Genomic DNA, 288,358 nt, shown 5'->3' with positions numbered 1-288,358 from the left:
ATCTCAAATCATTACTATTTACTTAACATTTCTGAACCATTTCAAAATGGTCAGAAAACTGTATGCTTATCCCATTTCTAAGTTTAAAATGTGTCTTTTAAGTCCCTATGTACTGGGACCTGTTCTAAACAGCAACCAAGCTTATTATCACACTGTTTCTCAGTTACAATAAGAAGGATCTATCTCTTGCTAACTTTTAGGGGGAAAAGACTATACCATAAGTTATGACTATAAAAAAAATTTATATATTTATTCAAATTAAGCAAATATTAATATGAGTTCAACTCAAAACTTTAACTTTCTAAGACTGGCTCTTACACTGGATGTATGAGATAGATGCTGACATAATGGTTCTATCAGAAATTTGGCTAAAAATCAGTAACTGATGACTTAATTTACATTGATGGTTACAAAGTTTATAGAACTGATAGGGTAGTTAAGGGAGGTGGGGTTGCCATATATATATTAACCTAAATTTATTAGCTCATCACCACTGTCAGTTACTAAAGCTAAACAGTTTGAGGTCTTGGCTGTCAAAGTGGTGGTTTCAAAGGATGCTCACATCACTGTGGTTGGTTGTATTAGACCCCCATCTGCCTCCAAGAAACCACTTAAATCTATAACAGATCTTTTACATAAATTAAATGATTTGGAATTTATTCGTATTGGTGATTTAATTGGAACTGGTTATCAGGCATCTCAGATTGCTTTAAAGAAATATGTGATTCTTTAAATCTAGTGAAAACTATTAATACGCCAACAAGACTAAATCGTAAAGCACAAAATAAATCTACCTTGCTTGATTTAATTATAACAAATAAACCACATAAATATACTACAACTGGCATATTTTGCAATGATGTTAGTGATCATTGTGTAATCGCTTGTGTAAGGAATACAAAAATCTTTGACAAAGCTCTGTTTCTTCTTTAAGAGAAATTTTAAAATCTTTGAACAGCAGGCTTTTCTGCCTGATTTGTATTGCAGTGGTCTTAGCAGAGTTACTTTGATTCTGGATGTTGAAATGTCATGGGATTATTTTCATTCAGTTTTCCTGACTATTTCTAATAAACATGTTCCCGTTAAGAATTTGAACATCAGCAGTAGAGAGAATCCCTGGTTTTTCAGATAGTCTTTCAGAGTTAATTAATTTAAGGAATAAATCATGGGCCCAAGCTAGATTTTTCAGTTTTATCTTAAATCAGTTACAGAAAATCTAAATAACCCCTTAAAATTTTGGAATTCAATTAAGTCCTTGTCGGGTACATGTGCTACTTCAAGCCCCCCTCAACAAATACTGGTTGGCTCAGATAAAATAAGTGAGAAGCCTTCCATTGTTAGTCAGTCGTTCAGTCAGTCATTCTTTCTCCAACCCGCTATATCCTAACACAGGGTCACAGGGGTCTGCTGGAGCCAATCCTAGCCAGCACAGGGTGCAAGGCAGGAACAAACCCCGGGCAGGGCACCAGCCCACTGTAGGGCACACACATACACATACACATACAGCCACACACACCAAGCACACACCAGGGACAATTTAGGATCGCAAATACACCTAACATGCATGTCTTTTAATAAACATTTTGTTTGTGCAAAGTCTGTATTTTCCCATGTTCCCATATTTTCCCTTGGGCTCACCACCTATGGGAGGGGCCAAGGAGGTTGAGTGCAGTGTGAGTTGGGTGGTGGCCGAAGGCAGGGACCTTGGCAGTCTGATCCTTGGCTACAGAAACTGGCTCTTGGGATGTGGAATGTCACCTCTCTGAAGGGGAAGGAGCCTGATCTAGTGCGCGAGGTCGAGTGGTTCTGGCTAGATATAGTCGGACTCACCTTGACGCACAGCTTGGACTCTGGAACCAATCTCCTTGAGAGGGGCTGGACTCTCTACCACTCTGGAGTTGCCCGGTGAGAGGCGAGCAGGTGTGGGCATACTTATTGCCCCCCGACTTGGAGCCTGTGCATTGGGGTTTACCCCGGTGGACAAGAGGGTAGCCTCCCTCCGCCTTTGGGTGGGGGGAAGGGTCCTGACTGTTTTTTGTGCGTATGCGCCGAACAGCAGTTTGGAGTATCCACCCTTTTTGGAGTCTCTGGTGGGGGTGCTAGAGGCCATACCTTCTGGGGACTCCCTTGTTCTGCTGGGAGACTTTAATGCTCACGTGCGCAATGACAGTGAGACCTGGAAGGGCGTGATTAGGAGGAATGCCCTCCCCCCCCGATCTGAATCTGAGCGGTGTGTTTGTTATTGGACTTCTGTGCTCGTCACAGATTGTCCATAACGAACACCATGTTCAAGCATAGGGGTGTTCATATGTGCACTTGGCACCAGGACACCCTAGGCCTCAGTTCGATGATCGACTTTGTGGTCATGTCATCGGACTTGCGGCCACATGACTTGGACACTCGGGTGAAGAGAGGGGCGGAGCTGTCAACTGATCACCACCTTGTGGTGAGTTGGCTTCAATGGTGGGGGAAGATGCTGGTCAGGCCTGGTAGGCCCAAACATGTTGTGAGGGTCTCCTGGGAACGGCTGGCAGAGTCCCCTGTCAGAAGTAGCTTCAACTCCCACCTTCGGCAGAACTTCGACCACATCCCAAGGGAGGATGCATTGAGTCCGAATGGGCCATGTCTCTATTGTTGAGGTGGCTGACCGGAGCTGTGGCCATAATGTGTTTGGTGGCTGTCGTGGCGGCAATCCCCGAATCCTTTGGTGGACACTGGCGGTGAGGGATGCCGTCAAGCTGAAGAAGTAGTCCTTATAGGACTTTTTTTGTCCTGTGGGTCTCTGGAGGCAGCTGATAGGTACCGGCAGGCCAAGCGGAATGCGGCTTCGGTGGTTGCTGAGGCAAAAACTCGGGCATGAGAGGAGTTTGGGGAGGCCATGGAGAACAACTTTTGGATGGCTTCGAGGAGATTCTGGTCCACCGTCCGGCATCTCAGGAGGGGATAAACAGTGCTGTGTCAACACCGTATATGGTGGGGATGGTGCACTGCTGACCTCGACTCGGGACATTGTGGGTCGGTGGGGGGAGTACTTCAAAGACCTCCTCAATCCCACTAACATGCCTTCCAATTAGGAAGCAGAGCCTGGGGACTCTGAGGTGGGCTCTCCCATCTCTGGGACTGAGGTCACCGAGGTGGTCAAAAAACTCCTTGGTGGCAGGGCCCCGGGGGTGGATGAGATACGCCCGGAGTTCCTCAAGGCTTTGGATGTTGTAGGACTGTCTTGGTTGACACGTCTCTGCAACATCGCATGGACATCGGGGACAGTGCCTCTGGATTGGCAGACCGGGGTGTGGTCCCCCTCTTTAAAAAAGAGGAGCGGAGGGTGTGTTCCAACTACAGAGGGATCACACTCCTCAGCCTCCCTGGAAAAGTCTATTCGGGGGTTCTGGAGAGGAGGGTCCGTCGGATAGTCGAACCTCAGATTCAGGAGCAACAGTGTGGTTTTCATCCTGGTCGCGGAACAGTGGACCAGCTCTACACCCTTGACAGAGTCCTGGAGGGTGCATGAGAGTTTGCCCAGCCAGTCTACATGTGTTTTGTGGACTTGGAAAAGGCGTTCGACCGTGTCCCTCGGGGAATCCTGTGGGGGGTGCTCCAGGAGTATGGGGTACCGGACCCCCTGATAAGAGCTGTTCGGTCCCTGTACAACCGGTGTCAGAGCTTGGTCCACATTGCCGGCAGTAAGTTGAGCCCGTTTCTAGTGAGAGTTGGACTCTGCCAGGGCTGCCCTTTGTCACCGATTCTGTTCATAACTTTTATGGACAGAATTTCTAGGCACAGCCAGGGTGTTGAAGGGGTCCGGTTTGGTGGACTCAGGATTGGGTCACTGCTTTTTGCAGATGATTTGTCCTGCTTGCTTCATCAGGCCTCAGCCGGAAAAGGGTGGAGTGCCCCAAGTGGAGGAGTTCAAGTATCTCGGGGTCTTGTTCACGAGTGAGGGAAGAATGGACCATGAGATCGACAGGCGGATCGGTTCGGCATCCGCAGTGATGCGGACTGTCGTGGTGAAGAAAGAGCTGAGCCGTAAGGCAAAGCTCTCAATTTACCAGTCGATCTACGTTCCTACCCTCACCTATGGTCATGAGCTATAGGTCGTGACCGAAAGAACGAGATTGCGAATACAAGCGGCTGAAATGAGTTTCCTCCACAGGGTGTCTGGGCTTTCTCTTAAAGATAGGGTGAGAAGCTCAGTCATCCGGGAGGGGCTCAGAGTAGAGCCGCTACTCCTCCGCATTGAGAGGAGTCATATAAAGTGGCTCGGACATCTGATCAGGATGCCTCCTGGACGCCTCCCTGGTGAGGTGTTCTGGGCACGTCCAACCGGGAGGAGGCCCTGGGGAAGACCCAGGACACGCTGGAGGGACTATGTCTCCCGGCTGGCCTGGGAACGCCTTGGGATTCTCCTGGAAGAGCTGGAAGAAGTGGCTGGGGAGAGGGAAGTCTCTCTGCTCAAGCTGCTGCCCCCGCGACCTGACCCCGGATAAGCGGAAGAGGATGGATGGATTGGTCTGTATTTGACAGGGTAAGTGTAAATACGTTTACTTCATGTCCTTCCACTCCTATAACTAATGGAATCTTCGATTTGTTTCATTTTAAACCCGTTTTAGTTGCTCAAGTTTATAAAGCACTAAAAGACATTGATTACAAAAAATCTGCATGACTGCATAATTTAGATCCTTGTCTCTTAAAGGTGGAAGCAAATATCACTGAATCCATTACTCATTTTTTAATGTCTTTTATCCAATTCTATACCTAAAGTTTGGAAAGCTGCTTATGTTCTCCCCCGCTTAAAGATGGAGACCAGTCAGATATGAATGTCTACCGCCCAATTTCCAAACTTTCTATCATGGCTAAGATCCTTGAATCTGAAGTAAACATGCCGTTAAAACAGCTTCTACTTGATAATAACATTTTAAGTGACTTTCAATCTTTTTTTAGGCCTGGCCACAGTACTATTATTGCAGCTATGGCTGTGAATAATTATCTTTTTGGTGCCTTGGATAGAAAACAGCATTGTGCGACCTTATATGTAGATCTGTCTAAAGTGTTTCATTCAATGGACCATGAATTGTTGTTGAAGAATCTCAGGAATATTGGTTTTGGTCCTAATGCTGTTAAATGGTATATACTGTATAACCACAATATTTAGAAAACTGAAAGTAAAGATTATTTTTTATTTTAGAAATGGTCACTTTCAATGCCAAGAAAAAAAAACTTGTGGACGCTACTCTTTTGCCTGTCATTGACTATGGTGCCATATTTTATATGCATGCATCCTCCTCTACCTTACGGAGCCTTGATTCTGTGTACCATATATCTCTGCAATGTCTGTTACTCATCATGGTATCATGGTATTCTTTATGATTGGGTGGGTTGGACATCATTAATCACTCTCAGACAACAAAAGTGGCATTTTTTTTATCTATAAAGCCATTTTGGGTAAACTTCCAGCTTATCTTAGTAAGCTACTCTGTCTTAGTTCTGGTAGTTACTAGTTACACTACTCTAAGTGGTTGCATTTTACTGCACCCCAGCTTTTGACTGATCTGATCTGGAAAACCACATTTTCTTATTTTGCACCATGCACATGGAATAATTTGCAAAAAGATCTAAAATTCAATACATTTATTTCCATTGATGAATTTAAGGGTATCTTAAAGAATGTAGTGAAGAAGACATGTAGTTGTATTTCTTAAAAGGTTAGTGTGTTTATTTATAGCAGTTACAGTATCTAATAGTGGAGGTGCATATTATATTGTACATACTGTATGTTATATATATATATATGCTTACATTGAATATATGTTGTATATTACAATGTATGTATTGTACTTTAGCATCTTGTTAGTGTGCAGGCTGCTATCTTGGCCAGATCATTTTTATAAGAGAGATTTTAATCTCAATGGGACTTACTGGTTAAATAAAGGTATAAATAAATACATCACACATATAGGATGCACAGGTTTGAATTCTCAGATAGCTGGGCATGGTTATTGCTTAACACCAGAGCACAGATCTGACAGACTTCTATACCCTAGCATGCCTAGTCAAACTTCCCTGTTCTAATGAGCAATGAGGAAAACCTCCCAAAACAATGAATATGCTGCTAAACAAAAAGACAAATCGCAACTCATCTCATGTTGACTTGGGATAATAACAGGGCCATTCTTCAGTTATAAATCTGCTCACTTATAGACACCTGTTCGTGATCCCTCTTACCATACATGAATCATCAGGGTTGCAGTCCCCTACCTCTCCATTTGCTCCATCATGCACAGTACTTCACTACTTCACAGTTCACACAGGCTGCACTTCCCTGCCTTCATCTGATGCAGAAGCTGTCAGACCTCTTGACCCTTGGGGTGCCCCTATTTAAATAGCCCACACAGCTGTATGTCCTGCCCCATGGACAACAACTCCTAAAAGCTGTTGAGAAGACAGGGTGCTTGTGGAATGTTCACAGGGAAATCAATGTCTCCAGTGCTGTCTACTCTGCAGTAACACTGCAATTATTGGCCCCATTGTGCTGCATACTACAATATTAGGGTAAAAATGATGGCAGGATCAGCACTGAGAGTATCAATTTTGGATATTCTCAATTTACTGTGAAACTTGCAGAAAAGGACAATTCAGAGGGTGTCAGAAGGGCTTTATCATTCAGTAAAGGATGTCCCATAAATACTATTTCTTAAGTGCTGTCCAAGGCTGTTTTTATTGCCAATGTTGTTGTCAGAGTTGAGATTCTTTTAAGTCTTTAACTCACTGTCTCAATGTGTGGAGAGCTTGCACTCATAACCCTTGTGCTGTTTCATTGTAATGCAATTTGTTTTACGGGAAATGCCTATTAAGAACCAACATTACACAACCTAAACACTGAAAATACATACTATAAAATGTACTGTATATTTGGCATATAATTACATTGATGCTTGTTCCTAAACACTTTCTAATCATACAAAACTGTATGGTTTAAGTTTTTTACTACCTTCAACATTTCTAAATATTTTTATTTACTAGAGATGATGTCATGAAAGAAGCCGTGTTGGTTGAGCAGACCCAAATGCAACTTACTACTTCTTTTAAAGAAGAACAGAACCCAGACAGTATTCAAAAAGGACTGTTTGTATAATACCTGTAGAAAAATTTGCTGCTGTAGTGAAATTTACACTGCTCTAATTTACCTTAACCAATACAGTATTTGTGATGGTCAGAACAGTCTTTTTATTTTGGACTACAAGCAAACAGGCTGCCCCCTTACTGTTTAAAGTGACAATGAAAACACTGGCAGTGCCTTCATCCATTTATCCTGTGGAGTTGGAGTTTAGTCATGAAAGTGTGGTAATGCGTCAAAACCATTCTCAAATAAGTAATAGAATTCGATCAAACTTACATTTCTGCAGCTGAAGTGAATTGTAAATGAAGGAGGATTTTTGAAATATTTGTTAATTTGTAAATATGCAACAATATGTAAAAACAATATTTTAAAAAAAGAATTATGTTGCTGCATTACCCTTAAGTGACATATCCTTTCATAACATAATGCATTTAAGAAAACAAATTATCGACACAGATGAAAATGTAGGAATTGAATAGTATATATGCAAATTGCCTGAAAAACAAACTATTTATATGCCAATCACTGTCACTTCTTATTCAGAGCTTGATTTTTTTCTCTGAAAAAGTTTGTTCTCAGTTTAAATGTTGATATTCATCAAACATTATCATAATAAGATTAACTGCAGATAGTGGTGAATGTGTAAGTTACCTTTTTTTTTACTCCAATCTCCTCAAATGATACTTGACTTTTTTGAGTGCAATTGTTGTAACTTAAGACATAATGTGAAACTTGAAGGTCAGGACTTAGTCCCACCTGTGGGCAAAAATGACAAGGGGATCTTGGGGCACAAAATAGTCTTGGAAGTTTCATATTGAAGGGGACTAGACAAGAATTAAAACATGGAGTTGAACTAATATTTTTGTTTGTTTTGTAATTTGCACAGTTGTATTTTACTTTCCTGTCTGTTATTATCTTAAAGCACAAATAATGATTTGGTGTAATGACTAAGAAATCAAACCATAGGATATAAATAAGGTTCTGTTGAGAAATTATTTTATGTTTTTTTTTTTGTTTGTTTTGTTTTTGAAGTGCAATTTAGAAGGTCACATTATGTAATTAAGTGTATGCTCCCACAATTAATTTTCTAAATGTCCTGTTTTCGTTCTTTGTTTAAAAAAGGTTACGAATCCCTGTAGCAATGCAATACAAGAGCATTGGCACATCACAGTTTAGTATTCTAAGAGCAATTGCTAATCATATCAGTAATTTAAGATGGTTCTACTGCTATTTTTACTTTTATATGTGTTTTTTGTTTTTTGGTGTTTCTTTCTGTGATCCAAGATTGACATTGCATATTATCATGACATAAATTTTGCTGGATATGAACAGTTGTTCCACATCATTGTGGATATTTGTTCTATAAAATAAGGCCTGATGATACAATAAGATAGTCAGCACTTTTTATTCTCGTTGGAAAACTACATATATATAGTTTTAAAAAGCTTGACAACGTACAAAAACAAATTAGAAAAAGTATATAATGTACAGTAATTCCTCCTTGTTCGCGAGGGTTGCGTTCCAGACCCCCCTGCGATAGGTGAAAATCCGCAAAGTAGAAACCATATGTTTGTATGGTTATTTTTATATATTTTAAGCCCTTATAAACTCTCCCACCCTGTTAACATTATTAGAGCCCTCTAGACATGAAATAACACCAATTATTCAAAAGTTTAAACTGTGCTCCATGACAAGAAAGAGATGACAGTTCTTTCTCACAAATTAAAAGAATGCAAACGTATCTTCTCTTCAAACGAGCACCGTCAGGAGCAGAGAATGTCAGAGAGATAGAGAGAGCGTGACAGAAAAACAAACAATCAAAAAATCAATACGTGCTGTTGGGCTTTTAAGTATGAGCGCGATAAAGCAGCCGCAAAGAAGGGAGCAATGTGAAGGTAGTCTTTCAGCATTTTTTAGAGTAGCCTCTGTATCTTCTAAACAAACAGCCTCTGTGCAAACAGCCCCTCTGCTCACATCCCCTCCTTCAGGAGCAGAGAACGTCAGAGAGAGAGAGCGAGATTAAAGCAAACAATCAAAAAATCAATACGTGCTTTTGGGCCACCGCGATAAAGCGGCATTTCTTAGAGTAGCGTCCATATCTTCTAGGCAAACAGCCCCTCTGCTCACACCCTCCGTCAGGCGCAGAGAATGTCAGAGAAAGACCGAGAAAAGCAAACAATCCGCTCGGGGAAGCACATCGTATATCATTGAGGAGTTTTAGTTAATATGTAATACATGCTCTGATCGGGTAGCTTCTAAGCCATCCGCCAATAGCGTCCCTTGTATGAAATCAACTGGGCAAACAAACTGAGGAAGCATGTACTTTAAATTAAAATTTGTCCGCAGAAATCCGTGAACCAGCGAAAAATCTGTGATATATATTTAGATATGCTTACATTTTAAAATCCGCGATGGAGTGAAGCCGCGAAAGTCGAAGCGCGATATAGCGAGGGATTACTGTATATACTTTTTCTAATTTGCTTGTGCAGTTTTAAGGTGTGTTTTTTTATATTTTGTCCCTTTGATTTCCAACAGCATACTTTTTGACCAGCATTACTATACTGTTTATCAGTGTACATTAGAAGCTAGTTGGTGTAGGCAGACATTTACAACTGGATTCTGAATATTTAAAGCCAACCTTTCTAGATTTTACCATAACATTTAAATTTTTAGCTCCTTTTATTAAGAGAACATTGTGAATAACTGAATGTCCTGTTGGATGTCTTAGTGCCAGGTTATGTTTCTTTTTTATTTATTTGTTTTACTTTCTTTCTGAATTCTGATGCTAACATAATGATTTTCAATAGTAGGAGTAAAGTTGTACTTAATATGAAAGGTCCTCATAGTAATTACTCCATCTGGGGAATGTCACAGTGTCTTATTTTATGACTTCTAATAACTTCTAAGCCAATATGCCAATTTTCGAAATTAAATTCTTATTATATGTGTTATTCATTTATTCTTATTGCTGTCATGCTACCTCTTTAACAAAAGGCAACATCAGATTTTTGAGTCCTATTGTACCCGTGCATTTTTGAAAAAAAAAATGTAAAGAAAAAAAAAAAACACGCATATTTATATTTTGTACTTGTAGATGTAGAGAATTATATGATTAATGAAGCAAGTCGTAACTCTGATGCGTGACTGGCAACTTCACATTAAATGTCTGTAAAGAGTAAGTGCCCAAAACATTAAATTAATATATCGATTGCATAAATCTTTCATGAATCAAAAAATTATGCATATTCAGCAGTATGTTTTAATGCTAGCTGTCACAACATAGCTGTTTTGTTCTGGGATGGAAACTTTTTTTATTCTATGACTAATGACAGAAATATACAAATTATTTTTGATTATTATTCACAGAAACATCTGACACAATCACATACACCCATCAAAAATAAAAATGAACACTTCATATAGAGCATTATTTATTGAGATAAATGGTTGCTTTACTTATGACAGTAAAATACCGTTAAAGAGCTTTATGTATATTTATTTCATGTGCATGTCCTGAAGAAAATGTTAGTTTTTTCTGTGTCATCACGTGGTTCACTTTATGCCATTGAGGTACCTGCTTCTAATGTGGACAAATTGCTGGTTTGCTCAAGTTATCCGGCACAATGCTCCTTCTGCATGTCATTGCCTAAAGCTCCACTATTTCATTTTTAAGTTTAGGATTCTGTGGGCAAACTCTTAAGAATCTGTCAGCTTCCTTTCCTCTGATGCAGTGTTCAGTTGTGCGTACCACTGATTTGTAAGGTTCTTCTGCTTAGATGAAAATCACTTTCACTTTTTTAATTTGAGATGTCATTTATAATTTTTCTGGATTAGCACAAACATTTCTGTGAAAGTGAGCAGAAAGCAAACAAAATATGAAACAACCATAATATTGCTTTCTTTTCACACATGCAATGAAATATTAAATCTGTTAAATATGTACTGTCTAAAAGAGGAAATTTCCTTAGGGCATTAAGCTATGACTTGTGGATTTAAAAAAAAATGCTTTGTCAATGACCCCAAACCCATCATAAACCTCTCTGGTCCATGTTTATTTAGGACTGCACTAAAACAGAAAGATAATCAAGAAATAAAAGTGGTATGATAACCACACAAATCAGAGCAGTTGGAATAAAATTGAATATAAAATCATGCATAAGAATCCTCCTCAAGAAATCAAAAATTAGGAAAAAGCTATTTTATTCAGTAATTGATTATAACAATACTGTTTAAAATGGTAAAATATTGATTTTATTCTTGTGAACTCTTCTTAGTGAAATGGTGAGTGTGTATGATGACAGCAATTATTCATCTACAGTACATGAATTAGTAAAACCTTGTACACAAAACTCAAATTAATCTAAAATTGTATTTATTAAATGTGGCTTTTGGACAACAACTTGAAAATGGGAATACTTTCCCAATTTTTCCACTGACAGGTTGTTGGCAGCTAGTAATGTTATTCATTACACTTTTCATCTATGCATTTTAGAAAGACAGGTTTGGCTCCACAGCACTGGTTTTCTCATTTCTTTTTCATCATTTTAGGTCTTTTGAGATTAAAGTGTCCATATGGCAACATCCTTAAAAGAGTGGTTAAGGCATTTTAACTTGCTTTCATTGTAATTTATATTGACTTACCTGCCATACTAATGTTGTGGTTACAAATAATGAACAACTGAACTGCTGAACTTCATATGCATATACGATATTTAAGATTGCCCAAAAAAGTAAATAATTTTTAAAGATGTTTTAGCATTTACCACCGATAAATCTTTATTGTTATATGTTCATCATTTCCTAGTGATCATTATCATTTTAAATAAATAAACTGCTTGCATTCCTCATGTCTTTTTTAGGTTAACTATAAATTGATTTGTGGCCCAAGCGCAAAATAGTGTAATTGTGAAAGAATATGTGAATCAATTAGTTTGATAATATTTGCTGATTTTACTCTTTAGTATAGTAACAAAATTCATTTTCTCTCTTTGCACCCAGACTAATTACAAAAAATGTCCAGACTTAACTAAAATTAAGTTTGCTTAAATAAATACATAATCTAGGGATGATTACAGGAGAATTCCATGTAAGTTCAGTCAGTCCTTGTCCAAGCCGCTATATCCTAACACAGGGGTCTTCTGGAGCTAATCACAGCCAACACAGGGTGCAAGGCAGGACCAACTCCACGCAGAGAGGACCCGGGAAGCAAACCCAGGTCTGTGAGGCAGCAGCGCTACCACTGTGCCACCATCCATGTAAGGTGCCTCTATCAAATATTGACTCTATAACGTTAATGCTTATGGAATCAGTTATTTTCATTGTATTTGTAAAGTATTAAAAAATCTGTAAAATGTTTTGTTGTGATGATACAGCTTTTTGCCATGAGAAATGCAGTAGATTATAAATTAACTAAATTTAGAACAAAATGATTGATTGAAATTTGTAAATTTAGTTGGAAAAGATGATTTAGGGATAAACTATGCCTTATTAATAAGATTTCACTTAGTCACTGTAAGCTATTTGCATTCCTTGTTCAAAATTTATGGTTTAGTTTTAATTTGTAGCCAATGATGCAGGAGGGAAACTTTTGCATGTGATTGTTCATTTTACCCTGATGGAACTAATTTACTATAAGTCATATATATGCAACATCTCCCTCATGTCCATAATTTGTTTGCTAGATTATGTGTTTATTGTGACTCGTCAACATAAAAATTAACATGTATAAACTTACTGTATATTCTCCCTATAAAAAATGAAAAATACTGTTTCATTAAATAATTTTGTGCAGCTACTGTTTAATAGTACCTTTGATACTGACTGCCTTTAAATATCAATGCCTAGACACTGTAGAATGTAAACATGGTAAGTTCAGCTGGACGCTATTTAAGAGAAACAAGGACAAAAGCAGATGAGTAGTCACATCTTTGTTTAAAAGTATTCATTATTAAAATTCAGTAGGAAGAGGTGGATCGTTAGGCTGAATGTGATGAGACTGTCAGACATAAGGCTTATTCTCCTGAGGAAATGTGGCACAAAATTGACCAGATTTTTATTGAAATTTGTGAAACCCACCCTCAATCAATTTACTCATTTTACAATACATATATAATGCAGTGCTGGGTGTAAGGTATTAACCAAAACCTGCAATCAATACCAAGTAAACGCAGAACAAGTACATGTACACAATTGCACATATAATGTCTTTTCTTGTACCTGGCTGATTTGGAGCTAATAATTAGCCTAAAATAAACTGAAAATATAAACCTCTGTAAAGGATTCATTTATTTGTTTACTGTATCCAAGCTGTGTGGTTGCCAAGATTGTCAGACTTTTCAAGTTACCTTAAAAGGAATAATTCAGTAATTTCCTAAGCTGTAAGTACAAAACAGATAAATAACATACTATGTAGAACGCTAAGAAAGACAAGCAGACAATTCTGTTATTCTAGACATTTCATACTTTTATTTATAATGTCACTACTGAAAGTCACTTGTATTAATAAATTCTTGTTAACTAATTGGAAAACTAGTTAAGCAAAGAGTTCCTCTAAATTATGCACCACTTGCTAAAATTTGAAGAAAGTAATTTAATACCCTTTTCTGTCTTAAGAAGCCATAACAAAACTGTATTTTTGATGATCAATATAATGACTTGGGGATGCAAAAGACGGAAGTAATGAAACTAGCAGTCAGTATAATCCTGGCTGCAACTGGCTGTTAAAGAAACTGTTCCTGCAGCTGAACCTACTTTCTCATTTCCCTGCGAGGTCCTAGCACTGCCCTTGTCTTCTGCGGTTCAATGCAACCCAATTCACACCTCTTACTTAGGGTCAAAGGCAACCCATTTGCCATAGTTTACTCTTGCTGGGGTGTCACGGTTAACTGGCATTTATATGGCCAGTTGAGCTAACTGATGAGAAACGTGAAACTAAATGAGGACTAGCAGCGAATGAGTTAAAATTTGATCTTGCCTTGTGTTTACTGACACAGTGTAGTGTACTGCTGCAGTAATCTCTGGATGGGGCGTCAGCTCATTGCCAATACTGCACCATCATGTCCCGATGTTTAATACATGCTTTAATCCCTATCATTATGAAAATGATATCAAGCATACATGTTAATATTTAAATTGTTCAGAGAGCTGTAATATCACAAATGTAATGTATTCTGTGTCCTGCTGGCAGAAGAGAAAGCCTGTTTAAGAAGCACGTAGTGCAGGAGTGGCCAACCCGCAGCTCCAGAGCCGCATGCAGCTCTTTGCCTGGTTTCATGCGGCTCTTACGTTCAAAGTTTGTGGTTTTTTTTTTTTTAATGTTCATGTTTGCTTCGCTTGAATTCAATACGATGTTTTCGTCAAATGCGCATGTGCGTGAGATGAGAATACCGCAAAGTTTCTTAGTAGGGGCAAGATCATTTAAGTAACCAATTTGTGTCAAGTTCGCTCTCAAAATGGCAGGGAAAAAATGCACAGCAAAATGAAAATATGAAGATGAACACAGGACGTTTTTAACTGAGTGGGAGAGTTTATATTTTTTTGTTGAACGTAATGGCAAGCCTTTCTGCCTTATATGTCAGCTTCAAATCTTCAGTGCCACTTCAGCTCACTCCATGCTAACATCAACCAGGAATTTCCAAAAGGGACTGAACTTCGCAAGCACGAGTTGGTCACTTTGAAAACTCAGGCAGAAAAGCAGATATAGTTTTTCCGAAAATTTACGAAGCACTCAGAGACTGTAACGCTCGCATCGTATCAATTGGCTTGGAACATTGCACGGGCTAAAAAGCCTTACAATGAAGGGGAGTTCATTAAAAAATGCGTCAGTGACATTGTTGAAATCTTGTTTCCTGAAAACAAGCAACTAAAACGCATGGTATCAGAAGTCCAACTGTCCCGCCACACTGTTGAACGCAGAATATCGGACATTAAAACAGCTATTGAATCACAGTTGCACTCTGACCTTCAAGCATGTGAGTATTTTAGTGTCGCATTGGATGAGAGTTGTGACCAACAAAACAAGTCTCAGTTGGCAATATGTGCACGGTCTATGTCAAACGATTGTGTGATCAAAGAAGAACTCCTTGATATTGTGCCATTAAAAGACAGAACCCGTGGCATAGATGTGAAAGAAACAATGATGGCTGTATTTGCAAAAGCAAATCTGCCCATATCGAAACTAACTGCAATAGCCACAGATATAGCGCCAGCCATGATGTGAACGGGCTTGTGGGGCTGTGCGAAGTTGACCAAACACTTCCCGAGTTTTGGAATTTCCACTGCATCATCCACAGGGAGCAACTCGTGTCTAAATCATTGACTTTAGACAACGTCATGAAGCCTGTGATGGAAATTGTCAACTAAATCCGCACACATGCGTTTAACCACAGGCATTTCAAGAATCTCATCGCTGAGCTGGACCAAGGGCTTCCAGGTGACCTGCCGCTGCACTGCACTGTGAGGTGGCTGTCAAAAGGCCAAGTACTCTCTCGCTTCTTTGAGCTTTTGGATGCTGTGAAACTGTTAATGGAAGAGAAGGACAAGGACTATCCCGAGCTCTCTGAACTCAAGTGGATTATGGATCTGGCCTTTTTGGTCGACATGCTGTGTCACTTGGACAGACTGAACCTGACCCTGCAGGGTAAGTTAAAAATGCTGCCTGACCTGGTGCAAAGTGTGTTTGCATTTGTCAACAAACTGAAGCTGTTCAAGGCGCATATTCAAAAGAGAGATTTAACGCATTTTCGCACTCTTCTAAAAGCCAGCGTCGCCCTGAATAAGCAAAGAGCCAGATATGCAACACTGGTTGAAAACCTGCACGAAAGCTTTTTGACCAGGTTCCGTGATCATGTTCTACTTTAATGAGAAAATAAACTACATGATTAAAGTGGAAATTTTTAGATTAAAGTTGACATTTCAATCTTTTTTTCTCTCACTGTGTCCCTATTTTTTTTTTCTTTTCTCTGTACCCTAATGTCCATATGACACTCAGACAGTGGGCTACAAATCACCTTTTCACTGCGACTTTAATATATGACCATTTCTTATTTTTTTCAGGCACTTTGCGACTTTCAGGACTTGGACTTTCGAGTTTCTCCGCCACTCTGTTACTATATCAACTTCCTTTTGTTGTTTATATCACTGCTTAAATCAACAAATAGTACATTTTTCATTGCTTCCACTTGGTATTTGCTGAAATTCTTTTTCCCCCGTGCTTTTGCCAATGTCTTTTCACAGAATGTAAAACATAATGGGCTATTTATATTGATTTGCATATTGAAAGAGGCGTAATTCTGGGAGCAGTTGGGGTGGGACAGCAGGCGCGTGCATGAGCGTCACATTTCATGCTGACCGGGATTTATGAAGCAGAAGAATGTGGAAGTTGGTGTACGCACAGATTTATGCATCTGGATTTTTTTTTGTGTACGCACATTTCCGCTTTTGTCCGTACAAAGTTTTAGTGTGACTTCTACGCATGGCATTATGCATTAGGCCCCTGGATGAGGCATTTACGAATACCAAATGTGCTTTAGCTGATGCGGCCATGCTTGCATACCTGCTACCTGATGTTCCACTTGCTCTTACAATTGATGCTTCGGACCATGCAGTGGGGGCAGTGTTTGAACAGTGGACTGATGATGCATGGCAGCCATTGGCATTTTTCAGCAGACATTTACAGCCCAATGAACGCAAGTATAGCACTTTCAATCGGGGACTACTGAGTTTGTACTTGGTCATTCGACATTTCGATTTCTTGCTTGAACTCCGACCATTCACTGATTTTGTTGACCACAAACCACTTGTTCTCGCAATGTCCAAGGTCACTGAGCCGTGGTCTGCCTGACAGCAACAGCACCTGGCTTACATATCAGAGTTTACAACAGACATCCAGCATGTCAAGGGTAAAAACAATGTGGTGGCTGACTGTCTCTCTCAGCCCGCATTAGCAACCATGCACATTGGAATTGATTACTCCCAGCTGGCAGCTGGCCAAGCAGAGGACCTGGAGGTCCAAGCTCTTCACTCGACAGACACCAGCCTGCAGTTGTCAGAGGTGCAATTTAGATGGCAGTGCGGGTGCTGTTGGGGTTACATACGGCTCCAAAAGATGATCTGTAAGTCTTGTCCACTGAACTGGTGTTTCGTAAACTTCTCCTTGTGCCTGGGGATTTTATCCCAAAGAGTTGCACCCCCTGGACTGCATCCCAACACCAATCTCTGCTCCTAGATACAGCAGTAATTTTCCGGCCAGTACCTCCTGCCAAGTATGGCTCTCCTCACTCCTGGCTTCCATGCCACCTGCAATCAGCAAAGTTCGTGTTTGTCCGGCACGAGGCACATCACGGCCCACTGAAACCACCTTATGATTCCCTTTCTGAGTCCTGGAACGCGGAGACAAAACATTCGTACTTGACATTGGTGCAAACAGCAGACGGTCTCATTGGATCACTTTAAGCCTGCACACTTGGATTCCTTTTGAGGTTTTTCATTCTTTTCTGGCACCTGCTTCTCCTATCACACCTGTACTTACCATGCATTCAGATGTTAGTTCTCCAGGTCTGGTCAGAACCCCGTCTAACCGTACTTGGACAGGGCACAAAGTTAACGTTGCCTGTGCATGTGAATCCTGGGGGGACCTGTGCAGTGGCTAGAAGCACTGTGCCTCTAAAGACACAATTCACTCGCACTGCATTGTGCACAGGAGGTGGGGTTATGAGGGAATAGGCAACAGCTGTAAATAGTTTAAGCACGTTAATTAAACATTCAGTAGTTTTTGCCTGCATTAAGAAAACGTCTGCCGTGTTTCCTTGCAGAGCGCTACAACAGCACTATGTAGTCTGACTCGATCCACTGCTTGTACAAAACTGTATCAGGTACACGACTCCTGACACAGTATTATCAACTACAACCTTTTACTACAGTATTAACTTTGATTTGGAAGAATGTTTACTCATCTGTGACCTAACTGTATACAGTAGCTAGAAATTGTAGATTATTTAATTTGTAAGATAATGTGTAATCTGTAGACATAAAATTCTCTTCTAAACACGGACCTTTCTAAACTTACTATACAAATTTGCTCTAATAGTAGAGAAGTAGAATGAGAACAAAGTCTATAATAAGCACTCAGACACTGAAAATAGGTATTTGGCACCTTTATGTTTATTATTCAATTACTACTGTATACTCTGCATTCATACGTCTGGTGTCTTATAATATCCTAAACATGTAGATGTACTAAGAATTACTATTTACTGGCTAATCCTGCAAACTCCCATTCAAAATGTCAGGAAAAATGTTAAAAGGTTATAAAATACCATTTTTTTGCAAAACTTTACAACATATTATGGTATGCTGATATAGTATTTATAAAAATTACTTAACTGTGATTGCACCTGCAAAGCACACAGTTTTTAAGAAATGATAGAGTAACTTAAAGCCAAAATGTATTAACTAAACTAAATGCTTAAATGATATAACTTTTACATTTAAGACTTAAGGAAAATCACTGCACATGATTATGTGTGTGTCTATTTAAACTGCCCTAATCAAACTATCCCATCAGGCTTTCAAGATAAATGATTCTGCACTGTAAATAAAGGACTGCAGAACTTTAAATGAATTAAATCTATTAAAGTAAATCACATCTTAAAGCCCTGTCAACTTAAATATAGATGTGTGAGCTTGCATAATTTTGACCAAGAGACAATTTATAATCTGACAAGCAATAATGAATGTTGGTAGACGTATTACCCTGAAAGATAAACTTTAATCAGCCCGTGTTTCCATTTTTGTGCTTATGCATGCCATTGTACAGACTATATTGTGAGGAGCATATTGAAAGCAAATAGCAAATGTGAAGTCATTTCAGATTTGTCCTTTAAGTTTGATATTTGTGTCATTATAATTAGTCATGGACAAGTCAGCTCTGACAAAGCATTCAATTTTAAGTTTAAATTTTAATCCCAAAGTCAAAGCTAGGTGCTCATACCAAAATATACTCTGGAAAAAAATAGTTTTTCATTTTTATTTTTTGGATGAAATTAAATAAAATTTTGTATTGTATGCATATGAATTCTATAGAAGTACTTGTCGAAACACAGAGGTGAACTTAGGCTTACAAAAAAATAATCCTGTAACAAAATGCAGTCAGCTTTAAAATTTTTATAAAGCAATATTTCATAAAGCAAAAGATTTTTTCTAAATACCTAAAATATAAAGACTTTTTATAAAATTCTACATTATATATGTCTTTTGGTTGATTAATAATCCACCTTAATAAAATGATATAGTGTCTATCTGTCACTTTCTACCTGTTATTCCCATAGATGGTGCATCACACACATTAAGACTGCTTTTTGGAATTAATACCCAATGACATATAACAGGCATATAACACTGCACTGCTGACGTTCATTCTTGGTTCTACATTGATTATTTAGATTTCAACCCATCTTAGATGAGTAGCACAGCTAGTTAATACCAATCCATAATGCACAAAATGTAATTGAATTTTCTTTTTTTCTTCGACGACAAAAATTAAAATATATAAAAAAAAATTGTTTAAATCATTGCAAGCAGACCGTGCCTCCACTCCTGTGGTCCTTCCATTATGTTGTCCTGGCCAGGTTGTGGTGGATAGCAGCAATTTCACATTGGATAACTTCCTTCAAATCTTCCACAGTGCTAGGCTTGTTCCAATAGATTTTTCCTTTGAGCATACCCAAAATTGGTATTTGGTTGGTGTCAGATCCCCTTTGAAAAAGGCCATTTGAAATCACTCTGTTGCCGAAGAAGGACTCCGTTTCTCCCATGCTCCTTGCCAATTTGTAACCTTCCCTTAACTCAAGATCATCCAGTTGATTCTGACATCGCTTAAACAAATTGGTGACCCAATAGATTTGCACCATGAAGACGCGCTGCTCAATACTGTACACCACCATCATGATGAGAAGTCGAGTGACTGAGTGAAAGGGTACGGGCGGTATGCACCCAGAAGTTGCACATGGAGGTTAAACACTGCGACTGCTGCTAAGTGCCTAACTCATCACTCTGATGCAGGGGTATCCTGGCTTGTTTGAAGCTCCATATACTGCGAAGCACATTGAATGTTGTTTTGTTCCGATTGCTTTGTCCTAGTGAGAGTTATTACAGAATATTCAGGGCCTCTTTTGAGTGATTCTCCCTGTATTTACTTTCATATTCCACTGTCCACACTGTCCACTGTGGACAAAATTTAAGAATTAAACCAGTTTAATATGTTAGGTAATGATGATTTGGTTTCAGTGGCTTCTTAGGAAATAATTATTTTCTTATTTCTAGATATTCCATTACAGTCACTTCTAAGTACAATGTATGTAACACGTGAAGCAGATATCCAAGGTGTGCATACTAAAGCTACAATTTCTCAAACCTTCAGGAGAAGCTGACAAATGGGACCATTGTTGTTTAATATTCTTTTATTATTCCCACAAGTGAAGATCTCAGCAAATTTTATGTTTTGCACTGCCTGTTCACCACATTTATCATTTTTCCCTCCAGCCCTGCTACGTTTGGAATTGGCTACTGATCAAGCACACCGAATCTTCAGTACTATTTAGCTCTATTTAACTGAGAAATAGAATTTTTTACCATGTACAAACTACTTTAGGCAAAGATACAAATCATAGGAAGCTACACCTTTAAACAGATCTTGGCCTAGACATGAAGGTAGATGGTTGAAAAACATGAAAAAAAAACACATTGCATTAAAAAATTTGTTAAACTTGATTCCTTCAGCTTCTGAAATCTCAGAAGCCATAATCAAGTTAACTGTTGCATTGTACTGCTTAACTGAGTGCAATGGACCTTTTACAAAGACATCTCTCTTTACAAGGCAATACTTACAGAAATATTAACTGCTACTGGAATTTCAGTAAATTCTCTAAAGCAATGCAATCACAAATTACCACCAACAAAACAAACAGACTGTCCTTCCACAAAATCAAATGAAATTTCCAAACAAGCCTCTTCCAAGTCCCTAAGGTCACCTGGTAATTTTGAGCACAGCTTTTCCTGCCCAAATCATCTAAACTTTTCCACATTGCTCAACACTGTAGTTGTGTGTTGTCAGAATCACAATAATGAGGCTGAAAATCTCCAGAGTCAAATATACAGCCAAAATTCGGTAGTCTTTCTTAGCAGAATTAAGATACCTGACAACTTCAAATGCACCTTGAAAGAGAATTAGTTGCACTGTTGAGGCAGACAGGCTGAATAGTTAATTTGACCTCTACCCAGAGCCATTTTGTACCTGTGGAAGAATACTGAACCATGTTTCCAAAACACTTTTTCATGTTTGCATTGCTTGTTGCACAACAAAGATGTGCATACTAATGACCTGTGTGTATTTTCTGCATGATTTCTGTAGACATGTCTTTTGAATGCATTGAATTTCATAACTTCATATGTACAAGATGCAAAGCCACATGAAACGGTTGTATGCAAGTCAATTATTGTGGTCTACTACTATATGGCTTTAAGGTACGTAAAAATGCTTTACAAAGTTTGCATAGAAGCATCATAAAAAATGCAAGAATCATGACTTTTGTGATCAAAAAGACATGCATTAAGAAGGCCTAGTTTGAATGCCTTTTCTCATAAATATTAAATCAAACTGAAATTAATTTGACATGGCATTACTGTTACCAATAAAAGAGCAATAATTTCTCTTTTCTGTTTTTGTGCAAAGACTGTGTACACATATACTTTCTTTTCAAGGCATCTCTATTATTATTATCTTGTACCAATCCCCTCACTATGCTACAAAATCAGTTAGATTAGGTTGGCAACTAACCACTGTTATTTCTTAAGATAATGGGGCCTTCTTAATCACTACACTGGTTTACTCTTTCCCCAACAATAACAAGACACAACACTTATACTGTGTAGTTAAAAGCTGTGATTGATATCAAACCAAGACTAAATATACAAGATTGATTCTTGTGTGTACAATTCACAAACACTGAATGAGCACTGATAAACATAAACAATACCAAATGGCAATGTATTCCATCCATCCATCCATTTTCCAACCCACTGAATCCGAACACAGGGTCATAGGGGTCTGCTGGAGCCAATCCCAGCCAACACAGGGCACAAGCCAGGAACCAATCCCGGGCAGGATGCCAACCCACCGCAGGACACACACAAACACATCCACACACCAAGCAATAATCCAAACAATACACAATATGCAAATTCAATCTCTAATCAGATGAAGTTTAGTTAAATGCCATAAGGAAGATGGAGAAGCTTCCCAGATAAAAAACACATTTCATTCCTACCAAATATTCCTCTACCTGCAAGTACTTCACTCCCCAGAATAACCCTTCCCAGTGGATGGCGATGCATTTCTTCCTGCCAAAAGATTCCCTATAATTGCTGAGGTCCTCTCAGTTTGAAAAATCTCTTTTTTGCTTGGGACTTTGTTTCATTTTGTCCTTGCAATTGGCCAATCCATAGTACACCATTTCCCTTAAAGATACAGATCTTGCCTCCAACACTATCAACTGAATAGACAAACAATAGAGGGAAACAAGTTCAAGTTTATTGTCGTGCACAGTAAGGAAAAACATTTCTCTGTACAATTAAATTCTTTCTTTGTTGTCCACACCAATTGGCAAAACCAACGTATAAAGACAAAAATAAATAATGAATAGCAGATAGATAATAATAAGTAACAGAGGGAACATAAAGTATAAAAACAGAATAGAAGTATAAAGTATAATTGTGGAGATAGGTGTGTGATGGACAAGTCAAATACAGTTGTGTGAGTTAGATAGAATGAGGTGGCCCATGGTTATAAACTCCAGTCAGTTATTCAGGAGTCTAATGGTCTTGGGGAAGAAAGAGTTCTTTAGCCTGGAAGTCCTGCATTTCATACTTCTATACCTCCTGCCTGAGGGTAGAAGTGTGAACAGTTCGTGTTGGAGTGGGGTCCCTGAGGATCGAGGCAGTTCTCCTATGGACTCTGCAGTTCTAGATGCTTAGCAGAGAGATGGTCCTGGTGATCTTCTCAGCAGTCATTACCACTCTCTGCAGGCGTTTGCAGTCCATGGCAGTAGTGTTGCCGTACCACACGGTAATGCGGCTGGTCAAGATGCTCTCAACAATGCAGCCGTAAAAGTTGCAAAGGGTCTTAGTCGACATACCAAACTTCCTCAGCCTCCTCAGAAAGTACAGCTGCTGTTGAGCCCTCTTGACCAGTTGTGTGGTGTTAAGAGTCCAAGTGAGGTCCGCACTAATGTAGACGCCCAGGTATTTAATACTGCTCACCCTTTCCACTTCAAGCCCTCGGATGAACAGTGGCTGGTAAGGTCTCCTCTCCTTCCTTATGTCCAATATCATCTCCTTCGTCTTGTCTGTGTTGAGGGTGAGGTTGTTGTCCTCACACCATGACACCAGACTGTCCACCTCCCTCCTGTAGGCTGTCTCATCCCCACCAGTAATGCATCCAATCACTGCAGTGTCATCTGCGAACTTCTGGATGATGTTATCTTTGTGGGAGGCAACACAGTCATAGGTGAACAGGGTGTAGAGCAGAGATGCCCAAACTAGGGCCCGCGGGCCAAAGTTGGCCCGTGGTAATGTTTGATTTGGCCCGCCACACTATCCGAGAAGGGGAGGGTTATGCCTTCGACACAGATCGTCATTTGTAGTTTGACATAACATTTTTGTTTTTTATTGTTGAACTACAAAAGAGTAAACTCATTTTAAATGTTTAAATTAAATGTAAATTAATTCGATTTGCGACACTCCACGTCAATTAACATCAACAAATAACAAATGCAATAATGGAGAAATCAAGGCGGTGGCACACAGACAAGAGAAATTTTTAAAGAGTTTGGCAAGACGAATTTTTATTCACTGAAGTCAAATCAAAGGCAGTATGTCTAGTTTGCAAACAGTCGGTTGCTGTTTTAAAAGAGTACAATATCCGTCGTCATTATGAAACAAAACATTCTGCAGCTTTCTCAAAGTACAGCGGCAAGGCGCGAAAACAGAAGGCTAACAAGCTGCTTGCTAAACTTCGATTCAAACAGAGCGTGCTGCTACGTCCTTTAACAGCACAAGAAAGCGCCACACGGGCCAGTTATCAGATTTACGCTCTAATTGCTAAAAGTGGAAGAGCCTTCGCTACTGGAGAGTTCGTCAAGGAATGTCTTGCAGTGGCTGCAGAAGCAGTTTGTCCTTCTCAGGTACGAATGTTCTCACAAATTAGCCTGTCAAGAAATACTGTCACCCGATGCATAGAGGACATGGCTCAAGACATCGGTGAGCAAATCAAGACAAAGGCAAGTGCATTCTCTGCCTATTCAATAGCCTGCGACGAGAGCACCGACATATCCGATTCCGCACAGCTGTTGGTATTTTTGACTGGAGTAAATGAAACTTTTGAAGTGACACAAGAGCTGGCTGGCATTGAGACCCTTTCTGGTACTACTAAAGGACAAGATCTCTTTTTTGCTGTTGAGAGAGTGTTGGGAAAAAAATGAATTAAAGTGGGAGAAGATGGCTGGCATTACAACTGACAGAGCGCCGGCAATGGTAGGGAGGAAATCTGGCTTTGCTACATTATTGTCTCAGAAAGTCAGTGAATGTGGAGAAAAAGTTGTTAAGTACCACTGCATTTTACATCAAGAACAACTATGTGCTAAATCTGTTGGGCTTGTGGATGTGATGCGTGACGTCATCAAAATTGTTAACAATATACGCTCCAAGGCGCTTTCTCACCAACAGTTCAAGGCACTGATGGAAGAGATGGATGCGCAATATGGTGATGTGTTGTACCACCAGGAGGTCAGATGGCTCAGCAGAGGAAAAGTTCTCCGGAGATTTTTTGATCTGCGTAATGAGTTCACAGTTTTTCAGGAAAGCAAGGATGGTAATATTCAAGTGCCCACTGATAAGAAATGGCTCTCTGACCTGGCTTTCCTTGTGGATGTAACAGAGATGCTCAATGTTTTGAATGTTCAGCTCCAGGGAAAGGACCAGATTATCACCCAGCTTTTTGATCACGTCAGAGCCTTCAAACAAAATCTACTGCTGCTCAAAAGACATCTCTCAGAAGGTAACCATAACATTTACAGTTATAATATTCAGGAAATTTTATGTGCAATTATAATTATATTATTAGTAATTATATTTAGAATTATATGTGGAGTTGGCATTTATAATCAGTCATGTCAGCATTTGTGTTTTTGTTGTACTTCAAGCTGATAAAATTTGCTTAAAATTAGCTTGTTTCTTAAATTGTCATGAAATAATAATTTCCTTCTTTTTTCAGTTATTTATTCTATTTTTTTCTTCCTCTGTTTTACATGCCTGCTTTGCTCGTTTCACTTCCAATCTCACACTGTTCTTTCTGTTTCTCACCCCACATGCACGAAATTTAGCACATTTTCCCTGTCTTGGAGAGGTAGGCATGGTGAAAGAGAAGGTCCATGAATATGATGCTGTTCTCAGCAACCTTATCCAGTAGTTTGACAGTCGCTTTGAGGACTTCAGACACAACACTGCTGACTTTGAGTTGTTTGCTCAACCCTTCACCATCAGTGTGGATGCAGTCAGAGATGATCTTCAGATGGAACTAATTGATCTTCAGTGTGATTCAGAACTGAAACACAAGTTCACATCTCTTCCTTTGACAGACTTCTACAAATGTGTCCCAGCAAACAGGTACTCAAAGATGTGCAAGCAGGCACAAGTGACGCTGTCACTGTTTGGCAGTACCTACCTCTGCGAGCAGACTTTCAGTCTGATGAACTTGAACAAGAGTAAACTCAGAAGCAAACTAACTGACTCTCACCTACAAAATATCTTGTCTTTGTCTGTAAGTCAGCTACAGCCCAATCTTGAAAAACTTCTTAAAAATAAGGACCAGTTTCATATCTCTCATTAGGTCACAGACATTGCAACCGAATGGTTTTATTATTGCTTACAGCTTGACTAGTGTGTATGGCATTGAACTGTATTGTACATTGAACACATTAATGCAGATTGATTGTTTTTATTGTAATAAGTTCATTAAAATGCAAAACTTTACAAATAAAATTGCATTAGTTAATCAGATTAAAGTTGTTTTATATTTATTTTAAATATTATGAAATAAATAAGGGGAAACCATAGCAACTTTAATGTAATGCGGTTTGATATATGATGCAAAATTTACTTTTGGCCCACGGCACCTCAGTCAAGTTTGATTTTTGGCCCTTTATAGGAAAGTTTGGGCACCCCTGGTGTAGAGGATGGGGCTGAGGACGCATCCCTGTGGGGTGCCTGTATTTGTGATAATGGTAGCTGAAATCCTGACAGATTGGGGCCTGCCTGTCAGAAAGTCTAGGAGCCAGTCACAGAGGGTGGGGTGCAGACCAAGTGCAGACAGTTTATGGGTGAGTTTATGGGGGATAACCATGTTACAGGCAGATCTGTAGTCAGCAAAGAGCATCCTGATGTAGGAGTCTTTGTCTCTAGATGGGAGAGTGAATAATGTAGTGTGGCCGCGATTGCATCTGAGGTGGACCTGTTGGGCTGGTAGGCATACTGCAGGGGGTCCAGAGTGTCCAGTATGCTGCTCTGAATGTGGGCCAGCACCACTCTCTCAAAACACTTCATGATGATTGGAATGATTGCTACTGGCCTATAATCATTCAGGCAGGTGGGTGGGCTTTTTTTAGCAAGGGGGACGATGATTGTAGTCTTAAAGCAGGATGGAACAATGTGCTGACTGAAGGAAAGGTTGAAGATGGAGCAGAGAACATCAGCCAGCTCGTTGGCACATGCTTTGAGAGCCCTCCCCAGGGATGTTGTCTGGTCCAGCTGCCTTACGGGGGTTGATCTTACTTAGTGCTTTAACAACAAAAACAAAGACAACACTGATTTGACAACCTCTACAATCTAAATTATTATTTATAAAAAGTGGTAGTAAACATTCGCTAACAAAGTTAGTTTTGTTTGTATATTTACACAAACCTTTTAGAACATGTAGCTAAAACAAAATCAAAATAACCAATAATAAATAATCCAATACCAGCTCTTTTTAGGTTATTCAACAGTAAGTCAACCTTAGTGTTTCAACAAATTGAAAGAAACAAAGATTGAAAAAGAATTTAAGAGGCCTACTAGAGCTGTTTAGAAATAAAAGTAAATAAAAAAAAAAAACAAATGCCCACTATTTTTAACTCACTATTTTACTGTTATGAAACTCACCAGCTCCAGAGCAAATATGAGTGTTTCATCTTTAGTATGCCAACCACTTGAATGGCCATGTAACATCACAATGGTGGAATGCGTACAGCAGTATGGTGGAAGTGACAAAAACATACCAGTCATATTAGCTAGCCATTTGCCATGTCAGAAGTGAGATTTGGTTATAAGGTGAAAGTAATGAAACACCTGTCAATGATATGTTGTACCTAGAAAATTCTGTGGAGACACATTTCAGTGACATGCTGAGCAAAAATAGTCGTTTGAATTTATACTTCTGAGTTTTTGACATTGGCGGTTTATGTAGATGTAAACAAAGTTCACATGTTTATAAATACATATAACATTTTTGACAGAGTGAAAAATGTTACTGCACACATCTTTTGTGGCCTGCTTCCTGATTTTGGAGTTTGCCAAACACCAACAGATGACTCAACAGATGAAATGTAATTTAAACATAGGCCTTTAAATTGACACTTTTGGATTTTTTTCTTTGTCAAAAAAGCAGGCAGAATATATGCCAGAAGTATCGATATTGGTTGGCCTCACAACATAGCTTTAATCAAAGTACAGTGGAACCTCGGTTTGCGAGTAACTTGGTTTATGAGTGTTTTGCAAGACAAGGTAAAATTTTTAATAAATTTTGACTTGATTAATGAGCGACGTCTTGCAATATGAGTAGTATGTATATGCTTTGTCTGCTGAGCGTCACGTAATCACAACTGAGCTGATGGTTCTTCTCTCTCTCTCTCGCTGCGGGATTGTGGGTAATCGTCTCCTATACTCCGTCTGAGTCAGCTTGACTCACTCATATAGTCAACATCCGTACGAGCGTATACTGTTTACCATAGCATTGTGACTGTGTGTGCTGTGACGTGCGAGTCCCCGTCTAGCACCACCAGCTTTATTCAGCTTGAAACAGCAACAGCGCAGTTATTTATTGTAGCAGGATCCGCCACTCTCCTGTACACAGACACAGCAGTCAGGCAGGGTTGTGGCCAAGCAGTACTGTGCCCTGTGCATTTATAATGTTCCTTGTTACTTATATCACCCATCGACGGCAGGCGCTTATAGCATGTCTGTGATCTTTTCGGATTCACTTTTACGGCGAACTGCTACAGCGCTGGGAGACTGCGATTGCTTTGGTACGCTCTTCCGCGTGTTGTCCTGTTGGGTGGAATCCCACAAGAGTTTAGAAACTCACTCACACCAGCTATAATTCTTTTCAAAAGTGCAGGTTAATTTGTTTTATGTATTTTTACTTTATATTGTGTATTAATCATTTTTATATGAATAGTTTTGGGTTGTGGAATGAATCATCTGAGTTTCCATTATTTCTTAAGGGGAAATTCACTTTGATATACGAGTGCTTTGGACTGCGAGCACGTTTCCGGAACGAATTATGCTCGCAAACTGAGGTTCCACTGTATTTTAAAATATATGTCTACTTAAATTTCATCTGCAACATTTTATTTACAAATAAACTGTTTTTTTCATGCATGATGCAGACAGTCAACTACCCAAGCAAAAAGTCATTAAAGCATCAATAAATCACTGCAATTGAAAATCAATAAAAATATACATGTTTGATTATTAAGAAGAAAAACCATACCTCAGCAGATAGGACAGTACTTGTCTAAGCTGCTTAAATAAGCCGAGTAACCATTAAAGTTAACTAGATATAAAATAGGGCCTAGTTAGAAGGTCAAAAGGAGAACAGGAGAGGACCCAGCATCGATCCATGGGGCATTCCTGTGCTTGCGTGATTCAACTTTGACATCTCTCCTTTCCAGGACAAATGGTAGGATCTGTCCAAGAGGTATGATATAAACCATTTCAGAGCAGCCCCAGTGATGCCTATCAGAGAGAGTTTGGCAAGGAGATCTAATGATTTATTATATAAAATATGGAAAGATCAAGCAGGATGAGGACAGATGACATGTTGATAGCCATAGCCAGCCGTTGCATGTCAGTAAAGCTACCTCAGTGGAATGGCTCTTCTTGAAGCATGGCTGGTTAGACTAAAGCAAACTATTCTGTAGGAGGAAAGAAAAGAAATGATTAAAGACAGCACCTTCAAATGTTTTAAATAAAAAGAAGATAGACTGGTCTGTAATTGTCTATCTACTTTAGGTGACTTAAATGTGGGTTTTAGAGAAAATGAATTATTAGGCTATATTTGAACAGAGTAGAAAAACTGCCTGTGTTGAGTGATGCATTCATGATTGGTGTGATTGCAAAAATAAGTCAGGGAAAGAGAGCTGGAAGGAGATGTGAATGAATGGGTGGAAGTGAAGACAGAGAATTATTTGTAAAGTTTTATCCTTTGGAATCCAACGATAATAGTGATGTAGTCAAAATGAAAATATGTAGAAGGTGCTGATAACTTCACAGCAAATGTCTGAAAATTGGCCTTACACACTAATTTATATACTGTCCGATCACCTTCATGAGCACACACACATATACTATATATAAATATATAAATCAAAAATGCATTTGTGTGAATTCTAGTGTTGATCCTTGGAGTCAGTAAATAATATAAATATTACAAATAATACCATGTTTTAATATTAAACATTTTTTAGTGTTAATGTGTAAATGAAAATTTCATCATCTTAAATATACACCATAAAATATGATACACAGTGATGCTGGAAGACCAAACAAAGATACCTCATGTGCTAAATACAGAATGTGTCACTGACCTGGTGGAATGTTAGATCTTCACAATCACTGAAATTTAAAAAAGGGAGCAAGACTCTGCCTGGAACCCCTGCTAACTTGCTACATGTACATTTTTTTTTCAAAAGGGCATTTACTTCAACATCTTTTTTGTATCTGTCATCTGTCATCTGTCCAGTACCATCATTGTCTCTTCTACAGTATGTTTATTCCAGTGAGGTCCTTAAAGTGAAGTACTCTGTCAATCCCCCCGAAAGGACAGACTATTCTGTTTTAACAGTTTCTGTTGCCATATTCATAATGATGTTTTTTCTCTTAGAATAATAATCTGCAACAAACGTCTGCAATATACTTGGTGACTCTCAAATCCCCTCAAGTAAAATGTTTTTTCAGTTCTCCCTGATTTTTATTTAGGTTTCCGTTGTTTTTCCCAATGACACCCAATTAGAACACCATTCTCACTACCTCAAGTGTCTTGTATGCAGGTGATGATGAAACTTCATCTGTATTACTTCCAGTAGATGTTTGTTTCTTCCTTTTATTTTTGCGTGATCATCTTGCTTGAAGCTGTTTTAGTAAGGACTCATATCTCCTTTAACTATATCGACTTTGGTCATGATCTTCAATTACCTAGGGTATATATTAACAGATTTGCAGCAGTCTGTACAAGCTGTTTTTTCAAAGGCATCTTACACACTGATATCACTTTACTAATTATAATTCTAACCATTTCTCATCATCTTTTTGCAGGCAGCCTTTCATTGCTTTCCAAATAGCCTGTTATATCAGATGGCAGCTTTGTCCATGGTATGTAAAAGTCATCTTACAGCTGTTGCTAGTGTTAACAGAGGCTGTTCATCTCCATTAGTGTGTGGAGAACATGAACGTGATGAAGGCATTTCAGAGGCAGGGTTGAATAACCTGAGGAATTCAAATATTCAACTAGATAATGGGGAGACAAGAGAAGAGGTTGGAAATGTCACTGGTGAAGATGAATGGAATGAAATGAAAAAGTGGAAAATGTTGTGCTGTGCTCATGAGGGAGAGTGCAAGCTAATTGGCAAGGGAGATGAGATTTGGCCACTGACGGTAGCCTTCTTTTCATGAAAAAGGTAGCAAAGCCATCAACAGGCAAGGAGGTTGGAAGTGGAAGTGGTGGAGGGTTGAGAGGAAAGGTGAAAGCAGGAAAACAAGCTACAAGTATTAGTAGTGTTGTTAATTCTGTTCTGGAGTAAGCTTACTTTATCATTGGTAGTGTCAGTAGAGAAGGAAGATAGAGTGATACTTATCCAAGTTAGCCTGGTTCTTTGACTTTTTCCATTTCCTTCTGTCTCCACGAAGCTTGGTTTGTGGACTGTGCAGAACTTTAGGACAATCTTTGACAAGGCATCGGCAAGGTCTTGAGTGCTAGATGTTAGCTCCCCTGGGTTGCAGTAGTGTCTTGGATTCCCACTGGGCTCCATGGGAGTTGGAGGTTGGCACAGTTCTAGTGGATTCCTTAGGGGCCACCAAGGAGAGCTGCAGAGTCCTATTTTATTGGGTTTCAGCCACACCTGGCAGTGCTTCTGGACCCCTCTAACAAGCCACCTGAAGTACTCTCAGGTGCAGCATAAAAAAAGCCCCCTGCCTTCATTCAGTGAGTCAGAGTTGGGAGGGAGAAGACAAAGCTTGCCACAGGAGGGAAAAAAAAAAAGCTGTGGGTTTTGCTGTACTTGTGCATTGTGTCTGTCAGTGTTGGGTTTGGGCAGCTGATGCGGCCCCTGGTGGCTACAGCAGATAGACTTGCAATTTTTATACAAGTAGATCTTCACCGAGTATGGCTGCACATGATGGATGACAGCTCTGCAAATGTGCAGTAGAACTCTTTGAAAATGACACAGCTGATTGAGTACAGTTGTGAGAATTAAAGTAATTAGAGAGACAGAACAAGAGAGCCACACTCATGGAATGAGTAGAAACTGGTCAGTAAAAGTTAAAAAGATGCAGATTGGTTTAGTTAAGCACAAATGTATAATAGCAATAAATCCTAGAAAACTGTGACTACTCCTGGCACAAAATACTAGTTCAAAAAAGAATCGAGATGAAAATACTGCTCTCATATCTTGTACACATTATACCAAGAAGTTGTCCACTGATAATGGTCCATTTTTTTTTTTTTTTTAACATTGGCTTCACCATTCAATACAAGGTATGATAAAATAATGAGAACATTTCATTTTAAGAGGTTGTAAAAAAAAAAAAAACCCTGACAATTATATGTACCTTTAATTTTTTCAGCAAAATGGATGGTTTTTTTGGAGCATCATTAAATAATTAACTTCACATCATGCCTCATCATACCTTCAAGGTCATTTTTCTTATGGCTCTACACAGAGGCATCTGAGAAAATTGGAAACCTGGAAAACAAAAAATGTTTTTCCTCTTGCAAAGGAAAGTAAAGTATCTCTGTGATGGTCTTTTAATGAGTTTGATGGTCCATCCTTAAGCTTTTCACATCTAAACAACAACTGGTAAACATCTTTTTTCATTTTACTTCCAGTTAATGCTACGATGCTTCATTTTTTGCTAGTTGAACATCAGATTAAGCATAGTACATGTATTTAGTCAGTCATTCTCCAACCCGCTATATCCTAACACAGGGTCATGGGGGTCTGCTGGAGCCAATCCCCGCCAACACAGGGCGCAAGGCAAGAAACAAACTCCGGGCAGGGCACCAGCCCACCGAAGTAGTACATGTATTAGTTTTTGAAAATTTTCTTGCCTAAATCTTTGCTTAAAACTGTTAGCTGATTCATAATTGACATTAAAACTGTTATTTCAGTGCAAGTATTCATTATGTTTTGACAAATCATCAGGTGATGTGTTGCATTTTAAATTTGTTTTATACTCACCTTTCATTTACTTTTCCCATTTGTTGGTGTTTTCAATTAGATTTATTTTTCTTTATTTACACAGATTCCATTTGTCTTAATCCATTTGCTCATACAGTACATACCCTAGCCGAGCATTATATAACACAATATTTTAGGTAAAGGTGAAATATTTGGGTGGAATACATTGAAAGACTTATTGATTGCTGTTGATGCATAAGCTCATTAGTGATATAAGCCGGCTTTAACTTCAAGTGTCACTACCAATTATTCACAGTCACATGATTTCAAAAATGCCATGTAAATCCTTATTCCGATTAGAGAAATCAGGTCATTGGCCTCTATTGGTTATTGATTTCTCCACAAATAAGCCAACTACGTGGACAAGTAAACTACATCTGGGCTACTATACGGGGTTTTGTAGTCTGCATATGTACATTGCTTTCTGTCAGCCTGTGCCTATATTTGCTTTGCAAACTCATTCAGCAGAAACAGGCAGACGCGTTCACAAAATAAATTTCCTGAGGTAAAAGTTCAGGCAATTGTATTATTCCTTTTCCTAGTTGAAATAAAAAAAAAATAAATGTACATTGATGAGCTAAATAAATAATGTTAAGCTCAGCAACACAAGGATAACCTGTTAAAATTAACATGTATTAAGAAGTCCAATTACTTTTCAAAGTAAAGAGTAAACTAACGCATCTCTTACTGAAGTAAAAATACCTACAATAACATCAGCAGCATTGGATGTAAGACAAGAAGTACTCTTATCGGCTCCATTGCAGGGCTCAGTTGTATAGCCAAGTAGAAAAGTGTTTGCTGTGTGCAATCTGGTGACAGAAATCTATATATCAAGTGTCAATTTGACTAAACATATTTATAAAGCAAAAGAATATTATTGCAGGTATCATGCTTATTTTCATATTCACATTTAACTCTTTAACTCCAGAAGAAACCAGGTTTCTGCCTTAAACATGTTATTTTACCTTAACCTGTTTGCAAGATCCATTCATTAGTTAGTTATGTTAAATTGATATAAGTATTTTCTTGGTTATGTTAGAATGTATGCCTATTTATTAGCACAGTCAGTGGGAGGTTCTGTTATAACCTTCTCAAACTAAATTATAAATAGAATATTTTAATTATTTCTTGTCCCTTCAATGACCTCTTGGGCACAGCCATCAGCAAGTGTGTCTGTTTGCGGAAAAGAGTGTTGACCTTGTTGAGGGGTTTACTTACCTTGGCAGTGACATTCATGTCTCTGGTGACTCTTCCTGTGAAGTCATTAAATGGATTGGGAGAGCATGGGGGGTCATGAGGTCGCTGAAAAGGGGTGTGTGGTGCTCCCGATATCTATGCAATAGGACGAAGGTCCAAGTCTTTAGAGTCCTGGTGTTTCCTGTCTTGCTATATGGTTGTGAGACATTGATGCTATCCAGTGACCTGAGACGAAGGCTGGACTCATTTGCTACTGTGTTTCTCTGGAAAATCCTTGGGTACCGTTGGTTTGACTTTGTGTCGAATGAGCAGTTGCTCATGGAGTCCCGAATGAGGCACATTGCAGTACCTGCATTGTGAGGGAGCATAAGTTATGGCACTACGGCCATGTTCCGCATTTCCCAGAGGGTGATCTGGCTCATAAGATCCTCATTGTTGGGGACCCTAGTGGCTGGACCAGGCCAAGGGTTCACCCACGTAACACCTGGCTATGGCAGATAGAGGGTCATTTCCGAAGGATGGGACTGGACCCTGCATCTGCCTGGGGGGTTGCAAACCAGGATCCAGAGTTGTTTCGTCATGTAGTGGGTGCGGCAACGCACTGCACCAGTGCATGCTCCCCAACTTGACTTATCCCTCTGACTACAGTCTAGTTCCATTTAACGATCTGCCTTGCAGTTGGTAAAGCATGGAAGACAAACAGTTTCAAACTGTACATACAGAAAGTACTGAATGCACTAAGTGAGGCCTATGTAAGTTTGCCATTAAGAAACAACACTATCTTTAACTATAGTAACTATAGAATTTTAACATGAGGAAACTAAGATTGTAGAAGAAACCTTTTTTCCTTTTTCCATTTTATTTTGTGTACGTAATAACATTTTTCTGAATTTTTGTTATTTGTTCCTTTTTAAAGTTTCACTAAACTTTTAAGTGCAGTGGGTAGTGCTGCTGCCTCGTAGTTAGGAGACCCGGGTTCATTTCCTGCGTGGAGTTTGCATGTTCTCTCTGTGTCTGCGTGGTTTCCTCCGGGTACTCCGGTTTCCTCCCACAGTCAAAAGACATGCAGGTTAGGTGCATTGGTGATTCTAAATTGTCCCTAGTGTGTGTGTTTGGGTGTGTTGGCCCTGCCCGGGGTTTGTTTCCTGCCTTGCGCCCTTTGTTGGCTGGGACTGGCTCCAGCAGACCCCTGTGACCCTGTAGTTAGGATATAATGTGTTGGATAGTGGATGGATGGACTAAACTTTTAAACAAACTTCACTGGACTGAAAAAATGTCTTTGTTATGCGTTTGACTGATGCTGGATCCTACCTTGCCAACTCAGGAACTGCTCAAAAGATGCAGCTACACCAATTATGTGTGTGCATGTAAAGTAAATGCATGGCAATACTTAAAAAGCAACATAAATATCTTCACAAACTGTTCTAAAACAATGTTGAAAAACATTGATCAAAGTGTGTGAACAAAGGTATATTTTGGCAAATAAATAATTAGAAAGTTTCGGTACCCTATAGTTAAAGACTGCCCCCTACAGTGGCTTTATTTATCCTTGGTGTCTTTCTCTTATAAATGCAATGTACATTATGTAATATAGACATTAATGAGTCTTGCATATTTTGCATAAAAATACAATATAAGCTGACATGTATATGCAGTCAGTTCTAAAGTTCAACACATAATTTAAGCAAAAACATATTGTAAGAGACAGAAAGAAATTAAAGGTGAATTATCTAAGGTTAAATAAAAATATAAATAACATAGGGCTGTCAAAGAACCAGCCAAGTAGCAGTCTGTGCCACTTCTGAGTTAAATATTTCATCCAATCTGTCTGTTCTTGAACATAGGAGTGCAATCTGCTTGATTAAAGTATGAAACAATATCTCACAGATTCGTATGTTCATAGGGATAGTAAAATTAATACATAAAGGGAATGTGTACTACAATCTTTAAAATAAATATTGTACATTGATTTTTTTACTGAATAAAAGTAAAAAAATAAAAACAAGATAAAACAATTGCCCTTGCTTTCATCTTATAAAAAGTTCGATTCTGGAGTTAAACAGGTTGAATAATACTGTCTTAAAAGTTTAGATGTCTCAATAAATAATCTTAATAAATTTGCCATAACATATGTTAATTTCACAGCTAAACAGTTTGAGTACAAAAGATTAGCTAACATAATGAATGGTAATCTAATTTCATCCAAATAATATAGAATTACATAATTATAAATGGTACATAACTAATGGGAATGTACTTTCTGTTACTATTTCTAATATTATGTGCTAGAGAGTTCACTGGAAAAAGTACACTTTTATTCAATTTAATTTTGAGTCCATATATCTTTTGAAATTCTGTTGGAGCATTCAGAACTGCTGGCATGGGAGTTTGTCGGTCTGATATATACAGTACTACAGTATATCATCTGTATATAGTGATATTTTCTGTTTATGTCCTTCTCCTTCTCTTCCTTCTCCAGACTTTTGTCACTGTCCTGCTCCACTGACAGACTGAGGAGATCGTTCCTCCCCCACACTATGCGACTGTTCAATTCCACCCGGGGGAGTAAATGCGAACATTAATTTTATTTTAATTTTTTTTCATTTTTATTACTATTTAATTTAATATTGTTTCTTTGTATCAGTATACTGCTGCTGGATTATGTGAATTTCCCCTTGGGATTAATAAAGTATCTATCTATCTATCTATCTATCTATCTATCTATCTATCTATCTATCTATCTATCTATCTATCTATCTATCTATCTATCTATCTATCTATCTATCTATCTATCTATCTTCTCTGGTAATCCCCTTTATCTCTGATACATTTCAAAAATGAATGGCCAATGGCTCAATGGCGATTGCAAAGAGCTGTGGTGATAAGGGGGCATCCTTGTCTAGTACTGTGTTCTTTTTTGATGTAGCTTGAAATAACGTTAATACAAATGGAGGATTCTGGAATGTTATATAGTAGTTTGATCCATGCACATATATTTTGTCCAAAACCAAATGCAATGTGATGAATAGATAATTACATTAAACCATGTCAAATGTTTTTTCTGCGTCCTAAGATAATAAGATCTCTGGTGTGTTACATTTTATGGGTGAGTATATTACATTAAACATCAAGCATTAGAAGCTAAGTGTCTGAATTTAATAAATCTGGTTTGGTCTTGTGATAGTACAGAGTTAAGCCCTTTCTCAATCTTTCTAGCTTAAACTTTGGAGAGTTTTTTTTTAAATCATTATTCAGAAGTGAAATTGGTCTGTGTGATGCGCAGTGTAATAAGTTCTTATTTTTCATTGGAAAGACATCAAATAATGCTTGGCGAAAAGTTTGAGGTCGAATTTTGTTGTCTCTAGCCTCTATATACATTTCTAATAGTAATGGAGAGAGCTTATTTGAATTTTTGATTTGTAAAAGTCCACTGGGTAGCCATCAGGGCCTGATGCTTTCCTACATTGGAGTGAGTTTATAGCGTTTAGTAATTCTGAGAGTGTCAGAAGTTTATCCAGCTCTGCTGCACTAAGAGTATGTAGATGTGGTTTTTGTAAAGCTTCAAAAAACTCATTGGATTGTGTCTTATCATCTTTAAACTGGGTGGGACTTAAGTAAATGTAAATGTGTGGGTTATATTTTTATGATAAAAGTACTGCTCACTAGTAGTATCATGAGAAAGGTAGAGTTAGCAGAAACCTAACCAGTATTCTGTCTACTAAGAAATACATCAATCAATTAAATACAAAAAATTTCAAAGTATATAAATTTCACTCTGTGTGTTGCTTATAATAAAGGAAGATCAAACTTTGCAAAGGAAAAAATTATACATAAGGCACAGGGCACATCTCAAAACCAAAACCAAAATTGACAAAAAATTAGAATTACAATGAAAAAGTACGATATATACTGTAAGTAAATGAACGCTTGGTGGTGCTATTGCCCACCTTTTTCCCAACAGACAGTACGCAGGACATGGGATAAAATCACCAAGAAGTTGTTTTTAATTTCTTTGTTTCTCAATATTGTTCCCCAAAGCACCACAATAAACAATAAATCAATAATAACAATACAATTCTCTTCTCCCAGCAGCTCCGTCACACTCCCTCCCAACTCCGGCTCTCTTCTGGGTCTCCACTTTCCATGTGATTCATCAGCATTTCTGGTTCAGATGGAGACTTTTATCTTCTTCAGTCCGGAAGTACTTCTGTCCTTGCGTCCCCATGACTTGGGAGTACTTCCGGGCTATAATGGAAACAGAAGTCCCTGTGTCTCCCTGCAGCGTCCACTGGCAGCACCCACAGTACCCAGCAGGGCTGTGAAGCCGAACTTCATTTCCCATAGCGCCCGGCAGGAATCCGGGGCACCGCTAAGCTGCTGGGCAGTTGCCATCTAGGGTCCTGGGGGTTTCGGCCGGGATGAACTGTCGGCCATCCTTCACAATACATACATAAGATCCACGCAACTGTTGTTACAGTACTTCCTTTGTCCAGAAACGGTTCCATAAGCTTTATGACTGAATAAGATCCAACATAGTTGTGTAGGGTGCGACGGGAGCTTCCACCTGCAGCTAGTCACTTGAGTACACATGTACTTTGTGAGCATGCCCGTGTCGATCAAACACAGGCAGCTCTGGAGATACTTGTGACTTTACGTTGTTGGAAGATAAGTAAATGAATCTAGGTAAATAACATTCGATCTGGCTTTTATTTAAGTAACATATAAATGTTTTTATATAAAGACCATCACAAAACATAATCACATACTAGGCTTTGCATGATACCTTGGCCAGCTCTGTAAGCCATGCGGTTTCGTTAACGGACAAGTGTGGTACAGACTGGCAGGACAATGCCGAACCTCTTGCTGCATCCAAACAGTGTCATCTTTTACCTTTACGCCTGGTGCAGCTGCATTGTTCTTATATGTGAGTGGACATTTCTTGCAGGGAGGGCTTCTGTTCTCTTTCTCCGATGTAGAATCCTCATCTGAGTTCACCTTTGTTATAGCACATATTTATTTGAAAACTAACAGTGTCAGGTCAGGGTGAGCGTGAATGCGACTGAGAAAACTGAATTAAAAAAAATGCTAACCTTTACAAGTATCATACATTGTCACTGGCTGTTAGACTCAAATTACAGTAAATGTTTGTTTTTATTGTATAGTAGTACCAATAGGAGCAGCTCACAACTCAAAATGTTTATTTTGTGATGCTGCAAGGCTCGAACCTGCGACCTGCTGATTATGAGTCAGCAGCTCTTACCGCTGTACTGCTAAAGCAGTTGTAACAATGACTTATACTAACCCGATTTCTTTTTTCTTTGGTTATAGTCTTGAATAAAAGTGCACTTGTTTTGTTATACTTGTACCTTCTGTGAAAGTACTGATTTGATATTTGGACTTCAGGTTTCATACATTATACACTTCATGCCAAAATTTTGTCGTTAATACTAAAACATACGTGCAGATGGCACCGACTGGTGTGGCTGGCCGTCTGCTCGTCTCGCTAATCTGTGTTTTATCTGTGTTTTTATGTATTAGTTTATCTCAACGGCCACTGTCCAAGATTGTAATTCTTTACTTAGAATATTTTCTTGCTTGCTTTCCTCTTAATTTTCATCTACTGGTGGGATATTATGTGAACCTCCACCTTTGTTTTATTCATCGGCTGACTTCTTCACCTGGACACCGGTGTTCAGCTGTATCAGTGAGCTGAATGCCTCTCGGAGATGCAAACGCACTCGCACTGTCCTGGAAAAAGAGCTGGTATTGCTGTTAAACAACGCCGACTCAAGTCCCTTAGCTTGGTTTCCTGATGCCTGTGAGTCGTCTATGACCCATCTTCTCCTGCACAGGACTCCATCACTGGCCCATGGGTGGTGGATACTGGATTTAATTTATCCACTTCAAGGCAGCATCAGTGTTCCTCGGTGAGCTCTCGGCGAGTAAACGGTGCTAAATCTTCGCACGGTCACCCCACAGCGAGCTCTTCTACTTCTATCAAGAGTGCTCTCTTGAGCGTGAGATCAGTGTCTAATAAAACTTTTATTCTTTCTACAAGACTTTATTATCTAAAATAATCTGGATTTCTTTTTCATCACTGAGACCTGGATTGTAAATGGTGGCTCATCAAGTTTTACTGACTTGGTACCATCAGGTTATTCATTTTTAAACTCTCCTCGATTGACTCATCGTTGGGGGCGGTATTGCCACTGTTTTTAAAAGTATGTTCTTGTGTTGGAGTCTTACAAAGGGTCTGTTTAGTAGCTTCAAACTGCAACTTTTTGAATGTGTGCAGCTCCCCTTCTTTGTTGTTTGCTGTGGTTTATAGACCTCCTGCAATTAATGATATCTTCATTTCTGAATTCTCTGATCTCCTGGCGGATATCACTTTCTCCCATGACAAAGTATTTATTGTTGGTGACTAATATTCATGTTAATTGTCAATCGAAACCTTTGGTTAATGACTTTTTATCACTATTGGACTCATTTGATTTTATCCAGCATATTAATACGCCAACTCACTCTCTCGGTCACACCCTTGATCTCGTTCTTACACATGATATTTCAGTTAATAATATTGATTTACACAATGTTTCGTTTACTGATCATTTTCTATTATGATGGATTTGAATATTACTGTAGATGTCCCTACTACTAATTGTCCTCCACGCTGCTCTTTCTTTTTAAATTCTTCTATTATATCCGATTTTAAAACCAGAATCTCTAGTCTTGATGTGCATGTCTAATATGATGGTATCGATGATTCTGTCATAGAATTTGTTTCTTCTTGTAAACCGGTTTTAGACTTAATTGCTCCACTCAAGATACACTGTAATAAGGGAAGACCTGCTCCCTGGCTAAATGAAATTAAGCGATCGCTGAGCCGCACCTGTCGAACTGCGGCACGGCGTTGGAGAAAAGATGGACTGATTGTTTCTAAACAGATTTTTAGGGGCTTCTCTATTCAACTTCCAGGTTGCAGTTAAGAAAACTAAACATGTTTTCTTCGCTGATGTAGTATCCCGTTATTCTAAGAATCCTAGGGTATTATTTAATTTAATTAATGTGGCCATTCACCCTTATTCGTTGATGGGATTAAATATCACTGTTCTTTCATGTGAGCAGTTTCTTTTATTCTTTGTCAGTAAAATTGATAAAATTCACTGTAGTATTGTTCCAACTGGCGATGAACTTCCTACTGTTAATCATGGTATTGTCTTGAAATCTTTTGATCTTGTCTCACTTTCACAGTTAAAAAGAACTATTGACACTCTTAAACCAGCTCTCAGTTCTCTTGATATTGTACCACCATGCCTCTTAGTGGAAGCCTTTGATGTTTTGGTTCCATCTTTAATAGCCATTATCAATGGTTCTATTAGTGAGGCAGTTGTGCCCTCATTTTTTAAACATGCTGTGGTACGTCCTTGTCTAAAAAAGGCAGAATTAGATCCTGGAGTTTTGGCCAATTTTTGCCCAATATCCCAATTGCCATTTCTGGCTAAAATATTAGAAAGAATTATTTATAATCAATTGGTTGATCACCTTAACTCGAATAATTTATTTGAGATCTACCAATCTGGCTTTAGGCATTATCATGGTGTTGAGATGGCCCTCCTTAAAGTATTCATTGACATCTCAATTATTACTGACTCAGGTGGTGCTGTAGCCCTGTCCTCCCTGACCTGTCTGCTGCCTTTGACACTATCGACCATGAGATATTGCCGTTGTGGCTTGAACATCTTGTTGGGCTTAAAGATGCTGCTCTTAAATGGTTCATGTCATATCTAACTGGTAGACACTTTTCAGTGACTTTAAATTCCTCTTTTTCGTCCACTGCTCCTCTTAAACGTGGTGTTCCTCAGGGATCAATTTTGGGTCCTATTTTGTTCTCTATATACCTTCACCCTATTGGAGTTATTTTTAGGAAATGTAAAATTTCTTTCACAGCTATGCTGATGATACACAGGTTTATATTCCCTTCTGCAACTCTGCAAAATCACCTGCACAACTCTCTTTCTGAACTAAGATCCTGGATGGCTAATAATTTTCTTGATCTGAATCAAAATAAAACAGAGGTGCTTATAGTGGGTCCATCAGCTATAGCCCAAATTGGTCTTGGACTTCTCGGCTCTTTCTCTGTCTTTTGCAAACCTCAAGTCCGCAGTCTTGGTATTATTTTTGACAGTAACCTCTCTTTTGAGAAACAGGTTAATTCTGTAGTCAAGAGTTGCTTTTTCCAGCTTTGTCTATTAGGTAAGATCAAGCCTTTTTACCTTCTAGGGATCTTGAGAAAGCTACTCATGCTTTTATCTTTTCTCGCCTTGATTACTGCAACTCACTGTATTCTGGGATTAGTAAATCCCTGACACGCAGGTTACAGTTGGTTCAGAATGATGCCACTTGCTTTCTGGTTGGGGCAAGAAAGTCTGATTCTGTTTCTCCAATATTATCTTCTTTACACTGGCTGTCTGTCAGTTTTCGAATTGATTTTAAAATCTTGTTGCTAGTGTTTAAATCTTTACATGGGCTTGCTCCTGCCTATTTATCCAAATTATGTGCTTTACACTAGCCATCTAGAGTGCTTAGATCTTCTGGTCAGTTGTCAGTTGTTGTCCCTTGTACCAAGTGTAAAACTAAGGGGAACAGAGCTTTTACAGCTGCTGCTGCTCCTCGCCTGTGGAACTCTTTACCTCATCACATAAAGAAGTCATCTACAATTGAACTGTTCAAAACGAGATTAAAGACTTATTTCTATTCACTTGCATTCCATGACCTTCTGTAATACTGATGGTTTCCTCATTGTGATTATGTAACATTACTTCTATTTATTATTTATTTTTTATGTTCTTTTATTTTATTTCTATTTATGTTATTCATGTTAATTGTATGTTTTTGTTTTATTCTATTATTGTAAAGCACTTTGGCCACAGCATTCCTATGTTGTTTTAAATGTGCTATACCTGTATAAATAAAATTGACATTAACATGAAAAAAGTTTGTCTTTTAGTTATGTGTTCAACATTTCTGTCATGCTACACTTACATAGGTCTTTGTAGACATGGAACACACATGAAATGTATGTGTTCCAAATAGCGACATATTATTTACACTATACAGCTCTCGGTACTAGCACACTAACAGATAAACAAGGCTTGAGCTAACAGAGGATTTTTGCCATTTCTTCAGTGGTGAGAGGATGGGATAGTAGGCTGTTTGCGCTTATCGACACATTTACAAATCAAAAGACGCTGACAGAGAGTTGTGAACAGATTTAAGGTGGGACGGGTTTATGAGTTTTTTCGTAGGCTTTGGTAATTCTAGTGTTAAGATTTCACTCATTGCTAATGTTTCTTTTCATTTGTTTGTATTGCTGCTGCCTTAATTTCCAAGTAAATAAAACTTAATCTAGACATCTTCACCTACACATGGTCAATTTACAGTTGCTACTAAAAGTAACACATATGCCTCTGAGACGTGGGAGAAAATAAAGAGTTTTCAAATAAAAAAAAATAAACACAAAATGAACATGTAACATCCACACAGACAGCAATCAGGCAAATGAATTGGGCTCCAGATGCTGGATCTGTAAGGAAACACATCAGTATTTCTGGATGTAGATTAAATAGCCTGATGAAAACCTCACTTTCTAGCATTGGACTAATTGTATGTGTGCTCCTATCAAGTTACATTAGTTAGAGAAAAGTGAACGACTGGCAAAGTGGGAAATGGGGGCATGGTGAATTGTATTGTTTATTTCTATTACAATTACATTGTGTAAAAGGCCTCCAATAGCTAATCAAATTAAAGGTAAGATGGAATATGTTTCACCTTCTCAAGTATTGCAAGAAATTCACTGAGATTCTAACTGCTTTAGTCTCAAACAGAAGTATTTGAAGGGACTGACTAATAACAAGATCAAAATATATTTAAGAATATGAAACTGATGAAACGCATTTTGTAAATTGTAGAAAAAGAGTGATTTTTTTTTTTTTGATGTTTTTGAATACTCTTCTTTGAAGTACTGGGGTCTTATCCAGAAGTTGTTACTGGCTTGTATTGTGTTTTGTGCTGATGCTGCCATGGTAGGCCCTGGCTCTCTTCAACTTTATAAATAGGCACAAAATATAATGAATGAAATGGATCCTTGTTTGGAAGAAAGTGTTAAAATAGTGTTCTAATTGAACATAACATTTTAAAGTTACAGTAGAATACACTCATATAATCATATGTTGTAATAGTAATAAGATAACTTTTGTCTTTAAATTTAAATTAACTTTCCATCATTTTAATTTAGTGTATCCAAGATAAAGCATCACATGCCCTGCAAAATAAATCAACTGTAACAGAAGTACATGCACTGAATATGGAGATGATTGATAGTACAATACAATACAAGTTACACAAATGTTTTAGGTTAGTTGCATTATCCAGATGGACCAATCAGTACTACATCAAAAATAGGATGGCAGGGATAAGTCACTCCAAGCCAGTTATAGGTTCAGAATAAGTAACATAAAAGTTTGTGTTATCGACTTTCAAATAAGTAAATTTAAAGTAAGAAAACATGAAACAATGCATTTCAATTTAATAGAATATGAGATAATTGTTTGCTTTGATTTTAATGGTAAACTAATAAACAAAGTGAATATTATCCATTTAGCTTTTACCTTTTTCCAAACTGATAAATTTAAAACAATTCTACTATATGAAGAAACTTTTTTGGGTTTGATCATCTGTAATTATTTAAACAATTCTGTTCTGCCTCAGTCGAATGATGGTACAAAGGGGAAGTGGTGGAGGAAAGAAGAATGGCAGTGTTTTAGAGGATTAGATAAGATATCATAGAGGCCTTGAAGACATGAACTGAAAGTGTGCAATGAAGATGTGCAAGGGCAAAGAGCTGAAAATACAAAGCATACAGTGATGTTATATACTTGCATTGAATTACGGATGCTTTTGGCATAGCAGAATATTGATTGCCTACTTATTTACACTGCACAGTGGCAATTAAAGTATGATACAATTTTTTCAATGATATACAGTATATTAATTGTGTCATTTCTAGCTATCATTCTCTCTATTTCATTGAGGTTTGCCCAGCCCAATGAGGACACGTGTACTCAAATTTCTCTTCAAAGATATAAGTGTTGTAAGCAGTCCCCATTAGGTACTCATTTGACAAACTCTATTCCTCACTTCATAAGGCTTGCAACCCAACTACCCAGTCAAGCCAAATATAACTCCTTCAGCTCAAGTGACTATTTGGGCAACTGACTGAAAATATGCCTTTTCTACTTAGCAACTCCACTTGCTTTACTAATACATACTAGTCAAATTCATTAAAAAATGTGGCAAAATCCCATATATTCTGCACAGTATGGACAAACCATGCTGTTTAGTAATATTTGCTTCTGTTAAATCACACTTGAATACTTGTATTTCTACATGTTTGCAACAATAAGTATTCCTGCATTGAATTTCAGGTGAGAGTTAGCAAGCCAAAGTAGACATTCTGGTTCATTTGGCTTTGAAATTTCTAATGGTGATATTCATACAGATGCAGCCAAGAAGAATGAATAAGATATATCACGTTGTTATGTATCAGAAATTTTCAGTAATGTGATTGCACTATCTTTCAAATGCACCAAGTGCATTAGTGAAAGGTAGAGGTTGCATCTTATCTGCACGGATCCTGCATTCAAATTAAGGTCCAGATCTAGCAATGATCTTTTCATAAATTAGGTAATTTAATTTGAATACTGTTAAGAAATTTCTTAGTTTTAAACTCATATTATCCTGTAGCATGTGAGTCTGATGTGTGCTTTACAGGCGAACATCCTTACAGAGAATTCAAAGTAAATTTATTTTGCAGAACATTCAAAAAGTAATAATAATGTATTTTATTTAATTGTGCCTTTCAAACCATTCAAGGGTACGCTAAAAGTTAAATGTATAAAATGGTATTAACACTGTAGATAAATATTCTATTAAAATATACACAACCGAATACCGTTTTTCCCCGAAAATAAGACCGGGTCTTATATTAATTTTTGCTCCAAAAGATGCACTAGGGCATATTTTCAGGGGAAATCTTATATTTATTCATCTACAACAATATACATTTATCCAAATACAGTCGTGTCATCTTCTTCTGGAATATCGTCGTAATTCTCCACATTCAAACCCAGAATTCCAGCCTGAATTTATTGCTACTCCAGCTGCTTTTAGAATCCTCCGGGATTGATATGCATGCTTCAATGTTTGATGAATGGTTTGATGGGGTGAAGCAAAATGCCGACATACAAATGTATTCATGTTGCCTTTATATTCAAGCGTCGCATATTCCCCAAAGTAATGACACGATATATTTTAAATCTCACATACCATCTTCTGTGCCATCTTTTTTTTTTTTTTTCTGCACCTTCACAATACCATCAGAATGTACGGCAGTGTATTTGAGCCACAGAGCAAAAAAATAAGGACATAATGAAAATGTCTATTTTGTGAATAAAGTGGAAATTTTGGCTTTAAACTCGAAATGCCCGTTTTAACCTCGTAGTTTACTTTATCATTAAAGCAGACCGTCGTAAATGTCATCTTAAAACTGACCCAGCTGTTAAGTCGCTATGTGCTTCTGGGGCTTCCTCCTGACCTGACAGCAGCTGCAAGCAGCAACACAGTAGATCACCACACAGAACACATTACATTTATGATATTACAGCTCTCTGCACATTTAGAATTCTTAGATTTATACTTGATATCACTTTCATGATGAAATGCATTAAAATATGTATGTTACATTTTATTGATACATCGTTAAGTTTGTTTAAATAATGGATACTGTTAATAGTTACACATATGGGGAGGCACGGTGGCAGAGCGATAGTGCAGCTGTCTCGCAGGAAGTCATGATCTTATGGAGTTTGGATTTTTCCCTGGTGGGTTTCCACAGTGTGCTCAGTTTTCCATCCAATGACATGAAGGTTTGAGGATTTGGTGAAGCTATAATGACAGCAAGCATTTGAGTGTGCTTGTGTTCACCTTGTGGTGAGCTGATGCCCCGTCCAGAGATTTTGTTTCTGTGTTGCGCCGATGCTGCTGGAATGGGCGCATCCCTGAATTGATGGATGTAATCATTAAACATCCTTTTCAGAGATATTGTGGCAAGGTGTCCTCAGAATTTAATGGATGTTTCAGGCACATGCGTCGCATCACGTGAAGTATAAACCTGGCCTTAGGCGCCTTACTTTTCAGCTGATGATCTTGACTAGGGCTTATTTTTGGGGTAGGGCTTATATTACAGAGCAGCCTGAAAATCATGCTAGGGCTTATTTTCGGAGTAGGTCTTATTTTCAGGGAAACACAGTACCACACTTTTAATAAATATTTTATGCATCAAAATATTACTTTTTAATGTTGTATACTTTTCTTATACATACAATACAATAGTAAGACCAAAAACTTGTCATTAATGACAAAGAAATGCACTGAATTTCTACTTGATAGTAATATTAACATAAAATCATGCATCTAAGCACCTAAAGTATATTCAAAGTTGTTGTTTTGGAAACATATTGACATTATTTTTTTTCTTTTTTAAGAGCTTTATTTTCCTTATGGTTGTAATGGCTAAAGGAATATTATTGCACATTGCACTCAGATAATTCAAAGGCTGTACCTTTTGTTCTGTCTTGTGCACACTTGTAAATCATCTACTAAGCAGACAAAATGGAAATTGAAAAAGGTACTGACTAGCACCGCAGTATTTGAAGCCCATGGGCAGTCATCCGTACGAAGTTTGCATGTTTACCTTCTGCTCAATACTAAAGAAATAAATTACTAAAGAAATAAGTTACTAAGATGCTAAAGAAATAATTGCAATGTGTTGGACGTAAATGGTTCCAAATGATGGACAGGTAGGTAAAAAAATATTTTCTGAAAATATTCACATTTGTTACAAAGTAATCTATAAAGTTCACAAAAACAAAGCAGGAGTAGCAGTGGGCAGCATCAGTTCCGACTCGTCATAAACATGTGGGGTTGGGGGAGCAAAAAAAAAATAAAAAATTAGAGGCTAAAATATAAATAATGAAACAATAGCAACAACTAGAGTAAAAACATTCCTCCTACTGGTATATCATTGCTAAGACCTGATTTAATTCAAATAATACTGTGACATTGTGCATTGATCGAATGGTGCCATATTTGCATACTCTTGTGAGGCTACAGTAAACAGAAATCACAGGTAAATGTTTAATGCATCGGTATACTATGGATTCAGAAAATTTTATAAATGTGTTAGGCTAGTCAGATTTTTCCAGAGGCATAAAGTAATGTGTAAGGTTATGGAAGGCTGCGTGGTGAGACTATGCTTTTATTGTCACATCACTGTAAGTTGTATAATATGCTGGAGGGTTAAAATGAAGTTTACTTAGGGATGAACTCTATTGTTATGCAAAAGAAGTTCTTTTCACTTCAGTGATATGGATTAGAATCATTTTAGAGAAATACAAATGACAAAAAAGAAAGTCTCCCATTACAGCCCAGTTGCTACATGTTTTGTACAATGTCACGCTTCACATGTGTATTTTTCAGGAAGAGTCTTGCCAAAGTAGCTACTTACCTTCAGTCATTATAAAGCCCATAATTTCGCTGGCCTGCAGCTATATTTTCTTAGAATAATTCCTCTGACTTGCTATTTTGTGCTGAAGAATTTGCAGACGTCCTTCACTAAATAATTTGAAGTCAGCATGTAGAACATTATCCATTCCTATATCCATTCATCTTCCTAAAAACTTTTTCAGTTCAGGGTTGTGGTGGAGCTGGACTCTATCACATCAAGCATCAGATGCAAGGCTGGAGCAATCTGTGAACAGGGAGGGGGCTCATCACACATTGATCACACGCATACTGTACATACACATTGGGACCAGTTTAGCCCGTCCAATCCACCTAACCCACATGTTTTTCGAAAGTGGGAATACACCTGAGCAACTAGACAAAATCCATGTGAACCAGAAGAAATCATACTGTTCTTGTTCATTGGCTTTGATAATACATTCTAGTTTTCTGTGGCTCCCTTACTAAAGCCAGGTGAAACCCAAACAATGTTTCAACCACAGGCCCATTCTCCCAAACCCACCGCCTCTCCCTGTCTGTGAAGTGTTATTACTACAATTCTGAAATGAATGGCTAAAATATCTCTGTCTCCAACCTCTCCTCTTCCGGTATATATAATGTACTTAACACAGACAGAAAAATGCATTTACAGTCAAACAGTCTTAATCAAATCAAGAATCTGAGGGAACTGAGCTTACATCGGCTACAATAGATGCAGGATGGACATGAGAAAGGGGCCAAGACTGCTGAAAACAAGGTGAAGGGGTTTGATGAAAAAAGAGCAGTTTACAGATTTCATAAAGTCGAAACACAGCTCCAATCACTTATGTTAATGTCTGTATGTAGGTTCAAGTGGAAAAACGTGCTCTTGAGGAGATATATTTCAGAAAACATAGAAATTGTGCTGAATTAGCATGTACCAATCATAAAATACCAAGTATTTTATTATTTTATTATTATTTATTATTATTATTTACCAAGTATTTTATTCATGGACCCTGTGATCATCAGAGGTGACTGTGTGCAGTGGGTGCAGACCTATAAATATCTGGGAGTGCAGCTAGATGACAAATTAGACTGGACTGCCAATACTGATGCTCTATGTAAGAAAGGTCAGAGCCGACTATACTTTCTGAGAAGGTTGGCATCCTTCAACATCTGCAGTAAGATGCTGCAGATGTTCTACCAGACAGTTGTGGCGAGTGCCCTCTTGTACGCGGTGGTGTGCTGGGGAGGCAGCATAAAGATGAAAGACGCCTCACGCCTGGACAAACTTGTTAAGAAGGCAGGCTCTATTGTAGGAGTAAAGTTGGACAGTTTAACGTCTGTGGCAGAGCGATGGGCATTAAGCAAACTCCTGTCAATCTTGAAGAATCCACCAGGCAGAGGAGTAGCTTCAGTGACAGACTTTTGTCACTGTCCTGCTCCACTGACAGACTGAGGAGATCGTTCCTCCCCCACACTATGCGACTCTTCAATTCCATCCGGGGGAGTAAATGCTAACATTACTCAAAGTTATTGTCTGCTTTTACATGCATTTTTATTACTATTTAATTTAATATTGTTTTTGTATCAGTATACTGCTGCTGGATTATGTGAATTTCCCCTTGGGATTAATAAACTATCTATCTATCTATCTATCTATCTATCTATCTATCTATCTATCTCTCTCTCTCTCTCTCTCTCTCTCTCTCTCTCTCTCTCTCTCTCTCTCTCTCTATCTATCTATTTTGTATTACATCTTTTTCTCATAACCTCAAATCTTTTTTTTTTATTTCTTTTTTGATAATTGATATATTTTGCTTATAAATCACAAGATAAAAAAACACAAAAACGTTTCTCTTTCAAATCCCCCGTCACTCCCATCATCACTGTGTTACATGAATGAAACAAAACCATCAAACTCGTATGCAAACTAGATTTTATTTGGGCTGCACTCTAGTAAGACTGCTAGCCTATGACGTTTCTTATGGTGTTGGGTAATAATACAACTATAATTGTACCAAGACAGTCCTATAAACATATACTGTACATATTGTTTAAGCTCAATTTAGGTTGCTGAAATAAACCAACTAGCCTAATAGAATTCAATCAAATTGAGGTATAAAAATTATTTTTAAACATTTAACCATGATTCCTTTTTACTGTGTATACTGCAATTTATACAAATAAAGCAGTGTCACAAATCTAATCAGAGTCTGGCTTTGGAGATTCTCAAAAAATGCTAGGAACGAATATGAAGAATGTCATTAATGAAGTCATAGATGGTGGAGGATGAAACTTTTCATGCAACCTTTAGGCTGTAAGCCCATATGAGAAATGCTTATACTTTGAATTAAATCTGCCTTTAGCACTCAATCCAAATCCTAAAATTGCAGAATAGCATATCACCAGGCCCAGCTGTGGGGGTTCACATGTCTCATTTTGTCTGTATTAACTTTAATCGCTTCTGATTTTGCATTTGATTCACAGGTTTGGGTTTGTTTATATGTCTCATTAACATAGTGAAATGTGGAATCATTCATGCCACATTTAAGGCTCACAGTTGCAATGGAATGTCCTGCTTTTTCAATACTCTGAAGTTACAATTTCTCTATTTGACTGCAGGCTCAAAAGCACTCGAATTTTGAACGTTTCTAAGAAAATAGCACTGCAGATTTTGTTTATTTCCTTTACTGGCTGATGTGGAAACTTGGAACTGGCACTGCATGTGTGATAAGCAATCGGTAAATTATATGCTGATTGCAAAAACCACGTGGTTCCAATTCGTTACATTAATAAATCATTATAGATATTTCTTTATTTACATTGCCAGTCCTAATTATTTCCTGTTGAGAGGTTTATAAATAAATATTTTTTCACTGTGATAACACATGTAAGTGTTCAGTGTAAGTATAAAACATTACTTTTTATAAAGTATTTAAAGTTAATATAATCAGTTCATGGTGGCGCAGTGGGTAGCACTGCTGCCTCGCAGTTAGGAGACCCCGGGTCCTTCCTGCGTGCATGTTCTCCCCGTGTCTGCGTGGGTTTCCTCCGGGTACTCTAGTTTCCTCCCACAGTCCAAAGACATGCAGGTTAGGTTGATTGGCGATCCTAAATTGTGCCTTTTGTGTGTGTGTACCCTGCGGTGGGCTGGTGCCCTGCCCAGTGTTTGTTTCCTGCCTTGCGCCCTATGTTGGCTGGGATTGGCTCCAGCAGACCCCTGTGACACTGTAGTTAGGATAGTGCAGGTTGGATACTCAGTTCATACATTTCAAACAGTTTTCCAGAGTAGTACGTGAGCTACAGTAGTTGCTATAACATGGATGTAAATGCATTTTGTCATGAAGAATTGAAGCATCACAAGCACCACATTTTGGCCATTTTTGCTGCCCAAACTGGATTCAAATTACATTTCAGCTACGAATGCAGTAGATAAGTTCCTTCATGTAAAAGTGTGTGCATCTTTCACCTCCTTTGGTGTTGCATCAAAATCCTAGAGAGGCTGGCGGCTTTGCTGTACATAGCAACTTTAACTCATGAAGTGTAACAATACCCAGAAATAAAGCTGTTACAGTCGCCATTGCCATAATGTTACCTGCCTGCACAAAAAGAGAAGCTGCAGCATTTCTTTTGAAAGACAGGTTAAGGCGCAAAAGGGAACCAAGCAGGCATGTAGGCATTTAACAAAACTTCATTTTTCATGTTTTTAATTAAGAGCCAGCAATGCAAATTAAAATATCTTTGTACTTTTATGCAGAAAAAAAATCAAATGTATTCAAAAATCCTCCTGTTTAACTAAAATTGAATTAGCAGGAACGGACACCTTTGCTATTATTTGTTCTTAAACCAGCTGTAGAAGGGAAGACATTCAAACTAAATGGGTACAACAAAACAAAAATAATACAAATTTTAAGTGAGCCATTCACTCTTCCAGGTGGAGATGCAAATACAAATACGAATCCGCACAGATTAAATTAAATGTAAACAAGAACATATGTTTTCACCAAAAAAAAAAAAAAACAATTTAAAAATGTAATCAAAACAAAAAAAGTCCATTACAGCTTGCATTATTTGTGCCTGCTAATGTAAACCAGTAGAGAGCGTGTGTGAGACTTTTTTTATTTTTTCTAAGCCTTTTAATGAGCAGGTGAACAGATGCATTGCCAGCGTTTGCTCAGAAACTGTTAGGCATTTTTTTCATTGCAATTAATGGAACAAAACCTGTCATTTTTTCAGCTTTTTCTAGAGTTTGTTCCAGTTTTAGGATAATACATTTAATTAGCCATCTACAAAACAGTTCTTACAAAGTTTATAACCTTTTAAAATGAAAATATGTATGTAAAGAATATTTTTAGCACACAATGTTTTCTTCTTAAGCTATTCCTTAGCTAGTGACCACTTTATATCAACTAATTTATTATTTTCTTTAAACTCTCAATTGTTCATTTTCTGTACGCATATTTTGCCATTCACTTATTCCATTCAAGGGTGTTGGCAAATGAGAATCTGTCATGGCAGCCTAAAGGACAAGGAAAGATTTAAACATGAATGGAGAAGATTTATTCATAATTTATAAATGTTCACTCACAACCTCTTTCAGGTATACATGGCAGTTTTACAGTCATATATGCACCTAAAATGCATGTCTTGAGGATGTGGTTGCAAACTTCTGTGAATCCATTTCCTTAAAAAGTCTTTTGAAGGTGTGTCTCGATACATGATGATGGTCCAAAATTTCCTGTTTGCCATATGACTGCCAGATTATACCTTTACATCTGCAAAGCATAACAATGTGTCAAAGGAAAAGAAACAAGTTGTTAGGAAACTTAGAGGACATGTTGCTATTCAACTGCCAGATAACAAAATCTGCCACAATCCAATATCATAAAAAAAAATTAAAATAACATTTCCTGACCTTACTTACATCCAAGAGTAATTATACAAATTATTGACTGGTAACCTCTAGGCCAGGGTTTCTTAACCAGGGGTGTGAAAAAGAGCAAGGCTATGGTGTGATTCATCTAAATCGAGTGAGGTGCGTTTTCTGGACTTTATGTGGTGCGATTGGTGTCATTCAGGGTATTGTAATTTATTGGTCTCTTTTTGTAGTTGTTGCTCCTGTTCTGTGATACGAAAACAATCAAGCACTGTGTGAGCATTTCTCACCTGTGAATGAACCGCAGGTTCCTTGCTGTGGTCAGAACGTTCATATAGGTGAATAACTTTTATTTAAGAGACTGAAATTTAGACCTTGCATCCCATAGAGGTCTTTTATTGATTTCTGTGCAAGCCATGATCATGAAATAGCACTGATTTCAAGGTTTGATAGAGATTTTTGCCAGAGGGAACAAGGGGGGCTGAACTGGATGCAACACCTGCTGCTAATATTCACCCCATCTTTCCTGTTGGTGGTCCTGACAGTAGCTCAGCAATTTGAACTCTGGGGTGCATCTGTTTTTGAAGTGCAGTGCAGGTGTTATCGAGAGACAAAGCATGTCGACTGTGTTTTATCAGTTAGTGGCACTCATTGCTTTGCAGGAGTATTCAGGCTCCCCAAACCCCTTGATTGTTGATCATGTGTCATTTCCTCACAGAGCTTGATGTTTTGAGGGATACCTCATCCCCCACTTCATCAATCAAGTGTCTAAGCTTCACGGGGGACACATTTATTATTATTATTATTAACATTACTGAGATTTATATGTAAATGGCTCAATTTATATTTATATTTATGCTAATTATTTTAGTTCAGTTTGTTAATTTGAAAGTTGGAGGAACATGTATAAAAAAATATGATATTTTTGGCAAACCCCTTATATTAAAGCTGAAAGTCTACACTTCAGTCACAAAATAATTGCTTTATTTCAAATTCATTGTGGTGGTGTGCAGAGCCAAAATTATGAAAATTGTGTCACTGTCCAAATACTTATGGACCTAACTGTAGTTAGTAGGATCTCCACTTTAAATCAGTAGAAGTTCATGAGGATCCATAGAGACAGCCCTCTCAGAAAGTAAGGTAGCTTTGGAGCATTAGTTAACAAGATACGGTGTCTCATGTGACCATGAGAGATCATCTGTGATTTGAGCCCTTAAGAACTGAAAGCTACTCTTTCTTCCACAGCAACTCTATTAATGTGAATAAACACATGTCCTCCTCCAAGTATCATTAAGTCTACAATCAACTCCTTTTTTTTTTGGTACAGATTCTTGTTATTGCCCCAATCAGTAAGAAGTTTAGGATCCTACCTGCGGGTTATTTAGTTACTGATGGTAATCGGATTCTCTATCAATGTGTCATTAGCAAACCTGATGACTTAACAACACAATTGTATGAGAAGGAAAGCAGCAATTGGCCGTGTACCCGTATTCTAAGAGAGAGTGTTAGATGTTAACATTCTTAAACCTACTTAAATCTAATTCAGGGTTGGGGGGACAGGAGTCTTTCCCCCACATTATCAGGCCCAAAGCAGATGTTAGCCCTGGAAAGGTCCATCACATACTGTTAGATATAGTGCAGTGCAAACCAGAATGCTGTTACAACAGAAGTTTTATTTTTGTTTTTGAACGGAAGCCAGTGTCGCTGTCTAATGTGTTTGGACCTACAGAAAAGAAACTGTTTAACCAATTAAAGATAAATATAATATGCAATTTATGGTAGGTGATTGCTGATGTTCAAGAAAAATAAATAAACAAATAAATAAGTAAAAGCATATGTTGTTGACAGCTTCACAGTCTAGTCTAACAATACTATTATGGCCAGACTTGGGATTCAGAGACCTGTGTGGCTGGAAAGCTGCAGAGCAGAGCGTCTTCTGCAGAGACTGTCAAATATGCAAATCTAGAACCTCAGTGATCTTAGTGGGGGCCGGGATTAACAAGGTTGGTTAAGAGTAATTGTACTGATTAACATGCAAAGCAGTGCTCCACAAGAGTCTGGGGTGCAAAATGAAGGAAAGGGATGGACGGATAAGTAAAACGAGTGTGGGAGACTCTGGGTTTTTAGTAGAAGGTGCGTAAGAACTAAGTGAGGGGAAAAAAAAACCAAACAAAAAAAAATGTTTAACTTTAGTAATATATTAATTTTCCTGGGAGAGTTTCTGGGAGAGTAACAGCAGCTTTCGTCAGGACAGTGTTTTATCTTGGTAGAGTAATATATATATTGCTCTACTTTCCCCTATTGTATTATTAATATGTAGCCTTAGAATGCCTAATCTTACAAACTTACCACTGTATATAACTTATCCCCACCTTCCCTTCTATATCTATAACCTCAGGCAATTAGATGTAGTAAAAAGACAAGCAGGAGTTAAGTCACACATAAAATAATGTATTACTGATAATATTCATAAATAATAACAAAATGCAAAGTACATTTGAATATTGGCAACCATACAACCTGATAAAATGGTGATGTGTAATTCAGGTGGCACACAGACTTGTAGTTACTTAAAATGTCTCTAGTTAAGGCATCGTTGGTGCTCAGCTTTCAGCCACATGTCTGTTCAATATGGCTGCTGAGCTGTGCTCTTCATTTTGTTGTCTTCATCATCACAGGTTAGCAAGAGGGATGCTTCTTCCATCATATGTTGGTTAGAGAGAGAGATGCTTCTTCATCATATGTGGGTCAGTGAGAGAGAATGTGGTTGAGCAAGTACATTTATAGATGTTCTCTCCAATTCCTAGAACCAATAGGACATCATGGTACTTAAAGGCCTCTGAGACAAGCCAATTCCAAACAGCCATATCTCAGACCAATGAGAGAAATAGTACATTTAACACCTCAACCCCCCCAAGACCATATGTTAAGCTAACCTGGCTTTGTGTGGGAGATCAAACTGGTTTAAGACACATCCCCCCAAATCCTGTCATAAAATTACAAAGAGACAGTCGTAAAAAGGGGGGTGGGGGGACGGCAAACATGAATACCTCTAAATTACATTGGTTTGCCTAAATTATAAATAAAGACATACAAAACATTTATCAAGTTATATGCAAAATCCCACATCACAACAGACAGTATGAAAGAAGAAGATGGCTTGTAGCCAGGGGAGTCTGTCCTGTTTGGAGTGTGAACTGAGAAAAGGGAACCACTCACAGCCTTAACAGATAGATAGATATAGATAGATAGATAAGTAAAACTTTATTTGTTAACAGACAAATAAAGAGCCAAAAGAGCTTTTACAGAAGCTTTTTAAATAAATAAATGCATAAGTAGGTAAATAAGTAAATACAAACACTTCAGTCTGAACACACACCAGAAAGAAGAAGAAAAAAATTAAAAGAAAGACACAGTGAGGCATTATGCAGACGTATTGCTGTTTGTATAAAGGAGCTCCAGTAGCTTTTCTTGACACACTTCTGCTGAATAATTTGTTGGCTGAAAGTCCTCTGTGTTGGTGTGTCAGAGTGGATGTGCAGCATTATTCATTATGGCACTCAGTTTTGTTTTAATTCTGTCCTTTACTACTACCTCTAGGGTGTCCAGTGTGCATCGCATAACAAAGCCTGTTCATTTAATTAGCTTGTTAATTTGGTGGACCTCTTTTGAAGGTCTGTTACCAGACCAGCACACCACAGCGTTAGTTCGCTATGGTTATGTGAAGAATGACACTTCCTACATCAAAGTAATGCAAATCTCCTAAGGAGAAAGAGCCTGTTCTGCCCTTTCTTATATAGTTCCTCTGTATTACAAGATCTGTCCAACTTGGCATGGATGCGGACTGCCAAGTACTTGTAGAAGAGGTCCACCTGTACATCTGCTTTCTGAGTAATGACCTGATATCCTGGCTCTTTGGCGTGATGAAAATCAATAACCAATTTCTTGGTTTTGCTGATGTTAAGCTGCAGAAAATTTTTTTTAACAACAAGAAGCAAAGTTTTCATCTGAATCCTATACTCTGTTTCACCCCCAATTTATACATCCTGTACATCCATTTTCCAGGACACCATATGGTTATCCACCTGTGTATTTCTGAGCTTACCCCTTAACAGGGATGGCTGGTTGGTATTGAAGGAACTGGAGAAATCAAAAAACATAATCCTCACAGTGCTGCCAGTTTTGTCTCAGTGAGAATAAGCTTTGAGGGGGTGCCAGGCAATGGTAGTGAAGTTTGAGTAACCCTTCATTTATCACGGCACAGGACATTTCCAGTGACCAAATGTATGGCAGTGCAGGGTTAGCTGTGAGAAGTCCCACATTTAAATTTCAACAAGTAAATAACGATTTTGTGATTTTGAACCTCCAGCATGTTTCTATATTCTTCTTCCCTGCCTGGTAGTGGTTATTACACTACTATAGAAGTGTTCCAAAAGTATTCCAATTTAGATAAGGAAATATGAAAACATTATTTGTATGTGTGTACTTGAAGGTGTATGAAATACTCCATAGATGTTTAAGGCCAGGATTTGCATGTTCACATTGAAAGACATATGTAGATAGTATTTATTGATCCCTGAAGGGAAAATCATTTCTATTCATAAATTGAACAGTGTAAATTATTACATAAGTGCAAGACACAGAACTACACACACAAAATAATATAAATAATGGTTTATTAATATAAATAAGTAGCATCCCTATGCCAGTTTGTCTAAATACTGTAGCTAGGGTGAGGATGGCTTTAAAATCTTTTTTTTATAAAAACAGATCAGACTATATGTAAAAAAAGAAAACATGAGAGAGACCCTGAATAAGCTGGTGCAGAAAGCCTGTCAGAGAAGCTTCTTTCAAATCACTGCTCTAATCAGCCATAATTACAATTTGCTGTCTAATTTGTCGCTTTGACTTCACCAAGGCTATGGCCCAGTAGAAAAGGGTTAGTATTTCTTGAGATTCAAATATTTTGGAAGCTGGGTTTAACAGAGGCTGGTGGTTTTAGCTTAGTGGAGAGGTGAAACTAGCATTATTCCAGAGTGTATAGATCACACAACCTTACTGCTTCTAAACACAGCAGGTTTGGTTTTCATTTCAGAGGTTAATATAATCATAAAAAGTGTTTCATAGTCAAGAGGTTACAAATAGCAAAACCTCCTGTGATGATAAGCAGGCTAAGTTTTCCTAAACCTTTCAAGCTTTAAACTAAACATTAAGAACACTTAACATGGAACAAAGAGTGCATAATTTAATTTTATTTTACTTTCTGGTTATGTAGCCTCAGAAATATCTTATTGTGTTTAAAACTTTATTGCAGTGCATGTATTAAGTGACTTATCAAATGGAAAAAGTTGTATACTATTGAAGTTACACACTTACATGTAGATATTTTGTATGTTCTAGTAAAATATTTGAAGTCAAAGCACTTTCACATCTTAATTAAATTCAGTTTTCCTGAATATATAGTACTATGGGGATCCCCCCCGCTTGCTTCGCCTGCCAACCCCCACTGCCTGTGCTATGTGCCAGCCACTTTGTGTCTATGCCACTCACGTTGTGAAGAGGGGGACTGAACGCACCCCAAGGAGACACAGTCACTCCTCCGAAACCCACTCTTAAACGGTGATACAATGAGAAACAAATACAGTTTTATTTTACCTCCTCTTTGTTCGATTAGCTGCTGGCTTGCTGCTGCTGCCGTACCGTGTGATCTGCATCTTGCATGGTACTTCGAACATTTAAAAGCCTGTACAGCAATTGTCCTAGTCTTTGTCTTTTATTTCCCGCCATGGATGTGGTTCTTTTGGGCAAAGTCTCGTCTCGCGGGACACAAGTTCTTGATATTTTTTAGTTTATCTATACTAATAAAAGGCAAAGCCCTCACTGACTCACTCACTCACTCACTGACTCATCACTAATTCTCCAACTTCCCGTGTAGGTAGAAGGCTGAAATTTGGCAGGCTCATTCCTTACAGCTTACTTACAAAAGTTGGGCAGGTTTCATTTCGAAATTCTACGCCTAATGGTCATAACTGGAAGGTATTTTTCTCCATTAACTGTAATAGAGTTTAGCTGGAAAGACGTGGGGGGCGGAGTTTCGTGTGACATCATCACGCCTCCCACGTAATCACGTGAACTGACTGTCAACGCAGTGCGTAGAAAATCAGGAAGACCTCCAAAAAGCGCTTAAGAAAACTTGCATTATATAATTGAGAAGGCAGCGAAAAACAATAAGAAGTGAGCGAGTGACATATACTACCATATTCATGAGTCCTGCTACCTCGGAAAGAAAGCAAGGTGCAAACCTAAACTTTAAATTAAGTTCATAGACAGGCTACCGCTGGCGTTTCACATGCCCACGGGAATGCGGGATACAAGTTTAATGAGAGGACGCTGGATATAAACGAGAGTTTTGATCACTTTGTAACTAAGTTAAAATTGTAGGTGAAGGGGTGTGCTTATGCAAATTCCGAGACTGTGTTTGTGGGGATTGACAGTTAAGGCGGGTGGGGAGTCACGTCATCATCACCCCTCCCATTCATCTCATTTCGTTCTTAGCACAAGCACAGCTGAGAAGCTTCGATGCATGTGCTCCTTAACGCGTTAAAAAATAATGCATTTAATCATACTTTGCATTACAAGCAAAGGGGAGCTTTTGTCAATGCATGATTTCCTGGTACACCGATTACATTGATCACCGTATCCCGATTCATTTTACCCTCGCACCACCTTAGTTTGAGAAGAAGTATGAAAAATATGAGTTTAACACAGAAAAACAGATCACCAATTCAAGCTTTATGAATAATCGATTCGCCATCAATATTTGTTTTGGTAAAGCCATCCTCCTTCCATTTTATAAGTTTTCCGCCACTAGCCATGATTAAATGAACGGTAAAAAAGTAAGAGCAAAGCGAGGGTGACTTATTTAGGCAGGCATTTATATGACAGCAACACTCATGACAATGTCAATCATGTTACATTATTATTAAAAGGTTTCCTTTTCTTTTTCATTACTTCTTTAACACACTACTTCTCCGCTGCGCGCGGGTATTTTGCTATATATATAATATATGAATTACCTCCAAAGAACGCTGAGACTTTTGATATCATGAACGTGTGTACAAAGGGGTCTCCTGCCCAGCAAAAGTCGAGCAGCCAGCAGCGTGCATAGCTGTGCCGGCCTTTGAGACGCTGACTGCGCTTCTGCCTTAAGTCAAAGTGAGCACTTTTAATTTTTTTCTTCCTCCCCCTGCGCTATAGCCCAGACAAGTGCAAACACGGACCCTTTTCTACACCACGCAAAATAATATTAAAGGCGATTCACACTTTCTTTTGCACGTATATGATTATGAGGTCCTCAGCTCGGATTATGAAGATACGCACAGGAGTGGAAGACTGACAGTGCCATCACAGCCGATTAATGGCGGGACGTCTCACCAGTCTACACAAGACCCACTGCGACTGTCCCCAGAAGATGCTCATATCGTCAGCGAACACATCTCTCTATACTATATAAAAGGAAAGGCAACTTTCCTTTCTTTACACCTTTTTTCCTTTTATCCCAAACCAAAGCCTTTCTCTCTTAACATTGCAAAGGACACAAAAATAATTTTCTTTAATTGCTGGTAAGGCACATTACCAGAGGCACAAATTTGAACGTTCACATAGAAAATGTAATTTCTATACCACAGCCGTCGTGTAGCGCCTTTCAAAAGGGATCTACTACCGAGAGATGATCCATATACATTTTAGCTGCTGTTAGTTACTTACCTGTTGTGTTACACAGTCTTTAAAATGTAGTTTACCATAACCACTCCAGTAGTGCTCAATGTACCTGTACTTCTTAAAACGTTAATGTTTTACTGTTTAATAACTTATAGACTACATTTTATTATTTTTCCCTTGCAATCAGTGACCAAAGCTATACACACACATATAGACACATACAAACATACACACAAGTATATATATGTATATATATGTATGTATATATATATATATATATACACACACACCTATCTAGATTATATATATATATATATATATATATATATATATGTCACGCACGCGAGTAGGAGGCGCTGGATTGATTCGACAGCACCTGGGAAACCACTCGCCGCCAGGGAATGGTGGGGTATTAACTTTCTCCCTCTGCTTCCTCATAGGAAAAAGACCGTCCTGCACCATAGGCATGGATGACCGCACTGCGATACTTCCGCCCTTCCTCCGCCATCTTGCCCTGACGTCATCCTTCCCATCCTCCCTTGCGGTCCTTCCCGACATTCCTCCACTTCCGGCTCCTCCCCAATAAAATGGCCGAGACGCCAGGAGTCGGCGTCGCGCATTATGAACTGTTTAGTTTATGATTTTGACCTGTTTTTTTTGTCTGTACAATATACGGGGCCGGAAAACCCCAACCCTTGCTACTGTCTCTCTCGGTCCTTTACAAGTGGCGTAGTCGGCAGGATCAGAGATCCCGGAATGACGGAGGGACAGGACCTGAACACCGTGCTGCAGGGAATGAGCGCCCAGCTCCAGGCCCTGCAGCAAGCGCAAGCCGCTACCAACCGGGAGCTGGAGGCCACGAGGCCAGGTTAGTGGAAGCCCAGGCGAGACCAGACCCGCCCAGGCAGCCGCCTCCTCCTATGGTGCCGATGGGGCCTTCGGAGGATGTCGATGCCTACCTGGGCATGTTTGAGAGGGCGGCCACCCGGAACGAGTGGCAGCGGTCCGAGTGGGCGCCCATCTTGGCGCCATACCTAAAGGGACCAGCGCTGCGGGCCTATTATGACCTCCCTGAGGAGGAGGCGCTAATTACGACCTCCTCAAGCCCGAAATATTGGCCCGCTACGGCATTAGCCCGGGCCAGCAGGCGGCCGAATGGCGGAACTGGGGCTTTGACCCCGAAAAGCCCGCTCGCGCCCAGGCGTTCGAAGTTCTGGGGCAAGATGGGCCGCTGGCTACGGCCAGAGAGCCCGACGGGCGGAAAGTCGTCGGCGGGTGGCCTGTGAAGGCCTGGTCAACGCAATGCCCAGTTCCCTCGCCCAGCAGGTCCGGGGGCACGCCTATCAAAATATGTCGGGCCTCCTCGACGTCCTGGAGCGTCAGTTGGCGGTCCTCCGACTTGGGGGTCAGAAAAGCCTGCTCGCGGGAACCGCAGGGACGGGCGGCCACCCCCGAGCCCCCTCGACGCGCTGCAGAAGCGCCAGCCAGAGCCAAAGAGAGGCCGGGTCCGCCGCGCTGTTTCAAGTGTGGCGAGCCCGGCCACCTGCTGCCAAACTGCCCCATCACATCGCCCGGAGCCTATGGACTGCAGCTGGACATCGACGGAGAGGTATTGTACCCCGCCGCATCCCTTGGCGAGTCCGAATACGGGAGTGGTGTTGCTAAATGGGCACGCGTGGTGGCTTTGTTTGATTCCGCAGCAACATTACCATTGTTGCTCGCCGCTTGTCTTACCGCAACAGTGGTTAAAGCAACATTTGTTGGTTACCTGTGTACATGGGGGGACTAGGTCATATCGTTCCGCTCACTGCTATCTTACCTGGAAGGGGGAACCAATCCAAATGGCGGTCGCTGTGTTACCTGACCCCCCCTTCCCAGTGATTCTGGGACAAGACTGGTCGAAAAAAATCAGCGGTAAGCCGTTCGCCGCCCGGGCCTCGTTGGATCTTGTCATGAGGGGAAAAGGCAACCCTCCCGCGGCCTCCACGCCGTGCACAAGGGCAGCCCCTATGGGCGCTGGTGTCTCGGGGGACCTTTCTGTGGCTACGGACCTTGACCCGGAAGATTCCGCGGAGAAGGGACTAGCCAGGAACTCTTCCCGGGCCCAGGCCCCAAGACCCTCTCGGCCTGGACCATCAATTTCGGTCCACGCCGCCTCCTTTAAGAGGGAGCAGTGGAATGATGACTCCCTGCGCTTTGCCCGGAACGCGATTGTTCTGCCTAACAGCTCGACAGCGGACGGATCCACACGCGGGAACCCTTCTTTGTCCTTGAAAATGATCTGTTGTACCGAGTGGCTACCCATGAGGGCGAGGTGCGGAAGTTGTTGCTAATTCCGCGTACCTTCCGGGCGGAGATAGGCGAGTTGGACACATGCTCACCTCCTAGGCCCACCTCGGGGCGAAAAACACTGGAGAGGATTAAGCTCCGCTTTTACTGGCCTGGGATCAATGAGGAGGTCCGCGGTTCTGTCAATCCTGTCCAGTGCCAGACCCGCCAGATTCCTAGGAGGGACCGTGCTCCTCTAGTCCCTATTCCCTCGTGGACATCCCCTTTGAAAGGATAGGGGTCGATTTGGTGGGACCCTGGAGCCCTCAACCCGTGGCCACAAGTATATCCTAGTCATGGTGGACTATGCCACCCGGTACCCAGAGGCGGTTCCCCTGCGCTCCGCTAATACTAAAAGCATCGCACGGGAACTGGTTAACTTGTTTTCACGCGTGGGCATACCCAAGGAGGTCCTCACGGACCAGGGTACGCCCTTCACTTCGGATACGTTCAAGGAGGTGGCCAAATTACTGCAGATAAAGCACCTGAAAGCGTCAGTCTATCACCCGCAAACTGACGGGTTGGCTGAGCGATTTAACCAGACGCTTAAGCAGATGCTCCGCAAGGTAGTCAGCGCGACGGCAGGAACTGGGACCAGCTCCTCCCGCCGTGCTTTTGCCTACCGGGAGGTACCCCAGGCCTCTACGGGCTTCTCCCCTTTTGAATTACTATACGGGCGACAACCCCGGGGAATCCTCGACATCCTAAAAGAAGGCTGGGAGGCCGAGGCTCTTCCCTCCTCTAATATTTTGAGTACGTGCGCAACTGCGCGACCGACTCACAAAGATCAGGCCCCTCCTAAAGAGCACGTGACTCGTGCGCAAGCAGCGCAGGCCGGTGTTACAACCGCAACTCCGTCCTCAGGGAGTTCCGCCCGGGGGACCGAGTTATGGTGCTCGTCCCGACCTCCCACTCGAAGCTGCTCGCTCACTGGCAAGGGCCTTACGAGGTTAAGGAGAGAAAGGACTCGTCGACTATTTGGTAAAACAGCCCAACATCGACCGAAAGTGAGAGGATCTATCATGTCAACCTGTTAAAGCCCTGAGAGATAGAGAGGAGCTCCCAGCTCCCGTAGGTCACTCTCCCTTTCACAAGCACAACTGCCCTTAACCTCGGCGAAGAGCTGACCCCAAGCAGCGGCAGGAGTTAGCCCAAACACTCCGAGCCATCCCGAGGTAGTGAGCGAGTCACCCGCCGGACCGCTGATTGAGCACGATATAGTCACGGAGCCGGGGTAATCGTCCGAGAGGCCCTACCGACTCCGGAGGCAAAACGCAGAGGTCGAACTGGAGGTGAAACGTATGTTGGACATGGACATAATTGAAGAGAGCCATAGTCCCTGGTCCAGCCCTATTGTCCTCGTCTCCAAGCCAGACGGCTCCTGGAGGTTCTGTAATGACTTTAGACGCCTGAATCAGATCTCCAAGTTCGATGCCTACCCCATGCCCCGCATTGACGACCTCCTTGAGCGGCTGGGTGCGGCTCGATATCTGACTACCCTTGACATGACAAAGGGTATTGGCAAATTCCTTTAACGGCATCCGCAAAGGAGAAAACGGCCTTTAGCACCCCTAGCGGGCACTGGCAGTACAAGGTCCTCCCATTTGGGCTGCACGGGCCCGCGACCTTCCAACGCCTGGTAGATAGAGTGCTGACGCCTCACCAGTCCTATAGCGCCGCTTACCTGGATGACGTTGTCATCTATTCCGCACCTGGGAGGAGCATCTACTGCAGGTCGCAGCTGTCCTCCGAACACTGGCTAAAGCCGCCTCCGCATAAACCCCGGAAGTGTTTTTGGATTAAAGGAGGCCAAATATTTAGGCTACCTCGTGGGACAAGGACAGGTGCGCCACAGAGCTCCAAAGTGAAAGACATCTTAGAATGGCCCGTCCAGTACCAAGAAACAGGTGCAGGCTTTCTTGGGGCTTGCGGTTACTACCGCCGGTTTGTTCCCGCTTCTCGAAGAGCAGCACCCTTGACTGACCTGACAAAAAAGGGCGCTCCCCTATACGTGGTGTGGACCGACAAAGCAGAACACGCGCTCAGTGACCTAAAGAAGGCCCTAACGCCGGCACCTGTGTTACGGACGCCCGATTTTGGGCTCCGTTTATTCTCCAGACCGACGCCGGACACAGGCCTGGGTGCCGTGCTGAGCCAAAGCGCCGATGGTGTCGAGCACCCTGTGATGTACCTTAGCGGAAACTGATGGACCGGGAGACCCGCACGCTGCAGTGGAGAGGGAGGCCTTGGCCATTAAGTGGGCAGTGACCCACCTCCGGTACTACCTGCTGGGTCGCGAGTTCGCTCTGGTGACTGATCACGCTGCACTTCAGTGGATGTCCCTGCACAAAGAGTCGAATCCGCGGGTCACCAGGTGGTTCCTGGACTTACAGCCGTATAAGTTCACTGTCACTTATCGGGCGGGCACCCTTCAGGCCAATGCCGATGCCCTCTCTCGTATTCACGACCTCTCGGTTAGGTCCGCCCGACCTGACGGTCCTGGGCTAAGGGGGGGATCGTGTCACGCACGCGCGAGTAGGAGGCCGCGGATTGATTCGACAGCACCTGGGAAACCACTCGCCGCCAGGGAATGGTGGGGTATTAACTTTCTCCCTCTGCTTCCTCATAGGAAAAAAGACCGTCCTGCACCATAGGCATCGATGACCGCACTGCGGTACTTCCGCCCTTCCTCCGCCATCTTGCCCTGACGTCATCCTTCCCATCCTCCCTTGCGGTCCTTCCCGACATTCCTCCACTTCCGCTCCTCCCCAATAAAATGGCGCGACGCCAGGAGTCGGCGCGCGCATTATGAACTATTTGTTTATGATTTTGACCTGTTTTTTTGTCTGTACAATATACGGGCCGGAAAACCCCAACCCTTGCTACTGTCTCTCTCGGTCTTTACAATATATATATATATATATACACACATACATACATACACACATATATATAATTTGTGTGTGTGTATGTATGTATGTGTGTGTATATATATATATATGTGTGTGTATGTATGTATGTGTGTATGTGTGTGTGTGTATATATATATATATATATGACAGCAACAATCCAAGCTGTGATAAAACAGTAAAAAGGAGGCATGTCAGACGTCGTGGTACATTTTCTGATGCAGCTAGATCGAAAATAACTTTGTGACGCTGCCACCAAATACACAAAACAATTACATTGACAATCATGTTACGTTATTTTCAAAATGTTTCCTTTTCTTTCTCTTTCCTTCTTTAACACACTACTTCTCCGCTGCCAAGCGCGGGTATTTTGCTATATATATATATATATATATATATATATATATAGATAGATAGATAGATAGATAGATATATATAGATAGATATGAGAACAACACTCATATCAATGACAAAACAATTACATTAACAATCATGTTACGTTATTTTTAAAATTTTTCCTTTTCTTTTCGTACCTTCTTTAACACACTACTTCTCCGCTGCGAAGCGCGGGTATTCTGCTAGTATACTATAATAGACTTCTGCTCGATGCCCGTGGGAGGTGGAGTTACGCCTCTCACATAATTTAGTGCCTGCCCATATAAGGCCGTCCATCAGGGGCAATCCAATAGAAACACTGCCGCTAAATATTCACGGGTGAAGGACTGTGCTTATGCAGAGGAAGATGAGATGGTCAGGGTGGTGTTTGGCACAAACTCAGCGAAACTGCAAGAGAAACTTTTAAGTGCCGGGTCTTAGCTAACATTAAATACAGCCGTGGACATCGCACGAGATGGCACCAGCACAGCTGGGAACCCTCGATGCATGTACACCGAGCAGCTCACGTGAAATGACGCAGTGCACAGACAAAAAGCATCAGTTCCGAAGAGTGCTGAACAAAAACCGAATTACACAATTGAGAAGGCAGCAAAAAAATATGAAGCGTGTGATACATACAAGCATATTCATAAGTGCAGCTACTGCGGAAACAAAGCACACGGTGGAAAAAGTCAATGTCCCGATAAAGGAAGACAGTGTAAAAAAAACCTGTGCATGCAGTGTGTCACGTCTCAGATAAAGAAGAAGACGAGCTGTTTATTGATGCAGTAAGAAACGAATCGATGAATGAAACCTGTAATCTTTACAACGATTGACAAACACGGAATGTAACTTGAACACAACACATCCTACAAATACGAACCTGAGTGAAAGAAATAATGATAATCAAATCCTTGATGACAGCAACACTAATAACACTCACAAAACAATTACTGCATATTGATAATCATGTTAAGTTATTTTTAAAATTTTCCCTTTTCTTTTTCATAACTTTTCAACACAGTACTTATCCGCTGCGAAGCGCGGGTATATATATATATATATATATATATATGTATATATATATATATATATATATATATATATATATGTGTATATATATACCCTGATCTACATAATCTCAACTAGACAAACCACACGCCGTGGCACAATAGTAAAGGTTTCACCTCTAGCGCCGATGTCCGAGGTTCGATTCCCGAGAGGGGATGCACTAAGTATGTACGCACGCTTCTCGATTCATTTTAGCCTCGCATCCCCTTGGTTTGAGACGTATGAAAAAATATGCGGTTAACGCAGAAAGACAGATCACCAATTGAAGCTTTATGAATAATGGATACTTTATTCGCGATCAATGATTGTTTTGGTAAAGCCATACTCAGTGTATTCTTTAGATGAACGGTAAAAAAGTAAGAGCAAGGGGAGGGTAACTTATTGAGGCATACAGGCAAAACCACAATAGCACGCGGGCTCGATGTACTGTAGTGCGCGTCAACTCGATCTGAATTGCGCGATCACATTCGAAAAAATATTTCTTTTCAGGTTCTCTTTAGTCCATATGTGTCAAACTCAAGGCCCACGGGCCACGTCTGGCCCGGCGTGTAATTATATCCGGCCCGCGAGATCATTTTATATACTGTATTATTGTTATTAATGGCCCGGGGATATGAAGCGCTGGTAACACAATAAACTACAGATCCCGTAATGCAGCGCTTCAGCTGCCTTGGCGAACACTTACTGCGTTAATCAAGTCTTGCTTATGATGCTGCAATTTATTGCGAAGCTAGCCCACACGATGCCGAAGAGAAAAGGTGATTCTGAACATAGAGCCTTTAAAAACCCATGGGAGGCTGAGTATATGTTTACTGACATTGCCGGTAAACCCATGTGTCTCATTTGTGGAGCTAATGTGGCTGTATTTACAGAATTTAATCTAAGACGGCACTATGAGACAAAACATCAGGACAACCTGAAAGACCTGAATGCAATGCACAAGATACAGAAAGCAGAAGAGTTAAAGAAGAATCTGACACTTCAGCAGATGTTTTTACCTGTGCAAAATCACAATGTGATTTCAAGTGAAGCTACTTTTATGGGAGACACAAATGCACCAGTGCAATATGCCCCACTTTCCCTGTTGCCAAGTAATGTTGAACCAAGTCGGCACAACAGTGTTCCCAAATATGCACTTTGCTGATAAACTGAGCGCACTGAGTTCGCACGGCGCTTTGGTGACTTTGAAGAACAAAAAAAGAATTTTGAGTTGTTTCGCAACCCATTTGCCGTCGATGTGGAAACTGCACCTGTGCAGATTCAGATGGAGGTGAATGAACTGCAGTGTAATGGCACACTGAAGGCAAAGTACGATACCCCATGGCCCGCACAGTTTATTCACTCCATTCCCGCACAAATGCTCCAGCTCCGTCTACATGCAGCTCGAACCTTGTGTATGTTTGGTACCACATATCTGTGTGAGAAGCTCTTCTCAGTCATGAAGACTAACAAAACAGCACACAGGAGTCGCCTCACTGATGAGCACCTGCAGTCCATCCTGAGAATCTCCACAACACAGAACCTCACACCAAACATAAACGAACTTGTTGCCAAAAAAAGATGCCACGCATCCAGCTCTGATAAAATGACATAAGAGCAAAGACAACTGAATGATATGATTTGTTATTGCTGAAAAGAACAAATTTTATTTATATTTCCAGGTTTTGTTATGCACCATGTTCATATTTGAATTTGTATAATTTTGACAGGATATATTTTTATGGAGAGCAAAATCTTTTGGGATATTTAAAATTTAAGTTTATTTTTTATATAAAATTACATAAAGTAAAGTAAAGAAATTTGAGTGTTTGTTCTTTTAACATTTACTTTATTTCTAACTTGTATAATTTAGACAGGATATATTTTTATGGAGAGCAAAATATTATAAGTTATTTAAGGTTTGAGTTGATTTATTCCAGAATAATATTCTGTCAACTAAATAAAAATTCCTTCTATTTAAAATTTAAATAGAACTTGAACAGAAACGATAGTTCATAATATCCACGCAGACTTGCACGTAAGAACAGGAGTCATCCGTTTTAACAAGCAGCGTATTGCACTGATACGAAATAGCCTGCCCATTTAATTATTTAGGAATGGATAAATAAATTAAGATTTTGTACAAATAATGTTTTTCATTTTTCTTCCTTCATGGATTCTGGCACCCCCAGCAACAGTTGCTCGCACCCCAAACACTGTATGTATATATATATATATATATATATATATATATATATATATATATGTGTGTGTGTGTGTGTGTGTGTGTGTGTGTGTGTGTGTGTGTGTGTGTGTTTGTTTATATGTATATATGTAGATATGTATGTATATATATGTTTATATATATATATGTGTGTGTATGTATATATATATGTATTTGTGTGTATGTATATGTATGTGTGTATATGTAGATATATATATATATATGTATATATATGTATGTATATATGTGTGTGTGTATATATATATATGTGTATATGTATATATGTATGGATATGTATATATTTATGCTTATATGTGTGTGTGTGTGTATATATATATGTATATATATACTGCGGTGGGTTGGCACCCTGCCCAGGATTGGTTCCTGCCTTGTGCCCTGTGTTGGCTGGGATTGGCTCCAGCAGACCCCCGTGACCCTGTAATCGGATTCAGCGGGTTAGGAAATGGATGGATGGATGGATGGATATATATATATATATATATATATATATATATATATATATATATATATATATATATATATATATATATATATATATATATATATGACAGCAACACTCATCACTCACAACAGTGACAAAACAATTACATTGACAATCATGTTACGTCATTTTCAAAATGTTTCCTTTTCTTTTTCATTACTTCTTTAACACACTACTTCTCCGTTCCAAAGCGCAGGTATTTTGCTATATATGTATATATATATGTGTGTGTGTGTCTTTGTCTATATATATGACAGCAACACTCATATCAATGACAAAATTACATTAACAATCATCTTACGTTATTTTTAAAATGTTTCTTTTTCTTTTTCATAACTTCTGTAACACACTAATTTTCCGCTGCGAAGCGTGGGTATTCTGCTAATATATATATATATATATATATATATATATATATATATATATATATATAGAGAGAGAGAGAGAGAGAGAGAGAGAGAGAGAGAGAGAGAGAGAGAGAGAGAGAGAGAGAGAGAGAGAGAGAGAGAGAGTGTAGATATTATTACTACAGGTCAGGGATTCCAAAGTTCGTGGTGTACCACTAAGGGTACTGGCTTTGATTCCAACCAGATTCACAAACCATGTTTCATCAATTTAATTCTTTTGCTGGCCTTTATTCTCTTCTTATTCTACATTGGGAAAAATGCTTTGGTGTGATAGTTGCATTTAGAAGAAACTCAGAAATGTGTTTTCTTTATCATAGTTTTGACCACTTATCCTTCCTTTACTATTTTATTTTAATTCACCTTATTTCTGTGGAGTTTGCTACTTAAATGTTATCCAAATACTGAAAATTAGTGATAAGCAGTGTAGACACAGGTTCAAATGACACAGAATGTCAAAAAGAGCTTCTACTACAATGTTACATTCTTTTGTGTATTAAGCTATATATATATATATATATATATATATATATATATATATATATATATATATTTATATATATATATATATATATAATTGTTTTGCTTTTGAAATGGAAATTGCGTATGACCACAGAACATATTATAATACAGGAACTAATCACTTTGTTTGTGGACGCCATTTTTATATCGTCTTTACAAATTGTTATTATTTGTGTGAGAGTTATTTTACTGATATTGAAAAGAAGTAAACACAAACACGCCAATCTAACCCATAGAAGTGTGCCCCGCATTACCCTCTCCCAGCCCTCCTCTCTGGACTCCAGCGCTGAGCCGTCTGCCACCAGGCGCATTCTGACAGAGAAGTTTTATTTATTCGTCCAAGTGACTGTCGCAGAAACTGCCACATTGTAACTTTTTTTTAATTGGCACTACTTGATCGTAGAAGAGATGAAGAAAACAGCTTTACGTTTTTCTACTTTTTAACTGCTCTGAGCTGTAAACAACGTGAAGACGAGACCGCCTTCAGCAGCGAGGGGTTGTGACAACAAAGTGGACACTTGGATGCGCGGAATGTCATGGTGCTCCGCTGGGTCGACAGCTTTGCAGTTTCGGGCTACGTCCTCTCTTTTCGCACTGTTTGTGACACTTCAAGTGCCCTGTCGGCTCCTTGGACAGTGGATATCTTTGTGAATGAGTGTAATCAGCGCCATCAAATCATGACTCTCTTAGTAAATTACGGTGCACGGCTACTTACTGTCCCTTAAGATGAGTTCGGGTCACTAAAACCCTGCAACATTCAAGATTGCTTTTGTGATGAATTCTTTTAAGAAGATGGAGGGTTTACATCTAAGAAGATGTACCAACCTCTTTATCTGAAGTATTTGACTTGGAAATTGTTTGGACATTCTGCCCGTTAAGCACAGAAGGGCAGCATCCACATTTCTCAGAATAATTTTTCTCTTAAATTACAGGCATGTTGTGCAAGGTTGTCAAGCAAGTAGTTTACCCGAAACCACTGCAGTAGTACTTAATGTATCTTTACATCTTAAATGTTAATGTTTTACTGTTTAATAATTTATACACTTCTTATATATCCAGTGGCGTAGTTAGGGGTGGGCAGAGCAGGCGTTCCGCCCCGAGCGGCACATTTTTGGGGGCGGCATTATTGGCCAAAAGGCTCAGTACAATTCGTGTGTAAGTAGCAGGGTTCGGAAAAATATCGCTCATGAATGAAAAAAGTAAAATTCTCTGTTTTTTATGCACAAATGCTTTAAAAATCATTTCCAGACTGCCCTTCTGTGACGGCATCAGGCACAGCAGTTTAAATATATGAGGCAATAACAAAAATAAGCATAAACATTACACCGAGAATAATTTCTAGGAAGATAAACAACTAATTTACAATTTGTAATTTTGTTTCGTTATCAGTCCGAATGTGTTCTTGCTCTGTGCAGAAAACATCCCCACCTATCACTTGTACACTACACTGGTTCTGGTTTTCACATATTAAACTAATAATTAGAACCTGGCTTATCAGTGCGTCTATACTATATTCTGGTTGATGCTTATAAATGATTATATGTGAAAAAATATTGCTGTTTCTCTATATGTGAATAAATCTATGCAACATGTATCTTAATTTTTCTCTATACGTCATTTTCATTTTCAATTTAAATAGGTTAACATATTCAGATATGTTGGAGGGCAGGCAAATTGAAGCCCCGGCCCGCCCCAAGCGGCACGAACTCGAGCTATGCCACTGTATATATCATTCAAATTCTCTTATGGAAATGTTTTACTGTTTAATAATTATACGCTTCATATATGTTCTTCAAATTCTTTTATCAAAATGTATTACTACTTAATAACTTATTTTATAAATACATTTTATTTTTTTCCCTTGCATTCAGTGAGCGAAGCCTCTGGGTAGTCAGCTAGTTATATAATAAAGGTCCGTGTGTCCAGTCCTTTTGAGAAATTTGATTAGTCAGTTTGACTTTAGTAATGCAATGGAAGAATAGTGTGAAGGAGAAGTGTGATTGTGTGACACATATGGAGGGGTAAAGGTGTTTGAGGCAGGCTGAAAGAGTCACCTTCAAAGTTGGTAAGTATAAAATTGGACAGGACGCAAGAAAGGCACCTTGAAAATAATGACAGACTCTGACAAGCAGAGAAAAATACTGGTCTGAAGAGGCTCGAACACACGTAAATACAGAGGAAAGACACTAAGGTACACGTAGGGCCTGGCTGCCTTTATTAAACAGGCGGTTATTTCCCAGTTTGTGCCTTTTCTGTGTCAACAAGATGTTACAAAGACATTAATTGTTCTTTTTCTTGCTTTTTAAGATTGTGCTCTTTTTATGTTCTGATCATTTGGACCTTTTCTTATTAATTAGGTTAGAAGCTGATTTTATACTAAAGGAGCTGCTTCCTCTTAGTATTTAATGTGTCTGTACTGCTTCTCGCAGATCATCAGAATTTGAATACATTTAAACTGCACAGGAAAAGGTGAATTGAAAAGAATATGGTAGAATAAAGTTAACATTTAAAAATATGGCAAAAAGTGCACATTTCTAAATTTGTTTACATGTATCTGAATGCAAAACAAGAGAAGAAAAGGACTAATTGGACAATTAGATTATTTATAAGTAACACTGAACCCTATATTTATGAAAGTGATTGGAATGAAAACCCACAACCACAGTTGTACCCCCTGCTGTAGGTGACATGTATGTACAGTATATGATACACATGTAATTTACATGAAATGTATACTCAGTGGCCACTTTATTAGCTACTTCTATCTATTACTTGGTAGAACCCAGCTTTGACTCCAGGAATGCCAGATTTCTTTGAAATAAGGATTCAGTAAGGTGTTGGAAACATTCCTTAAGGATTTTGGTCTATGTTGACTCAATAGCATCAAATGATTCCCGTACATTGTACCTCATGCATAAACTGTTCTGCTTGACTGGGATCTGGGGGCTGTAATGATTTGTCTATAAAGGGTGCATGCCTTGTGGCTTGCTAAATTATCCTGTGAAAGAATTATTTTGCAAAAGGGTAGTAGACAAATGCCATGAAGAATACTCAGCAACCGTTTTATAGAATCCATAGAGAAAAAGAGTTTTTTTTTTACTTCAGATGATGTTTATGTGTTATTAATAGGCCTAATGTGTACTAAGCATTTTTCACACCATTACAATACAACCAGCCTCTACTATAAACTCAAGACAGGATGGATCCATGGCTTCATATTGTTTATTCTGTATGTCACAGTACAAATTACGTAGGATAAGTCAAGTTAGGCGACATTTTTTCCAATATACACTGTTCACTGCCCTCTGTTTTCATCATTTTTTTCCACAGACAGAGCTGACTTTCATTGGGTATTTTTTAATCATTCCATTCTCTCTGAATACTTTACACTGTACTTCATGAAAATCTTAGGAAAGCAGTTGTTTTTGATATACTGGAACTGCCATCTCTGGCAGCAACAATTATATTCCTGTTAAAGTTACAAAGGTTACAAATCCTGTCCATTTAAAAAGTTACATTGATCGCGAACTTTGTTCATTTTAAAAGTTACATAATTAATTAACCTTATCCATTTTGAGGTTTTCCTGAGCAGCAACTCAACATCTTGACCTTGTCTGCATGCTACACATTATGTTGCAACCATATTGTTGGCTATTTGAAGGAGCCATTTATTTGCATTAACAAGAAGGTAAAAATAGCCACTGAGTGTATAAATTCATTCTGCTCTGCAGAAATCACACAATAATGTCTAATATGGACTGGAACCTAATCCAAGGTTGGTATCAATTTGCACCCATTTCTGCCAGGATAGGTTTCAGAAACCCATGACCATGAACTAAATTAGCCGAGTTTGAAGATATTATGTTGTGTATATTATAACATATATCAAGTGAACAGTGTAGACACAACAACCCTGTATTCACTGGCAACATCAATAAATCAATAAAATGAACTAATGTTAATGCAGTAGCAGATTCTGAGCATGAAGGCTTATGAAAATGCATGGACACCAGAAGACTTTAACTGAATAGTAGGGAGAAGGGTTTACCTGCAAAATCCTTCATTCCAAATTAGTGTCTAGAACTGAGACTATTAGACACAGACACACTGCCTGAATGGAGAAGCATTGTACAATTGGTGGATCTGACTATAAATTATATTGCGGTTTATGCAAAAGGGATGTTATTTTAATGGACCATGTTAAAACTGAGTCACATAAAGTTCCAGTGCATTTGGTGTATGGAGGATGGCTGAATGCTATTGCCTATATGATAAGATCAGGCATAGTGGCTGGAAGCCACCTTTGAGTGGAATAGTTTCTTAACTTAATGCCAGTTTGATAAGTTGCAACAGGGAACCCCCAGCAGTAAAATGCAGCCATTCTGAGTCAGAACTCCACGAAGCAGAAAGCAAAAACTAGGGGAAGAGCAACAGCATATTGATCCAGTGGTGCATCACTCTTGAAAAAAAGAAGCTTAAGTGAAATAACGGAGGATTTATACCAGCCCCTGAGAGGCATATTGCACCTGGTTCAAGGTTCTTACTTATAAACAGAGAGAGTAGAATTTGCTGTTGTCTGCACTGCTAAACAGAACTGTAAAAGGATGTCCTTAAATATGATATGCATGACGGAACTTGAAAGAGGAGGGTTAAAGAAGGTGAGATAGCCAAAACATTGCAGCTGCCACTAAACAGCAATGTGTGGAGCATGTTGAAGAGCAATGGTATCTTTGGTGCTGATATACTGTCCGTGGTGTGACCTGTTTCTCAAAAAGAGTAGACTCCCTTTCATACATCTGTTTGTTACACCACTTGCTGCAGAAAAACTTGCTATGTAAGATAGTGAAGGTGATTGTTTGTGGTAGTGCAGGCAGAGAGGCCACGACTAGTCCTGGCTAGAATGGGGCAAGCCTGGAGCCATAAAACCAGCGCAAGAGCAGAAATCTCAGCATCCCTGACTCTGATTTCCTGTTGGCAGCAGGTTCTCAGCCTCCCTCGAGTCATCCTGAGGTTCCAGAATAGTCTCAGCCAACACTTGTAATTAGGTAAAGGCCTCATGATCAGTGTTTAATGAATGATTTTGGGTATAGGGTTATGGAGAATGTCACCCTAAAAATAAGGTTATAAACCACTGACCTAGACTTACTGTGTATTCACATTATATAGCCATTTCTGAGTAACATTTTGTGATGTCTTGTATTTCTGTTTTGTTCTGTTCAAGTTTCAGTTGGAGGTTTGAGAACAAATGTGCATTTGTTGTAGGTTTTTGTTGTTTAAATGGTCGGTTTGTACTTCAACATAATAAACAGTTTGCTTTAGTTTTGTTTCAAAAATAAAAAGGAAAATAAATGTATTCAATGACATGTGCATCTCTCTAAATGTAACATGACTAAATGACACTTATCGCTCAACTGATTTTTGTTTTTTTATTTTTTTATTTAATGCATTGAGATGAGAGGTCATGGTTTCATCACAGATCAGCCAATTCAGGTAAGACAGCTATCTCCAATTTCTCCTACTGCTTGGATGGGAAAATAACATTAAATTTCTTATTTGAAAGTGCATATTTAATATTTTCACATATCACATTGTTGAAACTTTATTACAGTCTATCAGCAATTGGTAAATAATAAAGTTTACTGTCATGCAATTATTGACTTAAATTAATATATATTTTTTTAAATATATTAAAGACTTTCAGGATTAACAAAGTCTTCCCTAGCCTATAAGACTTGTCACCAATGGAATGGAACACTGGGCAAGGGTGGCAAGGATCAAGGCAGTCACATAAATAGGAGCGTCACATTTAAGTTAAGAAGAGATGTTTTGATCATATTGGACTAATAAAGACTATTGCTATTAAAGTTATTAGACATCTTAGAGTATAACACATTATTACTCTCTTCTTGGCATTCATTTGTTATAAATGTCTGTTTCCCTGTATTTTATCCCCAAAAAATGTGCAGTATTTCAATTTATATATATATATATATATATATATATATATATATATATATATATATATATATATATATGTGTGTATATATATGTATATGTGTATATATATATATATATATATATATTGTAATGGACAGCCGGGTTCTATGCCCGGTCGGGACAATCCTGCTGTATATGGTCGGGGGAGCAGCCATGGACTTCTGAGTACCTTGCCCGGGATGCTTGGTGGCAGCCTCCCTGGTTGATGATGCCTCAGTTTCCCGCAGGGTTTCATGGGAAATGGAGTTCTCCCAACCCTGTGGGGACCCAGGATGACTGCCAAGTAATGAGACAGAGATAATTAAGCTCAAATGGTTTAATCATCAGGCCCACACGGGAGTGCACTTGGGAACAGCTGAACAAGCAACAGGAGCACTCCCGGGAGGGCCATAAAGGAGCCAGCAACCACCACTCTGGGCCAGAATCAGGAGGAAGAGGACGAGGTTGCCTGAGAGGAGGAGTGGTGGTGCCAGCGGAAGGATTGCTGTGTGTAAAGTAAGGTGATTTGGGACTGTGTTATACCTGTGGGGTACACGGGGAAGACGTGCCCCACAGGGGAAGAGTGTTTGAACTGTTTAAGTGTTTGGGACTGTGTTGGGCCTGTGGGACACGGGAAGACGATGCCACGGGTGAAGAGAAAATAAAAAAAAGTTCTGTTTAATTTACACGTGCCTCAGTGTGAATCTGTGCCGGGTCGGGCGCTTTATATTGAGCCTTATTCACACTGGCGTAGCCGGCAGGATTCCGGTCCAACCATTTGGACCGGGACTTGTACAAAAATATTGTGTAGAGGCCCGGCATAGCAGCGTGTTGCTATACGCAGCGAATCGAGGCACGTGCGCGACACAATAGCGCAAGTAGCGCACACTCGACATAACCGCAGGTGAACAGACACAGCATAGTGCAGAGCGTGCTCCTGAAGCAGAGAGCGCACTACAAACACAGAGCGCACTTCCGAGGCAGCACAGCGGCGCGAGTCATGTGCCTGCACAACCGGCAGGGGGCCGCAAGAAAGATGCCCACAGGAACACCATACCGAATGGGGAAAAAGAAAGCCGGGCGGGCTTGAAAGCCAGCGAACAGACATGGCCATGCTGTTAAGGCCGGCGACGGACCCATAGAAGATTCACCATGGGTGAGGTATGCATTTGTTCTGTCTGCCTGCCTTCTAGGTACAAAAGAGCCGAATACCTGTCAATGGCCGGCTGATGCCTGTCCGTGGCGCAACGGTGAGACGAGCTCCGAGGGGAGCGACGCTGACCTGAGGGCCCTATTCGACTCCGGACAAAAGTCAAGAGACGAGAGCCTGGAAGACGTCCCTGGTACAGTTGTCCCAGCGGAGCAGGAGGAAACCCTCTCTGTAATAGGTAAGGGGTGGTGGGATATGTGTCGGCTGCCTGTCAACGACGGTATCCAGACGGGGGCGATGAACCTCCAACCCGCTCCCAAAGACGTCCTGGAGGCGCCTGTAAAGAAAGCGCAGGGCCTCCGCGATTCATGGTCGGCGCAAGACAAGGTGAGTACAAGTCTGTCGCCGACCGATAGAACTGACTTAGGTTAGTTGGACGATCATTTATTTTTCAACGGGACAATGACCCCAAACACACATCCAGGCTGTGTAAGGGCTATTTGCCCAAGAAGGAGAGTGATGGAGTGCTGTAAATGGTCATGAAAATAAAGAAAACACATTGAATGAGGAGGTGTGTCCAAACTTTTGGCCTGTACTGTATATGTACATATATATATATTAGGGGTGAGACTCGATTAAAAAAATCAATCCAATTAATTAGAGGCTGTGTAATAATTAATCTTGATTAATTGTATGTAATCACACATGAAAATTTGCCCCAAATCACAAATGCTTTTTTTTTTAATTTAAAAGGGTTTTAGTGGGCGACAGAATCAAATAATAGACATGGACATGAATATTGTAAACTCAAGCTCTTTTAATTTCTGAAAAAATGCTTTTAAACTGCATTTGAATTCAAAACAGAAACAAAAATATCATCCCTGGTTAAAATTGGGCAGACTTAAAAATAAAGTGGCAGTTTAAGTACTTTAAGTACATTTTCAGAATGGTATTGTCTTTAAATAATAATAACCAAAATTTCAACATAAAGTGCAGTTTTTCTTCTTAAAAAAATAAGTCAGAAACGTCCCAAACCAAGGAGATGCGAGGGTAAAATGAATCGGAAAGCACACGTACATACTCAGTGCATCCACTCTACAATTGCACCACGGCGTGTGGCTTGTCTATTTGGGAGTATGTAGATCGGGGTATATATATATATATTCGCAGCGGAGCAGTAGTGTGTTAAAGAAGTTATGAAAAAGAAAAGGGAACATTTTAAAAATAAGTAACATGATTATCAATATACAGTAATTGTTTTGTGAGTGTTATTGAGTGTTGCTGTCATCAAGGATTTGATTATCATTATTTCTCTCAATCAGGGTCGTATTTGTACGATGTGTTCAAGTTACATTCCGTGTTTGTCAATCGTTGTAAAGATAAGAGGTTTCATTCATCGATTTGTTTCTTACTGCATCAATAAACAGCTCGTCTTCTTCTTTATCTGAGATGTGACACACTGCGTGCACGGGGTTTTTTACACTGTCTTCCTTTATCAGGACATTGACTTTTTCCACCGCGGTGCTTTGTTTCCCAGTAGCTGCACTTATGAATATGCTTGTGTGTATCACACGCTTCATATTTTTTTGCTGCCTTCTCAATTGTGTAATTCGGCTTTTGTTCAGTACTCTTTGGAACTGTTGCTTTTTGTCTGTGCACTGCGTCAGTTCACATGACCTGCTTGGTGTTCATGCATCAAAGGTTCCCAGCTGTGCTGGTGCCATCTCGTGTGATGTCCACGGCTGTATGTAATGTTAGCTAAGACCCGGCACTTAAAAGTTTCTCTCGCAGTTTCGCTGAGTTTGTGCCAAACACCACCCTGACCATCTCATCTTTCTCTGCATAAGCACAGTCCTTCACCCGTGAATATTTAGCGCCAGTGTTTCTATTGGATTGCTGCTGATGGACGGCCTTATATGGGCAGGCACTAAATTACAAACGCCAGCGGCAGCCTGTCTATGAACTTAATTTAAACTTTAGGTTTACAGCGTGCTTTGTTTCCAAAGTAGCAGCACTCATGAATATGGTGTCACACACGTGTGCATGGGAAGCAGCTGAAGGGCTTAGGAAATACTGTTTATACATCTGCCCAGGGGCGGGTGCACTGACGCCTTTCTGAGTTCTCTGCAGGTCTTACCGGGAAATCCCACCAGGAGCCGCCATTTCCAGGAAGGACACATCACTTCCGGTTCCGCCCCAAGAATGAGGTCACTTCGGTTCCGCCCCAAGGATGATGTCACTTCCAGTTCCGGCCCAGAGGACGACATCATTTCCGCCCTCTGTGCTATAAAGCTCACTGCCTTTGCTTAGGCAGGCAGTTCTGTGTTGGACTCTGTTGTGTAACAACTGTTTAATTATGCCTCAAAGACTTTTGCAGCCGGAAACCGATTAAACGGGTGGCTGCCCCAAACCTTTTACGCCTCTGGTCTCCTCTTCTTACAGTGGCGTAGTCGGCAGGATGGTGTGCCCGATGAACCCGGGACACGAACTTTCATGGAACCAGGTGGGTGAGTACCGGGCCGAAGTTTCAGGGCAGGGAGTGCCGGAGGGTCAGGAAGGACGGTGCAGGCTCTGCTCCATGAGCATAACCCGGGGTTGACCACCCATCTCGTGGAGAAGGTAGAGGGGACCCACAGGCGTGGGCTGGCTTCTGGGGAACACACTCGAGTGGCTCAGTATGCTCTCCTTGGCAGGAAAGCCGAGCTGCCCATCGGGACCAAGGTCCCTGTTAACGATGGGTTGTCCCCAGGCTGGCAGGTGAAGGAAATAATAAACTGGGAGTTTAACCCAAACAAAGGGCTGTCAGAGGAGGCTATGGCTCTCTGGCAACAGGTGGGTGAGTGGCTACGCCATTCGAGTTGACCCCTACAATAGTGCAGCAAGTGGCCTGTTTTTGCTGCTAAAAGCTACCCCAGGATTTTGCCCAGCCGGCCTGGGGCGAATTCCATTCTATGGACGAGCTGCTACAAACCTTGCAAACCCAGAAGCCGGCTGTGAAACCTGGGAGGCAGAACAGCCGCTCTGTGGACTACCGGGAGCTATGTCCTACTAAAGCAGTCCCTTCCACGCAATCCAGAGCCTGTTCCGAAGTCGCCGGGCCGTCTGGCTTGCGACCTGTCGGGGAACAAGGCGGACCGTAGGGGACAATGGCGGGTTGTTTGTGTGCCCTTAGCAATCCCCTGGCGGATAAACATACGGGGGAGCTTCTTATTAATGGTCATAAATAACAGCGCTGTTCGATTCCGCAGTAAGCGTGTCTGTCGTTGCTCGCCGCTTTATTCTACCGCAACAGTGGATTAAAATAAGACCAGTCTAAAATGTATACACGGAGATATCCGCACATACAATACCGCCCGGTGTTACGTATGTCTCGGAGGAACCCTTCGACAGCTTACCGTGGCGGTGCATCCGGATCCTCCGCTTCCGTAATCCTCGGGAGACTGGTCTGATAGTAACGGCGTAGTTTAGAAAGCATTCCCGAAAACTTATGGCCTCGTTATAGATGACAACGATTCATCTCAAGTTGCTTCCACACCGTAATCAGCCGACAGGGAGTGGGGCGGTAGGCCAAGAGAGTGACGAAGACACTCCCGGACCGTCGCGGGCTACTACGCCATCCACTAGCGCCCGGCAGCGAGGAGGAATCTCCGCCTTGAGGTCAGACCGACCCGCTCTCTGAGTTGCACTTTCAGTTTAGAGCGACGCCGCTTCTTTCAAGAGAGAACAGTGGAATGACGACTCTCTGAAACAAATAAAGAATGCAGTGGTTCTCGTTAACCGCCAACGCACGCATTTGCCCATGCCACAGGGACCTCACTGTGTCGTTGATAATGATTTGTTGTATCGGGTCGCTGAACATGAGGGGAAGGTCAGAAGTTGTTGCTAATCCCGCGGACCTACCGGCGGCAGGTTTGCGAGTTAGCACACTCCCACCTTCTTGGAGGCCATCTCGGCTCCGATAAAACATTAGAGCGAATTAAGCTCCGTTTTTTCTGGCCGGGGATTAATGAGGAGGTTCGCCGCTTTTGCGTTTCCTGTCCGGAATGTCAACTGCGGCAAATTCCTAGGAGGACCGTGCTCCCTTCCCCTTATTGACGTTCCCTTTGATAGGATTGGGGTTGATATAGTAGGACCCTAGAACCCTCAGCCCGAGGATATAAATATATACTGTCCTCGTGGATTATGCTACCCGATTCCCTGAAGCCGTTCCGCTGCGCCGGCTACCACAAAAAATATTGCACGGGAACTAGTAGGAGTCTTTTCGCGAGTAGGCATTCCTAGAGAAGTCCTGACGGACCAAGGAACGCCTTTTACCTCGGAAACGTTCAAGGAGACTGCCAAGTTACTGAAAATAAAGCATTTAAAGACCTCGTGTATCATCCTCAAACCGATGGCCTAGTGGAGAGATTTAATCAAACTCTCAAGCAAATGCTACGTAAGGTAGTCAGCAAGGATGGGAGGATTGGGACCAACTCCTCCCCTTGTCCTCTTTGCATATCGGAAGTTCCTCAAGCCTCTACGGGTTCTCTCCATTTGAATTACTGTACGGAAGACAACCCCGGGGTTTATTGGATATTTTAAAAGAGGGCTGGGAAGGGGAGGCACAGCCCTCCACTAATATTTTGGAATATATCGCCCAATTGCGCGGTAGATTTGATGCAATAAGACCGATTCTAAAAAGTCATATAGAGGAGGCGCAATCAGCACAGGCCCGCTTTATGACCGTGGCACGACTCTCCGGGAGTTCCAACCGGGGATCGCGCCATGGTATTGGTACCAACTTCTCACTCTAAACTGCTCGCCCATTGGCTAGGCCCCTACGAAATTAAGGAAAGGAAGGGATTGGTTGACTATTTGGTGAAACAGCCCAATCGCCGACCAGCTGAGCGAATATATCATGTAAACCTGCTGAAACCGTGGAAGGAGAGGGATCCCGATCCCTCCTCCGGACAGCCCTGCTCTCTCTTGCTGAAGTAAGTTCCCTTAATTTCGCGAAGCTATCCCCAGGCAGAAACAAGAGCTCGAAGCAGCTATCCGCTCTGTCCCAGAGGTGGTAAGTGAAAACCCGGTCGGACCTCTCTGATTGCGCGACATATTGACTGACCGGGGTGATCGTCCGTGAGCGACCCTACAGACTCCGGAGGCAAAGAAAGTAGAAGTGGAACTGGAAATCAAGCGAATGCTGGCACTAGGAGTAATCGAGGAAAGTAGTAGTCCCTGGTCCAGTCCCATCGCCTTGATTGCTAAGCCTGACGGCAGTTGGAGGTTTTGCAATGACTTCCGTCGGCTTAACCAAGTTTCCATTGATGCTTATCCCATGCCTCGCGTGGATGACCTCCTCGAGACTGGGACCAGCCAAATTCTTGACTACACTTGACATGACAAAGGGGTACTGGCAGGTTCCTTTAACGGAGTCGCGAAGGAAAAACGCGTTTAGCACTCCTAGCGGACACTGGCAGTATCGTGTCCTTCCATTCGGGTTACACGGGCCTGCGACTTTTCAGCGCCTGGTGGACAAAGTGCTCCGCCCCATAACTCGCTCTGTGCTGCCTATCTGGATGACGTCGTCATCTATTCCAGCACCTGGAAGGAACACATACAGCAGGTCACAGCAGTATTACGGACTGGGAGAGGCGGGCTCGAATCAACCCCAAGAAATGTTTCTTTGGATTGAGGAAGCCAAATATTTGGGCTACCTAGTGGGCGGGGTACTGTGAGGCCACAGTGTTCCAAGTTGCAAGCCATAATGGCCTGGCCCGTCCAAACCAAGCGGCAAGTCCAATCCTTTCTCGGTTTGGCGGGTACTACCGCCGGTTTGTGCCTCGCTTCTCCGAGAGAGCGCGCCTTGACCGATTTGACAAAGAAAAGAGCTCCTAATACGGTGGTATGGTCTGATAAAGCGGGGGCTGCATTCAGTGACTTAAAAAGGGCTCTGACTTCAGCACCTATCTTGATCTCCCCTAACTTCTCTCTCCCTTTTATCCTCCAGACGGACGCTTCGGACACAGGCTTGGGTGCCGTGTTGAGCCAAAGCGTCGACGGTGTTGAACACCCCGTTATGTACCTGAGCCGGAAACTGTTGGACAGGGAGACCAGGTACGGCGGTGGAGAAAGAGGCTCTGGCGATCAAATGGGCGGTAACTCAGCTGCGGTACTACCTCTTGGGTCGCGTGTTCACTCTGGTGACGGATCATGCACCTCTGAAGTGGATGGCCCTTCACAGGAGTCGAATCCACGGGTCACGAGGTGGTTTCTTGACCTGCAGCAGTACAAGTATACGCTCGTTCATCGACAGGGGTCTCTTCATGCCAACGCCGATGCCCTCTCCCGGGCCCACGACCTCTCGGTGCAGGTCGCCCGACCCGACGGGTCTGGGCTGAGGGGGGAGTCTTGTCACACACGTGTGCATGGGAAGCAGCTGAAGGGCTTAGGAAATACTGTTTATACATCTGCCCGGGGGGGGCGGGGTGCACTGACGCTCTTTCTGAGTTCTCTGCAGGTCTTACCCGGGAAATCCCACCAGGAGCCGCCATTTCCAGGAAGGACACATCACTTCGGTTCCGGCCCCAAGAATGAGGTCACTTCCGTTCCGGCCCCAAGGATGATGTCACTTCCAGTTCCGGCCCAGAGGGCGACATCATTTCCGCCCTCTGTGCTATAAAGCTCACTGCCTTTGCTTAGGCAGGCAGTTCTGTTTTGGACTCTGTTGTGTAACAACTGTTTAATTATGCCTCAAAGACTTTTGCAGCCGGGAAACCGCATTAAACGGGTGGCTGCCCCAAACCTTTCTACGTCTCTGGTCTCCTCTTCTTACAATGGTTATATATGTCACTCGCTCGCTTATTATTGTTTTGCTACCTTCTCAATTATATAATGCATGTTTTCTTCAGCACTTTTTGGAGCTCTTCCTGGTTTTCTACGTACTGCATTGACAGTCAGTTCACGTGATTACGTGGGAGGCGTGATGATGTCACACGAAACTCCATCCCCCAGGGCTTTCAAGCTCAACTCCATTACACTATATGGAGAAATATACCTTACAGTTATGACCTTTACGCGTAGAATTTCGAAATGAAACCTGCCCAACTTTTGTAAGGAAGCTGTAAGGAATGAGCCTGCCAAATTTCAGCCTTCTACCTACACGGGAAGTTGGAGAATTAGTGATGAGTCAGTGAGTGAGTGAGTCAGTTAGTCAGTGAGGGCTTTGAGAGGTGTCTTTTGTTAATCTAAATGTGCTGATAAAAGAAAAGCTGCAAGTAGCCGGCTATTCCATCCCCCCAACGACTTAGAATGTGCACAAACTTCTCCCAGCTCATGCCTTGATTGATTATCTGGGAGTGAAGTGGAGTTTTAGAGTGGAAATAATAGATCATTATTTGGAATACACGCATTTCATGTGTGTTCCGTTTCTACAGTAATCCGTGTAAACACATTTTTAAAACAGAAACTTTTTTCATATTGTAGTAGTAAATGACAAAATGTAAGCATAAACTACATAATGTATGAAGCCTGAAGTCCAAATATCAAACACTTTAACAAAAGGTACAAATATAACAGAACAAGTATGCTTTTATTCAAAAATATAACTGCAGAAAAAAGCCGCCTTAGCATGCCACATTCACACATACTTACTACAGCTACCAAGGTAGCGTAATGGTATCAGCCGCTGACTAGTATCCAAATGGTCATGAGTTGATCCCACACAGCTCAGTTTTGAGAAGTAAACTGCTCTTATTCTTACTATTTTAGAATAAAAACATGCATTTGATTTCAGTGTGTAACAGCCAGTGTAATTTATGATACTTGTAAAGGTTAGTTTTTTTTTTTTTTTCATTTTTCATTCTCTCAGTCATGTTCAGGATCCTTCCCTACCCCCCCATCTGAGAATGCTGTTTTCACATAAAGATGCGCTGTAGCTCTGCAGCGTACTTGTGACTGCATTCTCGTACCAATGCTTGCAAACTGAAGTGCCTGCGTGCACTTTTCGTGGCATTACACGTCTATTTTTTTGAGCATGCCCGTGTCGCTCAAACACAGGAACATATGTTGGTGTACAAGAATAAAAAACAAGTGCACTTTTATTCTAGACTATAAGTGAAGAAAAAATAAAGCAAGTTACAGTAGGCGGTTGATACGACAGCTTGCGTGGTGCAATGCTAAGAACTGCTGATTTCCAATCCGTGCTGTATAAAAGCATCCCATTCAAATATTAACAATTCCCACACACCCTTCCTACATTCACGACATGTGTACTTGTTGCAGTGTACACATCTCTCTGTGCTATGGTTCCTATTACACTGAATGAGCACCTGACATTGTACTTTCTTCCCTATATACAGTAAATAACATTCGAGTATAGCGCGTCTCCAAATAAATCACATTCGAGTATAGCGCGTCTCCAAATAAATCACATTCGTGTATAGCGCGTCTCCAAATAAATCACATTCGAGCTATAGCGCGTCTCCAAATAAATCACATTTGAGTTATAGCGTGTCTATATGTGAAAACAGCATTGTCAGATTGTATGGGGAATCGTGAACGCGACTGAGAGAATGGAGCTGAATTAAAAAAAAAAAAAAAAAAGCTAACCTTTACAATTATCATGCATTTACACTGGCTCTTACAGACTGACTGAAATCAAATGTATGTTTTTATTCTAAAATAGTTAAGTACAAACAGCGTCAGATCGGGTTTGAATACACGCTGACGCTGTTACAGAAGGAGTCAGCTTATTCAGTGCTGCAGTTTCAACGCACAGTACATGCAATATTATTTGAAAATGAACAGCGTCGGATGGGGCACTTATTCAAACCCGATCTGACGCTGTTCGTTTTCAAATAATATTGCATTAGTGCGATGATGTTTTTACATATATTGTCTCTTTCATTCATCTTGCGGTTTGTAATCAGTGACCGCGTGTTTTTTTTCCCCGATCTTGCCAGTTCGCACATGTTGCTGTATGCTGCTGTTTCTTTTGTACTCCAGGACATGCAGAGGACAGAATAGTACAGAGCAGTAAGTTCAGCACTATATGCAATCAGACAGACAGACAGACAGGCGGGGAAGGCACTAGATATATAAATAAACAGGGAAGGCACTGTATAATAGATATATAAAAAACAGCTAAATGGTAGTTATACGTCATTCGCACGCCATTCACACAGCCGCGGCTATTTGACGTGGCTCCATCTGTATGTATGTATATGTGTATATATATATATATATGTGTATATATATATATATATATGTGTGTGTGTATATATATATATATATATATATATGTATGTATATATATGTATATATGTATATATATATATATATATATATATATATATGTATATATATGTGTATATATATATAAAGTATGTGTGTATATATATATACAGTATATGTGTATATATATATATATATATATACAGTACAGGCCAAAAGTTTGGACACACCTCCTCATTCAATGTGTTTTCTTTATTTTCATGACCATTTACAGCACTCCATCACTCTCCTTCTTGGTCAAATAGCCTTACACAGCCTGGAGGTGTGTTTGGGGTCATTGTCCTGTTGAAAAATAAATGATCGTCCAACTAACCTGGCTTCTGCACAACACAACTGCTGGTCCCAACCCCATTGATAAAGCAAGAAATTCCACTAAATAACCCTGAAAAGGCACACCTGTGAAGTGAAAACCATTTCAGGTGACTACCTGTTGAAGCTCATCGAGAGAATGCCAAGAGTGTGAAAAGCAGTAATCAGAGCAAAGGGTGGCTATTTTGAAGAAACTAGAATATAAAACATGTTTTCACTTATTTCACCTTTTTTTGTTAAGTACATAACTCCACATGTGTTCATTCATAGTTTTGATGCCTTCAGTGAGAATCTACCAATGTAAATGGTCATGAAAATAAAGAAAACACATTGAATGAGGAGGTGTGTCCAAACTTATATATATATATATACTGCTCAAAAAAATTAAAGGAACACTTTTTAATCAGAGTATAGCATCAAGTCAATGAAACTTCTGGGATATTGATTTGGTCAGTTAAGTAGCAGAGAGGGTTGTTAATCAGTTTCAGCTGCTGTGGTGTTAATGAAATTAACAACAGGTGCACTAGAGGGGCAACAATGAGATGACCCCCAAAACAGGAATGGTTTAACAGGTGGAAGCCACTGACATTTTTCCCTCCTCATCTTTTCTGACTGTTTTTTTCACTAGTTTTGCATTTCGCTATGGTCAGTGTAACTACTGGTAGCATGAGGCGAAACCTGGACCCTACAGAGGTTGCACAGGAAATCCAACTTCTCCAGGATGGCACATCAATGTGTGTCATTGCCAGAAGGTTTGCAGTGTCTCCCAGCACTGTCTCAAGGGCATGGAGGAGATTCCAGGAGACAGGCAGTTAGTCTAGGAGAGCTGGACAGGACCATAGAAGGTCCTTAACCCATCAGCAGAACTGGTATCTGCTCCTTTGGACAAGGACAAACAGGATGAGCATTTCCAGAGCTCTACAAAATGACCTCCAGCAGGCCACTGGTGTGAATGTCTCTGACCAAACAATCAGAAACAGACTTCTTGAGGGTGGTCTGAGGGCCCAATGTCCTCTAGTGGGCCCTGTGCTCACAACCCAGCGCAGTGGAGCTCGATCGGCATTTACCATAGAATACCAGAATTGTCAGGTCCACCAATGGCACCCTGTGTTTTTCACAGATGAGAGCAGGTTCACCCTGAGCACATGTGACAGACGTTGAAGGGTCTGCAGAAGCCATGGAGAATGTTATGCTGTCTGTAACATCATTCGGCATGACCAGTTTGGTGGTGGGTCAGTGATGGTCTGGGGAGGCATATCCATGGAGGGACGCACAGACTTTTACAAGCTAGACAAAGACCCCTTGACTGCCATTAGGTATCAGGATGAAATCCTTGGACCCATTGTCAGACCCTACGCTGGTGCAGTAGGTCCTGGTTTCCTCCTAATGCACGACAATACCCGGCCTCATGAGGCAAGAGTATGCAGGCAGTACCTGGAGGATGAAGGAATTGAAACAATTGAATGGCCTTCACGATCCCCTGACTTAAACCCAATAGAACATCTGTGGGACATTATGTTTCGGTCCATTAGGCGCCACCAGGTTGCTCCTCAGACTGTACAACAGCTCAGGGATGCCCTCATACAGATCTGGGAGGAAATGCCACAAGACACCACCCGTCGTCTCATTAGGAGCATGCCCCGACGTTGTCAAGCATGCATACAAGCTCGTGGGGGCCACACAAGATACTGAAAAGCATTTTAAGTAGCAGAAATTAAGTTTTTGAAAAAATGGACTAGCCTGCCACATCGTCATTTCACTCTGATTTTAGGGTGTCTACACAATTGAGCCCTCTGTAGGCAGAAAACTTTTATTTCCATTAAAAGACTTGGCATCCTTTTGTTCCTAAGACATTGCCCTGTCGTTATTTGTATAGATATCCAACTTCATATTGAGATCTGATGTATCTAATGTGTTTCTTTAAAGTGTTTCTTTAATTTTTGTGAGCAGTGTATATATATATATGTGTGTATATATATATATATGTGTGTATATATATATATATATATATATACAGTATTTGTGTGTATATATATATATATATATATATATACATACAGTATATACTGTATATATATATACTGTATATGTATATATATATATATCTCAATTTCTTATAGTGTCTTTTATTTTTCTTTTCTTTAAAAGGACCAGAAAAAAATAATTTTATATTTGGCTTCATTTTTTTACAATCACATGGGACACTCAGGTTTATATTCATACCATCTCTTTCAAAAGTTGCTGCTTTCAATTATAGTGTACAGACTCAATTTGGTTTGCAATTATTTATGATTGGGCTACTGTGACTTGGTTTTATACCCTCCGCAGAAAACTAAAGCAATATAAGTCGGCAAACCCGTTAACTACACGTTCACTGTAAATCAAACATAAATGAAAACAGTGAATCTGTGAACTGTTGAATCTAACTATTTCAAACATTTTTAAAATAATGGCTAACACTCACAAAGTATGGTCCATAAAAGTGGCACAGCCTTTGCTTGTTCATTTATAAATCAATTATTTAATGGAACTCAAAATAAAAAATACCTATGTAAAAAAATGACTTTTTAAAAAGACTTAGTTAATGATAAAAACTCTTAGCAGTTATCTGATGGCAATACATTCAAATCAGACTTAAAATTTAACCACAGCAGACTCTTCAATGTAAAAATCAACTTGAAGAAGTAAAAAATAAGTTAAAGTAACCCATCACTTTCATGTAAATAATATGTAATTAAACCTACATTTTAGCCTTCCATTTCAATAAAATTAAAAATAAATTGCAATTCCAAGCCATCATATAAGCCTTTGTTTTTATATCCCCATGTTGTATATGAACAAAAGAATACAAACAACCTTCATATTTTCTTTTTGACCTAAATATTTTCTAATTGAAACACACAGTTTAGATTGACTGATGTTTTCTTTTTGCACCAGACTTTTCTTTGTTACATGCCAGCAATTTCAGGTATATGAGTACTAAAGAGAATTCAAACTAGAAAAAATGGTATAAATGTTCGGTGGATATACTGCAGTATATTCTCTACACTTAAGGCTTAGCATGTGGAATTTGGAGGATCAGAAACAAATAAAGAGGTTATGATAAGCCATAAATTCAAAAAGCAATAAGAAAAAAGAAGCCCAGGACTAATGTAAATAATGCTGATCTACTAGAGGACAGTAGTTCCATTATAGTTAGTCAATCCATGTCAGCAGTGCCTGCACAGGCTAACATGGACTGCAATCCAGGGACCTGGAGGCTATAGGGACCCCTACATTACTCCTGATGCATGAAAAAAATTACTTATTCCTTGTTTTTCAAAAAACAAAACACAAAATCCCTCACTAGAGTGGCTGATGGCTTGTCCACCACTAGTTGTAAACACACTCCATCATCCCCAGTTTCACACATTTCCAGCAAAGTGCAGGTAGTCCTGGAGGGTGGCCATAGGACAGCATTTGCAGCAGCAGGAAAGCTTAGTAAGGAGAGCGAAGACAGAAAGCATGTGCAATAAAAATCAATTTGTCATGTTATAATAGTGATAGTTCCTCAGCAGTGGCCAGTGACAGCATTCTAATTCTAGTGATAGTGAAGCATACAAAAGTGATGATTTTATATAAATGGTAATCCTTGACGGCACTTCTGAATGTGTGTGGTCTGAGAGAACTGGGCAACTTTTATATCTGCCTCTCGCTGATCTCCAGGGCCTAAGGTTGATTTTTTACGTGAGACGTTAAAAAAGTTTCAACAATTTTATGTTTTTATTGGAAATAGGTGAAGGCAGGAGGAGTAATAATAGAGCATTAAAAAGTTGGTACAACACTGGGAAAATGGCTTTGCAAAGGAAGATGATGATGTAGAAAAATGCTTGTAATTTGTTTTTGAAATTCTTAACAAATAGAGTTAAAAAAAAAAAGTGCAGAAACTTTTTGAATGTCCCTCGTATGTATGGATGATCCCTTGCAGAATTTCAGTCTGTTAATATGTGACAACATATAAGCTGTAACAGTGACTTAGAACAACAGACATGTTCAACAGTTCAACCAGTACTGCACACTAAGACCAAATCACGTTTTTTCTTTAATTTACTTTAAGAGCTGAAAATGCCTAATATTGTGCCAGACTGATGTTCTTGAATATATATCCTCTCACTTTCCTCTCTTTTTCAAAATACACAGCTGAAGGATTGGACTCATTGTTTTTAATATTTGGCATTGCATACTGTACTCTGATGGCTATGAAGGATAGTTCACAGAAGTTGATTCCTCATTTTGTTTATTGTCCATAAAACTATTGCATATTCTTCTTGATATTCTTCTTCTTTCCATGCTTAGATGACTATTAAGGTTTTCCCTCAGAACTCCTAAATGGGCACTGAATAATAGTTAAAGGCAAGGCCTCTCCCCTACCTCAACCCCCAAGCCTGTCCCTCGATATCAGAACCTATAGCAGGATTTCTTCAATTAAATCAGGATGAGTACCTTGTATTTTCAATCTGGAAAATCAGTTTATGATAGGAGATTCTCAAACAATTCATTCTTTTTGAACAACTCTTTTCAATAAATCATATGAACCAATTGGTGAGCACAAACAAATCGATTTTGTGGAGCATAATGGGAACGCTAACGCGCATGTATGTTTTTCCTGCATGATGCCATCAGTGTCTTTCATTTTGCTGATAAATGTGTAAAGTGCATGGCACTGGAATCGCCTGAATCATGTCTTGATTAATTTGATTCCTGAACAAGTCACTACCCGATAATCAGCCTAATGATTCTCGTTTATTTGATCCATAAAAAACTTGTTCATTTGATTCACAAATAAATCATTCATCTGTGGTGGGCTGGTGCCCTGCCCAGGTTTTGTTTTCTATCTTATGCCCTGTGTTGGCTGGCATTGGCTCCAGCAGACCCCCGTGACCCTGTAGTTAGGATATAGCGGGTTGGATAATGGATGGATGGATAAATCATTCATTATGAGATGTTCAATTCTCAGTCACTTGTGATTCTGTAACAAAACATCTTATTTAAATTATACATCAAGTGCACTGTGAAATTGTGACATTCTGTTGAGTTAAGTTAATGAAGCTATTGAATTCATAAAGTTATTTTAATAATCAGAAGCTGCATGCCTTTTTTCACAAGAACAACTGTAACCGTACTTTTGCTCACCCCTGTATATAAAACCAAACAAAAAAAAAGAACAAATCAAAACATTCAATTTACCTAACAGGGAATTGAAATGCCCAGCACTGAAAAAAAACGAGTTTTACTCTGAAGTCTTTCTATGTCGCTGAGCTCTTCACCCAAATAAGGAGACACATAAACTGAATGATAAATACAAATTTAGGCCAACATTCACATCACTGTCATGATCTGGTACAATTTTGCTGCACTGATTCATTGACTGATCTTACAATAAAGATCACCATACTTGTGAATAAAACTCTAACCTGTGGGCACTGCTCACTTCTTGCAAGTCAGAATCAGGGTATTCTGTTATAGAAGAGGAGCAAAACCAAAGATTTCCTATGTCAAGTGCATCTCTGTATTTTATACTCACTTCTTTTTTTTATAAATATTACAAATTCTCCAATTCTTACCATTTACAGTAGCCTCTTTCAAACATATTTTAATAGTATAGGGCAGCAAAAAGGTGACATGGTATGTGGAGAAATAAGAAATTAGCTTCACTGGTATGGTTTATCATCTAGCAAACATTTGAAATAAATGTGAAAAAACCAAAAGCATTTCTTGAATATCAGTACTGTATTTCTCATTGGAACTTAGAGACATATTATGCACGGCATATGTATGTATTTTGAAGGGCAAACACTGTTATACCTAACACATTCAGCTGTAAAAGGTACACTCACAGTTGTTTTTGCTAAATATTACAAATTTAGATACATCCCATTTAGTTCACCCTAGTTTCACACATAATTTTAATAATGTAATGTAGAACAAAGATGAGACGGTATCAGGAGAAATAAGAGATTAGCTACATCTGACTTGGTTCTCATTTAGTAAACACATGAACTAAATCTGAAGAATGTCAAAACAATTTCCCGGACATCAATATTTTACTTTGGAAAATAAGACATATGGTGTATTGAGTATGCACGTATATAAGTATTTTGAAGGGCAAACAATGTTATTCATAACACTTACATTGCAGTTTTGAACACAAATTTTTAAATTAGGAAACTGTGAAACATATATCAACCTTTTGGTTAATGGGTTTCATTGCTTTTTCACGTGTAATTTAAGATCTTCTCATCCATGCAAAAAAGCTATCATCATGCAGGTGATGGTGATTTATTGTTAGTTGCTCACTTGTAAAATGTTCTTTGAGGTACTGATTTTCAGTATTTTTTAATATGCTGCAAGAAATAAAAAGATGTGCGCTTCAGGATAGATTATATTCATGTTACGTTTTAAATATTACAATATAATGTGCCCATGACATACTTAATGTTTACATTTATTTTTAAGGAATGTTTCGCCACTAATTAAGTTAATTATTTAATCAAAATTTCATTTGATAAATATAATTTCTTTTACACTGATTATAGCTTGTTAATATAACAGCAGCTATTTCCACCTGTATAGCAGTATTATCTATATGATTGGAGAGTCAAACTTTAAGTTGTTTAATAATTGACTTGACATCTTAAGGACATTGAATTTCATTGTCATTTACCCAGCAAATAACAAAATAATCAAATTGTCTTCCCCTTGCCCTCAGATTATCCCTTGCACAGAATACAGGTTCAGCATCCAATGTTTCACATAAGAGATTAACAATTGACCATGGTTGCTGGGCTGCAGTTAATGCTTATTATTGGCTTCAGGGAGAGATTAAAGGCAAAGCTGCAACATAGCTGACAGTTTGGTTATCACGTCTGGAGTAAATGAAAAGCATGGTCTGAATCCATCAGGGAAGATTAGGTAAATGTGAGTAAATTACTGATGTCCTTTTACACATGTAAATTTTCCTCTGCTGTGGAATTAAGGGATCAAGTCAGGGGCAGACTGAATTCTGCAACCATTGCACCCAGAAGAATGTGAGTCAGCTACTGCTGTGAGAGAAACTGGGGGTAAAAATGTTAGCCTGTCATCATGCTCAGATCAAAATATAATTAAGAGGCTGAAGCAGCAACAATATCAACAATTCACTTATATTTATTTCCGCTGAAATGATCCTTTATGACTCCCCTTCCTTGTGGTCAGGGAATCTGAGTTTATACTCACTTAAATTAAGTACTGAAGCCAGCAGAGTTATCATAATTAATGTTAAGGGTTATCAGCTTTAAAGAGTTCTCTTTATTAGGCAGAATACACTTACATTTTTGAATATATTATATGTGATACTATTTTGCAGCCGTCAGGAAGGTGGCTAGATGTGCCAGTTTATTGGACTGTAGAGGTACATTTCCTGACAAAGCCGAGAAGAGATGAGTCAAAGGCCATTGGTTCTGCTGCTGCTCTAATTAGTTTTGACTGAATCCCCAGCTAGCTGCCCCCATCTGTTGATTTTTAGCAAAACTATTCATAAATGGACCACTGTACAACACATATTATTGAGATTGAAAGAAATAAATGGCAAGGCACAATAAGTAGAATAGAAGACTGTAGTAAATAAACATGTACAATGGGCAAAGATGAGTAAACAATAGTAATTATCTAATTATTAAAAAGAGACAGGAAATATAAAATAATAATGTGTAATATTATTAACTACTTTAATAAAATTTGCTAATTAATGGCTGTTTTTAAAGATAAATGTTAAATGAAGTGTGTCTTTTTTTGTTTGGGGAAGATTATAGTGTTTACTCTGCAGCACTGAAAAAGTAATATATTAGACTGTTTCTTTTTTCCTATGATGTTCTTACCAAAATATATTTGTTTTATTTTCTTAGAATCGTGATATGAAGACTTTTATTTACTTTTAATTTATTTGTAAATTTTTACATTTATTTGCTTTAAATGCAAAAGACAATCTATCTGAATAATATCAATGTTTAGGAAGGGCTACATGACCACATCTAATCATATTTGCTTTCCCACAAACTCTTCTTAATTTACTATGCTACAACGATCTTTGTACAAAAATTGACTGTATTCTTATTTCCATAAACATGTTCATATTCATCATTATAAACACAGCTGTGCAGTAAAGTCAAATACAACAAAGATTGTGTTTAATAGTGTCTAATGATGACAAAGCAGTATTGCATCTTAGAGAAGTTGAATGTTTCAGTACAGGCAGCACCAGCTTCAACAATGCAAACAATCTATTAGACTGAAATCAAAAAAAAAAAATCTTGAAAAAAGTTAAACATAAAAAAACTACAAAAATATCCAATATGAAGTTAATAACAACTTTGAAAGGTGCCCATGTAGCTTGAAAAATATCTTAAGTATGATACAGCTCACAAAATGCAGATTATAACTAGAATGTTATAAGCAACTTCGACTAATGCCTGTGCTGCTTGAAATAGTTAATAATTGACTATCATTATATGAAACGGCATAAAATAGGGCATACATGTCTATGTATGCATATATTCTATATATATATATAAATAAACTGTTCAAAATAATTAATAGAAACACTTTGAAAACAAATCAGATCTCAATGGGAAAAAAATCATACTGGATATCTATACTGACATGGACTGGGTAATGTGTTAGGAACGAGAGGATTCTACTTCATTTATTGAAAATGAAAGTTATCAACCTACAGAGGGCTGAATTCAAAGACACCCCAAATATCCAAGTGAAAAATTGATGCAACAGGCTAGTCCATTTTGCTGAAATTTCATTACAATAACTCAAAATTGTACTTAGTAGTTTGTATGGCCACCATGTGCTTGTATTCATGCTTGCCTGACAACATTGGGGCATGCTCCTAATGAGACAATGGATGGTGTCCTGGGGGATATCCTCCAAGATCTGGACCAGGGCATCACTGAGTTCCTGGACAGTCTGAGGTGCAACCTGGCAGCATCACATGGACCGCAAACATAATGTCCCAGAGGTGTTCTATTGGATTTAGGTCAGGCGTGCGTGGGGGCCAGTCAATGGTATCACTTCCTTCATACTCCAGGAAATGCCTGCATACCCTCGCCACATAAGGCCAGGTATTGTTGTGCACCAGGAGGAACCCAGGACCCACTATACCAGGATAGGGTCTGACAATGGCTCTGAGGATTTCATCCCGATCCCTAATAGCAGGCAAGGTGTCGTTGTCTACCCTGTAGAGGTCTGTATGTCCCTCCATGGATATGCCTCCCCAGACAATCACTGACCCACCACCAAACCGGTCATGCTAAATGATGTTACAGGCAGCATAACATTCTCCACGACTTCTCCAGATCTTTTAACGTCTGTCACATGTGCTCAGGGGGAACCTGCTCTCATCTGTGAAGAGCACATGGCACCAGTGGTGGACCTGCCAATTCTGGTATTCTATGGCAAATCCCAATCAACATCCATGGTGTGAGGCAGTGAGCACTGGGCCACACTAGAGGATGTCAAACCCTCAGGCCACCCTCATGAAGTCTGTTTCTGATTGTTTGTTCAGAGACATTCACACCAGTGGCCTGCTGGAGGTAATTTTGTAGGGCTCTGGCAGTGCTCATCCTGTTCCTCCTCTCCCAATGGAGCTGATACGGTCCTGCTGGTGGGTTAAGGACCTTCTACGGCCCTGTCCAGCTCTGCTAGAGCTCCTCCTGGAATCTCCCCTATGCCCTCAAGACTGTACTGGGAGACTCGGCAAACCTGGCAATGGTACTTATTGATCTGCCATCCTGGAGTATTTGGACTACCTGTGCAACCTCTGTAGGGCCCAGGTATCGCCTCATGCTACCAGTAGTGTCACTGACTGTAGCCAAATGTAAAACTAGTGAAAAAACAGTCGGAAAAGATGAGAAAGGAAAAATGTCAGTGGTCTCCAGCTGTTAAACCATTCCTGTTTTGGGGGTTGTCTCATTGTTGCCCCTCTAGTCCACCTGTTAATTTCATTAACACCAAAGCAGCTGAAACTGATTAACAACCCCCTATGCTACTTAACTGACCAGATCAATATCCCCGAAGTTCCATTGACTTGATGCTATACTGATTAAAAAGTGTTCCTATAGTTTTTTTGAGCAGTGTGTATGTATATATATATATATATATATATATATATATATATATATATATATGTATATATGTGTATATATGTATATATGTGTATATATGTATATATATGTATATATATGTATATATGTATATATATATGTATATTTATATATATATATATATATATATATATTTATATTTATATATATAGTATAGCATCAAGTCAATGGAAGGGATTCGTAGTCTGAATCACACGTGTTTCGCCCTAATTCTGGGCTCATCAGGCATACACACTCACTGCACCCCTTCTCGGGAATCTATATCTATCCAAATGGGAGCTGTCATTTCATCATATACAGACACAGCAAGCAAGCAGTGGCGTTGATTTCACCTTGCACGGGCCCCCTTCTTCTGATTAAAAGAACAGAGAGAAGACAGAAAGTAAGCGCACAGCCAGGCCAGTTGCCAGTTTTAAATGTTCCCCACATCAACCAGCAGGTGACAGACACATTACACGGGAAGCCTGCAAACTTGCAGTTGCACCAGCAGTGGACAACCTGTCCTCCCTGCCTGTGTTAACTGAGTGTCGATGCACAGCATGGTTGGGGGATTGTTAGGGTCTCAAAAATCTCACAACTTTTATATATACAGTATATATATTTCCCATAACCCTGCCCAGGATTGGTTCCTGCCTTGTGCCCTGTGTTGGCTGGGATTGGCTCCAGCACACCCCCGTGACCCTGTATTCGGATTCAGCGGGTTAGAAAATGGATGGATGGATGGTTGGTTATATTTCCCATACGGCTCTCTACTTTGTCATACACATAAATCCATCCTTGTTTCTCATATTCCCAGGTGTTCCACTTAAAATAAGATGGGACAGCTCCAATTTTGAGATGCTTATGATGTACATATGGAAAGTATTCATTCTCAGTAAGAAGCAGACTACATGCAAAAAAGCTACCTTGATTAAATGCTGAACCTTCTTTGCATCTTATTTCATAATTCTTCTTTTTGCCTTTATCAACTTGGAAGTCAGATATGGTTGTTTTTCATTCGAATCAGAACAAAAAGGAACACTACAGAAACTCTTTGACTTAGTTTAGACATTGTTGTAACATAACTGGATTTGCCAGATCCTAGCAAGTGAATGCCTCCGAGTTTATGAACCCAGAAGTGTGAAAGCAGTCTGTATTCAGTGAGCAATATGTTGGTACCTTCAAGGCCCTCTTAAGTCACCAAAAAGGCAGCAACAAGGGCTCAAAGTTTATTGACCTGCTGCTTTATATTAGTAAGGACAATCAGTTCTGGGTCAGTGTTTTGTGTGCAGCTCTTTAAAAAGATATCTGGGCTTAAGGTTGCAGGAACACATTGAATACCCAGAAAATACTGTCATCTGGTGGCGATATTAGCTCATGACCCTGGAACTGTTTTTTGGGAGGATTTCTGAAATAAACTTTATATGCATTTAAAACGGCCGAACTTGCCAGAGCTACTTCATCCTAAAATAGGAAAAGGATGTTAGATGTCTTGGAGGAAAGACAGAAGGTGCCAAAGCAAGTGTGAAAAAGAAGAGGCAAGTGACGGGTCTAGTAGGATGATGTTATGAATTTAATTCTTTTATTATTTTGGTTTTGGTTTTGATGCCAGTATCCTTTGGTGGATATACCTTTAGGAAAAAAAAAACTTTATTAGTGACGGATACTTTCCTTGGCAAGTAGACCTAGCTTCAAGTTCTTTTTGTTTTGACCCTAATTTCTTCTTTGACTTTTATGCTTGCTTTCTCATTTAAGCTCTGATGTACTCATACTCTTTTTGATTTTCTGGTTTTGACCCCAGCACAGAGCTGACCTCAACCCTCCTATTTCAAAGTCATCTCCTGGTCATATTCCTTGGGCTATCTTCCTTGCCCAAGGCAGAAGTGAATGCAGACCAGTCTGTTTCAGTCAGTCAGGGAAACTAAGTGTTTAGTTAGAGTAATACAAAGATGATAGTTATTTTTTTTTGTTGTATGAATCACTTTAACAATAAAATAATTCCACTAATTCATTAATTATTTATGTCTGGGTGGGAATTGTACTGTCTCTGACGGGAGAAAAATTTCATAAAGTTTGTAGTCCATCATAGAAAGACAGCTTAATTTTATTTATTAATTATTAATTATTTAATTATTTATTTTATGTAAACTGCCATTCTGTGAATGCTACACCCACTTAGACAAGTAAACACTCTGACCACAGTGTTTTTTTTTAACTTGTTCAATTATGTTGAAGAAAGTTTAAGCTAATATTATTTAAATAATTGATTCTGATGTCAAAAAGCTTTTGCTATCATTCTGTCTGTTGTGTGGGTGTAACCACTACATTTTAACATGCGGTCCAGAAGTATACCAAATCAAGAGTTTTCTGCTGACTTCATTTTGTATTTTTCCTTGTTATATATTATCCATATTGCTTCTAAAATACTCCATAATGTATATATTGTTTGTATCTGTCATGTTTTATTTGTGGAAGACATTATCATAAACGAATGATGCTATGAATTCAAGAACTTACTACTGTATATAGAAAGATGAGTAACTGTGTAGAAAGGAAAAAAATGAGCAATGGGTTATGTGATGGCCCTGTCCATACATTAACAGATGTGACTAATGACTAGAAGACTATGCACAAAGCATTTATTTACTTTGTTTCACACACATAATAAATGAATATGACATTCAAAACATTTACATTTTCCCACAATTATTCTTATTATTTTTGCAGCTGTCTGGTTCAGCATACGTGCTAAACGTCCTCACTGTGCAAGTAATACATCTGCATATTTTAAAAATGAATTTCATAGATTATATTAGTTTAACATTCAACGATAGTCTTGCATATTGTTATATGTAATTATGGTAAATTGTCTCAGGCTGATTCTTTATCATAGTTCATTATAGTTCATCAAGACATGTGTAACACAATTAATTGTAAAATGAAAAGATGAAATAGTAATTGAAGGGAATTATTGATATAAATCTAATACTCAAAAATGTAATACAGGGATTTGGCATATTAACATGTTCATTACTCAGATACTGTATAATGATGTTATAAAATGCAGATCTTTTTGTAAAAAACTGAAAACTAACTACCATATTCCTTGGCGAGTAATTCAATTGCTAATCACATCCTTATGCAGCCTTCTGCGGAACTGCATCATTTTATATTTACATTTTTAGTACTCTGGGCTATGAGATGATATAGAAATACACTGAGAACAGGAAACAAGCTTTAATTCAATGCAATTACAATTTAGATTTTTTATTATGATAAAATGACAACAGTAAAATAGTAAGCCATTGTGTATATTCCTAAATGTGGATCTTTTTTGTGTGTTAGATAGTTTGCTATACACTCTTAAGTAGTGCAATAATGAGAAGAACGCTATCTCTACATATATAAAGAAATACAATTTCCGGTGTCCAGCATCCATGTGCAGGCATAATGCTGTACACAAGAAGGAGGGAGTGTTCAATGAACAAAGGCAGGTGTCCAGCGTAAGATAGTAAGCTGTTGGGTGTACGTCCATGTGTCATGTCATCTGGCATCCACAACAGGAATTGAAATGTCCAACAAAGAAAGGCAAGAAGCATAAAGAAGGAGGGATGTAACGGCTAAAATGTTTAGTGAAAAATGTCACCAGGATGTGCAAAGAAAGAGGTATATAAGACATATCCCTTGACCAGAGGTTTGTAAATTTTAATTTTAATAAGCAAGTGTTTCACTATGCTAATATAAAAAAAAAATTGGTAAATTTCACATGGGAGTTAGAAAGTGTAGGCAAGAAATATTTAATGATGGTGATAAGAAAGCTCTATCCTTTTCCAGGGTGACTTATTCCAGTTATAGGCCCACGGAGCAGCATTAAGTTTATGGCAAGAACCAACAAGGCACACCCACACTTATAACACGGCAATTCAGTGTCACCAATTAATGTTATATCCATATTTTTAAGAGGAAAAACCTAGAGAAAAATTCCACTCACAGAGCCTGTCAAAACTCCAGGAATCAAAGCCAGTCTGCTAAACCTAACAATAGTAGCCAAGACCACTATGGCATCATCAGGAAATGCACGACACTAGGCATACTGAGTGCTCAGATCTAAAAAGAAAATAGCCATCATTTTATTTTGCACCCTTGAGTCACCACTCCATTCCAAGTGTAGAAAATGACAGATTCCATACTGTGCTGAAAAACAAATAAAAAAATGGAATTACACTGATCGGATAAATGAGAAGGTCAGACCTTTAGATTACATCTGTTTCCCTAATGCCATGTAAATTGATTCAGAGGGAACATGGTAGAGACATGTATATCATTGAATCATAATCTATTGGCCTCAGAGCATTGGGTAGAGGATTTTATAAACACTTGAAGTAGAAAAAAAAAAACTTTTGGAAAAAGCAACTTTTCACTTCCACAGCCACATTCACGCCCGATTTCTCTTCATGATCAATATTGGCAATGTGCATTATGTGTATTTAGGCTCTTCATGGCAGCACAGCAGTTGCACATGGTGGCACAGAAAAGCCTTGAGTCTATCCTGCACATGTAAGCATTTGAGACTTTATAATAGGTCTGTCAATTTATCTGGAGACAACTAAAACTTTGAGTTGTTTTAAGGTCTGCTGGCAGTGGGAAATGGTTTTGATGTTAAGGAGGGCAGCATAAAAGGCAACTGTATGGTTTATGCCAGCATTGTGAAAAGAAGTGTTGTCACAAGAGAAAGATATAGCATACATGTAAACAGTGATAGTCACATGTATGTAGTAATGTTTCTGTAAAAGAACCTCCTTAGGTAGTCTCCAGTTTAACACTGATGAAAGGTATAAAACTGACACTAAGAATCCAAGAATTTCATTTGCGACTGATGATATTCTTATGTAGTCTTGCTTGTAATAGAATGGAGGACAGGACTGAGGACAACTTAATTAAGAAGACAAAAACATTCCAAGCAATTTTACTTTACATTTAGTAAAGTAAAAACTATTCAATCCATTGGAAACTGTGCCTTTAACTTTGTAGGAACGGAATCATCAATTTCAAAAATCAAGAAAAATTGTTATATTTAAATGAATTATCCTGGGGAGGGGCAAAAGAATTAGATGTGCAACGATACAGCAGCAATAAACATCGCATGACACCCCAGTAACAGCCTCATACACAAATTGAGAAACAGAAGGCAATCTTCTAAAGTCTTGTTAGACCTGTTTTTGCATTTATGGTGTAACTTTAGTCATTATTTTTTCAGTTTAATACTGTAATGTATATGATTGGTTGTAGTTATCTACACTTTGGCACACATTTTATGTGTATGTGACAATAAACCTCTTAATCTGTTTTTGAATCTTTTGATTATTTCAGTTATAAAGATGTTACTTTCAAGCTTAAGAATGAAGGTCCAATTCATAATTGTATGAACCTGATGAATAATGTAGAAATATTTATCAAAGCATCAGAAAACATTGTTTTCCTTGGTTTTAATTATAAAGAATGTAACATCAATTTGTAAAAGCCAAACAATAAGCTAAAATGAATGTTTAAGCCCACTGTAGGAATTGGGCCCTTTCCTATGGCTGATGTACATGTCATGGGTTAAAGCTTCATAGTGGCTACAGGAGCTGATGGAATCTGAACAAAGATGCTTATGACACTGGTGTCATGTGCAGGTGTCCTGGTTAACAAGGAAAATTTCATATGGCAAAGAATGCAAGGACATATTCTTGAGACTGGCAAACATTAGAGGCAAAAACAGTGTAATTACATTTCTGAATTTACTTGGATAAAACCTATTGATGGGGTAGCAGAACAGAGAACCCCTGAGAAGCAATGAGCATTCAGCTCTGTCCCAGTTATATAATGATGGACCAGCACTTTGGAAATATTTCAAGGGTAATTGGAGTTTTCCTATGCCATCTGCACATGACATTTAAGCATTTGCTCCTATGGTATTAAAACCCTCAATGGTTTAATGGAAACCTCAATGTTTTCAGAAGAAACCTAGTATTTAGAAAAGTTTTCTCAATTTAGTGCAGGGCAAATAAAAGTAAATTTAAATTTGGTGCATGGGAAAATCTCTCAGTGTTCTTTAATTTCCGGTGGTGACATTGATGTTCCACTAGTTTTGTTCCACTCTTGACATAGATGAAATGGAAAATTGACTTTGGATTTATCTAATGAAAGGGAAATTTAACATCTGCCACTTAAAAAAATAATAATAATAAAAATACAGATCTAGTGACCTAGCTATCATTTTAGTTTCTTTTTTTTTATTTTCCTCTGTGCCGAAAGAGGACAGTCAAGTGCATTATAATGGTAACTTCTATAAAATTAAAAATGTTATTTATTCAGAAATATTTTCACATGCTTATTCCTAAGAAGACAGATTTATTTAACTGATAACTTTACTACTTAGTCAATATATCTTTTCTTACCTAAAAATACGTCTAAGCTTTGTTTAAAAAGATTAAAATGAGATTTTGAGACTTCACTTAACAAACACTCAAACATTTTTAAGTCAACCCTGGTTGTATCTTCTTTACATAAGTCTCATGGAATACAAAAAGTGCATATAATATGTGAAAAAATTCCTAGCACAGTTGCTACCTTTGAATATATTTTAATCTAGGATAGAGAAAGAAAGTGCAGACTTGTAATAGTTCTGCTGGGCTTAGTGTATGCTATTCTTAAGTAAAAGCAAGATTCTTTGAGCTGTACTAAATTTTCATTTGGAATTATATCTTAAGTTCTTTTCAGTAAAAAAAGTTAGTCATATACAGTAACATGTTACATGGCTTATATTCATCTCAAAAAGGGTTTGAAAATATCAATACAAAATTATAAATAAATTTAATTATAGTCTATATGATACATCTTTATTGTGTTGCAGCTGTGAATCGACAGGGACTGAAGCTGATATATAATTAAATAATGAAATAGTTTCATTTAAAGGAAGGTTAAAAATAATTTGAATATCAGCACCTTGACTAATAATTAGATATGATGTATGATTTTGACAAAGTTTTGGACTTTGTAGAATTTTTAGAAGCTGCACTGAGTTTAGAAGGCACAGAAAACTTTTGTCAGTATTAAAATCATCCATCAAGATTACTTTACCAAAGTTTACTGCTAGACCAGATAAATCGCTACTAACTTAAATCATGAATAAGGAGTATGGGCCAGGCGGCCTGTAAAATACAGCTACATTCGTGTTTGATTCTGTGTGTATATTATAGAAAATCATTACTAGAGTGCATTTTCAATTGATATTTTATGATTTATAGAAAAAGATGAAATCATCCTGCATGGCCTCATATGAATGGTGTCTGAGATATTAGGCCACATTTCAGCAAAGGAAAACAAAAGTCTGATTTTACGCATTGTTATGAATGTGGTGACTCTGGGGTGTTTGTGAGGACTAAAATAAAGAGAAAACTGGAAGGGGTTATCACTGGTGCCAATAGGATGATTTATTTATCTACTTCATACACATCCTGCTCACAAAGGAATCAAAGCATTACGCACATCCAAATCTGTTCCTCGGAGAGTCACATTTACTGATGATATTGCAGTTGTTACCTGCTGGGCTGGCTACTTTGAGCAGTTGTTCAAAGCTGATCCTCCGGCTAGGACATTGGATATCTCTGGGTCCACGGTCCTTGAGGTTGATCCTCCAATTAGCTGTGAACCACCCAATCTCACTGAGATTACACAGGTAATGAACCAGCTAAGGGGAGGAAAGGCTGCAGGGATCTGTGGTATCTGGGGTAAACTTCTTCAGTCTGCTGGTAAGGCTGTCCTCCCGGCATTGAAAGCAATCTTTGCTTCCATTTGGGATACTGGCATCATCCCAACTGACTGGAAAATGGGACTTGTCGTCCCTATCTGGAAAGGGAAGGATGATCACCTGGATTGCAGCAACTACAGGGGGATAACACTGTTCTCGGTGCTGGGTAAGGACCTTGTTAGGGTTGTCCTCAATAGTATCCGTGATCACTTGCTCACCTACTAGTGACCGAAACACTCTGGTTTTATGCCTGAGACGTCTACCCTCGACCACATCCTAGCACTGAGGGTTCTCATGGAGCGCAAACGCGAATACCAGCAGAGTTTCTTTGCAGTCGATTTTCGCAAAGCATTCAACTCAGTTGATCAAGCTGCCCTATGGGACATCCTGAGGGTTTGCAGGATCCCCTCGAGGTTGCTAAATATCATGGCCGGCATGTACACTGGTACTGTGCAGAGTGGAGGCAGGACCTCTGCATTTTTCCAAGTTGATTCTGGGGTTCGTCAGGGGTGTGTTCTTGCTCCTACTCTGTTCAATGCTTGTATGGACTGGGTGTTGGGCAAGGTCATGGGGTCCAGCGGCTGTGGGGCATATGTTGGTGAAGAAAGATTCACAGATCTTGACTTTGCTGACAATGCTGTTATTTTCGCGGAGTCAATGGAGGCTCAGATCGGGACGCTCGAGAGACTGAGTGAGGAGTGTGTCTGGACCAAGATCCAGGCCTTTAATGACTCCTTGGGCACAACCATCAGCAGTGTGTCTGTTTGCGGTGAGAGTTTCAACCTTGTTGAGAGGTTTACATACCTTGGCAGTGACATTCATGTCTCTGGTGACTCTTCCAATGAAGTCAGTAGATGGATTGGGAGAGCATGGGGGTCATGAGGTTGCTGGAAAGGGGTGTTTTTTTTTCACAAAAATTTAAAGTGAAATAGAATTGCACACTTTTTGAAACCTAAGGAATGAATAAAAAAACTCCCAAGAAAAAAATTACTGACAAAGAATAAAAATTCAAAGCGTCTATATCACATATACTGGCAGGCATCTTTCTTTAACTGGTAGGCTTACATAGTTAAGGATTCTAACATTCTACAGTGTGGAATCACTTATGATGAACACTTTATTATGACAAGCATGAATTCAAGCTAAAATGATCCTGTTAATTTATGCCATGCCTGAGTTAGCAATCTAAATCTAAGTTGAGAAGGCACTTAAGAATTATTTCTGTAGGAAAAATGGCAAAGAAGAAGAGAATTATGGTATTAAACACTGACTGAGAAAGAGTATTAGCAAAATAAGAAAAATATTAATTCACTGTGATATTTCAGGTAAGGAAGACAACAGTTTAAGTTTAGATGGTTATTTAAAGAAATGAAGGCAAAACATTTAAGATACTTTAGTTATACTCTTCCATTATGGTGGAGGTGATTGGCAACATGTGGCATGTTGATTAGCATATGCAATCAAAGATTTCACTGTACTCTGTGCATGTAACAATAATGACCTTATATACCCATCAATGGGGGACATTATTAAAATTAAGAAAAATAATAAAATGAAAACACAATTGCAATGGATATCTTGCTAGAAGTGGTAGTGTTAAACAAGTGAATGCTGAAGCATTAAAAGAATATAAAACACAATCAACTCTCAGCTGGATGGAAGACTCTCTAAAGCATTTCTAGTGTTAGTTAGCAAAATAAATCAATGTTAGTTTAGGGTTTTCTGTGTTTTTCACTTTTTCTTTAACTAATTTTACTTTTGTCCCTAAAAGTATAACTATTAAATAGGTTGTTTTTTTTTTTTTTTATTTGTCTTTTCAGGTTTTGGTCAGTTCCTGTTTTTTATTTATTCTTTTGTCTTTTCCATTTTGTGCCTTCATCTCAAAGTTTATTTGTTCCTCACAATAACCTTTGATCTCCTAACTCATTCTGCCCATAACATGTTGATGTTAAAGATTTTCATAATAATTTTCTGGACTGCATACAAAGAGACTTCACTCCAGTCTCACTTCAAGTGTTAGCCTTAGTGGCAATTAAACTAGCAGTTTTGGATGTAAGGCTCACCAGACTATTTGCTTCTCTCTCATTTGCAGTCCTGCTTTAATTTTAACAGCAGAATGTGTTTGTGTTGTATTTATCATCTATTGTTTGTATTGTACTTCTTTTCCTAGTTAAAGATATTAAGGTATAAAATTAATTTTAGTATTACATAACAATACATTTAAGTTTGAACTAAAATTGGGTTGGCTATTTGCTTGGCTTACACACCCAAAAGAAGAAGTGAACCTTTATAATTATATCTGTTAGATGTATACTGATTACACATGGATATGTTTGAAGGTGAAAAGCAATATCACAACTGTTTTAAAAATTGTATAATAAATTAACACCAATGGTGCCTGTATGCATTAGAATTCTTCTGTATAAATAACAATAAAGTTGAATTTGAACCAACCAATTTGTTCTGACAGACTTAGCATAACATGAACATAAAATACAGAGAATCTTATTTGGATACCTGGATTAATGTTATGTTATGTTATATTTATGTTTAAGTTTTACTCAATTTGGACCAAAGCTTTGATTTTCTTTTCTTTTTTTTTTGTAGTTAATGTAGTGAATGTCACTGATAAATAATATAGGGCTTTTTGAACAAAGAATGGCACATACCATCTCACTGTGTTTGGACCCAAATTCATATCTCATGTAGACTACCTTCTGTGTAGCGGGCATACTTTCAACTTAGCATTTTGTTTTAGAGCCCCTTAATTCTTTTTACAGTCCATACTGTTAGGTTGATTGGCAACATTAAATTCTCCTATGATGCGATGAACTGGAGTCTTGCTCATGGCTGTATTAATCCTTGTACTCATTTGCTGTTAAGATCAACACCCCTTCCAAACTTTTTTTGATTTATTTTTTAAAGTACAATTTTTAAAATGATTTTTAAGATCAAAAATACCCTTTAGAATAACAAACCAAATTAATGCATGGCAGCAATAAAAACATGTATTTTGCTCTAAGTTAAAAAAACATTCAATTAAAACAAGTGTTAACGCTTCATTAAAGAAATGTGTTTGTTTGTTTTATTAATCTGTTACACCAAAGCAATGCTGACCCTTGCGACACATCAAAGTTTATCTTCATATTATGAAATGTTTGAAACAAAAAGTAAAAAATAAAAAGGTGACCTTGTAGTCTGTTTATTTTTATTGTATTTAAGTTGATAGAACTTCACATACAGAAGAGATGACCTTAAAAACAAGGAAATCTTGAAAAGGTGAGTAGGGAAAAGTAATCAACAAAACAAATCCAATTATCCTTTCAATCTATGGTAAATTATTAGAAGCTAATATACAAAAGAAGAATGTTAGCAGCACTGTTTTTACATGGACCTTATGGTTAAGAGGCAGATTGCTTTTTCTGCAATGTTATTTTTTAATAAAATCCTTAGCCTTGCATCTTTTAAGTAGAACAATCAGTCAAAGAAAGTATAGCTCCCACAGATTAACATACATATATGATATGTAGATCATCCTATTATAATAAATTATAAATACACATACATTTCTTAAAGTGTACTTTGATTAGAATTGTATAAATGTCTGTTTTTGTTATAATTTTTTAGCAAATGAATCTGTACTTGTAAGACTTTGGAATTGCAGCTACTTGTTAAAATTTGAAGTGTCTCTGTTGTATTGTTATTAAGAGACATGCACAGATGTTTCATTGACATTGTATTGTTATCACATCTGTTGCTTTATCTCTGCATTTAGTTTTAAATGGCTACATTTATTGCACATTTGATAATATATTCATGTAGTACATTTCACAGTATCTAGTTTTTCAAGATCCCCTGTCACCTATCACAATGATCAGATTTAGATGCCATTATGAACCCTCCCTGCAGCCCGTAGAAGCTCCAATGTGAAAATATAAATCCCTTAATCGTGTTCAAAAGCTTGTCTGTCTTCCCTCAACCAGCAGTCACAGATAATGCAGTTGTAATTTATCTGTGACTATATACTATCTTCTAATCCTCAAAGGGCATATGCATAACTTATCATTGTACACTAGTGGTAATTTCCAAGTACCGTTAAGCCACTTTATAAAGATATTTAAAGAAATCTCATGAGCAGCTGCTGCACATTAATGAGTTTTCAAAAAATAAATAAATCAATCATGTCAAATAGTACAATAAAATAAAAACATAAAATAAAATAAAACATACAATTTTCCACTTCTGCAAACTCTTTACCAATGCAGATTACAGTTATAGTCCATATTCTATTTTCTATCCATTTTTAACAGTTATCTTTCAATAATCTTTTTTGCATTGCCATCTGTATACATACAGTATCTGGCAAAGCTACTGTATATAACCAAAGTGTAACTTGTTTTTAAAAAAGAAATCACCAAAGGTTGGAATTGAATTATTTTTTTTTATAAAACATTCTCTTTTGTCATTCTTCCCTTAACTGAGATCTGAATTTAAAACCACCATAGCTATGTTCATTCTGGATAATCAATGAATTTCCATATCCAATATGGAGTATTGACACTTGAGTGCAAAGCAAATCTACTTGGACCATAAAAGCACGTCTGTGGACTGAAAACTTGAATGAATTGCCAAATTGAGTCCCTTGATTGTGTTAGTTCATTGATTTTTCTAATGTCATTTAGGTTAAGTGCAATGAGTCTGAGGCACTCATTGCTTTGGGATTATGTCTGTCAGTATGGTTAGGGACCAGAGGTATAACAATGGACAGGATACTAGGAATGAGTGAGCAATTAGTAAACGTAGCTGAATAGGGGAACGCAATCAGCTGTGACAGCTGCTAAGAAGTGAACACTGCAGATTCAAAATGATATGTAGAAATGGCTTTCTGTGGTAAATCAGCCGGTAAAAGGACATTCAATGCTAAACTACTGGTGAAATAGTCATCATCAAATTACTACTTAAGCACAGTATTTTTAATATAATAGTACACTTTATAGAACAAGAAAATGTGTAAAAGTTACAAATGATTTCTTATTGTATGTAGCATCCTGTTAACTCTTTTATCTTTTAACTCTAGTGTAAAGACAAACAATTTCATTTGACTGTCGTCATCCTTATGCATTACTAATAGTGATGACTGAATCCCATGGATTTTGCTTCATGGTGAGTTCAGCATAATCATGGAAATGTTTGTGAACTTTATCAAACTCAGCAAAATGCACTGAAGTCAGTGGGGAAGGAAGAACTGAACTAGGTTTGAATGGATTATAATGATCAAATGTTCACCTAAATGTTCCTGAGGGTTACAAAAGTGTCTGCCCACTATGTTGGACTAATTATTGTGGCCTGAAATGTTGCAGCAGTGCTACCCATGATACAGATGGAATGAATACCACCAACAAATTACAACAAATGGCCACAAACAAGCAATAAGTAAATAAAATATAGATAATTGTACTCACAGAGTTCCAATTTTGGGGCGCACATCGGGTGTGCCATATAGCAGCAGCATTGGACTGGATTGCGCTGTTGTTTGAATTTGTGGCTCCAGGCCTAGCTGGAACGTCTTTCTTGCTTCCTATGTATCTGTGTAGATGCTTTGCACTTTTTTCTTCCATCATGAAGAAAGAAAGTCCTTATAAATAATAATATTATATTTTTAGTTATTATTATTTCACTGGGTCTCCTCTGTTTTCTGGCAAAGGGAAGGCTGCTTTTAAGGCTTTGTTTGAGATTGTAGCTGTACACATGGCTAATTATGCTGTTAAATTAGACATGCAGTGCTATGCTGCCAGTGCACAGGGATCAGTATTTTATATTCAGTGGCAGTTCTCGTTTGTTTTTTTAAATGCATATGGGATGGAAATCCAACTAGATCCAATCCAATCCAACTCAACGCAATGGCTGTTATGGTTCTGCCTTTGTCCAGAAACATTTTCATAAGCATTATGACCTTAGTCTCGGAAAGTCTTTCTTTCGTGGGGCACCTGGGATCTTTTCTTGAATAAGATCAAACACAGTTGGATAGGGTATGACAGGAGCTTCCACCTGCAGCTAATGTCACTTCAGTACACATGTACTGTGTAAGCATGCCCTTGTCAATAAACAGAGGAAGCTCTGCTATCTACTTGTGACTTTACGCTGTAGGAAGATAAGTAAATGAATCAAGGTAAATAACATTCGATCTGGCTTTTATATAAGTAACATATAATGTTTTTTATTTAATAACCATCATAAAACATAATCACAAACAGGACTTTGCACGATACCTTGACAAGCTCTTTAAGCCATGATTTTTCTTTGAAGTACAGGTGTGGGGCAGACTGACTGGCAGGATGACGCCCAACCTGTTGCTACATCCAAACGGTGCCATCTTTTGCCTTTACGCCTGGTGCAGCTGCATTGTTCTTATATGTGAGTGGGCGTTTCTTGCAGGGAGGGCTTCTGTTCTCTTTCTCCAATGTAGAACCCTCATCCTTGAGTTCACCTCTGCTATAGCACATCTTTATTTGAAAACAGCAGTGTCAGATTGGGGTGAGCATTAACAGGGCTGAGAGAATAAAACTAAATTAAAAAAAATCACTAACCTTTACAAGTACCATAAATTTAAACTGGCTGTTACAGACTTATATCAAATGTATGCTTTTATTCTATAATAGTAAGAATAAGAGCAGCTCACTTCTCAAAATGGAGGCATCCAGAATCGAACTGCGAACGTCTTGATTAGAACTCAGCAGTTCTTAAACCTGCACCACCAAGCTGTCATATTAAGGGCATGTCAATGCAAGTTCTTTTACTGCAGTTATATTCTTGAATAAAAGCACACTTATTTTGTTATACGTGTACCTTTTGTGAAAGTGTTTATTTGATATTTGGACTTCAGGTTTCACACATTATACGCTTCATGTGTACATTTTGTCAATTATAACTAAAACATGAAAAACATTTCTGTTTTAATGATGTGTTTACATAGATTGTTGTAGATACGGAACACACATGAAATGCTTGTTTTCCAAGTAACAATATATTTTTTACCCTATACAACTCCAGGCAACTCACATGCCGGTGAACAGACTTGAGCTGAGAGAGCTTTCTGCCCTTTCTGCATTGGTGGGGGGATAAGATAGCAGGCTGCTTGCTGCTTTTGCTGATCGTCACATTTACAACACAAAAGACGCTGACAGAGAGGTGCAAAGGGATTTAAGGTGGGCTGGGATTACAATTTTTTTTGTAGGCTTTGGTAATTCTAGTGTTGAAGCAAATGCCAATTACGGCCATTAGATCATCTTAGAGGTGTATGCAGCAGAAGTCACTGGCTAAATTAAGAAGTGCAGAGATGAAGTAACTGTCTCAAAGATCATCAAAACAGGTGCAAATCATAAACTGTGGGTGACATTGGAGATACTTGCACTGTTAAAATCCCATAATGCTGCCTTCAGATCAGGTGACAAGGTAACCCTCAGAACAGAGAGGGCAAACGTATCTTGGGGCATCAAAGCAGCTAAGCAAGAGTATGGCAAGAAACTCCAATGCAACTTTTTCCGGACACCCCAGACACATGGCACATATTGCAGGGAGTTCAAGTCATCACAGGCTATAAGACCATGCTGTAGTGGTGATGCCTCCCTTCCAGATGTTCGAAATAACTTCTGTATGCAGTTTGATGCCCTGAACATCAGCAATACATTTTATATAGAGATGTTTCCCTAATTTTGTCTCTAACTATTTATAACAGCAAGCATACATGCACACATAAAGATTAAAGAGTAGTGGGCAGGATATGAGAACATCAAAAATGAAGAAGAAGGTCACACATAGGCATATATCAATGTATGTATAAAGAAACTGCACAAAACAAGCTCTACTGCACAGTTAGGCTCTCAAAAATGTTATTCCTGTCTACTTGTCTACTCCCAAGTACCATTTAAGCCCACTTGCTTTTTACCTCACCTCTACTTCCCTCTCTCTCTCACACACACACGCACACTAGGGTTGTCAAGTTATACAAAAGTTTGGGAGTGTATACTCATATATTCAAAATAACAAAACATGCAAATGTATTCAAAGATACGTTAAAAGTTCTAGGCAGTATTACATGTACATTTGTACTTACCATGTCTTTGTGTGCTTTATTACTAATATTTAAATTTTTTTTTTTTGCTTGCTGATCTGCAAACCATGCAGTGCTTATGATTTGGGCACTGTGCACCGTTCACTTGAAAAGTACCAGAATTGAAAAAGTTGATATTTCCTGTGCATTAAAAGTGACATGATCAAAGAGAAAATTGGAACCAGGACATGTACATATGTGAAACCCATAAAAAATTGCTCATGATTACTTTAATCCCCACACCATGCCCCATCTCAAGACCTACACTCCTCTATGTACATTTTTGATCCTTTGGCGCAAAAGTCATGAAGTCAGTGTCCATCCAAAGTCAAACAAAGTTCTGTACAGCTTCCATAAATACACCAAATACACACAGTGTGTGTGTGTGTGTGTGTGTATATATATATATATATATATATATATAGTGACAAAGATTCTTTAACTTGAAAAAAGGTATCGGGATTGTCCCCATATATTGTCGTCCAGACAATTGAAATAAATGAAGCGATTCAAAATTACTTTTCAGTACAGAATTGAATGTTTTACTGTAGACAAGATGGCGTTTTTATAGCAGAATGTATGATGGGAGAGGAAATGGTTGGTGGGAAGATGGAACCAACGTCATCAAGAGTAAACAGAAGTAATGAATCATGGAACCAGAAGTGACATCATTGGAGTGGAACCGGAAGAGATGTCATTGTGGCCATTTTGGAGCCAGAAATGGAGAGGTTTATTTTTCTTCCAGTTTTCTGCAGGTAGAAAGAGATTCAGGTAGGTACCACGTGATAGTCCCTTGTCTCGCGAGATTTCATTCACCTTTAGGCTCTTTGACTGCCTCCAACTCGCATGTGTGTGACTATATATATATATATATATATATATATATATATATATATATATATATATATATATATATATATATATATATATATATATATATATATATATATATATAATTTCTGTAGCACATGTCAAGATCAGAAGGTCCAAAACACACAATCTCTATTTCTTGTCATTTAGTTTAAGAAAACATAAGGATATCAATGTTTTAATGTCTTCCAGACATGCCAATAAAGGTTTAGGAAAATGTCTTTTGATCTTTTTCAGTGGAAAATACGTCTGTGTATCATCTGCTTAGCAATAGAAAGAAATATTGTGGTTTTTTAAAAATGGATCCTAAGGGCAACATGTACAGTGGAAAAAGAATAGGCCCCATTTTCATTCAAAAAAGCTTGCAGCTGTAAAAAAGACCACCCTCTTCAGAACTTTAGTGAAAAGTGAAAGGGGTTAACTCACTGACAGTTGACCATGTTTCAGTCACAAATAAAAAAATCAATCCTTATGAAGTGAAGAACTCACTTCAAAATGTTTAAAATAAACATTTTGTTAGCTAGGGATCTAGCATTTACTAGAACCATCTTCAATTGAATGAATTTGCTGGACTGTTAGGGTGCACGACTCAGCAGACGAAGGTTCCCAAAATCTATTCCACCGCTGTGGAGGTGCGACGATTGACAGTAGACAAGCTGATCGTGGAGGCTTGAAACAACAGGCTGGATCAATTTATACACAGGTTCTAGAAAGCCCAGAGATTAAACAACCATAAGCCAAACCAGAGCAAGGATCAATCATTGGAAAATATGCCAGGCAAATTTTAAGCCTCACGAGTATTTCCCTGCACTTTCCTCATTTTCTGCAACACTTCCTTCAGGACAATAGTCAGGTCTTACGTCACAGGTACGCCAGTATGTATGGGAAAAAAGTTGGCCATTGTGTGTAATAATAGATATAATAATAATAGTAAAAAGGGCAATCAAAAACCAAACAGACCAAAACGAAAGCGGATGCAGACGGCAAGTCACACACACCGGTGCAATCTTGGTGAAAGGTCGAGGCACAGTGAGTCTATTCATATTTCACAAATGGAGTTACTATATATACAAAATGTTGCTTTAAATATTTTATCCTCATTATATTTTATTTGGCAAACACTTTCATTAATAGCAGCTTAAAAATTTTATTACTAAGCTAAAAATAATGTTAGAACAATAAATTTCACATAAAACAAATTAGAACAAGTGTAGGTTATAGTTTTTTTTTTTTGAAGCAGCTTCTTTAAAACTGATCAAGTTTACAGAGCAAGCTTATTTGATTAGTTTATAAGGGGGTGCTAGTTGAGTTGTGCAATAGGTTTTTAGTGGGCAAATAATATGTAAGATTAAAGTAAACAAGATTATTTTCCCCTTTACAGATTCAGCAAAAATATAACATATGAAACCTTAACACTTATTTTTCATTTAGGAATTCTATGTCAGCAGCCTCCCAAAGACACGCAGCTAAGTAGGCTTTGCTGACACTGAAAATGCTCTTTAAAATGGTGATTTTATAGCCATAAAAGAAAAACCATAAATATGGCTGGTATTTCTCATTATGTTTGATAAGAAAAAAAAACTGCTTTTATTTGATCAAATTAATGCTTAACCGTTTTAATATAAAACAACAAAAAATCAGTGATCTCATGTTCAAGAATGAAACAGAACAGGATCAAAAGCAAAACCATACTTTTTGAGGGCACCAGAGAAGTGTTCAATATGTGTTGTTAGTACACCCATTAACTAAAAATCAATGTGTTAGAAAATCCTGTTTTATAAATGATGACACAAACTAATGATTACAAATTATAAAAATTGTGAATTTGATTTGTAAAACACGTGCAAAGTACAGGAGCATTGCAGAATAACGTGTTTGCAGTAACATGAAACCCAAATTTGTGAGAGGTAAAATAAAGGACATCGTTTATGCTCAAATGTGAGCATTTGCCTTTAAATAAGATTTTTTTTCATGTAGTTTCCAATTATACTTACATGGTGATATTTGATCTGACAGCCCTGACACACACACATCCTTGGTCTGATTTTTGTTTGTTACTGGTTCATCACTGCAGTTCCTTTCTTGACTCTAAACTCTTTTAAGTCCCTTCAAGCTCATTCTGGGATGTCCTGATGTATCTGCACATCTAAGCCCTTAAGCCCTTAAACGGAAGTCTCTCCATTGAAACACCCTTTCTGGTTAATTTAAAAAAGGTGCAAAAAAAAAAAATCCCTCAACATCAGTACTCCTATTTAGTGGCCTTGCAAGAAAGTACTACCTTGTCCTACCTGGGCTTGTATTTCAATGGTTCTAACATCCCTGATGAAATGTTGTTGCCATCTCTGTCTCTGGATGACTCCTGACCTGTTGTCAGCCCTTTGTCTTGTTTCCCTCTATTTCTTAGACATCCTTATGGCTTATACTGGTTGCCCAACCTTTTGTATTTTAGGTTATTATTTCCAATTCATTATAATAAAATTGGGTTCCATTTTCCTCAGTAAAAAAAAACCAGAAGTTTCTTGTGGTGTATTAATGAATGAACTTGCATTTTGACATACATGAACCCATTGCCACTATTCTGGGTATAGTATTAATGTATCTTAAGCAAGGAAGTGTTTTCAGTGAATGATACTGCATGACTTTTGGCCAATCTGTCAATCTCCAGAGTTACTGAAAAAAAGCCAAAAATATATACAGGGGGTCTTTGGGTTACAACGTCTCAACATACGACGTTTCAAGTTCACAACGCTCACTCCCATAAAAACTTTTAAACAATGGATACGTGAGTGTTTAGCCGTATGCCTGTTAGCATCGTACTTACAGACTACGTGGGTGAACTAGTTTGGTTGCGCGCAGCGAAAATACGCAGCGTTGGAGTGAGGGAGTTGGCGAACTTGTTTGGTTGCGAGTGGCACAAGTGTTCTGTTTGTGTTGCTTTGTTTGGTAACTTTTTGGCCAGGACACATGCATATGCATATATGAAACCCAAGGTGACTTTTTGGCCCTTATCATGGCTCCTAAACGAAGGTCAGAGTCTTCAGATGGTAGTGCTTCGAAGAAGAGGAAAGCCATCACGATGGAAGTGAAATTAGACATTGTACAGAGATCAGAAGGAACAAAGGTAAGGATTTTTTTTACACTCATTTTTTGTCATTTTTTCTGTTGCTACAGTAAAGTGTACAGTATATTTATGTCCACTGCCTTTTTCTGTGGCTTAGTTGTGTTTGTATGTTCTAGATTATGATTTTGCAAGTGTTGGGATAGGTAAGTGTTCGGGTTACATCACTGTTGTAGTGAACTGTGTCATAACCCAAGGACCCCCTGTAATTTCTTAAATAAAATGGTCAGATCCAGAGTTATTAAGACAAAAGTCAAAATATGATTGATGTTGCATTTGAGGAACAGAGATCAGGCACCTAAGTGATATATAAAACTGTAGTATGCAACACAAGAAGAATTCCAAGAATATTAAAAAGTAATTTAGTACAGGTGTTATATTGTACTCAGATTCTGTAAACAAGGAGCACCCTGCAATTAAAGATAACAGTCAGGTAACCTATAGGCCAGAAGAAGCTAAGAAGGACAAATATATAAATTAGAAAGGCAGTGTTATTGATTGTGTGTAGCTGAATAAACAACCATGAACATAATAGATCAGTTACAGCATGCATTTAGCATGGGATTATCTCAAGAGGATTACATCTTAATGTGCATTTACTGTAACAAGTCTTATCTGTCAAGGTGAGTACTCTTGCAGTGTGCATTGCAGGTGTGATCACCAGTGGATTAGGTCTATCCACAAACTACGACTGACTGACATAGTGTGCATCTTCTAGCTGGTGAAAGGAGCAAAGTTTCATACTAACTTAAACCATCTCATGAGTAGAGTTAAACAACTTAGTAAGGTGATCTATGAACACACACATCATACTGACTGTTATGGTCATGGAAAAGCACATATGTGCATTGAAACCATTAGAAAATTGTAAATCATAAAACATATATAATATAGTGGGTGTTCTGATATGAACTTGAGGTTAATATGGCTATGAATCAAAAATTAACCCAATGTCACAGAAAATGATATACAATACATTATCAGGGACTCGGCTGCTGGTATTGCTGATTAAGATGTGATTGTAGTAATGTTTAAATAACAGTTCATATTCTCATTCAATAATTACTTTCTGTATATCCTTATAATTGTGCACTTACTGAAGATAAGAATTCATGGGAATGTTGCTTAATTCAATGAAGTGACAACACAGAATTTAGACTCTGGATCTGTTGGTTAAAGCTACTCATCCTCTTCATCTTTCCCACTTCAATATGGGTTAATATACTTCATCATCTTTCTTCAAGCAGTCTGGTTCTGCACCTCCTCATCAGTCAAGCCTTTTTCGTTCTGATCTTCTTTTAGTTTATCCTTCCAACTCTGCTTTGGCGCCCCCTCTGTCTCTTCCTGTGTATTTCTTTTCCCATCTCTGTTTTGCCCATATATACATTGTCTCTCCTCATGACATGTCCATACCATTTCAGTGTACTTTACTGCGCTCGCTATATCTCTACCACTTTTTTTTATACCTCTGATTATCTCGTTTCTAGTTCTGACCCTTTTTGTAACTCCACACATCTATCTCAACATTCTCATTTCTGCCCAATCTAGCTTCTTCTTCTGCGCTCCCTTTACTTCCCATGTCTCAGCTCCATACATCAATCCTGGTGTTACCACTGTCTGAAAAACCTTACCCTTTAAAATTTGGTAACATAATACTCCTAACAGAGACAGACAATTTTTCCATCCACACTCAAAATTAAGGATTAATGAATTAATCTAGTATTAAATTCTTCATGTTTTGCATTTAGTAATTCTTATATGAGAATTTCAAAGTCTTTTCAATAAGTGCTGAAGTGAAATACTATTAATAGTTCTAAACTCCACCTCTCATCAGAAATTATTTTGGTATGATTAAATCTACTATTTCAAAGAATTTGTGATGCGGATAAAAAATTTAATGTAATATGTCTCATGATGTTAAAGGGTTTTTTTCTGTGCTCTTTCCCTTTATATGTGAGCCGATGCATAACCAGAGTACAACTGTTCACAGAGCAAGTACAAGTTGTAAAAGGCACCCCATCACCCCTTTTGCTTTGAGAGGAATAAACACTGACAGGCCTGTACATTGAGACATGGAGACAGGACTGGGGACAGCAAAGTATTTAGGACCTTGAATTCACAATTTGAGAATATTGAGTAGTAGCAACATCTGTTTACAAGACTGTCTCAGAAAAATACGCTCTCCAGGGGTGCCATTTCACAAAATAAATAGGAATCGGGCTGTATCAGTAGTCTTTATTGCTTTAAATGTTTCTCTAAGGAAAGATAAGAAAGAAACACTGAAATCATTTCTAAACCTATGGTTTGACTTATATAGTTATCTGTGTAATCCATCAGCTAAATGTACGCCTTTTATTGATGGTGACACTCTACATATATATATATTTTTTTAAACTAAGACATTACCATAACATATGCAGGTCATTTAAATGAATAAAATAAACTGAAATTTTAGCATATTGACAGCATTCAGTGAAATTAAGAATATAACAATTATCTTTAATAGGAATCTTTACCCACAATTCCTATTTACAGTATGCTCGTCTATGCAAATAATGCAATCTGCCTATCAAAAAATGCACAACTGCTTTAGTGAGCCCACAGCGAATCTCAGAAATGGTGGTGAGCAACAGAGGACAATAATTACTAAATTTTAACACATTTGGGAGATGATCATAATTTGGGTTAAATCAGCTTTCAGCAATTCATAAAACAACTACAGTCCTATTGACATTTTGATGGTTCAATTTTATTTTGCCATGTCTATCTCTTCTATACTACAGTTTGGGGATTATTATTATTGACATCATCATCATCATCGTTGTTGTTTGTGTTTTTGCTGACTGTGTAGGTTGTCAGATGTAAAATAATATAAAACAAAAGTTTGAGTGTTCGTAGCACTGTATATATTAAAGAAAATGTCGAGTCACGCAGAGCCGTTTCTGTGCAAGAGATTGTGTTGTGCATAGTTGAAGACAGTAAAGGTGCTGCTGAGGCGCACAACATAAACATTTCTTTATGTTCTGGTCCAGTCTGTACACATTTTTCTAAACAAAATAAAGATAGGAATTTCTACATGCGGCTGCAGTAATGCACTGTGACCTCTAAAGGGCGAACTAGGTACTGGCCTATGCTGCCTATGCCCAGAAACAGTCCACAACAGAACTAGCTGCCTATTTTTAAAAATTAGTCCTTATTTCTTTATGTTGTTCACAGCAGCTTATACAGCAACACTTGTACTGCTAGTACAGCAATCTGGTGTATAATGTTTGATGATTAATAATCAATAAGATGTTCTTCAAGAAGGATGCCATAATAATAGGAAACCCACACAGACACAGGGAGAACATGCAAACTCCACACAGGGAGGACCCGGGAAGCGAACCCGGGTCTCCTAACTGCGAGGCAGCAGCGCTACCACTGTGCCACCATTCCATTATAATGTGAGATTTGAAAAAGAAATTTCAACGTGGTTAATTAATTATCAGTTTTGCCTTTGGCAATACTGGTAATTAATTAAATACTTCGGCAAAGCTCCTACTTTATTTATCTTACCTTTCTCTGTTGCAGGAGGGTGTCTCCAGCCTTTAGACTTCTATCAAGGTAACTGAAGCAGACTTGTTTTAAGAGTATGGCCTGCAGAGGGTGTTCCTGCTGCCCAAACCCAACACAGACAGGAGGCACAGGTAAAGCACACACGCTTTTTATTTTTTCCTTTTCCCACGTGGGAAACACCTTCCCCCATTTCCCAATACAACACAGTTTAGCACAACCACTGCACAATACAAAAGTATTTTCTTCTCCTTCTCTACTCACCCTTTCTCGACACCTCCTGGCAAACTTCATCTAACTCCTCCCGACTCTGTCTCCTTTTATAAGGCACCTGGAAGTGCTCCAGGTCCTTGATGACCCACTTCCAGCAGCACTTCTGGGTGTGGTGGAAGAGCTGCAAATAACAGCTCAGCAGCAACTGCAGCACTCCTTTGGTGCCCCAACAGGGCTGCATCAAACTTTAGCTCCCATGGAGCCCTGCAGGAGTTCGAGGCACCACTGCAACCCAGGAGGGCTGACATTTATCACTCTGGGGGAGGTAATGCTCTGACTACACTTCCTTCCCCGGTCCTTCCAGTGTTGAGGCGGCTAGGCAAGGGCCCAGGCCATACGCTACAAAAGACATAAGATTTATTGAAATATGATAACTGCATATATATGTTAACATATAAAACCGGACACAGACAGAATAAACAAACATATAATACAACGGCTGACTGTTTACTGGTAATTAGAATTCTACTTTATCTTGGCACAGATAATACAATATAATAATAATAACAATAATAATAATAATAATAATAATAATAATACTCCATCCATCCATTATCCAACCCGCTATATCCTAACTACAGAGTCACTGGGGTCTGCTGGAGCCAATCCCAGCCAACACAGGGTGCAAGGCAGGAAACAAACCCCAGGCAGGGTGCCAGCCCACTGCAGGGCAATAATAATACATTTTATTTATATATCAAGTCTTTATGGATGATGTTTGATATTGTATGGAGTTGTTGCTTTGTTCTTGCTCTGGGTTCAAGTGAAAGATTCTTCATGCATTGGAGTGCATATATGATCCCTGTCCGTGCTGTGTGGCTGGGAAAAGGTATTAGTCATTCTGGCCTAAGAGTTTAGATGCTGAAGTTTCCTACTTCAAGTAATGGTTTCTCAACCTTATTAGACTATTGGCACACAGCCTTGGCTTGACAGACAGGGTCTCAACTTCAGGTTCATAAAGAAAGGAGAATTTCAGCTTCTCATGTAGAGAGCAGTTCATAACTTTTAAGTTTCAGAAGGTCATATTGCATATTTCCCCATCCCTGAGAGAATACCAAAGAAGGTGTTCAGTGAGTGTCCAGCGAATATCCCAAAGAACTTCTTCAGCATCATGCATGTGGTTTTAATGGAAGGTTGATCCTTCTCCTGATCAGTTTGAAGTCCCTTCTAGTTACAAAAACATTGTTTTGTAATATGCAAATTCTACTGTCCATCTTAGTTGTCAACCCTTGAATAAGAGGTCTTTGTCCTTGCTAGAATCTGACTCAAGAGGTCAGTAGAGGGGCCTTTGGGGAGATGTCAGTTAACTCTGATTTACACTTTTGTTATCAGATGAAGCTCAGGCAGACACTGGTACAAGACATAGTTCAGTCACTTAGTTTGGATTTCAGATGGGGAATGTATAGCCTTGTCTGCATCCCTGTAAAGTCTGCTTTCTTAACAGGCCTGGTGTGCCACAAAAGCTGAGCAGAATGGGCAATGCCCACTTTGTCCTACACTGTATTGTACTCTCTCAGCTACACTGCAGCTGAACCTCATGTCTGCATGGCTAGGTAAACACAACACAACATTTTTTTTCTGATGGTTGTACCCAGCTTTAAACCCCAAATAAGGAAGACAATGATACACTGACTGTAACTATTAAGCAACTGAGGTGTAGAAAAAAAATATAAAAAAGCTATGCAGGTGAAAAAAGGAGCATACTGACAGCACAAGAAAAAACTATAAAAGTGTCAGTTAGAAATACGATGCCTCTCAAAAATCAAAACCCTAAAATGCTATTGTTTCATAATAAGAAAAGAAAATGGCATACATGAAAAAGGGCGGCTGCCACAAACATCTTCCATGAAGCAAAGCAAATGCTATGTCTGCTGTCTGAAGTTATTGAAAAATCTTGCTTATGACATCACATACTGGTATACATACCTGCATGCAAAACCTCACTGAAAGCTCTATGGAAAAAGGCAAAAAACAAAAGAATTATGTAAGGAAAAATGCTGCTAAAAACAGCATAAATATGCGTTCACCACTCCAAAATCCTGCCTCTTCCATGTCGCTGCTGGGACATTTTACATATGTCCTATTATCATGGCAAAGTAGATGATTTTGATGCTATGCCTGCAGAGGAGTGATGAGACTTTCACTGGTGGTGTTGTGCTGTTGTTCCAGCAATCCACTATAATCCACCAGGAACCAGAAAAGGGCTGACAGCCTGGTTTCAGTTGTTCATCTTTTACCATAAGACTGCTACGAGAGGCTTTACAAGACTCTTGATAAAATATCTCCTAACGCAGTGTGCTCTCAGGCATTCCATTTTTAAAGGCATAAGTGTCTCTGAGCTTTAAAACATAATTAATGGTTGCAAAAAATTCATTTCAACTTAATTAACTGGCAAATATGGTATCAAGAAAAAGCAAGAATTCAACTGAACTTAAGGGCTTTTAAGTTTAAGGAATATGCTTTAAAATAGCTGGCCAAAATAAAATGTGATTGCTTAATGAATGGTTGAGTTTATCACACCATCCAATGTCAAAGAAACAGAATATTCAGCAGTTTAGGTCACAGAGAGACTGCAAAAACAGCTTATGCTGAGAAGGAAAGGGAATAGTGGGTATTTATAGCAGACAAAAGTAGACAACTCACTTCAAGCTGACCTTTCTTTGAAAAAGCTCTTCACAATGAAAGATTAAAAAATCAGTGTCATAAAGTACTAAATAATACTGAACATTTATTCAATATTGTAGTTTTTAACTTAGGAAGAAACAATAATTACTACATAAAGACACAGATAAGAAAAAAGTCCATTACGCATCATATATTCTACACGTCTTCAATAACTAAATCAGTCAAATACACGTTGTATTATTTTTCTTCAAGCACGTGTCAATTTACAAAAGTCCATACTAGCTAACATGTCCAAAACACAACACATAATATTATTTGCACACCAAGCATTATTGTGTTGCTACTTTTAGTCTTTTGTTATAGCTAGAAATTTGCAATATTTACGGTAACCTAATTTCTTTGGTTCATTATTTCATATATGGTAATAGCAAATTACATTAATGGAATTCAAAAATAACTGTGACATAAAAAAACTATCTGCTGAAAGAAAACAAAACTTAATAACATTCAAAAGAAAGAAAACCTGATCCTGCATTTGGAATACAAATGAATACGGAGAATTACACAACAGTTATTGGAATTACAAAAATCAAGTATGGAAGTCTCTTGTGAGGGCTAATCTGATTATGCACAGAATCACTGATTGGAAGGAAAATAGTTACATTAAGAAAGTTCTACAGAGCCATTGTGCAATGTCAGAATATTTTAATATTATTTTGGATTTAAAACAAGAAAGAAAAATCATGCAAGCAAGAATTTAACTGCTTCCAGAATGAAAAACAGGAGATGGAGGCTCAGTCAAGGTTATAGTAAGCCTGATAATCCACTGTGCTAAAATGGATAATTTACTAAAAGCATCATGCATTTAGTATATTATCAGCTAATGCACCTATTGAATAATGGAAACACATGAACAGGAGGTATATGCCCAATTATAATGCATAGGCAAAAATACAGAATTAGTGCAGTTCCACTTTATGTAATTAAAAAATACTGCTCAAAAATTAAGGTAACACTCAATCATCACAGTTTAACACCAAGTCAAATAATTTTCAGAAATATCAATCTGTCCAGTTAGGAAACATAACCAATTGTGAATCAGGGAACGTCCCAGTGAATTTGAGTATATAATGATTATCTATAAATAGGAATCTTTGCCCACCATTCCTATTTACAGTATGCTTGTCTATGTAAATAATGCAATCTGCCTACCTAAAAAAATGCACAACTGCTTTAGTGCCCAGAGGGTACTGGGCGGTCTCTTCGTCTGGAATCCCTACAGATTTTTTTTTTTTTTCTCCAGCCTTTGGAGTTTTTTTTTGTTTTTTCTGTCCACCCTGGCCATTGGACCTTACTTATTCTATGTTAATTAATGTTGACTTATGTTTATTTTCTATTCTTCATTTTGTAAAGCACTTTGAGCTACATTTTTTTTGTATGAAAATGTGCTATATAAATAAATGTTGATTAATTGATTGATTGATAGCGTGCCCAGAGCGAATCTCACAAATACTGATGAGCAACAGAGGACAATAATTACTAAATTTTATCACATTTGGAAGACGATCATAGTTTGGGTTAAATCAGTGTGATGAATGGCCGGCTGTTTATCCTGGCCAATACCCCCACACCGCTAGATAGAGTCCTCCCTGCAACATGGAGGTGCCCCGAATTCCAGCAGGGCATTGGAGTTCGGCTGCACAGCCCTGCTGGATACTGTGAGGGCTGCCAGGGGATGCTGCAGGAAGGCACGAGTGTTTTCATTATAGCCAGGATGTACTCCCTAATCACGGGGACTGAAGGAATGAAGCACTTCCGAGTCAAGGAATATAAAAGGACTGTGGAAAACCCCAGCAGACTGAGCCGTAGTTGGAAGGAAGTGTGATGAAGCTGCTGGGTGGAGAGGAGGATTATGTATTGATTTATTGCGATTATTTATATTATTATTGAGAATAGTGGAGGTGCTTTGTGCACATTATAATAATAAATTCATTTTTGGGACTTTTACCTGGTGTTTGGACGTATTGTCTGTGGGGTTCAGGGGTCAACAGCGAACCCTACTGTCACATCAGCTTTTAGCAATTCATAAAAGAGCTACAGTCATATTGTCGTTTTGATTGTTTCATCTTATTTTGCCATGTCTGTCTCTTCTATACTACAGTTTGAGGATTATTATTATTGGTATTATCATCATCGTTGTTATTATTTGTGTTTTTGCTGTACTGCGTAGGTTGTCAGACGTAAAATAATCTTAAACAATATCATCGGACATTCATTTTGAATCCGAGTGTTCGTAGCTCTGTATATTTTTTTAAAAAATGTTGTGTCACCCAGAGCCATTTCTGTGCAAGAGATTGTGGTGTGCTTAGTTGCAGACAGTAAAGGCACTGCAATGGCGCATAACATAAACATTTCTTTATGTTCTGGTCCAGTCCATACACATTTTTCTAAACAAAATAAAGATAGGAATTTCCACATGGGGCTGAAGTAATGCACCCTGACCTCTAAAGGGCAAACTAGGTACTGGCCTATGCTGCTTATGCCCAGAAACAGTCCTGGCTATTAACAGCCTATCAGATGTTCAGCTGACTGCACAGAAGAAAAGACTAGGACCACAACAGAACTAGCTGCATATTTTTTAAAGTTAGTCCTTATTTATTTCCGTTGTTCACAGCAGCTTACTTGAATCAACTTCATCTGCTTTGGTGCAATGATATTGACAACAGGTGCACTGGAGAGGCACCAGCAAGACAACCCCCCAAAAGGTAATGGTTTTGCAGGTGGTGGCCAGAGACAGTTGCTCTCTCCTTATCCTTTCTGACTAATTCTTCTTTTGCATTTTTCTAGTGTCCTTTTCACTACTGGTAGCATGAGTCATTACCTGCAGCTGATTCAGGTTTCACAGGTAATCCAGCTCCTCCAGGATGGCATATTCATACGTGCCTTTGCAAGAAGGTTTGCTGTGTCTCCCAGCACAGTCTCAAGAGCATGGAGGAGACACCAGGAGACAGGCCATTATATGAGGAGAGCTGCACAGGGTTTTTGATGGGCATCAGAACAAGACCGGTATCTGCTCCTTTGTGAGAGGAAGAACAAGAGGAGCACTGCCAGAGCACTACAAAGCGACCTCAAGCTTGCTATTGGTTTGCATCTTTCTGACCAAACTGTCAGAAACAGACTCCATTAGGGTTGCATGAGGGCCAAACGTCCTCTAATGGGACCTGCCCATCACTGGACAGCTTGATTGCTCTTCGCTAGAGAATACACAGCTGGCAGCTCCACCATTAGTGCCCCGTTCTCTTCACACATGAGAGCCGTTTCACAATGAGGACATGGGACAAATGTGAAAGAGACTCGAGACACTGTGGTGAATGTTATGGAGGCAACAAAATTATCCAGCATGACGAGTTTAGAGGTGGGTCAGGGATAGTCTGGAGAGGCATATCCTTGGACAGTCACACAGACCTCCATGTGCTAGGCAACATGACCCTGACTGTTGTTAGGTGTTGTGATGAAATCCTCAGAGCCATTGTCAGCCCTTATGCTGGTGCAGTGGGCCCTGGGTTCCTCCTGGTGCAGGACAATGCCCAGCCTCGTATGGCCAGAGTGTGTAGGCAGTTCCAGGATGATGAAGGTATCGATGCAGTTGATTGGCCCGCACCTCCTCAGACCTGAATCCAATTAAGAACCTCTGTGAGATTCTGTATCAGTGCAACTGATGCAACCAAGTAGGGCCACAGGAGCCCAGTGATGCCCTGATCCAAGTCTGGGAGGAAAGCCCCTAGAACACAATTCACTGTCTCATCAGGAGCATTCCCAAACGTTGGCAGGAGTGCATACCGGCACATGGTGGCCATACCCATTACTGAGTCTCATTATGAATTGCCATGATGAAATTCACACAAGTTGGATGAGCCTGTGATTTCAATTTTTGATGTGATGTTGAATCCAGCCCTCTTTTGTAAAACCTGCCTCCTAATGACAGTCATTAATGACCAGTGCCTGTCAGTGGACACATACTGATTGTTTCACCCTTGTAGTATCACTACAGATCTGCTAAATGCATTTCAGAAGTAGCACTGTTTGTACCCACTTCTGTTTTACTTCCATGATCTATGTTCAAAATTTGTTCTCCTCCAAAAATCCCACAAAAGTATTTGTTCCCTTTCAGTGTGGAAGAGTTCTCTGCTGAGTCTAAGAGGTTTGATGTTTGTATATTCCTTTCCTTTCATATTCCAGAAAAACGTATTTCTTCGTTTAGTATTTGGGAAGAAGTAACAGTGTTACAGTATTTACATACTGTGGACATTTCAGCCAAGGCCAGGCCCCCACAGGGCTCTGGGTGGCTTAATGAATAGAGAGTTGATCATACTGTAAACAATGCTGCGCACAATGATTCTGTTTCTGAGAAAAGACTTGAGTAATGACGAGGGACGGGAGGGTTCTCCCCTGATGATTTTGATGCACAGACACCTGATCGTTGCATCCAGATTGATGATTATGGCATGTGGTCACCCGATCACTTCATCAAGTCAATCCCCTTGGTAATTTCACCGTACGCAGTGGGGAGGATTGTGAGTAGTGAAAAGGCCCTTTGCCATTGCGGGCACCTGGACATTCATCTAGAACTCTCCGATGGTTTATTCTCTCATGATTTCAGCCCAGACACCTATAAAAACTCCTTTAGGTGAATTTGAAACACCAGTGAAAAGACAAATCCAAAATAAAACCCACAACCAAATGAAAGCAAAAGTAAACATGCTTGAAAAAAACAATGAAAATTGCTCAGAAATATATTTTTATAGACCACTAAGTGTAACTTTTATCACAGGTAAATTCATGACAGCAATTTTGAAAGATAAGATGTAATATTAGTTATGTAATATAAAATTATCTACTTTTGCTTTAAAATAAAATTTATAGGGTAGCTCTCGGAATAATTATTATAACATTATTAGCAGTAGCGATTTAAAGGAAAATGTGGAAATGGATGAAGTAATTGCCTTAAACGTAGAAAACAACAGGATCTAATGTAAGGTGTTTGGCAGAATTGGCTCCCCACAGGGGGATCAGTGTCAGGGCTGCTGCTCATTTTTAACCTGTAATAATAATTTTGATAAAAATGAAACAAACAAATGGATTACATTTTTAGGCAGCACACAGGTAAGTGACTTAACAGAAACTGTAGATCTTGCAAATCAATCTGTACAAGCTTTCGACTTTAGCAGATACAAAACAAAATGGAACATTAACTGTTACATAAACAAAGACATTTTGCAAAAATATTAGGTGTTAAGTAAATGTGAGAAACACTTAGATGTCTACAGTTACGTGTTTACTTTCCTTATCCAGACAATGCCCAGAAACCATTAAAAACATTGAAGATGTTGGATTACAATGCACATTGTATAGAGTACAAGTCAAGGCAGGTTGTGCTTAAGGTGCATAACACACGTGGTATATTGTGTGAAGGAATCAGTTATATACAGTACATGAAAATATTTTCAGAATAAGAGGATCTGGGCTAGACGCCCAACTTCAATATTTCCTATTGCCTGCAATTTCTGTGTACTATTCAGTGATCAGTGAGGAATTCTAACTGAAATTTTTAGTCATGCCCCAAAAAGTGAAAAAACTATAAATATTTTTTTTCAAACTTATTTGAATTTTTTCCCCTTTATTTGTTAAGGAAAATTTTAATTTTAGTTTACAAAATTTACATTTGCAGCTTCCTAGACTCCTAGATGTTTGTGTCAATGAGAAGGAGGCTACACTTAAAATAAATAACAGCAAAGGCTCTGTTACTTTAAAACAAGGCAATTTATTCAGATGGGAGACAGGTGGAGGAAGGTTACATAAGAGCTGAAAGCAAATATCTTGCAATTCTTGCTAGAATAAAATAAATTGGAGTCGACAGGTTATATATTGGGGTGAGCGACCCGTACTCATCAACATACTTTGGAAATTAAGATATTTAGAGCATGTTAACAACACATACTTACAGAAATTTGCCACTGGGTTCTATGTATGCTGTGCTGGATCTGAGCTCTGTCTGTCCCTTGTTTTCTATAGAATGTCTGATTTATTTGTTTAGTCATTGTTACTAGAAATTCCAAGTATGTCCTGTAATGTCATTAAGACTAATCACATTCAATGCATTAATCATATGTATTACTTTACCTGGTTTCTTCTTCTAAATGTTTAGGCATTTTTATATACCTAACACAATTTAAAACATATTATGCAGTCTTGCTGTCTCATATGGTTCACATAGTTGCGGATAGTTTTTGCATTCAACTAAAATATGAAAGGATTCAATTTAGAAGAATAAGAAAAAAATATAATTGATTTGCCACCTCCTGTGACACATAACCTTGCATATTCCTTTTCATGTCGAATGACTATACTTTTAATTAGAAAATAGTGTCAGAGCTAATTTAGAATCTGCAAAAGGTCATTCACCTTTCAAATGTCATTACAGGTTGAACTAATTTTCTATTAGAGTACATTTTAACAAGAATAAGAAGTACTAACTCATACTATTGAATGATTTTCCCAAATCAAAGAATAAACACAAGATATTGTATTATAGATTAAATGCCTTTCATGTATATACTTTTTGTTAAGAAGCTTATCAAGTAATTTTTCTGGTATGTACTGTTTACAGATATAGAGATAAACTCACAACTCTAAATATTGTTCATTATTTTTGTGCACAAGAAGAAAAATTTCAGATACACTAGATATGTTAACTGTAAGCAACAGCAATAGCTTTTTAATCTGCATACTGGTAGGCAGTGTTGGTCACTCTCAAAAAGTATCAATAACAGGTTGCCATGAATCGATGTATTTTAAATTGTTTAGAGCATTTATTTTGAATATGTAGAAAACTGGGGTGTCTTGTAAGGACTTGTGGTATCCTTTGTATAAAAAAGCTTGTGAATACTTTGTTATCATATTGTATTTATTGTATTCAGTGTATTGTTCATTATTTACTGCACTTCATTTATATATGGACTGCTATCTTTTTCATCACTGAGGACTTGTCATTTCTTTACCATTACCAAACTTATCTTTCTTGTTTGTTTTGTTTGCCCATTCATTCTGATTTGTTTTCATGGAAATGTTTTGTATAATGAATCAACACTACCATTTATGTGTTACTAGTCTACTACTACTAGTACTACTGTTGCAGCTCATTAGAGAGGAAGTTATAGTTTTTCACAGTGGGGTCTTTGCTTTTAAATTTGATGCATGAAGTCCAATTTTCCAAAGAACTGGCTTCAAGACCTTCAAGTTCTGCATTCATTTACAGAGAGAGTCTGATTCAGTAAAAGTAGCAAAGGATACACTTCTATAAACATTTGTCAAAGAAAACATGTCAGAAATATATTTAACTGCATGGGCCCTTTGGAATAATAAACTACTAGAAGTGAAAGTAGAATAACAGCTATGGCTGGCTTTTCCACTGCAAATACATTGTAGACTTCAAGGTAGTTTATTTTATGTATTCTCTTACATGCAAAATTGAATGAACTTGGCTTTACCACTCTGGAGGAAGATCTGAAAGGTGCTAGTTAATATGAATGAGCATTTGCAAGAAGTTCACACTCAAGCTCCAATAATTGTCCTCTTACCTGCCCTGTTCATTTCTGGAAATGGCAGTTTTCATTTCTAGAAGCACTACAGCTGAACTGAAAGCATACGGTAAGTGAAAGTACTCCCCTTTAAAAGTGGACAAAGGAGAGTCTGCTGCAACATCAATAAACTGCTTGTGAAAAATAATCTTGATCCCTCTGCTTTTGAAAATTTTAGACCCATCTCTAATCTGCCCTTCTTAAGTAAAATGCTAGAGAAGGCAGTCATTATGCAGTTAAATGACCACCTCAATAAACCTGCTATTCTTGATAAATTTCAGTCAGATTTCAGAACAAATCACAGCACAGAAACTGCACTCGTTAAAGTAGTAAATGACTTGCGGGTAAATTCAGACAGAGGCCATTTATCTGTTCTCATCCTTTTAGATCTGAGTGCCGTATTTGACACCATTGATCACAATATTCTTATAAATCGCCTTAGTCAATGGGTGGGCCTCTCTGGCAATGTCTTAAATTGGTTTGAATCCTACCTGGCAGGGAGAAAATTCTTTGTGAGTTGTGGTAATCACATCTCAAAGACACATGATATCCGATATGGTGTTCCACAAGGCTCTATCCTGGGTCCGCTGCTCTTCTCAATCTACATGCTTCCGTTAGGTCAGATTATCTCAGGTTACAACGTGAGTTACCACAGCTATGCTGATGACACACAGCTGTACTTATCAATAGCACCTGATGACACCGACTCTCTCGATTCGCTGACACAATGTCTTACTGGTATTTCTGAATGGATTAGTAGTAATTTTCTCAAACTAAATAAAGAGAAAACTGAAGTTTTAGTAATTGGCAATAATGGATTCAATGAGGTTATCAGAAATAAACTTGATGCATTAGGATTAAAAGTTAAGACGGAAGTAAAAAACTTATGGGTAACTGTTGATTGTAATCTGAATTTTAAATCGCATATTAATCAGATCACTAGGACAGTATTTTTTCACTTAAGAAACAAAAAAGTTAGACCTCTTATATCATTGAAAGATGCTGAGAAATTAATTCACGCTTTTGTTTTCAGTCGACTAGATTGCTGTAACGCACTCCTCTCAGGACTACCCAAAAAAGACATAAATCACTTCTTGCAACGAGTGCAGAATGCAGCTGCTAGAATCCTAACTAGGAAAAGAAAATCCGAGCACATTTCTCCAGTTTTGATGTCACTGCACTGGTTACCTGTGTCATTCAGGATTGACTTTAAAATTCCGCTTATGGTTTATAAAGCCTTAAATAATCTCATCCATCTTCCAACCCGCTGAATCCGAATACAGGGCCACAGGGGTCTGCTGGAGCCAATCCCAGCCAACACAGGGCACAAGGCAGGAACCAATCCTGGGTAGGGTGCCAACCCACCACAGGACACACACAAACACACCCACATACCAAGCACACACTAGGGCCAATTTAGAATCGCCAATCCACCTAACCTGCATGTCTTTGGATTGTGGGAGGAAACCGGAGCGCCCAGAGGAAACCCACGCAGACACGGGGAGAACATGCAAACTCCACGCAGGGAGGACTCGGGAAGCGAACCCAAGTCTCCTAACTGCGAGGCAGCAGCGCTACCACTGCACTGCCCTTAAATAATCTCACCCCATCTTATATATCGGAATGTCTGACACCTTATATTCCAAATCGTAACCTTACATCCTCAAATGAGTGTCTCCTTAGAATTCCAAAAGCTAAACTTAAAAGAAATGGTGAGGCGGCCTTCTGCTGTTATGCACCTAAAATCTGGAGTAGCCTGCCAATAGGAATTCGCCAGGCTAATACAGTGGAGCACTTTAAAACACTGCTGAAAACACATTATTTTAACATGGCTTTCTCCTACCTTCACTTTAACTTAATCCTGATACTCTGTATGTTCAATTCATCATAATAACTATTCATAGTGGCTCTAAAATCTGTACTGACCCCAACTCTCTCTTCTGTTTCTTTTTCCGGCCTGCGCCACCACCACCTACTCAAAGCATCATGACGCTCCAACATTGATGGACTGAAAGCCAAAAGTCTACGTGACCATCATCATCAAGTCCTTCCGTGAGAACTCTAAATACAAAGAGGACTGTTTCATTTATGTTAGGTAGATTGCACAGAGGGGACTGGGCAGTCTCTTGGTCTGGAAAACCTGCAGATTTTATTTTTTTTCTCCAGCCGTCTGGAGTTTTTTTTTGTTTTTTCTGTCCACCCTGGCCATCGGACCTTACTTATTCGATGTTAATTAATGTTGACTTATTTTTATTTTTTATTGTGTCTTCTATTTTTCTATTCTTCATTTTGTAAAGCACTTTGAGCTACATTTTTTCTTGTATGAAAATGTGCTATACAGTATAAATAAATGTTTTTGTTGTTGTGCAGCAAAAATTCAGTTCTGCTGTAACTACTACTGAGCATACGTCAAACAGAAGGGAACTTGCCTCAGGATAAATTTGAGATAATGTTGATATTCAGTGTCACAACCTTCAAGACCTTGGCTAGAAACAACATTACATGAGGGAGGGACAGCCTCTCTCTCGCAGTTTATATTACATTGTTAGGCAGTGAACATAACCACTGAATGCACTAAATGCAGAAGACACTACGGCTACTCTGTGAGACTTACAGATGGACAAAACTTTGCAGAAATCAATTTTCAAGTTCATGTTTTATATAACTAATGTTTTCAATAAGAAATGGCATACCCACAGTTGTGAGTGTAAGCCAATTTCATATATGAGCCACCAGGTAAACAGAAGACCAAGACGATGCCACTTTGGCATGGATTCATGCACAGATGAGGAGGTCTTATCCACATTTTCAATCTCAGTCTGTCTGGAAAGGATCACATTGATGTGGAAGACATCTTGCCTGTTCCCCTTTCAAAGAAAGACAACCCGGTTGAAATAGACATCTGTCTATTTGTAAAAACATTCCAAAATCTTTAGGAAATACTTAAAATGGAGGATAGTGTGGGTGGAAAAGAGTATTTTTTTGCAGAAATAATGTGCAGTAGTAAATTATATTTTACATTTTATTTGTTGCATTAAATATTAGCTATTACATGCTATTGTAAAGCTGCTGCCTAACACGCTGCAGTAATTTGGCTTTAAATCTCAGGACAGTTGCTGCCTGAATAAATTACACGGTATAAGTAAGTGTGATTGTGGGCATTAACGGTCAGCCTGTAATGGAATGGCACCAAGTCCAGAGTCCGTTACTACAGTGTACTAAATGCAGTCAAGTTTACCTTCAGCTCCCCGTGACCTTAAATTTGGATTAAATGGTTTAAGAAATCTGATAAATACTGTATAATGGATTTCATTCATAATGTCTGTTAAATTAAATGTAAAAGTGTAACGAGTAGGAACATATTCTATATTAAGCACTTTCCAGGAGATAATATCAAAATTTGTGGAATGTTTTACATAAATATTCTTTCTGAAGTTTATTTGTGACTGAAGTTTTTCAGTTAAGTAATTGTATGATGTATTTACCTATATGTAACTCGGTAGTCATGATTTTAGTAAATCTATCTATTCAAATATAGGATTTAGAGCTTATGCTACAGTCTCTAATTTTACTTCTGTAAAACTTAAAAAAGTTAATAGGAGCCTACAGGATTTTCTCTGTGTGAGCCGCGCTTGAATTCCAGTTATGATTCATAGCTTCTTTCTCATCCTCAAATCCTTTACCCAATGAAATAGACAAAGGATTTATTTATCTTATCATTTTCTCAAGGCTCTATATTTTGAGTGTCTCACTCTAGTGGGTTTTTGTGTTAATAGGAGACCAACGCTAAGAAGGTTTAACAGCTCTACATTTGGCACAATTTCATCACTAGATAGGCATTCTTTTATAGAACACATGCATGAAGAAGCAGAAAAATAATTTTTCACATTCCTGTCCGTCATTAATTAAACAGCAAGAGTTATCCTAATTCAGCTTGGATTTTTAACTTGAATTAAACCTTATTAGAATACAGCAAAATCAAAGTTAAGTGTTGAACCAAACACACTTCACTTTTTTAACACCTGAAGCTAATAATATATGTACAATACTGGAGAACTATGGTTTTCATAGAAATATAATACTTATCATTCAAGGCAAATTTTTACAGAGATTTATGCTTAGTGTCAATTAATTCTAAGACCCAACTAAGCGGAAGAGTTAATATGCAATTTCTTATTTCTTACAAGGTTTTATTCATGCTGTTACTTAAATATGAAATAACATCATTATTTAGTTCACTTTTTCTTATATCAGCACTTGCTCGTGACAGTACTTAACACTATTTGTGGAGTGAGTTCTTTAGCCAATAAATACTGACATGACTATTTTTTTAATTAAAAGATTAAGTTGGCTTTTCTAATTTGGGTGTCACTGTCATTTGTTTCAGTACCCCTTTAATATGAAATACATCTTTTAGGTTCCTTTTGTATCTTGTGTTCATTCAATATTTATATTCTGTTTACATTCATCACAATGATATAAAACATAATATGAGACTATTACAGTCTTTGGCTTACAACTGTGTCCATACAGCCTAAAAGGAAGGACAAGAAAATATACAATAGAAACATTTACTTTGTTGCATACCGTACAATAATAGCATATCTCAGCACATTCTTGTAAAAACATCATTTCATAGTCAATTAGTGATGTAATGCTGGAACATTCCAATAATTCTTTGTTTTTATTCAATTGGAGCTAGAGCTGGTTATGAGCCTCACTCAGCGTCACCTACTATGTGTATTGTGAGCATCAGACCTGTATTCTCTCATACTTACAGGTTCAGGACCCCCTTGGAAAATGCTACAGAAGTACATTCTGCAAGTAGAAAGTCTGCATATTTAAATAAACATAATAGATAATTTATGATTTGTTACTTATGGGCCATGTAAAGTTATTTCTTACATTTTACATTCTTCTGTGTTGACCTTTTGTCCTGTTGCTGTTCTGTTTCCACTACTAAATAATCCATAACATTGTGAGCATTAGCATATTTTTACTAAACACAAAAGCTTGCTGGTATCACATTTCTGTGCACAATAGCTCAACTCATACATGTTCTTTGTAAGCATGGGTGTTTTGACCATAGGAACATAACAAATTAAGAATATAAGAAATCTGCTAGGTTATCTAATAACTAAATTGTCCCAATATTTAATTAAGACAAAGTTGTCAAAGTTTCCAGTTTAGCTGAATGACTTACTGTACTAATTTGTTTTAGAGTCCAGATTTTAAAAAATAAATATTCGTTATGGTACTGGAGAGAGGCAAAGTGTTGCAAGATTCCCATTTCAGATATCTGTGTTTTTTGTACATACTTTTGTTATTTATGTAACTGGTTGTGCAGTCCACTGCCACACATATTATTTATGATTTACAAACCTTTTTAAACATTGGAGCAAGTATTCTTGATTTGACTTTTAATTTGTTAGACACTTAGTTGCAGTCATAAATTATATTCAGTCAACACAACCAGAATGACCCAATGGGGAATGACTGGACAAAGGAAACAGGGATAAAGGAGAGGTGAACAATTGAGAGCAAAACACTATGGCGACTGCTCTCCACTGCCCAACATTTTGGTGGGTTCTCGCTAAACAACTACATAAGGGAAGACTGGCTTCATAAAATAATAATGGAAATTGCTGCATGCCTAACTGCTGAGATATCAGACACTGCAATAAAGCCAGCCAGATGCTTTGTCTGTCTTCTGCATGGATCAGACTGACATGTCAGGTAAAAGAGGAGAAAGTGGCATGTGTTATTTAGTAAATAATGCTTAGTGCATGAAAGTTAAAATTTTACTATAAAAATTGTTTAGCTGAAACATTTAGCTGGAATATTTTGTACGGTGGCTGAGAAGGGCAAAACAAATTTACATTTCACAAAACAAAGCTATAACCATTAAGACAAATTTACAAAGGAAATTCAAATTAACATTTCAGAAAACAAATGTACAATAGTGAGAGCAATTTACAATTCCCAGTACAAATTTACAAGCGGTAAAACAAATTAACAGTTCAGAAAACAATTTTACAAGTAGCCCGAAACAAATTTACAAGTGGCAAATCAAACGGAAAGGGTAGGTACAATACACAGGAAGTGCTTGTTGCTGACCTTTTGTGTCATTCAAACTGGTTTGCAAGGGAACATTGAACAGAGTTTGTGACGGTAAATCAAGCGACAATGTTTTGTCCACTTTGTGGAAACCATTTTAGCCAGTTAGCCCGCTTTTGTTATTCTTGTGGGAAATATTTAGACTTTCTAAAAGAGGCTCCCTGCATGGAAGAACCAGATGCACAACCAATGTCTAAACCACCTGGAAATGTTAATCAAAGTACCAGTAAGTGGACTCTTAACGTTATCTAGAGCCAGATATCCTAGGCTTTTATTATTATTATTATTATTGTTCAGTTGACGTAGTGCGAGTCATTCAGAATTCCATTCAAATAAACAACTTCTGTGTAAGTTGGGATATACAGTATATATGTGTGTTATACTTAATGCAGTCATTTAAGTTTTTTAATTACTACCACAACATACACTGGGACTGTTAACTTTCATAATGGTTGTAACCTAATAAAATAAAACATGACTTGGTCTCGTATTATTTTCAACATTCAGCAATTGCCAGCACATTTCAAAGTACAGATATAGCTGCGTCTTTTCAGTTTTAAAGGCTGAGTAGCAGTTGGCAAGGTAATAAACCCCATGTGTCTCACATAGGCACCCCTTTATCCCTTGTTTTAGTCAAGTCCAAAACGTATCTTTAGGGTATATAAACCCCTGTGTCTAGTTAGTTGTGGTACACAGCAATTTGAACCTCTGTCAACGAGCTTCTCTTTGTCTTGATCCATCCATGGAAATCAATCTTGTAAGTGTCTTTTAAAGCTTTATTGTTTAATGTACACTGTCTGCTATGTATTGCTTTGTAAATCATTCTTTATTGTCTTTGATTGTACACATGTAAATGCCTATATGTTTCTTTTGTATATATTTCAGTTTACAACAAAGTACGTCCAGTAAAAGCCTTCAAGACAGCTCACTCACCCGTTGTCATTTTTTATGTGGATGTACCGAGCTTTCTGCGGCTGAATTGCACGGACAGTGCGGAGTGAGGCAGAAAAGGACCCATTTAGTGTTTAACTTCCCGTGCAACAAACTTATAAATATATAATTTACAAAAAACTCATTCTGTTATTTTTATTTATCTAGATAAACATAGGATTGATGGTGCCAAATGGAAGTGATTTAAAACCTGTAAAAGGGAAAACGCTCCCATTATTTACAGACCCTCTGGTAGCAGCTCCTGATCTACTGAACTAGTTGTCCAGAAAATGAGAACATTTAACAAGGACATGGATGAAAGGCCATATATACTTTTGTATCCCGATTGCTCAGAGGTGGTCAATGTGCCTGGGACAGAAAGGCCATTCGTATTGGCTGAATATAAAAAGGAAATAGGAAAGGCATATTGCAAGTTCTTTTTTTATATGCCTAGAAAAAGACTTTAGAAGATGTTAGTGGATCTGATGATTTAGTACTTTTACATATTTCACAGTGTTGTGACATACTGTACATAATAATGTTTTGATTTTGTTTCCTTTAACTGCAGTGGATGTTAGCTCAGAATCAGACTCTGATTCTGAAATTCTTGTTACAAGTAGGAGCACAGCTGAATTCAACCAGGCTGATACTGTTGTGAGTTAACATGAAACAGATAATTTAGGAAAGCAATATACTGAATGGCCGCGTTAATTATCTTAGCCAGAGCTGTTCTGTGCATAATGCTTGCCAATATTTTGATTCAACAGAGGCTAGCTACTGTGTAACATCTGTAGTTGAGTTTGAATATACATTCCTGCATTGTACTTGGACAAACAGTAGGATTAACATTTTAAATGGCATTTGGTGTAACATGTGAATCATTTTGATTATTGTTCAGCCGGTTTACCTGTCAGAAATACTAACAACTTGCCACGTTTCAGCAGGCAGCATTTCATTGATAAGCATTTATGTTGTAAGAGAAGAATAATATAGGCTGTATAAAATTGTTCAGAATTGTTTTTTCCCTCAGGTTTTTGAAGACTATAACCAAAGTACACCCAAACACAAACTAGAAGATGTAGTGTAAGTAATAATTTGCAAATGTAAATAATCTGTAAGATGGTAATGTGATCAAATCACATGTTTGGGACAGACCCTTGAGTTTATGTTGAGACCAGAGTTTTTTCTCTAAATGTATGAAGTTGTAAATGATGTAAGAATATTGTGACATATAGCAAAATTATCTAGATTATTATAATTTACCATAATTTAAAATTTCCTTTTTAACTCCATGATACTTTGTTGCACTAAAGTAGTAATTTTAACATGTTTCAGAGATGCATCTAGACATTCATCAACAATTCAAGCTGGACAGGTAGGTATTGAACCAAATGTTACCTCATAATATTTTTTTCTTTCAGTTTTGTTTTGTGTTGTGTTGGACATTTAAGTTCCCCATGTCACTTTATTTTTCAGATAGTAATATCTGATACTGAGGATACTCTGGATCTACCTGAATACAATGTGACCACCTACTACAGATAAGCAAAAAAAAAATTTAAAATGTGACTATTCCCTTGGTAGACATTTTTAGATTAGATGAAAAATAAAGTGGCAAGTTGTTTCTAAAATATCTGTAGAAAGGTTAACTTACAAAAAATACTTCAGGGATTTACTTAGATTGGAAATTACTTAAGAAGAATGATTTAGTGTAAAACAGGTGGATTTGTCTTTTAACATAGGAATGGTAATTCTTTACATTAAATATACAAATCTTTATGCACCATGTGTTGAAGAAGAGGATGAATTTGGGGAATTTATCAGACACAACCATGTAAGCTGGCAGTTACTGACAATAGCAATATGTTTTCTCCGTGCCCTTAATGGTAAAAGATTGAATTACTTCTGTGATAATATGTGAAAGAAGCCCTTTACTGCACATCAGTGTTCTGCAAAAAATAGAAAACTGTGTACTGTCTGGCATTTCACAAATGTAACTCAGTCTTGTGTAATTCTAGAGAGGAGGTAAACATTACACTACCTGATATCATTACAAACCTGTCGCATCATATTGATCATGGAAGAGTTAGCCGGTTCAACATTGCAAGGTCAAATGTTTGGGATGAAGCACTCCGAGGTTTCAAGCGTGCAACATATTCAGAAACCTGTGATATGCTGGTCAGATTTACTGATGATGCTGCTGTTTTTGAGGATGGAATTGATACAAGTGGTCCAAGATGAGAGTTTCTAATTTTTGATGGACCAACAGGACAACGTTACTTAGTCTACAATGCAAATGATAGATAGATAGATACTTTATTAATCCCAAGGGGAAATTCACATACTCCAGCAGCAGCATACTGATAAAAAACAATATTAAATTAAAGAGTGATAAAAATACAGGTAAAACAGACAATAACTTTATATAATGTTAATGATTACACGGGGGTGGAATTGAAGAGTTGCATAGTGTGGGGGAGGAACGATCTCCTCAGTCTGTCAGTGGAGCAGGAACGTGACAGCAGTCTATCACTGAGGCTGCTCCTCTGTCTGGAGATGATACTGTTCAGTGGATGCATTGGATTCTCCATGATTGACAGGAGCCTTCTCGGCGCCCATCGCTCCGCTACAAATGTCAGACTGTCCAGCTCCATGCCTACAATAGAGCCTGCCTTCCTCACCAGTTTGTCCAGGCATGAGGTGTCCTCCTTTTTTATGCTGCCTCCCCAGCACACCACCACATAGAAGAGGGCACTCACCACAACCGTCTGATAGAACATCTGCAGACTCTTATCGCAGATGTTGAAGGACGACAGTCTTCTAAAGAAGTACAGTCGGCTCTGTCCTCTCTTACACAGAGCATCAGTATTGGTTTGTGGTATGTATAAATAGTGTTAAAATGTGTGACTTGTAATTATATATCACATCACTGATACACTTTGTTACTTAAACTGTTCCAGAGATATTTAGCAACAACATGCTTAGGTTTGTCTTGATTTTAATGCATCATGAAACATATTTGAATGTTTCCAAAAGTAGTTGCTAAATATGTGTGGAACAGTAGAAATAACATTATAGGCAATTTGGAATTGTGGTTCGAATTGTAAATCACCCAAAATTCTAAAATATAACTGATTTTCATTCATAGCTCTCAGGGAGTATGAGTACTTCTTGGCAGGAATGGTGATTGCGGTATCAGTTGTGCATGGAGGCCCAGGTCCACATTTCCTCTCGGAAGATCTTGTACTGTATCTTGTAGGCTAGCGTTCATTCAAAGCAACAGTGAATGATGCAACTGAAGAAGAAGTAAAGAAAACTTTTCGAGAGGTAGGAAAAACATAATGCTATAGTAGAGCAGGGTTTATTTATTAGTTTTTGCAATGCTTTGAGAAAATCATTATTTCCTTGATAACATACACAGAGTAATTCATTTATTGTTCTGTGATTATACAAGATATAGGGTTAAACTTGATAAGTAATGGAACAGAAATTTATAAGAACTGTGTTTTAGATTGACCGTGCTGCTTCTGTCGAAGCTTTGCGAGAATGTACTTTAAAACATAGCAAAATGTTACAGACAGCTGGTTGTCTGAGATATGTGGCTACTCTTGAAGAAAAGAGGACAATTGTGTCAGACTACCTCCAATGGTATATTATCGACCATAACTCATGTGTAATTGACAGGTACCATCATACTCTAGTCTTACAATTTTTGTAAGTTACATTGCCATGTTCAAAGCAAACATGATGTCAGTCTGCGATTCAGCTGTTAAACAAGCAACTTACAACTACTGCATTATTAGTGAAGGACAGTTCAAATAATTTTTAACATACATTATTTCAAAAAGGGTTTCTGTTGATGAGTTAGGGTCAAAAATGTTTTAGTCGATAGGGATTTTAGGGAAACATCCTGGTCCTTTTGCAGTTTCCCATCTCATTTCAACAGTAGTACATGGCATGCTGTTCAAGCCTTCAAACCATCTAAAATAAGTGATCTAAAACCAGAAACTCAGAAAGGCTTTAAGAGCATACCTCATTGACTCATGTTTAAAGGGAAAATGCAAAAGCACACTAAGTTTCTCTAATATGACTCAATACATGTAGTGAGTGGATTAAACAGGACAAGTGTTGGTCACGGAACACCCAAAATATTTCTGTTAAGTATATTAAACACTACTGCTATTACTATAGGTGTGTTCTGATCTTGCAGCTGCACTGGACTTAGTTAGTTTCCCAGAGTAGCAGCTCAAGGGGACTACATAGAACTGACAAATAATCACAAAAAGAAATACTATACTTGAGTAAACAATGTAAATAAATGAAAATCTAATAATGATAATAATATGTACTAAAATTTCACATTATTCCTACGAATTCACTTTCCTGTAAAATTTTGTTTTCCAACGACCTTCCAACAAAAGCCAAATCACTAAGAAAAGCAGGAGTTGTTCTAATGCAGGAAGACTTTACTCATTGACAATATATACTGTAGCATGTTCAAGAGTAAACAGCTCTAGTGACCTAATAATATTATTATTATTTGACTGATGTCCTTATCCAAAGAGACTGTAGATACCACATGGGCTGGACTGGCATTGCAGCCAGAAGAGGGGATGGTTCCCTACCTGGATGGGTGGCTCCTAGAAGGCATCCTGAAGAGGGAAGAGAGAGAAACCAGACCCGGAAGAGATGGCCAGAACAGATGGACTGACAGCCCACCAGTGGAAGTGGAAGTGTAAGAGGTCGCTGGGGACTTTCTGTTCCCCCCAGACGCTAGATGGCAGCAGCCCTCCATGACAGCTCCCATTTGGGAACCAGCATGCTAGGAGATGTAGTCTAGCAATACAGCCCTGGGTGCCACAAGGGGATGCTATAGGGAGATTCACTACCCAATTTATGGGACTTCCATGTGATCCAGGAGTACTTCCATCGGGCAATTGTCCTGGCACCAGAAGTACTCCCGGGTCCATAATAAAATCCAGGCAATTCGGAGCAGTGCGGTGAGAAGAAGAGAGGTATGGTGGAGAGACAGAGAACATGTATTCTTGTGCTTTTTACTTTGTTTATTTGAACCTGGTACTCTTGGTGTGATTGTGTTTGGAGGTTTGGGGCTGGTTGACACCACTGGTTCAATCACAAGACTTACAGCATTTGAGATGCAACAGTTGGATACATTTATTTAGTTTTCTAATTGGAGCACAATTAGTTTAGGCCAAGATGAGCTAATGGATGACCCAAACCCTGTCCCTCAGGACATCAGTGCTGCAATGGCAATTCAAAGGCATTTGTATGTCGTACATAAAGAGATTTTGTATGTAGCCCTACCTTGACATTTTTTTGTCTTTAATTGAATTTATTATAAGCATATAACATTCCACACAATCAAGTCAAACTTAACAAAACTAAATTCAAATATACACCCACCCATGAGAAAAAGAGGAAAGCAAACAGCCAGAGTAAAATAATTGAGGGCAGTAAAGAGAGAAAGGAGTCTTCTACTCCAATATAAATGCTTATTCTAAATTATTATTGATTAGGTCCTGCCAGATTTTAGAAATGTTTTGAACAGATCTTCTAAGTGAGAATTAGATTTTTTCCAATTTTAAATAGTATATAACATCAGTTACACACTGACTTAAAAGAGGAGAGTTAGGATTCTTCCAGTTCAGCAAGATAAGTCTATGTGGCAATAGTGTAGTAAAGGCAATTACAGTTTGTTTGTCTTTCTCCACTTTAAGCCCATCTGGAAGTACACCAAACACCGCTGTTAGTGGATTAGGAGAGAGTTTGACACCAAGGCTTTCTGATATGCATTTAAAGATTTTGGTCCAGATTGATGTTAATTTGGTGCACACCCAAAACATATGGCCCAGTGAGGCTGGAACTTGTTTGCAACGTTAGTAGGTTGGATTTTGCTCCGGAATTATTTTAGACAATTTTAAGTGAGGCAGATGTGTTTGATAAAAGATTTTGACTTGAATAATTATATATTATTCTTCCCTCTTCCCTTAATTATATTTCCCTCTTTGCTCTGGGATCTTTAAAGGAAGTGACTTTAAAATGTTTTTCATTATTATAGAAATGCTGTCTGAGTCTCCAAGACTCTTCTGGAAAAGAAATAGGTGGGAGGTAAGCAAAATTGGGTAGATTTTGTTTAGCAAAGTTTCTAATTTGGAGATAGTGGAAAAATTGAGTTGAACCAATATAAGAAGCAATTCAAGTTAGAGAATATTTTATCTGTGGCACCTCTACATGATTACCTTTTTTTTACCTCTCTAAATTACACATTTTAATGTCAAAATGAATTTCCATATATACTCACGTATAATTCGGGTCTGGAAACCAGAAAAATCAATCATAAAATCAGACCCTGACTTGTATGCCCCTTCAAAAATGTGATACAGTGGTACCTCGGTATACGTCTGCTTTGGAATAAGTCCAACTTGGTATACGTCCTGTTTGGACACAAAAAATTTTGCTTGGTATACAACCTTTGTTTGGAATACGACTCGTGTGCTAATCTTGTTTACCTCTCTCGAGACAAAGCCACGACTGCCCACGAGCGTTAGTGCGCCAGTTGCTAGCATACAGTGAACAACCCGCGCTATAACTCTCTGTGAACTTTCACGTGTGTGATATAGTGGGTCCACAGCTCCTGTTAAAGTCCAGCTTTAAAATAAATAATCACCGCGCTCGCAGCTTGGTGAGGGGGCGTGGTGGTTATGTGGCTGAAGGTTGTCAGGGTGATTAGTGATGTGGGCGTTTCTCACCAAAGTGCACTTGTGAGGGACCGTCCGCATTCATGATTGTTCCTGGGGCTGCTTATCTTGATAAACAGAAGCGTGAGTCAGCTAGAAGGGGAGTAAAAAGAAAAAAAAGACGGGAGGTTGAGTGAGTGAGAGAGAGAGGGCTGTTTATCTTGATAAACAGAAGCACGAGTTAAGAACGGACGAGAGAGAGAGAGAGAGTGAGCATGGATGAAGTGGCTGAGGCAGGCAGTCCGAAGGTCAGCTGCAAGTAGGGCGACTCCCCAGTTGGGAAGCAGGCCCCGGGCTTCTTGTTTTTTTAAAGAATGCTTCCTGCTTTTAACTTCGTTGTTTTTAAGAACACTTTTTTCTATTGTTTTTAACCTCCACGTTTCACTTCTGATTTTATGTATTATTTATTGGAACTTTGGAGACTGCACTTTAATTTGAACACCTTGTTTTGTTAATTGTTTTAATAAAAGCACTTTGCCCTTTTTCACCATCCCCTTGCTTTGTTGTTACCGATGAGGTTAGCAGCAAGGCACATTACCGACAGTGTAGGATTCAAGGGCTCCCTGGCAGCAGATGGGAGCATACAGCAAACCTGCATTGTCACAATGTGATTTTGTGTTTTTTTCATGTAAATTTAAATTGATTGTTGAAAAGTATGAAGGTGGAATGCGTATCCGGGACATGGCTGTTGCATACCGTTTGCCGAGAACGACGGTATCTACGATTGTGAAAAACAAAGATGTTATTAAAAAGTAAAGTGAGGTAAAATTTTCATTTATTTCATCTAATTGCTTTTGTATTTATGTATTTTAATATTAAGCAGTGTTTAAATTATTTTATACAACCACATCAATGTATAAATGCCAATAGCAATAGGATTTTTTTTTTTCATGGGAAAGGATTAATCATTTTCCCATTATTTCTTATGGGAAAAAATTGTTTGGTATACGTCCTGTTTGGTATAAGTCAAAGGGTCTGGAACGGATTAAGGACGTATACCGAGGTTCCACTGTACTTATTTTTTTTTTAACATCATTTTGCCTCCTCCAATCTAGCATCAGTTTCTCAGATGCATTGAATTTTGTTGCAGCAGCGCAGTTACCAATTTCTTTTGCTACTTCAACAACGTTTTATTTAAAACCAGCTTCATATTTTCTTCTGATCGAACGCTCCATTGTAGATAAGGGCTGCTCTTACAATAAAGGTGTATGAAGGTATGAGATACAAAAAACACTCACTTAGGCACAATAGAGAGAAAGGGGTTAGGAGTTGATACAGCGCATTGCCACACTCACATAGAAATAAAAGGCAGTGTGCTCCATGGTTACTCTCTCAGGTGGGCGTTAGTATATCTTGGACCAATACCGTGAGTTTTCTGCATTCTACTTATACAAGCGACATTATAAAATAGCAGAAATCATACTGTAAAATCAAGTCCCGACTTATCCGCGGGAGACCTTATCCACAAGTATATACGGTAATTTTCAATAAGAATGTTAGTAATATCTTGCCATTCTGTGCATACAGACTGCATCAACTCACACAGTGTACTAGTGGTGGTTTGGACATGGCATGGTGGCAAATTGCTCTTGGTCTCTCCTCTCAACTAAGTTCACTTACTCACTCTCAAGGTTTTTTCTTTTATTTGTGACTCTCACAGAGAGACCATCAAAGCACATGTTTTCTGTTCTTCACTTCAGTCTGTAATACCTCAGGCTCACAATTACTTAAGTTTTGTCTTCTGCCTTTTTTCATCTGTGTTTCCAGGTTTTATACTAAAGCTGTCATGTGGGGCAAAGTTTTATGGTGATAAGATCATGAATTTTGAAAAAATGCATTTTATAAGTCATACATGGTTCCTGACAGACAGTGACTAAAAGCGTGCAACAGTGCATAATTTTAAGTTGATCTGATATTTATAAAAGAATTAGGTATGGCACATGACATATGTGTGGTTTTATAAAACTGATTTTTGTGTGTGTGTGTGTATGCTGTTTTTGCCTTTTAAAACTAGAATTACCAGAACCTACGAAAAAACTCGTAGATCTGTCCCACATTAAATCGGTTCTCACCTCTCTGTCAGTGTCTATTGTCCTGTAAATGTGTGGATAAGCAGCAAACAGCAAGCAGCCTGCTATCACATCCCCCACCGGCGCACAGTCTTCTCAGCTCAAGTCTGTTTACCTGCGTGTCAGTTGCTTAGAGTTGTATAGAGTGAGAAGTCAAGCAAAATCACAACTTTTATAAATACTATATCGTTATTTGGAACACAAAACAGAAACGTTTTTCATGTTTTAGTAATAATTGAGAAAATGTAGACATGAAGTTTATAATGTGTGAAGCCTGAATTCCAAATGTCAAAGAAACACTTTCACAAAAGGTATAAATATAACAGAACAAGTGCGCTTTTATTCAAAAAAAGAACCAGCGTTAGAGTGCGACATTGACATGCCTTTGCTACGATTGCTTCGGTGGTGCAACGGTATCAACTGTTGACCGGTAATCGAGACTTCACGGGTTTGATACCTGCCAAGTCTGTTTTGAGAAATGAGCTGCTTTTATTCTTACTATTTTAGATTAAAAACATACATTTGATTTTAGTCTGTAACAGCTGGTGTAAATGTATGATACTTGTAAAGGTTAGCTTTGTTTTTTTTTATTCAGTTTCATTCTCTCAGTCTTCACGATCCTAAACCCTACCCCCCTCTCCCAATCTGACACTGCTGTTTTCACATAAAGACATGCTATAGCTCTGCACTGAAACTGATTAAAAAAAAAAAAAAAGCTAACCTTTACAAGTATCATACATTTACAAAGGCTGCTTGCTGTTTGCTGCTTATCCACACATTTACAGGACAATAGACGCTGATGGAGAGGTGAGAAGTGATTTAAGGTGGGACGGATCTATGAGTTATTTCGTAGGCTCTGGTAATTCTAGTGTTAAGTGTAAGTAAAACCATAGCATGGAATCTAAGCAAGGTTTTATACATGAGGCTCTTGCTCAGCAATGAAGCCTTGTGGTATATGTAAGATTTCTGTTGTATCTCCCATATCTGTGATTTCTTCACAGCTAGTCTACATTGGTCTACACCTCATACACAGTTGCACTGTTTTGTGAGAGATGCAGCTCTGAACTTCCCTGCTGAATTTAGGAAGACAACTTATAAGAGAGAAAAAATTATCCTTCACACAGGTAATTACTTTTTAGTTACAGTAATATCAGTAATCAAAACACATTAGCTTGGCTTATTTTAACTATCAAGTCACAGTTGAAAGTTTTTTTTAAGTCAAAGTATTTATGGTTTGGTTCCTGTTGACTCTGGGTGTAGGTGATGCTTTGTCCCGATTTCGTCAGGGTTGTCTTTCTTGGGCACATTTGAGAGAATGTCCAGCATGCTTTTTCTTTCTTTGTTCAGAAGATCTTCTCCTCCTTTGCTTTAGGGCTCATTTATACTTCACGCTCAGAACGCGTACACGCCCGCATCATGGCTGCCACGTGTTCCCAGCGTTCATTTCACGCGTCCTCTGAGCAGGTCCTCAGAAATTACCGCGATGCGTGCGCGAGTTGCAGTACCAGCAAAAAGTCGGGCGCAGTGTGCTAAAAGTCGGTAAGTGACGTCAGAGTCTCTGTTTACTATCTACATGTGACAGCAAGCCTCTATGGAGATCCTTCGGGGATCGATGTGCGCGCTTTGCTGTTTGATGAATGGTTCAAAGTGGTGAAGCAAAATGCTGACATACAGATGCATTTGTGGTGTTTTTATATTCAAGCGTCGCATATTCCCAATTTTAATGACACAATACATTTTAAGTGTCTCACATACCATCTTTTGTGCCGTTTATTTTTTATTTTTTTACTTTACCTGCTGTCAGGTCCAAGAAGCTCGTAGCGATTAAAAACTGGGATGACGTTTACGATGGTCTGCTTTAATAATAAAGTAAACTACGAGGTTAAAGTGGACATTTCGAGATTAAAGCCGAAATTTCTACTTTAATCACATACACGTTTTCACCGTCTTTTATTTTTTTCTCAGTGGCTCAAATACAGAGCTATACATTATGTTGCCGATGTGAAGTTGCAAAAAAAGAGACAGCACAAAAGATGGTATGTGAGACTTTCAAAATGTATCGTGTTATTTATATATGTCTTTTTTATTTTTTAATTTTTGCAACTTAACAGCAGCAACAATAATGTATAGCGTTATATTTGAGCCACTGAGAAAAAAATAAAGGACACGGTGAAAACGTGTATTTTGTGATTAAAGTGGAAATTTCGTCTTTAATCTCGAAATGTCCACTTTAACCTCGTAGTTTACTTTATCATTAAAGCAGACCGTCGTAAACGGCATCCCAGTTTTTCATCGCTACGAGCTTTATGGACCTGACAGCAGGTAAAGTAAAAAAATAAAAAATAGACAGCACAAAAAATGGTATGTGAGACTTTTAAAAAGTATCGTGTCATTACGATCGGGAATATGCGACGCTTGAATATAAAAGCACCACGAATGCATCTGTATGTCGGCATTTTGCTTCAGCAGCGGAAAGCAGCAATAGATCGCCACACAGAACAAATTAAATGTATGATATTCCAACTCTCTGCACATTTAGAATCTTTAGATTAATACTTGATATCACTTTCATGATGAAATTGCATTAAAGTGTGTATGTTACATTTTACATATAATTTCATTTAAATAATGAATACTGTTAATTACACACATAGGGGAATAATTACACACATGGGGGTGTCACAGTGGTGGAGCGATAGCACTGCTGTCTTGCAGGGAGTTATGTTGCTGGTATTTCCTGCTTATATTCCACACTGTGCTCCGGTTTCCTTCCAAAGATATGTAGATTTGTGGATTTGGTGCCGCTAAAATGACGCTAGTGTATGTGTGTGCTTGTATTCACCTTGCGATGAGCTGAGGCCTCGTCAAGGGACTGTTTCTCACTCATGCCCAATGCTTCCTGGAATGGACACATCCCTGGATTGATAGATTTAATCAATAAACATCCTTTTCAGAGATATTGCGGTAAGGTTTCATCAGAATTTAATAAGTTTTCTAGGCAATTCACAACACAGAGAACACGAACATGTCCTCACCGTGATAATATCTCGCACTGCCACCTGGTGGATTCCTCCAGATTTACGTAAAGTACGCGCACAAGTATGAACACTACAACACTTGCGTAGCAGGAGAGTCTGCTGCAGCATGCGTCGCGTCTCGTGAAGTATAACTCCGGCCTTAGTTACACCTTGTGGTTGTGGGTGGTACTATAGACTGTCTTCAAGTTTTATACACAGTTGTCCTCTTTTGCTAGCATAAAACATAAATCTGCTGAGCAGTCAATGATCAGCTGACTCCCTTCCCAGCACGACATATGTGGTGTACATCTGTCCTTGTCTGTGGACCTTCCCTTAGTTCAGCAAGTTTTGAACTTTTGTTTGGCAAGCGCATCCTCCTCCATTATGGATGGTATTCCACTCTTACTTTACAGCAATAGGTTACACTTCAGAGTAGAAGGCTTTTGATATGTCTTAACCCTAGTTAATAGGAATCCTGCTATGCAGCAGAAGTTACAGCCAGGCCAAAACCACAGAGAGCACAGATCTACTGCTTTCAGTTGTTTACAAAGGAAGAAATGGACTTTTGGCCGCTGGTTCCCATAAGCCCGACCTTTTTGATTGATGTTTGGTGAAAAGTTTTGTTTATCAAGTTAGCCAATGGTTGAGTTATGACTCTTTGTTCACAGACCAGTTGTTTAAATGGTGCATCGTGGATATCATTTGCCTTTGACTGACCAATTTTATCAGATGAGACACTGAATCCTCTTTCCAAAGAGTGACACTGTGAAAAGAATTTACACTTCAGCCAAAGTTAAGAGAATTTTGCTGCTACCTCATTAGTAAAAGGCTTATGTGCCAAAGCAAAACAATGTGGGTAATGCTAGTCTGTTCTACAGCCTGTGACAGGTCGAATATGTCAGGAAAAGGTCCCCCTAAGATTGTGTCCAGTGTTTGTGTGTACAGTATGTGTTGAGTGCAGGCAGTGCTGGGGTAGGTGTGCTAGATGATTCTGTGTAAGGCCTGCAGTGATGGTTAGGTGGAGATATGAGTAGTAAAACCTAATGGTATACAGTGGGCAGAAAATTATATTTTTTTTGGTTGAGCACAATACACAGGGTAAATTTAGTCGATGTAGAAGAAGGAAATAGGCACTTTTAAAGTCACCAGAGAGAGCCTTAAAAGTAATGGAGTGCTGTGTCTGGAGCTGTCAGTAACAGATGGTATGCCATTAAAATAGTGACAGCTTTGTTGACAATGAAGCGTGAGAACTGTTATGTCATGTTGAATAGATATAAACAGGCAGTAACCTTGTTCTTTAATGTTAGAATGAGCAAAATTACAAAAATATAATAAAAGCTCCTTTCATTCCATCACTCTCTCTCAGGTCATTTGAAGCCTTTTTATGAACCTCATTTACAATAACTTCCTCTGACTGCTGGTTAACGGCACAAGTTTCTCACATTATTTACCAATGATCCCACATTTCCAACGAAAAAGCAAGGAAGTTAAGGTTGGTATCTTCACTTCTTTATTTTGTTTCACCTCCACGTATGCTTGTCTGCATTTATTTAATTTGATAGAAAAAATGTTTTTCCACCAAATAACACTGCTAGCTTTAACAGCAAGATTAATTTTTTTTTGTTATAAATAATGCTTTTACTGTAGTACTCATAAGAACATGATGAGCACACACTAAAATGAACCGATAATTGGGACCCAATAAGTGAGCCATTTTATACAATAAATAAATAAATAAAAAACATATGCAGACACATAGCAATAAAAGGCGTTGCAACAGGCTGCACCTGGAAATTGCATAAAGGGTGTTGTCTGAAATTTGAGCTAGATATGATAAATCAAAATGTATAATGAATCACAATTTATAATAAATCATAATCCCGAGATTGACTGAATCTGCACCAAATATGTAACAGTGCCTGTAGAATCCTTCAGTCCCAAGCATTTTCATGGCAGATTCATTAATATTTGTGATTGAAAGCTGTACCAAATCACTTTTAGGGAATGCACCACACACATTCATGTCTGAACTGCCCTTTCTGTAAGTTACTGTACCATTATTGAAAATATTCTCCAAAACTGAAGTCTGCCTTCCTTGAGAAATTTGCTAAATAAAACTTAGATGAGACATGCTTTATCTGCATTCCTGTATATGATTTTCAAGGCCACGATGAGGAGGGGTAGGCAAATTTTAAAGATCTTCAAGATTGATGTCTCTGCAAACAATGCAGTATCCTAATGTGATCTTAAGAAAACCTTCATTTTCAAGTGTGACAAGATTAAGAGTATGTACCTTGAAATTTGAAATCATGGTACACATCAACAAAACAAAATATTTCACTCTTTGCAGGTAAGGATGAGTAAGCTAAGATAATTAAGTACTTCCGCATCTTCTTGCTCACATAAGAAAACGGTCATCATGAAATTGATCAACATGTGAAAATTGCCTATGTAGTGCTGCAAATCACTTTACAAGAATATGAGCTGTGCTTTTAGCCAATTAAACTTTTCATTTTTATGTATGATTAGTGAGTACAATGATAAGATCATAGGCACAAAGAGTTGTCTCTCATTAGCGTAAGGCAGCTCAGTTTTCTGGAAGAGACTGAATATAAGCACTGCTCCTCCAGACTTTGGACGATCATCCTGGGAAAGACAGAAGACACTCTGGAGGTTTTATATCTGATCTGGGAATTTCTCAGGAGGATGTGGAATCTGTTAGAAAAGGGCATCTACTCTGCTTTGCTCAGTTTGTTACAACTATGACCCATTACCAGGTCAACTGGAAAATAATGTTTTACCAGAAAATAAATAAATTCTAAAGCAAAGTTAAACATTTGTTCTTGAGTTGTTTTATTGTGAATATTACAAATATGTTTTTGTTTATTTTAAGTTGTTAAATAATAGTGAATCATTCACTCATCCACAGATTGCATATGTTATATAATAATTCACAGGAGGCTCAAACACAGCCATAGAAAAATTCATTGAATATAGGTGGAATATTTCAGCTACTCCATTATCTGACTCATGTCATTCTAGTCGGGCTTCTGCCTTCAACAGCCACACTTTTAACTCCTTTCCGTTGTTTCTTTAATGATTTTTTTTCTTTTTTATTGCCTAAGGGTTATTGAGGTATTTAGGGATTAGTTCATAACCCAAGAGAAACACAGAAAGGAACTCTGTTCCATAGAGATGTAGAAAGGTTAATGTTCTTAGGATGTAAAGGAAAAGCAGACCATTTTACTCTTTGCAAAGACATTAACCTTAGAGCTATAAGAGTTCAAAAGCTATCAGTGTCTACCTAAGGAGGAGGGTGTACTCTAACAAGAAACAAAAGTACAAAAGGGTACTTCCGCTTAGGAAAAGAAGTTGTTTTATTATTAAGATTATAGATATGCAGGTTTAAACAAAAAACAATGAAAATAACCTCACTTAAGTCTGTGGACACATTTTAGTCATATATTCATTTTAATAGCCATGATGATAATCATCCCACATTTTTATGAATTTGTTTTACTAATAGAAGTATTCAAAATAAATTATTAGGATTAGTTTATAGTTTACCAATGCATTAGTACAATTTAGAAATCAGAAATATGTAGTAGGTCTGAAGCCAGTATATGATATACCCAAGATAACAAAGAAAAATATAAACAAATTAGAAATATAAATGGAAAGACTAGCAAAATTACCAAATTAATAATGAGTTTCTGAAAAATGAGAGTTTAGTTATCAAACTACAAAACACAGGTGAATAAAGGAGCATTGTGCACTGAGCTGCAGATCTGGCAAAGCCGTCCATTATCCAACCCGCTATATCCTAACTACAGGGTCACGGGGGTCTGCTGGAGCCAATCCTAGCCAACATAGTGCTCAAGGTAGGAAGCAAACCCCGGGCAGGGCACCAGCTCACTGCAGAGATGTGGCAAAACGCAGAAGACAATGTTTTATGAGCCGGTGAACTCTTGCAGAAGTCAAAAGTGAAGGGACCACAAGGGGGCAGCTTTAAAGGAATACTCCACCCAAAAATATTTTTGTATATATTTTTAAATGTTTTTTATTTTCTTAGTAAAAACTCATTTACAAGTGACTTGTATTCCATTTATGATTTGCATACATTTTTCCAGAAATATATATTTAAAAATATTTTAACCAAAAATGCATGTGTTGTGCACTTACATTTTGATTATGCAACGTAAGTGACATGAGATACCATCTCTATACACTAAATGAGGCATGTAACATAAAATAATTTTTGGGATTAGTATTTTTTTAAGCCAGCTGCTTTTTACCTCTTGTGTAGAAATTATTTATAATAAAAGTACATTAATTAATTTTGCAGATGATATTTAATTTGTTTCTTGGATTAACTGTGCAAGGCTAGATGGGTTACTCAGCCACCAATATGCCATCCCATGACCTGGATTTAAGATCTGGTATTCCCTAGCTGGATGAGAACAGAACTATCTAGAACTAAAATGAGAGCTTTTTTTTATTTTCCTTTGATACCTCCTTTGACATAAGTTTATCCAGAGGAGTAATATTAGGAGCATACAGCTTTAGGCAATACAGCTCTAAGGATCACCGAGGCACATAAGACCCTTTACCACACCACCCTCAAAAGTCTAGAAGCCAGTTTCCATTGCTAAGGTCTAGCATATGTCTGCCTGAAACCTAAATGGCACCACAGTTGGTTAAACCTTTTGGTTTCCTGGATATTTTGTCTTATAGTCATTACCAATGGTGATAAACTGTAGACAATGACTGAAAACAACAACATTGTTATTTCTATAGCACATTTTCATACAAGAAGTGCTTTACACAATATAAAAGAAGAGTTACAAGAGAAAAACAAAAAAAAAGTTAGAAATAGATACTTCTATATAACTAAAAAAATTATATATAAATGATTTATAAAGAATCAATTTTTCAGCAACTTGCAATATTAAAAGAGGTCTAATTTTTGCTATATTTATATATAAGTGAAAAAATGTAGTCCTAGTGATACAGTTAACGTGTGATTTAAAGCCTAGATTAGAGTCCATGATTAAACCTAAGTTCTTTGAGTGCCAAGTAGTCAAGCTTATTTCTAACATCTTCACTGTTTCCATTTTTCTCAACAAGTAAAATTTCTATTTTTTCCTTATTTAGCTTGAGAAAATTACTATGCACCCATTCAGTAATACAAGACAAACACTGGACCAAAGAACACAGAGAGTCAGGGTCATTGGATGCTATAGATAAGCAAATCTGCGTGTCATTTGCATAATCATTGTAGCGCACCTTGGGCCTCTTGTATAGCAGAGTGTGTAGAATTCACACTAAAACATGGCATACGAACAAAACTAGAAATGTGAGTACACACAGAAAAATCCAGATTCATGAAACTGCATAAGCAAGGTTCTCCATGCTTTCTCTGTATAAATCCTAATCAGTGTGAATTTTAACACTAGAATTACCAGAGCCTACGAAAAAACTTATAAATCCGTCCCACCTTAAATCACTTCTTAAAATCATTCACAGCTCTCCACCAGCGTCTTTTGTCATCTAAATGTACTGATAAAAAATCAGGCTGCAAGCAGCCGGCTATTCCATCCCCCCACCGACTTAGAACGTGCACAAACTTTTCCCAGCTCATGCCTTGATTGATTTTCTGGGAGTGAAGTGGAGTCCTCACCCCAACCCCTCCCAGAAGTTTGCCTATTTGAAAAAGCAAATCAAAATAAATAGCCCCTATGGCAAAGCAAATGTTAAAAAGAAGAATTTCAGTGAATGTAAAATGGAGATCCTACTCAGTGAAGTGAAGGCAAATACAAATTTTCTGTTTGGTGGCTTAAGCTGTGGTATAAGCAACACAAGGAAAGTGATGGAGTGGCACAGTGTGGCAAAGGCACTCAAAATTTGAAGTTCATAAAGTTGCACAGTGCCCAAAATAAAAAGAACTGGTCAGATATCAAAGTCGACATGAAAATGCAAGTCACAGCCCACTGTCTATGTGTCATACGGCAGCGTATTAGGGCCACAGAGATGACAAAAAAAATAGGGCCAAGTGAAGAAGAAAAGGGTCAATGTCAAGATGAAAGTCAAAATGTGGACTTTGTTGTTAATTTTTGTCATTAAAGTAGAATGTTATAAACTTATTCTTAAAATCGATGTTTTTGAGTGTAATTGCGACGTGCTTGTTAACACTAGAATTACCTACGAAAAAACTATATCCGACCCACCTTAAATCCATTTGCACCTCTCTGTTACCATCTTTTGTCCTGTAAATGTGCCAATTAAGACAAGCAGCAAGCAGCCTACTACTCCATCCCCCCACAGCCGCTGAACGTGCACAAAGTTCCCCCAACTCATGATTTAATTGATTATCTGGGAGTGAAGTGCTGGAGTTTTAGAGTGGAAATAATGGATTGTTATTTGGAACACATGCATTTCATGTGCGTTCCGTTTCTACAATAATCTGTGTAAACACATTGTTAAAACAGAAATGTTTTTCATATTTTAGTAGTAAATGACAAAATGTTGGCATAAACCATATAATATGTGTGAAGTCCAAAGATCAAATAAACACTTTCACAAAAGGTTCAAGGATAACACAACAGCTTCTGTGGCGTAGTGCTGAGATTTGCTAAGACTTGTGATCAAGAATCTGGAACGGATTTAAGGAGTTTTTTTGTAGGCTCTGGTAATTCCACTGTTAAATGGGCTTTCTCTTACACCAACAGGAGTGAGCAGGCAGTGATTGCCATACAGAATACATTACATTCATGTTATTACAGCTCTCTGAACATTTTACAATACAAAGATGTATACTTGATATTAAACATGTGGGAGCACTGTAGCACTGTTGCAGTAGTCCCAGCCAGCACTGAGCGTGAGGCAGGAACAATCCCAGGACAGGCATACACATATACTAGTAGTGTCAAATTAGCATCACCAAATCATTCATCCTACATACCTTTGAAAGGAAAACAAAACATGCTGAGGAAACCCACCAGAAAAAAACATTCAAACAACTGTGGACAAAATCTCAGACCTGACAGCAGGTGCGGTTATAAAGCAGCTTTATTTTCAGAGTCATGGTGAGAAGCGTTTCAGAAAAGCAGACAATCAAATATACATGACAGCGTCAGGGCTCTTCTGAACCCCGTCTGTTGGGTGGGGTCCAGTTTTATACCCCTAGAATGCGTAATTTAATATCATTATATAATGTAACAGTCAACACATTTATTATACACAAACCTTTAGCCCCTTCAACGCCCCTTATGCAACTTGATTTCTTGGCTCCTTTTGTTATGGCGTTCAGATGTAAGCTAAGGGAAAACGTGATAAGGCAGACTCATGTGTGGAATGCTCAGACCTTGAGTCCTTTGCACAAACATTTTTCTGTTTGCTAAAACAAAGCATGCTATTACATGGTTTTGTAAAGCTTACTTCTCAGACATGAATTAGTACAAGGGAACGAAGAGAACATTCGTCTTCCACATTCCCCCCTTTTTTAGCAAACAAAAATATTTGATCAGGGAGAGTTGAGTAGGAAAGGGTAGGAGAGGAGGATGGAGTGGAGTGGGGGGAGGAGTGTGGGGTGGATGTGCTGATCTGAAGCATTTTTCTTTGTGTAAAAATAAGCCTTTGCCATCGAGGCAGTAAAATACTTGGATACAATGTATCTTATCAAGGGAACAATACAGCAAGCTACAAGCAGGAGAACAATTAAAGCAACCGTAAGAGAGATGAAAACTGATTTAAGCCATTGGCCCCAGGACCCAAAAGTGGACATAAACCATTTGTCCCAAGGATTAGAAATGCCAGAATTAGTAGCTAGTTCATGTCAAATCAGCTAAAGCACGGGTGATTGATCCATCAGGAGCTGTATTATTAGGGATATAGGTACAGCATGCATCACCAAACATAGCACAAACGCCTCCTTTCTCAGCCAAGAGCATATCTAAAGCCAATCGATTTTGCCAGGTCATGAGGGATGTTTTATCAAGTTGCTCATGGATACCTTCAACAGCTTCTTTAGTAAAATTTAAGAATCTTTGTTGATTATAATAGAGGTAATTAATCCAATCTACATTTTTGTTTATAGTAACCTGAGGAAAAATAGACTCAAATTCGGCAACAACTTGGTCCCTTGCCTTGAACTTATCAGGGACTCCACGAGGGACTCGAATGGAATCAAAATACACCCCAGGGCCATGTAGGGAAAACTGGGAAGGGTCCACAGAATGGGGTTGACGATGTCGGCCAAACATGGTCGACACATGGAAGGCAGTTAAAGGGAAAAGTCGGAAAGGCATAACAAATTGTATTAAAGCAGAAGTGCCAGTCCAGTCAGGTGGAAGGATGTCAAGCAATTTAGACCTATGGCACATCCACCAAATATCAGTATTCTGAGTAATCAGAAAATTGATAATTTGGAAGCTAAAGAGGAAGAATTAATGGAAAAGTTTGGAAACAAAAAGAGGATGGGATATTACCAACATTTGTGCCACGAGAGGAAGTGAGGTTTCTAAAAAAACAGGTATAAATACCTTCATCGGGCTGGAACATCGGGGGAGTCATGGGAAGAGTAGGGGGAAAAAGAAGGGAAAGTGTAATGTAATTAGAGTCGATTGGAATAGAGGAAGAGATAAAAAGGGCAAGTAGGCAAGGAAGGCCAGTAGGATCAGATATGTTAGAAAGAGGAAAAGGGACAGTGGCCAAATGTGGCCTAGCTATAGCACATGCATAGCAATCAGATTGATTCACTTGTCTAGCCAATATCATACCCATTGCAGCCAACGGTTCTGATCCCCATACCCAATTTCAATAGAAAAAGTGGAAGAAGAGGTGGAAATATTCATGACCTTGACAGGGGGCGGGTTTGGACCAGGGGTAGGAGAGAGGGTGTGTGTGTGGGGAAATGGGAGGTGTTAGTAACAGGGTTCTCAACCTTAATTTGAAATCTCCCTAGAGGATCTATTCCAGATACACATGCCCCTAAAATATAGGTTCCTGAATCATGTAAAGAAGGGTTCTTCAGAGTAATGATCAAAGGGTTACAATGGTATTCGGCACATTCATGAGGGGCATGTCCTTTTTAATAGAAAACGATATTTCAGACCATACTTCTGGGCCTTATAGGGTTGATAAACCCCAGTCATCAGTTCCAGTATTAGCCAAAACCCAGTCCCACATGTCACAGTTACTTCGAATCCAGAGTTTGTAACAGTTACACACACACATTTGTCAGACCAGTTCCACTGGATTTGTCGATCAGTCCCACAGTCAATAATAGAACAGAAATCCACCTGAACTGATGTGGTGATTCCGAAAGGAAAAGTCAAGGTGACCAGAGCAGTCGACAAGGGGATGGAAAGACATAGTAGGACCACAATCAAGGGTGCCATCTTTTGCAATGTGAGATGTGAATCCAAGCAGGCAGTCCCTCAACTTTAACAGCATGTGGTGTCTACAGCAGAACTTGGAACGGTCCTCTCCACCGAGGGTGATGCCAATGTTTCCTTCGAGTATCTCTAGCCAGAATCCAGGTTCCTAATGGAATCGGGAGTCCTTTGATGGAGGACTAGTTCTCCAGGCCTGATTCACCTGCTCGTGGACTTCCTTCAGAGAAGCTCGGAGACCTGTAAGACTGGAAAGAAGATCATTGTCCACAGTATGCAGTGTAACATTACCTATGACCATGCCGACTGGCATGGTCCATCCAGTCAGAATTTCGAATGGCGACAGCCCTAACTGCCAATGTGTTCTTCCCCTTAATCCCATCAAGGCCAGAGGCAGAGCATCAGGCCAAGTTAAATTTGTTTGCTCACAGATTTTAGCCAATTTAGATTGCAAGGTACCATTGCATCGTTCCACAATACCTCCACTCTGGGGGTGGTATTTGCAATAATGATGCACATTTATCTGGAGCCAGGTGGTTAATTCATTTATAATGGAATTTAGTGGGTGCCATTATCAGTTTGTAATTTCTGTGGTATTCCCCATCTAGGAATGATTTCCTTTATCAAAGCTTTTGCCACAGGTTTGGCATCTGCATGTTTGGAAGGGAAAGCTTCCACCCATCGGAGAACACATCAACAATTACTTAACAGTATCGGTACCCCTTTGATGGTGTTAATTCAATGAAGTCCATTTGAAGGTGTTCGAATGGACCCATTAGGTTAGGTGTAATGGCGGGACTTACCTGGGTGCCCTTTCCTACATTAAACTTACTACACCTGCAGAACTGCTCTGCATATGTAGAGAAACCTACAGCTTCCCAATATTTTTCAACATCTTGAACCATGGCGTCTTTTCCAGCATGGTCTAGGCCATGGGCGATTTTTCCATACCTGGGAAAGAAGCTTTTGGGAGGAAAGGTTTGTTAGTTTGCTTATGGGTCCAGACTCCATCAGAGAGGGACCCTTCTTTGGACCATTTTCTCTTCTCTGTGTCCGTGGCTGCATTCTGTAAAGAAATAATTTGATTATCAGTGTCCTGGTCATTTCTCTGTTGGAATAAAAGATTGGTGTGTTATTATACGCAGCCCGTTTAGCAAAATGATCAGCTAATTTGTTTCCTTTGCTGACAGGATCCTGTTTTCCTGTGTGAGCTTGACATTTAATGATCGCTAGCTTTGATGGTTTGTTATGGCCTCTAAGAGGGATTCTTTTAGTTTTTATGTTGAATGGGCTTGCCAGTACTGGTCTTGAATCCCTGAGTTTCCATAATGCCCCATGATCATGGCAGACTCCAAAAGCATATCTAGAATCAGTATAGATAGTTACAATTTTTCCCTCTGACAACTGACAAGCTCGGGTGAGAGCTATCAACTCAGCTGCCTGCGCGCTTAAACTTGAAGAAATTCGGTTTGCTTCCAGCAGGTGGTCACCTTTGACCACTGCATAGCTGGTTGAAGGTGTTCCATTTTCCAATCATAAAGAACACCCATCCACAAAAATTATCTCTCCTGTTCCTAAGGGTGTTTCCTGTAGGTCTGGTCTAGGTTTTATAACCTTAGTTATTTTATCATGACAGTTGTGGGGTTCCCCTTGATTTTCAGTTGGAAGCAATGTAGCTGGATTTAAGGTGGAGCACCTTTCTATGGTAACGTTTGACAATGTACAGAGTATATTTTGGTAGTGTATTTCCCTAGCAGTAGTGAGATGTGAGGTTTTAGCCTGTACTAAAATGGAGTGTACGGCGTGAGGCACTTTTACCACTAGGGGGCTCATGAGCACATATCTGTACTGGCTAGCACGGCCTCTGTTGTGGCTGCTACAGCTCTGAGACAGGTTGGATGTCCCACAGCCACTGGAACCAATTTTTCAAAAAATAGGCTAAGCCTTTGTTTTTTCTCCATGGAGTTGTGTAAAAAATGCATTCATATATCCCCCCTTTTCGTCCACAAACAGAGTGAATGGACGAGATAGTCAACAGTCCCAACGCATGCAAACAGTAGGGCATTTTTTTTTTTTAAGTCACATAGAGCCTTCCCAGCTTGATCATTCCATGCCACCTGACCAGAAAGGGGGAGATCAGGGGTGACCGCTAAAGTTTGCAAAAGCTGTGCTCTTTCATTGAAGTTTAAAATCCATTGCCGGCAGTATCCTATAATGCCTAATACAGACACAACCTGTTGCTTTGTAACATGTCTTGGTCTAGGAAGATTTTGAATGGTGTTTATACGGTCGCTAGAGAGAGAGAGCTTGTTTCACAAGAAATGTCATGACCTGAATATTTCACAGTTGTTTGAATTAACTGCAGTTTTGTTTTAGAAACTTTGTGGCCATTTTCTGCTAAATAATAACAATTGCTGAGTATCCCGTGCACAATCTGCTTTCGTAGTACTACACAACATTCCACATACTGTATCAATACACTGTCTTTTCCGCCAAAAGCCTTTTAAATTTTGAGCAAGAGCTTATCCAATACACAAGGGCTACAATATATCCCTGAGGCATAACGGTCCATGTCCAACGGCGGTTTTGGAAAGTAAAGGCAAACCAGAATTGAGAGTCGGGTGCAAAGGAATACAAAATAAGCATTAGCAAAGTCAATAACAGAGAAATAACAGGCGGACGAGGGTATCGTAGAAAGAATAGTGGAAGGATTAGTAACAATAGGTGCCCTAGGAAAACTGCAGAATTTACGTGTCGAAGATCTTAAACAAAAACGCCATGAACCGTCAGCCTTTTAAACAGGTAAAACGGGGGAGTTGACTGGAGAGTATTTAATTTGAATGATTGCTCCACATTTCACGAGATCGGAATGTACGGCGGAGATGCCAGCCTCTGCTGCTGGAGACAGAGGATACTGGGAGCGATGCGGGCGGAAGGAGGATTTTGGGTAAATCACCAGTGGCTCACAGTGTGCTATCCTTCCATAATCATTTTCCCCTGGGACCAAAGTGCATCGGGAAGTGAGGAAAGCCAAGTGGGAGAGGCGGTTTGCAATGAAAAGCAGAAAGGGAAGGACGGCACAATGCACATGTACTAAAAATCATTTTGAAGCACAAACTTTAGTTATCAAATGATCTGAGGTATCAAAGATACCGAAGCAACATGTAGCCAGTCCGTCCTATTGAAACATTGTTCCACCCAATCCCCAATTTCAACTCAGTGAACGGTGCTATAATTGGCTAAAGAAAAACATGGGGAACCGAATCTAAACGCTTTGGAATATGTGAAGTGCACTGACAGCAGCAGCTGTGTGTGCATGAGAAAAAATGCAAGGGATATGGAGGGTCTCTGGGCTATACCTGAAAGAGAAAAGATTCTAACCAAGGTGTGTCCACTTCAGCAGGGAAGTACTGGGCAGTGCAGTGGAGGGTGTTGGGGACTTGCAAGTGGGGAAAAGAATATAAGAGTGTAGGGCTTTAGAAGAATGGTGTGTGAGGAGATGTTCAGGGTCCAGGCTGCAAAAGAGGGCTTAGTGTGGGGGGAGGTTTGGCACAGGAATTTAGGAATAGAATAGTGAAACCCTCGTTTGGTTAGAGAAATAGAGAGGGAGAGCTTAGTCATCATCCCTTCCTGAACAGATTAACAGGGCAGAGCTGATTTAACAAAAACGGTGCATCAAAGTGGAACCACTGGAATGAAGCTGAACTCAAGAGGTTTAGACACCAGTAAAAAATGTGGTTGTCCAGAAGCACTAAGAACAGTCAGTGTATCGTTCGAGGCAGACTAGAAAAGCAGTTTTAGTGCCATTCAGCAAAGTCAATAAAGGATCTGTGTCCGCATGGCAAGTGAGCAAAGGCAACTGAAAAGAGTGGCTGGGGGTCCCTGTGAAAGGAATATCCTCAGGTTCAGGTAAGGAAGGCGGGGAGGAAGCTGATGTGGGCAATTGCTGCAGAAGTGTCCCATCGTAACAGGCAAGATGTGTAGGTGCTTGATCTGAGGGGAGAGGCGGCTGAGCAGACGAAGAATTCGGATTAGGAAGTAAAAATCCACGACCTCTCCCCCGGCTTCGCCCCTGTTCTCGGAAAAATCCACGTCTTTCACGTCCTCGCCCCCTGCCTGAGGCAGCTCCACCTGCATAATAATTCATTTGTGCCGCGATTAACTTGGTCTGAGTGTCTGACTCTTTTTGTTTAGTCTGTCGTTCAGCATGCTCCGCGTGTCTTTTTTTTTAACTTCATCAAAAGTGGCACTTTCCCATCCAAATACAGGACGTGCGTACTTTATTTTGAATATCACTTCTGAGTCCTGACAGAAAAGGAGGAACTCCTGCCTTGTTACGGTCGTCTGGGCTGTCTAAGCCAGAATGGTTTGTCAACAAGTCCTGAATGCGGTGTGCCCATTCATCTACTGTCTCATCTTTCTTTTGTTTGGCAGCTGAAAAGGTAGTCGGTGCCCTTTTTATATTTTGCAGCTATTGCAGTTTTCACAGATTCCCATTTGGCAAGGAAAGGACCCTCATTATTTTGTCCACGAGGCAATGCCTCATTCCACTGCCACTGTACTCCATTATGCTGCCCATGATTGACAGTAGCTCAAATGGTGCCCATCTTTCTGTGTAGCACTTGGGTCCACTCGGCCGTATCATTACAGTAGTGGGGTTAGCATTTCCTGGGGGCAGTGTGGGATCGTGTTGGGGGTTAGGAACCTCAATTAAAGGGCATGAAAATGTGGGTGCTAAAGGTTTAGGGAACTTAAACGGGGTAAGGTTTTCAGGGGTCTTATCTCTGAGGGTTTTGGTTCTAGCACGTTGTGAAATGGAGGGCTTTTTGTGTAAGTTAGAAGAGCCTCCCATAGCCCCTAGCAAGTGGCCGTCAGTCTCATCATCAGGATCTGTAAGTGAGGAGGGGTCGCACTGATATTGTTCATCAAAGAAATCATCAGTAACTGGGGCATCGGTAACCACAGGAGCCGTTGGGGCAATGAGTGAATGTGGCAGTGGAAGGGGTTGTGGGTAAAGTGTTTGGGAAGAGAGCACTGGATATAAAAGTTTTTTTTTTTTATCACTCCTTCTCCTCCTTCCTTCAGACTGGGGTCCCGTATCAGCCTACACTTTCTGTAAAGCTATAAGCAGCTGTTCTTTTTCCTTTCTATTCTTAAGTTCAGCAACTAAAAGCTCATTCCGTTTTTGTGCCGCTTCCAACGTACGGTCTTTAATAATCAATTCCCATCTGTCATAAATATCCATCCGATAAGGACCTCCATTACAACAACCCTGTGTATTTCTGCACAGTATTTTTCTAATTTCTTGTATTTCACTCATATCTCCAGTTCCTTCCACTGGCCATCCACCTCCACTGTCCTTATTCCAGCTCATACATGCTTTTTTTAATCCTGTCTTCTTTTCAATGAGCTTTCTAGGGAACCCGCCTTTCGATCCCGACAGCGCACTAGGAGCCTGGCGATCCCCCGAAAATAATCCTTCTAACGTTAGGTTTTTAGGACTCTTGGGGGACTGTTTGACTGGCTACTGATTGTTTTCCCATAGTGAGTGGCAGGATCTCAGCAGAAAGTGACTCAGCCCTCGATAAACCCCGTTCCACCCGCCGTCTGCTCCTATTCCCGGATTACAGCTTCAGGTGACTTCGTGTCCTTTATTTGCATCAGCAGAATCCTACATCAATACGCATCGTGGAGTCCAGGATATGGAGGTTTTTACCCCAATCCCTTCATCAGACGGTTTGTATGCGTCAGTCTGCCAGGGTATTGTCTCCGTCACCTTAGCAACCCGTTGAAACAAGAGTATGACCAGACAGCAGATGAAAAACTCGACCTCCCGTTTATTTAGACACACATTCTCTAAATACGCCCTTTCACCCCCGTTCCTCAAATTATTATAGGAGCATGCCACTCGCCCCTTTTCTAATCCTTTCCACAGGGGTGACTAGCTAACATTCACACTGTGCCGTTTTCCGTAGGGTCCCAAGTCACTTTCCGTGTGTCCTTAGAACCCTCCTATGTATTTTCCATACAGTATGCTTTCTTATTCTTTATTTTGCATATGCTTTTTATTCCTTTTCCTTCTATATTCATATTACTTCCAGCACACCAGTCAAACTAACAGGAATCCCCCGATCTACTCACCGTGACTCCATCCACCTGCATGGAAATGCCCGTCAAGTCGTGCCTCGTATCGGCTAGGAGGAGGTCAGGGACTCCCCACGCAGGAAACACCCAAGGCAGGACAATCCTACATTTACCGAAGCTGGACCCGACCCGGCAGGAATCGGCTCCACCACGGTCATCTGGACGATCCTGCACGAGGAGCCGTCTGCCGTCTCCTGCCCCACGTTTGGGCGCCAAAACTGTGGACGAAATCTCAGACCCGACAGCAGGTGCGGTTATAAAGCAGCTTTATTTTCAGAGTCACGGTGAGAAGCGTTTCAGAAAAGCAGACAATCAAATATACATGACAGCGTCAGGGCTCTTCTGAACTCCGTCTGTTGGGTGGGGTCCAGTTTTATACCCCTAGAATGCGTAATTTAATATCATTATAAAATGTAACAGTCAACACATTTATTATACACAAACCTTTAGCCCCTTCAACGCCACTTATGCAACTTGATTTCTTGGCTCCTTTTGTTATGGCGTTCAGATGTAAGCTAAGGGAAAACGTGATAAGGCAGACTCATGTGTGGAATGCTCAGACCTTGAGTCCTTTGCACAAACATTTTTCTGTTTGCTAAAACAAAGCATGTTATTACATGGTTTTGTAAAGCTTACTTCTCAGACATGAATTAGTACAAGGGAACAAAGAGAACATTCGTCTTCCACACTCCAAGCAGGGAACACCTGGGGCATAACCCCCTCACTGTAAGGCAGCATTGCTTCCACTCTGCCAGTGTGCTCCCACATGTTTAATTATTAACAGTATACATTATTTAAATGAAGTTTAACAGTCTATCTGTAAAATGTAATGTACACAATGTAATGCATTTCATCATAAAGATGATATAAGCATACATCCTAGTATTCTAACAGCACACAACTCCAAGAGGATAGCTAAATCGACTTAGAAGCCAATCATCATCTCTAAATACGCGCTTTCTTCTAATCCTTCCATTTGAGATGTTTTCTAATAACACTAAAGCAGCTATCATAGTTAGAATAGTTTGGCCATTCCGTACTCCATTATGTTGTTACAGATTGATTACAATGAAGTGCCTTAAATTTGTAAATGATATGATAAAACCTGTATCATGGATGCAAATGTGAAATAAAAGAGGAAACCACTCAGAAACAGTAGCACTGCTTTGACTGTGGGTGCCACCCATTTACAAAACCGAGCAGAAACAAGCGTATGCATAGTCTGTGGCTGCTGTGAAAATGTGTGTAGCTTTACACCAACTTTAGTTTTTATACATCTCAATGTGAGCGTGGAAATGGGCGTTTGCAAAATTTACACTATTTATACATCCGGCCCCTTGTGTTTTGAGATAATCTTGCCTAATGGGTGCATGCAAAATGAAAATAGTTGTTGGCCCAGAATAGATTCTTGTGGTAGCCCACGTGAAATATCATGATTCCTTGAGTTACAATCACCATAACTAAGAAGAATTTCCTGTGTGCTAAATAAGACAGAAACCAATTTTGGGCATTACCAGAGAGACATACCTGTTGGCTAAGATGATTTATAAAAATGCTGTGGTCTATGGTGTTGAATACTGTGTTCAAGTCTAAAAGAATAAGGATAGATGTATTGCCTGGGTCAGCATTAACCTACAGGTTATTACCTACAGGTTTTTCTAAGACTCTGTGAAGCGCCTTGAGCATGGGAAAGGAGCTATATGTATTATTATTACTTTAAGTAATGCAGTTCCTGTGCTGAGATTTGGTCTAAAATCTGACTGAAATTTATCAAGAATGGCATGTTTATTCAAGTAATTATTTAAATGATTAAAGAATTCAAAACATTTTAAAAGGATTTTAGTTAGTTTATACTAGTGGTTGAAATATGTTTTTTCATCACACTATAGTGCTGTTAACACATGGAACAAATTAATAATTGCTGTAGTGAAAAGCTATACCTGCAAGAACCTTTATTACTGCAACATTTTATAAAAGGTATGTGTAAATAAAATTATTAGGTTAAATGGTCAAACCCTGCCAAAGGTTTTTTCATATTTTTGTTACGGACATTATGAGGAAAAATCAAGTTTCCAGGCAAACAACAGGGGTAACCAGAAAAACACTTACAAGAAGCAAGAAGATTCAATATAGAGCCTGAGGTTCATGTTAATAACGGTTAGGTTGTGGACTTATGGAGTAATATTGAATGATGTTAGCTGATGGGTATCTATTGATGATATGTAAAAATGATAGTGATGATACCTAGTGGTTAAAACTAATGAAAAATGTTATTCAGGAACATATTAAGACAGGCCACAGATTATGATTATTGAGAAAGACTTTTAACCAAAGAAAGACTGATTGAAGGCTGAAAGTATTACTTTGATTATGGGCTAAGTAATTGCATTCATCCGTTTTGTAAACCTTTGTATTGCAAACCATATCATTTAATTTCAGGATGTACTCATTCATGCTTGTCCAGTTTAGATACACCAATCAGACTAATTGTTATGTCTACGGAATGTGAAAAGAAATCAGCAAAAACATTTGCGAATGAAGACAGAATGTGCAAACTACACAAAGACACTGAACTGTATACACAACAACAGATTTACAGCCCCTGACTAAATAAATACAACAATATGTAAAGATTGCTACAGTCAGCCTATTAAGGGTATGAAGGCCAGCTTCACCATCTTTGTGGAGTGAATATTCTAAGAATAAGGGTCTTATTTAAAATATACCCATTTCATATAACATAAGGAGTGGATGGAAAAAGAAATTAAATTATCACGTGCATCAAATACTTTATAATTCTAAATCTATTTATATGTAAAATGCCTTCAGGGTAGGGTAGTTAGTGCATCACACTGTTGCATATTGAGAATGAAGAGTCTGCTCCTTTGTTAGTTTCACATTTACAGTGCTTTATTCTAATTATAAGAAAATATTCTAATATGTAGAATTTACCTATGCTTAACAATAATGATCTCTTTACCCAAAACTTCCTGTTAATGCTAGTTCATACATGCTTTTGTGATGATATGTTTAGGTTTTCCTTGCATGTTTTTTTTCCCAGAATGTTTGTTGATTTTGTAGGAAAAGCTCAGTCTACTGTTTTTGTTGAATTAAGATATTTCTTCTTGCTTTAGCTTTACACTGCCTCTGTTGGTAAAGCATATCTCAGAATGGAATACCTGAACTGGAAGTTAGCGCATCACAGAATGAGCACACACACACACATGAGAAACAATCCAGCACCTGGAAACATACAAAGATAAATTCTTCACAGAAAATATTCAAACTTAAATCTTGAATTTTCTCATCATAAGGCAGCAATGATATTTATTGCGTCACCATACCAACTTTCCTTCCTAATTTTAAAATATAAAACTTTGTGTCACATTATCCAACAATATATCTATTGTCGCATGCGGCTGGGGATGGAGCCCAGCCCGGGACGCCCAGGAGGACCGGAGGGGGGCTTGTGCCTCTTCCAGACCACGAGAGGGCGACCGTCCTGGTTGTGTTGGGGGCCATGGGCAGAAGGCATGGAAGCCTAGCCCTGTAGGGGCCCGTGGCCACCACCAGGCGGCGCCCCAGTGCCTGAAGAACCCTGGACCTCAGCACTTCCGTCACACCAGGAAGTGCTGGGGGGGAGAAGACTGGGGACACCCGGAGGGCTTCCTGGTGCGCAGCCGGCACTTCCGCCACATGGGGGTGTGTCAGCGGGTAATTGCTGGGAAAGCAGCTTGAGCCCTTCCAGGTTACTATTTAAGGGGCCGCCTCCCTTCTGTCATCAGCAAGAGTCGGATGGAAGAGGACGGAGCTCGAGAGAGGAGTGGAGGCGGCCAGAAGGAAAGGCATTTAGTGACTGTGAGGCCTGGACTTTAGGGGATCGTTGTTGGAGGCACTGGAACGTGCACTAAAGACTTGTAAATATTGTAAATAATAAATGGGTGTGTTGGGTGAACTAACGTTGTTCACCTGTCTGTGTCTGGGTCCAGTTCCACACTATGTATATAGAGTATATCTACAGTACTTTATTAAATTAATATCTTATTTCTAAATGTTTTACCTCAAAATTAGTCAATTAATCACTGACTTTATACATACAGTACTATGTCTGGCATTGTTTCCTGGAACTTATTTCATACTCATTTCTCCTGCTGCAGAGTCCAGCAGGAACTCCTCGGAATCCAAGGACAAACCCCCAAGAAATCTGTTGGAAAAAAACAACAGGCTTAATAATTGAACTCACAGAATCAAGGATTTATTTATAATTCTGCATGCCAGACTGACAATAGTCAAATTACCAGTTTATTTCTGTTGAGAAAGCTCTTAACACTAACAGCATTATATACTTACAGTATATAAGATACAAATTAATAATTTTGTGTCGTAAAGTGAACCCTCAGCACTCAAATGCATATCCTCCAAATTATCAATATTTACACCCCTATACTGATCATGTACAAACATACACATTAACACAAACATTCGAAGCAGAAAAATTGGATGATTATATACAGTCTGTTGATGTTGTATGCATACATCCTGCTCTCTTGCATGTTGCAGTATACTGTAATTGTCCAGACTAGTTGACATCATATTGGAGAATCAAAAGCAGATTAGTGTATTTGGACAGCATTCCCCCAAAATGAGAAAATAAATCTTACTTACCAATAGAGTTCACCTGAGAAGAAGCTAAATATCATGCAGAAGCCTACAATAGGTGTCTATCCAGTTCTAAATTATCTTCAAGGTGGCCATTTTAGATATTAAATGTCTTTGAGGTGTTGGTCCTTTGCCTTTTTAGCACTTGGTGCCACTGCCCTACTGCCAAGTTGCTTTGCCTGCTTAATGTAAAGTCATCTCTGATGGAGAATCACAGGACTCGTCGGGTAAAGGGGTGCTTTTATCGGATTGGCTGGCCCAGCGCTGTCTCAGCTGTGGAATGGCCAATAGGGGGAGCCAGCTTGATGGCTGAGGTCTCCAGGACTCTGAACAAATCCAAATCGTATTATGTGATATCATCTACTGTTGAATTCTGATCTGTACTTGTAATATTTTTATTGCACTAGTATATTGCATGAGGATTACTTGTGTTCTGTTCTGTGGATTGTATTGTATTTACTCGCTTTTTTGACACCCACTGCACACCAAACCTATATGGAACGGGGTCTCCCTTTCAACTGCCTTTCACAAGGTTTCTTCCATTTTTTCCCTAATAGAGTTTTTTTTTGGGAGTTTATCCTTGTCCTCTTAGACAGTCAAGGCTGGGGTGCTGTCAAAAGGCGGGGCTGTTAAAATCTATTGCGGCATTCCTTGTGTGATTTTGGGCTATCCAAAAAAAAAATTGTATTGTATTGTATTTAAGGAGTAGTGAAGAATATTGTGCTTTTTGTATACAGAGAGACGTAGTATTGGGGATTTGTGGAGGTACACAGTTTTTGGTAGTGCACATTATTTTTGTGTCCATTTTCAATTTTTGACAATATTTTTCTTTTTTTAAGTCTATTTTCAGAGTCACTGTAAATATTGTAAATTGTTACTTGGTTTTACATGTTTGTCTTTTTAATTGTGTCATTTCATTGACCTGGGCTTCAATAACTGTATGACACAGAACTGTGTTTTACTGGGCTTACTGGAATAAACAGAAATACCATTTTTACATCTTTTGCGTCTGTGTCTGTATTTCACACTCATTGATCTGGTCAGTTATGACTACAAGATTTCCAGTCTATAGAACATGCTGAGGATCCATAACAAAGGGTATCAAAAGTACCCATTCGATAATAATAATTTGAAAATACCCATCTATTTACTCCTCCCTGAAGTTATTGTATATGACAGGACATATACCTACAAGATCTCTCTCTCTCTCCCATGGTTGAAATGTTTAATATATGCAGAGTGGCCCTTCTTCTTGTCCACCCATGAATGACACATACTTCTATATTCTGATTGCTTTCATGATTATAGCTCTGATTAGCGTATCTCCTTGAATTAATTCATTTATATTATTGTACATACAGTAATTACTGATTCACATGACTTAATGCACTTCAAACATATACTAGAAATTTGACATATACTGTACTTCACATAGAAAGCACTGTTTAAAAAAAAGGCATGTTGTTTTGTTGAGATTAAATATCTATACTTAAATACGAACATTAAGGCAACACTGATGTTCTAAAAACTTCATTTATATGGGTGAAGACATTCCAGTGCATAACAAACCAACAGATGGCTTCTGATTATGTATTCTTTCAATAAAATATTTTCACACTTTAACAATCAAGAATTTTATTCTTCTTAGGGATTTTGTTATGTTACATCTGCCATTCTTCAAGTGTAAATAAGATCATTTCAATGAACTGTTTGCATACTCATCCTTTAAGACAAAAATTTTAATCATCATTTATTTATTAGATTAATTAGGTAACTCCCTCAGGAATAGATTTTAACTTGGTTGGCAGCATTCATTTTTGCATTATTGTCTTCTATCATTTTAATTAAATGTAAGTTATACATATATATTGATTTATTCCCCACTTTCAAAATGTTCTAAGGTCACATTATTATTATTAATAACAATAATAATAATAATTTATAGTGTACCACTCTAAAACACAAAGATTCATTACAATACAACAAAAAGCACACATACCGTACATAGATAAGAGTAAAAAGAAAAGTTTAAACAATATATGTGCTACAGTAATGAGGTATGTTGTAGGTCTACTGTTAGAAATACAAGTGAATTTACTTCTGAAAGGCTTTAAGGAAGAGTTTTCCACAATACTGGACCAGAGACTGAGAAGGCTCAATGAAGCACAGCACACTTCTTTCTCTTATGAACAAATAAATGACCAGCTTTTTAAGAACATGATTGGTGACCAGGGGCCTCATGTATAACGTCGTGCGTAGAATTCGCACTATAACATGACGTAAGCACAAAAGCCGAAATGTGCTTACGCACAGAAAAATCTAAATGCAGGAATCTGTGCGTACTCCAACTTCCGTGTTCTTCCGCTCCATTAATCCGCTCTTTTATGAAAAGTAACGCTCGTGCATGCGCCTTCTGTCCCGCCCCAACTCCTCCCAGAATTACGCCTCTTTGAATATGCAAATCAATATAAATCGCCCTTAAGTTCAGCCTTCTGTGAAAAGAAAATGGCAAAAGCACGGGGGAAAATATAAGAATTTCAGCGAATACCAAATGGAGGCAAAGGAAAAACATACTATTTGTTTATTTAAACCATCGTATAATCAACAAAAGGAAGTTGATCGAGTGACATAGCGTGTTGGAGAAACTTGAAAGCTCAAAGTCGCACAGTGCTGGAAATAAAAAAGAAGTTGTCAGATATCAAAGTCACCATGAAAAGGCGAGTCGTAGCCCACCATCTGAGTGTCATATGAAAGCTTATTAGGGTACAGAGAAAAAAAAGGCTCACAGTGGTGAAAAAGCACGCACTGTCAACTTCAATCTCGAAATTTCCACTTTAATCATGTAGTTTATTTTGTAAGTAGAACATCATAAACTTCATCTTAAAATCGTTTAATTAACCAGTTTCTCAAATCACATCGTAATTAAAGTAGCACGTTAAATGCTTTGTTTTATATGTGATCTTCTATGTGCTCAGTGTGTGAATCACTACTTGCTTCTTAAACCGGCTCTTTTCCTCTGACTGGACACAGAATCCATTGCATTCGTGATATTACAGCTCTCTGAATAACTAAAATACTGAGATGTATATGCGATATCATTTTCATGATGATAGGAGTTAAAGCATGTTATTAAACATGGATTTCACAGCGCAGTGATTGAGCGCAACCTTCGATGAAATTATTTATTGTAGCAGTACTCATGGGCGGCTCTAGGCTTGTGGCGGCCCTGGGCAGAGAAAGAATCGGTGGCTCCTTCGCCCGCTAATGTCAATATGGTATCTTATGCACGGCAGGTGGCCACGTCCATTGCGGACACTGCATAGCCGCCTCGTGCTCATGACACAAGTGTTTAACTTTTGGCGAAATTTGCCGCTGTGTTTTTAGCTGTGTCATTATTTTCTCTTTCTGTTTTATATTCAATATATATTGGCGTGGCCGCCCCTGTAGTCCTTGCTTTTCTTTCTCCAAGTAACCGATCACCACACAATCAGCTCTTTAATAGACGTTAAGCCATCTGTAAGCTTAGAGAGCCGATTCTTCAAAACGTTTAAGGAACATTGAAATATCTTCATAGTGCATGTTTAATTATTCTATCCTTCACGCCAGTCCCAGTGAAGAATATAGATTATTTAAATGAAGTTAAAGTTTTATCTGTATAATATAATAAACATATTTTGTTGCATTTCATCTTAAAAATGATATTGTCATCATATGTAAATACGCACTTTATAAAGTGGTTCAGGTTGTGTAATATTATAACTGTAGTACAGTGAGGTAATTGTACTTAAAAGTGCAAACAGTTCTACAAGGAGCAATTGATTGAGTGCATTTAAAGTTCTTATGTTGAAAGTGTTTCTGAACCACGAGGTCCGTACAGGGAAGGCTTTGAAACGTTTTGCCGTTACTGAGACAGCATGTGCTTGATACTGTATACCGATAATTCTCTTTCTGATCAGCTGCTGCTGTGATTCCCCACTCAGATACAGTGATATAAATACTCCGAATGGTGCAGTGAGAGTAATATGGAAAAAGATGATCCACTGTGGCAACCTTTAAAAGGAGCAGCTGAAAGAAGAAAAAGAAGAAGAAGAAGGTGCAGTGAGAGTAACAACGTTAAAGCAGTTATGGTATTTAGAATACTATGGCTATTCCCTGGACCATTATATTGTTACAAGTTAATTACAATCAGATGCATTACACTAATAAACAATATGCGGTTAGTTTCAGTGTATTTATAAAGCCGCATCAGGAAAATAAAGAGTAATCACACAGGAACAGTAGTACTGCTTTGACGCTGGGTGCCACCAGTCTGCAAAACCGAGCAGAGAACTTGCATATGACAAGGTATGAAGTACCATGGAAAAGTGTGTGGCTTTACGTCAAGTGTAGGTTTTATACATCGCGATTTGAACGTGGAAAAGTTCTTGCGCAACATTTCTGTGCGTATGCACCATTCATACATGAGGCCCCAGAAATGGATGTTGTTTGGGAGAAGATGAGGTAAAATGGGATGTTTCATGATCATACAAGATCTTATAATATAACCCAGAAGAAGAATTTTGTAATGAGTACATGATTACTTTTGAAACCACAACAGTTTATTGGGATATGTTCTTAATACTTAATGCAAGTCAAAATTCTAGCAGCAGAATTCTGTACACGTTATAGTTAAAAATTATTTTGGCAACCCATGCAAGTCTAACATAAATGTTATATAGGTATGGATTACACATTTAATAACAATACCAGATAAAGGTGTGATACAAGCAATTTTTTCTGGTAAAAGATTGATCTGAGAGTAAAAACTGCATAACAAGTACCATCAAAAACAAACGTATATTTTTAAGAATGTGACTATTGGCTGGAATTGTGACATTACAGGAAAAGAATGACCAGATCAATGTAGGAGTCCATTTTATCGAAGGGCAAAAGTCATTGTCTACAAAAAGGATCTCAAACACCAGGCCGTGGAGAGACACAGTGGCTGCAGGTTTTCATTCTAACCCTTTTCTTAATTAGTGACCTGTTTTTGCTGCTAATTAACTTCTTTTGAATTAATTTTCATTGACTTGTTTTTTAAGATTTGTTACCCAGAATTTCTTCATTGTTTCTCTAAATTGCTTCATTTATTTGCTTAAACAGAAATGAAATGTGAAGTGAGTGAGCCAACAGAAGACCAACTTAGTCAGGTCCTCAAACTCCAACCAATTTCACTCTAACCAGTTGCTTAAATAAGTGCGGAGTCTTGTTGTTAATTAAACTCATTCTTTAAGTCCATGGCTTGTTGCTGCTTTCATTGTGCAATAGCAGACATTTTCAAAACTGTTGTTTTTTTCTTTACTTTTCTAACAGCACTGTTAAACTGTCTTAGGGACCTGAGAAAATCAACATTTCTGAGACCTCCATCTTTCTTTATTTTCAGATATTGTATGATGGTCACAGTTTGCTGGTCATGTTTTGGTTCATTTTGTGTCTCATTATTATTTGGCTGCTAATTAAGGAAAAAGAAACAATTAAGTGTTCTGAGTCTTCAAGAGCAAGTCAATTAAAATTCATTTTAAATAAGTTAATTAGAAGCAAAAACAGGTCATTAATTTAGAAAAGGGTTTGAATGAGAACCTGCAGCCACTGCGTCTCTCCAGGACTGGAGTTGGAGATCCCTGGTCTACAATTTGCTTGAGTACCTAGCCTTTCCTTTGCCATCTCATCTCTTCAATACAGTAATAGGGCTTTATCTCACTTGTGTTCTTTTTAAAATCTAAACAGTATAGGTCAGTTGCTCTGTAGTATCAACTAGAGATGATCCCATGCTGATCTGATCTTAATACATATTTACAGTTATAAGACTAATTTTCAAGTTTCACGCTGTTGCAGACTAACAGTAGACCAAGGCTAAAACTAAGTGCAGCTGCAGCTGCGTGTGTTTCTTCGAGCCAAAGGAAGGAAAAACAAAGTTGGGTACTAACCTAGACCTCCTTGTGAGCAGGTTAATGGACCGAGTATGGTAGACATGTTACAAAAGTCAATTCCACACGCATCAGACAGCCTTTTACAAACATGAAAAGCCACTAATATGCCTTTAAAAAATGTGTTTTATATTTATATATGAACTGAAGTATAGTACTGAATAAAACATATTTAACTCAGTGCTACAGAAAAAGACAAGCAATGCATGCAGATATTTAAATAGGATAATATAAGAAATAGAAAAAAACATATCGACATACATTTGACCATTAATATTCAGTTAAAAGATGCAGAGTTGATGCCCAGATTAAGAAATTGCTTGGCTGATGGTTCAGAAAGCAGTAACATTAGCTTTTGATTCCCTGTTGGTTACTGGATAACCTAAAATTCATTTTAAGAGATCTAACTGCTTAGAACGCATACACTATATTACTACTGTATACTGTATATTATAGTATATATCACTATATTAAATCATAACAGTTTTATTAATAAAACTAACAACTCTACTGATATTATTATGATTCATTGTACACATAATAGGATTTGAAAGAAACCCAAGCCAGATATTCAAGCTGTTGTGGATGAAGATACATAGGAAATAAATAAAATAAATGTTAAGCCATATAAAAAATGAAAGCAGTTTTGTGCTCAGAATTTCAATACTTCTGGTCTTTTTAAAAAAAAATAACAGATCAGAATTTTTTAGCTATGCTGCCTTCAGCACAGATTCACAGGGTTGTTAATCTCAACCTAAGAGTCCTAAGCACAAGTTTTAGGTCCCGAAATCTGGCATCTATCAATCCCCAAACATGCACACAGCCTGTTCTTTAAAGGTTCTTAACTGGTTATTGGACAATGCCCCAATAACATTCTGGGAATGATTAAAAAAACTTTCCATTTTAACATTAAGGTGATGTTGCCGAGTAACATTCCAGTAACCTCAGAAAACTCTGTAATATATTTTTTGCTGAGGTTGAAAGATGCTGCCATCTTTCTCGCGTACTGTATTCCTTTTTAGTGTTGTCGAGGTATCTGTGGGATGTCCTCCAGATCTGTTATTAGATCTCTTACAATATTTATTATACAAATCGTCTCCTCTACTGCGCTGTGATATTAAATTCTACAGACAATGTTCAGACTCTGACCAGGTATTTTATACGCTTTGGAAACTGTTGAATTAATTTGGTTATTAGGAAAACGTGGGCACATAATGAATGACAAGCATCAGCTCTTCTGTATTATCTCTGTCATTGGGTAATGAGTTACAAAGAGACAATTTTGCTGGAGATATGATTCTACTATTGTATACCTTTTGTCTTCATTACTTTCAGTGTAGGGATTTCAGGGCCTTTTCAAGTTTACAATTGTGACAGAGATACTCCTTTTGAGCTTAATGACAGCAATTATTTTTTAATAAGTTTACACAACAATGTACTTTTTTCCTGTGCCCTCTCCCTTGAAATCAAGACGAATGTGTAGTGGCACATTGATAAGAAAGCAAGATGGTATTTGCTAGTACTCTCCCGTTAACTGGTAATCAGATGGCCAGCTCAGAAAATGAGGAGAAACGCAAAGCCAAAACAACACTAGCTGCAAATTACGTAAACAATCTCAGGGCCAGAACTGAAGTCTGTCAGGTAAGAGGGATTATAAGATGCTTAAGGACACCCACAATAATATGCAGTCTATTAAAAAAAAAAAAAAAGTAAATTAGTAAAACTGATTTATAAAAGAGACTGCTTAAGGAGCTATCAGCAAATCCTTTTCCAATTTTACCCATCTCAGTGTAATAACCAGAGCAAAAACCTGACTTCAGTGGATTAAAGGGATCATTAAAATGTATTAGAATCTGCAGTTCTGCTCTTATAACATGGTTAATGGGAGATGATGAGCATGCCCGTAGTTTAACAAAGATTCAGGATCAAAGTCTGCTTTGCTTACAGTAGGCCTAACTGTAAACATTTTTAAAATCTTAGGTTTCAAATCCAGGGAACTATTAATTAACAATGTTTGATTTAATGTATCCAGCTAAATGACATTAAGGCAGAATAGTTTGTTACCAAATCAGAACTAGTAAAAGTAAAATAATTTGGGACATGAATGCCATTGGTCATTTTATAAAAGCACTTAAATTCAGTGAAATGAAGTTCTAAAGTGCTGTGGCATTGAAATTTGTGGCACATTGATATAGAGCCCAAACTAAATAATAAAATTATTCTCCTGAATACCAGTGAGAAAATTAACCACCTTTATGAGATCAATGTAATAAAAAAATGTGAATACAATCTTAGGTGATATTAGTAACATTTTTGAATATAAATTAAGAGACATTATGCTCAAACTCTACAGTGTGATAGTGAGATCCACATTTGAAAAACCGTATGCAATTCCGGACATTACACTAACAGATTACATAGTAATTTATGAATTTGTGAAAAGATGAGGTGGAAAGTACAATGCCTGCCTGAAAGGTATGTCCTATTGTGCCAGTCCAGGAGAATCCAACCTTTTTAGTATTTGAGAATTTTGAAGGCCTACTCAAATCTAATCTGTCAGAATGAGTGAATCATGTATTTTAAGATAGCAGTTTATTGTATATCCCCTATAGACATTCATATGTACACATATAAAGGGTGGTTTTCAGTCCAAATTTTATCATTCTGAAATGAATTCTGTTAACAAATAATAGCAATTAGTTTCTGTTAGAAGATGCTTGGAAATAGCTCTATGATATGTAATAATGCATCTAATCAAAGGCAGACCACAATGGACACCAAGAAGAGAAATTAAATGGAAAATCAAAAGCAATTGCTATAATCAATTAAAGGAAATGTAAGGGAATTGTACAAAAAAAAAACCTCAGCAACAGCATTAACAGGAGTATGTCATGTTAAATAGTAAGTGTTCAGCCTTGATTTAAGTTCTGAGACCAATTTTGCATCGCTGATATTTATATGCAGTTTGTTCCAGAATCTAGGGGCCCATTACCCAAAGGCTATGCCTCCTACACTAGTTTTATTTATCTTCAAAATTTAAGGGGGTCTGCACCTTGAGATCACTATGTATGGCTTCAAGTTTAAGCATTAATAAGTTCTGCAAGATAATGGGGGAAGAGGCTAGAAATCAGTGAAAAGATATAAGAAATTGGCTTATACGGTCATACATTTTAATACTAGATATTATCCTTACTGTTATGTTTTGATACATAGAGCCTGAACAGAAAGCAGTACAATTGTCAGTTTTGCTCGACAAATAAACAGCTTAAGAAACTGTCATAATTTTTCAATGTTACTAGATGAAAAAAAATACATACATAATAGAAGATTCTGTTTTATTCTCATTACCTAGTATGTTAATAGAACATTCTTAATATCCTGCTATACTTCTGATGTAGCATTACGGACAGATAGACATGAATGAGTTTGCAAAAGGAACAGTACAGTGGCATATAGTTTTTTTTGACCATTATCATGAACACAAATATAAACAAATAGAAATCTAAAGAAATGCAACAGAAATTTGAGCCTTAAACAGAAACACCAGGAGCAGGAAGGTATTTTATTTAATGAGTGTTTTATCAACTTTTCTTTTCATTTTTGTGAATTATTGTTCTTGGAATGTCACTAAAATGTTTAATATTTATGACACTGAGACTGTGGAGTCTTTTTTGGGTATCGTGTTTAATGCTAGAAACTTTCCACTGGCTGAAGAATTTTGGAACGCTAAAAAACATGACATTAGTATTGCCATATTATTCACAGAAGATCCACCCACTAAAATAACATTTAATATCCTTGAATTTAAGCACAAAAATACGGCTTATCTATTGTTTTACATAAATAAAATAGTTAATTATTGGTGTACGTAAAAAATTATTTGGTATATATTTAGCTGTGTTTCATCTGCATATGACTGAAACTTAATGTGTTTTAATAGAGGTTTAATAATACCTACTGTGATGGGATCAGGGACAGTGCAATTTAACACTAGAATTCCTGAAGCCTACGAAAAAACTTGTAATCCCAGCCCACTTTAAATCCATCAGCATCTTTTATTTTGTAAACATGTCGATCAGCACAAGCAGCAAGCAGCCTACTATCCCATCGCCCGCCTTGATGGAGCTCAACTCTCCCGGTTCAAGCCAAGGTTCCGTATCTGTGTGTGAGGTGCATGGAGTTGTATAGGGTAAATAATACAGTATATTGTTATTTGGAATATATGCATTACACGTGTGTTCCAAAATAAAGAGTTTTTTTTTGTAGGCTTCAGGAATTCTAGTGTTAATAATGATTTATTAATGAATTCTTCTATTAGTTGTGCACCTACTGTAAGGGCATTTTTCAACAAATCAACTGGAACTTGGTCTAAAGATCTCCTGTTCTGTCATTGTTTTAAATTAGGGGTTACACTATAGTCTATATTTGGAGGTTGCAGTGTTTTTATGACTGATTTTGAAACTATTGCTCAACAGTTTCTAAGATGCCTTTACATAGTAACTAATGGTGAATACATGTTCCTGGTCTGAATTGGTGACCTGCAAGTCAACTCTTTAATTTGAGGGCCTGGACTTCACTGATGGACTGAATTTGGTACAATACACACCTACTATTATCATGATAGTTCACCTCAGACTATTAAAAATGTGCACATTTCGTAATCTACTGCAGGGGTCACATAGTGAGAACATTGAAGAGGCTGTTGACTGCACAACTGATTACATCAACTTCTGTATGGGCATTGTAGTTCCAGTAAGAACAGTGCGCTGCTATGCTAACAACAAGCCATGGATTACAAGTGACATCAAGAGCATTTTGAACCAGAAGAAAAGGGCTTTTAAAGGCAGTGATCAGCATGAGCTCAATCGCGTGCAGAAGGAAACTCTGAGTCCAGCTAATGGCGGTGAAGGAGCAGTACAGGAGAAAGCTGGAGCAGAAGTTGCAGAATAACAGGAAGTGTGGGATGGGATGAAGATCATTACTGGCTGCAGCTCGAAGCGGGGTGCCACCATCGAGAGAGACGGGGAGAGAGCAAACCAAATGAACAACTTCTTTAACAGGTTTGACCACCCTAACTAATTCTTACTTTGGAGTACTACATCCTCCAACCATCCTTCTGCTGATACCAGCATAGGTGAGACATCCCCACCCACAATTACAGCAGCACAGGTGAGCAAAGAGCTGAGGAGACTTCGCCACGACTGCTGAAGGCCTGTGCGTTGGAACTGGGGAGTCCTCTAACGCGCATCTTCAACCTGAGCCTAAAACAGGGGAGAGTCCCGAGGCTTTGGAAAACATCTTGTATCACCCCAGTCCCAAAGGTATCACGTCCTAGTGAGCTGAATGACTTCCGGCCTGTTGCTCTGACGTCACATGTGATGAAGACTATGGAGTGGCTGCTGCTTCACCTGAGGCCACAGGTCTGCCACGCCCTCAACCCTCTGCAGTTTGAATACCAGGAGAAGGTGGGAGTGGAGGATGCCATCATCTATATGCTACACCGATCCCTCTCCCACCTGGACAGAGGCAGTGGTGCTGTAAGAATTATGTTTTTGGACTTCACTAGTGCCTTCAACACCATCCAACCTCTGCTCCTTAGGGACAAGCTTACTGAGATGGGAGTAAACTCACACCTGGTGGCATGGATCGTGGACTATCTTACAGACAGACCTCAGTATATGCGTCTCAAGAACTGCAGGTCTGACATTGTGGTCAGCAACACAGGAGAGCCGCAGGGGACTGTACTTTCTCCGGTCCTGTTCAGCCTATATACATCAGACTTCCAATACGACTCGGAGTCCTGCCACGTGCAAAAGTTCGCAGACGACACTGCTATCGTAGGCTGCATCAGGAGTGGGCAGGTGGAGGAGTACAGGAAGCTAATCAAAGACTTTGTTAAATGGTGTGACTCAAACCACTTACACCTGAATACCAGCAAGACCAAGGAACTGGTCTTGGATTTTAGGAGGCCCAGGCCCCTCATGGACCCCGTGATCATCAGAGATGACTGTGTGCAGAGGGTACAGACCTATAAATACCTGGCAGTGCAGCTGGATGAAAAATTGGACTGGTCTGCCAATACTGATGCTCTGTGTAAGAAAGGTCAAAGCTGACTATACTTCCTTAGAAGGTTGGCGTACTTCAACATCTGCAATAAGATGCTGCAGATGTTCTACCAGACAGTTGTGGCGAGTGCCCTCTTCTATGCGGTGGTGTGCTGGGGTGGCAGCATGAAGAAGAAGGACGTCTCACGCCTGTCAATCATGAAGAATCCACTGCATCCACTTAACAGTGTCATCTCCAGGCAGAGGAGTAGCTTCAGTGACAGACTTTTGTCACTGTCTTGCTCCACTGACAGACTGAGCAGATCGTTCCTCCCCCGCACTATGCGACTGTTCAATTCCACCCGGGGGAGTAAATGCTAACATTATTCAAAGTTATTGTCTGTTTTTACATGCATTTTTATTACTCTTTAATTTAGTATTGTTCTTTATCAGTATACTGCTGCTGGACTATGTGAATTTCCCCTTGGGATTAATAAAGTATCTATCTATCTATCTATCTATCTATCTATCTATCTATCTATCTATCTATCTATCTATCTATCTATCTATCTATCTATCTATCTATCTATCTATCTATCTATCTATCTATCTATCTAATCTTAATTTATGCAGGTGCACAGTAGAGTCCACCTCTTTACCTGCATCACATCCTGGTATGGCACCTGCTCAGGTCATGATCATAAGGCATTGGTGAAGGAGGTGAAGGTGGCAGAAAATACCACTGCCATAGATAGCTATCCCCCATTCCTAATTCTAAATGAGTCTCCTTGGCATTGAAGGATAAAATAAAAGAAAGCTGTATGATGAGTAGTATGTTGCATTTGAGTGAAACTTGCTTGATGAAAGCAAAAGATGAAGCAAACCTGAAGAAAGCAGATATAGGAATGATCAGTTGGATGCTTGGAGTGCCACAGAGTGAGGAAAAGATGAATACTGAGTTAAGAGGAAGACTTGATATGGAGGTGATATGTGTTGTGTAGAGAAGAAACAGGCTAAGGAGGTTTTGGCATGTGGAGCAAAAGCCAAAGGGTGATATGGTAAAGGGATACACCAAGACAGCACGCATGGGCTGCCCAGTTGCCCAGAGGCCTCACGGGCATAGGGACCCCATGCTTATCTATGTATGCTGTGACTTGCTGAGTGGTTGTGTAGGTAGGGGCCCCAATGCACTGTTTTGTCTGGAGGACTATAATGCTGTTAAGATGGCCCTACAAGATGGAGGTGGTGTGGAGGAGACCTAGAAAGAGGGTAAAAAAGATGTGGCTGGAAATGGTATCAGATTAAATGAAATGATTGGGTCTCAACTCAAAGGATGCCCACCATGGAAGTGAGTGGAAGAAAAAGATCTAGATGGAAACCAGGTGAACTACTGTACTGTAGACAAAATGGCAAAACAGCAATTAAACTAGTAATGACTAGGATGATGAAAACTGTGTTCTTCTGTTTTTAAAACACAATAACAAAGACAGGATATCAACTCTATTATTGCATTTAAGGTAAGTCAATAAACATTAAAATAAGGCAGAATTATAGCTGTATTGAAACTTAAACAAAACAAAAAATGGGTGATGGCCCAAACAGTTCAAAAGCTAGATATTGAAGTGAGATAACAGGATGACCAAGAACTACTATATGAACAATGAAAGCCAAACTACAACTACAGCCAGAAACAAATGGTTTCTAGTTTTTCGTATACAGTATGTAACAAACCAGGAAGAGTAATTTGATTAAGTCGGATAAATTCATTTGGCTGCTGCCGTGTTTTATTAGCACACATAGTTTTCACAGACTTGCCAGTAAATTTTTAAAGAATCCATATTAAGTAGATTTATTTTTTGTCACTTTGATTCCCGAAAGACTAGCATGAATTGATCTTTGCTGTTTTCTGTGCCTCAGGCACTGATACATCTGTATTCAATGCACAGCTGTTTCAAGAGGAGGTCAGTTCACAACTGGAATGGCTAGAGCAAATGATTAAGATGGTGCCTGGCACCTGTGTTTCAATTGTCATAAATTCTCTCTGTGGTCTTCTGTGAAAATACTCTGAGGAAGTGAGAAAACTGAAATCCCAGAGTTTATGTAAAATAGAGAAAAAAGATGCAACTTATTATTCTTAAAGTGAGATGATTACCGAAGGAGTATGTGAATGCATCTGTAGCTGTTGAAAGAAAAAAAGAACTTGTTAAGGAAATGCTTCCAGTGCTAATAAAAATGAATCTGTTCTCTTCCCCTAAGGAATTAATTTCTATTTAAAGAAAAATAAGCAAGACAAAGAAATTACACATTACAAGCAACTGTTATATTGTTAAATAAACATGTTGGCTGTTGAACTTGCACAAAGACAAAAAGTTTAAAGAGAAAAAGTATAATACATAATATCTCAGCAGCAAAGTGTCACCAGAGCCAGAAATAAATAGTACGAACAGAGTTAGTGCATTTGTGCTCAAGTGTCTGAATATTCCAACTAAGTATAATTACGTGCAGTATAAATGTACACAAGGACTCTAATTAAAAAAAAAAAAAACATATACTGGTTCAATTTTGTGATAGCTTTGATTTAATACTTAAATCATTTTCATGCTGTAAGAGACATTTTTGTCTCAATTTCAGAATGAAACTTCCTTTCATAATATTTTAGAATGACTGAATTGCTAGCACAGTCAGAAAAGCAGTCCCAAATCATGACATTACTGCTTCCATTTTTGACAGCAGTTATGAGGTTGTTTTAGTAATATGTATGCTGAGGTATTAGCAGGTGTAGCAGGCTTCAACAAAGCAAAAGAAATCATATTAGACAAATACATCCAGTAAATATTCAAAAGACGTGAAGCTTTTCAACCTTAATATAAAGAACAACGCTGTTTTTGCTTTTCTTGCTAATTGTCATTATTATTCAAGTTGCTTTATATTGTTGAGGTATGAATATCGACATCAACTGCAGCAAGAGACGTCTGTAACTAAAATATCTTGGTCTTATTGTTCACTGTTCTGTGATATGATTTTTGAAAGATCTCAACATAGACGTACAGTTGTAATAGTTTTAATTTTGTCTAGCAGAAGCACTGTAAACATTTTCCATATAAAAGACCTGGAGCCTCATGCATAACGCCTTGTATAGAATTCACTCTAAAACATGGAGTATGAACAAAAGTGGAAATTTGCATGTGCACAAAAAAATCCAGATGCAGAAATCTGTGCGTTTGCCAACTTGTTCTTCCGCTACATAAATCCCTGTCAGTGTAAAAAGTAATACACTTGCACGCGCCTGCCATCACTCCCCAACTCCTCCCAGAATTATGCGTCTTTGAACATGCAAATCAATATAAATAGCCCTTAAGCTCACCGTTCTGTGAAAAGGCAATGGCAAAAGAACAGGGGAAAATAGAAGTATTTCAGCAAATACCAAGGGGAGGCAGGGAAAACATACTATTTGTTGGTTTAAACAGTGGAATAAACAACAAAAGGAAGTTGACTGAGTAACATAGAGCATCGGAGAAACTTGAAAGCTCAAGTTCACAAAGTCACACTGTGCCCAAAATAAAAAAGAAGTTGTCAGATATCAAAGCCGGCATGAAAAGGCGAGTCGTAACCCTCCGTCATATGTGTGCCATATGAAAGCTTATTAGGGTACAGAGAAAAGAAAAAGAATAGGAACACAGTGGGGAAAAAAGCTCTAAATGTCAACTTTAATCTTGAAATTTCCACTTTAGTCACGTAGTTTATTTTGTCATTAAAGTTGAACATCATAAACTTCATCATAACTTAAATCGTTTAATTTACTAGTTTCTCAATACGATCGTAACTAAGGTAGCTTGTTACATGCTTTGTTTTGTATGTGTTCTTCTATGTGGTCTATGTGTGTGAATCACTATGTGCTTTTTAAACTGTGTCATAGATGGCTGGGGTTCTTACCCAGCCAGGACGAAGGACCGGAATGTGACCTTTGTGTCTTTCGGGTCATGAGGGGACAACCGCCTTGGATCAGGAAAGGACCACAGGAGAGGAGAAAAGAGATTTTAACCCATTGGGACCTGTGGCCACCTCCAGGGGGCGCCTTAAGCCTCAGGGGACTCGGAAATAGTTACTTCCACCACACTTGGCAAGATGGCGGAAGAGCCTGCCAGGGACGCCCGGAGTGCTTCCGGAGCAAAGGGCAGCACTTCCACCACAAAAGGAATTGCTGCCGGAAGCACGTCATCAGCCACCTGGAGCACATCCGGGCGGGAATAAAATGGGCCGTCTTCCTACAATCGGGGAAATAGATTCAGGAGTGGGAGCAGGACAAAGCTCCTGTAAGGAGAGGAAAAGTAGCCACGGACATTGATAAAGCCCAGAGAAGAGGCGATTGGTGCTGAATGCACTGTGTTTTGTGCTTGGGACTGTAATCTTGTGTGTAATTCTGTTTAATAAATGTGTGCATTTTTATAAAGATGTGGTTTCCGACTGTTGGTGTCCGGGCAAGTCTCACAACGGGCTTTCTCTTCTTCCGACAGGACACAGAATCCATTACATTCGTGATATTACGGCTCTCTGAATAATTAAAATACTGAGATGTATACTTGATATTATTTTCATGATGATAGGACTTAAAGCATGTTATTGAACATGGGATCATGATGGCGCAGTGATAGTGATGAGCTGATGCCCTGTCTAGAGATTGTTCCTGCCTACTGCAAAATGCAATAATTTCGATGAAATGATTTATTGCAGCAGCACTGTCTCTTTCAAACGTACTAACCCCCAATTCCTTTCTCCAAGTAACCAATTGCCACACAATCAGCTCTGTAATGGATGTTAAGCCATCTTTAAGCTTAAAATGCAGATTCTTCAAAACTTTTAAGGAACATTGAAATATCTTCATAGTACATGTTTAATTATTCTATCCATCTATCCTTCCACTGTCGCACCAGCCCCAGCAAGAATACAGCGTGGGGCAGGAACAATCCCTAAACTAGCTAGCGCTGTGACACCATGTCCTCACATGTTTAATTATTAACAATATAGATTAGTTAAATGATGTTAACATTTTATCTGTATAATATAATAAACATATTTTGCAGCATTTCATCTTAAAAATGATATCGTCATCATATGTAAATACGCACTTTATGAAGTGGCTCAGTTTGTGCAGTATTATAACTGTATTGCAAGTTTACAATGAGGTGATTGTACTAGTAAGTACAAACAGTTTTACAAGGAGCACTTGATGGACTGATTGAGTGCATGTATAGTTCTTAGGATGAAACTGTTTCTGAACCGCGAAGTCCATACAGGAAAGGCTCTGAAGCCTGGATGACGTCATTTCCCGGGAATGGTCTGCAAGAAACTGAGAGAGACAGTCAGCACACCCGCCACCCCCTGGTCTGGTGTAGTATTACAGTTCCCCAGGCCCTTTAGCTGTCTCCTAAACGCACATGTGTGACACTGTACACCAGTAATTCTCTTTCCGATCAGCTGCTGTAGAGGTGTGATTCCACACTCAGATACAGTGGGATAAATACTCTGAGTGGTGCATTGAAAGGAATAACGCTAAAGCAGCTATGGAATTTGGAATAGTCTGGTCAATCTGTGGACCATTATATTGTTACAGGTTAATTACAATCAGATACCATAAACTAATAAATAATATGTGGTTAATTTCAGTGTATTTGATAAAGCCGCATCAGGGATGTTTATCTAAAAACGGGAGGGAACAAAAGCACTGCTTAGACTCTGGGTGCCACCAGTTTGCAAAACTGAGCGGAGAACTTGCGTACGCCAAGCATTTAGCTGGCGTGAAAATGTCCATGGCTTTATGGCAAGTTTAGGTTTTATACATCGCGATGTGAGCATGGAAACGGGCTTATGCAACATTTTTGTGCGTACACACCATTTATACGTGAGGCCCCTGGTGTCAGTATTAAAGAAATATAAATCATTTTTATAATTTTGGTTTTTGGTTATTTTACCATTTTGATCTCATGGTTGCTGCTATTTTGTGTGCTGGTTATTATTATTGCTACATGCTGGGAGGCACAAGCTGTGTGGTTTTTGATGTCACGGCAGCCAGCAATATAAAATAAAGCTGCATTTAAAGGTATGTCTGAAATTTGTTTAAAATAAGGGAAAAGCCCCAACTTAAGAAACCAGTTTCAAAAACAAAAAATATCTTTTGGTACTTACTTCAGGTTTTGACTTCATTATCATCCTCAGCTTCAAGTTTAGTTGTGAACTACTTTCCCAATTTACAACAACAATAATATATTAATTTATATCACACATTTTCACACAAAGATTGTAGCACAAAGAGAAAGAAAAGAAAAACAAGTTAATTCAGACGAGAATAATAATGAGTGAGAAACAAAAAATAATCAATATAGGCTTACATAACATAAATATATAATTAGTAAAATAGTCGAGTTCTTATATATACAGTACAATATGATATTTCATTTCTCTAAAGATTAGTACAATAATAAGGTGAGATTCCTGGGAGAATAGGGGAAACATAAAAACTCCACTTAAGCTGGAGAAAAAAAACAAAATCTGCAGGGTTTCCAAAGCCAAAAGTCCACACAGTCCCGACTAGGCATTCTACCTAACATAGAAGTCCCTAAGTCATTCTCCATTTTTTCCAGGCTTGGTACCAGAGGATTCACCACAGTAGGCCTCAAGGACAACTGGGGCACCCACCTTTTTTCGAGCACCACAGGAGGCTACACAGTGCCTGCACTACCATATGGAAACTGGAAAAGAAAGCAAAGAGTAGTAGAGATTAGTAATGATTGCAAACCCCTAAAGAATATGATAATTCTAGGCATGTATATTCCATGAGCAGTACAACTAAAATGTAGCTACAAAAAGCAATATTAAACAAGTGGGTTTTTAGGAGTTTGTTTTAAGTGATTCATTGTGTTAGTCTGGTATGTTTCTGTTAGTAACGTATTCCAGATTTTTGGTTGATTACAGCAAAAGGCCGTCTCAGCACTTCTTTTACACATAGCTCTTGGAATTTTAAGCAGACAACAGTTAGAAGATCTAGTGTTATGACTTTGAATGTAGGGGGACAAGCACTCCAAAATATAGGAAGAAACAAGATTAATTAAAGCTTTATATAACATTAGTAGTATTTTAAAATCAATTCTAAATTACATGGGTAACCAGTATAATGATACTAAACCTACAGAGATGTGTTCAGATTTTCTTGCTGCTGCATTCTCAAGTAATTGCAACTGATTAATGTGTTTCTTAGGTAGTCCTGTCAGGAGTGTACAGTAGTCTAGTCAACTAAAACCAGAAGTGTAATTTAATTTCTCAGTATCTTGGAGTGTTATAGGAGATTTAACTTTCACAATGTTCCTTAAAGGAAAAAGTACAGTCTTAGTAATCTGGTTAACATGCAATTTAAGATATAGTTCAGAATCCATAATTACACCTAAATTCTTTACCTCTGATTTAACCTTTAATGCTAAGGGATCAAGTTCATTTCTGATAACCTCATTATTTCCCTTTTGCTGACAAATAGGATTTCTGTTTTGTTCATGAATACGAATCACATTTCTTTAGTGTTTGTACACCTGCTTCAATATGTCTATTCTTCTCGATTTGTCCTTAAACCTCTGCCACTCAGATTTCACAACGATTTTGATCATTCATCTCTTGATCAAATGGTCATAACATCCAGGGACTTAGTAAGCTAGTCAAGTCTTCTTTTAAATAATAAACTCTGCATTATTTTTCCCATGTTTGCCATTTGTTATTGTTACTCTTTACTCCTTTAACATTTTGCACCTTGGTTTGTGATCTGTTATAACAAAGAGATGTTTTTTTTTCTGACAACAAGGTAAGTACTTACCTGTGGCCACAAGTGAGCAAAACAAGATCTTTTATGTCAAGAAATTTAGTTTTAGTTCTTTGCTCCAGCTTTGAGTTATACGCGTGTTGGGGGTTTCTGTCACTACATGCCATTCTTTTTCTGTTGTCTTTCTTTGTTGTTAGCATCCCTGGTGAATCAATGGCATATTGTTGTTCCTGGGGATATAGATGTCTATGTGCATTTTCTATGGCTTTTTGCTTTTGATAAAATTTGTTTCATTTTTATTGAATTGCCCTGACAGTCTTGCTAAATACAAGATATCCTAGATGGCTTTTACATCATACCATCACAGAAGGCACGATCGCGTAACTAGTACATGGCCAACATGCCACCTGATCTTGGCAGCCATTTTGCTTCACATATATTATATTGATTATCATCTTCTCTGATCTTGGTTTTATTAAGCAACCATTTATTGTTCTTGTTATTTGTTACATTAGTAATTTTGCTTTTTGAACATTATGCTTCATCCTTTTGTTTTTTTTTTGTTTTGTTTTGTTTTTGTTTGCATTACTATGGTGTTTTACTCTCTTGATACTGGTTATCTCAGAGAAGGGATATCCTGTTCTTATGAGTTCATCACAGGGCCACTGTTTTAGGCTCTTTTGCAAATTAAAGTTAGAGTTGTGGGCACCACTTACTCTTTACTGAGGCTTTGATTAACCTGATACAAGTGCATTCTGAGTAGATCGTCACTGGCATATATGCTACCCTCTCCCACAATACCTGATGTATCTAAACCGAAAGTTGTCTGTCCTACACCTTTTGATAGTAATCTAGTCACCTGCTAGGGACTTTCTGATCCAGTGCCATCTTTTTCGATTTACAACCAGTTTTTTGCAACTGATAGAGCATACATTACTGTTGGTATCTGTCTATTGGTCATGTCTGTATGGGGCAATGGCAGCCTTGTAAGTCCAAATTTCCTGCAGCAACTGATCGGTGTGTGCTTCATTCAATATTTGATTTACCTAAGGGGAGAACTTCTTGGACTGTAAAATCGAAGCAGTCCTGTACCATTGACAGTTTTATTTAAATTTAAAATGCTGGAATGTGAAAGCCACAAAATGAGCTCACTCTTATTTAAATTTAATAAGATATTAAAGACCTGTATGATAGTCATTGTTTTATCTTGGTAGAGTAATATATATATTGCTCTACTTTCCCCTATTGTATTATTAATATGTAGCCTTAGAATGCCTAATCTCACAGACTTGCCACTGTATATAACTAATCCCCACCTTCCCTTCTGTATCTATAACCTCAGGCAATTAGATGTAGTAAAAAGACAAGCAGGAGTTAAGTTACACATAAGATAATGTATTACTGATAATATTCATAAATAATAACAAAATGCAAAGTACATTTGAATATTGGCAACCATACAACCTGATAAAATGGTAATGTGTAATTCAGGTGGCACACAGACTTGCAGTTACTTAAAATGTCTCTAGTTAAGGCATCGTTGGTGCTCAGCTTTCAGCCGCATGTCTGTTCAATATGGCTGCTGAGCTGTGCTCTTCATTGTGTTGTCTTCATCATCACAGGTTAGCAAGAGAGATGCTTCTTCATCATATGTTGGTTAGAGAGAGAGAATGTGGTTGAGCAAGTACATTTATAGATGTTCTCTCCAATTCCTAGAACCAATAGGACATCATGATACTTAAAGGCCTCTGAGACAAGCCAATTCCAAACAGCCATATCTCAGACCAATGAGAGAAATAGTACATTTTAACACCTCAACCCCCCCAAAAAGACCATATGTTAAGCTAACCTGGCTTTGTATGGGGAATGAGACAAAGACTTTAGCAGAGAAATACTCATCAAACTGGTTTAAGACACATCCCCCCAAATCCTGTCATAAAATTACAAAGAGACAGTCGTAAAAGGGGATAGGGGTCAAACACGAATACCTCTCACCACTTGGTTTGCCTAAATTATAAATAAAGACATACAAAATATTTATCAAGTTTTATGCAAAATCCCACATCACAACAGTCATAATGTGTACAAGGCCCCTTAAGATATGATGCAGTTAGCTTTGGAACTGTACATAATTATGTCTGACGGGTGAAGTACAAAGAAACTTACTTTTAATCCATTCTTTCATGGTCCTACACCCAAACTAGATTTTAAAAAGCCTATGCCTCTTGGGATATCATCCATCAAAGGTGCAAGAAAAGAAGCCCATTTTAAGGATAGCACACATTTTAATTGTGATAGCCCTGAGCATATGTGTAATAACTGCACTAATCTGCAGGGAACATCCTTCACTTGGTAAATAATGCAGTTAATATGCTATTAATATGCTAAGTGGAAGTTTAGGCTGAACAAACAAAGAAGGTAAAAATTCAGCAACTCGCTGAAACTACTAATACTTTTTTAAATTTTGCATCCCTCTTGTTAAACTTCTTGTTGAAATGTTGGAGAACAGTTTTAGTAATTAAAGCATTTAAGGACACCATTATCCACAATTACTCATGGTTAAAACAACACAATCCTGGAATAAACTGGAGGATTGGGGAAATGGAATCCTTGTACCCTCATAGTGAGAATTTTCTGATTTCTTAATTTTGTAATAAGAATGGATGCTTGCTCAAAAAACATATCACCTGGTGTTACATTTCAAGCATTAGCATTAATATCTTTTGTCTCAACCAGAAGCCAAAGCCATTTAGTACTCTGTGTTCAAGGAAAATCTGGATAGTGTTTCTGTTAGGCCCTCTACCAGTCCTATTAGTGCTGGTTTGTAGACATATCCCCCAGTATCATAAAGTTTTAAAGAAAATGACTATTATAAACATAGCTTGATGCCCTTTGCAGAGCTGTTTCTTGTCTTTAATTTATGGTTCCCAGGGTATATCTGGCCCCCTGTGGCCCTTGAATTAGATTAAGTGGGTTTGAGACTGTAATGCTGCTACCCTCTATTCTTAGATGCCCCATTGCTAAACCGTGAATGGGAATGTTCAGTTTGTGAATTTTTATTATCCTTTCTGTTGTTTAGGATTGTATTTGTTTCATGAAATCTGCAAGTTTGGTAAGAGTTGAATTTGAACCCTGGTCCAATGTGCACCTGGCATGTGTCTGAGTCTCATATCCTTCTGAGCTTATGCTTAAAGGCTGATGCTGTTATTTTATTATTCACTATGATAAATACATTTTTATTTATTTTTATATAAAGCTTTAAAGGAAACTTTTAAATTTTAAGGTATAACCATTGTTCTATTGTTATGGGCTAAAAGTTTTGTGTTGATGGAAAAATATGGTTCAGAACATAATGAGAATATGTTTAGTTTCCGCTTACATGAACTTTACTTTTTCTCTTAGGAAGTCATGTACTTTCAAATCAACCTAGTGGACGGAGTTAATTGCGGTTATTTAAAGTCTTTCTTAAGCTTGTCCTTATCAAGGTGCTCCACCTCCTGTACTGGTTGACATTTAACCAAAGTATGAGATGTAAAAGATATTTTACTTTTGCAGGTGGGTGGTTGGGTGGATTATCTTGTGCATTGGGAGGAAATTGAAATTGACTATAACATCTGGGGATTTGTTTAGTCTTCTATTGCTGAGGCTGGTTTCATCTGGGCTCCCGGAGGAAGCCATATTGTCATATCTTTCAGATTTTGTAACCATTTGAACTTTTTCTTTCTGTCATTTCCTTTATTTTTTAATTTTGGTAGTGTTTGGCTGGAGAAGATAATTTTTGTCCAAGAATCAAACATTGCAACTAAACCATGACATCACATGTATTATATTTACAGTATGTGGTTCTATTGGCCATTTTCATCCCCTTTATAAAGTAGGATTGGGTGATGTTATGGTTGATTGAGCTTTATGGAATTGTCTGACTTTTTTTTTGTATTTTTAACGTTTTCCTTCTATTCCTGTGTGTTTACAAATTCATTTCCTTAAGATTTTTAAACTCTTTTGTTTTGTGCTCCTGCCTGTCTAAGCCTGATTCTTTTTCTTTCTTTTTTTCAGTGCTGTGGTGTTTTAATGCTCATTTAGGATCTATCTAATATAAACAAATTGCTCAAGATGCTTTCTCAGAGACAGGTGTGAAGCGAGCTCTAGTGAGCATAATGCAGGAACATCTTAATTAGTCTCCTTGTTCTGTTGAACAGTTTTACAGTTCTGTAACACCATGTGTTGTTTTCTTTGCTTTCCTGTTGATAATAACATTTTGTTGACTCATCAACACACTAAAATTACATTAATTGTATGTGCCATTTTAGCATTTATTTACTTTTGCTAAAGAGCTACATCTTGTTTACACATTATTTTATTCCATAGATCAATTTCCTAAAATGCAAAGAATGTCTGGCTATGAGCATTTTTAAAAAGAATTTACTTGTTACCTGAACAGTACAATGGATGGATTAACCTGACCTTACAGATTTCTGTAAGAAACATTTAATCTTTCCCTCTTCTGGACAATAAAAACACATCACTGCAACTTTCTAAATATAAATTCTTGGCTATTTTGAAGGAATAAGAAGACAAACAAAAATACTGACTAAAAGAAAAAAAAATGCGTTGCAAAAAATTTGATTAACATTATGAAAAAGGAAGACTGCCATTTTCAACTCAAAATATACTTTCTCCGCATCAAAAATACTTTTGCCATTAAACCTAACTTATTTAAATTGTTCTTTTTTTTTCAAAAAGGAATTTTCGACTGAATCTTTGTGGAAGAGAAATTTCAGTTTTAGGAATGGCTTCAGCACATCTAAATAAATAGAGTACACCATAATTGGAGAGATATAAAGCATACAAATACAGTACAGATGTTGCATCATAGCAGCTAAAATACATTGCAAGCCAAAGTCCTGAAACCATTTTTTAATAGATTTTCCCTTCCACTGCCACCTTTCTTACTACATCAACGACTATACCATGTCAACTGAAATAGCCAGTGAAATGTCCACCTCTGGCCATCAATGTTGACTGTCCATATCTGAAGACCAAGTAAGGAGACAACTGAAGAATCTACACACAGGAAAAGCTGCGGGACCAAATACAGTCAGTCCTTGAGTTCTTAAGGACTGTGCTGATCAACTTAGTGTTTTCAATCACTTGTTCAGTCTTTCTCTAAGACTTCAAAAAGTACCACTGCTGTCGAAAAACATCCTGCATTGCTCTTGTTAACAAAAAGAACGGCAACTGCCTCTTCACCTAATAACTACAGACCAGTCCTTTCGTGGTGGACCACTGGACCCACTGGACTTTGCCTATAAGACAAAGAATGAAGTAGATGATGCAATTATTATATCTGCTCCACAAGGCTTATTCTCACCTGGACAGAGCTGGCAGCACTGTGAGGATTATGTTTTTTGATTTCTCCAGTGTCTTCTGTACCATTTAGCCATCCTTGTTAAGGGGTAACTCAGATATATGCAGGTGGATGAGTCTATGGTGTCCTGGAAAATGGACTGTCTGTCAGGCAGACCACAGTTTGTGAAACTGAAGGACTGTGTGAGCAACACTGGAGCACCATAAGAACAGCCCTGTCTTCTTTACTCTTCACTCTGTACATCTCAGACTATAAATATAACACCAGGTCATGTCACTTTCAGAAATTCTGAAATGATTCTGCACTTATGGGGTGTATTGATAACAGGCATGAGGCAGAGTTTAGGAGATAGGTGAAAACGTTTGTTTCTTGCTGCAAAGAGAATTACCTACATCATAACATCAGCAAAACCAAGGAACTATGAGAACTAAGATCTATTTATCTACTTGTCTTCAACAGGTACCATGGCAAGTTATTAATAAAATGTAATTAACTAGCACAGCTCCTAAAGTATTAAATATGTTTATTAAAAAGGTCGAGCACAGCTCCACTCTCCCTGGTGCTTCTAGAGCCGCTTCGAACTGGTAACCTCTATATTCATGAACCAGAGATGAGCTGGGCAAATGAGGACATACACATTTGGCAAGGATTTGGTGCAAAAGTGTTAAGTGCTTTTTTAAAAAACAAACAACGTTCTCCAAAGTGCAATGCATAAAAATCTTCCCAATAAATAAATAATCCAATAAAATCAGTGAGGGTGGAGGTTGAAATCCAAACAAATATATTCCAATAAAAATAAGGTTAAAACACACAGCAGAAAGCAGTTCTATAAAAACTCACAAGCCCTGGTGCATCCTTCTTAAAATTGACATCTCCTCTGCGACAGGCACAGCCATCCTTTTAAGTGGGTCAGGCCTCGGCTGCTGCCACAGGCTCCCGGGAGGACACCGCACTGAGCCGCGCCCCTCTAAGTCCCACTGCCACTCATTGGCCTTACATGGAAACCCTCCTGGAATGGTTGGTCTCAAAATCACTCAGCAGGAGCAACCCACCTGTGACTCTTCCCAGCTGCCTGCCTGTTCCTTCTTGCACCGGTTCTTCTCCCTATCCTGCCTTCTTTCAGCTGTCTCTCTTTTTTACTGTTCTTTCCCTCTGTGCCATGCAGTTTCATTTTAAACTGACTGATTGGGTGCAGGTGTGGTATCCTTTCTACTCCGAAGTGTGAATGTCACCCGACTCATCCATTTGCATTTGCATGTGGGTGCATGATCAGCCAAGCTCCCTAATTGACCCAGGATCGATGCATGCTAGTTCATACCCACAACTGATCAAAGCCTGCAACCTCCGGGAGCCAGTTATTTTGCCACGGATTGTATCACAGTCCAATGTCAGATCATTATTAACAAAATCAAATCTAGATTCAATTATGCTTAACAATTATGGGTCAATTTCAAATATATCTTTTCTTTCCAAAGAACATAAAATTGTCGTAGCCTCACAGCTTCAGTCTCTGCTTATTCATTACTTAAAAAGACTTTTTTGTACTGGTCATAGCAAAGCATTAACAGATGTAGGGTAGGAAGCAGACTCACTCACACACCTACACAATGTTCAGTTAGAGTGGCCAAGCAATCTACCCTGCATGCCTTTTTAGATGTAAGAGGAAATTGGAGTGCCCACTGAAAACTCACATGCATATATAATGAAACACTTTTACATAAAATGCTTAAATGGAAATAAAGCATTACTAATTTTTCACTAGAGACCATAAATATAATCTAAGAATTTGCTGAACATTGTCATCTTGCTCTTGACATTCATAATAAAAGCAGCATATTCAAGTCATTTCTTCAGCCCTTGTCTTTGCTGTACTGTATCCATCTATCAACTTACCTTTTAGATGTTATATTAATTGACTGCATAAATTTAATTTCAGCTTTCAGTATTCCTATATCTCATTAGAAAATCTCTTAGTCCATCAAACTACTTATCAATGTTAAAAATTTGGAAAGTATCTTTGATGCCTATCACCAACCTACTTGTTTAATGTTATCCTAATTTATATTTCTCTCTGCTCATTATCTGTGTGAAAGCTTATAATTATTTGTAAATTCTCCATAGAATTAATAATTGAATATTCAGTGAGTTATGCTAACCACTTAGAAATGTTTTTTCCCTCTATTGAGAGAACCGAATATCTAACTTAACACTTGCTTGGCATCTATGCTGAGTAAAGTTAAATGCCGAAAGGGGATCAGTAATCACTGTGCTGTATACATTTCACTATAAACCTGAACTTGAAAAATCAACGCAGACGCAGGGAGAATGTGCAAACTCCACAAAGATGGCATGGAAGACTGATGTTCATTTCTAGAATGTTAGAATCTTCTGTACCTTTCTTGAAGAAAAGAAGAAGAAAAGAAAGGGCAAGCACTGCATTTTACAGCGGTCCTGTGGGGCTTAATGACTGTTGCAATTTGAGCCTAAAACTCCCCTGTATACACTATTTCAGTGTATGTCTCTATATGTGTACTTTTTCTGTATATTTTATTATTACTGTATAAATATATGGTGTATACATATGGACCATAGTGTACAGTTAAAAAAGATAGGAGTTTCAAGGTAAACTACTTATTAAGATCAGGAAGACAAAAGTTGTAAACTAGTCATACTCACTAATCATGTCTCCAGAGTATTTTGATGTGTTGCATGTTGATTAGCACACTCAAGGACCCTTTAAATCTATTTTGTTGGTCTTGTATATGGGCTGTACAGAAGATACTTTAAACTTGTCAGGTTGTAGACTTTTTGCTGATAGTGTAAAATCTTGAGCATGTTGTAAAGTTAGCTTAATTAATCCAAGCCTGATTTCTAGGGGTAAGTAAAACATCAGGCTCTGTTTATTATACTTTTTATTGTGGTACTATGTGATTTCATTTGTAGCCTATAAATAATATTGTTAATGCATCACAAGGAGTTTTTGTTTCTACAGTACGGAAACACAACAAATATTTTCACTTCATGATCACCCCTCTTGCAACTTACAACCTATGAAATAAGATGACTGAGATAACTTATAGCAAAAACACATAGAAAAGGGAGAGAGAGGAGGGTATGACAGACAAGTTTGTGAAGTGAAGGGATGTTTGAAATGCTGAAGTATGAATAACAGGTGAAGAACAAGGATCATTTTTGGGTTTTTTCGGAGATTAGCCAGTAAAGTAGGGGTATAGACATTGCCACGACCTTAATGTTTGCTAAATGCAGCTGAAGTGGCCATGGACAACTGGTTGTCGCCTCATTGTGTGTTTGCCATTTCGGTATACACTGAATCAAAATCTGTAACTGAGGTACAGAGGTTTTATTTTTAGATTAACTTTCCTCAATGAAAAATAATTGTTTCTCATCTTATTATTTTAAAGTGGCTTGATAAATTTCAGCCTACTAGTAGTGTGAAGAACATGTTTGTTGGGCCACTTAAAAATACCAAAAGGGTGAGACAAGCTGTAAAACACAGAGCCCTCACCATTATATAAGTTCATTACATTTAACACTTCAAATTGGACTGATCTCCAATTTCTTCTTCATGAGTTAACATTTCAACCTGTAAAGTACAAACAGTGAATATATTTTTTAGGAATAAGGACAGACAATAGAGAAAAATGCCCTGTTGCTCAGATGAAGGAACATGAGCAGTCATTTTCCATCGATGCCGTTTGTCATCTGTTTACTGTGATGATAGATAGATAGATAGATAGATAGATAGATAGATAGATAGATAGATAGATAGATAGATAGATAGATAGATAGATAGATAGATAGATAGATAGATACTTTATTAATCCCCAAGGGGAAATTCACAAGAAGTAAGACCAAACTGTAAAAAAAAAGTTTTAACCAAGAAAAATATAAGTCTAAACTGCATGCAGCAGCTTGCCTATTACATTCTAAATGTCATGGTGATTAGTGCTCCTTTCCCTGGTATCAACAATCTTTGAGCCAAACAATCTGATTAAGATCAATGCTTCACTCTGGCAAATATCCTTCAGAATGCCAGGTGATCATCTCTTACCCAAGAAGACTGAAACTAACTATTGTATTCCTTTGTAATTTTTTTTGTAACATTCATATCAATAAAACTATAATCATATTAAACTGTGGGATACTGTCTGCACATAATGAGCCAGCAATTACAGGACATAATCTTCTATGAATCACTACTGAGTTCATTTTGTTACTTCCTCATAGTACTGATTGATTTATTTTTTGTACAAACAGCAAGCATTAATTCCACTGAATTTAATGTTGTAAAGAGAAAGCATGCATCTGCGTTTTATTTTTGGTTTACTTTGGAAGTGATGCTGTGACTTATATTGACAGACACTCTAAGCATTTACATTAGATAAACTCCATTATTAAATAAATGCACTGCTTTTGTAGTTAGTAATTACTACAAGGATACTGTATGTTGATGACTTTATCTTTCCTCACCAAAAAAAGAAAAACAAAAATAACAGAATGCTGTTATTTTTTTCATATCTTCTTAATTAAATTTGGATTTGCTAATTTACTGCCATGAACATTACTTTTAATTTATTAAACTTGTGTATAAACTAAGGAATTATAACTAAAACGTATTAGATATTGCCAAAATTGATAAATTAAATTGCATGTTTTTGATATAATAAGTATTAAATTAATAACGAATTAAAGGAGTGCAAGTAGTCTGTACTGCGGTGGGCTGGCGCCCTGCCTTGCGCCCTGTGTTAGCTGGGATTGGCTCCAGCAGACCCCTGTGACCCTGTAGTTAGGATATAGCGTGTTAGATAATGGATGGATGGAAGTAGTCTGTATATACATCAGGATGTAAAGAAAGTGCATGCATGGATGGTCATACTTTGTTGGATGTGAAAGACTGAAGAAAAATACTGAGTAATTCTCTGTGACAATCAGAATCAGTCACCAAAACTTCTATTTTATTCTTATTTAACTATAGGAAAATGCTATTTATCCAGTGTGATGGCAGCAGCTCATCCCAGCCGACATATCCAGGCCAATAGATGGCACCTTCCCTGCAGCAAGGAGATGCCCCAGATTCCCACAGGGCATCATGGGAGATGGAGTTCGACTTCACAGCCCTGCTGGGCGCCATCGTGTGACGCTGCATTGAGGCGTAGGGATTTTTATTTTCCCTATAGTCCGGAATTACTCCCAGGTCACAGAAGTACTTCCGGGCTGAAGAAAAATATGTCTTCATCTGACCCGGAAGTGCTATTGAATCACATGGACTGAAGGACAGGAGCACTTCCGGGTCAAGGACTATATAAGGGACTATGTGAGACCCAGCAAGCTGAGCCGGAGTTGGGAGGGAGTGTGATGGAGCTTCTGGGAGAGGAGGATTGATTTATTGAATTGTATTATTGATTATTTGTGTATTGTGGTGGATGTGGTGCTTTAGAGGCACTATATTGAAGAAAATTAAAAAACTTCTTGGTGCTTTTAAACCAGCATCTGCATCTGTCCGCTGGGTTTTATGGGGCAACAGCGCCCTCAAGCGTCCACATATTGACACCAGATATTAATATCTTCAAGACTCGCCTTTAACTTATCAGAACAGTTTAAATTATCAGTTAAGATTGCAACATACAGATGACTGTTGCCTGCATAGCTATGAAATTCAATCCACTGTGCCTTCTGATGATTCCACCAACAAAGAGCATACACAAGTTAAATAAGGCAGGACCCAAAATGGAGCTAATAGGAACACCACAAGAACTAGAAACAACCATAGAAGAACAATCATCAATGGAAAATAAATTAGTCCCTGCCATTGACATAGTTTTGAACCACGATATAACTGAACCAGAAAGAGACCCCACTGTTTATTCGGTCAATGAAAATATTGTGACTGACTGTATCGAACACAGAGCTTAAATTTAGCAAACCAACAACAGGGGGCTTACTTCGCATTCACATTCAACCTCAGGTCATTATTAACCTTCACAAGGACACTTTCAGTATTATGTGCACAAAAGCGAGATCTAAAGTTCTAAAGATATTAGATGGAAACTGTTATTTGATTGAATCATGACTGATTTCTCTAGCACTTTACTAAGAAAGGGATATTGCAGATTATTCTTAAATTACTCAACACTGAAAAATCGAGGTTGCTACTTTTAAGAGGATTAACCACAGCAATTTGTACTAATGGTTTACTAATTGTAAACATTAGGGCATTAGAAAAATTTTGATGAGAACATGCAGTTCAGCCCAGCAAAGCTGGCCAATTCTGTCCACCTAATTTCTTCAAAAAACATCAAATCAAAACTTCAAGGTCCCTACAATCCTACTGTCTACCACACTACTTGATAATTTAAAACATTTATCAATGGTTCGCTGAGCGAAGAAAAAGTTTTTTTTTCTTTTTTCCAACAGGAGTACCTATTAGCTGTGTAAAAGATGAAAATACTCAGACATATTCAAGTGGAAATAACCTCTATCAAGCTAAATCTGAAACAGTGAACTGATCTGTAATTGAAATTGCACAGGGGTATTTCTCTTATCTCTTTTAAGGATTGGCGATGAGCAAGAGTGTTGCTTTGGTGCTGAACAGTTCATACTTTTCATTGGTTCATCCATTCTCCCTCTAAACCTGCCTATCCAGGACAGGAGGCAGCTGGAGCCTATCCTAGCAAGAAATGGGCACAGGAAACCCCTGAACAGAGTGTCAGCCCATTGCAGGGTGAACACACACACACACACACACACACACACACACACACACAAACATTAGAAACAATTAAGAAATGCCACTTCACCTAACTTGCATGTCCTTGGACTGTAGGAGGAAACCTGGAGCAAACCCATGGGGACCCAAATGCAAATTCTACTTAGGGAGCACTTGGGATGCAACCCCAGACTCATTACTACTACACAGCAGTGCTAACGCTGCATCACCATGTGCTTAATTTGTTGATTAGCATATTTCATTAACTGTGACCTTAAACAATTAAAGAAAATATCGCCTTTATTTGAAACTTATTTAGTGACATGGTGCATCCTTTGGTGGTGGTGGGGGTTCCACAGGCTCCCCGGGCTTTCCCTAAAATCCTCCATATATCAGTAAAACCTCGAGTTCACATTCACTGAAGTGTTATATTCTGTGTTCTCCCTTGATTTGAAAGTAGAGACATCATACAAGATCATTGACAAATTTATATGGTTATTAAATAATGAAAATTCAAAAAAAGGCCCACATAGTTACATGTAGGAGGTGATGAGGAGTGACTAAAAGAGTGTACATGAGCGTATAGTTTTAAGCTGATTTGGCCATTATAAAGATACTTGGCATGGGACCTTGCCTACAAAGAATTCTGTTAATCCAATATTGTTTTTGTGCAGATGTTGTTTTTGACTTTCTAGCATAACCTAAATTTTAATGTGGAAGCTAAGCCTGGTTTTATACATGAGGCCCTAGGTTGTTTTCTTTGTGGAGCTTGCAAGTTCTTCTTCCAAGTAACTCTTTTTTTTTTTAATTTTTTGAAAGACATAGATTAGACAACTTGCCTGCTTGTCAGAATCCTCTTCTAAAACCAAGGTGTCTAAATGTGGATTGTATTCAAAGCAGGAAAAAAACTTAAACTCCCACCAAAACATTAATGAAAATTCACTATCAGTCTCACAACAGTTGGAGAACTACATATACACTCTTCTAAGGTATTCTAAGGTATTCTCACAAAAGAAAACAATAATAAATTGCTTCTTCTATTTTTTATTTAATACAGCTTATAAATACCTGCATAATGTGTGTTCTGTTTGCAAACATCCTACTTCCTAGAAGATCACACTGGCAGCCTCATTGCGCAAGGTATGAAAGATGTGTTGGTATCATGGTCACTACAGGGTTTGCATGACAACAGACAACGGGGGTAACGTCATTGCACTACGGATTAATAACTGGAAGAGGTTACCTTGTTTTGGGCATAGGCTTCATATTGCGAATGGTGATTAATTTGGGGTTCCTCTATAAAATGCAGTTTAGGTTAAATTGGTCTTATTTATTATGATGTTTAAAAATTCAAAAAGACCTGATAAGTAAAGCTGTAGGTGACAAAAATATAATTCAATATAATTTCAAATAATACATTATACAATAAAAATATAAGAATGTTGTAATGCAATTATTATATACAGTACACTTTGAATTTTCTGTTAAATTTCTATCTAGAGTATCTGAACTCCAAATACACAGAGGACTGTGTAGACGAGCTGTTGGATTTGGCATCCACACTTGACCCACGGTTCAAAAATCGCTTTAATAATGATGACAGGATTAAAGTCATTACAATGGCAGCAGTGAGAGAACTTATGGCTCTGGTGACAGAGGAAGACAGCCCTACCTCAGGACCCTCAACTGCTTCAGCTCACCCGATGGCTGCAGAAACTAGATCAGGTGATGACGCAAGGGAGGGAGCAAAAAGAAAAAAAAAAGTCTTTTGGCAGCTATTTCAAAAAAGCAAAATAATTCACAGAAGACAAGTCTCTGCCCACTGCCACTGAAAAAGAGATCAAGAGCTACTTAATGATACCTGAGGTGGACAGTGAGGTAAATCCACTTGAATGGTGGAAAACACAAGAAGTAAATTTCCCCAGATTAGGGAAACTAGCAAAAAAGTACCTTTGCATTCCTGCCTCAAGCAGTGCTTCTGAGAGGGCTTTCAGCACTGGAGGAAATGTTGTAACATGTAACCATGCTGTTTTGAAGCCAGATGCTGTGGACAGGCAGGTTTTCCTGTCACACAAGTTGAAGTTTCTCCTGTAGAAGTTTATAGTTCTCATAACTTTCTCAAAACTCATAACTTTGTGCAATATTGGACAAAGTAAGATAGTAATTTCTTTAATAGTGTTAGTTTGTGTTAAACTTGTTTACACATGCTACTTCTGCAGTATTCGATGGATGTTTAGACGTTTACAGTATAGTATGTTAGATTTGTGTTCTTGCTTGCATGCCGCACATGTTCATTTCATGGTTACATGAATAGTAGGTGCTGTTATTTTAATAGTTTTGTTGGTGTCAGTGCAAATGTTTGTGTACATCCTGTAGGCCACTGTCCAGTTATGTACTATAGTACATACTGTAATAAGTTGACTGGTGAATTTAATGTTTTTGTTTTACTTCATCCATCCCCCCATCCATTATTGTAACCGCTTAATCCCAACTGGGGTCGTGGGGGTAGGGGTGGTGGTTAGAGCCTGTCCCAGGAATAACAGGCGCAGGCAGGAACCAACCCTGGACGAGCGCCAACACACCGCAGGGTGCACACACTCACACAGCCACACTTACACTGACACAATTACAGGGTAAATTTAGACTCGCCAATCAGCCTACCCTGCACACTTTTGGACTGTGGGAGGAAACCGGAGCCCCCGACAAAAACCCACGCGAACACGGGGAGAGCGCCCGAACTCCACACAGAAAGGACCCAGGTGTTTTACTTCAGTTTTAATTAAATAAATAAGACCTTAACTGTTTCATTAAGCTACAATTAATTTTCTATTACCAAGACCAAGCTAGATTTTAATAAGATTTACAACCACATGTTTAAAGGATGCAGAATATCTTGGAATTATCGTTATCGTCAAAGACCCAGAAAATATTGAGATTTTTTTTTTCAATATCGCACACCCCTAGTGTAAGCACATTTTATACAGGAGGTTCCAGAAGCAATTAAGTTTTAATATTTTTTGTTGTTGACCATTTTAACATAAAGTATATAGAAAACTTCAGTGGAAGCAAATGGTGTTACCTAAAGGACTTCACATTTACTTATTTGGTAGACATCTTTATCCGAGGAAACTTAAAGCATTTATGATGCAATTAGTTACCTTTCTTTTGGTATTCCAATTAGCACACAGGCAGGTTAAGCGACTTGCTCACAGTGTCAGTAGTAGGATTTAAACGCACAACCTCAGGGTGTGAAGTCCAAACCCTTAACCACTACACCACCCTGACTTCATTCTGAAAGGCTCTATAATATAGCCTTAATCTCAAATACTTGGTCTCCATGTTTCCACAGCCAAGTGAACTTATTTTTTGTCTTTTAATATGTGTGTTTGTTTTTTTATTTATTCGTTTTTAAAATTTTGTATTATTTGCCTGTGTTTGCATTGTTCACGTCGAAGATAGCCACCACCTTATATTATCATGCCATATTTTGGTTGTTTTACTCATTAAGGCTTTAATTATAGCAGGCAGAGCATGCTGGCTGTAGACTCAGGGACTTAAGAAACGTTGCAAATTTTCCCTAGGGCTGCCAATTGCTTCATTTTCATGTAGGAGTAGTTAGGGATGTTTAACAAAATGTGCCATTTTCCTTCTTTCTTTATTTTTTATTTCTTACCATGCTGCCACTAAATGTGACAGTGACTCAAGACCAGATCTTGTTCTTTAATATAATAATTTTTCATATACCAGCTAGTTGAGCCATCAAGGAAATATTTTCTGTAATTGTATGCTTATTTAATACAAACTTTAAAGTAATGATTTGGCGAGTAAAACTATTCCTAATATTTGCCAGAAAAACTAAACTGAAAATGCTATAGCACATACACAAAACACTTGTGTGCCATGTAATTTAAAACATTTACTTATAGTGGTATCTAATAAATGATGAGTATCTCCATTTGATTGCTCAGTGCCAGGTCTGTTGAGCTTGCCCCATGTGGATGTGGGTTGCTACTGGTTGGTTCAAGTTATACCTCTCAACTGATAAATGTATCCTACCATAGTCTGTACGCCTTTCACTATACAGGCATAGGATGATGTGATAGGTTGCCAAGAAAATATGCTGTGATGCCGTGGGGAGAAGGTTTGGCTGGTGTGCCATGAAACAGGTCATTTGGACAGGTGACTTTTTCCCTCATTTGGAGTTCTGCAGCTCCTCTCCCCCTAAAATTTTAATAATAAGACATATTTTATAAATTATTTGGCTCGGTGAAAATTCCATAAACACAGAACTTAGAAATACAGTTAAGTGTTGTGACTGTAGATGGCGCTATAACAGTGCTTAACCCAACACAGACAGACACGGGAGGCCCACTTATAAAAGCACAAGTTTTCATTTTCTTTTCAATTCCTTCCCCGTTCCCACAGGCAAAACACAGTCCCAACAAGCACAAACACTATCCTCATCACAATACTTTCTCTTTCTTTCTCCTCAACTCCTCTCTGGCAAGCTTTGTCTCCCTCCTCCCGACTTTGACTCCCAGAGTGGTGGTTGCTGGCTTCTTTTATAGCCCACCCAGAAGTTCTCCAGGTGTTTGATGACCTATTTCCGGCTGCACTTCCGGGTGTGGCGAAAGACTCGCCCACATGGGCTCAGGAACAACAGCAGCGCCCCCTGGCAGCACCCCTGCATCCCAACAGGGTTGTAGAGAACACCATCTTCCATGGAACTCTGCAGGAATCTGAGGCACCACTGCCACCCAGGGGGGCTGACATCTAGCATACCAGGGCAGGTACTGCTCTGACCAGGCATGCTCCCCTGGTCCATACAGTGAAGAGGCGTCCTGGCCGGACAAGGACCCTGGCCATCTGTGACAGTGTCTTTACTTTAAAATTTATAGTTGTAGCATTTAATGGAGTATTTTTAAACTTGAAGGAGAGCCATGGTGTACATAGTGGTGTTCCTTTGTTTACAAAAGTATTAGAATTGTTGCTATCTTTGAATATTTCAGAAACAAAAGGATCTTATGTACATTATGTGTTTTACACTTCAGGAATAAAGACCCTTGCATAGTAGTATGTTTAACACATAAGCCTCATAATTCCTCATTGGACAAATACCACTTTCACCATTGGTCCTCTGATAAAAATAAACAGTCATGATTGCTTCATCTGTCTCCTATTCAGGAATCCTTTGGTATACAACACTCTACAGATTACATGCATTCTAATCAGGTAGGTAGTAGTGCGGAGGTTAAATCCTTGAACTGCAGCCTCTGATGTTGTACCCACTGCTATTTATTCACACAAGCATATTCAGAATGAGTTTACAGTTTAGGCAAGCATGTCTCAGTTATTGAGTTTCAGTAAATTATACGTTCAAAGTTTTAAACAAGCCTTCTTAGCTGATTAAATAAAAGATTGGATTTCCAGTGCAGAATGAACTGGGGTGTGTTTCCTGAAAATGGTCTGTCTTAGTGAATAACAAATGAGATAATGAAGAATGTAAGAAAAGAAGGAGTGTGTTTTCTATGTGTTCCCTGAAGCCCTTCACTATCCAACATTTAATTAACAAGTTTAAAATACTTCTTTCTTGGGCTCTTCCCCAGCTCCCAGAAAATCACTATTATCTTAAACAGGAACACGATTCCACGTATTTCAATGGTCAAATATGTTTTAATGTCACACCAGACGTGTGAATGTAAAAATAAAAAGCGTAATATGAAATCAAGCATTTGCAGAAAACACACAATGAAGAAATAAATTTGACTAATGGATAAAAATAATTTAACCTATTAGTCAAAAGTTTCAAATAGGCTCAAAACGTGGCATAGCTTCTGTTTCCTGAAGAGGCATTAGCTCTCTTGGAAATGTGTTCTTTTGAAATAGTGGCATATTAAATAATTAAACAATATCATAATATACCAGAAATGGCGATATCCCTCCCATCGTGATTACAGCGGTACAAGAATCACATGAGAAAAAAAATCTTTTAGCTTACATTTACTGACGGTTAACGCGGTTACAGATGGGGAGGCGCATGGACAGACTTAATCCAGGTGGGAAATCTGGATCAACACAGTCAGCCATTTTCTCGTCACCACGCTGGGAGGTTTTTGTTCGAACTTTGTCGACACCGCCTCCAAGGGTCTGGCTGCTGTCCAAGCCTTTTATAATGTCTTGCTTCATTTTCTGGTCTTCTCTGAATTCCTCCTCCACAAAATACAGAAATATCATAGTGCTTACATGCCAATTCTCATTCCCCCAATAAGGAAAACGATTTGTGCTGACAGAGGACAGAAATACCCTATCCTGTGTTTAAGCTGACTATACAAGCCTCCAGTTGTCTTTGGCTATCTAATCCAATGCTTGGCTAGCAATTATAACTGCTGTGCCCCTGTGTGCCAAATTTAACATGCACATGTGAATAAAACTCATAACAGTATTGTCCAGATATAGTGACATGAAGAAAAATGTAGTATAACAGCTTCCTTTCAAAAAATAACAATGGTGAGCAGCAATAGGAAAGGGAAGAAATACTTCACAAAAAAGGAGTTAAAACAAATGTCAGAGGAGGTGGCAAAAAATTAAGAAGAATTATGCTTCAAGGCTCATAGAAACCCCTGAATACTTTTGCAGGCACCAGAATGGCATCTTCCACATATCCAAAGTGTGTTCTGTAGTGTTACACCTTTCCTAAGACGATTTGGAGATTCAACACTGGAGTTAGCAGGTATTCTCCTAGAGATCAGCCACCAGCAAACACACAACATCTTGCCATCTGACACACTCCACAGTTGGACCAGATACAGAATAACCATCAGGGGTGTTCCCAGGCCACTTGGTCACAACATCTGTAAACAGTCCCTGATGGTCAGTTGCATATCACATGGATATTTAACACTGAGAAGCTTTTTAGAAAGCTGTAGATGGGATTCAGCAGGCTGGGAGTGTGAATAATACCTGCAATAGAATGAAAGCCAATTTTAGTGTCATGCAAGGTATTGTATTATTATTTACTTATTTGGCTAATATCTGTATCCAAGGTGACTTGCAACATTTAATGTACAATTGGTTGCAATTCATTTGTTTTTCAAACTGGAGCACAGACAAATGAAGTGACTTTCTCATGGTCACACATGGTTACTAGTGTGATTTGAATCCACAACTTGAGGGTTTGTTGCATGCACGGTGCAATAGTAACTTAGTTGTCATATGTGCATAACTGATGGTCTGCAGGAATCCACCGACGGTGTAGAAATTTTGAAGAAGTATTTGTTGGAATATTTCAGATCTAGAGATGTCAGAAACTGTAAAGTGGGACTGATGGCAAAATTCTGATGCATTCTTCTTTCCAATTCATCTTACACCAGAACAAGGAGCGTTATTATTTCATCCCTGGGAAGACTGTATTTGTCTATTAGTTGTTGATTACTAAGATGGTACCAGGAGATCATGTTTGCTCTCAAAAGAGCATTTAGACATGCATCTTGGCTTCCTGAATGAAGACTGTCTCAAATGATGTTGCCGATTGAGTTGCATAATTCTCTGGAAAATTGAAATTATTTTTGCTGATACTAAGGAGCGATTCACCTTCCAACTTTCAAGGCTGTGTCTGATTATATAGGAAGTTTGATTAGATAACCCATGTTTTCAGTTTGTCTACAGGTGTTAAAGCTACAAAGAGGCCCTTTTGCCCTAATCTATTGCATAAATTATAATTTTATGTTTATTTTATTATTACATTGTCCAAATAACAGTGTGTGTTTTCTGGTCTACTTAGAGCGACCTCTGCTTCTCTGGGCTAGAACCACAGCAAAAGTTCAAGTAAAGAACAACACTAAAAATTACAAATGAGTAGGCTCACTCATTTATTTCCAAACAAGATTAAGTACTGCTTTATTCATTTATTAACATTCAATCTTCAGTATGAGATAACTAACTACTTAGTGTTATGAAGCTTTCAGGAAATGCACCCCTGGTTAGTTGCACATACAGTAGCACTTCATATCTCTGTGGACGACTGAGGCACACAATTCTCCCACTATGTCAAGTTGACAATGCTCTCAAACCATTACAGTCTAAGTTTGTACTTTATTACTTATAAAATGAAGTGTAACATATTTTTAAATGTACCATTTTAAGAATTGGTTTTAAAGGGGTTTTAATCAATATGGAAAAACCATGTGGCATTCTTGTCATTAGTGCTCTATTGCTAATTTTGATACTATACAATATACTATAAACCATGCAGAATACAATCAATTAGAATACGCATATCCTAAGTAAACAACTGACATTATACACAAATATAAAAATCTGTAAACAAAAGTCACACTACCTTGTACTTCTGACCAGCATCACGTAGAACTGTCACTATTCATAACATATTTGCACTTCTTTGTGAGAGACCAGAAATTGCCAACTCACTTTCCATAGTGGTGCTGATGATCACTTCAATAGCAGCAAAACTTTCAGCTGAAATTTCTTCATACCCTGTGCCAAGTGAAGCCCATTTTGAGCCCAAGGCAGGGTAGGCAGACTTTTCCCTTCATAGTCCATAGCACTTAGTCAGTATTATTAGACAGATGACTTAGATGTCCCCCCTCTGTGTCTGGAGTGCATACCCCTTCAGTAGCACAAATGGAAACCCCATAGTGTATATACCACAGACTTTCAGAAGCATGCTACCCTTAGCGTACAGAGCATGTACACTTTTATTTTCAAAAACAGCATCCAGCAGGTAACAATGCCCACTCAGTATCATCAAGGTTCACAGTGGCGTAGCGTGGGTGTCAGCTGCAAAGGGCGGAGGAAAATTTCGCCGCCCCCTTATTTAGGTATTTCAATTTAAAAGACTAAAATATACAGTAATTCTTTACTGCCCCCTAAAAGTGCCGCCCCCACTACGCTACACCACTGAAGGTTCAACGACTGGGGTGGGCATTCCACGTCAGTGCCCAGAGCACATGCCCCTTGACTTTTATAAATAGCACCCCCCAGATGACAGGGCCACAATCTTGCCCAATGCATTGAACTGCTTTGTTCATATAGAATGTTTTCATTTTCTGTTTGATATTTTAAGAAATGACTCAAAATTTAGAAGCAGAGAACTTTCCTTATTTTCAGGTAGGTGTTAGATTAAATGAAACATCACTAGATATAGTGACTTTTTCATTGTGAAAATTCCAGTAACTGTGTGATGTAAACCATTTAGACCAATGACACATACCAGCAGCTCTAGATAGCTAACTGCATGGAAGATACAGTAAGTGTGTGCCATTTCAAGGGTAACCTAACAGAGACTGTCTTCTGAATTTGTGCTATAAGCAAGTGTTCTAACAAACTTAGTAATAAACACTGAGTGGTTTTTAACCCCAAAACATGCTATTAAAATTTATATTTAGGGACTTACCTTCATTTTAAATTTGAGGCTTTCAGTTGGTTAATTAGAAGGTTCCAAATCTGCAGGACCCACTATATTTCACATCTTGGTTTTATATGACATGAATCAGCATTCCTAATCATTGAGGTAGAACTCAGTCTAGGTAATCAGTTCATCTGTTAAATAATGATCCTGGCTGAACAATATATAGTACTTTGAAATAAAAACAGAAGAAAGTAGAAAGACAGTATATTTTTTTAGGGAATAAATGCCACATTCCTACTTAAAGCGATTTTTAAAAATAAGACTTTAACTTTAATAACCACAACAAACATTTCCTTTCTTTAAATCAAATAGTAATAATAAAATCAAAGATAAGAAATATTGATGAAGGATGATTTTGAGTTCCAAAATGTAATTTACAGTATCATTTGTTTGGTAAATTTCACAAAATAGCACAAAAAACATGCATTATTGTAAAGAGAGGTCTAATATACTCCTTTAAACTATCTATGATTGCTTATTGAGTAGATATGTAATTAATTTTAAACACTGATTGAAAATTAAAATAGTTTAAAATTAAATCACTTCAAAATGATTTAAAACAGACATACAAATACTGAACTATAGTGTTACTGTGCCTGTGTAAATGGTAATTGTTCTTGAGTGACAGTGCTTATGATTGAAGTGTCACAAGGACTTTACAATTAAAGAAGTTTTAATTTACTCCTGAACTCAGAATACAATTATACAAAAGGCCATAAACAAAATGAATACTTTATAGGTTAATTATTCAATTAGGCCTCATCAGGAGGCAAACCTTATACATATGTAATTTACATAATTATCTTCATGTATTTGCTGTACCTATTATTTTTAAATATTATGTTTCTTATTTTGGAACAGTTTTGAATTTAATATTATGTATCCCATGGTAATTTCAATTTATTTTAGATGAGTAGAATATTAGTTTAAATCTGGAGATCAAAGGGTAGGGTGCCTGAGCTGTACACAACATGAGCTGATTACAGAAATACTTTTTGTAGATTTCTTTTATTCTAATACAAAACAGTTTCTTGTTCCATGAACAAAGTCATGTAATAATATTGTTAGAAATCAATTATTATTTTAACATACTATGACATAATTGACTATTTTTTATCATTACCCCTCTATTATGTCTATATTTCGTAAACTTTGGTTTGTTTATTGACATACATCTCACACTTGCAATTAGGAAATCTTGTAAATATACGAGGGACATTCAAAAAGTGAAGGTGGGAGGAGTAATAATTGGGCATTAAAAAGTTGGTACGACGCTGGGGAAATTGCATTGCAAACAACTGTGACTAAGTAGAAAAGTGATGTCATTTGTTTTTGAAATTCTTAATAAATAGAATTTTAAAAAAAAAGTGTTAACTTTTTGAACATCCCTTGTACAATAGATATTATGGCATTCATTATTCAACAAAAAGGATCAAATACTGTAAATGCCTGAGCACAGAAGTTTAAAAGATATATGTTATTCAGTATTCCTTCAGTACAGTCAATGAGTTTGCTCTCAGGTTAAAGTCCAGGGGCCTCATGTATAAAACTTACTTGTAATCCATTTCTTACACAAATGTATAAAACATGGACTTGTGAAAATTAGCGTAAAGTGAGTTTCAACCATCCATAATTCCTATGCAGGCATTTTTTGGTGTTGGCATTGTAGCCACTCCAGGAGATAGGACAATGACGTGAACATTTCATTGCATATTTCAATAACACTTCAGGCACATTCAGATGTTTTTGAACTAATTCTATCCTAGTTAGCTGACATGCTCTCTTAGTACATCTGTCTTCAGTGTTGGTAATAACGCCTAATGCAAGTTTTCAGAGATTGCGACCTGATGATGACTGGCTTAAAACCCAATTTAGACGTCCTACACCCATCCTTTTGGAGTTGTGTGCTGAACTGGAGGTACATTACAGAGATCATCACAAAGAAACCATGTAGACCCCTGTTCCTTTAGAGCATTGACATTTACATAGCAAAATTATGTTACCTTTTTACAAGTTCAATAAAAATGTTCTCAAAATTTCACATCTGTGTTCAAACAGTCTGCATCAATTCACACTGTTTACCAGTGGCAATCTGGGCACTGTATGATGGCACATTTCTATTGCTCTCTCCATTCAGCTGCTCCGACTCGTGCTTTTTCTGCCTTTTTTCCTCTCTTCTTTCATGGCTTATAGTTAAAAATTCACTCAAGAATATGAGCAAATTTATATAGTGATTAGATTGTGAATATTCAAAAAAAGTATTTTTATGCCATAAATTGGTTACTGGTGGGAGGTGATAAGGAGTGGCTAAAAGCGCATGCTCGCAAACATACTGCAGTTAAGTTGATTTGAGTTTTATAAAGAAACTTGGTGTGGCATGTGGAGCATGTATGGTTTTATAAATTCATATTCCTTTGTATGCATGCCATTTTTGTTTTTCGTGTGTACAAAACATTTTAATATGGACTCTACGCAAGGTTTTATACATCAGGCCTCTTGTTTCTTGCCAAGATCAGTTATAATAGATGTACTCTAAAATTGGTTGATTTCTTATTATTACTGGTTAATAAGCTGGTGTACATCTGACATCATAGCCTTTATAAATGTTTAGAACTAATGGGAAAAATATACATTTTAAAGGAACATTTCTACATCTTAGCCAGAGGTGATGTTTTATCTTAAGGTTTTTATACATGAGACCCCAGGAGTTTAGCAAAGACTATATGCAACAACTTAGTTTTTGATTTGGTCCATCATTGGGACCCAAAATCAGCCAGCAGTCATGCTAGTGAAGATCATCACATTATTCACAAAAATCCTAGAAATAATCACCACTTTTTTGACATTTTTTGAGGGCAACCGAGGGACACAGGTACGCTGAAGCTTTGGTATTTAACAGGAAGATTGAATGTCACTACAGTATTTTGAGTTAGCTGTTCTCCCCAAACCACAATAACATACAATGACTACAAGTGATCACTTCATACAAACGTTTTTGGACCCAGCCAGAGATTTCAATTGATGCCTCAAAACCCAAAGAAACTTCCATTCATCCTGTTTTATATCAGAATGTGTCTCACTTTTTTCTAATTCTCCTTCACACTCTCCCTATATATATGCAAAATAAATTTTTATTTGGTCATGATCTGAGCCAGGCTGGGTGAAGCACAGAGACACCAAGTTAATCAAAGCACATGAACACCTTGTTATAATTAATGCTGACTAATTTGTATCTGTACTCTATCTCCCAATTAAATACCAATTACACAAGTTTGTCGGTTTCAAAGATTTTTTGATTGAGGCATATTTAAATGACAAACCAATCTGACAAAACTTTGTATCACTGATATTTTTAAACCATACTGGAGAGAACAAATATTCAAGTCATGTATTTAATATGCTATATTTTTTTCTTGGTCTAATTGTATATTCATATCATATCAAAAATAATTATTACACTATGTTGCTAAATGCTAGTTATTTTGGTAAGTGGCATCAGTGATACAAGGTAAGCTAGCCAATTTTTCAGTGGTGGAAGTTCTTGGCCAGAATGGTTGAAATTCTCATGTGAAGGTTCTCTGTAGTGATGACATTTAATAATTAAATGTGAAAAATCTGGCAAACTTCACATTGTTTCTGCATGGGTTTTCCTCAGGTACTTTAGTTTTCTCCAATCCCTCAGAGCTGTGCAGTCTAGGTAGATTTGTCCCTGTATAAGTAAATGTGGGTTTATGCATGCCATTATACTTTGTGATGGATCCTCAAACCAGTATCTGTCATGGTGCACAAAGCTTCCAGTCCAGTTACTTGCTGCCTTATCAAAATCCAATAGTGAACTGGTCTGGACTGAAGAATACATAAAATGAATGATAGCCTGTCACTGAATTGCCTTTCTCTAAATTTTGACTTTACCACTTCTCAGCTCTGAAACAAAAAAAAAAATCCAATTAAAATGCACTCTTATTACTGATAAAAAAATCTAAATGATTTAGTTCATGAGGTAGAAGTAAATAATAAACAAGAACAGTCTGTTATTTGAAATATTAAAATGTGTGCTTTATTAGTTTAAATGTTTAAAGTTTAAATATTCTCAATAATAGTAGAAAAAAAATCAAAAATGACATCATATCTGTATTTCTAGGAAACTATCTGATACACACTACATACTGTCTCCTGCTCACCAGATATTATCTACTCCTCACCAGTTACGATCGCACATGCACCACCACATACTGTCACACACATTCATACAGTGCTTTGCTTCTCTGGTCCTCAGTAGATATGAGCTCTTTATCGGTTGTGGACCACTGGGGCATGTACAGCCGCCTTAACCTGACACCGACAAGCAGAGACACAACACACTTTTTATATACAGAGGGGAGAGGCTTTTCTCTTTCCCCAGACCACAGCACAATTAACCGTACAATATAAATCTCAGTACTTTGGACTTTTCTCTTCTCTTCCTCTCTCGTTCCATCCTTCCGCCTCCTCTCCCTCTCAGGCAAGCTTCGTCTACCTCCATCCCGATTCTGGCTTCTCGAATGGAGTGAGGCAGCTCCTTTTATTCTACTCCTGGGATTGCTCCAGGTGGCTCATCATTATTACGTGGAATCACTCCCAGGTGTGGTGGAAGTCCATTGTAGGGCTCTGCAGCCCCCTCTGGCGGCCCCCACGGAACCCAACAGGGCTGTAGCAAACTCCAAGTCCCAGGGTGCCCTGCAGGAACCTGTGGTGCCACAGCTGCCCAGGAGGGCTGCCCTCTAGCATCTCAGGGGAGGCAGTGCCTCGGAGATTCTCTCTCATTGGTCCTTCCATCCAGCTGGCTTCCTAGCCGGGTAATGGCCGAGGCTGCCTTAATTTGACATTGTTAAATAAGATATTTTGTCCGAGTAGATTTTCATTGTTAATAATCATTATAGAGGAAGACATATTTAACAGAGCATGTTGCAAAAGAAGACATACTGTGAAAATCTATCTTGCCAGTGATTGTTCTTTTTAAAATATTACATTTTAAGCTGTGTACTTTGTAATATTGACAAAAATGTTGGCTAAGTTACACATATCATAAGCTAAAAGTTGCTAATGCCTACAATACATGTGTGGTTTCATAAAATCAGCATCAATTTTTCTGGGAAAAAATTTGATACTTCAGAAAGAAACACCATTTGTGCCTTTTGCGATGTAGTCAGCTTAGTTAGTTCATTATAGGACACAATCATACACACACACACACACACTCACCAAGACAGAGTCACTTTAGAGATGTTAAATAGCAGACTTTTCTGTTGAGAACAATATTTTGGGATGCAGTTTGTTTTGTATTGTTACATTTGCTTATTGAAAATGATATATATTAATCAGACTTTTCACTATTAAAAGTTTTTATTATTTATATTAAACTTTTTCAATATTAAAACCAGTAGATTGGAAATAAATTGAGGGGGCCGGAGGGATGCAACACAGATATAAAGCACACTCCATCTCTTTAGGTTCTGTGCTGTGAGTGGGTTAGTGGTTTTTGGAAATGAACCCTTGCTTTGATTTAAAAAGAAAATATCTTTCACTTGAAATTTCCTTCCCCAAGAATGCAGGTGTCTCTTTTTTGCATTTTCTGTGGTTTCTAACACTAACTACAGTTGATTAGATGATATTTGGGCAGCAGATCACTAACGTCTTAGTAGTGGTATTGACCTGATGCTATGGTGTAGGTGTAGTTTTGGCCCAATTGTATCAGCAAAATAGAATTAGTGTAACTGCCATTTTGCTCCACCACCTGAAAGGATTCTGTCAACAGTAAGTAGTACTGTTAATAAGAAACTAGCCAGTGATGGGCTTGAAGATGGCAACCACAACTTATTCACGGCAACAGGTGTGCAATTATCTTCATAAGGTGTACCTACAGACTAGATGTTTCTAAAAAAGTGGCTGCTGCGAGTGTGCTGGACTACAGTATCAGAAAATTCAGGCTGCAGTGGTACCTGTGAATTGTTCATAGTATATGCCATATCTGATACTTGAAACTATGCATGAGCTTTTATAGCAGAATTACTTTTTTTTAAAGCCAAGTGACTTTAATAAGGTAAATGTTCCCATGAGTTCTGTCTCAGTGCAGATCAACATGAATGAGTATACAGTATATCCTCAAAAGTGGAGCTTGTATTGCACTGGGAACTTTTTGGTGTTACTGGGTAGAATCAACTGCAAAATCATTGATCCTGCAGGGCAAAGTTTTACAAGGGGGGAGAGTGCAATGATAACCAGTATGCATCAAAAAAGATAATTTGCTTTTGAAAATAAGAATGCATCTAAAGAAAACCACCATCTGGAAATGGGGTGGTTATATTTTCAGGATGGAGAATATTGACAGGTGAGGCCAAAAAATAAAACAAGCCATCTAACTACACCTAAAAAAGCAACACTATAGCTGGAGAACTTCTGTGTTGCCAAGAAACTCTTTTTCTCCAAAGTCATTTCATCAAAGCCGTCTTAAGATGAGTTTGGTTTTAAAATATATGACTTTACTCAAAATCTTTTATTGCCATAAATAACATTTATTTTAGCTTTAGGAACAGAGTACGCTATGAATTTACCTATTACTTTGTATAGGGGAGATAACTGTCAATGAGTGGCAATCCCTTGTCATGTCCCCAGGTACAGATTTTGATTTTGTGCCTGATGAGTCAACACAGATGAAGCTGAGAAAGGCTCTATATACTAAATATTTGTCACAAGCCAAATTATCTTGCAAGCTTTTGTGGAAAATAATGGATACTTCTACAGCAGACATTTTTACTAAACATCTGATATATTTCTTAAATGGCCCGTGCTGTTGAAAGTAAATCAAATTCAAGAAATGAGTGCTGTGTTCAAATTTATTAAAAGCTTAATGGTCAAGATCATGTAAGCAGATTTTCAGATCATGAAATGGATGAGTTACAGCACAAAGAGCAGAGAGAGAGAGATGTGCTGTATGTTTCAGTAACCCTTCTTCAGATCTGTCCAGATTCAGTTCTGCTGCTAAAACATAATATGATCTTTTAGCTTTATGCTCTGTAAGATGAATACCATGGTATTTAAGCTTTGTTCTGTAGAGTCACATTGTGGAATTATATTGTAATTGAGAAGGTTATTTATTTCCTTTCGCACAGGTCACTACTGTATGAAGAAAATCAGGTTGAACAAAGTGGACAGGTAATAAGTTACATCAAAACTATAACGATGGCAGAAGAAATGGAAGTACTGTATATCTTCCTGAGCATGATGAATCCCCACATGAAAGGCTGAGTCGGGTAAGGTAAAGACATAATTCTTTTCTTTGTTAACAATTTATATTTGCAGTATCATCACAACAAAGAGAGCAAGTTCTTTATTTGTAAGATATTCTATAACGCAAAGCCTTTGCTCTAATTAGCTTTTTTTGGGGCAGGATGACACGGTGGTGCAGTGGTAGCACTGCTGCCTCGCAGTAAGGATACCTGGGTTCTCTTCCTGGGTCCTCCCTGCATGGAGTTTGCATGTTCTTCCCGTGTCTGTGTGGGTTTCCTCCTACAGTCCAAAGACATGCAGGTTAGGTGCATTGGCAATCCTAAATTGTCCCTGGTGGATATGCCCTGAGGTGGGCTGGTGCTCTGCCTAGAGATTTTTTCCTGCCTTGCGCCCTGTGTTGGCTGGGATTGGCTCCAGCACACCCCCGTGACCCAGTGTTAGGATATAGCAGGTTGGATACTGACTGACAGAAAATGGGATACTTTTGGTTTAAATAATAAAAGAGTAAAATGTGTCTTATACTGACTGTAGAGTTCACCTATTTAGAATTCTGACACATTTGCAATAGTAATGACACATTTATGGAAGAGGATGATACTCAGTTTGGCATTGTGTATGCTGATAGTGGGAATGATCTTACTTGTACACTTTCAAGGCATTTCCCATATCAGGTGTGTATGTTATCTTCTTGAACCTCAGGCAAACACTAATAAGTCAACTTCTTTTATATCACACTAGCAAAATACCCCCGCTTCGCAGCGGAGAAGTAGTGTGTTAAAGAAGTAATGAAAAAGAAAAGGAAACATTTTAAAAATAACGTAACATGATTGTCAATGTAATTGTTTTGTCACTGTTGTGTGTGATGAGTGTTGCTGTCATATATATATATATATATATATATATATATATATATATATATATATATATATATATATACTAATAAAAGGCAAAGCCCTCACTCACTCACTGACTGACTCATCACTAATTCTCCAACTTCCCGTGTGGGTGGAAGGCTGAAATTTGGCAGGTTCATTCCTTACAGCTTCCTTACAAAAGTTGAGCAGGTTTTATATCGAAATTCTACGCGTAATGGTCATAACTGTAAGCTGTTTTTCACCATTTACTGTAATGGAGATGAGCTTCAACGCCGTGGGGGCGGAGTTTCGTGTGACATCATCACGCCTCCCACGTAATCACGCAGTACATAGAAAACCAGGAAGAGCTCAAAAAAGCGCTGAAGAAAACATGCATTATATAATTGAGAAGGCAGCAAACAATAAGAAGCGAGCGAGTGACATATACAACCATATTCATGAGTTCTGCTACTTCGGAACCAAAGCACGATGTAAACCTACACTTTAAATTAAGTTCATAGACAGGCTGCGCTGGCGCTTGTAATTTAGTGCATGCCCATATAAGGCCGTCCGTCAGCGGCAATCCAATAGCAAACTGCCACGGGTAAATATTCACGGGTGAAGGACTGTGCTTATGGAGAGGAAGATGAGATGGTCAGGGTGGTGTTTGACACAAACTCAGCGAAACTGCGAGAGAAAGTTTTAAGTGCCAGGACTAAGGTAACATTAAATACAGCCATGGACATAGCACGAGATGGCACCAGCACAGCTGGGAACCTTCGATGCATGTACACCGAGTGGCTCACATGAACTGATGCAGTGCACAGATAAAAGCAACAGTTCCAAAGAGCTGAACAAAACCGAATTACACAATTGAAAGGCAGCAAAAAATATGAAGCGCCTGATAAGCATATTCATAAATCCAGCTACTGCGGAAACAAAGCACACGGTGGAAAAGTCAATGTCCCGCTAAAGGAAGACAGTGAAAAAAAAAACCCGTGCATGCAGCGTGTCAGGTCTCAGATAAAGAAGAAGACGAGCTGTTTATTGATGCAGTAAGAAACGAATCAATGAAAGAAACCTGTCATCTTTACAACGATTGACAAACACGGAATGTAACTTGAACACAACACATCCTACAAATACGAACCTGATTGAAAGAAATAATGATAATCAAATCCTTGATGACAGCAACACTCAGTAACACTCACAAAACAAATACTGTATATTGACAGTCATGTTACGTTATTTTTAAAATGTTCCCTTTTCTTTTCTAGCTTTTAAACACACTACTTCTCTATGATACGCTGGTATATATATATGTATATATATATATCCCAATCTACATACTCGAATAATGGATACTTTATTCACCATCAATGATTGTTTTGGTAAAGCCATACTCAGTGTATTCATTAGATGAACGGTAAAAAAGTAAGAGCGAGGGGAGGATGACTTATTGAGGCATGCAAGCAAAACCACAATAGCACGCTGGCTCGATGTACGAAAAATACATCTTTTCAAGTTCTATTTACTCCATATGTGTCAAACTCAAGGCCCGAGGCAACATCTGGCCCGGCGTGTAATTATATCCGCCCGAGATCATTTTATATACTGTATTATTGTTATTAATGGCCCGGGGATATGAAGCACTGGTAACACAATAAACTACAGATCCCATAATGCAGGGCTTCAGCTGCCTTGCGAACACTTACCGAACGCCGTCTCTTCAGTCGTTTCCTTACTTTGCGAAGGAAGCAGCTTTTCAGAGCTTCTGCACTGTTTTATAAACGAACGATATATAAGAAAGTCCTTTTTCCTTGCTTGCCAACGAAGCAGCCTTTTATTTAATCCACGGGTTCTCCGCTGTTTCATTGTTCATTTATTACGATTTTTATAGTTATTGTGTAGGTTTTATTTAATCCACAGGTTCTCTTCTGTGTTCACTGCGGTGTCTTCTTTCGTTTACGAGCTTGCCAAGGAAGCAGCTTCTCAGCTTCTGCACTGTTTTAAAAACGAACGACATATAAGAAAGTGCTTTTTCCTTGCTTCACCAACGATGCAACCTTTTTATTTAATTCACGGGTTCTCTTCTATTTTATTGTTCATTTGTTACGATTGTTACAGTTATTGTGTAGGTTTTATTTAATCCACGGGTTCTCTTCTGTGTGTCACTGCGGTGTCTTCTTTCGCTTACGACCTTCGCCAAGGAAGCAGAAACTTACAACCACCAAACTTTGTAACGCACAAGACTTCAGGTCACATCTCTATAAAACAACCTAATTGAAGCAACTATATTTACTGGCAGTGCCTCAGTGACACAGTTTTTATTTCTCATCCCGTTATACCATCTAATCTCCCATTTTAATTCAAACGCGTTCAATTTCCAGTAAGGCTCTGCTTCGCAATGACAATTAATAAGTCTCAGGGACAAACACTACAAAAGGTTGGCATTTATTTGAGGCGGATTGCTTTTCACATGGCCAACTGTATGTTGCATGCTCAAGAGTGAGCTCAGCACACAGCTTAGTCATATTACAACCAGAGGGCCGAACTGACAACGTGGTATACAGAGAGATCCTTAACAATTAATTTTTGACATATTTTCGTTCAGTCTAAAAATGTTTACTTTTTTATTAATAAAAATATTCAGACAGTATTTCACCGCTGCGAAGCGCGGGTATTTTGCTAGTATATTAATAAAAGGCAAAGCCCTCACTCACTCACTCACTCACTCACTCACTCACTCACTCACTCACTCACTCACTCACTGACTCATCACTAATTCTCCAACTTCTTGTGTAGGTAGAAGGCTGAAATTTGGCAGGCTCATTCCTTACAGCTTACTTACAAAAGTTGGGCAGGTTTCATTTCGAAATTCTACGCCTAATGGTCATAACTGGAAGGTATTTTTCACCATTAACTGTAATGGAGTTGAGCTGGAATGACGTGGGGGCGGAGTTTCGTGTGACATCATCACGCCTCCCACGTAATCACGTGAACTGACTGTCAACGCAGTGCGTAGAAAACCAGGAAGACCTCCAAAAGCGCTTAAGGAAAACATGCATTATATAATTGAGAAGGCAGCGAAACAATAAGAAGCGAGCGAGTGACATATACTACCATATTCATGAGTGCTGCTACCTCGGAAAGAAAGCAAGGTGTAAACCTAAACTTTAAATTAAGTTCATAGACAGGCTACGCTGGCGTTTCACATGCCCACAGGTAATGCGGGATACAAGTTTAATGAGAGGACGCAGGATATAAACGAGAGTTTTGATCACTTTGCAACTAAGTTAAAATTGTAGGTGAAGGGTGTGCTTATGCAAATTCCGAGACTGTGTTTGTGGGGGATTGACAGTTAAGGCGGGTGGGGGAGTCACGTCATCATCTCCCCTCCCATTCATCTCATTTCGCTCTGAGCTGAGCTCCGCGGCTAACGCCGTCTTCCGAAGCAACTTCGTCAGACTGCCAATCCACAAGTTAATACACACGCTGTCTCTAGAGTTTCTCCACACTGAATCCTCCAGGCACTACTTACAAAAGGTTACATTGACAATCGTGTTCCGTCATTTTTAAAATCTTTCCTTTTCTTAGCACAAGCACAGCTGAGAAGCTTCGATGCATGTGCTCCATAAGCGTTAAAAATAATGCATTTAATCACACTTTGCATTACAAGCAAAGGGAGCTTTTGTCAATGCATGATTTCCTGGTACACCGATTACATTGATCAGCGCATCCCGATTCATTTTACCCTCGCACCACCTTAGTTTGAGAAGAAGTATGAAAAATATGAGGTTAACACAGAAAAACAGATCACCAATTCAAGCTTTATGAATAATCGATTCGCCATCAATAATTGTTTTGGTAAAGCCATCCTCCTTCCATTTTATAATTTTTCTGCCATTAGCCATGATTAAATGAACGGTAAATAAAGTAAGAGCAAAGCGACTTATTTAGGCAGGCATGTATATGACAGCAACACTCATGACAATGTCAATCATGTTACGTTATTATTAAAATGTTTCCTTTTCTTTTCATTACTTCTTTAACACACTACTTCTCCGCTGTAGGCGCGGGTATTTTGATATATATATATATTCATATAATATATGAATGACCTCCAAAGAGCACTGAGACTTTTGATATCATGAACGTGTCTGCAAAACTGTGGTCTCCTGCCCTGCAAAGTCGAGCAGCCAGCGCGTGCATAGCTGTGCCGCCTTTGAGACGCTGACTGCGCTTCTGCCTTAAGTCAAAGTGAGCACTTTTAATTTTTTTCATCCTCCCCCTGCGCTATAGCTCAGACAAGTGCAAACACGGGACCCCTTTTCTACACCACGGCAAAATAATATTAAGGCGATTCACACTTTCTTTTGCACGTATACGATTATGAGATCCTCAGCTCGGATTATGAAGACACACACAGTGGAGGACTGACAGTGCCATCACAGCTGATTAATGGGGGGACGCCTCACCAGTCTACACAAGACCCACACGACTGTCCCCAAAAGGCGATCATAACGCCAGCGAACACATCTCTCTATACTATATAAAAGAAAAAGGCAACTTTCCTTTCTTTACACCTTTTTCCTTTTATCCCAAACCAAAGCCTTTCTCTCTTAACACTGCAGAGGACACAAAACTAATTTTCTTTAATTGCCGGTAAGGCAAATTTGAACGTTCACATAGAAAATGTAATTTCTATACCACAGCCGTCATGTAGCGCCTTTCAAAAGGGATCTACTACCGAGAGATGATCCATATACATTTTAGCTGCGGTTAGTTACTTACCTGTTGTGTTACACAGTCTTTAAAATGTAGTTTACCTGCAACCACTCCAGTAGTGCTCAATGTACCTGTACTTCTTAAAACGTTAATGTTTTACTGTTTAATAACTTATAGACTATATTTTATTATTTTTCCCTTGCACTCAGTGACCAAAGCTATACACACACATATAGACACATACAAACATACACACAAGTATATGTATGTGTATATATATGTATGTATGTGTATATATATATATATATACACACACACCCTATCTACATTATATATATATATATATATATATATATATACACACACACACACACATACATACATACATACACACATATATATAATTTGTGTGTGTGTATGTATGTATGTGTGTGTATATATGATGTAGATAGGTATGTATATATATATATATGTGTATATGTAGATATGTATATAGATATGTAGATATGAAGATATGTATGTGTATATACAGTATATGTATATATATATATATGTATGTATGTGTGTGTGTGTGTGTGTATATATGACAGCAGCAATCCAAGCTGTGAGAAAACAGTAAAAAGGAGGCGTGTCAGACATCGTGGTACATTTTCTGATGCAGCTAGACGAAAAAATCTTTGTGACGCTGCCGCCAAATACACAAAACAATTACTTTGACAATCATGTTACATTATTTTTAAAATGTTTCCTTTTCTTTTTCATAACTTCTTTAACACATGACATCGCTGAAGCTGGTATTTTGCTATATATATATATATATCACAGCTTACACTCATAACAGTGACAAAACAATTACATTGACAATCATGTTACGTTATTTTCAAAATGTTTCCTTTTCTTTCTCTTTCCTTCTTTAACACACTACTTCTCCGCTGCCAAGCGTGGGTATATATATATATATATATATATATATATATATATAGATAGATATTAGAACAACATATATATATATATAGATAGATATGAGAACAACACTCATATCAATGACAAAACAATTACATTAACAATCATGTTACGTTATTTTAAAAAATTTTTCCTTTTCTTTTTCATAACTTCTTTAACACACTGCTTCTCCGCTGCGAAGCGCGGGTATTCTGCTAGTATATATATATATACACACACACATTTAAACATGTATATACATATCCATACATATACACATATATATATATATATACACACACATATATACATATATATATATATATATTGATATATACACATACATATACAAACACACATATATAAACATTGTGGAAGTTGACCCGGACACAGACAGGCAGACACGTTCATGTCACCCACAAACACGTTTATTTACAATATTTACAAATATTAGCAATGGTCACACAGACCCAGTTCAGTTTAAATAGTGCACAAACCCCAAAGTCACAGTCCTGGCCTCACAATGCCTTGTCTTTGGGCCGCCTCCACGCCTCCACGCCTCCACGCCTCCTCTGTGCTTTGTCCTTCCTCCTCCCTCCAGCCTCAAATGAATGGAGACGGCCCCTTTTATATGGTTCCTGGATGAGCACCAGGTGTTCCCGGCATTCCTCCTCTGGCCACGCCCCAGCGTGGCGGAAGTGCCAGCTGTCCTCCCGGCTGCTCTCCGGGCGTCGTCATAAATCTTCCCCAAGGCAACAGGTCCCCAAGGCATTGGGGTGCCTCCTGGCGGTGACCACGGGCCCATACAGGGTGGAGCTTCCATGCCCTGTACCCGTGGCCCCCAAAGCAACCTGGAAGGCAACCCCCACGTGATCCAGGGTGGGCACAGACCCACATCCGGTCCCTCATGACGTCCCGGCCAGGTCATGGCCCCTGGCATCCCTGACAACACATATATACATATATACACACACACATATATATATATATATATATATATATATATATATATATATATATATATATATATACATGCACTCTTTGGGGTGCGAGCAGCTGTTGCTGGGGGTGGCAGAATCCATCAAGGAAGAAAAATGAAAAACATTATTTGTACAAAATCTTAATTTATTTCTCCATTCCTAAATAATTAAATCGGCAGGCTATTTCGTATCAGTGCAATACGCTGTTTGTTAAAATGTATGACTCCCGCTCTTACGTGCAAGTCTGCATGGATATTATGAACTATCATATCTGTTCAAGTTCTATTTAAATTTTAAATAGAAGGAATTTTTATTTAGTCGACAGAAATATCTTTGGTAGGAATGTAAGTTAAATGTAGGCATCATTGCATAAATATTTCTTCACCATACAAATGTAAAGAGTAAATTTGGCTTACATTCCAACCAAAGATATTTGTGTCGACTAAATCAGGGGTATCAAACTCAATTGCACAGGGGGCCAAAATCCAAAACACACTTTAGGTCACGGGCTGAACAGGATAAACATTTATTGAACACACTAAAACTAAACTTTTAAAACTTTAAAACTTTTAAAACTTAACTTTTTTGAAGATAAATATGAATAAAAACAGACAGAAATATTATTTTGGAATAAATCAACTCAAACCTTAAATAACATAATATTTTGCTCTCCATAAAAATATCCATCCATCCATCCATTTTCTAACCCGCTGAATCCAAATACAGGGTCATGGGGGTCTGCTGGAGCCAATCCCAGCCAACACAGGGCACAAGGCAGGAACCAATCCTGGGCAGGGTGCCAACCCACCGCAGGACACACACAAACACCAAGCACACACTAGGGCCAATTTAGAATCGCCAATCCACCTAACTTGCATGTCTTTGGATTGTGGGAGGAAACCGGAGCACCCGGAGGAAACCCACGCAGACACGGGAGAACATGCAAACTCCACGCAGGGAGGACCCGGGAAGCGAACCCGGGTCTCCTAACTGCGAGGCAGCAACGCTACCACTGCGCCACCGTGCCACCCCAAAAAAATATATCCTGTCTAAATTATACAAGTTAGAAATAAAGTAAACGTTAAAAGAACAAACATTCAAATTTCTTTACTGTTATGTAATTTTATATAAAAAATAAACGTAAATTTTAAATATCCCAAAAGATTTTGCTCTCCATAAAAATATATCCTGTCAAAATTATACAAATTCAAATATGAACATGCTGCATAAGAAAACCTGGAAATATAAATAAAATTTGTTCTTTTCAGCAATAACAAATCAAATCATTCAGTTGTCTTTGCTCATATGTCATTTTATCAGAGCTGGACGCCTGGCATCTTTTTTTGGCAACAAGTTTGTTTATGTTTGGTGTGAGGTTCTGTGTTGTGGAGATTCTCAGGATGGACTGCAGGTACTCATCAGTGAGGTGACTCCTGTGTGCTGTTTTGTTAGTCTTTATCACTGAGAAGAGCTTCTCACACAGATATGTGCTACCAAATATGCACAAGGTTCGAGCCGCATGTAGACGAAGCTGGAGCATTTCTGCGGGAATGGAGTGAATAAACTGTGCGGGCCCTGCAGTATCGTACTTTGCCTTCAGTGTGCCATTACTTTGCCTTCAGTGTGCCATTACACTGCAGCTCAATCAGCTCCATCTGAATCTGCACAGGTGCAGTTTCCACATTGACGGCAAATGGGTTGCGAAACAACTCAAAATTCTTTTTGTGTTCTTCAAAGTCACCAAAGCGCCGTGCGAACTCAGTGCGCAGTGCGGTCAGTTTATCAGCAAAGTGCGTATTTGGGAACACCGTAGTGCCAACTTGGTTCAACATTACTTGGCAACAGGGAAAGTGGGGCAAGTTGCACTGATGCATTTGTGTCTCCCATAAAAGCAGCTTCACTTGAAATCACTTTGTGATTTTGCACAGGTAAAAATGTCTGCTGAAGTGTCAGATTCTTCTTTAACTCTTCTGCTTTCTGTATCTTCTGCCTTGCATTCAGGTCTTTCAGGTTATCCTGATGTTTTGTCTCATAGTGCCGTCTTAGATTAAATTCTGTAATTACAGCCACATTAGTTCCACAAATGAGACACACGGGTTTACCAGCAATGTCAGTAAACATATACTCAGGCTCCCATCAGTTTTTAAAGGCTCTATTTTCAGAATCAACTTTTCTCTTTGGCATCATGTGGGCTAGCTTCGCAATAACTTGCAGCATCATAAGCTAGACTTGATGAACGCGGTAAGTGTTCGGCGCTTCATATACCCGGGCCATTAGTAACAATAATACAGTATATAAAATGATCTTGCGGGCTGGATATAATTACACACCGGGCCGGATGTGGCCCGCGGGCCTTGAGTTTGACACATATGGACTAAATAGAACTTGAAAAGATATATTTTTTCAAATGTGATCGCGCAATTCAGATCGAGTTGACGCGCACTACAGTACATCAAGCCCGCGCGCTATTGTGGTTTTGCCTGTGTGCCTCACTAAGTCACCCTCTCCTCGCTCTTACTTTTTTACCGTTCATCTAATGAATACACTGAGTATGGCTTTACCAAAACAATCATTGATGGCGAATAAGGTATCCATTATTTATAAAGCTTCAATTGGTGATCTGTCTTTCTGCGTTAACCACATATTTTTTCATACATCTCAAACCAAGGGGATGCGAGGGTATAATGAATCGGGAAGCGCGCATACATACTCAGTGCACCCCCTCCCGGGAATCGAACCTCGGAGCTAGAGGTGAAGTCTCTACCATTGCGCCACATATATATATACCCGCGCTTCGCAGTGGAGAAGTAGTGTGTTAAAGAAGTTATGAAAAAGAAAAGGGAACATTTTAAAAATAACGTAACATGAGTGTCAATATACAGTAATTGTTTTGTGAGTGTTAGGAGTGTTGCTGTCATCAAGGATTTGATTATCATTATTTCATTCAATCAGGTTTGTATTTGTAGGATGTGTTCAAGTTACATTCCGTGTTTGTTAATCGTTGTAAAGATAACAGGTTTCATTCATTGATTCGTTTCTTACTGCATCAATAAACAGCTCGTCTTCTTCTTTATCTGAGACCTGACACAGTGCATGCACAGGTTTTTTTTTACACTGTGTTCCTTAAGCGGGACATTGACTTTTTCCACCGTGTGCTTTGTTTCCGCAGTAGCTGCACTTATGAATATGCTTGTATGTATCACACGCTTCATATTTTTTGCTGCCTTCTCAATTGTGTAATTCGGTTTTTGTTCAGTACTCTTTGGAACTGTTGCTTTTTGTCTGTGCACTGCATCAGTTCACGTGAGCCGCTCGGTGTACATGCATCGAAGGTTTCCAGCTGTGCTGGTGTCATCTCGTGCGATGTCCACGGCGATGTTAGCTAAGACCCGGCATTTAAAAGTTTCTCTCCCAGTTTCGCCGAGTTTGTGCCAAACACCACCCTGACCATCTCATCTTCCTCTGCATAAGCACAGTCCTTCACCCGTGAATATTTAGCGGCAGTGTTTCTATTGGATTGCCGCTGACGGATGGCCTTATATGGGCAGGCACTAAATTACGTGGGAGACGTAACTCCGCCTCCCACGGGGCATCGAGCAGAAGTCTAGTATAGTATATGGACGATAAAATAGGTTCCAGTTATGACCATTACGTGTAGAATTTCAAAATGAAAACTGCCCAACTTTTGTAAGTGAGCTGTAAGGAATGAGCCTGCCAAATTTCAGCCTTCTACCTACACGGGAAGTTGGAGAATTAGTGATGAGTCATTGAGTCAGTCAGTGAGTGAGTGAGTGAGTGAGGGCTTTGCCTTTTATTAGTATAGATTAAAGTAGCTTTATGCTCTATGCTAGTAGGCTCAAGCAGCCCCCCATGACACTGCTAAGGACTAAGCGATTTGAAAAATGACTGACAGACATTAAAGTAGGCTATGATCTTTTCAGATTTTCATACCTTCTGCTTTGATTACCATTTAGTATAAGTTTGACAATTGACCAATGATAATGGTGATTGTTAATGCCAATATTAAGATTATGAATGTTATGGTTCTTAATTGGCATTAAAATGTGTACGCCCCTACTTGACTTGTTTGTATGGAATATTATTTGATTTTAATAAAATGCAACAACAACAAAACATATTTGTACGCCCCAATAGCCAATGCAGTTTAATTTCAGAATGACAACATAAACACTTAACATGAACCTGTTTGGTCAAAGCAGTGAATTTAAGATAATTTGATAAAGTAGCATTGGACTGGAGCTCATTTAATGCATATAACTTTAAATGTTTTTTTTTTTGATACATCAAGGACATTATTAAACCCAGTTAAACTACTAACTGTGTTTCATTATTATAGTTTGCAATTGTTACCTCCTTTTAGTAACTGCACTGCTTGAAATTCTGATTTAAAAAATGAATCATTCCGTTGACCTACAAAATTAAATAGGTTTTTATACTTGCTTCCCCATCTAGATGTACAGCTCATTGCATCTATAAGTAACAGTAACAAATGGCTCTGAAATAAACATAAACATTATATTGGCACATTTGATCTGCTTAGCCATGCAGGTATTACTTTTTATTCTGTAACGAATGATATCAAGTCTAATATAATATTTGACTTGCAGGAGATCACAATGGATGATCAGCCTTTTCCTGTATCATCAACAGGAAAAGCAAGTGTATAAGAGGTCCAGAAAATAAAAGTAATACAAGTAAACTTAATTCAGGATATGTTAAATGTTTTCCAGGTACTTAAGATTCTAGATACAACCTTGCAGATTGAGTTTACATGTTAGAGGAAATTAGATGATGATGGAGTATCAAGAGAAGCCTACAGAACCTTTTGGCAGGAGTGTGAAGGAGATGAGGAATATCCCAGACTATTCTGAGAGAATGACAGGCTGTTAGTAGAATATGGGGCAATGATTATGTTGAGTACAGCATTATTCCTGCCAGGCTTTTATTAGGAATTCGCTTTGTCTGTGTTCAGGGAATTGATTCAATGCATTAACGTCAATTGATATTCTTTGTAGAGTACCTGTCTTCTGCAGAGCGAGTATGCCTTGAGAAGGTGTTACAGGGCAACATGGGTGAAATTGAAAAGGAGGACTCATTTGACTTCTTTACAAGATTGTGATCCCACATCCTGCCCCCAGAGGGTAATATGCAGGTTCTCAATAAAAAAAAAAAATAATAATAATAATAATAATAATAATCCTAAAATTTATATGTTTTCTCCATTCTAACAATGGCACACAAAGTTTTATTGCAAGAGCCAAAATTCATAATTGATTGCTTTATATCTGTCAGAGTAGTCTTGAAATGCAATGTGACAAATAAAGAAAGAATACTGAAGCTGTATGAGTCAAAGCAGCCAACAATCTGAAATCTTCAAAAGAATCCCTGAATCAGCATGAGCAAGTGGTCCTAAATTATTTACTTTGCTATGTAAGAAGCGTAGGCCAGGGAAGACTTAACAGCTTCTTCTGGTTTTGCACAGGCACAAATGTAATGTGCAAAGAAAAAAAAAGAAGTGGTATTTCATAATTTGTCAGGCCTTAGTTGACAGACTGTAGCTCATACTTGTGGAGCTGTTCTGGAGGTGCTGTGTACCTATAGTTTATATCCCAAGTTCTGTGCAGAATTCAACAACACTTAATTTGGCAATTGGCACACTGTACAAAATGTGAGATGTTCAGTTTTTTGTTTTCTTTCAGTTTATTGGTCTTAGTTTTGGCAGAGTGGATCCAAGTACGGGTGGCATGGTGGCGCTGCTGCCTCACAGTTAGGAGACCCGGGTTCACTTTCTGGCTCCTCCCTGTGTGGAATTTGCATGTTCTCCCCGTGTCTGCGGGGGTTTCCTCCAGGTGATCCAGTTTTCTCCCACATTCCAAAGACATGCAGGTTAGGTGGATTGCCGATTCTACATTGGCCCTAGTGTGTGCTTGGTGTGTGGGTGTGTTTGTGTGTGTCCTGCGGTGGGTTGGCACCCTGCCCAGGATTGGTTCCTGCCTTGTGCCCTGTGTTGGTTGGGATTGGCTCCAGCAGACCCCCGTGACCCTATTCGGATTCAGCGGGTTAGAAAATGGATGGATGGATGTGTATATATATATATATATATACTGCTCAAAAGAATTAAAGGAACACTTTTTAATCAGAGTATAGAATAAAGTCAATTAAACTTTTGGGATATTAATCTGGTCAGTTAAGTAGCAGAGGGGGTTGTTAATCAGTTTCAGCTGCTGTGGTGTTAATGAAATTAACAACAGATGCACTAGAAGGGCAACAATGAGATGACCCCCAAAACAGGAATGGTTCAACAGGTGGAGGCCACTGACATTTTTCCCTCCTCATCTTTTCTGACTGTTTCTTCACTAGTTTTGCGTTTGGCTACAGTCAGTGTCACTACTGGTAGCATGAGGCGATACCTGGACCCTACAGAGGTTGCACAGGTAGTCCAACTTCTCCAGGATGGCACATCAATACGTGTCATTGCCAGAAGGTTTGCTGTGTCTCCCTGCACAGTCTCAAGGGCATGGAGGAGATTCTAGGAGACAAGCAGTTACTCTAGGAGAGCTGGAGAGGGCCATAGAAGGTCCATAACCCATCAGCAGGACCAGTATCTGCTCCTTTGGGCAAGGAGGAACAGGATGATTACTGCCAGAGCCCTACAAAATGACCTCCAGTAGGCCACTGGTGTGAATGTCTCTGACCAAACAACCAGAAAGACTTCATGAGGGTGACCCAAGGGCCCCATGTCCTCTAATGGGCCCTGAGCTCACTGCCCAGCAGCATGCAGCTCAATTGGCATTCGCCATAGAATACCAGAATTGGCAGATGCACCACTGGTGCCCTGTGCTTTTTACAGATGAGAGCAGGTTCACCCTGAGCACGTGACAGAAGTGAAAGGGTCTGGAGAAGCCATGGAGAACATTATGCTGCCTGTAACATCATTCAGCATGAGCAGTTTGGTGGTGGGTTAATGATTGTCTAGAGAGGCATATCCATGGAGGGTCACACAGACCGCTACAGGCTTGACAAAGGCACCTTGGCTGCCATTAGGTATCAGGATGAAATCCTTGGACCCATTGTCAGACCCTATGCTGGTACAGTGGCTCCTGGCGCTCGACAATTCCTGGCCTCATGTGGTGAGAGTATGCAGGCAGTTCCTGGAGGATGAAGGAATTGATACCATTGACTGGCCACCACACTTTCCTGACCTAAATCCAATAGAACACCTCTGGGACATTATGTTTTGGTCCATCCAATGCCACCAGGTTGCACCTCAGACTGTCCAGGAGCTCAGTGATGCCCTGGTCCAGATCTGGGAGGAGATCCCCCACAACAACATCTGTCATCTAATTAGAAGCATGCACCGATGTTGTCAGGCATGTATACAAGAACACAGGGGCCATACAAAGTGCTGCGTACAATTTTGAGTTGCTGCAATTAAATTTTGGCAAAATGGACTAGCCTGCCACATAATTTTTGCACTCTGATTTTTGGGGCGTGTTTGAATTCAGGGTTCTGTAGGTTGATCATTTTCATTTCCATTAAACGATGTGGCATCCTTTCGTTCCTAACACATTACCCAGTCTATATCAGTATAGATATCCAGGAGGATTTCTTTTTCCCATTGAGATCTGATGTGTTTTCAAAGTGTTCCTTTAATTTTTTTGAGCAGTTTATATATATATATATATATATATATATATATATATATATATATATATATACTATATCACTGACTCTTGCTCACTCTGAGGAAGAAACAAGTTTACTGAAGTCATTGTTCACTATTTGTCTACCTTTGCACAGATGCACAATTGCTGATACAGGAAAAAGGTTATTCAGAAAATTGTTTAGTGAAAGTTATTGTATAACGTAGCATTTTGTCTGTTTGACTTTGGTTTTGTTCAAATATGCTAATATGCTATACACCGTTTTCTAGGGGATGAGCATTTACACTGAAAATCTTTATGTCACCTGGCCCTGACCTTCTACCCAACAAAAGTGAACCTTTGCAGGATCTTTTTGTAACTGTACTTTACTTCCTTTGAAGAAAAATAGTTTTACTGAAATTTTAGAAGTTGAGTAAGAGTCAGAGATCTGTGTATTTAAAATTCACCACCTCTGTTTCAGAATGATGGTTAGTGTATGGATATTATGGCTTTTTCTCTATGGACACCTGAGCGTCTCCATTTGTGTATGAGTAAAAGTAACAGTTCTATAACAAAAAAAACAAATCCAGACCTACAGCACACCTGTATGTGTTTGACAGTGCGTTACTTACACTCTTAACCTGACTTCCTACACAGATTAATTTTGCTCTGATTATGTGTTATGTTTTATGTGTGTTAATATGTTAATTTATTCAGTTTAAGTTTTTGACAACTGCACTCAATCATTAACACATTGTTAAACAACTTTGCCCACTCTGTCATTGTTTATGATCATTGTCATTTAATATCCTCACTAGCTGTTTTTAGGTCATGAAGCCAGGCAAAAAAGAAATCCTCTTTGCTAAATTCATATGTACTAAGAGAAAGTCAGGATTTGGTGGCCAGCAATATGTGTCACTCCTGAGGTCACAATATTAGAATTATGCCAGGATGTTTGAGAGGCTATTCGGCGTTCCAGGTTATAGTATGTGCATTCCAGCTCATTATCCACTGATCTATAGTTTGCTTATACATACACTGCATTCACATTCTTACTTGTAAACTAGGTAGTGTGATGCATCACCTTTTGATTATAATTTAAACTTAATACTGTATATATATCTTTTGAGAATCAATTAAACACTACCAAAATAGCAGCTTGCAAATTAAATATACCATCAGGATCATAAAACAGAAATTATTAACAAAGAATGTTTTAAACCTGTCATGAGAATGCCCAGTAACTTGTGCTTGCAATGACATCTTCAAACAAGAAGCTTGCAGGGCAAATATGTCCAGGGTTGTGGTCTGAAGTAAATGGCTTTGACTTTGAGGTATGTAATCAGGTGTGTGAATGTATGGTGACACTCATATATATATAAAGGTAGTTTTCACTGAGTGGATTTTATTAATGAGCCTTTACTCCCATTGTAATATTGAAGGGCTTTCTGAGCCAAATCTTTGTTAGTGACTGTGGCATATTCATGTTGATGTACGTTTTCTGTCATTTAGATGTTTCTAGTCATTCAAAATAAAGTTACATTAAGTTATGAATTTTACATGAATTTCAATTTCACCTTGGAAAGGAAACACCTTGTAAAATGACCTTAATGTGAGATCTATACTTTCCAAAATACAGCCAATTTTATTTTATAAAGCCATGGCTTTATTTTTTCATCGATTTCACAAGACCATATCACAAGAACTGAACCACATAATGGGCTCATTGGTACCTTGATATGTATAGTACGCAAAGGGGTAAAAAATTAGCAGCAGACGTAAAGATGTTTGGGGAATACCACCCCATATACTGAAAAATCATCAAAATAAAAGAAACACATCTTTGCAGAAACGGAGTTTACAACTGACTACTGACTAACAGGTTGACTCTATCATATAAATATGGTGGATAAGAGGAAGAGGTGGAGTCAGGATGGTGGGAACAGGAACTGATGTGGCAGGAAGATGGTTTCTGGGTACCGGAAATGACGTCATCAAGTGTTGCCAGAAGTGACATCGAACAGTGGGTGGACCAGTGGTGATATCATTAGAAGGCAGCGTCTTAGGCTGAACTGCACTGGAAAAAGAGGAGAGAAGATCAAGTGAGAGTGCCAATCCCCAGTCTGGCTGATGAATAACACTATTTGAGCCTGTAAACTGTCTCCCATGAGCAAGTGTGACAGTAACAAAATCAAAATTTTGTTCCAGATGATACCACTTGGTAAAAGTAGACCTGCAAAAGTGAAAAATAAATATTTTACGTCTTTGGTTTTGCCAAGACTTTCAGAAAGCATCTTTGTAATTGATATATCCTGTTGGAAATGTTCCATGTCTAGATACCTACAAAGTGTTTTTCAAAAGCTATAAACAAACAAGAAACTGCATCAGGGTTGTTTTTTTTTTGTTTGTTTTTTTTCTGAACAGCTTAATGCGCTGTGGGAACGTCCAGACATTTTAAAAATAATTATTTCTGTATCCTACTTGGCCACTTCTTTCTCACAAAAACAAGCCTTACTTTTCTTAGGTGAATCTTCATTTTTATTTTGCATTCTGTGGGTTAAATTCACCTTTTGTCAGTAATGATAACCATCAGGTTCTTCATCACTAATTTGGGTATTGGATTAATGAAAAAAAGAGAAATCACCAAAAGCACATTAATTAAAACACATGAACAATAAGTCAATTTGGGGAGCATGCACTGGTACAGTGTGTTGCCGCACTCACTACACGACAAACTCGGGATCCCAGTTTGCAACCCCCCAGGCAGAGACACGGTCCAGTCCCAACCCTCCAGAAATGACCCTCTATCTGCTGCGGCCAGGTGTTATGTGGGCGACCCCTTGGCCTTGTCCAGCCACTCAGGTCCCAAGCAATGAGGATCTTACAAGTCGGATCACCCTTGGGGAAACACACCACATGGCCATAGTGATGTAACTGACAATCCCTCACAATGCATGTAATGTGCCTTGTTCGGTACTCCATAAGCAACCGCTCTTTCAATAAAAAGTCAAACCAATGGTACCCAAGGAATTTTTGGAGACACAGTACCAAGGGAGTCCAGTCTTCGTCTCAATTCACTTGATAGTGTCCATGTCTCACAACCATATAGCAAGACATGAAGCTTCAGGACTCTAAAGACTTGGACCTTCTTCCCTTTGCATAGATATCGGGAGCGCCACACACCAATTCCCAGTGACCTCATGACCCCCCATGCTCTCCCAATCTAATGACTTCATAGGAAGAGTCACCAGAGACATGAATGTTACTGCCAAGGTAAGTAAACCTCTCAACAAGGTCGACACTCTCTCCACAAACAAACACACTGCTGATGGCTGTGCCCAAGGGGTCATTAACACTAGAATTACCAGAGCCTACGAAAAAACTCGTAATTCCGTCCCACCTTAAACTGCTTCTTAAATCCCTTCACACCTCTCCGCCAGCCCTTTGTCTCTAAATGTGCTGATAAAGAGAAGCTAGGAGCAGCCGGCTATTCCATCCCCCCACCAATTTAGAACGTGCACGAACTTCTCTCAGCTCATGCCTTGATTGAGTATCTGGGAGTGAAGTGGAGTTTTAGAGTGAAATAATAGATCGTTGTTTGGAACACACGCATTTCATGTCTGTTCCGTTTCTACAGTAATCTGTGTCAACACATTGTTAAAACAGAAACGTTTTTTATATTCTAGTAGTAGATGACAAAATGTAGGCATAAACTATATAATGTATGAAGCCTGAAGTCCAAATAGCAAAGAAACATTTTCACAAGAATAACACAATTGCACTTTTATTCAAACATATAACTGCAGAAACAAAAAGCCGCCTTAACATGCGACATTGACACCAGTTTATGTAATTGATTCTGTAGATCAATAGACTCAGCCCCCGCTTGGGAATCAAGGGGTCACGGGTTTGATCCTGCGCCTCTCCGCTTTGAGAAGTAAACTGCTCTTATTCTTACTGTTTTAGAATAAAAGCATACATTTGATTTCATTCTGTAACAGCCGTGCAATTTATGATCCTTGTAAAGGTTAGCTTTTTTTTTTATTCACTTTTCATTCTCTCAGTCGCGTTCAGAATCAATCCATACAACCCCATCTGACACGGCTGTTTTCACTAAAGACGCGCTATAGCTCTGCAGTGTACCACGATGCATACTAACGCCCCAAAACGGGTTCTGACACACAAACGCTGGCGAAGCTGCCTTCTTCGTATCTCACCGTCACTTGCTTTTCTTTTTATTCAGTTTTATTGAGTGTTCCTGCCAGTCCCCGCATGTTGCTGTATGCTTTTTCTTTTGTACTCCAGGACATGCAGAGGAAAGAATGGTAAAGACCAGTAACTTCGGGCGCTATATGCAATCATCAGACACTCCCCATCTGCCCGTGTCGCTCAAACACAGGAACATATATTGGTGTAAAAGTATAACAAAAGTGCACTTTTATTCAAGTGCACTTTTTCCATCGCCTTTTCCTGTAAGAAGCAGTGTACACACTTCTCTCTATGCTGTGGTTTCTATTACACACCTGAAAGAAAGAGACAATACATATGAACATATCCAGCATACAGCAACATGCGGGACTGGCAGGAACACTCAATAAAACTGAATAAAAAGAAAATCAAGTGACGGTGAGATACGAAGAAGGCAGCTTGCCAGCGCCTGTGTGTCAGAACCGGGGCGTTAGTATGCATCGTGGTACAACGCAGAGCTATAGCTGTATTCTGTTTCTTTTGTACTCCAGGGCACGCAGAGGAGAGAATAGTAAAGAGCAGTAAGTTGGCGCTATATGCAATCATCAGACACTCCCCATCTGCCCGTTGTTTTGTTATACTTTTCAATACTTTTATACTGCTCAAACGGGCATGCTCAAAAATACACGTGTAATGCCACGAAAAGTGCACGCAGACACTTCATTTCGCAAACAAAACAAGTGCACTTTTATTCAAAACTACCTGTATAACCGAAGAAAAAGAAAGCAAGTTACAGTAGGCGATTGATACGACAGCTTGCATGGTGCAATGCTAAGAAGTGCAGATTTTCATTCCGTGCTATATAAAATCATCACATTCAAATATTAACAGTTCCACACACCCAAGGACCGTCCTTCCTACATTTACGACACGTGTACTTGTTGCCGTGTACACACCTCTCTGTGCTATGGTTTCTATTACACTGAATGAGCACCTGACACTGTACTTTCTTCCCTGGGGGAAGGTCCCGCATCAGAGAATTTCCAGTTCCTGCATAAATTCACACCGATCTGACGCTGTTCGCTTTCAAATAATATTGCATTAGTGCGATTATATTTTCACATATATTGTCTCTTTCTTTCAGGTGTGTAATAGAAACCACAGCATAGAGAGAAGTGTGTACACTGCTTCTTACAGGAAAAGGCGATGGAAAAAGTGCACTTGAATAAAAGTGCACTTTTGTTATACTTTTACACCAATATATGTTCCTGTGTTTGAACGACACGGGCAGATGGGGAGTGTCTGATGATTGCATATAGCGCCGGTTACTGGTCTTTACCATTCTTTCCTCTGCATGTCCTGGAGTACAAAAGAAAAGCATACAGCAACATGCGGGACTGGCAGGAACACTCAATAAAACTGAATAAAAAGAAAAGCAAGTGACGGTGAGATACGAAGAAGGCAGCTTCGCCAGCGTTTGTGTGTCAGAACCGGGGGGGGGCGTTAGTATGCATCGTGGTACACTGCAGAGCTATAGCGTCTTTAGTGAAAACAGCCGTGTCAGATAGGGTTGTATGGATTGATTCTGAACGCGACTGAGAGAATGAAAAGTGAATAAAAAAAAGCTAACCTTTACAAGGATCATAAATTGCACCGGCTGTTACAGACTGAAATCAAATGTATGCTTTTATTCTAAAACAGTAAGAATAAGAGCAATTTACATCTCAAAGCGGATGGGCGCAGGATCGAACCCGTGACCCCTTGATTCCCAAGCAGGGGCAGAGTCTATTGAACTACAGAGGCAGTTACAATAAACTTGTGTCAATGTCGCATGTTAAGGCGGCTTTTTGTTTCTGCAGTTATATGTTTGAATAAAAGTGCAATTGTGTTATTCTTGTGAAAATGTTTCTTTGCTATTTGGACTTCAGGCTTCATACATTATATAGTTTATGCCTACATTTTGTCATCTACTACTAGAATATAAAAAACGTTTCTGTTTTAACAATGTGTTGACACAGATTACTGTAGAAACGGAACAGACATGAAATGCGTGTGTTCCAAACAACGATCTATTATTTCCACTCTAAAACTCCACTTCACTCCCAGATACTCAATCAAGGCATGAGCTGAGAGAAGTTCGTGCACGTTCTAAATTGGTGGGGGGATGGAATAGCCGGCTGTTCCTAGCTTCTCTTTATCAGCACATTTAGAGAACAAAGGACGCTGGCGGAGAGGTGTGAAGGGATTTAAGAAGCAGTTTAAGGTGGGATGGAATTGCGAGTTTTTTCGTAGGCTCTGGTAATTCTAGTGTTAAAGGCCTGGATCTTGGTTTTTATCCAGGACACTCGCAAGTCCAGACACTCAGACTCCTCGCTTAGTCTCTCGAGCGTCCCGATCAGAGCCTCCATTGACTCCACGAAGATCACAGCATCGTCAGCAAAGTCAAGACCCGTAAATCTTTCTTCACCAACAGATGCCCCACAGCCGCTGGACCCCAATGACCTTGCCCAACACCCAGTCCATACAAGCATTGAACAGAGTAGCAGCAAGAACACACCCCTGATGAACCCCATAATCAACTTGGAAAAATGCAGAGGTTCTGCCTCCACTCTACACAGCACTCACAGTACCAGTGTAAAGGCCTTCCATGCTATCCAGCAACCTCGAGGGGATCCTGCGAACCCTCAGGATGTCCCACAGGGCAGCTCAATCAACAGAGTTGAACAATTTGCAAAAATCGACAAAGGCTGCAATGAAACTCTGCCGATATTCGCGTTTGCGCTCCATCAGAACCCCAGTGCCAGGGATGCATTTGATGGTAGACTTCTTAGGCGTAAAACCAGAGTGTTCCGGTCACTGGTAGGTGAGCAAGTGATCATGGATCCTATTGAGGGCGACCCTAGTAAGGACCTTACCCGGCACAGAGCACAGTGTTATCCCCCTGTAGTTGCTGCAATCCAGGCGATCACCCTTCCCTTTCCAGATAGGGACGATAATTCCTGTTTTCCTTTCAGTTGGGATGATGCCAGTCTCCCAAATGGAAGTAAAGATTGATTGCAATGCCAAGAGGACAACCTTAACCCCAGCCTGGAGAAGTTCACCCCGGATACCACAGATCCCTGCAGCCTTTCCACCCTCAGCTGGTTCACCACCTGTGCAATCTCAGCAAGATTGGGTGGCTCACAGCTAATTGGAGCCTCAAGAACCATGAACCCAGAGATTTCCAATGTCCTAGCCGGAGGATCATCTTTGAACAACTGCTCAAAGTAGCCAGCCCAGCAGGTCACAACTGCAGTGTCATCCGTAAGGACCGTTCCATCAGCCGTCCTCTCCAAGGAACAGATTCAGATGTGCGTAACGCTTTGATTTCTCTGTAAGCAGGACCACAGATGGTGTGTCCCTTGCTCACAGATTCCTCTAACAAAAATCGCTTTATCTGCCCTCAGAGCCCTCAACAACAACAGCTGCATTAAATACAACACTAGTTATAATGAAATGTTAACATCTTGGTATTGCAGCAGCAGGAATGTGACAAATTTCATTTCTGTTTCAAAGTGCAGATTGTAGGGCATCTTTGTCTTTGAGAACAAGAGGTTACTGACTCCCACTGACCACTGTAGGTGCACTAAGCATTGCAATGACACACTGGAATGGCACCAAACAAATGTTGTCTCTGGGTGGCCAATGGAAAGACTGTGCAGGATAGTTTAGGCTCATGAAACATATAAGGATGTCTGATTCCGCTTCACTCTTATCACAATTCAGTCAATTGACTGTCTTCACCAGATACCCGGCTGTCTTTGAGTTTGCCATCTTCTGTAAGGATGTAACAGTGGTATTCTCAAGTACCAAGTACTATTTTGGCCATGGAGAACTTGCAGTCTCTGTTCAGCAACCTGAGACAGGACATGATCATTTGATATGAAAAAAAGTTTGACATTTTTGAAAACTTACTGATTGAAAACTCAATGATTGCCATTATTAACACATGGTGCATTCAGCCTATGTTTAGGATGGAAAATAAACATGAAAGATTCACTTGAAAAATGTAAAGCTTGTGTTTTGAGAAATAATGGACAATGTAGAATTCATGAAAAATATTTTTAAAATTATCTGCACATTCCCACATGTGGTTAGGGTGCTCTGAAAAATGAAATTCAAAATGATTTTTTTAATTTGAGCGGTCTGCTGTTCAAACCCTGATACAGTTATCTTTCTGTTTATTTCTTTTTCAGAAAGCCTATATAGCTATCTCAATAAAGAAGACAAAATCAAAATGTTGGTTACAAATATGTGATTCTGAAGCCTAAACATAGCTAAGCCAAAAACTCAAATTAAATTTTGGTGAATTTCATGGGGCTGTTTTGATCATGCATGTTTAAATTTAATCAAATACTATTCCAACGTGCTCAGTGGTTTAGTTCTTGAGCTATACACTTGTGAAATTTGATGAAAAAATGAGGCCGGATAAAATCAATGGCCCTTCTCCCCTCGGTAAACTGACTCTATCTTGAAAAGTATTGATCTTAAATCAAAAAAATGGCTTCACTGGGTAATTTTTTCAAATTTTTTTGAGTCTGAAGTGCGTGGGCCATTGGTTGATTTGACATGGAATGGCCCAGTTCTAACAGGTTCTGAATGTAATGTTTCAATTAATGTGAATGTAAAATAGTAGATAATATATAAAAGCTCATGATGGTAGAATTCACATTGTGAGAATGACAGAAAACATTTCCAGAGATGACATATATATAACCACCTCTATAGCCTAAACGTTGCATTGTTGAACACAGGTTTCTGTAATGATTCAGGTATTATGCAGTGTTTTGTACAGTATTGTTCATTTTAAATTGATAACAAAATAAACTTAATTTTAGTTTATTTTTAATTGAAAGAAATAGCATAAAAAATGCACATATACTTGACATCAGTTCTACGCAAAGCAAACATAATTTTAAAAATAATAGTAATTTCAAACAGCTATAAATATATGAAAGCCTTGAATCCACTACAAACTTGTACAATTTTTATGGCTTTTTTGTTTGCAGAGAATCTAATATTTTTGACAAACATTTTACATTCTAAACATAAAAAAGAGTAAAGAAGTTTCTTATTGGAAAATTTACACTTATGTACAGTATTTTTGCCCAATATTAATATTGGGTTGACAATACATGCCTGCTTCCTAATTTGTTGTTATTCAGAAATCCAGACAGTACTTATTAATAAAACAAATTAAAGTTAGTATACAGTTTAATCAGTAATAATCTTTAAGACATGTGGCTGAGCTTTTTACCTTACTATTTTTTTATACTGACAAAGGCAAAAAAGATGATGCACCTTGTCTGGTTGCATTCTACACAAGAAACAGCTAGCATCCATGTCGTTTTTAAATTTCTGAAAAAAGTGCTTTACGGTTTAAATTTTATGTGTAATCATAAAAGAAGTTTCCCTTACTTTATTTGCATTAAAATATCTATGAAGCAATAGCCAAACGTTTTCCCAAGAGGTGTGGTGCATGGACAGGGGGCTTTTGCAGGACGTCCTGGGTGGGGACGCAATGATTATGGAAGGACCTGAGGAGAGAGTATTTCCAGGACAGTTTCTCCTAACAGATTGCAGCCCCCTTGGTTTCCAGCGGGGTCACAGGTCATGAGCATGGACGTTTTCAGGGCCCTACTTGACTGCACATAGAAGTTCATTGGGCACCTGGAGTCCTTCTAGGTACCCTATAAAAGGAGCCAGTCACCGCCACTCAATGCCCAGAGTCGGAAGGAAGAGGACAAAGCCTGAGGACGAGTGGAGGTGGAAGGACTGGCGGCAAAGATGGGACTGTTCTTTACTTTGTGCTGTGGAAGGCAATAAACTGTGTGCTGTGTGGCAAAACCTGTGCATCCTGTTTGTCTTTGTCAGGATTGGGGGGGCTGTATGTGCCCTGGGCATCACAGAGGTAGAAAAGTTTTCTCCAATATAGAGTTACGTAAGATACTGAAACCAGCTCATTCTGAAAAAGGGAGTGGTGAGTTCAGTTATCGCTATTCTCATTGGACTGTGAAAAACAAATGCTTTTAGTCGGTGTTAACTAAAAAAATAACATTAGAACAAGAAACACCTTTATGCAAAATCACATAACCAACAGGTATAGCCCAAATTACCACAAGGCAAACTCTTTAATTGTAACCAAAAAAAAACTAAAGTAAATCTTTTATTTATTATAACTCATGAGAGAACCCCATGTTTTCAACAACTGACCAACCAAAAGGAGACATTTATCAAGCTAACTCTTTTAGGAAAATTCACTTATTTTCGTTCAAAATACCAGTGTTATTCCAAACATAACAACTCTGTTGAGAACAGCTGTGCTTGTAGATAACCTTTCATGCCAATAACATCTGTTTATGAAATTCTGATACCATCATAAGTATTTTATCGATTTTGCAATTGCGTGTCAAAAGGTAGGAGAGTCCTCTGGGCTGATCAAAAACAAGATTTTCTAATATAACATACCCGATTCTTCCACATAAAAGTAAAGAGTACATAGTCTATCATTGACAGTTTTGTTATATACAGTATATGTAATGAAGAGGCAACATACTGTAAGTAAGCCTTGAAATGCTTTCTCCTAATAGAATGTTTCCTTTCAAAGACAAATCTCTTTGCAGTCAGCAATTAAATTTGTTTTTGCTTTATCAATCACAGAATTAGCGTTAAGAGAAATCCTGCCTTGCTGATCTTTGGTTATCAAAATTTATTTTTCCCCTTAACTGACATGTCACTAATAGCTTCTGTGTCTCAATTTTTCAAGGCAAGTGACACACATTTATTAAAATGTATAAACAAACCTTAGGCTTAGAGAACACATTCATTATGTCAGTAGTTGGTAGTGTCTGCTTAGTGTTTTTCATTCAACCAACTACTTCCTTGTCATTCTAAGCATCAGTGTTTGCAGCCAGACCTCTCTCATGAACGCTGCCCTTCCAAAAGTAACTGTTAATTATATTTCATTTTTCAGAAAGGAAATTACAGATTTTGACAATTTTGACCATACAAATGGATATTGGATTCATACCACACAAGTTATGTGATCATTTTTTTCCTTTTCTCATGAGTGGTTTTTATTGTCCAGAATTGGTCACTGCACAGTTGAGTGTGAATATTCATTATGTCATTTCTCTCCAAAAAGATTAAAACATTTCCTAGGCCACCACTACAAACTACAAAGAGTAAGTAAAAACAGAGAATGTATGGGTGGAGCATTCCTTTAACCCATCTGAATAAAACAGAGGAAGACATAAAGAAGCCTGGGGTTCCAGTCTGGATACCCAATTCAATTGTGTTGTATTTAGTTTTCGTTTAAGGCACACATAATGTGCAGGAGAGAACCCTCATTAGTCAGTCATTGCTTCTTTGAGGGGTGCAATAAGAGTGACACCTTTGAAATAATCACTTCAAAGTATCCGCCATGCTCACAAAGTTGACAGTTATATAGTATCTTCTTGATGTGACAAACACAATGAATACATGTAAGAAGGGAGGTTATGATTAGTGAGCAGCAGTATGGTTTCATGCCAGAAAAGAGCACTACAGATGCAATGTTTGCTCTGAGGATGTTGATGAAGAAGCATAGAGAAGACCAGAAGGAGTTGTACTACGTTTATGTGGACCTGAAGAAAGCATATGACAAGGTGCCTAGAAAGGAGTTATGGTATTATATGAGGAAGTCGGGAGTGACAGAGAAGTATGTAAGAGTTGTGCAGGATATCTATGAAAAGAGTGTGACAGTGGTGAGGTCTCTGGTAAGAGTGACAGATGCTTTCAGCGTGGAGGTAGGTTTACATCGGGGATCGGTTCTGAGACATTGCTTGTTTGCAATGGTGATGGACAGGTTGGCAGAGGAGATTAGACAGGAGTCCACATGGACTTTGATGTTTGCATTGTGATCTGTGGTTAGAGTAGGGAGCAGGTTGAGGAGACCCTGGAGAGATGGAGATATGCTCTAGAGAGGAGAGGAATGAAGGACAGTGGCTACAAGTCCCAATACATGTGTGTGAATGAGAGGGAGGTCAGTGGAATGGTGAGGATACAGGGAGTAGAACTGGTGAGGGTGGATGTGTTTAAATATTTGGGATCAACAGTACAGAGTAACAGGGAGTGTGGAAGAGAGGTGAAAAAGAGAGTGCAGGCAAGGTGGAATGGGTGGAGAAGAGTGTCAGGAGTAATTTGTGAAAGACGTGTATCAGCAAGAGTGAAAAGGAAGATCTGCAGGATGGTAGTGAGGCCAGCTATGTTATATGGGTTGGAGATGGAGGCACTGACAAAAAAAGGAGACAGAGCAGGAAGTGACAGAGTTAAAGATGCTAAGATCTCTGGAAAACTTAGTTTTTCATTTTACCTTTAAACATTAGTAAAAATACTGACACAATATTGTCATCATCTAAGCAATGTGCTGAAGGAATTAAAATGATAAATAAAATGTTAGCATGCATTGGAACATCGATTGACTTTGCAGTTCTGGTCACCATACTATAAAAAAGACATAGCAGCACTCAAAGCTATGAAGAGGAAACAACCAAGTGCACCCCAGGTCTAAAGGGCCTGGCCAGTTACTGGGACTTTTGACTCTGGGAGTTAAACTTCTTTAGTCTCAAGCAGAGGATGCTACATGGAGACTCAATTAAAGTCTTCAAAATTCACAAAAGCGTCAATAAACTGGATACAACAAATTTTTTTAGCTAAATTGTGATTTACGTCCTTGGAAACACCAGTTGACATTAAAGGAAAAATTATTTAAAACTGAAGCCAGGAAGCACTTCATACAAAGAGGTGTGGGCACTGGAACAACGTACTGAGTCATGTGCTTGAAGCAGTAACCTTGACAACATTTAAAAAGTATATGGATGAGTTAGTGGGATGCCTTAATTATTAGCTAACCAAACAAGCTTGATGGACTGAATAGCCTCTTTGTGTTAGCCAGACTTCTTATTTTCTTATGCCTTCATTAGAGAATGATTAGCGAAATTCATCAAAGCATTTTTCACAGTGAATATACTGTGCTTGCTGGTAACCTTGTTTGCAGAATGTTTTTCTGGAAATTCATCATGCCGGCGGCTTAGGCAAACATTTTCTTTCCAAGCACCCCATGCTGTAGCACCTATACGTAGAACTTTCACACATGCCTACTGTAAGATTATTACTGACATGGCCATCGCTAGGTTACAAGCACAATGCTATGCAATTTTTTTCTCATTCTCTAACCACACTTGTTTCTTCCACTCATGGTTGTTTCAAAAAAGTTTCAGTGATATGAGTACTGCTACCGGATATAACACTAATCCCTGTGGAAGGCTGCTTAGCACCACATGACTAATTATGCATGCAAATTAGTCATATGCCCATCAACAATCTCAAAACAAGATTTAAAGGAGTCCTCCCTCTCCTCTTATCAGAAAACACAGGGCACGTTGTGAAATAATAAAAACAAATGATTTATTACTTCTTTCTAGGCACTTCTTTTTTCTTGATAGACGAAGAAAGTGCAAAGCATCTGTATAGATACATTGAAAATGAAAAAACATTCCAGCTGTGCCCAGAGCCATGACTTCAAGCAACAGCACGAGCCAGTCACAAGCTGCCAGTTTTTGGCAAGGCCGATGTGTGCCCAAGGTTAGAACTCTGTGAGCATATAGATCTACAACATTTTATTTATTTATTTATTTCTAATTTGTATTTCTTTGTGGTATTTGATCCAGCTGTATCTTTTGTTGTTTAAGGCACGGTGGCGCAGGGATTAGCACTGCTGCCTCACAGCTTAGATCACATATTTGACCACAATAATCAGTCCAGCAGTTGGCAGACTTGTCCTTAGCCCTCATGGACACTTAAAAGACCATTGCACCATACTAGTTCATGTCCTCCTTTGTCATTGACTTCAATGCATTTTTGCTGAATTTGGCGAAGTTTGCAAACATTAAAACTCTAAGTGTACTGTAAATATACCCAATTTCATTTGAAGAAAAACAGAACAGATCAGATTTGCCATACAAAGGCTCTTTCTGAAAATTCAATTAAATTGAAATGACAGATTTTGTGTTGTTTTTTTTGTGACATAAAAAACATTTTGCAAAGCATCATTACCAAAGAAGTACGAGTTTACAAAACACAAATGAGCTTGAATGAAAATACACAAAAAACACAGCACAAAAAATGTCTTCTTATTCAGCTATTTCATATTAACTTTTAAATTCTGCACAGAGCTCTGGCATTGGACCTTTAATGCTCTTTATAAAAAGACCTCTTTGGACCATCCTGCTCTGAGTAATTGAGCTTTTTTAAGAACCTTTTGAAAAATACTGTACTCGTCTACTGTAGCTCACCATCCAGGAAACACTGTCTTGGATTAAGACTGCTGGCTTAGTTTGGAAAATCATTTTAATAAATATATTTATTTTAAATTTGTAAAAGGTGTTGCTTATTACAAAAATTACATGGCAGTTATAGACAACTTGATGCAGTTGGTTAACAAGCGTGAACACACAGAACATATTTTCATAACTGTATACTCTTTCAAATTTTGAAAAAACAGATAGCAATTTTATTACTGCTTTTGAAATCTACTGGAGCAAGTTAAAATCACATCATTGGCACTACAGATATGTACTCTGCTAAGTTCTTTTTGAAAGCTTTTGAACATGCTAGCTTATAGTTAGTGGAAGAATATCATTTGAAATCAGGCTAGTTTGTGCCAACTTGATACAGTACCTGAGGAAAAGATTAAAACACCTCTTTGCTTAAGATGTTTGTCACGTTTTAAGTCAGACAAAAGATTCCTTTGCTTAAGAGCTTCTTTTACTGCTCTTGTCATCAATAAAAAGTACTCCAAGTGTTTTGGTTGATTTAAGTAACTGAGCGTACCTTCAGTACTTTGAAAGGCAACATTCTGTTCACTTCTAAACAGAAGTGTCAGTTCACTGAAAAAGAAGCAAGATAAAAACGAAAAAGAACAATAGTTAAAAAGCTCTGTTTTTATAAAGTTGACATGAGGATGTGTTTCCCTATTACTGGAAATGCCACAAAATAGCAAAATTTTTGATGTTGAAATGAATTTTTATTGCAACCAATAGTATTTTTGTTTGAAAATGAAATTTATTCTTCAGCAGTGAAATTTTAAACTTTATGTAGCAGTTTTACAGAGATACCTTATAATAGTAATATAACCTAATTAGGAAGCTGATACTAGAGCACAAAAAATTACAAAAATGATAAATGCTCCAGTAGAGCCTTTATGTTTTCCTCAAGAATTTGCCCCTATTTGTAGACTGTGAAAAGAAGAATGTTCAAAAATTACAAACCTGGTACAGCATAATGTCTGTTAACCAAGACAGCACATCTTAGAATGCCAAATAAATGTTTCATGTTAAACTTTTAATTGGAACAAATATATTAGGTCTAATGGGGAACCAAAAGCAGTGCTTAAAGAACATAATAAAGCGGCTAAACTTTGTCAAAATAAAAATTCCATAGTGCCACTTGGGGAAAGAAAGAATATAAAACAATTATTCCTTTCAACATTCAGTACCACAGCGCTTTCTGTTGATTTATTTACTAGCCATATTACCTGCTATCTCTTGCCCTATGTGTACTTTCAGTTCCCTTCCTCTGTATCCTCATGTGTCTGAACTTCTCTTGACCAACGCTCCCTCTGTTGAACTCAATCCTGTAAAGCCTACTTCTCAGACTGTCATTCTGAGGTGCATTGCTTGCCTCCTGTCTGCTTTTATACACCCAGAGTGCCTCCTAAGTCTTTACTCCTTCTTGTGTGTCTTACACTCACACTTCTTCATTCGATGGTGTCACTAAAGCCAAATTGACCAATCAGATTGCTCTGGGGTACCAGACACACACAGAACTTAATATTTTATTATATAGTAAGCTAGCTGTGTTACCTGGCCTCAGTTATAGTGTCATTACTTAATGGGATGCATCAAAAGTACTATTCAAGTAACTATTTTTCTGTATACAATATTTGTATTTTTTTTACTAGGGGCTAATATTAGTTCACTTGAAATGCTTTCTTTTGAGCATGCTACATGCAGTCCTTGGTGGGGTTTGTGCGACTTGGTGTGAAAGAGATTGTAACAGAACTCCTTATAACAGCGGTATACAGTAATGATACAAACGTAATTCATAGTTGATTAATTCAAAACTAGAAACTGCTATAAATCTCAACTCTCAACTCATCAATGCCTAACATTAGTACCGTCTCAGTGTACAGAGGATTTGAATAAATGTTTACCAACTAAAAAAACAAAAGTTATTAATTACATTTTTCTCACATTCTGAAAAACAGTATCTCCTTTAGCTAAAGGGAAAAAAAATACATTTCATTCTGTTTAGTTGTCTTGTCTCTCCTATCTCTCCAAGGGGTGATTGTACAGAAAAGAACAAGTGTTTCGATCCAAGCAACAAATTCCTATTGCCGGGAATGATCATTCCTGTCCACAATTGTCTAGAGCCACTCCTCTCTGTGATTTCACTCTCCTGGACAAGGCCTCCACCGGAAGTTGACAGTATCTAAAGTCCCAGCCAACAACCAACAGAAAAGCCAGAAGAGCCGATTGATCTAGAAAGCTTGCAAAACTATTGGAGCCACTACAAACACATCCATCAGTCCTGGGCATCATATTGACTGCTATCAAAGAGGCCGAGAAATTGGCAAGAATCCCAGTAGACACAGTACACCAGTACTTTTGGCATCTCGGTATAAAATTAGTACCTCGCATCGATTTGTCTATACAGGTGATTGAACTCTGCATAGTAAATCACAAAGGGACACAGTGTGAAATAAAAGATGTGACAGCTATTGAGTAGCGCTAACTCCAAAAGTTTTGTCACATACTGTACATTAGAAAAGTTTACCCTGGCTGAACCAGTCTCAAAGGCTAATACTCAGACTGTGGAGGTCACGCTGGGGAAAGAAAAAGGGACACAGTGCAAAATGACCCTGATTAAGCTGAAGGGATCCACCAAGCACTCAACCCAAATGCTGAGTTTGAATATTTAAAGGAGTTTCCAAGGGCAGCAACTGAAATAACAGAGGTGTTTACCCTGACTAATAAGGTCCGACCTGGAAGAGGAAAAGAGATGGCGTTCAAAGGTAGTGGGTGTCAAATAGCGCAAGTTCCTAAAAACAAGATAAGGGAAGGGGAAAACGTATCCCCAGTATGATTAAGGCCACACAGATTGTGAAGGGCCCCTCTTTAATAAATAGAGGAATCCAAATCGTCAGAAGGCCACATATGAACATTGGCAACCGGAATGCTTGAAATGATGCTCCTGACAAACAAAAAACAGTCAATCAGATGTGCCAGGCTGTACCATGTGAAGTTTTGTCCCCGGCCAGGTCTATGTGAGGAGATGATATGTTCACAAGGGAATAAAAAACGAGAAAGGGCAGAGTGTATCCAGTTTCCTTCCTGTTTTGCTGATCACAGGGTACGGTGGGTACACCAATGAAGACACTGCCCTGCATGTTATTCTTGTAGATCGGAGCCACTTCTATGGCAACAGCAGCCATCAAGTGCTCTCTTTGTTTTTCTTTTGCAGAGGTCAAACCATGCTTATAGATTCCAAACGCCCGCCTCTGCACTGCACTTTCTTCCTCGTGTGAATGGATGCTACGTCCTATAAGGCTCAGATGGGCGGGGTATATAAGTGCCACACGGGACAGATAGGTGTCCCAACCAGGAGAGGGGATGGTTCCTTAACCAGATGGGAGGCTGCAAGAGGACAGACTTCTCAGGTAGATGGATGGACATCCCAAACAGGCAATAAGATGTATCCTTACCTGGACAAGAATCCCCAGACCGAGCCTTTTCAACCTGCCACCACTGAATGTTTCCGAGGGATGAGCTGAGGGATGACCGGATATGTGTGTAGTACCCTCCCTGATCAGGATGAAAGAGAAGAACATGGAAGAACTGTCTCTGGGGGATATGCATTCCCCCAGGACACTAGATGGCAGTGGCCCCGCATATCGATTCCCGGTCAGAAACGAGCAGGGAATGCTGGGAATTGCAGTCCGGAAGCACAACCCTGCTTGGTTCCTTGGGTGCTGCAAAAAGACGCTGCAGGGAGAGGCACTCCCTGTTATTCCAATGGGCATAAGCCATAAGCCCTCAAAAAAAGGGATTGCACTGCCTTGCCCAGGCAAGTCGGAGCTGGGAGAAAGGAAGGCAACACTCAACTGGAGGGGAGCAGTGCGGTAGAGAAAGGAGAGGAGGGGAAAGATGATAAGAGACAACTTGTTTTTGGCTTTGTACAAGGTACAAGGTAGTTTAATAAACACTCTATTTGAACCCGGGACTGTGTTTGTGTTTGGGGCTCACTGGAATCACCTAGCCTTCACAAGTGTAATTAGTTTATTTCAGATTTATTGCCACAAGTGACATACCCCTGATCCGCTGAAGTGATGCTGTGTGATATTTCTTCCCTTATTCTAACTGTGTTTATTGCACTCAATTTACAAAGGGAGAAACCCTTCCCTCTTCAAATACTGTCTGTGGGTCGTCAATGAACTTAAAAAGTCAAACTGGTTTTGCAAATCTCTGAACATAAACTGCATCATTTAGCAAACGTTGTTCACCTAGAAACACTGGCCTTCAAAATGCATCACCCTGATTACCAGTTGTAACATCATCTTGCACCTGTGCAAAATCAATTGGAAGATCAATTCAATTATGTGCCAGAGTATAAAAGAGTTTTCAAGTGACTTATACAAGTGTTAGGCAAGAAGATGAAGCAGCAAGAACACAGAGGAAGAGGAAGAGTAGGCCTAGCAAGCAGCGGAGGCCATCCAGGATGAGAAAGAGGAAGGCAAAGGCCTGCCAATGTTTCCAGTGAAATAAATGCAACATTGGTGGACCATGTAATCAATGATATGACTGAAGCTGAGCAGCGAGTCCAGATGAATTTAACCCTCTTCACATAGCTTCAGTTACCAGGGCCTTTCAGAAGAGAATAGGTAAGTAATCACTTGAGAAGTTCTAAGGTACTCTCTTCAGTAATTATAGTACCATAACTTTGTTTTTTTTTTCTGGATATCTACAGTGCTTACAGAAATGTACCCTATAGTGATATGTTTTTTCTTACATTTACATGTACATAGCTATATGTGTATATACTTCTCACATTTTTTACTTTTTTGGCAGAGGATAAAAATTCACAGATGAGCAAGAGACCACCATAATCAACATGGTATTGAAAAATAATGCCATCACACTGAGCAAAATCAAAGACAGAGTCCTGGAAGACAATGTCCATTTTGCAACCATTGACCAGGTCAGCCTGTTTACAATCGACTGTGTCTTAAATCGGGAGTGAAGGAGCAACAATACCAATATGTGAATGTGAGTACATCATCCTCTCAGTACTCTGTGTAGACATGTCACTATATACCTCAGTGTTCCTGTATGTAGGACTTTTTCCGAGAGTTATTGGACTTGATGCCAGTGCTGTTCCCTATAAAGAAATCTTCACTGACAAGGCAGGGTTCAACCTGCAGAAGACCAGGTGATGGGGGGAACATCATTGGCAGCTGTGTCATTGTTAATGTCCCTGGGCAGCGCGGTGGAAATGTCTCCATTTGTGTTGCCCTTGGTCAGGATGGGGTCATACATCACCGTAAATAACTTGTTCCCTATAACACTCTCCATTTGGTAACATTCCTTGATGAACTCAAAAATATCCTCATCCTCCCACAGGCAGATGAGAGAAGCCCTCCTTTGTCATGATTTGTGATAATGTAAGCTTCCACCGCTCTGCTCCATGACTGGTTCACCTACAATCCACGTTTTGTAGTGCTGTTCCTTCCACCATTTTCCCCATTTCTAAATCCAATAGAGGTATTCCTTTCAGCATGGTGGTGGGAAGAGTGCTAACACAGACCCTGTGAGCGTGTGGCACTACTCCAGGCAATGGAGGAGGCATGTAATGATTTATACACAGATGAATGCCAGGGATGGATCTGTCATATCGGGTGTTTTTTACCCACTTCTTGGCCAGGGAGAACACCGCAGCTGATGTCAATGAGGTCCTCTGGCCTGACCAGGATCATAGGCATAATGCAGAGTGATCACTTTCATTGCATTTTGCAATTATTTTTGTCAGTTCAACTGGACATTTTGTCTTGCAGTAACAAAGAAATATTTATTTTGTCACCTTTTTGTATCTGTGCACAGATTTACTTTGAAGTGTTTCTCATTGTACTTACATTACATAGATGAAATTATTGAGTTTAGCTACATACTATGTAAAATAAGTAACATTTGTGTTGCATATATATGTAGTACTGCAGTGGGCTGGCACCCTGCCTGGGGTTTTGTTTCCTGCCTTGCTCCCTGTGCTGGCTGGGATTGGCTCCAGCAGAACCCTGTGACCCTGTAGTTAGGATATAGCGGGTTGGATAATGGATGGATGGAAAACCCTACAAATGAGAAAAAGGAAACTTATTTCCACACACTTGTATTCATTTGAATATTTAAAATGTTATAATGAAGCCAAAACATACTGTACATGAATACTTTTGATGGTAGTGTTTTGAATTTAACACATCAGTGTTTCTCTGTGGCACTGTAAGACATAAAAATATAATAGCTGTGTGTACTGTTTTGGTGGATGGAATCTCTTTTGAGAAGAGAGAACTTGGTTGTGAGTGCTGTGTTTCATTTTGCAAGAGATTTGCGGAGTTTTGACAAAGTAATGAACTCTTTTCAGTTTGTGTTTAGAGCTTTGAATAACTGAGCCATTCTTTCTGGAAATGTGTTTACATGTCTGGATAAAACTGTAAAGTCAATTGTATTAATTTATTCTTGCAGTACAAATACAGGTTAATTACACCAGAACACACAGTTGCAAGTAAGAAAAACATAGCATAGTTTTTAACACATAAAAACAGTGTGATATCTTTATATATACAGTAAAATGACAACATATCTGGCATCGATGTCCAGGTGTAATGTCATCTGGCACTCAACAGAGGGCTATGGTATCCAAAGAACAATGGAAACAAGAAGCACAAAGAAAGAGGCGTGTAAAGAGTAGCATACCTGGTGAACAGAAGATCCTAAATGCACAATACATTTGAAGCAGACAGAATTTGTACCATTGTGCCGTTTTAATAAATGGGCATTTTGCTATTTTAGACAGAATGTCTAATCTCAACTTCCAAATATTCTAGTTCAACCAACCACCTAGACCCAGTACGTGCACCTGAAAATACATCTCTGAGGAGAAAAATAATGACATTTCCAGCATGTGTCTATAAGTGGGGAGGACATATGCACCCTAAGATCTCATCTGAAGATCAAAAGAGTTTACTTGATAATAATCACAGTGATGCTGTATGTAGTACACTGAGACAAAAACGTAATCACAGTCAATAAAAATACTTACTACAATAACTATGAGGATTCTCAACAGTGGTGAAAACAAAACTATGGCAACCTACAATAATGAATCTTCAGCCTGCATGCAAATGATGAGACTAGTAGAGCCTTTGGATACATTGGTGGATAGATCTCTCCATAATTTAGGGGTCTTAAGACTAAAGACTATGAATGCTGTTGGGTGTTAAATGTGTATCATATAAACAAGATAAAAGGGGAGTAAAGAAAAAAAGAATAAGCGTTAACTGATATTGGGAGCATTTTGTTATTTAACATGTGGTCCTGTGGATGTATTGTTTTTTCTTAAAATTAAAAACGGTAGTAACAAATGTATAAAATGTAATTAGAACAAATGTAACAAAAGTAATATAGTGTCAAGAGACTCATAGTCCAGACCATTGTTAAATGGCATTCCAAGGTAAATTTGTGCAATTTTTTTTTCAATTAAAATAAATAAATAAATACATCTTCAATATTAATATCAATAAATACTCGGTGATATACAGTGTTATATTTAGTGTCGTTCATCTTGTTCACATATGAATGCTGCAGCCAAGAATTATGCTTGGCCCTCCCAATATTTAAGATTTGGTAATCTGGCTCTCAAAAGAAAGCAGTTAAAGAACCCTTAACTTTAACTTAAGTAGCTTTCTTTCTTTCCCTCTTTGTGAGAAAGAGGGGTCCTTTGTGGAATGGCCATATTGGGGAGGCAGCTTGATGGATGAGGTCTCCAGGATTCTAAACAAATCCAAATCATATTATGTGATATCATCTACTGTTAAATCCTTCTCCGTACTTATAAAATTTTTATTTTTATACTGTATTGAGGATTTGTTCTGTTCGGTGTATTGCACTGTATTGTATTGACCCCCTTCTTTTTGACACCCACTGCACGCCCAACCTACCTGGAAAGGGGTCTCTCTTTGAACTGCCTTTCCCAAGGTTTCTTCCATTTTTTCTATACAAGGGTTTTTTGGGAGTTTTTTCTTGTCTTCTTAGAGAGTCATGGCTGGGGAGCTGTCAAGATGCAGGGCCTGTTAAAGCCCATTGCGGCACTACTTGTGCGATTTTGGGTTATACAAAAAAAAATAAATGGTATTGTATTGTATTAATAATTAGAATTTTTAAACAGGTCTGTGCCTTGAGAGAGTAATGTATGCTGTATAGGCCTTGCTAAATTCAGCAAGGAAAGAAAAGTCTAAGGTAAATATGACAACATTTATTTCTGCAGCACATTTTTATACAAGACATGTAGCAACAAGTGCTTGCACGATGGCACAGAAGAAACTGCAAAATAAAAAAGAAAAAGAGGCAAAAATGAAAACAAATGAGAACATAAATGAATCAATGAAATAGCAAACATAGTATATAGTCAATAAATCAATACACACTCCGTTACGAAGGCCAACACCTTATTTGCAGACCTTATCTTGTTCTGTCATCGTGAATACAGTGCAGTGTACCCTGTGCTGTGTAACAAAGGCGATATATAGGGGCTGACCCAACACAGACTGACACTGGAGGCACGTATAAAAGCAGGTGAACTTTTATTTTTCTTCACCTGTGGGGCACGTCTTCCCTGTGTCCCACAGGCACAACACAGTCCCAAAACACACAAGTGAACACAAAAGCACAAACACTCTTCCTTTCCTCCACTCCTCAAGGCAGCTTTGTCTCCCTCCTCCAAACTCTGGCTCCCAGAGTGGTGGCTACTGGCCCCAGGTGCTTGATTGCCGAGTTCCGGCTGCACTTCCGGGTGTGGTGAAAACACTGCTCATAAGGGCTCAGGAGTCCCAGCTGCAGCACCCCCTGGTGACGCCTGTGGGACCCAACAGGGCTGCACCATACTCCAATTCCCATGGAGCCCTGTGGGAGACCGAGGCACTGCTCCAACCCTGGGGGTTTGCCATCTGGTGTCCAGGGGGAGATATTGAATAGTCCATGGCTGCTCCCCCTGAACATATAACAAAGGGGCATCCTGGCTGGGAGATTTGCTGTTTGGAGTACTGGGAGTTTTTCCCTTGTGTATTGGCAATATTTCAGTCACCAGTATGCAGTATGGACACCCCCAAAATTTTTGAACAATTCACCCAATAAGAGCAAAATAACCCTTGAGGGAACCTCTTGTTGCAGATACACCAATATGAAAGGATCTGAGAATTGAGGTTTTAATCAGATTCTAAGATGTTGAGATATACAGTCCAGGGCAGTGGTGGTTCATGAAAGAACAGATGACTACTGGGTGCACTTTGAATTTAAATATAAGCCACTTACGATAAGGCAAATGGTAAAGTCCTCTAGTATGCTAGGAGTTAATCCATATCCCTGGAGTCCCTTTCCCTGGTCTGCCTAGTGAGCACAGTGGAAATCTTCATCCTGAGGATTTGCTACTGAGTAATGAGTGTGTTTGATTTTTTTTTGTGATACATTGTGATGGACTACATCACCTCAAGTTTTTATTTTTTCTAGAAAATGATACATTAACAAAAATGTACTGTGTGAACTGGTTTATAAATAAATTTAATATTGACAATTTGAGGTAGTTTTAACTGTTTAAAATTAGAAAAGATCTGTGCATGATGCATTCATTTATTTTAATGACTATATATTTGTTCACATTTTATTTAAAATGAACATTACTGAAGAAGCTGCATAATTTTGAGCACACAGATGAAAATGTAACTGAATTAGCAGCACTTGTTCAAACCACCTTGTAGTTTATATGTGTACCTGCTGTTTTGTTAATTTTAGTTTTAATCTAACACTATTTAAAAGTTATTAAAGGGGCTGAGAAGACCATAAATTCCAAAATGAACAGAAAATGAATCAAGATTACACTGTGAGCCCTTTGTGATAAAAGCTATGACAATCCATTGACTCTTCCATTTTTCTGTGCCTGCTTTTTCAGCCAGAATGGTGAGTCATCACTTAGTGTTCTAAATTTCTTACAAAGGTTAATCACACACTGAAGATTATTTCTGACTACACATTGAGAGGAACTAATTAGGCAAAGAAATTAATTAAAGTCAGCAGTTATTAAAGCTGCTAGAACAAAGATCAGCAGCTACAGGACAGAACCGGGACAAAGTCTGGAAGTACCTGAAATAGAAGCTGCCTTATGAAAGTTCCATTAGTTAAAAGACAAATCTGAGTGATGCAGAACAGCAATCTGTCAAGAAAATCAGGGATTTACTGGTAAATGGTTCTGCATAACCTATATGTGTATAGACTAAAAAGAAAGCTCTTCTTCAACAATTCACTGAACCTTTCATTTGGCACAAATCCATGCATACCAATCTCTTAGCCATTGTATCTCCATTTTTAAAGAACAAAAGCCTTTATTGGAAAGACAGAGCAGAGGTTCTGATAAGTGAGATATAATTAATGTATAGGGAATTCCAAAAATAAGGTGTCAAAGCAATAATAAAATCTAACTGCAAATGGAAAGGAGCAAACAGTAATCCAATAGAGAATGGTCAATGCTAGTTCATTCTATCTATCTATCTAGATAAAAGGCAATGTTGACTCACTCACTCACTCACATAACAAAAACACTATTTCCCATTTAGTTAAAAAGAAATTTGGCATAATGGTATATCAAGACCAGTCGGCATCAATACGTTAATATTTACAGATAAAGGAAAAATCAAAATACCCCAAAATCTCAAAAACACCCCAAGTGATTTGATTGAATTTTGGTGAAGTTACAGTAAAAAGAATATTGACCATCACATGTGTTTGTCAATAATGATGCTTTACGAGTGGGCAATTCTTAGAGACCATGTTCTTTTTTTCTCCTGAGTGCCATGAAGAAAGTGAAGGAATTGCACAGAGAAGTGGGGTTGCCACTTTATGCAAATGAAGGCCACTACCAGAAGAGAATAGGCAAGGATGAAAGTTCTGCAAAGCTTAAAGCAGACATTTTTAGCAAGTTTCCTACTCTGGTACATGCAATACTCCCTATTCTATTGGCTTCTTCTTATTCAACATGATGCAGTATAAAATATATATAGGGTGGTCCAGATCTAATTATGCAGATCCAGATCGTCTGGATGACTTTGATTTATGTGGAGACGATTCCAGTTCGGCGCAAAGACAATTCTTCATGTCATCAGTTCACATACTTATAGATGGTCCGGGATTTTTCAGGTGATTTTCTATGTAATAAACTTAATAAGTTATAGTGTAATGAAAATTGCATAATTAGATCTGGACCACCCTGTACATATCTGAAGGGGGACTGTCCCTCATGGAATCCTCATCACACTTACTGTATATACAGTACATACCCTTCAAACAATTGGGTGGAAGAAGATGGGCCCTTGGTGATGAAATACAATATGTGCAGTATTGTGTAGAACCTCCTTTGAAGTCAGACGGTGAAGGAAGCAAGGAGCAATAGCATTTCAAGCACTTGGACATTGCACATAGTTCAACATATTATTTCTTTTCACCTGCTTTTTTTCTGTACAGTGCTGAAAACATTCAATTCAATGTACATCCCACATAAATATACAGCCTGTTAAATTAGATTCTATATGTAATAAGTTAAAGTATACCAGGATTTAGTTTATATTGCTTTTGATTTAAACCCTCCAAAATTTTGTGTTGATACAAGATTACAGATCAAAACGTTACATTCAGTTCTGATTAAAACTACCTTTTATCAGGATGTGCTGCAGGATGAAGTTTTATTTATAGACCAGATTCTTGTTATTCCAACTAATTACTGGTTTTTGAATTGAAAAGAAAAGAGTTTCCTGTAACATTGTGTATTTCTAATGGCCATCAACAAAAGCCAAGGTCATTCACTTGGGAAAGCAGCAACTGATCTGCAGCAAAAATGTTTTACTCCTGGGCAACTGTATGTAGCATGTTCATGAGTAATGAGCTGCAGCAAACTAATAATGTTAACACCTAGTAAAAAATAACAAATATCATATACAGAAATGATCTCAGTCACATAGTATTTCCAATATATGCGATTAACAACAATATACTGTAACTGATACTATAACTGATACCTGTTGTTTTAAGAAATATCCCGTGCAAAGCCAGTCAGCACAACTAGTCCTCCATAAAGTACAGTTTTTATACATGAAAAGAAGAAGAACCTTTAGGAAAATTACACAGTAGAGCTAAAGCATAACATTTGTTTGCTGGTACCCAAAAATCTTCCTTTAAATAATTGCCCTGCCACATTCTGAGGCAAAATGCTTTTTGGACCTCATTTATAGGTTATATACATAAATGATAATTTTTATTCCTAACAAATGCACAATACTGTAAATGTATAAAACAGCAATCATGTAATTATGAAAAATAAACTCACTTAGGCATCAACAATATTAAAACATTACATACACACAGTACATAAGTGTTAAGTCCCCATGATATATTATATACAGTTAACAAAACAACTGCTAATTCTTTAACTGTTTTTAATTGAAACATGAAAATCAATTGATGGTTAGTTGTCTTTCTTGGGAACATAACATAAAAATACCCATTATGCCAATATGACAGTATTATGCTATTAATAGTTTCTTTTTGTTTATTTTTTTATACACTATAAATAATACTTTTATTGTTTACTTTTGCTTGAACTGTTAATTACTATATATTCTATTTAGAAATATATTATAAAAGTTACAATATTACATAATACTTCAATATATTTTTACTTTTTACAATTTTTATGAATACATAATTGTTACACTGAGTTTTAGGTGTGCTAATTAGTTAAGTTAATATTTGTATTGTAAATGTTTTGATATATTGAATTAAATAAACTCAAACTGTATTTATTGTAGAACACATATTACCCAACGCACTAATATGTTGCAAACAAAATTTAAAGTAAGCAAGTATTTAAACAAAAAAAGTAGGAGTAAAAGCATTTTATCAATTTTCCTAATTTAGGAAATTACTCCTAATTTCACCAGGATTTAGGAGAGCCTATAAGCTGTCCTAACTTGATAAGAACTGCCAGAACATGGCATTTTAGGCTGAAATCAGCACACACATACCAAGAAAGGCAGAGTGTTTTGGAAACAGTGGACAACAATGAACTTGTAAAAAAGTTATTAATCTGATAGAACATTAATAATAATTGTAACAAATCTTGTTCATTATGTGAACAATCCAAATACATGGATCAGTGATGCACTATCAACTGAAATTAAAGTGTTAATAATGTTATGCTTTTTTAGTCACAACGAAAACACAGCTTTCAGTAGCAATGAGTTGGTTAATTCACAACCAATCGTTTCTCGAATTCTGCACCAAACTTTGAATGCTCTTTCCATGCATGGTGTAATATACCCAGATTTATACATATCTCCATGACTCCACAGGTCCTCATGGATGCAAACTGCACAGTATAGCCAGAAGTTTATCCTGAACATAAGTGGGGCAGGATGGGTGACTGACATCAAAATGTCACACAGGTATGCGTTATGAGATGCTTGATAAATATGGGCATTGATTTATTTTATAATATGAAATGTTCAAAATGAGTTCTTCTTATTACTTCACTATTTATTAGGACTGAAATTAAAAGCAATATTTCACATGGTTAGTTACAATGTCTCAGTTTTAACCAAAATATCACCACTCTCACACAGAATTTGAGGCACTCTCTACAGATCTTTCCCTGGTGCCGGTCCCATTGAGAGACAAAAATATGTAGATTTCTGATGTTTTTTTTTTCTTTTACAGTTCTTAATACAATAAAAATCTTTATTTTCTTTATAAACAATAGTTTGTTTACTGTTGACTGACTAGTTATTCATTCATTGTAATCTACTCTCTATATATAAAATCCCAAACCTAAAAGTGCAACGATTTTATGTCACTTTTTATGTCATGTTTTTTGTCACTCTTTAAATCAGGCTTATTTTAAAACCTACATCTATATGTTTGGTATCATTGTTTTCAGAGTTTATCTAACTTTAATGTGATGTTGTTAGATTTTCAGATTCTTGTTCTGTTTTTAATTTATAAACTAAAAAATATCAAGAACTCACGTCCTGCGAGACAGGATTTAACCACACCCGGGGCCGGAAATAAAAGAAAAAGAGTAGGACAGCTGCTGTACATGCTTTTAAATGTTTGAAGCGCAGCGCGAGATGCAGATCACGCAGCAGCAAGCCAGCAGCTAACCAACAGCTGATCGAGCAAAAAGGAGGTAAAAAAAAAAAACTGTATTTGTTTCCTATTGTATCACCATTTAAGAGGGGGTTTCAGAGGAGCGACTGTGTCTCCTTGGGGTGCGTTTAGCCCTCCCTCTTCACAACACGAGTGGCAGAGACACAAAGTGTCTGACACGTATGCAGGCCAGGGGCTGGTTGGCGAGCGAAGTGAGCAGGGGTGAACCCCCTAGTTCAATTATAATAAAAATTATTTTAAATAATCTTAAAATTAAATTATTTTTTCATTTCTTCTTACACCTGATTTAGTGTTCTTTTCTTTTTTTAGCACAGTTTTCTCCCTAAAAAATTACCGTAGGCTCTAGGCTTTTATTCACAGAGGAAAATTTCAGTTAGATAATGTGCACAAATTAAATGGCACCTATGATATCATGCATCTCTATTCAAGTGTATAGCAATGTTGCGCATGTCGTACAAAGCTGCTGACAATATTATTAGTGTCATACTCCTAAAGGACCAAAATGCAAACAAACCTAAAAGAGACATGAAATTAATACCAAAACAATGCAAAAATAAGATCACAGTTTAGATAGACATTCTCGAAAAGCAAAGCCCACAGAAGTGTTTCAGGAGAGTAAGAGTCTAATAATTAATGTTTGTACTATTTGTTAAAATAATGAAGAGTAGAAATAAATAAGGGGGCACTGTTACTTTAAAATAGTTCCCCTCAGGATATGCTGCACATATTGAAGGTTATTAAGTAAATTTTGTTGCATAGAGAACTATAGAAAATGAAAATATGCTACCTAGAAATGCACTTTAAAGTAGCTTGTTTTTAAACATCTACTCGCATTTCTCATTATTTTAGAAACACTGACAAGCTATGATTGGTTAAATGAGTTGGGTGGCAAAGAAGAAATCGAAATGCCCCAGGAAACCTTCATAAAAAAAGATTCACATTACCAAACAGAGAGAAATTCTGGATGTGTGGCAAAGCAGATTCCTGTAGGGAATGATACAGCCCATCATGAAGTGAAATAGGCACTGGCACAATTACAAGAAAAACAGAGTGGCACCCTGGGAGGAAAGGTATAAAGCAACTGTCGGGACTTTCAACGTAGAAAAAAAAAATCATCATAGAGTCTTGGTAAAGGACTACAAGAACCAGCATAAAATATTTCTGACAGTTTAGCTTTAAAGAAATTTGAAGAATACAAGATATTGTGCAGCATGTGCTTAACAAGGGCATTTTAGATTAGCAAGAGAATGTTAAGAGTAAGTCCACCAACAGCATGGCACATGAAAATGCAAAGGCCTACAGAAGACATCCAGGAAAAGCAGGAAGAGCCTCTTTGGCAACATGCGGCTTTTGGGGTTCAGAGGCCCTTAGAGGGGTAAAACACGTTGTATGTGTCCTACTTGTTTACAAAATGATGCACACAGCATGAAGGTTGTGGCTTATTGACTAATGCATATACATTAAAATACAGTAATAAAACACAAAATTCAGTGTACCATTGTCAAATATAACAAAGCATTACATTACCTTTATTTGTGAATTTAACCTGTTTACATCATATTGTAGTATACCTGTTGACTTTATTAAAAATCACTCAGGAAGAACTGTGACTTACATAGTTACACATTTTCAGGTGTTCTGTTTTTATCTGTTATTAAATATTTCCCCTAAATTGTAATCATTGTATTTGTAAACTAAACTAAAAAAGAATCATGTGTGTTTTTATTATAGTGAATTGTGTTTCACATCAAAACACCTCTATAAATTTTACTTTACACTTATTTTAACAAGTGACATATCGTTGTCTATGTCTGGCTGTGGCTCTCACCAAAACAAATGTACAAACATACTGTACCTAGATATACACCGGCAGAAGCCAAGTCAGCCTTCTTAATGTAGATAAAGCTGTGTTTCCTGGCTTTGTCAGGATATATTAGTTCTAATGGTCATTATAATTCCATTTTAGGATGTGATAATTCTGCACTGAGTTCACCGTTAGATGTGCACTGTATTAGCACTTGAATAACTAACCATGGTCTAACTAAAAAACCTGGACAAAGCGGTATAAATGCAAATAATATAACACTAGAATTAGCAGAGCCTACGAATAAACTCATAGATCCGTCGCACCTTTAATCGCTTCGCACCTCTCTGTCAGCGTCTTTTGTCCTGTAAATGTGTCAATAAGCAGCAAACAGCAATCAGCCTGCTATCACATCCCCCCACCCTGCACAGTGTTCTCAGCTAAAATCTGTTTACCAGCATGTCAGTTGCTTAGAGTTGTATAGAGTGAGAAGTCAAGCAAAATGACACCTTTAATAAATACTATATCGTTATTTGGAACACATGCATTTCATGTGTGTTCCGTGTCTACAACAATCTACGTAAACACATTGTTAAAACAGAAACGCTTTTCATGTTTTAGTAATAATTGACAAAATGTAGACATGAAGTGTATAATGTGTGAAGCCTAAAGTCCAAGTATCAAATAAACACTTTCACAAAAGGTACAAATATAACAGAACAAGTGCGCTTCTATTCAAGAATATAACTGCAGAAAAAGAACCCGTGTTAGGGTACGACATTGACATGTATTTGCTATGACCACTTCGGTGGTGCAACGGTATCAACTGTTGACTGGTAATCAAAACTTCACGGGTCCCACCCCAGATGAGTCCTTTTTGAGAAGTGAGCTGCTGTTATTCCTATTATTTTAGTATAAAAACATACATTTGATTCCAGTCTGTAACAGACAGTGTAAATTTATGATATTTGTAAAGGTTAGCTTTGTTTTTTTTTATTCAGTTTTATTCTCTCAGTCGTGTTCATGATCCCACCCCCGGACTCTCATTTGACACTGCTGTTTTCACATAGATGCGCTATAACAGAGGTGTTCTCAGATCATGACGACGGTTGTACATTGGAGCAAGAATGCACGCCACACTTTTGCCATCGCTGTACTTTGTATATGTACATGGTAAGCTCTGCACTCTACTTGAGATTTTACGCTGTAGGAAGTAAGTAAATAAATAAAGGTAAATAAGTAAATAACATTCAATCTGGCTTTTATATACAAAGAAAAGTGACGGCAGCTTCCACCTGCAGCTATGGACTCTTCAGTACGCAAGCGACTCTCCACACTAGTGTTTAGATCTGGACGGTGCATGTGCCCAAAACACTAACATTTATATGTTACTTACATAAAAGCCAGATCAAATGTTATTTACCTTGAGTTATTTACTTACTTCCTACAGCGTAAAGTCACAAGTAGGCTCCAGAGCTTTCTGTGTTTGATCGACACGGGCATGCTCAAAAAATATGTGTAATGCCACGAAAAGTGCCTGCTGACACTTTGGTACGCAAGCAATGGTATGAGAATGCAGTTAGACTTTTTTTTGGGTCACATAAACCGTCCAGATCTATTGCCTGGCCTTCGGCAATTTTGGGGCAGCACTGTGATCCACACATCAGTCCCTCAGTGTCCACTGGAACACCACATATCAGGCCACTCCTACACCCAGGAGAACACTCAATAGGAGCACCACTTTCACAGTCTCTGGCTTCTAAAGCCTGACCCTCATACGTGACCACCTGCCTCACTCAGTTCAGCATTGGTGCTCTATCTCCATTTCTGCCTCTTTTTAATGCTCCTCTTCTTACTTTAAACTCCTTCATGTCTCTCCTCCCATCTCTCTCACTGTCCAGTCTATTTTTTCCACCTTTCCTCCCTCTTTATCCTCATGCCAGCTATTCCTTCCATGACGCAACGCCTCAATTGCGCACCACAAAAAGCCGATGAAGCAACTGAGATGGACACACCGTCACATGCAGGTGTGTCTTACATCAATTACCTTACCAACCTCTGTAGCTGTGCAAACACACACACCCATGGAGATCAAGCCGCCCACTTAATTATTTATTTATTTAAGAACAGGCTCCTAATTTCCCAACCGCAGACGCACTATACCACATATAGCACAAAGAATCTGTGATAAAATTAATTGCTTCCAGTTCAATTTTGTTGTCACAAGCATGACTCAGAAAAGTGAAAGACACATTTTCTTAAATGAAAAACTTTGCTGCTTCAAAGTGAACACTTTGTAAATTTTAGAGCTTGTGATTACACGTTTTGGCCCCTGCCCCATGACTTCCATAATAAAAAGCAAGAAATGGCAGGTATTTTTAAAAAACATATATAAAATGCTTCACTTTAACACACAGTTTAATTTTAGGTAACTAGCAAGCAATTCCTTTTTTTATCATCAAAAAGTTGGGATGCTGCTTACTAAACACTGCCTTAATTTGTACCAGTGGCTGAATGCACTAGCCATCTGGAGTGGCACCAATCAAAACAAACCTTACAGGTCCCTCCAAGAATAAGAAAATAGAAAGTATATGAGACCCCATATCATTTCATATTAAAGATAATAATGAAAGATTTATTACTGTGGCTAGTTTCTGCAATTACTGGAACATTATTACCCTATTGTTTTCCAATGGCCCTTGGCTGAAAGTACAAATTGCCTTAACTTGGATGACCACACATATTGGCATATGACTATATATGAACAGTCACCCAAATAAAGCATTGTTTACGGTAGGAATACTCAGCTATTGTTGTCAAATCCTAAACCAGTAGATATACATTAGTAATGGTACAGTAAATTGAAACTATGTTTATAAATTATTACAGAATTGCAGGGTTAGAATTATGTTACTTCTAAAGTGATTTACCAGAGTGTGGAAAGCTAAAGAAAATATTCTGTGATTGAAAAAGTATCACCAATGCATTTGTTACCATCTGGTGGATCTGTCCTGTCAGTATTGGACACAGTACCAAAGCCAGCTTATGAAGGTGTGTCAGTCGATCACAGGCCAAACTCTCACAATGGGCTAATTTAGTATGGGCCTAGACCAATACTTCATCTAAAAAGCACACTTTTGGAATAAAAACCCACACAGACATCAACTGATTTAAAATTTTTACACAATTAAAGCATGGGCCATAAATTATACTGAGGACTGTGAAGCTTCTTTTGGGATACTACTAATGACAAGCAAGACAACATTTCACATCATGAGTTGCCATGGCTTTCTATTCAAGTTATTCTTTTTTATTTACTGATAAATATTTTTTTTAATGATTAAGGGTCCAGTTACTATGAAAACCAGTATAGTGACAGCATAGACAAGGCAGGCAATTAGCTGGAAGGGAGCCCCACAAAGGAGCCTCCCTGAGGACGTCCATTTACATAGGTGCTAACTGCAATGACAAATCTGCAAGAACCTCACCTTGAAGCATAGCATTGGCATACAACAGTGACACAATCAGAAACACCCCTAAGGGTGGCCCCAGTCTCTGCTGTAGCAGAGTTTGTCATAAAAGTTGTTTTCATAAATCATTTGCTATAACCATAGCCTTTTGAAGTTGCAGTAATACCTTTACTAGTCCTTTTATTTTTTTGTTTATTTCTATTATGTTCACTTTTTATTGATCTTTTTTAATATTATGATGTACAGTTTATTTACTTTTTATTACTGTTTGTACCATACATTTTTTGTATTTTATTTAATTTTTTCACTTATTTAGACTTTTAAATTTTACTTTATTCTATTATTATTGTGTTAGTATTTTCTATACAAATGTTGTGTTTATTATGGTGCTTGATTTATAAAATCTCTTTTTCACAAAATTATAAAACATGATTTATGCTCATGAAATTCTCCCTGTTATGTAATTTAGACTGCACCAAAATAATGATAACTATTACCATGTGGGGTAGAGGTGTAAACCTTCACTGTTCTCACGATTCGATTACGATTATCATGTCAATGATTCGATTAAATTCAATATCTCAATGCATTACGATGCATCACGATGCAGCCCATCAATTTTTCTACATTACTTCACATTATGTTTTCAAATACAAATACAAGCAGTTTTTATTTTTATTTAACAAAACCTGAAAATGTAAACAGAAATTGTGACAATTAAATTACATTTTAAACAGAAATAAATGATATACACATAGCCTACATCTTGTATGAATATCGTCAGTCTTCAAAAACAAAACATTCTGCGGTGCTATGATATACAAAACAAAATCTATAACATAAAAATAGCACTGTATACTGGGCACTTCCTGAAAGTGCACAACATTACAAAGACAAATTTACAAATTACAAATTAGTAAATGTCCATCATTTGGGACTTTTGACTATGAACACCAGTTGAACAACATGCTCTGGTTTGAGAGTGGATTTTTCTACATTGACCTCATCTCTGACTGCGGGGGAAAACCTGCCCTGCAAATACTACTATTGTGCAAAATACAAAATAAGAGCTACACAAAATAAAATCTTTAACATCAGCACTGGGCGCTTTTTGATTGTGCAAAACATCACAAGCACTGGTTTTAGCATTTGGGAATTTGTAGGTTTTTGTGCAAGAACACCAGTTGATCTATGTGCTCTGGTTTAAGAGTGGATCTTTTTTGCAATGACCACATCTCCTGCAATGGAAAAAACACACTCTGAAGAAACGCTTGTGCCAGGGATACATAAGTATCGTTTTGACAGCCGAGAAAGGAGGGAAAATGTGACCTTGTGTACCTGCCACCAATTCAAGGGGTCCTCAGTCAGAGGCAGGGATGATGCTTTGCAGGACCTGTTCATTTCCTCTTCAGCCCTTGCATAGGGGGTCTTGGGTTCTACTTTACCTTCAGTATCACTGAAAGACTTTCCCAGCAAACTCACAAGCAGCGATGAGGCCTTTCTTTTAGGAGAAGAGGGGGCACCTTCCATTGGTGTTTTTTCTTCTAGAGTTTCTGCTCCCTCAGTCACTTCAACCACTTTTATCCCCCTGGTAAGAATATACTTGTTCTGTGTTGGAAAAAAAAATAGAAAATATAAAAAAGCAATAACTTGCAGATAATGTACTCAGTCAATATGACAGCTCACACCTATTTGTGATTTTATTCAATCTTAAAACTTTTACTGTTATGATTATTTACAATTGTATTATATCATTTTATAATACTGTTGTGATCAGTTTATAATTTTATAAATTTCACAATATACATGATTTAATTACCTCCAAGGATGCTGCCTCCTCAGTCACTCCTCTGTATAAATCCAATCTCTCCCTCTCTGTTAGAAAAGGCAATCCCTTAAAGCGAGGATACAGGGCAGAGGTTGTATGAAGGATCTTCTTCTCTGCCTCACTGGTGTACCTGTTCATGAGATCTGTTCTGACAGCATTCTTGATCTTGTGAATCATGGTTGAGTCACTAATGCTGTCTGTCATGTTTTGGAGAAGTTGTGTGATGAGAGGAGCAATGAGAGAGACAGTTGGATTACACTCTTCAGACATCAGCGTGGTCGCATCTTTCATTGGCTTTAATGCCCTCACAGCGTAAGCTGTGTTTGACACGTCTGTTTCATTCAGTGTGCAGAGGTCTGACTCTCCTCTTCGAACTTTTGGTAATAGCAAGGTGGCACAAATTGCAGGTTGCTGTTCCAGAAACCTCTGGATCTTGTCAGATGAATTGTTCCTCCTTGTTGAAACATCAGTAAGCAGTTTTTGATTTTTTAAGCCCAGGCATTTCTGGTTCACTTTCAAAAGGTGGCTGATTGTAGTGCTGTGATGGAAGAATGTAGATATACGTCAGATTCTTCCCAGAAGTCTGGCGAGTGTGGCCACTTTAGGCACCCGCTGAGAGACGAGATTCAGCATATGGGTAAAGCATCTTATATGCTGGAATTTTTTGGAGCTGCAACCAACATGTTTGAAGCATTGTCCATCACAAGCACCACATCTTTATCTGATAGCTGCCATTCTTTCACAACATGAAGCAGTAGCTCCGCCAGATGTGCGCCTGTGTGAGATTCGAACACAGCTCTTGTCTGCAGCACATGGGACATAATCTGCCACTCCTCACTAATGTAATGTGCTGTCACTGTAACATAAGACTCCGTTGCCACTGAAGTCCATGAATCACGTTATTGCTGCCCGACTAGCTTTGCTTATTGACACTGTTATCTGGGCTCTGGTTTCATGGTAAAGAGCTAATATAACCTTTTCTGTAAAGTGGCTGAGCGACGTGACCTTGTACCGCAGCTCCAGCATCTTTAACATGTACTTAAACCCAGCGTTGTCCACAATGGAATCTCGCCGTAAATCTTTCGCTATGAAGGCTGCCACAGCCTGGGTTATTTTGTTCCCTTTCTCAGTGTTGGCTGGTATTGAGGACAGAGTCGCGTAAATTCTTGGCTGTGCTGGGTTTGGGATTTCTCTGGCTGGTGTTGTTGTAAGCATCTCAGGGTGGAAACGGCTAACGTGATTTCTTAAGTTGGTAGTGTTCCCAACATATTTAATTTTTGTGTGACAGGCTTTACACACCGAATACGACTTGTCCAATTCATGCTTTCCCAATCTGTTCATAAAATTTAAAATGAGTCCAGATATCAGCTTTTAAAATGTTTGGAGTGTTTCTAATCTCTCAGCCTCCCTCCTCCATGCTCTACCGGCACATATGCAGCAAGTGACGTCAGTTAGATGAGTTACTTCTACACGGAGCAGCGCTATACTCAGATCAGGCAGCCAGTGTCACTACCTGGACTACCTTTTTAACTAGAATTTTTATGCCACAGCCAGAAAATCACCAAGCAATATCATAATGATATAATCGATTATGTTCTGTCACTGCATCGATGTAGAATCATCCATGTCTGCATCGCAATGCATCGATTATGTGATTAATTTCAACACCTCTAATGTGGGAACTTGGATAGGGTGAGTTGGAGGGCGCAATTTAGTTATTTGCCTTGGGGCCCCAGAGTCCCTAGAATTGCCTCTGAGTACACAGTGTGGGTGTTCACAAGCAGACAAGTGAGAATTACTAAAAATGTCTATATACCTGAGAAGTAAAAATTTTCTAAATGGAACAGCGTTTCATTTGTTATTTACCTTGTTGCATTATATTATATAGTATATATGTTTACCTGTTGCAAATATGGTACATTTCAATTAACATATTTTTTAATCTTGCTAAAGCAGGCAGTTTTAGAAAAGGGTACTGATGTGTGGGAAAGGCGTATGATGAGTTGTATGAGAGGTTGGACACTAAGGAGGGAGAAAAGGACATGTACCGATTAGCTAGACAGAGGGAGCGAGCTGGGAAAGATGTGCAGCAGGTTAGGGTGATAAAGGATAAAGATGGAAATGTACTCACCATTGAGGAGAGTCTGTTGAGCAGATGGAAAGAGTATTTTGTGAGGCTGATGAATGAAGAGAACGAGAGAGAGAAGTGGTTGGGTGATGTGGAGATAGTGAATCAGGAAGTGAGGACATCTATGAAGAGGATGAAAAATGGAAAGGCCATTGGCCCAGATGACATACCTATGGACGCATGGAGGTGTTTAGGAGAGATGGCCGTGGAGTTTTTAACCAGATTGTTTAATGGAATCTTGGAAAGTGAGAGGATGCCTGAGGAGTGGAGAAGAAGTATACTGGTGCCGATATTTCAGAATAAAGGGGATGTGCAGGACTGCAGAAACTACAGGGGAATAAAATTGATGAGCCACAGCATGAAGTTATGGGAAAGAGTAGTGGAAGCTAGGTTAAGAAGTGAGGTGATGATTAGTGAGCAGCAGTATGCCTTCATGCCAAGAAACAGCACCACAGATGCAATGTTTGCTCTGAGGATGTTGATGGAGAAGTTTAGAGAAGGCCAGAAGGAGTTGCATTGCGTCTTTGTGGACCTGGAGAAAGCATATGACAGGGTGCATCGAGAGGAGCTGTGGTATTATATGAGGAAGTCGAGAGTGGCAGAGAAGTACGTTAGAGCTGTACAGGATATGTACAGTACAGAGGAAGTGTGACAGTGGTGAGGTCTGCGATAGGAGCGATGGATGCATTCATCGTGGAGGTGGGATTACATCAGGGATCAGCTCTGAGCCCTTTCTTATTTGCAATGGTGATGAACAGGTTCTGACGAGATTAGACACAAGTCCCCATGGGCTATGATGTTTGCTGATGACATTGTGATCTGTAGTGATAGTAGGGAGCAGGTTGAGGAGACCCTGGAGAGCTGGAGATATAATCTATCGAGGAGAGGATTGAAGGTCAGTAGGAACAAGACAGAATACATGTGTGTAAATGAGAGGGAGGTCAGTGGAATGGTGAGGATGCAGGGAGTACAATTGGCGAAGGTGGATGAGTTTAAATACTTGGGATCAACAGTACAGAGTAATGGGGATTGTGGAAGAGAAGTGAAAAAGAGAGTGCAGGCTGGGTGGAATGGGTGGAGAAGAGTGTCAGGAGTGATTTGTGACAGACGGATATTAGCAAGAGTGAAAGGGAAGGTCTACAGAACGGTAGTGAGACCAGTTATGTTATATGGGTTGGAGATGGTGGCACAGATTAGAAAGCAGGAGACAGAGCTGGAGGTAGCAGAGTTAAAGATGTTAAGATTTGCACTGGGTGTAACAAGGATTGATAGGATTAGAAATGAGTACATTAGAGGTTCAGCTCAAGTTGGACGGTTGGGAGACAAAGTCAGAGAGGTGAGATTGCGTTGGTTTGGACATTTGCAGAGGAGAGAATATTGGGAGAAGGATACTAAGGATAGAGCTGCCAGGGAAGAGAAAAAGAGGAAGGCATAAGAGAAGGTTTATGGATGTGGTGAGAGAGGACGTGCAGGTGATGGGTGTAACAGAACAAGATGCAGAGGACAGAAAGATATGGAAAAAGATGATCTACTGTGGCAATCCCTAACAGGAGCAGCCGAAAGAAGAAGAAGAAGAAGAATGATGTGTCTTTCATTAAAGCACTTCTATCAAAATATTTACAAGCAGACTATACAAGTCAGTATATTATACAGAACATTATAATAATGCCTCATCAAAATAACAGTGTTGATTTAAGCATGATACTGTGTTGTCTGCTGTTATGCAAGGTCTTTATATGGTCTCATTTAATAGTAATGTGATGTATAAGATAAAATAAAACATGTAAATGTACTCATTAGATTCATTATTTCTTGTCTCTAGGATTCTTTCAAAGGAGGCAATTTGGTATTGCTTATTTTGCCAGTGTTATTCTTTGCCTCATTAACTGCAAATGAGTTCAAGTGCAAAGTAACATCTTTTGTAGTTCTGCATTAAATACTTTTCATGAAGGGCTCATTGAGACGTAGAAAAATCAGAAAAACAATGTGTGAAATTTAGTCACACTGTGTATATGGCTCAGGTGTAAATTGTAAAATCAAATCCAGAGCTTATAATCAAGTTAATATTTCTTGTTATTTGTACTTGGGAAGCAGAATCCAAAGAAAATAAACAAAGCAAAAATAGACACTTTAATCTAGGTTCATGGAAATCCTTTCCATTTGCCTGCTCTAAGTTAATCCCACACCTACAGTGCATTCAGAATGCATTCAAACTACTTCACTTTTTTCCCATTTTGTTACACTGCAGCCTTGTGCTAAAAGCTTTTAAAATGTATTTCACACATGAAACAACACTCAATACCCCAGAATGACAAAGTGAAAACAGGGTTTTAGAATTTTTTGCAAATTTATTAAAAATAAAAAACTGAAATATCACATTGACACAAATATTCAGACCCTTTTCTATGACACTTGAAATGTGGCTCAGGACCATCCCATTCAATTGCTCATCATTGAGATATTTCTACACCTTCTTTAGTGTCCACCTGTGGTCAATTCAGTTGATTACACATGACCAGAAATGGCACACACCTTTATATATAAGGTTCCATGGTTGACTATGCATATCAGAGCAAAAACCGGGCCATGTGGTTGAAGGAACTGCCTGCAAAGCTTTGAGACGGGATTGTGCTGTGTTGCACTGAAGGTTTCCAAGAGAGTAGTGGCCTTCAGAATTCTTAAATGGCAGAAGTCTGAAATATCATGAATATATCAATAACCATCTTATTAAAAAAACTTGTTACAATATTAAGATCAATCACAATAAAACAGTACATTTGAATAAATAATTTTTCAAAAATATTCTGAATAAATTACAACAGTTCTTTACATGTTATGTCTGCAAAACACAATGTGTCCACACCTGTGGACTCAGCATTGGAAACATGTATAGCCCAAATGTATTGTTTGATTTGTAAATTTGTGAGTAATGTGTTGTAGCTTATCATAATTTCCAAAAATAAATATACTATATATTGTCACACACGTGCGCTTAGGAGGCAATCAACAGGCCCAGAGGTGAGTGAATGGTTACAAGTTGGGGGTTGTATGATGGTGTTAATGCCTCTCTTTCTGACCCTGCAGAACTAAAGAAGAGAAATAATTGCATACCAGAAACAATAAACCCCACAGACTACAGTTCATCATATACTTTACCACCCATAACAACACTTTTCCAGCTCCTGTTGATGACATCACTTCCGGTTCCGCCATGACGATGTCACTTTTCGGTCCCGCCATGATGACGTCAATTTTGGCTCCAGTTCATGACGTCACTTCCTGCAGCCATTTTGAATACATTTTATGTAAAAGCTGACAAAAGCAACAACAGTTTGTCGAATGTCTGATAAAATATTACATTTATCATCTTGACCTGGAAAATCAATATAAGGGGCCAATCCCCAAGCCTTTATATTTGTTTTGGTGAATTCCTTTAATCACAATATATATATATATATATATATATATATATATATATATATATATATATATATATATATCTATACTAATAAAAGGCAAAGCCCTCACTCACTCACTCACTCACTCACTCACTCACTCACTTACTGACTCATCACTAATTCTCCAACTTCCCGTGTGGGTGGAAGGCTGAAATTTGGCAGGCTGATTCCTTACAGCTTCCTTACAAAAGTTGGACAGGTTTTATATCGAAATTCTACGCGTAATGGTCATAACTGGAAGCAGTTTTCTCCATTTACTGTAATGGAGATGAGCTTCAACGCCGTGGGCGGAGTTTCGTGTGACATCATCACGCCTCCCACGTAATCACGCAGTACATAGAAAACCAGGAAGACCTCAAAAAGCGCTCAAGAAAACATGCATTATATAATTGAGAAGGCAGCGAAACAATAAGAAGCGAGTTCTGCTACTTGAAACAAAGCACGATGTAAACCTACACTTTAAATTAAGTTCATAGACAGGCTGCGCTGGCGTTTGTAATTTAGTGCCTGCCCATATAAGGCCATCCGTCAGCGGCAATCCAATAGCAAACTGCCACGGGTAAATATTCACGGGTGAAGGACTGTGCTTATGGAGAGGAAGATGAGATGGTCAGGGTGGTGTTTGACACAAACTCAGCGAAACTGCCAGAGAAAGTTTTAAGTGCCAGGACTAAGGTAACATTAAATAAAGCTATGGACATAGCACGAGATGGCACCAGCACAGCTGGGAACCTTCGATGCAAGTACACCGAGTGGCTCACGTGAACTGATGCAGTGCACAGATAAAAGCAACAGTTCCAAAGAGCTGAACAAAACCGAATTACACAATTGAAAAGGCAGCAAAAATATGAAGCGTCTGATAAGCATATTCATAAATGCAGCTACTGTGGAAACAAAGCACACGGTGGAAAAAGTCAATGTCCGCTAAAGGAAGACAGCGTAAAAAAAAAACCCGTGCATGCAGTTTGTCACATCACAGATAAAAAGGAAGACGAGCTGTTTATTGATGCAGTAAGGAACTAATCGATGAATGAAACCTCTTATCTTTACAACGATTGACAAACACGGAATGTAACTTGAACACATCGTACAAATACGAGCCTGATTGAAAGAAATAATGATAATCAAATCCTTGATGACAGCAACATTCAATAACACTCACAAAACAATTACTGTATATTGACAATCATGTTACGTTATTTTTAAAATGTTCCCTTTTCTTTTCATAACTTCTACTTCTCCACTGCGATACGGGTATATATATAAATGTATATCTATAGCCCGATCTACAATACATACTTTAGCATAGACAAACGGTGGTGCAATTGTAGAGTCTTCGCCTCTAACGTCGAGGTTCGATTACCGAGAGGGGATGTACTGACTATGTATGCGCTACCGATTCATTTTACCTTCCCATCTCCTTGGTTTGGGACGTATGAAAAATATTAGGTTAACGCAGAATCATGTTACGTTATTTTTAAAATTTTCCCTTTCTTAGCACAAGCACAGTTGAGAAGCTTGATGCATGTACTCCATAAGCGTTAAAAATAACGCATTTAATCACACTTTCAATTCCAAGCAAGCGGGAACTTTTGTCAATGCATGATTTCCTGGTACATCCATTACACTGATGCACACATCACAGCTACAAAAATGTTAGAGTCGGAATAAAGCGCGTTCCTACGACTGATCATTTCGACTACCCGAGCGAAGCCTTGATAAAAGCATGGTTTTGTGCACACTGAAAAGCAAGCAAAATTAGATGCATTACAGAAAGCGGACTTTGTGGCTCTTACTGGGGATCATTGGACTTCCGTGACCGTTAGTAATTCTAAATACATCTAATTACAAAATGTTCAATGATCACACTGTTTTAGCCTAATGTACAAAATAATTTTGGCTAATGTTACTCAGAGTTTAAAGAGTAAGCTGGTCAAATTACCTTTTATGTTTCTGACTTATTTTTTAAGAAGAAAAACTGCACTTTATGGTGAAATTTTGGTTATTATTATTTAAAGACAATACTATTCTGAAAATGTACTTAAAGTACTTAAACTACCACTTTATTTTTAAGTCTGCCCAATTTTAACCAGGGATGATATTTTTGTTTCTGTTTTGAATTCAAATGCAGTTTAAAAGCTTTTTTTCAGAAATTAAAACAGCTTCAGTTTACAATATTCATGTCCATGTCTATTATTTGATTCTGTAAGCCCACTAAAACCGTTTTAAATAAAAAAAAACATTTGCGATTTGGGGCAAATTCGTGTCGATTACATACGATTAATCAAGATTAATTCTTACACAGCCTCTAATTAATTGGATTAATTTTTTAATCGAGTCCCACCTAATATATATATGTAGATATATATATGTAGATTTGTATATATATGTGTATATACAGTATATATGTAGATATGTATATGTTGTATATACAGTATGTATATATGTGTGTGTGTATATGTATATATATGTATGTGTGTATATGTATATATATATAACTATATATATATGTGTATAGATGTGTATATATATATATATATGTTTATATGTATATATATGTTTATATATGTGTCTGTGTGTGTGTGTGTGTATATATATATATATATATATATATATATATATATATATATATGCCAGCAACACTCATGACAATTACAAAACAATTACATTGTCAATCATGTTACGTTATTATTAAAATGTTTCCTTTTCTTTTTACTTCTCCGCTGCCAATCGCAGCTATTTTGCTATATATATATATAAATAGATAGATATGACAACAACACTCATATCAATGACAAAACAATTACATTAACAATCATCTTACGTTATTTTTTAAATGTTTGCTTTTCTTTTTCATAACTTCTTTAACACACTACTTCTCCGCTGCGAAGCGCGGGTATTCTGCTAGTATACTAATAAAAGGCAAAGCCCTCACTCACTCACTCACTCACTCACTCACTGACTGACTCATCACTAATTCTCCAACTTCCCGTGTAGGTTGAAGGCTGAAATTTGGCAGGCTCATTCCTTACAGCTTACTTACAAAAGTTAAGCAGGATTAATTTCGAAATTCTACATGTAACGATCATAATGGTCGATAACGGTCGACAACGTCCGCCATGTTGAACTTTCTTATTTATGGCCCCATCCTTACGAAATTTGGTAGGCGGCTTCCCTGCATTAACCAAAACCGATGTACATACTTATTTCGGTGGTATTACGCCATTGTCGGCCGCCATATTGAATTTTCCACACGTCACTAATTCTCCAACTTCCCATGTAGGTAGAAGGCTGAAATTTGGCAGGCTCATTCCTTACAGCTTACTTACAAAAGTTAAGCATGTTTCATTTCGAAATTCTACACGTAACGGTCATAACGGTCGACAACGTCCGCCATATTGAACTTTCTTATTCATGGCCCTATCTTCACGAAATTTGGTAGGCGGCTTCCCTGCGCTAACCGAAACCAATATACGTACTTATTTCAGTGGTATGACGCCACTGTCAGCCGCCATATTGAACTTTCCAACGTCACTAATTCTCCAACTTCCCGTGTAGGTAGAAGGCTGAAATTTGCAAGGCTCATTCCTTACAGCTTACTTACAACAATTAAGCAGGTTTCATTTCGAAATTGTCCGCGTAACGATCATAATGGTCAACAACGTCCGCCATGTTGAACTTTCTTATTTACGGCCCCATCTTCACGAAATTTGGTAGGTGGCTTCCCTTAGCTAACCGAAACAAATGTACGTGCTTATTTCAGTGGTATGACGCCACTGTCAGCCGCCATATTGAATTTTCCAACATCACTAATTCTCCAACTTCCCGTATAGGTAGAAGGCTGAAATTTGCAAGGCTCATTCCTTACAGCTTACTTACAAAAGTTAAGCAGGTTTCATTTCGAAATTCTACGCGTAATGGTCATAACGGTCAACAACGTCCGCCATGTTGAACTTTCTTATTTATGGCCCCATCTTCTCAACATTTGGTAGGCGGCTTCCCTCCACTAACTGAAGCCAATGTACATACTTATTTCGGTAGTATGATGCCACTGTCGGCCGCCATATTGAACTTTTCAACAGTCTTTGTTACTTATGGGCCCATCTTCAAGAAATTCTATCGATCAAAGAACTGTCACTTACCGAGTGGTTTCCATGCCCGGAGATGGCGCCTGCCTTTCCCATTATCTGTGTTACATATTGCACGGCCATATCAGGCTCACTCTTGATATCCGGAGGAACATTGTGTCTTATGTATTGAATGACTGGGACAGGTTCAAGGTGTGGACTGATGACGGTACAGGAGATAATTAGACTACACAGGAGCACTAGAAGAGTGAAATGCTTAAGCCCTTCACCTATGGATCTGCATGTGAGTTGATGGCTGCCACTGAATTGTTCGGTTGTCGCTTTCAAGTGTAACGAAATGGCCAAATATTTTACACCTTTCGACAACCGCCAATGCCTCTTAAACATCTTAAACTCACAGGTGACGATTTTAGTAGTGGACACTTTGATGTTTATGAATGTTTAAACTCTCAAAAGCTGGATGTGAAGTTATTGATGAAACCGGTTGTGTGCTTACAACGCTTGACAGATGCCGAATGTCACTTCAACACAAGTCCTGCAAATACTGTCGTAATTGAAACAAACCATGAAACTCAAACCGATTATGACAGCAGCAATCCAAGCTGTGAGATTTGAGACAAGATTACTGTTCACATGGCCAACTGTACGTTGCATGCTCAAGAGTAAGCTCAGCACACAGCTTGGTCATGTTACAACCGGAGGGCCGAACTGACAACATGGCATACAAAGAGATCCTTAACAAATAATTATTGGCATATTGTCCCACAGTTTAAAAAGGTTTAATTTTCTTCTTAATAAAAATTTGAATGCAGTACTTCACCGCTGCGAAGCGCGGGTATTTTGCTAGTATACTAATAAAAGGCAAAGCCCTTACTCACTCACTCACTCACTCACTGACTCACTCACTCACTGACTCATCACTAATTCTCCAACTTCCCGTGTGGGTGGAAGGCTGAAATTTGGCAGGTTCATTCCTTACAGCTTCCTTACAAAAGTTGGGCAGGTTTAATATCGAAATTCTACGCGTAATGGTCATAACTGGAAGCAGTTTTTCTCCATTTACTGTAATGGAGATGAGCTTCAACGCCGTGGGGGCGGAGTTTCGTGTGACATCATCACGCATCCCACGTAATCACGCAGTACATAGAAAACCAGGAAGACCTCAAAAAGCGCTGAAGAAAACATGCATTATATAATTGAGAAGGCAGCGAAACAATAAGAAGCGAGCGAGTGACATATACAACCATATTCATGAGTTCTGCTACTTCGGAAACAAAGTACGATGTAAACCTACACTTTAAATTAAGTTCATAGACAGGCTGCCGCTGGCGTTTGTAATTTAGTGCCTGCCCATATAAGGCCGTCCGTCAGCGGCAATCCAATAGCAAACTGCCACGGGTAAATATTCACGGGTGAAGGACTGTGCTTATGGAGAGGAAGATGAGATGGTGTTTGACACAAACTCAGCGAAACTACGAGAGAAAGTTTTAAGTGCCAGGACTAAGGTAACATTAAATACAGCCATGGACATAGCACGAGATGGCACCAGCACAGCTGGGAACCTTCAATGAATGTACACCGAGTGGCTCACGTGAACTGACGCAGTGCACAGATAAAAAGCAACAGTTCCAAAGAGCGCTGAACAAAAACCGAATTACACAATTGAAAAGGCAGCAAAAAATATGAAGCGTCTGATACATACAAGCATATTCATAAATCCAACTACTGCGGAAACAAAGCACAGTGGGTACGGAAAGTATTCAGACCCCCTTCAATTTTTCGCTCTTTGTTATATTGCAGCCATTTGCTAAAATTATTTAAATTAATTTTAAATTAGGATCTGCAAGGAGGAATGGCAGAGGATCCCCAAATCCAGGTGTGAAAAACTTGTTGCATCTTTCCCAAGAAGGCTCATGGCTGTATTAGCTCAAAAGGGTGCTTCTACTAAATACTTTGCAAAGGGTCTGAATACTTAGGACCATGTGATATTTCAGTTTTTCTTTTTTAATAAATCTGCAACAATTTCAAAAATTCTTTTTTTTGTCTGTCAATATGGGGTGCTGTGTGTACATTAATTAGGGAAAAAATCAATTTAAATGATTTTAGCAAATAGCTGCAATATAACAAAGAGTGAAAAATTGAAGGGGGTCTGAATACTTTCCGCACCCACTGTATATATATACAGTGGAACCTCAAGATACGATCACCTCTGTATATGAGAAATTCAAGATAAGAGGAAAGTATGAGCGAAAAATTTGGATCTAAATACAAGCATTGGCTCGCATAAAGAGTCACGAGCCAGGCTGTGGGTATGTGTGACGCGTTTCCCGATCTGCCTCGACTCGGGGATTCACCCAAGCTGACGCTGCCAGCCCGTAAGCTCACTCAGTGTTCCTTGTTCTCCCGTAAGGTGAGGATCTACGCGTTTGTCGCTTGTGATTTCATTGTTTCGCTGTAGCAGTTCACCGTATAAGCGTATCCAAAAATATTGCAGACTTGCAGACGGAGAATAGGAGATGATTGCCCTCAAGAGGAGAGAAGAGAGGCGAGCGAGCGAGAGAGATAAGGAGAGAGAGAGAGAGACGCGTGCGTGAGCGAGAGAATAAGGAGAGAGAGACGCGCACGAGAGAGAAGAACCATCAGCTCAGTTATGATCACATGACGCTCAGCAGACAAAGTGTATCCATACTATGCGTATTTCAAGACATCACTCATTTTATCAAGTCAAAATTAATAAAAAAAATTTATCTTGTCTTGCAAAACACTCGTAAACCAAGTTACTTGCAAACCGAGGTTCCACTTGTATATATTATTTATTAGTTTTATTTGTTAGGAAAATTGATTTTTATGTTGATATTTTTGGGGGTGCGGAACGGATTAACGGATTTCCATTATTTTCAATGAGGAAGTATGTTCTAGATATGAGAAATTTGCTATACGAGCTCAGTGCTGGAACGAATTAAACTTGTATCTCGAGGTTCCACTGTATATATATATATATATATATATATATATATACTGTATATATATATATATATATATATATATATATATATATATATATATATATATATATATATACTGTATACAGTGGTGTGAAAAACTATTTGCCCCCTTTCTGATTTCTTATTCTTTTGCATGTTTATCACACAAAATGTTTCTGATCATCAAACACATTTAACCATTAGTCAAATATAACACAAGTAAACACAAAATGCAGTTTTTAAATGATGGTTTTATTATTTAGGGAGAAAAATCCAAACCTACATGGCCCTGTGTGAAAAAGTAATTGCCCCCTGAACCTAATAACTGCTTGTGCCACCCTTAGCAGCAATAACTGCAATCAAGCGTTTGTGATAACTTGCAATGAGTCTTTTACAGCGCTCTGGAGGAATTTTGGCCCACTCATCTTTGCAGAATTGTTGTAATTCAGGTTTATTTGAGGGTTTTCTAGCATGAGCCGCCTTTTTAAGGTCATGCCATAGCATCTCAATTGGATTCAGGTCAGGACTTTGACTAGGCCACTCCAAAGTCTTCATTTTGTTTTTCTTCAGCCATTCAGAGGTGGATTTGCTGGTGTGTTTTGGGTCATTGTCCTGTTGCAGCACCCAAGATCGCTTCAGCTTGAGTTGACGAACAGATGGCGGACATTCTCCTTCTGGAGTTTTTGGTAGACAGTAGAATTCATGGTTCCATCTATCACAGCAAGCCTTCCAGGTCCTGAAGCAGCAAAACAACCCCAGACCATCACACTACCACCACCATATTTTACTGTTGGTATGATGTTCTTTTTCTGAAATGCTGTGTTCCTTTTACGCCAGATGTAACGGGACATTTGCCTTCCAAAAACTTCAACTTTTGTCTCATCAGTCCACAAGGTATTTTCCCAAAAGTTTTGGCAATCATTGAGATGTTTCTTAGCAAAATTGAGAAGAGCCCTAATGTTCTTTTGCTTAACAGTGGTTTGCGTCTTGGAAATCTGCCATGCAGGCCGTTTTGCCCAGTCTCTTTCTTATGGTGGAGTCGTGAACACTGACCTTAATTGAGGCAAGTGAGGCCTGCAGTTCTTTAGACATTGTCCTGGGGTCTTTGTGACCTCTCGGATGAGTTGTCTCTGCGCTCTTGGGGTAATTTTGGTCGCCCGGCCACTCCTGGGAAGGTTCACCACTGTTCCATGTTTTTGCCATTTGTGGATAATGGCTCTCACTGTGGTTCGCTGGAGTCCCAAAGCTTTAGAAATGGCTTTATAACCTTTACCAGACTGATAGATCTCAATTACTTCTGTTCTTATTTGTTCCTGAATTTCTTTGGATCTTGGCATGATGTCTAGCTTTTGAGGTGCTTTTGGTCTACTTCTCTGTGTCAGGCAGCTCCTATTGAAGTGATTCCTTGATTGAAACAGGTGTGGCAGTAATCAGGCCTGGGGGTGGCTACGGAAATTGAACTCAGGTGTGATACACCACAGTTAGGTTATTTTATAACAAGGGGCAATTACTTTTTCACACAGGGCCATGTAGGTTTGGATTTTTTCTCCCTAAATAATAAAACCATCATTTAAAAACTGCATTTTGTGTTTACTTGTGTTATATTTGACTAATGGTTAAATGTGTTTGATGATCAGAAACATTTTGTGTGACAAACATGCAAAAGAATAAGAAATCAGGAAGGGGGCAAATAGTTTTCACACCACTGTATATATATATATATATATATATATATATATAGTGGGCTATAGAGGCCTCCCCAACCCAACACAGACAGACGCAGGACACAAGTTCAACATACACGCTTATATATTTTTTACTCTTTTCCAAGTGGGAAACATCTTTCCCCTTTTCCCACCCGTACAGCAATGTTCAGGCACAAACACAGTACACAAAACAAACTTTTCCTCTTCTTTACTTTCTCTCTCTCTCTCATCTTCTCTTTTATCTTTTCACCTCCTCTCCTCCTGGCAAATTTAGTCATCTTCCACCCGACTCTGGCTCCATAATGCATTGGTGCTCATTAACCTCCTTCTGGCAACATTTCCAGGTTTGGCGGAAGTGCTGCAGCCAAGGGTTCAGCAATCATTCAGGCACCCCCTGATGGTGGCCACAGGCCCCAGAAGAGCTGAGCTTCCATGTTCCAAATATGTAGGCCTGGATAAGCATGACCAGACAGAAACCTCTTCTCAGTAAAAGACCCATGAAAGCCCCCTTTAAGACTGCAAAAACACACTTAAATGACTGCAGACTGTGACAAACAAGATTCTCTTGTCTGACGAAAATAGGACTGAACTATTTGGTCATAATTCTATGTGTCACATGTGGAGGAATCCAGGCACCGCTTATCACTTAGGTCTCATGTATAATGCCTTGCCTAGCATTCACACTAAAATATGACATACAGACAAAACCAGAAATGTTTATATGCACAAATAAATTCTTATGCATAAAACTATGCATAAGCAAAATTCCATGCACTTCCCATTTATAAATCCCAATCAATGTGAATTTTAACGAACATGCATGCGCCTACAGCCCCACCCTGACAGAATTTCACATATTTGAATATGCAAATCAATATAAATAGCCCCTTCTGTTTAGTATTTTGTTAAAAGAGAATGGCAAAAGCCATGGTAAAATATAATTTAAGCGAATGCAAAATTGTGGTCCTGCTCATTGAAGTGGAGGCAAGGAAAAACAATTCAGAAGCACGTATTACCTTTGACTGAAGGTTTGATAACCCTGTAGCCTGGATAGCAATGCTGTGCAAAAACCTCCCTGAAGATCAACAGACCCTGATCCATCTGCAGCCTGGGCTTTTCAGTTTACTCCATGCAAAACACTACACATTTAGTTCCTCTAAGTATTTCTGCTACCCACAAGTTCCCCTCATGGCAGCCTGCAGAGGAGGATCTGGGTATTTGGGGATGAGTTAGATGTTTGGGATCGGGGCCGGCTCTACGCTGGGGCAAGAGGGGGCAATGCCCCCTTAAACAAACGTCCTGCCCCCTTAAATCAAACTTTTAGAGGTTGAGAAAGCAAATAATAGATTACCCACAAACTGAATATGGACAAGATTTACTACAGTAGCTGAAAAATCCACTTGAAAAGGCACAGATGAGATGATAGGTTTCACCTCTTGTTCGCTCTTTCCCTTTGTGCTTTCTTTGTGCGCAGCTCACACAGTACTCCATAGAGATCCCCCACTCACCCTCCCCCTAGCTAAACATCCAATCACTGTTAGTATGCAAATGACCCGGTGTCAGGTTTCTCAGTAGGCAGGGCAGAGCGAAATGAGCTCGTCAACTGCAGGAGGCTTTGAGGAAGCAGCAAATCTCTGTCGTCAAAATCATAGCGACTCGTGAAATAATTATCAACAACTAAAAAATACATCTATATTTGTACAGTCAATGGGGAACTAGTCCTTTGTTCTTCTCACCTCGACACAAAGCCCTGCCCCAGCTTTCAACTCTGCACTCAACAGTTTTCTCGTTTCATATACTGATGTAATCCCAGCGATTTTAGTAAAGCTTATTTATTCACTTTCCACCCCAGCTTCCAGCAGCTCACAAAGGGAAAGTTAATGCTGTGAAATGCATCCTTTTCCCCAAGCTTTAAAAAGTGTGACGCTGCTCCTGGCTGTACCAATAGCAGTAGCAATGATGCTGCTACTGGTACATCAGAGACAGCAGCTAGCATGTCTACTCCTGTGGCATCAACAGGCACTGCTTCTCCTGTACCTCTGCCAACAATTGCTGCCCCAAAGCAACCCGCTCAGCTACCCAGTGACTTAAATGGCAATACACCATCCCAGCCAATACTGGGTAGTTACCCCAAACGTGTATTTGGTGGTACAACATTAAGATCATTCAATCCTGCCTGGTACCGCACACAACCATGGCTGGAGTACTCTGTTGTGTGGGATGCATGCTTCTGTTCCCCTGTCGGAAATATGGCAGCACTGTTAATGAGAGGGATGTAGTTTTTACCTTAACTGGTTTTAACAACTGGAAAGCAGCACTTGATCGAGACAAGGGGCTACAGAGGCATGTGTCCAGCCACAACCATGTGCATGCTTCAACCATCTGGACTGAGCATAAAAGCAGAGAGGCCAGAGGGGGGACTGTGGATTCAATGTTGGTTGGTAAAACACAACTTGAAAAAAAACATTACTATGTCAAGAGTATTGGTAGTGCTATAAGGTTTCTCTGTGTAAATGAGTTGGGGGTCCGTGGGACTGCAAAAACCTTGAGACATGATGCAGCGGTAATGATGATGACATTGCTTCAGGTATTTTTCTAAAACTGATGGAATATACCTTAGAGAAGGATGAGAAGCTAGCAAGCATTGCTAAGGGTATCCCAAAAAATGCAAAATACACATCTAAGGATATCCAAAATGAAATTATCCAAACACTGGCTGACATGGTGCTTGGAGAGGTC

General features: G+C 38.6%; 1 pseudogene; it reads left to right on the top strand.

Moving 5' to 3' along the window:
• Positions 1 to 118,372: 118,372 nt before the first annotated feature.
• On the top strand, positions 118,373 to 232,830 carry LOC120538164 (annotated as a pseudogene).
• Positions 232,831 to 288,358: the final 55,528 nt, after the last annotated feature.

The sequence above is a fragment of the Polypterus senegalus genome, chromosome 10 (genome assembly GCF_016835505.1).
Source record: "Polypterus senegalus isolate Bchr_013 chromosome 10, ASM1683550v1, whole genome shotgun sequence".
Classification (NCBI taxonomy): Eukaryota; Metazoa; Chordata; class Cladistia; order Polypteriformes; family Polypteridae; genus Polypterus; species Polypterus senegalus.
The sequence above is the reverse complement of the archived record's forward strand: the minus strand, read 5'-3'. Positions and strand labels throughout refer to the sequence as shown.